This window comes from Schistocerca piceifrons, chromosome X (genome assembly GCF_021461385.2).
Source record: "Schistocerca piceifrons isolate TAMUIC-IGC-003096 chromosome X, iqSchPice1.1, whole genome shotgun sequence".
Lineage (NCBI taxonomy): Eukaryota > Metazoa > Arthropoda > Insecta > Orthoptera > Acrididae > Schistocerca > Schistocerca piceifrons.
Genome location: NC_060149.1, coordinates 369702580 through 369990937, shown reverse-complemented (window position 1 = coordinate 369990937; position 288358 = coordinate 369702580). Strand labels below are relative to the sequence as shown.

Below are 288358 nucleotides of genomic sequence, written 5' to 3'. Positions count from 1 at the left end.
TTATCCAATGTTTGATCAGCTAACAAGAAGCAGACATTTGAGTGTCACGAAGCTAGCAGCGAGCTAAGCAACTTGACCCTTGAACGGTACAGGCACCAGCGCCGACAAGTACATGACGGAAAAGTAAGGCATGATGGTCGCAATCGACACAGTCATCATGGGACACTCCAGAAGGGTGGTGCCGTGTGCAACTGCTCCTCATAAATAGGCCAACCACCGACAGGACGGGGAGAGCAGATCGGTGGTTGTCTGAGACACTACCTTTGTGTCGCTCGGGGTCAAGAGCTGGACTTGTATTATTTGGAGCAGGCAGTATTTAGAAAGATTCACTAGCCTCCGCCACACTAGGACTTAGACTTTGAAGACAAGTGCAGTACGATCTAATATGAGCGCTTCTGCATATTTGTAAATAGTAACTTGTACATAGGGAATGTGCCAGGGGTACTTCCAGAGAATGTATTCCTTTCTACTAATATATGATTTACATCCAGTTCCCGACCGAATTCCACCGAGTTCCGTACTCTAAACAACTCAATAATCTACTTTGAGCGAAGGTCGGCGCAACAGCAGGCGGCCCACGAGGAATTCCTCATTCAAGTCCTCGAACGAGCTAAGTTCCCCTGTAGCGCTTTGCGCATGTCTTTCTAACTCCATTTCAGGACACGACACTAGGCACATCTGCGTACGCATTATTACTACGTGACTCTGTATTCAGTTACTCGTCTTTGACTGGCATTGTACAGCGAGCTGGATAATGGTACATATGTGTCTCACATGAATGCCATTTCACGATGTCCGCCTGCTTAGCTGGGTGGTAACGTGCTTGCCTCCCGTGCAGCTGGCCCGGGTTCGATTCCCGGCCAGGTTGGACATGTTCTTTGCTCGTGGACTGGGTGTTGTGTTGTCCTCATCATCATTTCATCCTCATCACCGGCGCGCAAGTCACCCAATGTGACGCCGATTGAAATAAGACCTGCACTTGGGGCCGAACTTCCCCATCCGGGGCCTCCTTGCCAACGATGCCATATGATCATTTCATTTCACGATGAATCCCCAGTGCGCAAACATTATGGCTGATGTGCAAGGATTTCGAGATAACTGCAGCCGTTGTGTGCTTGAATATGCGGCTTTTGACGTGTTTACACACTCAGGATGTCTTTTAACAAGTTTCTGCCCAATAGTCGCTACTACTCAACCGTTCAGAACAGCAAAATATCCGAAGACTCGGAAGACTGCAGTGTGGTTGACTCGATCCCGTTACGGCAGAATCTGGGATCAAAAACGGATATGCTGCGAGGATATTCTGATATCACTCCGAAACTTTGATCACAGAGAAAGCAACATTGTTCGTCAAAGGGCGTCAGAAGGTGGTCTGGATGTGTGAAATTTTCAAGAATGCTACTATCCATCTGGAATGTGGAATCATTCAGCTGTCCATCAATTCGAAGTCCAAGAAAAAGGCAGTTTTATATGTCCTTCAGATAATATGCAAATACTGTTAAAATGATTGAACAATAAATAACACATTTTTTAAAAAGAACACTTGCATTTAGTTAGATACTCCTGACCTCATTTTTCCTACAGGATTGTTGTTCAGGTAAGTCTTTAACACACAATGTCTATGATCTTCTTCAAGAACGGGTGAAATAATTTTAGAAATTTCTGCAATATGTCGCTCAAACCGTTCGCAATCAGCTGCTACTTGCAGTCAATATATCCCATTTCGCGCATCTCTGTGTGCAGCATAACCCCAGTCGTTTAATATGTAAACTACTTTTTCTTCTTTTGAGAAATGAACCCGCTTCATCTCCATGGTTGGTAAGTAATGACAGCAGTAGTATCTAAGGCGACCAAAACGCTGCGACCTGTCGCATCACCTTACGGGTAAGCAATTTCACTTGTAGTACTGTGCACGAGAAGGAGAATCGAGCAGAGACTAGAATTCCTTATCGGTACCCGCCGAATGGAGCTGATAAATAGCTCTGCAGAGTGTGCCCTCGGCCTCATTCCGTATCTGATCATCGGCTGGTATTGAAATCAAAAATGAAAAGTTCAGGCAGTAATGATCATGACGGTAATGACCACCGCTACGGTCGCAGGTTCGAATCCTGCCTCGGGCATGGATGTGTATGATGTCCTTAGGTTAGTTAGGTTTAAGTAGTTCTAAGTTCTAGGGGACTGATGACCTCTGATGTTAAGTCCCATAGTGCTGAGAGCCATTTGAACCATTTGATAATGACCACACTAAGTGGCCACACACGTCGGCTGGCATTGATGGTAACACTACACTGTTGCCGGCCGGTGTGGCCGAGCGGTTCTAGGCGCTTAAGTCTGGAACCGCGCGACCACTACGGTCGCAGGTTCGAATCCTGCCTCCGGCATGGATGTGTGTGATGTCCTTAGGTTAGTTAGGTTTAAGTAGTCCTAAGTTCTAGGGGACTGATGACCTCAGATGTTAAGTCCCACAGTGCTCAGAGCCATTTGAACCATTTGAACTACACTGTTGTCATTATTTAGCGAAGATGGCAGGATGTCAAACACCTTGAACGACTTGGTAGAGAAGAGGATGAAAGTAATCAAACATATTTTATATAGTAAAAGACTTTTTATTTATTTATGTTGTTCTACTTCCTTTCTAGATGCGCTGTCGAATTTCAACCCAGCTCCTGCTGCTGATCCCTGGGAAATGCAGATGTGTGACTACTGGTAGTAGTAATTCATTCATTATTTTTGTTGTTGCTACTTTGAGATGTCGATTCAGACTCGGACTTATTCTATTGGATGCATTCCTCAGCCAGTACTGCACACCTCCTCTATCCCCACCTCCAAAATACGCCCATGCTGCTGGGTGTGTTTCAAGAAGCTGACATGCCCATTGATGATGGGCTCCTAGAAGCATATTTTAGCAATGAAGATAACAATCATTTAATGCGTAAGAAACTAGAAATTATTATTTTTATCAATGATCACATACTGTTTCTATTATTTCTGAATCATTAGTTACTTCTCAGTTTCGTTTCTTTCTTCTTCTGTGGAGATTTATTCGTAGGTGTTGGGCTCGCACTGCAGCCATCATCATCACAGCCACCGTCTGAGCCTTCCAACTGACAATCACCACCGGCAGCCTGAGCCATCTCCCTGGCAGGCACCTCCTCTACCCTCTCTGCAGACAGGCCCATCCCACTGGCAGCCACAGCGTGGCCTATCTCACAAGTGGCCACTCCACCAGCCTCTCACTGGTGATCACCCACATCGTCACAATCAGAACCGCCCAATTGGTTGGTTCAAATGGCTCTGAGCACTATGGGACTTAACTTCTGAAGTCATCAGTCCCCTAGAAATTAGAACTACTTAAACCTAATTAACCTAAGGACATCACACACATACATGCCCGAGGAGGGATTAGAACCAGCGACCGTAGCGGTCGCGCGGTTCCAGACTGTTGCACCTGGAACCGCTCGGCCACCCCGGCCGGCCCGTCCAATTGGCAAACACCCTGTGCTGCCACCATAGAACCACTCTCTCTGCGCACTGGTCCGTCTCACTGGCGACCATCGAGAAAAGTCTGGTGTGCGGTTCAGGGGCACCGACTTATAAAAAATTTTAGATGAAAAATAGTGAGTTTTAAAGTTTTTTAAGCATTTTAGAGTCATATGATCAACATTAGAACCCCGAAAACTGTCCTCTCTACAACTCGACACCCCGGCATACTCGACCAGCCTGACACATCTTTTGGCTTTGAAAACAGAAACAAAACATAAACACAAACGATATTTCCGTAAAAAGCTAATTTAATTTACAGTCATAATCATGCTTAAAGACTATTACAGAGCAGTGAATATATAGCTCTGAAAAGACTGAAATTATATTTAAATAAATCCTAAAATATCATTAAAAGAATAAAACATAAAATATTGGTGTCGCACAGTAGTAGCACTTTGATTAATAAGTGAAATAGCTAATTTAAGCTTACTTTGAATAAGGCTCAGGGTTCATTAAATAAAAACAGTATCTCTAAGTTAATGCTTTAATACAGTTAATAAAGTTAATACAGAATGCCTAATATTTACAATCAAAAAGAATGTAAATAGCGGTTTTTAATTGGGTCTTACACCCTAAAAATATTTAAGTTATTTGAAAATAGCTAATACAGTGCTATAGTAATATAGTCATACAGTACTAAACTAGTAGTAATATTTCGAAACTGAAAATTTAACATTATGTATGTATTAAATTCTCTATTTTATAAAGATTTTTAATATTGCTCTAAATGCCATTATTAGGGCCAGAGTGTCTTTAGAAAGGTACAAATATCGACCGTCTGACTGGATTACTGAACATGAAGTCGTTGATGACTGGTCGGATATCCAATTCATTCAAAACATCTGAATGGGCATGAAGAACAGCCAAGTAGTCACCTGACCAGAAGTCTTGTTCCTCCTGCCACCGAACTTCACTAATTCCCACTATATCTAACTTTAACCTATCCATTTCCCTTTTTAAATTTTCTAACCTACCTGCCCGATTAAGGGATCTGACATTCCACGCTCCGATCCGTAGAACGCCAGTTTTCTTTCTCCTGATAACGACATCCTCTTGAGTAGTCCCCGCCCGGAGATCCGAATGGGGGACTATTTAACCTCCGGAATATTTTACCCAAGAGGACGCCATCATCATGTAATCATACAGTAAAGCTGCATGCCCTCGGGAAAAATTACGGCTGTAGTTTCCCCTTGCTTTCAGCCGTTCGCAGTACCAGCACAGCAAGGCCGTTTTGGTTATTGTTACAAGGCCAGATCAGTCAATCATCCAGACTGTTGCCCTTGCAACTACTGAAAAGGCTGCTGCCCCTCTTCAGGAACCACACGTTTGTCTGGCTTCTCAACAGATACCCCTCCGTTGTGGTTGCACCTACGGTACGGCTATCTGTATCGCTGAGGCACGCAAGCCTCCCCACCAACGGCAAGGTCCATGGTTCATGGGGGGGGGGGGGGCAGTTTATCATACTCTGTCAAAATAGAGGATCTACCAAAATTTGAGAGGCAGAGTCTTAATTATTCTGGACAAATTTATGACCTCGATAAAGTCAATCCAGATAAAATGAGCATACCGTGCAAAAAAAGAGAATGATGATGTGCAGTATAAAATCCTTGAACCTCAATTTTTCAAAAGTAGCCTGTCAGGGTCCCAAACATGTTGTTGTTAATCACTACATCTGGATCAAAAGTATGTCCACCTCCTTTCCATCCAAATGCCCAAAAAAAGGTGCAAGGCATATTTTGGAGGCGTTTCAACTTAGCTACACATCTGACTGATTGTTCACCACATTGTGGTGTACACTAACTTCGAGTGTCTTCTTGCTCCTGTGGCGCTCTGTGAAGGTGAGCCTGCTGCCTCTAATACAACCTTCACAAATTGACACATACCATATGAAGCAGCGTTCCTAGTCACGTGCATGTACAATTCAAATATCACTCATTTCATGTCATATGTAAAGGATAATCCTGCAATGTAGCTGCTCACTGAGCTCTAAAAACTCGCATGCGAGGTTGGTCATGATTATAGCGACACCATTCCCATAGCCAACTCAAAGGAGAACGAGAAATTGTCCAGGAAAGTCACTGACTGTCATATCTGTGGACAGCCATTGGATAAAGATGGGGAAACTGCTCGTAGAGACCATTGTCATCTAATGGGGATGTTCTGCAGTGCAGCTCACAATGCATGCACCTTGAAGTACGAATTACCATGGTACGTACCCATTTTATTTCGTAATCTGAGCGAGTATGATGCTCACTTTCTTACTGGACACTTGGGTGATTTCGGCTTCAGAGATGACAAAGTAAGTGTGATACCCGACACTGCTGAACGGTAAATTTCATTCTCCAAGTAGATCACACCTAAAACTGCGCTCTACTACCTGGATTCTCTTCGTTTCAGGCCTGCATCCTTTCAGAAAGACGCTGGAACGATGTGTTAAGTGGATATGCATATCACCAGAGCCTCATATCCTGATGATGTTAAGTTTCAGCTCGTTACGAAGAAGCGGTCTTTCCTTATCAATACCTGGATTCGAAGGAGGGACTCAGCGCAACCACTTTGCCTGACATAACTGCATTCTCCAGTAGACTCGCAGGCCCAGCGATAATGGATGCAGAGTATGAGCACATGGTGAATGTTTGGCAGTAGTTCAACATCCCTAATTTAGGCGAGTATGCAAGATTGTATGTGAATAACAATGTAAGATTACTCATGTACATTCCTGAGAAGTTCTCGACTGTATCCTGGACACGTACTCTCTGAATCCTGCTTTTTATTACACCAAGCCTGGGCTTTTGTGGGATGCAGTGTTACCACAATGGCGTGTCAGCATTGAGCTTTTGACCGATGTTGATATGCTACTGTTTTTCAAATGCGGGATTCATCGGGCAGTTTGTCAGTGTGTGCACATGTACACTAAGGCAAATAACCCAGGAATCAGTCAGGAGGAATACAAAGCTTCTGATGATTGTTCAGGTTATATCCTTCAAAGTTGATCCACCTCTGGCTCTTATGCAAGCAGTTATTTGGCTTGGCATTGGTTGACAGAGTTGTTGGCCGTCCTCCTGAGGGATATCGTGTCAAATTCTGTCCAATTGGCACGTTAGATCGTGAAAATCCTGAGCTGGTTGGCGGGCCCTGCCAATAACGCTGCAAACGTTCTCAGCTGTGGACAGATCTGGCAACGTTGCTATCCAGGGTACAGTTTGGCAAGCATAAAGACAAGCAGCAGAAACTCTCGCCATATGTGGGTGAATATCTTGCTGAAATGTAAGCACATGATGGCTTACCGTGAAGTGCAACATAACAGGATGTACAATATCATCGACATAATGGTGTGCCGTAAGGGTGCTGTGGATGACAACCAAATTGATCCTGCTATGAAATTACATGGCACCCCAGATCATCACTCCTGGCTGTTGGGCTGTATGGTGGGAGGCTATCACACTGGTATCCCACCACTGTCTGGGGCGTATCCAGACATGTCTTTGGCCTGGAATCTGATTGACTGGAGTAGAATTGTCTTCAGTGATGAGTCCCGCTTCGAAATGAGACCCGATAACTAATGAAGATGTGTCTGGAGATGCCCCGGACAATGGTGGGATACCAACCTGCCTGTTATCTGCCATACAGCCAACAACCAGGAGTGATGGTGTTGGGTGCCATTACTTTTCAAAGCAGAGCCCTTTTGGTTGTCATCTATTGCACCCTTACAGAACAGCGGTATGTCGACAATACTGTATACCCCATTTTGTTGTCCTTCATGGCAAGCCATTCTGGGCTTATATTTAGGCAAGATAATGTCTGGCCGCACATGGCGAGAGTTTCTACTGCTTGTCTCCATGCTTGGCGAACTCTACCTTGACCAGCAAGGTCGCCGGATCTCTCCCTAGCTGAGAACGTTTGGAGCATTATGGGCAGTGCCCTCCAACAGCTCAGTATTTTGACAATCTAACGCCCCAATAGGGTATTTGACTATTTTCTGATTCTAGAATGAAATTTTCACTCTACAGCGGAGTGTGCGCTGATATGAAACTTCCTGGCAGATTAAAACTGTGTGCCGGACCGAGACTCGAACTCGGGACCTTTGCCTTTCGCGGGCAAGTGCTCTACCGACTGAGCTACCTAAGCACGACTCACGCCCCGTCCTCACAGCTTTAATTCCACCCAGGCTGTGGCTGAGCCATGTCTCCGCAATATCCTTTCTTCCAGGAGTGCTAGTTCTGCAAGGTTCGCAGGAGAGCTTCTGTAAAATTTGGAAGATAGGAGACGAGGTACTGGCGGAATTAAAGCTGTGAGGAGGGGGCGTGAATCGTGTTTGGGTAGCTCAGTCGGTAGAGCACTTGCCCACGAAAGGCAAAGGTCCCGAGTTCGAGTCTCGGTCCGGCACACTGTTTTAATCTACTAGGAAGTTTCATATTTTCTGATTATATCATTTTATGCTCCTAACACGCTTTTTTCCACTTTAATTTCAGTATTCTTCTATAAAAACGGAAATGAAATTCAAATAATTTGAAAGCCCGCTAAAATGCTCAATTCGAGTCAAGTGACGCCTGTGAAATCGCTGGTAGCTTGCTGCTTCTACTGTCATAATGTCAATTTACAGTGATGTCGGCCGGACGGAGAGGCCGAGCGGTTCTAGGCGCTTCAGTCTGGAACCGCGCGACCGCTACGGTCGCAGGTTTGAATCCTGCCTCGGGCATGGATGTGTGTGATGTCCTTAGGTTAGTTAGGTTTAAGTCGTTCTTAGTTCTAGGAGACTGATGACCTCAGATGTTAAGTCCCATAGTGCTCAGAGCCATCTGTAGAGTACAGCGAATGGTCATTTGTGTGAAACTAACGTAGCACATCCAGAGATTCCTGCACAAGTGACATCATTGCGCTGTTCATCAAGGCAGTCATAAAATGTTGAAAAATGCAGAGCAGTTCTTCCCACTTCTTTACAGAAACCATTGTAGCTACACGCACCACAATAAACTTCTTGTTGCACTTCGAAAGCCCTCGTTTCTTCAGACGCACATATATAATCTTCATGGAATGAGTACAACAAATATGCAGTGTAACGGAACACTGTTCCTGAAAAGAGGCAGTATCGAATACAATGTAGTATACAGGGTATCCTTGTATACCCCTAAGTTCACACAACATTTTTTTTCTAATATAGGTTGTATACTAACCCAGCTCCAGTCCACTAAGAGCCTAGATACGCCTGGCCGTTTGACGCCTGCTTTAACACAATATTGTTTAAAAAAATCCAAACAAAGATGCAACTGAATTTGAGTCATGCGTAGCACTTACCTTTCGAGCACAGGGAGAATTCTTCTGTAAATATTTATTACTCCAGCATTGTAATAAAGTCTGTTTTCCTTCTCTCTTGGCTGTGCATCCTGTTGCATCGAAATATAAAGTTGCATGCCTTATTATTTTTAACAATGTAACCTGTTCGGACCAAAACACGAAGACCTGAAGCGGCACCAATACACGCTGAATGTACCTGTCTTCCGCATTTTGATTGAGGTACCCTAGTCCATATCTAGATAATCGTTCTTATCAAAATCACAAAAAAATTCCAGTCTGGCTTTCTGCAAAACACATCGTACATCTTGCATATCACCACTCGAAGCAAGATTTGTGCCACAGAGTAATTTATTTTGAGATACAACTGCCTTGAGGCGACATCTGTTAGAAAACTTTTCATCCTTTCTTTCTCGGCATCTCTGAGAGTATAGAACTTTTTATCCTGGTTTGTGTGATTTCCGATTTCATCAGCTGTAGTCACAAAAATACCGAAAATTCTGCTGTTAAAAATACAGCCAAACTCGAAAGTCATACAGTTGCTGTATTTGCAATCGCCATAGCAAACAAAATTGAAAGGCGGTTTGTATTGTGCCTTCCATTTGTGTAGTTCTTTGAAACATATGACAAGGTAACTTCATCTCAGAAATCTTTAGTCTAAGGGCCATCGCGAACTTCTGTTTATCAATAGTGTGCATACTTTGAAGACCATAGGTGACAAATTCTAAATCAATTATGCATACTTAATAACTAAATGACGCTGACTGATTATTCCGATTAGCCACGTTCATTTAAAGAACTGCATTTACTTCTTGGTTCAAAGGGCTCTGAGCACTATTGGACTTAAGATCTGAGGTCATCAGTCCTCTAGAACTAAGAACTACTTAAAACCAACTAACCTAAGGACATCACACACATCCATGCCCGAGGCAGGATTCGAACATGTGACCGTAGCGGTCGTGCGGTTCCAGACTGAAGCGCCTAGAACCACTCGGCCACACCGGCCGGCTTACTTCTTATAGGTGGCCTTTCACCATTTGTTGTATTCCACTCACATCTTTCTGCTCTCATTTATGAAGTCGATGCACGTCGACGTCCTCATAACTCACACCTCGTCTTTTAACCACCTGCACGATGTAAAATGAAGCACAGGCAATGTCCGGAAATCCTTTGAAGGCCATTAGGTTGTAGTAGCACTGTTTAACATCACCAACCTACACTGGGAAAATGTTCAACCACAAAGCAAACAAAACAGCGCATACAGTAGAGGCACACAAGCCCTCAGTGGAAAGTGAGGCCTCCGTACGGTTCCAGATACAGCATGTTCCGCTCTGGGAAGTGACGCGATCCACCGAAAAGACACCCTCTACCTGATTGGGCTCACTGCCGAGGATGTAGTAGGGACAGCAGTCCTGGTCGAAACTCTAGATACTGCTGCAAAAAATCTGCAGAAATTAGTGACTTAAAAAGGTCCGTGTGTAGAGTACGAAAAGAAGACACGAGATTAAGGGAGAAAAATTGTCTGTTTACACTGTCAGACTAGAACATTTTCAAAGTCAAAATAGTCTGCCTCCGTTCGGCATACCAGAAAATGATATGGAACACACCGACATCCTACACATGCAGGTTGCACATAAAAAAGCCATACTGATAAAAGCCACCAGCTGTGACGAAGAGTATTAGGCGCCACAAAACGGCGGCCAGTAATTGTGAATTTTGTCTCATACCGAATAAAGGCGACGATCTTTAGTTAGAAGAAGAAATTAGCAAAAACTGATTGTATAGTAACAAGGGATCTAACGTGAGGATAGCCAAAGATTTTCAACAAGACCATATGCTATTTCAGTCTTTTGAATGAGCTGGCCAAGGATGGCAAAATAATTATCAAGACTGCAGCGGGAAAGAACTGAATAATATTAACTAAATCATAGCGAGCAAAACTGTAAACTTAACAGCGTTTGCCTCTGTTTTGCTACCAAACTAGTGTAACATCGTTTAATCCCTGGAATATTATTTTACATCTGTAATAATTCGGTAATCATTTTTGCGCTAGTGCTTTCTACTGTTATTACATTACCCTTATCTATTGTCATGTCTTAGTTTTAGTTACCTTATACACGTGTAACTATTTTTATTTTGCTTTATTACTATTTTTTTCTAAGTACATATGTTACTCAAACTTCTTCTCGGTTATCTCTGTACTTATTACAAATTGCAAAAATAGAAAGGGTGTGATTGTAGTAATTTCAAATTGAATTTTAGCTTTGTGTGGTAACATGGTAAACATTAAGTTCATTTTTCTCTGCTGGCAGTGGAGACACTGCAAATAATCCCTATCTCTGTTTACGCACTGAGCTGTACGATCTCCAGATAACATTGCGTCCTTTACATTCCGTTGCTATCGATGTTTCAGAAAGAAATTTATGTGATTCATGCACATTACTACCGTGGCCATAATTACATCGTAACGTCTAATACTCTTTCTACATTCCCGACCCTACGATGAATATGAATTGAATTATTGACCCCTGAACTTAGGAGCCCAGATCGATAAGCGCGTATTGGCTGCTGTATCAGCTGCCTATATCCCTTCATCGGACCATTAATCTGGCTTCGTGTTTCGGTATTGAACTAAAGAAGTTTTTCTGGATGTTGCAAGCGAGATGCTGCGACGGTGGATATTTATTGAGTTTTTGATCTTCGAAGGTAACAGCCGAGGGCGTAAGGCGCGTTCTTTCTGCCATATTCAGCGGCTTAAATCTGCTAATCGAACCGTCAATCTGGCTTCATGTTTCGTTATTGAACTAAAGAAGGAGTGTTCTCGGGATTCTTTAAGTGGCATATTGCGACGGCGAATATTTATTGAGTTATTGACCTCCGAATTTGGGGGCCTGGGGCGCCCAACGCGTAGTTGTGATCGAAAACAATCCGCCCGTTGGCTCAAAGTGAGCGCGTGCGTTGGTACCCCTGCAAAGGCACCGGAAACAAAACTGAAAACGAATCAAGCCTTTTAGTAAAACTGCTGTATCCATGTCTCCAAGCATAAATGGATAAGAGGCTGTTAATCGACGGAGGTTCAAACGTACTGCTAATAATGGTATCATTATTGAAATGGCAGCAATATATGGGAAGGATCACCTTACATACTCATTGCTCATGCCTGGAGGACTCATTCATCATGATGAAGAGGCTGTTAGGGCAGGTATTAAGGGAGTATTGTGCAATCAACTAAAACCTAGGGATTACAATTACAAACAGCTTCATTTGGAACATCATAAAGAAAATGTTGTGAGGATAGCGAACCAAATACTGCGTTTTATCGGCAGAACACTTAGAAGATGCAACAAATCCACTAGATAGACTTCCTGCACAATGCTTGTCTGTCCTCTGCTAGTGTACTGCTGTGCGGTATGGGTCCTTACCAGATAGAACTGACAGAGGATAAACGTCAAAGGAAGACAGATCGTTTTGTATTATAACTAAATAAGGGAGAGGTTGTCATGCATGTCATAAGCAAGCTGGGGTGACAGCCATTAAAAAAATGACGTTTCTATTGTGGCGAGATTTTTCATGGAATGGCAATCATCAACTTTCTCCTCCGAGTGCCAAAATATTTTTTTGACTCCTACTTACACAGAGAGAACTGACCATCGATATGAGAGAACTTGGATTTTGCACGGAAAGATATAGTTATTCATTTTTGCCATGTGCTATTTGAAACTTGAACCGTCGAGAAATTGTCTGAAAGTGCCAAACAGCTAAGTGCGAACTGCAGTAGATGTAGAATCAACTGCACTTTGCGGCACATGTTACAACAGATTATGCTACCGTTGGGTTCCAAGATAATACCTGAATCATTCTAACGACTGGCAGAGGACGTTGAGAACATCAACCTTCTTCAACGAATTTCGACAAAGCTCACATTCTGTAGCATTGTTCCCAGAACTTATTTTTGGCCCCATCGTTCTGAGTCGACTGAAAGGCTTGAAGCAGAGATTTCGAAGGTTCTGCAATGTCTTAGACGTGCACGATAGGGTTGATAAATGTACAGTCTTATTTTTATTTTTTTTAATTTAGACAATCATTCATCCGGACCAGATAACTATAGATGTAGGCGATCCGATGTTTAATGTAAAATACAAAGAAATGTTTCGCCCATAAGAGAATATTAAAACCCCAGAGATTAACTGCCTAAGTATTCAAAACAAAGTGTCAGAATTTGAAAAACTCCTAAAAACGAATAGAGTTCACATAATAAGAGGACAACATTACATATGAGGATTATTCCACAGCTCATATTCACATGTGTAATCTTCTGGCTGCTAATTTTTATTCCCTGGTCTAGTTTCAAGTCGACTTTTTGACATTGCGGCTTTTTCTCTGGCGTCACTGTATTCCAGTATAACTCTTTCTGTTCACCCAGGCTGCAAGTATTGCTTATATTTTTATTATAATGTTGAAACATATTTTTTCACAGTATTTTCGGTACTCATGACGTTTGTATTACAGGTGTTGGAAAATGGTCTTTGACTGAAACCAGTCGCATATTTCCGGATATTTTCAGAAGCAGCTTATCGTGTGGCATGATGTCTTTTATAAATATAGTTCATTCCCACTTTTATACACTTCTCCAAATCAGTTTCTTCGACCATCACTCCTTCCAGCTATCTTTCAGCTCCCTGAACTGTCATAAAACTGCCACCTGATAATTATAACAACATAGTCTAACCTAAATCATCGTACACTCGACTTAGAAAGTCACAGCTCTTTTTCAGCTATCACAAAGGAAAAGCTACTGCCGTGAAATCACTCGTGACTACACTAAAAGACAAAGTTCATTAATGAATTTCGGAATCTCACGATAACAATCCACATTCTGGTCCTGAGGTACTCTGCAGGGATCAGCGACTAACTCCCCGGTATCACAAGTCTGGAATTACTCTTCATATACGATACTGCAATGCCTGCGTTGTTCAGAAGTACGGAACAAGCAGTGTGGTGACCACACCGTTATGAAATATACAAAATGTATTCATAGTTGCGAATATGGACAACTATTGTCTGTATAATGGAATGACGACAATAAAAACCCTGCTCACGATAGGGGAAGAGGGATCCGGGTTCGATTCATTGTCCGGCACAGATTTTTCATTGTCGCCATTCCATTATACAACTAATGGTTGTCCATATTCGCAGCTGCGAATACATTTCGTATACTCTTCAAATACACTGACGGAAAACAACAGCAATACCAAAAAGGAGTTGTGCGACATGACGAAAGTTGGTAGGCATGTTCCTAAATCGGAAAGATTGTGTATTCAGATTTCGCACCAGTCGCATAACATTGGCGATAGTAGCACCTCAATGAGGAAGCAAATTAGGTTCGCTTTAAATATACGCTACAACTTACCTTTGAGATTAAACGTAGTGAGCCAATGTTTGTTAAGGAAACAAAGACGCCATTATCAACAACTCACTGAGTTTGAAAAAGGTCGTGTAGTAGGACTACAAGTAGCTGAATGTTCGTTCTGCAATATTGCAGAAAGACTTAGCAGCAATGTAGCCACCGTACATGACTGCTGGCAGCAGTGACTACGAGAATGTACGGTCGCAAGATGACGGCTCCGGAGGGTCACGTACGTTACCAGGAGGTAAGATCATTGTGTTCGGTGTTATGGCTCTGATGCATCGTGCTGCATCTGCAGCAGCAGTTTAAGCAACTACCTTGAGCAGTTAAACAGAGAACCGACTCGTGGCGATAACATATTAGACCTTCTGGTGACAAACAGACCCGAACTATTTGAAACAGTTAACGCAGAACAGGGAATCAGCGGTCATAAAGCGGTTACTGATCGATGATTTAAGCCGTAAATAAAAATATTAAAAAAGGTAGGAAGATTTTTCTGTTTAGCAAAAGTGACAAAAAGCAGATTTCAGAGTACCTGACGGCTCAACACAAAAGTTTTGTCTCAAGTACAGATAGTGTTGAGGATCAGTGGACAAAGTTCAAAACCATCGTACAATATGCATTAGATGAGTATGTGCCAAGCAAGATCGTAAGAGATGGAAAGAGCCACCGTGGTACAACAACCGAGTTAGAAAACTGCTGCGGAAGCAAAGGGAACTTCACAGTAAACATAAACGTAGCCAAAGCCGTGCAGACAAACAAAATTCACGCGAAGCGAAATGTAGTGTGAAGAGTGCTACGCGAGACACGTTAAATGAATTCGAAAGTGAAGTTCTATGTACTGACTTGGCAGAACATCCTAAGAAATTTTGGTCTTATGTCAAAGCGGTAGGTGGATCAAAACAAAATATCCAGACACTCTGTGACCAAAATGGTACTGAAACAGACGATGACAGACTAAAGGCCGAACTACTAAACGTATTTTCCCAAAGCTGTGTCACAGAGGAAGATTGCACTGTAGTTCCTTCTCTAGATTGTCGCACAGATGACAAAATGGTAGATATCGAAATAGATGACAGAGGGACAGAAAAACAATTAAAATCGCTTAAAAGAGGAAAGGCCGCTGGACCTGATGGGATACCAGTTCGATTTTACACAGAGTACGCGAAGGAACTTGCCCCCCTTCTTGCAGCGGTGTATCGTAGGTCTCTAGAAGAGCGTAGCGTTCCAAAGGATTGGATAAAGGCACAGGTCATCCCCGTTTTTCTGGAGACTAGAAATCTACTCTGTAGGAATCAGCATGGGTTTCGAAAAAGACGATCGTGTGAAACCCAGCTCGCGCTGTTCGTCCACGAGACTCAGAGGGCCATATACACGGGTTCCCAGGAAGATGCCGTGTTTCTTGACTTCCACAAGGCGTTCGATACAGTTCCCCACAGTTGTTTAATGAACAAGGTAAGAGCATATGGACTATCAGACAAATTGTGTGATTGGATTGAAGAGTTCCTAGATAACAGAACGCAGCATGTCATTCTCAATGGAGAGAAGTCTTCCGAAGTAAGAGTGATTTCAGGTGTGCCGCAGGGGAGTGTCGTAGGATCTTTGCTATTCACAATATACATAAATGACCTTGTGGATAACATCGGAAGTTCACTGAGGCTTTTTGCGGATGATGCTGTAGTATATCGAGAGGTTGTAACAACTGATAATTGTACTGCAATGCAGCAGGATCTGCAACGAATTGACTCATGGTGCAGGGAATGGCAATTGAATCACAATGTAGACAAGTGTAATGTGCTGCGAATACATAGAAAGAAAGATCCTTTATCATTTAGCTACAATATAGCATGTCAGCAACTGGAAGCATTTAGTTCCATAAATTATCTAGGGGTAGGCATTAGGAGCGTTTTAAAATGGAATGATCATATAAAGTTGATCGCCGGTAAAGCAGATGCCAGACTGAGATTCATTGGAAGAATCCTAAGGAAATGCAATCCGAAAACAAAGGAAGTAGGTTACAGTACACTTGTTCACCCACTGCTTGAATATTGCTCACCAGTGTGGGATCCGTACCAGATAGGATTGACAGAAGAGATAGAGAAGACCCAACGGAGAGCAGCGCGCTTCGTTACAGGATCATTTAGTAATCGCGTAAGCGTTACGGAGATGACAGATAAACTCCAGTGGAAGACTCTGCAGGAAAGACGCTCCGTAACTCGGTACGGGCTTTTGTTGAAGTTTCGAGAACATACCTTCACCGAGGAGTCAAGCTTTATATTGCTCCCACCTACGTATATCTCCCGAAGAGACCATGAGGATAAAATCAGAGAGATTAGAGCCCACACAGAGACATACCAACAGTCTTTCTTTCCAAGAAGAATACGAGACTGGAATAGAAGGGAGAACCGATAGAGGTCCTCAGGGTACCCTCCGCCACACACCATCAGCTGGCTTGCGGTATATGGATGGATATGTAGAGTTGGCACCACAGTGACAAATCGGTTACTTCAAGGACAGCTCCGAGCCAGACACTCTGTAGTGTACATTCCATTGAACTGACCCCAAACCCCTCCATTTGCAGCTTCAGTGGTGTCAAGCGAGAGCTCATGGAGGGGAGGGGAAGCAGGGTGGAGGTCTGTTGTGTTTTCTGATGAAAGCTGGTTTTGCCTCGGTGCAATTGACGGCCGTGTGTTGGTTAGGAGGATGCCAGTTGAGGGCCCACAACCAACCCGTCTGCGTGCTAAAAGCACTGGACCTACACCTGGAGTTACGGTCTAGAGTGCAATGCCGTATGACAGCAGGAGCACTCTCGTGGCTATCCCACGTACCCTTACTGCAAATCTGTACGTCAGTCTGGTTATTTAACCTGTTGTGCTGCCATTCATGAACAGCAATTCAAGGGGTGTTTTCCAGCAGGATAACGCTCACCCACATACCACTGCTGTAACTCAGCATGCTCTACAGATTGTCGACACGTTGACTTTGCCTGCTAGACCATCAGATCTGTCTCCAATCGAGCAGAAATGAGACATCATCAGACGACAACTCCAGCGTCACCGAAAATCAGCATTAATCGTCCCTGTATTGACCGACATAGTGCAACAGGCACGAAACTCCATCCCACAAACTGACACCCAGCACCTATACAACACAATGCATGCACGTTTGAATGCTTGCATTCAACATTCTGGTGGTTACACTGGTTATTAATGTATTAGCACTTCACATTTGCAATGGCTTATATTGTACATACATTAACCTGTGATCTTGCTATGTTAATGCCCGAAATTTCATATCTCTACATTTTTTGGTGTTGCAATTTTTCCGTCAGTGTATGTTAAAACTTGAGACCTTTTTGCAATCACCACTGTGGCTGCAGAATGACTGGTGTATTTCTCGAATTCATGCATTATCATTAGTTCAGTCGCCTACGTAGTTAATAAGCACTCTCATAAGTCAAGGAGGTGCTTCCACCTGGCCAAATCAATAGCAACCATACAGCGTACAAGTAATTAGGAGAAAAATTCCCATGAAGTCAGGAAAAGTTCTTTGAAAACTTTGAGCAGTGAGAGCTTTCCAAAGTGTCGCACTGCGTTTGAACATTTTTAAAATCTCTCCCCCCCCCCCCCCCCCATCCTGTCACATTCAAAAGGGGGACTGGCAAAGGGAATATCAGTTCCTGCAAAGTTTCTAGTGTCTTCCAAAAATTCGAGTGGATATTTGCCTTGTCTGAAAGAGTATAACAAGTATAATAAAAACTGTTTCATTGATGGGACACTGCTTTGGGAAGAAGAACTCCTAACAGCAATATCTAAAGACACAAGATGCCTGGGTAACAATGCTGGAGGAAATATACCTGAGCAAGAATAGCCAGAAAAACTGTTGACTTTTTACGAGACCCATCAGTGATTCAACAACTTCTATAGAACATCCAACTTTTACTGCCAATCAGTTACCCCTCACCTCATTATGAATGGCAAATGTGAAAACTGTATAAGAGTTTCATGCCGTAAAATAAATTGGACTAAAAACACGAAACTAACGAAGCTTTGAATATAGCTGAACTGAACAGTCATTGACAGTTCCAAGAATGGTAAAGAGGCAGATGTAGATGATGTAGTGCTGCTAGAAGGTGCAGTGGTTATTGCGTTAGCCGCCTGTAGCTGGTGAGCATGGCATGTCATTATATGAGCTAAGGCAGGGTAGGCTTGCACGGTGTAACTCACCAGCACAGAGGTAATGCATGGCACAGGCAATGCGATTTTCCCATATTCGGGGTTTCGTTGCGTTGCCGAGTACATGACCAGATACGGCACACTGACATGACAGTTGCGTTGCTATCTGGAATAAATAGCTGTTAATTTTGTAGCAGCCCAGAAGTCTACCAGGGTTACGTTGCTACGCCACATGAAGCGGTGACATAGCCCCAACAGCAGCCATGGTCTCGAGTCTTTGTCGCAGTACCAGCTTCCTGTACTCAGTCAGCGCTCCAAACTTGGTGCCATAGTGCGGCGGGCCTTCCCGGCTCATTCCAGCAGCAACTGGACTCCTTTCCAGGGGCAGCAGTTCGCACCCCGGGCACAGCAGCCACCTGGGCGCGCCTCCTCGCCGCACACCCTGGCCATTGCGTAGCAGTGCTGATGTATGAGTTGAGAGTAATTTACTGATGTTGAAAGCCGCTTTTCTCTGGGCCTTCATCGACGTGCACCCAGCCTAAACACTCAGCCGTTGAATATCCTAAAACCGTAGCCACCCCACCACCCCTGGGACCAGCTATAAATTGGCGTCATAAGTGGTGGTGTCGCCTTCAGTGGGCAGCAGAGGGTGTGTCGTCGATGCAGCGCGACATCTGGACCAAAAGCTGCAGTGTCAACACAGTGGAGCGAGTGGAAAAACTATTGGTTACTCTTGGTGTGTGTGTGTGTGTGTGTGTGTGTGTGTGTGTGTGTGTGTGTGTGTGTGTGTAACAGGCATGGGATATGAGAGGGGCTGCCTTCGTAACTTGAGAGTTACTTTGTTTATACCAGAAGGACTGATTGATGTGTCTCAGTTTCAGGGCAAGAGCAGGGAGCAGTATTTGGAGCTTGTTAGATGTTCGCAGAGTGACTGCTTGGGTATTCTGCATCATGTACTAGATCAGTATCCGTTAATTGTTTCACATGCCACCATTTTGGTGACGTTGAGAGGCAATGTAGGGAATCTAGACAGATGATGATCAGGTGCAGGGTATAATTGTTATTCGTTTTTCAGTTTGGCAATTGTTGAGCGTTTATATTTTGTGTGAATGAGAGGTAAAGGTGTTGCATTGGCAGAGTCAGAAACACAAGGTGTTACTGTCTGGGATGCAGTTCAAGAACGGTTAATGAAGTAGTGCAATGGAGAGCAGACAATATGGACTTCTGGAACAAGCTTGCAGCTAAGTATGAGGAAACTGCGTTGCTCCAGGCACTGAACCTTACAATACATCAATCTGCCGCTAGTCTAGTCAGTCGCTTTTCTGGATGGTCGTCCGAGGAGTGATGTTGTTCATGAAGGACCTGACTACGTCGGCGAGTGTTGATGGTTCGTCCGAAGGCCAGTTGTCGCACGTCGCAAAATTACGTCTGACAGGCGAGGCAAAAATTTCTGTAGAATGCTTCTGCAGAGATACAAGAAGCAGAATAGTCTCAAGTTGTTTTGGGAGCAGATCCGTGCTATTACAAAGAGGCAGAGGCTAGTGGAAGTTGTAGGGGATTTTGCCAATAGAATAAGAGAAGTGAATGTACGAACATATGAACAGGGTAAGATTGACTAAGCAAAGGAAGTTTTGGTGCAGGAGGCTGAGCAAAGGGTGCTCAATGTTTTCTTGAGAGGCTTCTCACTAGATATGTCAAGAAGGGTGCACACAGACACCTACCGATTTCTATTCGGCTGTTAGGTTGGCGATGGGATGTGAAGAGATTTATGTGTGCAATAGGCATCATGTATTCTCTGCGAATGTGATGTGTTATGGAACTGGCGTATAGGGCATGTGCAGAGGTAGTGCCGCCAGCCTTGGGGGAGTAAAAGGGATATTTACCAGTAACAGCGTTAGGGGTGGACAGGGAGGAAGGAAGCAGCCATTAAAAGTAAGAAGGAATCTAAAGTCCACCAAAAGGTGTTTCTACTAAAATTAAATGTAATAAGTATGTATGCAGAGGCGGAATGTGCAATAGTGGGTGTTGTAAGATGCGGGAAGTATAATTTAATGTAGGACACAGGGGCACAAGTGTGAGTAGCCAGTGGAAACTTATTGGGTGAGAGACAAAGGAGCACACCACGCTATAGGTTGCACGGGTGGGAGATAATGATATAAGGCCACTGAGGTCAGCAAAGATAGATTTCGAAGTGATGGAAGTTGGGTTTCAGCTGTGTGTGGAATTGGTGCCTCCTGTAAACATCGGGCACAGCATGATCCTAGGGGTTGAACTTTCTGCACAAACATCATGCCAAAACTGACCTTCATGGCGTAGTGTAACTTAGTGTGAAGACATTCCAGCTAGGAGAAACCGTCGCCAGTGTAGATCTGTTGCGAGGTGCATCAGTCATAGCGGACAACCTGATTAAACAATGTACATATAAGCTAAGGCTTTATTCAATAATTGTGTACCTGGTGGCACCGGGAATTTGATCTGGGTGAGTGTGGTGCCGAAGAAATAAAGTTGATGAAGGGGACGTTAACAGCGAGTTTGGGTGTTCCGGAAGAGGATTGGTGAAGAGAAGTAGTAAGCTATGGGCAGCCACAGCCCGCCGCCAATACTGCATTACATAGAAAGGTTAAGCATCTAAAGGGCGTAGACAGAATGTGAATGGAGGAGCAGTTGTTGGAATCTGAGGATTTGTTTTTTCCTGAGGATCCGCTGCCAGTGATGCCCGTTATGCAGCACAAAATCCTGACAGGAAATGAAGCACTCATGGACTGCAAACCGTATGGAATTCCTACATATTTACAGCCAGTTCTGGGAGAGTTTATCAACACTTGGTTTATGGGATAACAGAAAAGAGTAAATAGTCCATGGGGTGGGGAGGGGGGTGGGCGGAATTGTGATTGTGTCAAAGAAGTCAACGGACAGTTCTAAGTTCGGATTCTGCTGTGATTACCATCATCTTAATAGTAAGACCATAACAGATGCATATCTCATGCACATCATCACAGAGACAATCGACAACTTGGAGCACTGCCAGTATTTCTTTACCACGGATTTCAGAAGTGGATGCCATCTGATGAAGGTGGTTCACAGAAGCCCGATCAAAGACAGCTTTTTCGTTACCTCAGTATGTAGAGATAACTTTTAGGCCAAAATAACATGCAGTTACTGTTACACAAGCTATGGTCAGCAGCGGATACTTTAGTTAGGGGTAATGGAAATGATTATTATGGCTCAAGGGACAAATTTTATGTTAGACCTGCTGAATAAATTATATTGCTTGCTATGTGTGAATAAATTAGGAACTAGTCCGCTCCACCAACAATCGAATGGTAGGATGTTACAGATGCATTGGACAATTGGAAGGATGTCAAGTTACTATGTGACTCATCCCATAATGATTGGGATATATATCTTTCATTTGTCATGGCTGTGTACGATTCAAAGATCCACACCAGCACATGGGTGTCTCCCTAAGAGGTGGCGTACAGAAGAAAAATACTGTTGCCATTTAATATGATTAAGGTGTAAAGAGGCACCGGCCGGTGTGACCGAGCGCTTCTAGACGCTGCAGTCTGGAACCGCGCGACCGCTACGGTCGCAGGTTCGAATCCTGCTTCGGGTATGGATGTGTGTGATGTCCTTAGGTTAGTTAGGTTTAAGTAGTTCTAAGTTCTAGGGGACTGATGACCTCAGATGTTAAGTCCCATAGTGCTCAGAGCCATTTGAACCATTTGTAAAGAGGCAAAGACGGGAGTCGGCCTGTGAGTTCATGAGAACGGTGAGAGAGGTATGGAAACGGGTGCAGAAGGCAAACAGAAAGGCATTAGAGAAACAAGAGGAAGCTGTGAAATGCCTGGGGACCTTACTGCATTATGGAGTAGGGAAGTGGGTAATGTTACCCAGCTCTCACACGCAGAAGAGTAATTGTCACGAAGTTTCAAGGGCCTTGACGAGTTATAGAGACTTTGTCGCCAGTCAATGTTAGGCTACAGTTGCTGATAAGGTCGACAACCATTCAGAGGCACTCTGGAGGCAGTCCCAAGAGTAGTCAGAATAGAGCCAGAGTAAGAGGCAAAAAGGAAGAAGTGGAAGAGCACACATGAAAGAACAGGTGAACCTGTTCGAGAAGTACCATATGCATTAAGATCAAGGAAGTAACAGGGGTATTTTTGTATCGTGTTTGTTGGTGCTTATTTAGGTCATATGTGCGAGGTATCGAATTGTAATATGCTAAGGGTAAATGAATAAGTTTTGTGTTAGAATAAGGGTTGCTCTAGTTTTATTTTTATATGAACTGCTGACCAGTCGGGGGGGGGGGGGGGGGGGGGAGGATGAGGGCAGTCCCTGTCCTCAGGTTACTGTACACTCAAGGTGAGGATGGGAAGGGTGCTAGTTGTGTGTACCTCTTTGCCTGGGGCACAGTGGGAGTGCTGCTGAACCCCAACACCTGTACGACAACGAGTTCTGTTTGCCAGACAAGAAAATGTGGTGAGTGTTAGCCTTCAATAGACACTGAGTTTCGTTTTTAATGCATGGGAATTCTGGAATGGACTAAGGAGGCTGAAGGAGGTATTTTCTGGTTTTTGATGGGTAGCTAAGAACAGAGGAGTACCTGGGGAAGTTTGGAGGGTGTGATAAGTTACATGAGTTGTATGAGCAATTACGAGGATAGATGCAACGAGCAGTTGAGATTGTGCTGCATCCACTATGGCAACAAAAGAGACGTCAGATAGACGCTGGGGGAAGGATTCTGAAGACTGTATTTGGAACAGTGGATGTCAGTGATGTAAGAGAATTGAACGGAACAATGGAGGGAGTGAAGGAGTTTGCGGAGCATAAGAAGTCAGTGATGAAGCGGCATACCATTCAGATAGCGAACTTGGAAAGCGGGGTGTTAAACAACATGCATAAGCTCTGAAAGCTGACAAATGAAGGATGGAGTGCACAAAGGCATGAAAGGATACTGTGAACCAAGAGCTGGGGAGCATGCAAGCACGAGTATATGTGCTGGCTGCAGGTCTCAATGAAGAGACTGCTGCAATCACTAGCGGACAATGGTTCAAATGGTTCACCAGTCCCATAGAACTTAGAACTACTTAAACCTAACTAACCTCAGGACATCACACACATCCATGCCCGAGGCAGGATTCGAACCTGCGACCGTACTGTAGCGGACAGTGTCTGGCACATGAGGGTGGAAATGATGAGCATACAAGAGGTTATTCATCATGCACTGCATGGGCAGCTGAGTCTCATCTTGTTTTCACCAGAAAAGCATCTGTTGGGGTAGAGGAGAGTGCATGGGGAACTACCATCAGAGCTGAGATTGGTAGCAGAGCCCGGTAAGCAGAGTTTACCTTTTTGTTATCATATGGCATCAGCAGAGGTGACAACAGACTAGGCATGGTTGTACAAACTGATTAGGATCTCGGCAATGGGCAGGTATGCACAATTTAGGTGTTATACCATTCAGCTCTACCTGGGGAAATGAGGAACCACAGGGAGATTTGGGCAGCTGAGGACAGAAGATATGCTACTGATTTCTGAAGATAGGGACAGACATGTGATGATAACAGAGGAGGTGCTGCGACAATGTTGGAGAGACAGGATTACAGTGTGCCCAACTTGAGTGATTCCAACTGGTGAAAACGCATGCATGGTGCAGCTACTCATGGGTTGAAGAGGAGGGCAGGATTCTCTGATGAATATTGTGGAACATGGACCTTACTTACACTAAGAAGGTCTGCACTGGATTTATTCTGTGTACAACAGCATGGTAGTGGTAGCTAGATGCTTCGAGCAAGGACAGTTAACAGGAGCAAGACGATTAGAAGTAAGAGGTTGTGGGCTTTAGATTAATGGGACAGTATGTCATATAACAGGGCCAGCCTTTCATCTATCAACGATGGAGACAGGAGTAACTCAGTATTAAAAGAAATGTGACTGACGCCCGAACAACAGGGACTTTCATGCATCGAGAATGGAAAATAGTGCATCTGAATTTGCCTAATAAAATTTAAATTAGGACGACTGACAACACAAACTGGAGAGGAAGGAAAAACCACAAGAACGAAGGAAGGGCAACAAACACTTAAATGGACAAAGGGGGAGAAGAAAACCACAGAAACGCAAGAAACAGGCGGAGATTAAAACGACAGAACAGATTACCATGGCTGGCTGACAATGAGAATAAAAAGGAGAAGCCAGTCACTCTGCAACACATTAAAACCTCTACCCTAAAAGCACTAGGGTGGAGGACACAGGGGGACAACGAACATGTGGTAAAACTTAGATCAAATGATTAAACTCACCCTCACAAATAAAACGTAAAACTAAATCAGCCGATGAGACGTTTTCAGATAAAATTAGCGGCAACGACTCCAGTAACCAAAGATTTCCTCGCAGGGCAGTCAAAGTGGGGCAGTGCACCAGAATATGGGCCACTGTCAACCGGGTGCCGCATCGACACTAGGCGGGTCTTCACGGCGCAGGAGGTATCCGTGGGTCGCCCAAATTTGGCCAGTGTGGAGCCGGCAGAGAACCACAGAGTCCCTGCGAGAGGCCCGCATGGAGGACTGCTACACATTTGTGGTCTCCTTAATGGCACACAGTTTGTTGTGCGTACTGAGACTATGCCATTCCGTCTCTCAAAGCTGAAAAACCTGGGCACATAAAAACTAACGCAGGTCAGTTATTGGAATGATGATCGTCATAAGCGGTTTCTGGGTAGCCTGTTTGGCCAGCCTGTCAGCAAGTTCGTTGCCTGGGATTCCGAAGTGTCCTGGGGTCCACACAAAGACCACTGAACGACCAGACCGTTCCAGGGCATAGATGAACTCCTAGATGGTCGCTACCAAAGGATGACGAGGGTGGCACTGATCAATAGCTTGTAGGCTGCTCAAGGAGTCAGTACACAGAAGAAACGACTCCCCAGGGCATGAATGGATGTGCTCAAGAGCAAGAGATATAGCCACCAGTTCTGCAGTGAAAAGACTGCAGCCATTGGGCAAGGAATGCTGTTCAATATGTCCTCCATGGACATATGCAAAGCTGACATGACCATCAGCCATCGAGCCGTTGGTGTAAACCACTTCGTGGCCTTGGTAGATGTCAAGAATCGAGAGGAAGTGACAACAGAGAGGCACGGGGTGAACTGAGTCCTTTGGGTCATGTGAGAGGTCCAGACGAAGCTGCGGCCTAGGTGTACACCATGGAGGTGTACGCGAATGTACCTCAAGTATAGGTGGTAAAGGCAAGGACTCCAGTTCAGATAGAAGCATGGAGGTGTACGCGAATGTACCTCAAGTATAGGTGGTAAAGGCAAGGACGCCAGTTCAGATAGAAGAGATTGGACGCAAACTGCAATTGTAAGCCCTGACCTGGGCTGCCGACAGGGGAGATGAACCGCTGTGGGTGGGAAAAGGAGACGGTAATCCGGATATGCAGGAGAACTACGAACGTGTGAAATGTAATTGGTGAGCAGTTGTGCACGTCTGACCTGCAATGGTGGGATTCCAGACTTCGCTGGGACGCTGGTCACTGGGCTTGTCCTAAAAGCTTCCATCACTAGTCAAATGCCACAGTGGTGCACTGGATCGAGTAAACGCAAGTCTGAGGGCGCCACCGAACCGTAAACCAGACTTCCATAGTCAAGGCGGGATTGAACAGGGGCTCTGTAGAGCTGCAGCAGCGTAGAGCGATCTGCACCCCTGTTGGTGTTGCTCAGGCAAAAGAGCATTGAGGTGCTGCCAGCACTCCTGCCTAAGCTCACGAACGTGAGGTAGCCAAGTCAATTGGGCGTCGAAAACCAGTCCTAAAAATCGATATGTCTCTACAACAGTGAGGGGATCGTCAGTAAGGTAAAGTTCTGGTTCCAGATGAACGGTACGACGCTAGCAGAAGTGCGTAACACATGACTTTGAGGCCGAAAACTGGAAGCCGTGGGCTAGAGCCCATGACTGCGCCTTGTGGATGGCTCCCTTTAGGCGCCGCTCAGCAACACCAGTACTGGTGGAGCAGTAAGAAATGCAGAAGTCGTCTGCATACAGAGAGGGTGAGACGGATGGCCCTACCGCTGCTGCTAGACCGTTAATGGCCACCAAAAAATAGAGATACACTCAGTACAGAGCCCTGCGGGATGCCTTTCTCCTGGATATGGTGGGTGGGTGGGTGGGGGGGGGGGGGGGACTATGGGAGGCACCAACTTGGACACGGAAAGTATGAAGCGACAGGAAATTCTGGAAAAAATTGGGAGCAGGCCTCTGAGACCCCACTCATATAACATGGCAAGGATATGACGTCGGTAGGTGGTGTCATACACTTTTCGTAAATCAAAAAAGACGGTAACAAGGTGTTGGCGTCTGATAAAGGCTGTTTGCAAGGCAGACTAGAGGGACACAAGATTATACCTCTCCCAACACTCCTGTTTCCGTCGTTAGATAAGCTGGCGAAAGCAGGCACAGAGCTGTTTAAAAGCTATAAGGTGCTCTAGGGAAGGGTTCCGCTTATGCCGCAGTAGAGCTCGCCGACGCTCCTTAATTGCCTCACAGACTTCCGGCGACAACCAGGAGACTGTTTTTCGCCAGGGGTACCTTAAAGAACGAGAGATCGCATTTTCGGCCTTAGAAACGATCTTTGTATTTACCTGCTCAACCACCACATCGATGTTACCATGTGTGGGAGATTCAACGATGACAGCAGAGGTGAAGGCTTCCCAGTCTGACTTGTTTAAAGCCTGTCTGGGCAGGGATCCTTCGGCCTTACGCTGGGACAGTGACAGGAAGATGGGGAAGTAGTCACTACCACACAGGTCGACATGTGCTCTCCACTGGATAGATGGGAGAATGCCAGGACTGCAAACCGAGAGATCAGTGGCCGAATATGTGCCATGTGCCACACTAAAATGTGTGGGAGCACCTGCATTTAAGAGGCAGCAGTCGAGTTGTGACAGTAAATTTTCGACATCTCTGCCTCGGCCAGTAAGCACAGAGCCATTCCACAAGGGGTTATGAGCGTTAAAATCTTCCAAAAGTAGGAAAGGTTTAGGGAGTTGATCAATCAGTGCAGCCAATGCGTTCAGGGGTACTGCACCATCTAGAGGAAGATACACATTGCACACAGCTATTTCCTGCGTTGTCCTTATCCTGACAGCCACAGCTTCCAGAGAGATTTGAAGGGCCACAGGTTCACTGCATACTGAGTTCAGGACATAGACACAAACTCCACGTGACACCTGATTATAGTCGCTACGGTTCCTGTAATATCCCCTATAGCCATGGAGGGCAGGGGTCCGCATTTCTGAGAACCATGTTTCCTGAAGGGCAATGCAGAAAGCAGGTGCAAAACTTAAGAGTTGCCGTAGCTCAGCCAGATGATGGAAAAAAAAACCGCTGCAATTTCATAGGAAAATGGCGTTATCCTGAGATTGGGAAGGCATGAAGTGCGCAAATGAAATGACATGATCGTGTGGCATTTATTGGACGGGATATCCCCTTCGGGATTCGGCCACTGTATTGCAAGTCTTTTTAGTTGACGCCACTTCGGCAACTTGCATATCAATGATGATGTAAATGATGGAGGACACACAACACCAAGTCCCCTGCCGGGAATGAAGCACGCAAGGAGGCAGGCTATGCCTCAGGATCACCTGCTGCTACCGATTGAGTATTTGTAGCCATTTATATGATGAATGAGGCATCAGTGAGGTCCAGGTCAGAAAGGGACGCTGAGATCTCCACTGCATCCTCAGATGCAGAATTAATAGGGAGTGGTGGTGTTGGGGCCACCAGAGGGTCCTGTTTCTTAGCAGACTTCTTCTTAGTTTGCTTGCTCTCTCGCTTTTCTTTAGGGACTTGCTGGAAAGATTTCTCTGAAGCATCTTCAGGCATGGAGGAAGACTGTGAAGCTTTTCGTCCAGCAGCTTTTGGCTCCTTCAGGCACTGGCTTGTGTCTGCCATGGCATTAGTGGAGACTTTGGGAGAGAGAGTCCCAAGGCTGTTGCTTCTCCGGCAGGGGGGAGAGGACCGATGTCCCCAGCGTATGGGGAGGCCTTGCTCCCAAAGTAGGTGCTTTGGGAGCAACGGAGGAAGATTTGCCCCCTACCACCAAGGGGGCAGATGTATTCTGGTGGCCCAGAGGGTCCACTGTTCGTGGTACAGAGTGAGGAACCACTGGCACTTGGGACGGCAATGGTGATATAGATGCAGCATTCGTCGATGTCAACCAAATGGGATGCAATCTTTCGAATTTACGTTTAGCCTCTGTGTAAGTTAACCGGTCCAGGGTCTTGTACTCCATGATTTTCCGCTGCTTTTGGAGTACTGGGCAGTCTGGCGAGCAGGAGGAGTTGTGCTCTCCACAGTTGATGCAAGTGGGAGGTGGCGCAAATGGAGTATCTGGATGCAGTGGACGTGAGCAGTCTTGACATGTGGTGCTGGAAGTGCAGCGGGAAGACATATGCCTGAACTATGAGCACTTAAAGCACCGCATCAGGGGAAGGACATAGGGCTTAACGTCACAGCGGTAAAACATCACCTTGACCTTCTCAGGCGATGAATCACCCTCAAAGGCCAAGATGAAGGCACCGGTAGCAACCCTGTTGTCTCTGGGTTCCCTGTAAACGCGCCGGATGAAATGAACACCCCACCCTTCTTAATTGGCGTGGACCTCATCGTCAGACTGCAAAAGAAAATCACGATGGAAAATGATCCCCTGGACCATGTTGAGGATTTTATGGGAAGTGACGGAAACAGGAATATCACCCAGCTTGTCACAGGCGAGTAACGCTTGGGATTGGGCTGGCTGTCTGAATCAAGACTGCACCGTTTCGCATCTCGGACAGCGCTGTCACTTCTCCAAACTTATCCTCAAGGTGTTCAAAGAAAAATTGAGGCTTCGTAGGTAGAATGGAATTCCCATCAGTTCTGCTACAGATTAAAAACTGAGGCGAATATGGCTCTCACCGTTCTGTAGCCTTATGTTCCTCCCATGGTGTATCATGGGAGGGAAACGATTTAGGGCCGTACATGTCGGCATTGTATTCGATCTTGCCCTTCTTAGAGACTGCTGGTGCTGTATGGTCACCAGCAAAAGGTGACATAGTCCACGTCATTACGGGTCATCTACCCTGATGCCACCCACTCCAATTAGGGGCTCTCCTCACGGGTGCCACCCAGCCACAGCAAAGGCTGACTGGCACAATGGCCATTGCTGGGAGTACTGATGCCCCAGGAAGACAGGCATCTACTCCTTGGCATACATGGGGAGTTTAAAGCTCAGGCAACAGCAGTGCGATCCCTGTGTTGTCAGGGGGCTACCACCAAATGGGTACGTGATGGCCCCACCGCAACAGACTGGCTACCGTGCTGGATATTGGGTGCAGAGAAATCCAATACTGTCATGGGGGCGAAAGAGGACAGGAGACAACGGAAGAAGATGACATACCCCGGAAAGTGTCCTCGCCCAAATTGTTGAATCGCAGGTGGAGATGCAAAGTTATGACAAGACATTCAGGAGATCGAATATAAGGGCACTATGGATAACTCCTGCACCACATAAGGCGTCCTTCCACATATGGCCCACACTTCTGCAAAATTTTGAAATTGGCAGTTCAAACCATAGAATGGGACCTGAACTCATAGGGCCAAAAAGTGAAAGACTCCTTTTAGTCCAAAATTGACTTTTAGTCGCCTCTTAGAGCAGGCAGGAATACCTTGGACCTATTCTAACCCCCAGACCCACAGGGGGATTTCTTAGTGTTTAAGAGGGTATGTGGCCATGGAATAAGCTGTGAATATTTTCAAAGAGATCTGCCACGGGCACATGATAGGCAGAGCATGAGAAGTATAAAAGCACAAATAATTAATGTTTCAGGGGAACTAATGAACTGTTAATTGGGTAGTCATGAGCAACTAAGTACCACAGAAAATAAATTTAGCACATACTGTTCATAAGCTAAATATGGCTTTGAGCTCTATACAGTGAGCTGCCAGACATGTGTGTAATAGAAACTCATGTGTTCTTGTGATGTACTGTGTAGCCCAGCCTAAAGGGAGGCCTGAGGAGCTGGTTCTTTTCTGAGAATGGGTGTACTGTAGCGCTGCTACCACTTTAATTGCAAAATCTGTGACAAGTTGTGGTGGAATATGGCATTAGCTGCCGGTAGCTGATGAGCACAGTGTGTTTTATTTTGGGCTAAGGCAACAACAATGTTCATTTAGTGTAGCATGAGCTAGGCTTATGTGATGTAACTTGGCAGCACAGCAGTAATGGACAGCACAGGCAAAAGGATTTTTCCATCATTGGAGTTTTGGTGGTATTGCCGAGTACAACAAGATGCGGTGCACTGGTATATAACAGAAGCACTCCCATCTGGAATAAAAAGTTGTCAATTTTGTAGCAGAATCATTAGGAGCTCAGTGGTCTACCAGGACTAAGTGGCTATGCCACATGAGGAGATGAGATAGAGCCACCAGCAACAGCCATGGTTCCAGTCTCTGCCACAGTACCAGCTTCCTACATTAAGTCTGCCCTCCCGACTTGGTACCAGTGTGTGGTGGGCCTTACCAGCTCACTCCAGCAGCAGCCAGACTCCTGCCCAGGGGCAGCAGGTCATATCCCAGGCACAGCAGCCAGCTTCCGACAACATGGTGGGCACACCACCTTGCTCCACACCTTGGCCAGCTGCGTGTGGTCATTCATTGCGGAGCTGGTTACCTCTGCAAGATTAGTGTATGTCTCCATGTGCTACTGATGCCAGTGCTGTGGCTCACGCAACAGGGGTGTACACTGGGTACTGAGTGCATGTGCCAACAAACCAGGGCACGAGCACATCTCGTAGCCCCCAGGCCACCTACCAGCCCTTTTTCTGTGAGGTATGGGTGTGGTCACTTCCCAATTCTGATGCAGTGCTGATATACAAGTAGAACATAAATGATTGACTTTTGACAGTCACTTCTCTCTGAGCCTTCAGTGGCTTGCCAGTCAGCCTGAACCCTCGGCCGTTCACCATCCTGACAATGTAGCCACACTGCCACCTAAGCGGTCGGCAGTAATAACATCAGAGTTAAGCAGATAAAACATTTCATGAAGAAAGTGAGAGAATGGATCCTAGATATCTATCATAACTGCCTCAAAACACATATCACAAAAATCTGAAGGAAATCACATGTAATATTGAATCTGAAGTCAAGCAAACCACCAACACACACTAAAAGTGATACACCAACATCACTATTATGTCACTCACACAAAATCTTTGCAAGACTATTGCTAAATCACTTAAAACACATTTCAGAGCATGGGAGAATCGTACATCTCAGATTATTAAATTTAACAGAGGATGAATTTGAAACATATGATATTACAGATGTTGCTTTCATCGACCTGACAGCTGGTTGCAGTACTGTCAACCATCGTATACTGATTTAAAAAAATCAATGGGCTTACAACAAACTACAGTTTCACTAACACTTGTTGAAAAATTACACAGAAACAGAAGATTCAATATGGAGTTTCAGGTACAATGCAGTCAATGGCGATGTCTGAAAAATGAATTGCTACAAGAAAGCATATTGGTCATTGTTCTATTTAACATCTGTGCTAGTGACTAACCACTTCTAAAGCACACCAGGAGATTTTTCTACACATATTATCTAGCTTTGGCAACTAAAGGCAAGGTATTTTGCAGAATTGAAAGTACACCTGACAAATACTTTGAAGAAGTGCAGTATTTATCATAACAACATCAACTTCATTTAAGTACTCAGCTATGTGGTTTAAATAGAACGGTATATCATAAAATCAGGGTTTCACATCAAGGAATGCAATCTGAGGCTACATCATATCCAAAATATTTAGGTGTCCAACTCGATCATACCTTGACACCATTGCCTTAACACAAGGCTGAAAGTGAAATTCAGAAAACTCATCTTAAAGAAGATTATTTGAAGTATATGGAGCTCTTAGTGTAGCTGCAACTGGAGAGCAGAGCAGACACACCAGGAGCAGCAACAGTTTCTGTTTATATACAGAATTTAGTTTAGTTTTTGTTCTCACCTGGTTCTACGAGGAAGTGAATTGTGTGTGAGTATTTTACTGTGCTGTCTAGTGTATACTAACTTAGTGTAAGTTTTTGCATAAATGTTTGTGTATTTGGATTGTGTGAAGCATCGTTTGAGTCTAGTAAAAGCTACAAGTAATGTAGCAGCAGTACTTAGATTGCATCCAGTGACTGCTTGGATTACTGTTATGTTCTGTGTGATGCAGACAAACATTGATTAAAGGCGGATAGAGACTGTGCCTGATGTGTTTGGACGCAGGGGGAATTGTCCACTGTTTGTAAATTGCTTGAAGCTGTGTTTGCCATAGGTGACAGGCTTCAGACTGCTGCCTTGGGCTGCACTGACATTGGTGCATCGAGATGAATACTTTTACTTCTCTAGTGCCTATAGCATTGCCTGGGATCCCTGATGTCGCAGGGTCTTCTGATTCACTAGTCCTGACTAGTTGATACTTACATGATGGTGAATCCCAATCAGTAGCAAGATTGCAAATCTCTGGGAGACAGAAAAAAGTCTGTACTGGCCATACAGCTATACTTGTACACCTTAAAAACAGGTTAGAGGTATTGTCCACTGCTGCAAGTACATCTGAGCCTCATCTGTTCGGACTGGAGCTGACCTTCCTGAAAGGTCTGGACAAATGCAGAGGGTGGGATTGTTTGTACTGGAAGCTCCAACATTAGTGGGCGATAGAGTCCCTTAAGAAAATAGTGGGCAGTTTGGAAAGGAGGCAAATGTCCACTCTGTTTACTTTCCGGGGGATCACATCCAAGATGCAGAGGCAGCTCTGACCGTAGTGATTGGGAGCTCTGGATGCAGCCAGCTGTAAATCTTGGCTTATGTCAGCACGAATGATGCCCCCGCCATCTGGTAGTCCAGTCAATAATGGAAAATTAGGGGAAAAGATTCATGTAGTCACAAATTTTTGTGCAGTGGTAGAAGGATATACCATGAACAACATACTAAAAGTCCTGACTGATTGTCTGTTAGTGCAAGGGCATTTGTAAAGGTTACTTTTTCATGTTGTCTTTTTAATAACTCAAAAACCGCAGCCTCTAGCGAAAAATGTTTCCCAGTACAAAATAAAACTACACTAAATTTTCTACAATAATGTTCCTATTTATTTTTTCTCTAGGGCTAATAGTTTCTGCATTGCAGGAGATGGAAAAAAGGAAGCTTATTAAAAATATTGTTTCAACTGTATGAAATTGATGTTTATCTTTAAATGAAGTCAGTTAAACACACATATTAAATGTGTATACAATGTCTAAGTGCAGTAGTGCCTTACTGAGGGATAAACTGTATTATGGGGGTGTAACAGGGTGCAGGGGGTGAGGATGTGTGTGGAAGAAGCATGAGGTCTCCTTCATAGGTCTGCAAACCGAAAAGTGAGCAGGTTATTCCCCACTCTAACTACCCCACTATGTCACAAGAAGCAACTACAGGGTGTTTCACAAAGTTACACGGACCTAAATAGTGCACTTTATGAATCACTGATAACACAGTGTATAGATGTGCCCCTGCAGTGTTTATTTTCCACAAAGTACATAAACACTAGATGGAATGCAGATATGAGTTACTAATAATACTAATGAAAATAACACATACGGACAAAATCTATGCAAATCTCTGCAGACTGTTCTACACTGTTAGAGGGGAAACAGATTCTTAATCGGTTCTGTAAGGCAGCTGTAGTATTCTTCTGGGAAAGGTGACTTCCTCCAGCATGAGTGCTGTTCGACTTCCAGTTTACAGACAGACAGTATTTTCCCAGCATTTCCAGTCCAGTTCTCTTATGTCAGCAAACAAAATAACTTCACTGATCTCACATTTATACAGTGAAATAATTTTCAATTTATTAAATGAGTGTTTTGCAAAAACAGACATAATGTCTGATGGGATAGCAGCAATCAGTGATTGTATAATGTTACTTATAATCCGTCACCTGGTGACGCAGCATGTGAAAGTTGCTGGATTTGGACGGGTTACTCCTGTAACTGAAATATCAGATCTGAAGATTATTCTGAATGAACCGAAACCGGTCATATGAATAAAAAATTTTGCAATCAAGATGGATTATAAGTAACATTATTAAACGAGTACTTATTTGCAACTGTTAAGTGGGCTTTTACATAAAACATGTTCATAAAAAATGGCATAGAAGCATATAATTTGTAAAGTGTGATGTTATCAGTGATCTTTGTAGTGTTTGTGGAAAATGGATTGGTAAATATGGCACCTTGCTACTGTCTACTGTTGACAACATGCTGTAAACCTGTGTAATTATTGAATGACCACAAAGTTATTACCATTCTCTCACCATTAATTCCATTACTGGTAGACTGCACAGACCTCTTCCATTCAGGAATTGATGGTATTTGTAGAATGAGCTGCACTGAGTGGAATCACTTACCCCACATCCACAATATATCTTCCAAAGTGAGTGTCAATGTGTCTGATGGAATAGGACAGATCACATGTAAGTCTAGAAGAGTTATCTGCTGTAACGCCCTGTAGCATTGTTAATCAATGTGCAGAGATTTATGCACATTCTCTTTGTATATGTTTCTTGTATTAGTACTATTAGAAATGCATATTTGCATTTCCTGTATTGTTAACACACTTTGTCAAAAATAAACACCCTGCTTCACTAGTGGTTCACAGGATAAGCTGCAGAAGGATGAGTATAACTTTGTGAAACACCCTGTACTTGCTTTTTGTAACAAAGGGCAGTAGACAGAATGGTGAATTGCCTGCTCACTCTTCATTTTGCAAACTAGTGAAGGAGGGACGTGCATGACCACAATCCGGTGACCTACCATCTGTCACGCTTCTGAACTCCACTCCCACCTTTCAACCCCACACACCCTCAGAACACAACATATCCCGCATTGTGGTTCCACTGCACTTAGATGTGGTGCAGATATTTAATATTTGCTCTCAATCATGTCGTTTAACAATATACATTAAAGAAATACCATTAAAAACTAATTTTACGAATCTATGACTTCTCCATCATTCTGCAACACGCAAACTATTAGTCCTGGAGAAAAAACAAATAGGAGCTTTTTGTAGGAAATTTAATAATGTAGTTTAATGTTGTACTGAAAACATTTTTGCTAGAAGCCACGGTTTTTGAGACAGCCAACAAAAATTAATAATTGACTATTACACACCGACCCATCTCCACCCCCACAACCGGTCAAGATTTTTAGTATGTTATTAATTACACTCCAACCCCACACCCCAACCACTGTCCAAAAATATGTGACTACACAAAATATGTCCTCTAATTTTCCTTCATTGACTTGACCAATACACACCATACCAGGCCTGATAACAATGTTAAACATGAATGACACTAATGCACTCTAGTGGCCCTGTCACAGAGAATGCAACTCTAATCATTTACATACACTACTGGCCATTAAAATTGATACACCAAGAAAAAATGCAGATGATAAACGGGTATTCATTGGACAAATATATTATACTAGGACTGACAAGTGATTACATTTGCATGCAATTTGGGTGCATAGATCCTGAGAAATCAGTACCCAGAACAACCATCTCTGGCCGTAATAACGGCCTTGATACGCCTGGGCATTGAGTCAAACAGAGCTTGGATGGTGTGTACAGGTACAGCTGCCCATGCAGCTTCAACACAATACCACAGTTCATCAAGAGTAGTGACTGGCATATTGTGACGAGCCAATTGCTCGGCCACCATTGACCAGACATTTTCAGTTGGTGAGAGATCTGGAGAATGTGCTGATCAGGGCAGCAGTCGAACATTTTCTGTATCCAGAAAGGCCCGGACAGGACCTGCAACATGCGGTCGTGCATTATCCTGCTGAAATGTAGGGTTTTGAAGGGATCAAATGGAGGGTAGAGCCACGGGTCGTAACACATCTAGACTGTAACGTCCACTGTTCAAAGTGCCGTCAATGCGAACAAGAGGTGACCGAGACGTGTAACCAATGGCATCCCATACCATTACACCGGGTGATACGCCAGTGTGGCGATGATGAATACACGTTTCCAATGTGCGTTCACCGCGATGTCGCCAAACATGGATGAGACCATCACGATGCTGTAAACAGAACCTGGATTCATCCGAAAAAATGACGTTTTGCCATTCGTGCACCCAGGTTCGTCGTTGAGTACACCATTGCAGGCGCTCCTGTCTGTGATGCAGCATCAAGGGTAACCGCAACCATGGTCTCCGAGCTGATAGTCTATGCTGCAGCAAATGTCATCGAACTGCTCGTGCAGATGGTTGTCGTCTTGCAAATGTCCCCATCCGTTGACTCAGGGATCGAGAGGTGGCTGCACGATCCATTACAGCCATGTGGATAAGATGCCTGTCATCTTGACTGCTAGTGATACGAGGCCATTGGGATCCAGCACAGCGTTCCGTATTACCATCCTGAACCCACCTATTCCATATTCTGCTAACAGTCATTGGGCGGTGGGAACATTCAGCCGTTCAAGTCACCTGGCCCAGATGGAATTTTCCCAGCTCTCCTGCGACAGGCAGGAGGAAAGCTTATAAGAATCCTATGCAGGCTATTTAGGGTTAGCTTAGCAGTAGGAATCATTCCCAATGTTTGGAGGGCAGTGAAGGCTGTCTTCATTCCAAAGCCAGGCAGAATTGATCATACCAAGGCCAAGGATATGAGACCAATCAGTCTGTCTTCCTTCATTCTCAAAACATTGGAAAAACTGGTTAATGTATATGTTGGGGAGAGGGGGCTATGTAGGGTCCCTCTACACCTGAACCAACACGCATACCAACCAGGTAAATCATGTGAGACAGCTCTCCACCAACTCGTCGGGAAGGTGGAAAAAGCACTTCACTTCCAAAAAATAGCCCTCTGCATCTTGCTGGATATCAAGGGGCCGTTAGTAACAAGACCTTCGATTCCATGGTAAGGGCAGCAGAGGTGCATGACCTGGGGACCACTATATGTAGGTGGACCAGAGCCATGGTTAGTGGAAGGAAGGTAGAGGCCACCATGATGAATGAAAAGATGGTAATTAAGACCACTAGAGGCTGCCCACAAGGAGGAGTTTTGTCTCCTCTATTGTGGAATCTAGTGGTGAACGAACTCATTGAGGAACTAAATTCCAGACATTGCTTCTGCCAAGGATACACAGATGACCTTATCATAGTAATACTTGGCAAATTCACTGACACAGTCAGGAATATGGCACAAGGAGGGTTGGACATTATGCAAAAATGGTGCATTAAACAGGATCTGAGAGTTAATCCTAAGAAGACTGTTGTGGTGCCATTTACGAAGAGACATATTCAGCATGCAAGTTGGAATCTAAAGCTCTTCGATGAAACTCTACCTGTGAAGGGGACAGTGAAATATCTAGAGGTAACCTTGGATGAGAAACTAACTTGAATCCCTCATATTAAGAGTATCTGCTCCAAGACAAAAAGCACTTTAGTGAATACTAGGAGGGCTTGTGGCAAAAACTGGGGCCTACGCCCCAGGGGTATGCACTGGATATACACCACAGTGGTTAGACCTAGGAATTCCTATGGGGCCGTAGTGTGGTGGAAGAAGGTAGAACAGCAGAGATTGGCCTGCTTAGCCATAATGGGTGGAATTAGCAGCACACCAACCGCTGGAATGGAAGCCATGCTGGATATGCCTCCACTTCACCTTTGGGTTAAGATGGAGGCAGCAACTGGGGCATACAGACTTAAAACTGGCCAAAACTGGGTCTCATTCGGATATCCAGAATCTCACACTAACATAGAGAGTGAGGTAAATAGAGGTATGGCTGGGGAAATGCCCGCTGACTATATAATAGCTCCGAACTGCTTCGACAAGCCTTACAACATAATAATTGGAAGTAGGGAGCAGAGGGAGAAAACAGTTCGACACCGTACGGGGGACATCGTTTGGTTCACCGATGGGTCGAAAACAGATCAAGGCGTTGGGGCAGGGTTGTACGGGTTTCAACCAAGACTGGAGAGCAGCATCTCTCTAGGGAAACTGGCCTCTGTATTCCAAGCCGAAATTACTGCAATCAGGGCATGTGTGGAAGAGAATATGAGTAGGTGCTACAATGACATCTATTCAGACAGCCAGGCAGCCCTGAAATCATTGGCAACTCCTGCAACAAGATCTAAGATTGTTGCAGATTGCCACAGGGCTCTGGTGGAGCTAGGAAGCAATAGGGTGTGCCCGGTGTGGGTCCCTGGCCACTCAGGGATCTGTGGCAATGAACAAGCCGATAGATTGGCTAGGATGGGGGCAACAACTCCATTTATTGGACCGGAACTTGTCTTGACAATCACCAAGGCTATGATCAAATTAGAACTATGGAACTGGCTTAGGAAACAGCATGTAGGATATTGGACCAAGGTCCATAAACACAAACATGGTAAGGTAATGATGCCCAAGCAATGTTTTAAAAGAAGCTCTGTAATACTGGGATTGAACAGGAAATAGATCAAACTCATGACTGGCCATGGGAACTTCAAAAAACACCTACACACAATGGGTATAATGGAAGAGGACCCTAAATGTAGGATCTGTGATGAGGGTGAAGAAACTGAATCACACCTAATCTTTGAATGCATGGCATTGGAGAGTAAAAGATACAGAATCTTCGGGACAACTAGACCTGAAGAAATTGTGTCTAACAAAAAACTGGTAGGGGACTCCTTGCACTATTTAAGGGCACTGGTTGGCTTTACTAGATACACAGGGAGTGATACCGCACAATAAACATAGTTTCGGTGCGGGCAGTAACGGGTTAGACCTAAGCTGTTTTAGCTCTCCTGTTAACATCAATCAATCAATCAACCAACGCGAGCAGCAATGTCGCAATATGATAAACTGCAATCGTGATAGTCTACAATCCGACCTTTATCAAAGTCGGAAACGTGATGGTACGCATTTCTCCTCCTTACACGAGGCATCACAATGTTTCACAAGGCAACACTGGTCAACTGCTGTTTGTGTATGAGAAATCGGTTGGAAACATTCCTCATGTCAGCACGTTGTAGGTGTCGCCACCGGCGCCAACCTTGTGTGAATGCTCTGAAAAGCTAATCATTTACATATCACAGCATCTTCTTCCTGTCGGTTAAATTTCGCGTCTGTAGCACGTCATCTTCGTGGTGTAGCAATTTTAATGGCCAGCCAATGGTGTGTTCTTGTACACTGTTACACTGACATCTGACCATGTCTACTGGCTGCTTCACTCTTTTGTTGGGCAATGTAGCCCTGTACAGTCCCATACCACAAATTAATTTAGTAAATCAATCTTATGGCCATTCTCCGGGAAAACCACATAGTATATAAGAGACACACCCTTGTTAAATTATTCTGCATTTGAGTTCTCATTTAAAATGTGATAATGTACTTTTTTCAAACATTTCCAGAATTATGTGCAGAATCTACCCCACAACAAGGGCCACTAAGATGTGCTTTACGTAGATCGCAAATGGTATCATTCTTTGCCGGAAATTTATGAAAAGTGATTCTGTGACAGAGCAAGTAACTGTATGGATAATTTGGGAACAGAAAACAACCTATCCCGTTGATGCATCACAAGCAGTTGTTATCAGATTTCAGGCAATGCATCACCCACTCTCCTCAACAGACTTGCTATAAAGCTAGTCCTGAAAGCACCTTAGGCTAGGCTAACACCTCATCGTCGGCTTAATCAATAGTTTGCACAGAAATGTAGGTCTTGTTGAACATTGTACATTTATAATATAGCCAGGATCAGTCAAAAACTATGCAGAACTGGAGATATGCATTGTAACAGTCACATAAACATGTTTTGTGTCTTCAGATCCTAAAGTATGGTGACTGGGACAGCTTAGAACGAAATATGTGGTCCAAAAATATTACTCATTAATTATATATTCTGAAAATATTTGTAGCTTCACGTAATATAAGTCATATGATAAACACTTCTCATGCAAAAAATACGTGCATGATATGCTTATTTCCTCGGTAAGTGTATTGTAATGTCCTCAGGTTGTCAAAGACAGATCAACACCCACTGAACCCACACTGAGAGTGTTTCCAATGGTTAGACTTCAGTAACTACTGGGATATGTTAAGTTCTTTCCTGATATGAAGAGAGGAACCAAAATTCTCTCTTACCATAAACTGGTAAACTGTCCTACCTGTAATATTATATGAAAACATTTTAAGAGTGTGTGTCTGCTGTAGCAAGCAGCACAGGATTCAGCTATGAATGAGCACAATATCACAAGGCTTAGACAGTGTTGAATCCAGCTGCCATGTAGAGAAAGGGTGATGTACAGCTCATTACTATTGGAACTGTAAGCTATTTCACACATCTTCACAACTGCATGGATACAGTGGAATGTTGGATTCCTAGATGGCAGTGGTGGTAGTCTTGCCAATGTGGTTCGTCATTGCTTGGGAGATATCTCGAGGCAATGTTTGCAGATGCACATGATCCAAAAATCATTCACTGGCCATAGCCCTCACAGAATGAAAGGCTGTGAGGTTCTCTGTACCCGGATGGTTTCTTAAGTGATGCCACAAATGTGACTTGGATTCCAGCTATACACAAATTCTCGACAGAGGCTGCCTCCTAAGATGAAAGACAGATGAGGCAGTGTTTTGATAATAATAATAATAGCACTCCGACTTCAGGCCACGAGGGGCCTACCGGGACCATCCGACCGCCACGTCATCTTCGGTGGAGGATGCAGATAGGAGGGGCGTGGGGTCAGCACACCGCTCTCCCGGTCGTAAGATGGTATTCTTGACCGAAGCCGCTACTATTCGGTCGAGTAGCTCCTCAATTGGCATCATGAGGCTGAGTGCACCCCGAAAAATGGCAACAGTGCAAGGCGGCCTGGATGGTCACCCATCCAAGTGCCGACCACACCCGACAGCACTTAACTTCTGTGATCTCACGGGAACCGGTGTATCCACTGCGGCAAGGCCGCTGCCTAGTGTTTTGATAAACAACATTATTAATATGATGCACCCAGTCCTGGGCACTACTAAGAAGTTGAGGAAAAATCATTTGCCTGTGCTCTGCCCAGGCTACTTTGCTAATCACCTATCTTGCCAGCTTCGTGTCAGAAACTGTTATCTGGTAGAAGAATCTAGGGTGTAGGGATGTAGTCTGTGGAATAGAGAGTCGCAGCATCTTTCAACTGAGTGGAGCCTGTGAGAGCTAGATAACAGATCTATAGGTCTACGGCAGAGGAGGATCCTGAATTAGTAATAAGCTGGGTGTTCTGAAGTTACACAAATCCTAAGACCTCAAAAGGTTGAATTAAAAAGAGCAAGTACATTATTAGTCCCATAGCATGCTGTGCACATTTAAGTCTCTTAAGAGGAAAAATGAGAGGGGGACTTGTGTTATGAGAACTATGATTACCAGAGAGATGACAGGCGAGTAGCACTTTTCACTTACAAACACAGATGACCTACATTTGGCCCAGTACTTAGCATCACCCACTGGTTATGTGTAATGCTACAACATTCAGTCCCGTTCTTTTGTTTGTTTGTGTGTGTGTGTGTGTGTGTGTGTGTGTGTGTGTGTGTGTGTGTGTGTGTGTAGTTTTCCAAAGACCAGTTTATATCAAATAACTCACATCTTTAAACTTCTGTATGCTGTCAGATTCTTTGGAAAATGAAATGAAGTAAACACATTTCAGTTATTAAAACAGTGACAAAAATTTAATTTTGGGATGATTTGTTATCAGTGGTGAGACATGGGTTTACTAGTACCAGAGTTCAAAGTAATTTCACAATGAGGAACACTGTGGTTAACTACCTTTATTTTTGGAATGAGTACCGTATTTACTCGAATCTAAGCCGCACTTTTTTTCCGGTTTTTGTAATCCAAAAAACCACCTGCGGCTTAGAATCGAGTGCAAAGCAAGCGGAAGTTCTGAAAAATGTTGGTAGGTGCCGCCACAACTAACTTCTGCCGTCGAATGTATGTAGCGCTACACAGGCATGCTGTGTAGGCAACGAGATAAATACTGGTGCCAAAACCTCTGCGTCAGTAAATAAATAAAAAAAAAAAAGGTGGAAGACGAGCTTTTTTTTCTCCACCCCGAGTTTCGACCACCGCATTTTCATACATTATCCAACGAAGTAAATACAAATTACGTATTGTTCATCTTCGAAAGTAGCAGAATTTCAATGTACTACGAAAATCCGACTGGCAAGACTGTTGCTAATAGGAACCTGATGAAATGTGAATCACATGCAGTATTCTCTTCACCATAAGAATAATACGAAAATAAACATTTTGCCATGTATTCTTTCCTGTTGTTGCTATCTCATTTAAATCCTGTCTGCCTAATAAACTACGAAACTAGAGTGAGACAACAGCAAACGCGGAAGAAAATACGTATCGTGTCCCGTTTATATTCGTATTATTTTTATGCCTAATAGTGATACAGTCAGAAATGAAGCACGGCAACCTACTAGATTTTTAAATCTAAAATGACTAATTTCTGTGCAGAATTTGATTTACTAAAGAAGCGGCCGCAAAGATTTTCAAACGGAGAAAAATTTTCACCTAACTCTCGTTCAGAACATGTTCTATAATACGCAGTCTATTATTTGGTTCTTGTTGATCATTATCAAAGAAAGCAGCAGTGTAAGTAACAACAAGTAGCAGTCACTTGCCACTGTTTCGTTAATGAGACAATTCCTCTCTTTTTTTAATCGTAAGCGGCGGTAGCGTGCACAAAAGCAAGCCATGCCGCGGGCGGCGACAGGCCGCAAACACGCACTATCAGAATGCGACAAACAATGCATGACGCAGTACAGTAATGCATTTTCAGCTTAGAGTGACGTAAACACCTATAACAAAGAAAACGGCACTTACCAGATCAAAGCAAAATAAGCAATCGATTCAAATCAGACGAAGCACATGAAAAAGGAAGGGTACCCGTATAAATACGGACTGAGCGCCTGACGCATAGCAATGGCTACCTGGTAAAGCTTAACTGCTAAGCTTACGACTCGAACCAAACTATTGTAGCTGTATCGTCTTTCATTCGATCTAAATTGTGTCTCATATTACAATGGACCAACTTTGTTTCGATTTGAAGGTGCGGCCTAAAACTTTTCTCTCCCCTTGAATTTCGAGTCTCAAATTTCAGGTGTGGCTTAGATTCGGGATTTTTTTTTTTTTTTTTCCTTGATTTCGAGTCTCATTTTTCAGGTGCGGCTTAGATTTGAGTGCAGCTTAGATTCGAGTAAATACGGTATACAGACATAATTTGGATTTGTTACACCCTCTGTTATGATAAAAAACAAAAGGGCCAACAATCAGGAACTGGTGTAACCACTCTAATAGTTGGAATTACTACAACTTGATCAAGAACTTTAGTGAAAAAGAATGACACATATTCATTTGGTTTATGTGCTGTTTTTAACAAGTGGAAGAATAAAATCTTATGTTTCACAAATAATCCTCATTAAAATAAAAATAAAACAGGCTAGAAGTTGTTTTTGACAGGAGAATCAAATTTAGCACACTCCAATCCATGGGATATCATACACAAACATAGGTAATAGATAAAATGATACCAATGGCTATGCCTTAAAGGCTGTCACATTACTATGTCACTTGGAACATGGATCACATGACTACCAAATAAATTAAACAGATCAGAGATAAATCATAAAAAGGGCAAACAAATTATATGCCCCAAATATGTCTTCTTTTATGGATGACTCTTCTAGCAAGCAATGATTGGTAATATCATTAGTATAATCAATTACTCCTTCTGTCTGCATGTATTCTGCCTGTCACAATCCTGTAAATTCCTAATTTTTTTACACAAAATACTAATGATATATGAAACACACAAATCGAAAAGGAGGAAATCAATAAAAGCAGGTCCTTTATATCAATAGTATAAAAGCATATATTTACTTGTCATACACAATTTCTTTTTATAAATTTCTATGACAATAAAAAATACACTTGAATCAGTTCTGGAAAAGCTTATCACTAAACATGTGTCAATGCACATAAACTTTAGAAAAATGAGCTCCTTAAAGGGCTTTTCACTCATATTTCACATTTTCGAGTGTTTATCAACACACACAACAGATATTTCACATTAGTCCATTCTCTTGTTCTTACAAAATATTTCAAAAAGTCAACTGTTCTAATCAACACTTTCTTATGCAAGTATGTATGACAAAATACACTTACTTTCATGTGACAGGAATGAAGTAGTGTCTGATGTACATATAAATTGCACAAAACTTAGAAACACACTGATTTGTAACTCAAACACATTCTTAAATCATGTAAACTGATAAAGAGCAATAATCATAAAAATTAACCACATAAATGTGTAGCTAGATTTATTAACACAGAAAATACACACTGCAGTGTATTCTGAATTCTTCATCTTTTGGAAATATTACTGTAACTGAGTATTTTGTATTGGATAACTCTCTCTTCACAATACACCACCTTCCATTACAGTATTCATTAGAATAACTTATTATTATGAAAATGTCATAATTACAGTTATGTACATTCAATATAATCTTATGTGTTGTGAAATGTGTGAGCATATGACTTTTTAATTGTTGTACTAATAACTGACAATTTGGATTTGTAACACCTGCACTGTCCTATCAAATATAGTCACTACGAAATCATTACGAATAATAGATGCAATAAAGAAAAGAAAGTTATACTGCAGTATTTCTTAAAGTAATACTACTATTATTTATAAATGATTGGAGGGGGGGGGGGAGAGAGGAGAAGGGAGGGGGAGGCGGGAGGGGGGAGAGGGAGAGGGAGGGAGAGAGGGAGAGAGAGAGAGAGAGAGAGAGAGAGAGAGAGAGAGGGGGGGGGGCGGGGGTGGGGAGGTGGGGGAGTGGACTATAAGAAACCAGTAAAAACATTAACAAGAATGCCACTAGGCACTGTGCAGAGAGGTATTCCAGTTAAACCACACATGAACATTTGTTTGTCCATATCTGAAAGCAGAAGCAATTATGAAGGAATGTAAAGAGCAAGTGTGCAGCATATTTTCCCTATATACTGATTCATAACAACATCGTATTCAAGTTGAGAAACGTATATGAAAGGCACGAAGATCAAAACCCATGTGTGTGAAGTGCAAAAACAATTTTAAGGAAACAAATAATCCTGCAGAGTGGAGTATTTCTATGCGTAACAATCTCTACAAGTGTACAAAAAGGCATTACAGAAGAAGCCAGATTGGCTGAACTTTTCTTGTATTTACACCAAGTCTGGACTAGAACACATAGGATATGACAAAACACTTCTAAGGGCATGCTGTACAAAATTAGAATATGAGTGGTGATGTAATTGCAGAACAGTTGACACAGAACAATAGGAATGCTTTCTGAACTGAGTAACTACAACATTAGTGCATTTACGTAATATTGGAAAAGGAATTTAGTTTCCATAAATAAAAAAAGAACACTTTTGTTTAAAAAGACATAATACTTATGATACCAGTTTCATTCAAAATGATACTCCAAATGCAGAAGAAAAACAAAAGATACTATCACACAGACGGCAGTCTGCAGGAATTGACAAAAAGTATTGAATTACTTACACAACAGAACACTAGTAATTGTCCTTTTTAATGAACTGCAGTGAACTAATCGAAAACAGTTGCACTGTTATTTATGATTCCTACATGACTGTACATATGTCATCAAATCATTCCAGCTAATATACAGTTTCTTCCACAGGGACATTGACGGTGCAGCTGACAAAGCACATTTTCATTATACCTAATCATACAACTACCCATCACAATGTGTTCGATACTATTCATGTTATTTCTCATCCAGTTATCCTTTCTCTATTTATTTGTCCCATGCTTGTTAAATATGTATTCACCTAACATCTCTTATATATCAATGTTTTAAATACAACAACTAAATTTTACATAACTTTCTCATCCAGTTATCCTTTCTCTATTTATTTGTCCCATGCTTGTTAAATATGTATTCACCTAACATCTCTTATACATCAATCCTTTAAATACAACAACTAAATTTTACATAACTTCAATCTCTTTCAATTACCAAATACAGTAACACACAATGACATTAACTGCCATCACAAAAAAGAATGTTTCTTGCTACTGTTCGACTAGACCAGTATTTCATCGTTACACTATCATAAGCTGCTCCCAGGATGAACTAAGAATTAGGACAACTGGCCACAGTAGACTTCATCTTACAATTTAGGGGCAGAAATTCACATGGCGACAGTAGTGGTAGATCTAAAAGTTATGGGTAGAAATTCATCTGGCAATCTTAGTGGTAGAATACAGTGCACAGCAGCTATAGACGCAGTTTCATTTTCAACCTAGCGTATGGTATCATGAAATAATTAGATCAGAGAAACAGCCTCTAATTATCTACTTTCATCAGTGCAGTAATTTTGAATTGAAAGTCAGAATAAAGTACAGCACTCACTATTGCTCACTCGACTCCGATTAGGTCACAATTCATAAGAATGTGTATCATTTATTAAATATACTAAAAACCTACAAGAATTTTTTGTGTGACAACTACTAGGTAAGGGGCATAAGATGAGGACAGGTAGAACAGGAAACACTGGAACTAAAGATTACATCACATACCAGAAACACAGCATACCCTGTGCAGAAGAGCAGCAAAATTTCACTGCCGTAACCACTGTATCGTGAGTGAAATACAGATGACTCAAAAGAACCTATTCAGTAAAGCCAACTATACTTCATGGTGAAACTTATCTACATTGGAGACAAAAGAATGGCAACCCTCAACTGTTGCTTCAACCAAACACAAATGACACAGAATAGTATGACTCTTCCGGATGCACACATGTTATCTACAGAGAGCTGCTACTTCCTCCAGCCCATACTTAAGTAAAATAAAAATAAAAAAAAAACACCATATGCTCAACAAAATGTAAATGAAAACATATTTTTATCAGTTACTATCATCATGCATGGACATAAATAATAAATTCATGAAATTCATGCGTCTAATACTATGCTACAGATATTTAAATGATATGTCACTTTCATGGCTTGTGTATCAGACATCTTTACTATATTTGTTTCCATATATGTGAGTGATGAGTGCATGTAGAAGGTTTGTGGTGGTTTTTTTGTTGTTGAAAGTAATAATGATATGCTGCTGAGGAGAGTGAAAGAAGTGTGAGGTCCCGGTTATGAGACAATCCATCAGGCAGCACCAATGAAGTCACCATGTCCACATTCACCAATGGATGACAGTCAATGGTGTCACAGTCTGCTGATCAAGAATTGTACATCTCTCCTTGTGTAACAAATACAGACAATGAAAATTTCCTCCACCGCCAGGGTTCATACTGCCTACCTCGGGGTTCCATGCCACTACACTACTATGGATTATGCAAATGTGTTACAGAGGTGGGTTTACATATGGGAGACAAAACCTCTCTGCACAGATATGTTAACTTAATGATTTATGAGACAACACTGACAGAAAGTAACCTACTAGCCCTTAAAATTAGTGAAAAGCTGTCAACATAAGAGATTCATATACCACGAAGATGTTCACTTAGCTGCCAATGTTAACAAAGTAATTTGTGTGTCAAGACAACGACACAGAGCTGCCTTCAGGCCTTCACCTTAAACTAATGGGAAAAAGTCTGTTAATGTAGAGATTCCTATTCCATCCACTTGAACAGCAGGTCATTATGGACCTTAAATGTGAATAGATCTATTACACTAACAATCCATATGGAAAGAGAGACATACTGACAAAGCTATTCATTGGCCCCAGAACTATGCTATACATTAAATGCTCACACATTATGTTAATACTCACATATTATGTTACATATGGATTCATATTTGGAGCTAAATTTAAGATTTAAAAGAAATCCAAAAGTATGAGCAGTAATGCTGCAAAACTGAACTAAAAGATTTTCAGGAACTGAAATAGAATTAGCTGCAGGAGTAGTGGAATATGAAACTTCATAATTTTTATGGCAAAAGAAGTTACAGGAGCAGTGACATGTGGAAAAGTTATCGGTAAATAAAGTCCTTTTGAAGGAATTTGTGCATAGTTATGTAGGCTGACTTATTCCAGGATGAACTGCTAAGAGGGTTTAGTTCTACATTAAATACATAAATAATGTGAGCAGATATTTGGCCTTAACTATCTTTCACTAAATTAGTCAACCATTATGAATTTGTCACTGTTCAATAATTATTACTTCTATTCAATGTTCTGCACAGAAAACAAGAGAATTCATAAAGAGTTGAAAAACTACACATTACAATGATGTATCCAGCAAAGTAAAAGAAAATAAGATGAAGTATAAAGTTAGTACAAAAATATACCACACAATGATCTTACTAGGCTTTATACACTATGTTTATGTTGTATCAAAAAATACAAAGCAAAACACTGATTTCAACATATTCAAAGCACAGTCTACAATGATACCATTTCACTTTATAACATAATACTGAAAAAAAGGCAGTTACAATTATTACAAATAGCAAGAAATAATGGAAAGAAACATGGAATGGCACAAACTGAAGTTAGCTTATTAATGAAAATACCAGTCAAATGAAAATACCAGTCACTGATGTATATACTGCACATATCAGTTAATCACAAAAAAGCATTCAACTAATACTGAGGTTGTAGGACTCTAAATGCAGAGGCATTAAATAAAAGTACATTTTTTAAAATTGTAAAACCACAATAAAAATGTATATAAACTACACAAACAGGGAGAAATCTGCTTTGAAAAGGCAAATTAGGACTTATCATCTTATTCATGACTCTCAATAATCAGTCAATCTATTGATGATTATCACAAGTACCATAAAATACACACAGCCTGTACCAAGACTGCTAAATAATTTACATGAAAAATATTCATCTGTACCCCTCTTGGACTAATTTGAAGTTGTTAAGTGAAATCAATGAAAGATCTTATTGTCTGTAATCACTGTAATTATGAAGATTTAAAACTAGCAAGTGAAATTCATATGGCATTGCTGATATGGATATACCACAGAGCAGATTCACTCATCTCTGTATAGATAAATATGGCACACAGAATTAGGGTCATTGGTCCTTGTGAACCAATCCAACTGGGCTAACAAGGATGTTATAACAGGTTATTACTTCAGAGTAAATCTGAAATCATATTCAATATTTTACTAAGGCTGGATAAAGAATAACAAACTGAGTAACATTTGCTGCACAAAGAAGGGGAGACAGTTTAAGTAAAAGGAAACTGTTAGGCCAAAACTGGCTTTCAAGCTGCACAATACTACTGCACTCTCTGTAACCAGTCAGTCAACCAATAGTTCACAGTGATAGCCTATAAAACAAATAATGAACTATTTACAGCACTAAAATGTTTGGAATGGCAATCCCACTGCTATGAATTTTGAGGAGATATGAGACTTGAAGATCAAAACATATGCTGCCAAGCAAAGTGGTAACTAAAAAAAAAAAAAACATAAATGCATAAAAGTTCTGATTAAAACCATTAACGGGAATTGCAAGATGAGTGTGAGTGACTCTAAAGCAGCTTCTGCAATTAATTCAAGTCATTTCACAAAAGGGAAAAGAAAAGGAAAAAAGAAAAGAAAGACATATACAAAAGCAAAAAGGAAAAGAAAGACATATACAAAAGCAAAAAGGAAAAGAAAGACATATAGGACTTTTCTTCAAACATATACGGAAGCAATGCAAATGTCAATGCAGTTAAGCAGGCTGTTTTTCTAGTATCTTAATATCACTGTCCCAGAAATATTTAACTACAAAATAAAACAATACTTTTAATAAGCCTTCCCACGGATCACGACTGTCTCACAAAGATAATGAATGAAGCAATGTTTTCAGAAATGTAAGTGAAGTATGCACATATTTTACAAAGGCACTACTTTATACTTTCTGGAAATAACACAATACGAAATATCAGAAGCACAAATATAATTTCTATTTTTTCCCCTTATTTATTTGTAATAAATTTACAAGAATAAAAGAGGCTCAATGTCTGCAGATCCAAACAATATTCTCTAAAAAAAAAAGGGGGGGGGGGTGGCGGGGATCAGATACCATTACAAGTCAGGACTGTACATCAAATTATTTAATGTCAGTATATGTATAGCTGCAACTGTGAATTGTCTAGTGTCAATCTGAAAATGCACACAAGCTTCAAAATTTGAGATCATTAATATATTTTTCAAAGCTCATGAAGCCATGATTGTACTTATTAATGTGGTTTAATATTACATCTTGGCAAGATTTACTCTCAGTGGAAGACTGAACTGAAGCACCTATGAAAACAGCAAAAGAACTCATTCAAATATATCCCATCCTTTTCACATTTTCTCACAAATACAACAGAAGCGGACTAGTTACTGCTTCGTTGTAAATTGCATAATACATAAAAAACCAATTTCTCAGTGTTTAGGCCACATTCATCTATGACAACTTTCAACTGAATAACACTTCACAAACATATCTCATTCAATATACACCAGACTGACCAACACTCACTGAAAATATGTGGAAACATCTTTTCCGTTTATAACAAAAACAGCAGGGTACTAGAAGTCAATCGTACATAATATTAGAGATGATTACTGAAACTGCACGCCACAAGAGTTCATTCTTGAGACAATACTGGAGCTGCCATTATTGACTAATCTCATTAAAAGATAAACACAGAATGCTTTTTTGCAGTACTTAAGCAGCAACTGTATTTTGTGTACATCTTGCACCTCAGCAGAAGCATTCCCTGAATGATGTGGCAGATCCATTCTCAGCATTCAAATTCTGAGGCAGTGATAGCATTCAAATCCTTCATTAGACCTTCCAGATTAGCCATCTCTTGGTTGAGCTCTTCTGTACTGTAGGAAGGCTAGGGATAACACCACATCATTAGTAACAGTCTTAAGGAATTTCAACCTACAGTACTAACACTGATTAAAAATTCCTTATGTTTCTATGCAGCAAAAGTCAGTAAGTTATGCAAGCAAATTTTCAATATAATTAACTTTACACTGTTACCTAGTATACCAAAGAAATGGGCAAAAAGCATACTATGGATGCAACAAGAACACATGTCATGATCAGACACCGATCAGTTCACAAATGAACAGTGTTGTTGAACACAAAATGTCACAAACAGTATCTTACATATTCTAATGTGTTATCCCAATTAGCCCATTCTTAACTAAATATACTGCATTTGAGTAAGAGATTTGGTTAGCTTCACAAAAATACCATTGTAGGTAACTCAAGTACACAATTCTATGAATTCTGTATCTGATACAGTAATAATTTGAGAACATAGAAGTGAAACCTGTTTGAGTTACACTTTAGTATTATGGAAATTCCATTCTGTCACATTCAAGCTTCTGTAACAGTGTGAATGACAACTCCATAGTGTGGAGAGATCTAAACCAAACATCATATGTTTCAAATACAAACACATTTAAACAAATCTGAACTGATGACAGAGAGACCAAATCGTTATCTACACTGCCTAAGGGGCGGGGGGGTTAAGCACTCATTGCACGACACCCCCCCCCCCCCCCCCCCCCCCCCCTCTGGCCTGGATGTACGCATGGATTCAGTTTTGAGATGGGTGTCATAAAACCATTGTATTCTCTTCTGAGGCAAGCTGGTTCAGAAATGATCTAAGTGATCCTTGATATACTGGAGGCGGAACAGAGTTGATGTCTGAGCTGGTCCCATACTTGTTCTACCAGGGACAGATCTGAAAATCTTGCTGGCACAAGAGTATCTCAAAATCACATACACAGCACACAGACATATAGCCCATGTGTGGACAAACATAGTCCAGTTGAAAAATGGCACCATGACACTGTTGCATGAGGGTGCAGGTTGACATACTGTTATGCAATCAGAGTTTTGGTGCAGGTTGGCATCCTGTTTGCCATCAGAGTTTCCTCAATCACTACCAGCTGTGACATGAAGTTATATCCAGGGGCTCCCCACACCATGATTCAAGAAATAACATTGTTGTAGGTTTCCAAAACAGTGGAAGAATGGGACCTCTCACCAGGCTGCCACCATACTCACTGACAATAGTCATTTGGAGTAGTGCACAACTGCAATTCATTGCTAACACAATGTGACATCATTTGTCAGTAGTCCATGTTTACTGGTCAGGGTACCACTCCAAATGAAGCCATTTGCATTGTGGAATTAATGGCAGCATACATGTGGGACAACTGCTGCTCATTTCTCACCAATGGTGCCAGATTACACATAATGTTGCAGAGAGTCCAGTAGTCATTCTTGGATGGCTAATATAGATGCTAAGGAGTTACGATGTGCTCAGTGCACAATAAACAGCGATCCTCCCTTGTGGTAGTCAGATGTGATGGACTGGAACATTGACAACACATATGCTTGCCTCACGTTCCACTGCAGTCCAACATTGGGCCACTGTCCCATCCAAATGTTCCACAAATCTGGATACTGCACGATTCGACACACTGGCCAAATGGAGACGCACAATGATGCCCCTTTCAAACTCTGGCAGGTGCTGAAAACACTGTCTCACACAAGTATACGTCCTCTCTGCCTCTTTCACAGTGATCACTCAACACAAACACTGTTCTCACCTCTTATATAGCTTACCAGGCCTGGTAACAACACTAAACACAAACAAAACTAATGCTCTCTGGTGAGTGTTCTCTTTGTTACAGAGGATTGCAACTCTAAACATTTATATACCCACCAATGGTGTGTACGTGTACAAAGTTATACGGACATCCAATGATGTCTTCTGGGTGTTTCACTTTTTTGTGAGGTAGTGTAAACATATCACTAGTTTGCAACATACATTACACTAAAACGGTTCTGTCATGCTATGGTGGAGTGTAGGCCGCTATGAAATTTCCTGATAGTTTACATTTTGACAACACTCAATAAATACAGCTCACTATTTCACAAACAGAAACTATGACTGTACTCTATTCAAACAACTGCATACAGGAAATGGATACCATGCAGTTTTTGGGATTAAAATTAGATCACAGCTGATTTGGAAAACCCACATTGTAGATTTAGTATGCAGTATCCATCACTACAGCTTCACTAGCTGTTCTGTAATTTCAGAAGTAACAGGTTTTGATATGAAATACTTTGAAGCATTCTGATATATAGAGATGCATACTACTGTCAGGACACCAACAGCTTGTTTTCTTGCTACTAGTTTTGCAAGTAGTTTATTTCAAATTTCCCAAACAAATTTTACTAAGTTTAATTGGAAATTTTTCTGGGACATGTCTTCCTAGAAATTTACTGTTGTCTGTTGGCATTGGGGACACTTTCTTGAGAGAGTGTTGTGCAATTCTGAATAAGTGTGTCACCAAGTTAGATGCAAAATTTATTGCAAAAGAAACATATGGAACAACAGTTTCTTCCATGACCTCATCTGTTTCCTCTGTAGCAAATGTAACATATTTGTGAAATGAATTATAAGAAACAGTCAAAAATACCATGTAGAAACACAAACCTAATGGTCCTATCAGCACACAAAGGATATACTACAACCATTCTGGGTTTACAACTGCCTCTTTCAAAGTCATTACAGCAACTGCAAACAGATGGAAGTATCTCATAACACATAACAACTGGAAATTTGTATATTGCTCTCATATGAAAGCTGCCTTGTTCTGTCTTATAACTAGATCCTATGTTGCGTAACACAGTGATCCGAGTAATTTCTGGGAGTTTCATTTGAAAGCTTTGTTGTAGCCCGAGCTGTGTTCTGGCTGGGTTTCCAAAGTGTTGTTATAATAGAAAGGAGTCCGATATGTGTGTAAATATGCAGAGCATATTAAATTTCTTGTGGGTATTATAATGGTGATTACATGTGAATTCAGGAAATTTCTGTTGCCCAACCTGATCTAGTTCATAGGAGATTAACTACTGAAGGATTTTTAAAACAAATCTATTTGGTTATGTTATAATTCATATTAGCACCATACCAGAGACTTGATCGGTAGGGTACTGCTCGTGAAAAGTAAGATCTGGGTTACAGTCTCGCACAGTTTTAAGCTATTAGGAAATTTAACATATAACACTTCCTGGTGATATGTTTGATAATGAACACATGCAATGGACACACACTTGTCATGGAAACCATAGGAGAACAACATTATCTAATTTACCTGGATAGTGTTAGGATCTTCTACAGATGCCGTTCTCACTTTTGGCACTGAACCAACAGATGAAGCAGGGGTATTGGTTAAAATGCCTGCTTTTTTGTATGGACTTGATGACCCCTGTGGTCGCACTGCAGAAGAACAAGACACTAATATATAACATTATGCTGACTCTTAGTCATAGCAGTTAATGATTTGCACATTTTGCTGATTCATCTAATACTCGTGAACTGAAGAAACCTTGACACTAAAAAAGAAACTTACATCTACGTGAATACATTGATAGAAATAACAAATGAAATTATAGAAGCAAACCTAATAAATTACATGACACAATGAGATTTTAAAGGCACAGCAATTTTCAAAGAAACTAATGGATCAGACGTATTATATAACTTATTGCTGATAAGAATTCATGCAGACAGACATGGCAGTGAAAGCATCAAATCACCATGATCATAACTGATGCTGAGTAGCCTGACGACGTGCTCTGTGGTTACCCTTTCTGAAAATTATTTTATATCCCACTTTTGGGATAGACTTCTTTCTCAATCTTTTACATGATTAGTGTTATTTAGAGCTATTCTTTCTCATTCCATATCCATTTCTCTCTTTCTCCTGTTTAGTTTACTACAGCCTTACCTCTGTTTCTTAAACCTAACTCCCCTATTCACAAACACTGACAACTATTTGAGTCACACAGGCCTAGGTGAGTAGCATATCTTCAGTCTTCAGATGCCTCCATTACTTTACTCACAAAGCTAGGTGATACATGCTAAGGGCAAAAATCATTAAATTGATACATAAATCTTGGCATAGTTCTTGCATGATTCATTATTGATAGCTGCTTTCAACTAATATTTCAGAAACAAAACTACAATTTTCTTTCTGGTCCAGATACCTACTAAGAATTCATCTAATGACACCACACATTCAACAAACAACTTGCACGAAATTGTCCTTGGTGTACCTGAATTGAGTATTACAAAGAAGGTACATGAATTAGTCCTTTGTGTAAGCCTCTTGCTCTGTACTTAGTCCCTAGTACACTGCAATAAGCACCAGAGGGTGACACCATCCAGGGACTCCAGTCATGGCGTCACACCGAGTTCCACTCCATTTCCACCCAGGTGGCACTCACAATATGAGATGATTTCTGCTTCCACTACAAGGCTGTCAAAGCATTAGATTCATCTTCTGCTACTGAAATCAGCTGCCACAGTAGGCTTTGATATCTGGAACCAATTTCCTCGATGCAGATGCAGGATTATACTGCTGATCGCAGGATTGGTCATCCCGATCACATATAAGTTTACAGCAGTTCAGTTCCACTTCACATGCTGCACTAACTACACTGTAGGTCACTGTCTATTGAGGGTGCTGTTCATAATTTTTATTTAAACGGTTTCTTTAATTTTATTGCTTGACACTGTCAGAAAGAAGAGAAGCAATATCAAATACATTTTTTATATAGAAGGTGTCCCACGAAGAATAGTCAGTATTCAGGTATATGACAGGAATAAGCACTTAAAGCAAAAAACTTAATATGGACATACACCCTATTCTAAATGGTTTCTGAGCTAGAACACATTTAATGTACATTGTTATTTATTTTTTGGATTATTCAGTACACTGTCAGGTTTACGCATTTACAACAGTTAGTACACATTACACCATGTGTTATACAAAGTATCAAATAAAAAATACACATTTTTGACACATTCATCTCTAAGTTTTATCATTCGTGTCACATTACATCTATTGTACGGTTCACAAGAAATGTTCAAATTTCGCACCATCACCTTCAATGCATTCGTGCACTCTTGGAAGAATGTGTTGCTTCTCTGAATGCCTCTACATGTTTTCTAATGAGGCCAGCAGCAGCCATGATGAGAGCAAGCAGTTCATCTCATGTATTCACCCTTTATTTGTACCCTTCAGACTTCATCCAATCCCATAAACAAAAATCTAATAGCATAGGGTCTGGTGACATTGGTGGCCAGTTAACTGTAATACCATACCCAATCCAGTGATTAGAGTAAGTGCGGTTGAGATGTTCCCTTACATGTCTGGTAAAACGTTGAGGGACTCTGTCATTCTGGAAGTACATTGCAGTCCATGTGGTCGAAGGAACATCCTCAAAATGCTTAACAAACAAATTTTACAAACAGTACAAGTAATTCCTTCCAGTCATTCATGGTTCTAAAATGACTGGATCTATCAATGTGTTACCAATCATGCCACATCAAACATTGTTTGAAAAATGAACTTGGAAATTGGTTTACACAGTAGCATGTGAATTATCCTGCTACCATAATTGATTATTGTGTATCCACTGTTGATTCCATTCAACGTAAACATGGATTCATCAGTGAATAGTATTAATGAAAGCAAATGATGATTGTCATTTAACCAGTGACAAAACTCAATTCACGAGGCATTGTTGCAAATTGTGGACAAGCTGTATGTGAAATGTGTACAAGTTTTCCACATGTAATGTTTGTGATACACGTGCTCGTAGGACATTGATACCTGCAGAAAATCACTGAGTGCTGGCAGTAGGACTGTGCTGCACCATTCAATGTGTAGCTGTTCCTGCATAGGTTGTTAACTACACATTAAGAAGAAAAATGGAAACTTCTATGCATACCTATTACACACACAACGTGCTGAAGACTCTGGTAAACACTCTATGATCAGAAATTAGACATGGTGGAAAGTACCGATATTAGTCTTTGACTGTAGTAAGAGCACTGCTGCTGAAGGCACCACGAGCACATGCCATATCTGCATACTCTTCATTAGTGCAAATGTACAGCATTTTAGCTAGAGCAATGCTTCTCTCTGATACACTCTCAATCCCTTGCACTGCTGCACTCAAAACACACCATAGAGAATGGTACATTCAATGGGCTAGTTTAATGGCAGGAAGATATTCTGAGGAGGTAGGCAGGACTAGAATAAAATGTCAGAGATGTTGTGGGGTAGGACAAATACAGGCATGCCACTAGTCCAAAAACAAATGAGTGTTACTGTTGTATCCCTGAATACTGACCATTCCTCCTGGAGCACCCTATACAAATATAGTAGGAAAGTTCTGGTAGAATGTAAATTACAAATATAGTAGGCTGGTAGAATGCAAATTGCAAATATAGTAGGAAAGTTCTGGTAGAATGTAAATGTGTGTCTTGCTGGCACTTTGTAGGGGCACAGGTGTGTGTGTGTGTGTGTGTGTGTGTGTGTGTGTGTGTCCTCCAGCTCTAAAAAGGATTGATTCTGAAAGCCAGCCAGTTTTCTCTTTCTGTTTTATGTGTACCTGCCACTCAATGCTATTTGATGAGGTCTCTTTTCTATATACAAAAAATGTTTACAAACTTATTTTAAAAATTTTAGCTGTCTAGATCACAATCAGATAACAATAATTACAGTGTATTTAAAATTAGTTGTGACTTTTGATGTCTGCCTCAGTGAAGGGGGTGTGACACCATTGCCCAGGTAACACCAATGGTGAGCTGGCTTTCACTACCACGCAGTCAGTAGTTTGGCTGCAAAAGTGTCCCTGTTGTCATGTTTTTGCATTGGAGTTGCATTAATAACAATAGTGCAGCATGTCTGAACATGAGATGCACAATAAATGAGGTTGTCCAAGGATGCATTCACTGGCTCCAATGACACTGAGCACAGGAAAGGGAATTCTGATCTGTGGACAAGGTCTCAAATTTATGCTCTCGGTGCTCATTTATTCTGAACTCAAGTGCAATAATGGCGGTCCAATTTTAGGTGTTACAACAGTGGTGGACAGAACAGCTGTAGCACTTAACATTCATGGTCTACAGTGCTGACAATTAGGAAGGAAATGGAAAGAAAGGAAAACGTGACTGACGAAGCACCACCAGGTCACGCTTTACAAGAAACTCCAGGCAAGAAAAGAAGTTATGAGAGACAGGTAACCAAGATGAACATGTTCCAGCAGGATGCAATGCAAAGATACGTATGGTTATCATCAACATGATGAATACCCTACTTCAAATAAACTTCTTTTCAGTCTTAAAGAAGCAGATATGTTCACTGGAAGTAGGTTGTCATTTCAAAATTGTCTTCACAAGCTCGGTTTCCAGCACAAAAAGTTTTTGTCTCAGACATTTATCATCCAGAGAGGTGACATAGTGGACTGGAGAGGCCAATATCTGAATACACTGAGAAATGTTTTATTCAAAGACATTTTGTTGCTGCATGAGACGTGGGTTAATGCTTGTCACAAGTTTACAAAGGGGTGGATGGATCACAGAGCACAAGGAATGACAAAAGCACCAACATGCAAGGGTGGCATGATAATCATCTTCCATGCTGGCTCTGCTTGCTGCATCATTCCAAACTGTTTATTGTTACTCCATACCAGGAAGAAAAGTGACTATCATGAGGAAATGAATGCCAAGGTTTTCATGGAGTAGTTTTTCTACTGTTCTGCTGTAAAATATTCCTCCAAATTGGACAATGGTAATGGACAATGTGCCATACAACTTGCTGTAATAGATAAAGCTTTGACAATGCAGTGGAGAAAAGAAGATATTTTGCTCTAGGGCAAAGAAATGTTCCATCAGAGAAAGTTGAACCTGGCATGAATAAGATGAAGTTAATGGAACTTGTAAGTGCTTTACAAGCCAAAACTCCATGCTAGCAGGTCAACAAACTGGCTAACAATAAAGGGCATAATGTAACCAGGGTTCCAACATACCACAGTCATTTAAATCGACTGAGAATACATGGGCCCAGGTGAAAGGTAATGTGGCATAAAACAAAATAAGTTTACGACAAAAGAAGCCATTGCAAATGTTACTCCACAGGATTGGTCATGTGTTGTCACCAAGAAGGTAGTTGAGAAGACCTGTACTTTTGAAGGACTGCTGGACAAACAGACTGAAGAGATGGTAATTTCAGTCAGTGCCAGTACCAGTTCCAGATCCAAGGAAGAGAACAGAGATGGTTCTTCCCTTGGGGTCACTCCACTTATGGCGTAACTGTGAGTATGAATAAAAGATTCATTTATTTAACTACTCTGTTCAGTACTGTCATTTCTTGACTGTCAAAAAATATATAAAAATATATAAAATTAACATTTGTGTACCACAGTGGAATCTAATGAATGAGATATGTTGATTAAAAATATATTATATCAACAGAAGAGCAACAAAGTGCTTCTAAACCTATAAAAGTAAGGAAATAAGAATGGCATGACTAAGAAACAAACAGAAATATAATATAAATATAAAAATTAACTACACAGTTCGAAAAGATGTTAGAGGGAGATATGACACACGTATAATCAAAACTGATCTGGTAACTGTGCTCCAGAAAGCTTGTGGCATTTTAACCACTTGACATGGCTGGAAGCTCAAGAAAATGTTATTGAATGTTACTGCCATGAGACTCTGCATGCTTACATTAGAGGGAGTTTTCAGTTAACTGTTTTCATAAAAAGATAATTAAACAACATTAATAACCTTATTATCTAAAATATATTAACAGGAAATAGTGTATATGTAATTACTACAGTTTGGAAAATTTGTCTTTGAAACCTTGAGCTTTAGGATATGTATAGATTTCACAAAGGAAGATGTCATATTGTAATAGTGGGTGGAAAGGCAATAGCACAGAGAGAGCACCATCAAAGGACACCTAGTAAAGATACCATCAGTATCAAGGAATACCTGCCCAACAAATATTTATTGCATTCAGTAACATTGTAATTCAATTTAATTCCTACAATAAACTCTAGAAATGTTATTGTTTGTATTGACATCTTCAGTTCAAAGATTAGTTTGATGCAGATTTCCACACTAATGAATCCTGCGCAGGTTTCTTCATCTCTGAAAACTACTGCAACCTACACTGACTTAAATGTGCTTACTGCAGTCAAAGTCTACAATTTTAGGCAACTATTACCACCATACCAAATTAACTACTCCTTCATGCCCCTGGAAATATCCTATCAACTTGTTCCATTTTACAGTCACATCTAAATTAGTTATCCGACCTATACCTATAATTCTCTTGTATGTACAGTTTACCATCCACGTTTCACTTTAATACTGTGTTACACACCACACAAATGTTTGCAAAAAACGACATCTAAACACAATTCCTTCAGCATCACCTGATTTAACTAAACTACATTTTCTTACTCTTGTTTGACTTTAGATTTGTTCATTTTATAACCTCATTTTAAGACACTATCCATTCCGTACAAATGAACTTCCATCCTTTGCTATCTCTGACAGAATTACTATGTCATCAGTAAATGTTAACTATTTTATTTCTTTTTCCTGACATTTCCTTTTCCAAATTTCTCCTTGGTTGCCTTTATTGTTCACTAGTTAACTTTTTGCCCCCTGTATTTTATACCTAATAACTCTGAAATACCAAAGAGTGTGTATCAGCCAACGCTGTTAAAAGCTTTTTCTAAATTTACAAATTCCCTAAACATACCTTGGTGCAAAAGGGGGTCCAATATTCAGGAACACACATTTTCAATAAATTGCTAGCAACCATTAAAAACTTGGTTTTGAATAAAGCACGGTTTAAACAGAGTTTGAAAGACTTTTTGATAGGCAACTCCTCCTACTCTACAGATGAATATCTTAACAGAGACCGTTAAGCCAGCTTAAGTAAAAATGTCTGTTAGATTTTGGTTTGACAGCACTTGGTCACAACAGTCAAGATTAGGTATTTTGTGTATAATAAATTTATTCATAGTGCATAACAATGTTTTATTCTGACAGCACGTTAATTCTGTAAATATTAGCTGTTCCAATTTATCACACTGTAATCACTTATTTCAACAATCTCCTCACATATGGTCAGGGTAGTAAGTATTATATTCAAATGTTTTATGTTTTTATGTTATACTTTCTGATATGTTCCACACCCACGAGAATTATCTCATTTTTTGGGTCTATGGAATGAAAACTGAATCTAATCTAATCTAATCTAATCAAATGAGGTTTGTCTTACTTCAATCTATCTTCTACAGTAGGCTGTGGGGTCAGTGCTGCTTCACCTGTTTCTATATTTCTCCTGGAATCAAATTCATCTTCCTCCAGGTCACCTTCTACAAACTGTTTCATTCTTCTACTTATTGAACTGACAATTGGTCATACACAAACTGTTCTGATACTGACTTCTTTGGTACTACATTCTTCTTGAAGTCTATGGGTATTTATTCCACATACCACTACAACAGTTTTGTCAAAGCTGGTTCTCCCAAGGGTTTTAGTAATACTGACGTAATAATGTCTTATCCAGGCACGTTAGGTCTTTCAGTGCTTTATCAAATTATTCTGGCAGTATCACTTCCTACAGGTTGTCTTTATCTACTTCTCTTCCTTTTCCATAACATTATTTTGAATTTTTTCCTTTATATAGCCCCTCTATACATTCCTTCCTCACTTCAGCTTTCCTTTCTTTGCTTACTACTAGCTAGTCAGCTGAGTTATAGATTTCATACAGCTCCTTATCTTTTCTCCAAATGTTTCTTTAACTTTCCTATACACACCATCTATGTTTCTCATGGTCATGTATTCTTCTACAGCTTTTATTTCTACTCTGGCCATTCAAGTTTAGCCATTTTGTACTTCTTGCCAATCTCATTTTTTAGATGTTTGTATCCTCTTTTGCCTGCTTCCTTTGTTGTATTTTTATATTTTATAATTTTATGAATTAAATTTAATATTGTGTGTTATCCAAGGATTTCTGCTGAGTCTTGTTCTTTTGGCTATTTAATCCTCCACTGCCATCTCCGTTTCATCTCTCCAAGTTACCCATTAATCTTCGATTGTATTTCTTTTGACCATTTTAATTATACTTGAGTAAATTTTTCACAGAGTTCTTACCACATCAGATGTGTCAGTATCGAGGTTTCAACAACTTCCTCCATTGTCACCGTCAGGAGACTTGATTTCAATTGGTTGTTAGTTATTTTAATTGGCCAAATTATGTCACAGAGGTGTCACAAAAACATGGAACTTCCATATGCTAACATTATGTGTTGATGTCTATGACTAAAGAACATTGGTAGTTAAATGATCCGTTATAGGGCCAATGATTCAACAGATTTCTCTGTTGCCTTTCAGCTTCGTGCACATGTTTCCATGCACCACTAGCTGCTGTCTCAGTTGAAGTTGTTGCTACACATCCTGGACTCAACAGCTTCATCCTAGTAGGCAGATGCAGCAGGAGACAACATTTCCATTTCATCGACCTTAATTTTATGTTTGTTCACATGCTGTTCAGCAACAACAGATTTGTCAAAATCATGATATTTAATGTGGCATCTCTGTGCAGAGTTTTGAAATTGTTCATATCAATTGGCCAATGCAAATGCTACCACATTCACAAAGTATTTTATACATACCAAGAAACACTGAGACCAAGGCAGTCTTTTACTGGGGACAGCATCTTACTTTCTTGTGTGTTCAGAAAATGGAATGAATACTGTGTCTGCCCAGGTCTCTGCCTGTTTTATTTGTTGCAGTTCCGAAGACAGGAAGAGGAATGCTATGGGCTGATCATCATCTGATTATTGAGTATCTCTGTGTTTTTGTTTCTTATAGATGGTTAACTTATTATCTTGAGTGCTTTAGCTGGTCTTACGGTATTTCTTTCTTAGATTCCTGACCTCAGAGAAACAAAAACAAAGAGATACTAAAGTTTGCAGCTCGTGGTCTAGTGGCTAGTGTTGCTGCCTCTGGATCATGGGATCTCAGGTTCGATTCCCAGCCAGGTTGGACATCTTCTCTGCCCGGGGATTGGGTGTTTGTGTTATCCTCATCATTTCATCACTGTTCGTGACAGTGGCTCAATTGGACTGTGTAAAACAACTGGACTGTGTAAAAATTGGGACTTTGTATGTGCGCTGATGGCTGCGCAGTTGAGCTCCCCACAAACCAAACATCAAAGAGAGATACTAAATCACCAGAAGATGATCAGTCCATAGTATTCCTTCCTTCCTTTCCACAGATACTCCTATTATGTGCTACTATGTGGTTGCACCTATTGAGCAGTTACTTGTATCGCTGAGGAACGCAAGGCATCTCACCACATCAATATCTATAGTTTGTTGGGGTACTATAAATATAATATCTAAATACTCTACAACAATAACTGACAACATTTTTATGGAGCTGTTTAACGACCACAGTCATATGACCTATAATCAATTACCTTTTATGACCTAGTGTTAATAGTAAACAAAACAGAAAATCTATCAAATCTGAGTACAAGGAATAATCTAAAAGCTGAGTGTTTTAGGAGATTGCTCAAAGAAATAAGCTAGAGAGTGTTTACCATACTCGTGTATGAATGAAAAGTACAGCACATTCACTTACAAAGATATCTTAATATCAAATCTCTTAAGAATTCTTCCTATTTTTCAAGATATGCTTCTGGGGGAAAGGTAGGAACGCCACCAATCTGCTTGTATCATGAAGGTCAAATCTGTAGAGCACAATGGATCCAATTGAACACTGCTTTTAGATGATCCAGTTCTTGTGTCAAATTATCTGCATCTGAGATGGAATAAGCTCTTTTTACCAATGTACGTAGGACCCTTTGTGTTGGTGCAATGGATGAGAACTTGATCCATGAAGATATCGGTCTAAGTGCATGGGCTTATGAGAAACACTGTGTCCTAATGTCCCATCATCTTTCCTGTAAACCAAGACATCTAAAAATGGAAGTTTTCCATCCTTTTCAATTTCCATCGTTAACTTAATATTGGGTTACAGACAGTTAAAATGATCTAGGAAATGATCCTAGCATCCCTTCCATATAACCATACTATAAAGGAATAGTTGACGTATCTCCAAAAACAAGTTGGTTTTAAGAATGCCGTCTTCAGTGCTGTGTTCTCAGAATCTTCCACAAACCAACTGGAGAATGTAAGGGATAATGGACTCCCCATAGCCATTCTGTCAATTTGTTCAAAGTATTTGTCATTAAATAAAAAATATGTTGACGCCAACACATGGTGACAAAGCTTAGTCGTTTCTTCATCCAATTTTTCACTTATTACGTGCAAAGGATCTTCAAGAGGAACTCTGGTAAAATGTGACAACATCAAAATTAATGAGCAAATCCATAAGACTGAGGCACAAAGACTTCAAATGCTGAATCAAAACCAGAGAATTGGAAATATGATGTCCACATTTTCTGACACAGAGGCTGAGAATGGATGCTAAATTTTTGGTTGGCCAAGTCATAAGTAGGAGGACCCAAATTGCTAACAATAGGCCAAAGAGGAACCACTGCTTGTGTACCTTATGCAAATCATGTAATCTTGGCAGGACTGCAGTACCAGGTCGAAGTTTTTTTAAGATCATCGCCAGATAATGAACTTTTCTTGAAAAATGAAAGTGTCTTGCAATCTCTATGTTCAGTTGACTCATTCTGTAACCTTTGGTATGCAAAGTCTGCAAGTAAAAGATCCATTTTACCAAATAATACTCCCACAAAAGAAGAACCATTGCACTGTCCTTGTCCGCTGGTAGAATTACTAAATCCTGGTCTTCTCTGATGGACCAGGCAGCGGTTCTTTCAAGCGAGGAGGTGTTACTTCGTGGGGTGGCACCTGACACAACGTATGTGAGACATCTTGCCCAACATCAACTAGATCCTTTGGAAAGCTGGACACTGCTTGTTTAACCGCGGAGATGAATTCAGTAATGGTAACATCCAGCATAGTAGCATTGTCCAGTTGTTGGGTTGTGAGATTAATCACATGTCGACAGGTGTCATCATCTGTTATTGTAGACTGAGAAGAAAGCCGATGAAACTTGGAAGACTGTCTACTTGATGGCATTTGCATGGACCCAGTCTGATGTTGCCCCGACAAACTGTCAACCCATTCCCAGGATGCAGCAGACAGTAGTGCTGGTACCTCCAAATGCAAATAAAATAAATCCTTGCATATGAAATCCAGTGGTCTGCGTGTAAAATGAATGCACTCCCTGACTAAGACAAAACCAGCATGTTTCTTAATGTTGTTGGCCATTTTTGTCCCAATGTAATGAACAATTCTGACAAATTTAGGTATTACAACTTCATTCCAGCAACTCAGCAGAAAAGCGAGGGTGCTCAGCAACTTCCTCTTCTTTTTACAAAGTTTATCAAACTTCCTTACAAGTTGAAACATCTCCTCCCCATAGAGGCTCTTGATGTAGCTCTGTAAACTTTACCAGCGTAAAAATTGATGATATTCATATCGGGTCTCCATGCAAACACCATCAGCAGGCAATCTTTGAAGTTTCAATGGCTTTCTTCTCAGTCCCCAATAACAGACAATGACATCTGTCGACATGCTGCGATTAATCTCACAACCAAACAACTAGACGATGCTATGCAGGCAGTATTGGAAAGGGAGTTAAATTTTGTCCCTGCGCCCAGGAATGTTCCCATTACTGAATTTATCTCCGCAGCTGAGCAAGCGGTGGCATTGTTTCCCGAGGATATAAGTGACAAAGGTGGGCAAGAGGTATTGCATATGCTGTGTTGGGTGCCACCCTCATGAAGTAACATCTCCTTGCTTGAAAGAGTAGCGATATGGTCCATCAGAGAAGATCAAAATTTAATAACTCCACCAACGGACAAGGGCAATGCAAAAGTTCTTCTTTTGTGGGATGATTATTTGGGTAAAATGGATCTCTCACTAGCAGACTCAGTGTACTGAAAACCACAGAATGATCCAACTGAACATATAAAATGCACGGTGCTTTCATTTTTGAAGAAGAGTTCATTATCTGAAAATGTTCTTAACACACTCTGGCCTGGTGCTGCAGTCCCATTGAGATTATATGGTTTGCCTAAGGTACACAAGCAAGGGGTTCCCCTACAGTCTATTGTTAGTAATGTGGATGCCACTACTTACAACTTGGCTGAATATTTAGCATCCATTCTGTCCTCACATTCCAAAATGTGAACATCATATTTCCAGTTCTCTGGTTTTATTCAGCATTTGAAGTCTTTGTGTCTCAGTCTCATGGATTTGCTCTTTAGTTGTGATGTTGTATCACCTTTTACCAGAGTTTCTCTTGAAGATTCTTTGCACGTAATTGGTGAAAAATTGCATGAAGAAACGACTAAGCTTTGCCGCCAGGTATTGACGCTGATGTATTTTTTATTTACTGACAAATACTTTGAACAAACTGACAGAGTGGCAATGGGGAGTCCATTATCCCTTATATTCTCCAATTTGTTTATGGAAGATTTTGAGAACACAGCACTGAAGATGGCATTCTTAAAACCAACTTGCTTTTGGAGATACGTCAACTATACTTTTATAATATGGCTATATGGGAGGGATGCTTGGATCATTTCCTAGATCATTTTAACTGTCTGCATCCCAATATTAAGATAATGATGGGAACTGAAAAGGATGGAAAACTTCCATTTTTAGATGTCTTGGTCTACAGGAGAGATGAAGGGACATTAGGACACAGTGTTTATCGTAAGCTCATGCACATGAGCGATATCTTCATGCATCAAGTTGTCATACATTGTACGAACACAAAGGTGTTATACATACATTGGTAAAAAGAATTTATGCCATCTCAGATGCAGATAGTTTGTCACAAGAACTGGATCATCTAAAAGCAGTGTTCAAGCAGAATTGTTATATCGACAATCACATCCATCTTGCTTTACAGATTGGACTTTCGCAGGAACTAACAGAAGATACAAGGAAGTCAGTGGTGTTCCTACCTTTTCTGGGAACCACATCTTGAAAATTGGAAGAATTCTAAGGAGATTTGATATTAAAAGCATATTCCATATGCTAGCAAAGACCAGAGTGCTGCTTGGCTCAGTGAAGTATGATTTGGGTTTGAGAAAGCCCAGTGTCTACAAAACTCTGCCATTCCAGAAAAAGCCTATATTGGACAGAGGATTTGTATTGTCCAGGATTGATGCATGGAGCACCAGTGCCACATGCGTTTATTGCATCCAGAAAAATTTGTGGTTGCAGAAGACTGTCTTACTGAAGGATATAAAATGTTATATGATGAGACACAAGTGGTTGCCCCTGCATCACTTTATTGGGACTGTGTAGTGAAAGAAGCTATTGAAATCCGGCTATCTGACAATATTATAAACAGAGGTAAGGGGGTATCCCTTAAGTAAGAGTTGGTATCCTGTTTTGTTTGAAATTAAAAAACAATGGAAATTGTTTTGGTCATCAAAAGGTGTCAGTCAATAGTATTTGGTACTGATTTATCATTTCCACAAGTTTTCACCACCAGTGCGCTGTTGTGCTTTGCACTAGAGAGCAATTACAGTCGTGCATACATGGTGGGCCTGCAAATAATGTATAAAGGAGCCGCCATTGTGGTTTGATTTCAGTTCCAGTGAGTTAGTGTGACACCTTACTCACCCAAAGATGGCGGCCCTGTGGACCACCGAAATACTGTGTCAAGATGAAGTTATGTTCCGGCTGGAGATCCAATACAAATATCATCAATTACTTGGCCATGAAAGTTTATGGATCCATCTCCCAGGTGGCATAAATATGACACAGTTAAGCCTCTGAACAAGAATGCAATTAAAATTCCGCCCAGTTCTACTTTTGCCAGCATTCTTCGACATTTAGAAAACATTATGAATAAGATACATTAACTGTATTCACAGTTACTATGGACAACCATCAGCTGTATAATGGAATGACAACAATGCAAATTTCTGCTGGATTAGAAGTCAAACCCAGATTTCCCACTTATCTCAAGCGGTTGCCTTACCATTTGGCTATCTGAGCATGATTCATGGCCAGACCCAAACCTCCATATGTCGTCAACCATGTGTCTACATGGCTGCACGTCCAAAGGAACTTTGCATCGTATTTCTGAATAACACAGGCACTGCAATATCGTATTATGAATAAGAGGTTTTTTAATCATCAGATTTCAAATAACATACTGTCAGAGAAATTTGGATTTATAAAAGGTTCCAATATTGAGGTGGCTACAAATATACAGTGAGAATGTACTTAATTTATGAGATAGGCTATGAGTATTTTACATTATCTGTCAAATTACAACAGCTTTTTAACTGAAATGGTATATTATGGTGTCACAGGAATCTCCAAGAAATGGTCATATCTACCTAACAGGAACAAAGGGTGTCATCAAATAGAAAAGCTTAACTTTTCTAGGAACAGCTTTATAAGAGCATGCTGAAAAGTAATTCCTCTGAATTTTTTATGTGAAAAATCTTGAAGCTTTTAAAATAAAAGTGATGTTATTAATATTCTACCTCTTTATTCTTCATGTCCAAATATTTGCAGCCCTCTGCCACAAGAAGGCTCTGAATTGCAGTGTACCATGGTGATGTGTAACGTTAATTTTGCAGAGTGCATGAGAAAGAGCATGCCGTAATCGAGTTTCAAATTCAAAGAATTTGTCCATACATGGAGCACCTAGTCCTTCAGCACGACAATGTCAGACCACACTTGAGCACTGTGATATCTGCAACAACCCACCACTGTCATTGATCATCCTCCATACAATTCCAACTTGACCCCATCCGATTTTCATCTGTTTCCAAAAGTTAAAGAACACCTTCAAGGACTTCACTTTGATAGAGATGAAGTGGTGCAAGCAGGGCTGAGGTCGTGGTTCCATTAATAAAGTCAAACATTCTATAGTGATGGTATCAACAAAATGGTCTCTCGTTGGGAGAAATGTGTTTGTCACCAAGGTGACTTCGTTGAGAAATACATATGTAAGCATGAAGCATAAAGATATAGAATGTTAATAATTTTCGTTTTATTTAAAAAGCTCTAAGAGCTAATTCAGTGGCATTACTTTTCAGCATGATCTCATATATATACTGTCACGTTGAAACCACAATCAAGACCAAATCTGAAGGCAAAATGAAGTATAAAACTTAGCACTGAAAGCAAGTTTACTCCTGACACCAACGTATAACCAGAACAAAACTGGCAAGCAATGAGTATTCCAGGATGCTGGGATTTATACAAACATTGAATATACAAAGATTAAAAATGTAAGATATTTCAAAAACCTTCCAGAAATGATAAACACCAAATAAAAAATGATTGCTAGTGGTCGGGTTTGAGCTGTTGACCTGTGGCACACCAGCCAGTGACACTATTCACTATGCCACACTGCGTGCACCACAGATTGTGGAATTGCTCCAAATCCTGGAGAAATGTTGACCCGACCCACTGCTGAAAAGTTCTCATTGGATCCTACTACGGCACCCAGGATCTAGATCTTGCCAATGGTCCTCTGCATGACAGCATTGGTGGACCCTTAAATTCTGCTCATCTTGTCACATTGGCTTCACTACAACAGATATTGAAGGTAGCCACTCTGGTTGAAGTTTCACTATTATCGAGTGGGTCTTAAGCTTCCTTGAACCTCTCATCATTGATCTGCACTTCAGGACTGCATTAGAGCTTCATATGCAGGATAGGAAGAACCTCTCTGTATTTTTGACTTCTTCATGAAAGGTCATAATTCTTGACTTCATACACAATGTCTGACGGAGTGACGAAGAACATGGTACAGTCCAAAATAGCGCTTTAGTAACTTTTCCAATAGTCCTAGTTTCTATAAAGACATAAAAATCAATATCAGGACTTCCAGACCGTATCTCACTGGCCTGGCCTGAGCTTGGCATTATTGTGTTCTCATCTTTCTCCTGGATGTTCAAGGTCTGTATGCAAGTCAGCTGCTTTGCTTCTTCAATCCTGAGTATCACCTGGTTGAAAAAGAAACAGTGTACCTATTGTCATTTTGGCCTCATAACCATAAAGCAGAAAGAACAGTGTGAAGCCTGTAGTGTCTTGTTTCACTGTGTGGTATGCAAATGTCACAACAGTCAGTATTGTATCCCAGTCTCACTGATAGACATTAACTTACGACCAGTCTACAGGTACCAAGATTGCAGTCAATAACTGGACTTCCCTTGTAGCAACACTGGCAGATGCACTGAAAGAAATCAATTTCCATGTGACTTAGGTCATGTGATCCGGCATCACAGTCACTCAGTCTACGAAGTGCAAAAAGTGTAGGTGTGTGGTTATTGAAGTGTCGAAGTTAGCAATTTAACTTTTGTGGAGTTATGGCATGCAAATGTAGAAAGCTTACAATTTAGCAAGAGCTGATGATCATCCACAATGTCAAGTATAACCTTAACATAAATCTTTGAACACGGCAAAGAAATACAATTTAGCACTGTTTACAAGTGCAGTATATTCAAAAATAAGGAACCATTCTTGAATGCTGAAGCTAACAATTTCTGTGGATTCAAAAAGGAATGACATTCATGTGTCTACATTCAGTGATGTGGAAAAAATTCTTCTAAAATAATTTCAAGGACTGAGAATTGGAAGCAATCCTATATGTGGAGACGTAATGCAAGAGAAGGCTCGTGAATCTGCCCAGAAGATCGGCACTGAAAATTTCAGTGCATTGAACAGCTGGTTGAATCATTTTAAAAAAAAACATCATAATCTGTCATTTCAAAGTGTAAGTGGAGATGATGAGGCTCTGGTTGCAGTATGTGTGACCTACTGGAAGAACATAGCATTCCCACAATTGATAAAGAGTTAGGTGGTGATGAAACTGGTGTCTTTTATAATTTACTTCCCACAAAATCACATTCAGCTATGGGAGAAAAATGTCATGGGGTAAAAAAGGTATAGAAAGAATTATGATGCTATCGTACATAAACGGTGATGGAAATGAAAGTTTGTCTCCACTATTATGAGGGGGGACAAAAAATTTCGTCATAACCTCTTTGTTTCTCAATATTTTTATACCAAATTTTGATCGCCCGCAAAGTATTCTCCATTAACCGCAACACACTTCTTCAAACGATCCTTCCATTGTTCAAAACAATTTTTAAATTCACTTACCGGGATGTTCTTTATGCCTTCCAGCTATTTTTGTTTTACCTCCTCCACAGCGGCAAAACGGTTTCCTTTCATATCCCTTTGGAGTCTGGGGAACCCAAAAAAAAAAAAAAAAAAAAAAATATATCACAGGGGCTAGATCCGGTGAGTAGGAGGGGGGGGGGGGGGGGGGGGATGACGATGACGACAATCAGTGTCATGCTGTTTTGGGCCAAAAATTGCTTTACGGAGAGAGCAGTGTGGGCCAGCGCATTGTCTAATGGAAGAACCAGTCACCTGTGTGCCAACGATCTGCCCTTTACTTAGTTACTCTCCCTCAGGCTTTTCAAAACCTCCAAGTAGAATTCCTGGTTGTCGGTTTGGCCCAGGTGAATGAACTCCGCATGTACAACACCTCTGCAATTGAAGAAACAAATGAGCATTGTCTTGATGTTTGACTTCACTTGGCGAGATTTTTTGGGACGAGGAGAGCCACTTATCTTCCACTGGCTTCATTGCTGCTTTGTTTCAGGGTCGTATCCATAGCACCACAATTCATCACCAGTAATCACTTTAGAAAAAAATTCAGAGTTCTCTTTGAGCTGATTTTGAAGCTCAAAACATGCTCATCTGCGAGAAGGTGAGGGGCAAATTTGGCTGCAACCCTTCTCATGTGCAAATCTTTGGATAAAATCCTCTGAATTGAACTCCACGACATTCCAGACATCTCACAGAGTTGATCAATGATCTGGCGATGGTCTTCACAAATGAGGGCATTGCTTTTGTTAACGTTTTCATAACTTCTTGACGTTGAGGGGCATCCTGAATGGGGTTGGTCATCAATTGACATTTCTCCATTTTTTAAATGTGAAAACCACTCAAAGACTCTGGTTTTACTTAGGGCAGCATCCCCATAAACAGTCTTAAGCATTACAATAGTTTTCACGGCCTATTTCCCCAACAGGAAACAAAATTTCACAGCCATGCGTTGCTCACGACAATCTGGCATCACGTTTTCACCGTAATGGAAAAAGTTGTTTTACTAAAAAAAAAACTCTCACGGGCAAACCGATGCACTCACAGTGACACAACTTCACACACTGACTCAGGTGGCATGACCGTGATGGACACCAGGCTGAACAATTGGTTCCCCCATTCTTCCTCCCCACCACACCCCAATATTCCCATTACTTTTGGGTACCTCCTTGTAATTCCTACATGCTTCCAAACATTAAAAAGTTACTTTGTACTTATGAGTACATCAGCAGTCCTTCATGATGTCAGAAATATTTATGACTTTTTGAGGCATTTAGACGCCAAGATGGGTACAGCAGGAAGGGAATTTGTACTTATTATTGACCTATGCCCTGTACATCCCAAGAAACACAATTTATGAAGAAGATAAATGTTGTGTTCCTTCCCCTGAACAGCACAAGTCATCTGCAGCCTCTGGACCTGGGCATAATACACTCTGTTAACGCCAAATACAGAGTAGAAATTGTGTAGAAAACAATTTCATTCTTTGAGACGAAGAAACCAATGAGACTCAGCAGTGGTCAGGCTATGAATGTTTGCTGCTGCTTGGAATTCTGTAATACAACAGACCATGTTGAATTGTTTCACAAAGGCTGGCTGTGGTAAATCAGTTACTGTTGAAGAAGACATTGTTCTGAAAGAAGAATGCAGTAGAAAACTGATGTTTCAGAAAATGCAACATTCCAGGACACTGTTTGTTGTGAGGTTGGCATCATAATTTATATACCTGAGAGTGATGCAAGTGAAATACTTATGAAGGAATACAGGCAGAAGCTGGTAGTGCCATTGACAAAGAAAAAGAAGAAAATGAGTGTGCTGCATCAAGTTTTGCTACTGATGTGCAAGGAATTGATACTGTTAGGAATTTCTTTTCCTCTTTTAATGAAGAGTAATCCATTCTAACTTGAATCTATCAACTGGAGTGACAAATTATTTCACTAGAATACACTAGAAGGACGAAACAAGACTTCTTGATATAAAAAAAAGAAATAATGTGTTCTGTAAAAAATTTAATAATTATATATTCACTTTGTTTAAATTTGTAGCACAGGATATCAGTAATTTTGTAACTAAATATCACTTATATCACCTAAATATGCTTAAATTATGATTCTGGGTCACTACTTCCATGTACTCTGGCAAAACACCCATTTAAGGAAAACCCCTACTTCAGGAAATGATATTTGAGTCTCCGGAGATTTGTTAAAAAGGGATGTCTTATTACAGTATTCTGTGAGGCCATTTGTCTGTGGCTGATAGGCAGCAGTCATTCTATGAGTAATGTCACAACATGAAATTATCTCTGAAACTAGTCTCGACGGGATAACTTTTTCACGACCAGAAATTATCAGACAGGGTGCTCTGTGCTTCAAAATGATGTCTTCTACACGGAAATTTTGTAATCTCTGAAGCTTCAACAGTCAGAACAACTCTGGTGACAGCATTTTGGGTGAGATAGAGTAGAAATCCATTGATTCTCATTTGTCGACTTCGCAAACCTCCACATGAGATCAATTCCAATTTGGAGAAATGGTGCTGCTGTAGGTAGGATTGGTACTAGATGCCCCAGAGGTAGTTCTGGCACATGCTTCCACTGTTGGCATTCCTTATGGTGGGTCACACAGTGCGTAATTGATAGGTAGAGATATGTCAGTGATACCTGCACCTGATTCTGCTTAGAGCATCGTGGAAATACTTTAGGATAGCTGACTGTAGATAACGTGGGATGATGAGCTATCATTTCCACTCTATTGGATCACAGTTCTTATTACATAAAGTTCCACTGATTAATTGGGAGACTCCTTTGGTCTGTTCCTCCTACTTTAAGATGTCTATGTTGTTCAGCAGTGTCGAATCTTCCCTCTGTTTAGCAGCAATATCATTTAATGAAGTGATGATTGATATTTCATCCATGTTGCTGTGTTGCATCAGAGGATTCCTTGAAAGGCAGTGGTATGTTTGTTTTTGTGTTCACTTTTGTATACCACTGTGACAGCGTATTCTTGAAGCCCCAGTGCCCATCTTGCCAGTCGACCCATCAGATCCTTCAGGTCAGTCGCCCAGCATACAGAAAGGTGGTCCAGCACAACAGTGAATGATCTGTCAAATAAATTTTATTATTATCTTTCCAGGACCTTCCTAAATTTGTAATAGAAATGCCCCTAACCTATAATGGCTAGCATTCATGTGAAGTGCTGCTCGGTATTCTCTTCACACATGCTAGGACTGGAGAAGATGATATCACCTCCTTAATGACAGGGAAAGAGCTTTCTTGTGCCTTGCTCCAGAAAAAAAAATTTGGTGTCTCCCTGCGGTGTTTCTTACAAGGGGTCTGCTTTGGTGCAGAAGTCCTTTATGAATCACTAGTTGTACGAGTACATTCCAAGAAAAACTTCTCACATCATGAATGTGTTGAGGCACTTGAAAATCTGTAGCTGCTCTTATTTTCTCTGGACAAGGATGGACTCCATCACTATTAACTAGGTGCCACAAGATTTTCATTTCTTGGGCAATGAAAAGGCACTTTTTTGGACTCAGGTGGGTCCCGCAATCTGAAAAAAGTTCAATATGGTCATCAGGCAGCTTAGATGTTCTCCAAATGCCATAAAAATGATTTTCATCTATGCAGCAAAGACTCATCATCCATTTAAGGTGTCAAAGCAGATTGTCCATCATACATCTGAAAGTGGATGGTGTATTACACAGGCCAAACAGCACAGATTTCAGCTCATAGAGGCCGTCACAAGGTATGAAGGTAGTCTTTTCCCCATCAGCCTTGTCAACCTCAATTTGCCAGTTCACAAATACTTTGCTCCTTTCAAACATTCTAGGGTATCATCAATACATGGCAATGGGTATTTATCTTTTTAAGTGATTCTGTTCAGTTGACATTAGCTGATGCAAAAAGTTGCATACCATCCTTCTTCATAACAAAAACCACAAGGCAGTACCGAGGACACACTGAAGGTTCAATGTCATCATACTGCAGCATTTCCTCCACTTCTTTCCAAATTCTATGTTGTTCTGCTGATTATACCGTATATACCCGCTGAATAATTGGCGGATGATCCCCAGTGTTGATATGGTGTTTTACTTATGGCTGCTTGGTTTGTCTTTTCCCTAGTGTGGATTTAAAAGCACCTGATAACTGTTGTAGAACAGCTTACACTCCCCAACATTGTTCCTTAGTCATGCCACATCTTGCTTGTAATTCAATAGTAACTTCCTCCACTGCATTGCCTGCAGTGGTAGCATAGCACAATTCTTCGTCAATGGAAGTGAGCTGTACATCCTGGATTGGTTCAGTTGTTCCTATGAACATATCTTCAGGGATGATTTGCAGCTTCTTGTGACAATTATTGATCAAAAGTTCCATGTTACCACCTGTAACATTTATGATCATAACTGGTATGTAGATATTCCTTGAAAGCCTGAGTAAGTCTTTGCAGTCGACAAAACATTCACAGTTCAGCTGAGCATCTTGACTGACAATTGGAACTCATCTCACTGACGACAGTGGGATAACAACATCTTCAATGGCAAACAACCACTCAGAGAAAACTTTCTTGTGTGTGCTTGTTGGTACAGTTTTGTCAATCTGGAGCTCTGATCTTCCAGTCTTCAACTGCTTTTAATGCCTGCAAGAATTCCTACCTGAGAATAAACAAACATCTTTGTTGGTGCTTCACATTTGATGTTTGTTCTGTGCGCCGGTGAAGTTCGAACCATTCTGGCAGATGGCAGAGCCATAGTACAGCGTCAAAATGGTGTCTAAATATGGCTCATGTCACAAGCCGTGTGCTGTTATTGAATTCTTGTGTGCATAATAGGAAACCGCGATGAACATCCATAAACGTTTGTGTGCAGTGCATGGCGACGTTGCTGTTGATGGGAGTACAGTTGGGAGATGGGTAAAGAAAGTTACAGCCTCAGGAAATGCAGAAACAGAGCTCCACGACCAGCCACGCTCAGGACGTGCTGCCACAGCCACTGCTCCAGACATGCTGAATCATGCGGATGCCATTATTCATGCTGACCGGTGCATCACAACTTGGCAATTGGCTCCACAGTTGTCAGTCAGCATTGGAAGTGCGACTGCAGTGATCAAGACTCTCAGATATTCAAAGAGTTGCTCATGATGGGTTCAGTGGACCACAAGATTCAAAGAAAGACCATTTCATCTGAACTGCTGGAGCAATGGAGAGGCTTTTCTGTCATGGATCAATATGGGAGGCGAAAGCTGGGTGCATCACTTTGTGCCGGTAACAAAAGCAGTCCATGGAGTGGCATCATCCTCATACACCACAAAACAATAAATTCAAGGTAACGTCCTCTGCCGGAAAAGCCATGGTGACAGTATTCTGGGATTGTGATGGTGTCATTCTCATGGATGTGATGTCAAGAGGGTAAACCATCAATTCGGAGGTATATGTGAAACTATGAATAAACTCAAGAACCATTTCCAACGTGTTTGGTCAGACAAGAACCCAGCGGAAATCTTGCTCCAACGTGATAACGCATGCCCATACACAACTCTGAGAACCCGGGAACACATCACCTGATTGTGTCGGGCATCACTGCCTCATCCACTCTACAGTCCGGACCTGGCACCCTCGGACTTTCTTCACTTTGGGTGCTTAAGGATTCTCTATGTGGAACACATTTTGAAGATGACGAGAGTGTCGGTCATGCAGTGAAAACATGGCTACACCTACAGGACATGAGCTTTTACCAGCAAGGGATGCTTCATCCCACAGGTCAACTACAACCATCCACAGGTGAAGCGCACATGAGAATGTTGTGAAGGTTGACACCTATTAGTGTAGTAGTCAAAAACTCATCTGCCTTCTCTACAGTAGCCTACAACATATCCAGGGTGTTTATAGTGAAACATACCAGCATGTTGCCCTGTCCTCCAAATGTTTGTTCTTCTACATGGCGTAGGAGTTGGTTGTATTTGTGTTGGTTAAGTGCTGGGTTGTTGTTTGATGGCTGTAGCGTATGCCTGAGTTGGCGAAGTCTATTCTTCCTGGCATGTTCAACTGGTGGCAGAGAGAGGTTCCAATACATCTCTTTGAGATTTTATATTACCTCCTGATGCATGGGGTTGACATTCTTGTGTACTCAACTCGACATTTCTGCCTGCCATACACTGCTCTACCTCCTCTTTTACTATCTGGTATATGTGAGAGGCAAGCTCATTGTGGCCTTCCGCAACAGCCATAGGCACCACATTCAGCACCTGGACGTACGTTTTTCATCTGATTCTTTTCCTGTTGCATTTCCTCAATTTTGCTGACACCAATTGATCAATTCATCTGTCATTGTGACATCCTCCAGCGTGACGACTTGGAACATTTCTTCTGTGACTCCTTCCATCATATGTGATGTTTTGTCAGCTACTGTCATATTCAGATTCACGATGACAATATGGTCAAAACATTCCGTACGTGTGACTGTGTCATTTCTCCATGATGTTGGGCCATGTTCTTCAATAGTTGTTCTGCTAAGTGGACTTGCCACTGGGTCTTACCAAACATTTTCTGCAGTTAGGCCTGGAATTTGCCTGGGCTACTGAGCTTCTCTTCAATATTGCCAATGAGTGCTGGGCTCGGGTACTGACTAATATCTCCGGAAAACACAGATGGATGCCTGATTTGTAGCTCACTTTTTGCTGCTTTGGAATTCATCCATCCTCTCAATACACGGATCTTAGGAATGATGTACTGTTTGAATTCTGGTTCCCGTCCATGTAGACAATGGCTTTTATTTTGCCTAACAGGAGCCATGGTGATAGAGGTGTTTTGAAGAACCTGACATCTCCACCAAACAATGTCACATCAGAACCAGACTCAAGTCCAAAGACAGGGTCATCAATGATGTACAACACTTGGCATTGAAAGCACATTAGCACTGAAACCCATGTAAAACCAGAACAGAACTGACATCTTGAATGGATAATGCAACTATTTATACAAACATCAAATATTCCAGAATACACAAACATAAGTATATACTCGATGCACCACAAAGGAGTTATGCAAAGTCGTCACAAACTGATATTCAATGGAAAACGCAAAATTGTAATCATTTAGTGGCCGATGGATGAATGTGTAATGTTGCAGCACAATTTCATTGTACTGGTGGCAAAAATAGTAAACAGGTGACATGTCGATACCACGATGTAAAGTCTTTGCAAATTTCATTCTGTGCACTCAAATGGACGGTAGCTATGCCTCACAGACAGGCACATGAACAATATACACAGATGTCAGTATTTGAGACAGGAAGTGTATTTGGGCTCAAAGAAATTGGTTGGAGTAATTGGCAAATCACTCAACATTTGAATATGAGCAATGCCATTATTCGACAACGTTGGCAGGAATGGGTGAATTATGGTCAAACACAGCATCGATAAGAAAGTGGTCGACCTAGAGAGACGACAGAACGTGAGGTTCAAGCAATCACCGGAGAGGCACTCAGAGCCCAGGGTTCATCATTATCAGCAACTTGATGTGCAACTGGTGGTTCAGTGACCACAAGGACTACTCATAGGTGACTCACAGAAAGGTGGCTGAGCCCACGGCACTCTTTGTGCTGACTACCATTGATCTCTGTACACCAACAAGCCCGTATGCAGTGGTGTTGGTGATATTCAGCCAGGAAGCTCATTGACTGGACAGGGTGTATATGTGGACAAGAAAAAAAAAAAAAAAATTCCCGGATTTTTCCTGGATTTCCCGGTTGAAATGACACTTTCTCCTGGGTGAAAATACACTTTTTCCGTGTTAAGTGACAGTATACTTTTCCTCGGAACTGTAAAACTTATCCATCCTTTGAAAGGTTATGGTTTTATACACCAGCGTAGAACTTCCTGGACCTTTAGAAAACCAAACTCAGTAAAAGAAAAACATGTTTTGGAAAGATCTTTGATGTGCAGCATCATGTACGCTGCATATTTTCATATTAAGAAAGTGTAAATTTAAATTCCACCAAATACCGCATGTTACTTTCCGAAGCATTGAAATCAAGATTACAATGCGCTTTTGTAGCCAGTCATAACTCATCACGTGATCTCGCCAGCCGATGACAACAGATCATCTAGCGCAGGATACATGATGATTTCAGCCAATAGCAATATCACTGTTAAGTAGTGCGTACACACAAATAGGAAAAGTTAATGGTTTAAATTAACATACACAGCGTTACTACAAGAAAAGAAAAGCTTTCACATACAATATTGGTCCCGAAGTTTAATAAGCTGCAAGAGAAGTTACGCTTTCACATATAATGTTGATTTTTTTTGCGCGTGTTACACTTTAAGGTACATCACACAAATGTGTCAGTAAAATTTTTTAATAAAGACATAAATGTCTGATTTTCTGAGCTCACAATTTTCTTAAATGTACATCCTCAAAGACTTGATTTTTAAATGAGAGTAAAACGCTCCATGATTTAAGAAATTCATCATATATTCTCGCACATAATTCATCTTGCATAAAAGGAAATTTACTTTGAAAGTAATGTTTTTCAAACAACCATTCACAATATTTTCCCGTGACCTGTTAGAAACAGGTTTGTTTCAGTAGTTGCCAGAGAGCGCCAGAAACACGCGTCACCGCTTGCGCAGCTTTAATGCAGGAAGCCCGTATGTTCGTAGGTGTAAAACATTAAAAGATCTTACACTATGTCTTAAAAGAAACAAGACATCAGAGGATACTCCAAGAACACTGGAATTTCGTGAACCATACTACAATGTGTAATACGGCTTAAAGTGCACATCGTATGTCCAGATTCGGATGTAAATTTTCTTGAGTATCAGTACTGTATTATCTCATGTTCAGTTCTTTATTAGAGCATAATGCCATACGTGCTAGAAGATGAAAACATGCACTTTTGAAATGCAGCGAACAGTTGAAACTAGCCCACAGTAGGGAATTAAACACTTCGTTTCAAATAAATTGGCTACCCCAGCAGAAAAGATTAATAAAAGCCAAATTTCTTTAGCAAACAGAAAAAAGTAACTTCATTGTTCTGCAAGGCAATTAATGCTTGACTGTCAGAAAGGTGGAGATAAAACCTGAAACTAATAACATATTTTAGTCTTTCGTAATTATGCCAACGTACTTTAATTCATTTGATAGCTCACGGCCATAGATATCCATTTTGTTTTCATTTAATGTAAGGGCAATAAATGAAGAGGAAACAGCAAAATCACTAAACGTAAACACAGGTCACGTGGAGACTCCCCACTACAACTCAAGACTTCTCTGTGGATCAGCCCCGGATCTACGATATTTCCGAACTGGGGCAATATTAGATAGTGGAGCCCAGCCACACGTCTGTAGCCAGAAGCGGGAGAAGGTACTTCTCATACGCGACTCAACTGCACATGCACAAGAGACCGCCTGCAACTGCTCAAATGAATCTAAAGTAAACAGTTATGACGTCAAGCTCATCGGAGACAATTTGTTGTTAGGAAGCATTGCATAGTCTTCCCAAAGCCTTCGACACACTTTGCTCTTGGCAAACGCTTGTATGAGCACTGTGTTTTATTGTTGTATATGGCGTATTCCTTTTGCGACTTAAGTTTTATTTTCGTTTTTTTTTCTCTCGTTCATGTTTTGTTGCTGCATTATTATTCTGCAGAAGCGGGATACAGTAATATCCTTTGTTAGAGTATTGGTTCTTACCCGTTAAAATCACAAAAATTTAACTGAAAGCTAAAACAATGAAAAATTCCCGGAATTCCGAAACATTCCCAGGTTTATCCCGGTTTTCTCCCGGATGAAAAAATTCCCGGGTTTTTCTCGGATCTCCTGGTTGTCCTGGGTCGTATACACCCTGCTGGAGTACAATTGTCTGCAGTAAAAATCTCCCATTGAATTGAACCCTGATGACCAACAAAGGTGCGTCTGAAGATTCCTCAGATTGCAGCGGGATACGAATCTGGTAGTCACCCACCCATGGCATGACAACCAACGATGATGATTTGGTGTGCCATTTTATTTTATAGAAGGCCCCTTTGGTTGTCGTCCATGGCACCCTTGCAGCACAGCAGTACATTGACAATATTCCATGCTCTGTTTTGATGCCCTTCATGACAAGCCAACCTGGGCATACATTTCATCAGGATAATGCACACTGGCACACGCCAGGAGTTTCTACAGTTTGTCTTCATGCTTGCCAAACTCTGCCTTGACCAGCAAGGTCTTCACATCTCTTCCGATTGGGAACGTTTGGAGCATTATGTGCAGGGCCCTTCCAACCAAATTCCATCCAATTGGCATGATATCCCTTAGAGGTGGACCAATGCGTTATTGACTTGCTCAATTTGTGAAGTTCTTTCTCTTGAATACATCATCTAATTTTTCTGAAACTGTGATCATTTGTTTGTCTGTACATATACCTCACATATACTGATTCTTTCGTAGTGCGTCGTGTAAATCCCCCCCCCCCCCCCCCCAAAAGAGTGTTCTTTACTGTACAATATTCTTCTTACTGGTCAGGAGGCTCCCATTTGTTACTACAGCACTAATAATGCACCTGTTATCTCTCCTTGAGAACCATCCCGATGGTTTCTCACACATCAGTTGATTTAATGGAATGGGTAGTGGAATGCACAAATGGTTTCCACAATCTCTTGCTGCTTTCCTCAATCATACAACAGTTACACACCAGAAATGCTGATCAGATGGCCTGCCTTGCAACTTCCACAGGGCTACTAACCTGTTACTAAACACAGAATGATACTTGACATTCCACTAAGGCAAAGGTAGTCTCTGCAATTATTCAGAATACTTTGGCATTTAATACAATATTCTCAGTGAGAAAACACTGTCTTCCACTGTATTACAGGGACTTTTTTTCAGCCTACAGCATAGAAAGCTAAAGATGTCTTTCAGCGTTACAGCTTTTAGTTGCACTTGTCTTTATTTCCCCACTCCCTATCTTTATCTTAAGATTGACAAACAAACATAATGATGAGACTATTATTATAAGGACATACTATATAAAAAAAGCAATCAAACATACCATTATGAGTAATTTATGTATTTCTTCCTCTAAAATGCTTTGTTAAGACAGACTGATTTCTTTTGTCTGGCACAGGATTCAAAAATATTTTTCAGGTCTTTACAGAATTAGTTTCATAGATGAAATATGACTATTTTAAAACACAGCGTTATAAGACATGAATAAAAGAAGACACATATACTATGTTGACTTAACTGTGTCAAATCATGGACTATTTTTCCTTACACAAATGTTTCTGAATCTAGTCAGTAGCATATAATGCAATTTCAGACTGCATCACCAAACATGAGCTTCACCAAAAGATACTAACGAACGCAAAAAAGTGCATGAGTGCATGTCCCCCCCCCCTCCCCCCTTCACACACACACACACACACACACACACACACACACACACACATCAGTATATGTGCAGACTCTTCCATCAGTAATCTGTTAAATAAGAGTAACTTAACTATTCAATAAACAATATAATTTACAGTAATCAAACAAATCTTACTAATATGTTTCTGTTGAGGTGTTGATGGTGCAGATTGTGGAGGGGGAGCAGGAACACTAAAGCTTTTCAGTGGATGACCCTGAAGCCTTTTCCCCATTGTACCTGAGCCACCAGGCTCCTGGGTGCTGGCTGCTGATTGCTGCAATCCCGCACTGTAATATCATACAACAGCTCTTTATTAATGTGTACTGTACTGACAGGGAAACACTGGATTCAAAAGATGACAGTAATGTAACCAACCTGTATGGACCCTGCTGGTGTGAAGTTGATGGTTCATAGTTGCTCTGCAAAGAATACGGATTTTCCGGAGACTGTGTTGCTGCAAAACCAGGTACATAAAACAATCATTAATTTTTCAAAAATACATTATGAACAGCAGTTTATACTAACAAATATTGAGAAAACTTAACAAAAAAAAGCTATCCAAGAAAATTTACATGAGCAAAGGAATTAATTGCAACAAAGAAATAAGACAGGATTTGCTTCTTAAAGATAGAAAAGAAACTGAATCCTTAAACTAACAACCCTCAGAAATGTCCCTGCACAAAATCAGAAACCCAATACTTTTGCCACTTTTCAAAGTATATTACGACCTATACCTGAAGCACTTATATAACTTATATGCTATTTATAGAGATGGCTTTCTTTACACAGAAAAAAGAAATGGTTTCAGTAGTGAGTGATAGTGGTTGTCAGGCCTGCAGAAATTACTACATACCTTTGGAACCAGAGGACTTGGTCCCACTGTCTGTTCTGTTATTTTACAGAATATACATGTCTGCTTCAGTTAGTATGAGAAATGTCTAGCATTCAAAGTTGATGACTTTAATATACACTGGTTTCCTTCAATTCAGACGCAATGACAAAACACCAATAACTTAGAAAAACAAAGTAACTCAAAGGTTGAGTATTTTGTTATTATGTTAGTGCTGCACAAAACCACATCAAACAACATTTTGAGTTAATATTATTTTGCGGTGTTTTAAGGAATCTTGAGTGTGACAAAATTTCAGCTTATTTCTGTGTCCATTTATTAAAAATTCCAGTATTTGTATGGTATTTGATGCTATTTAAATGAAAGGCTACATACATGCTATTTCAGTTCAATGACATGCAACAATGTGGGTTTTCTTTAGTTCTGGCAATTACATCACTATAGTATTGCTACTGCTCTCTTCAAGAATGCCATGACCAGAAAGACAGCACATATATGTGCAGTGTCTTCTGATGAGAAGGGTAAGGAATCACACAAAAATGGTGAGTGGTTTTAATGTTTACAAAGCACAGCGATTGGAAGCTTGCATTGATGTTATGCCCCTTATAAAATTTATGCCTGCTGCATATCAGATGTTCAATAGAAATCTTGAAACAGTAACTGAAAACACACTTAAATGTATTATAAAGGCTATCCATTCCATCACACACAACTAAAAATTAATGTCTAAAAGACATATGAGTCTTCCTATTTTGGCTATTTATACTCGGAATGTGCCTTGTCCTACTGAGGAACTCGATCATTATTTTTGAATAGGCTGATGATGGCCGTGTGTGTGTGTGTGTGTGTGTGTGTGTATGAGAGAGAGAGAGAGAGAGAGAGAGAGAGAGAGAGAGATATTTAGAAGTTAACTTACCTCTAATTTCTGTTCATGAATTTCTCTCTGTCATAGAATGAGCTGTCAAAGATAAACAACTTTAAACTGCATTTGAAAACATTACTACTGCCTGTCATCACACATTTCTGTTTCTATGAGTAGACTGTCAAAGAGGTTTTATGACTGTGCAGGAGGAGGAGGAGATTAGTATTACACGTCCCGTCGACAACGAGGTCATTAGAGACGGAGCGCAAGCTCGGGTGAGGGAAGGATGGGGAAGGAAATCGGCCGTGCCCTTTCAAAGGAACCATCCCAGCATTTGCCTGAAGCGATTTAGGGAAATCACGGAAAACCTAAATCAGGATGGCCGGAGACGGGATTGAACCGTCGTCCTCCCGAATGCGAGTCCAGTGTGCTAACCACTGCGCCACCTCGCTCAGTATATGACTGTGCATCCCAGTCATAAATCTCTTAGACAGTCCACTCATATAAATAAAAATGTGTGACATGCAGTAGTAATGTTCTTCACTTCTTCCTGTATCCAAATAAATTGTACAGTGAAGGTAATTTTTCAAATGCTGTCTGTCTGTAATCATGTTCTCAATTGCTTACGCGGATGCTACAAAATGTACATATGTGAGCCCAAGCACAATTCTAAGATTTTTCTTTTTTGTGATGATTACTTCTTGCCAAATACAGAGTTACATCAAAATATTATTTTGTAGGACATCAATGAATGAAAATATGAAAATCTGTTGAGTTACTGGTTTCAATAACACCAAGGTTGGCAATTATGCTACAGCAAATATAGTGTATTACATGGTTTTCCCAGTTTACGTTTTCATCAATATGGATGTTCATGAGCTCTGAACTGTCTACGCAGTTCTTTCTTTCTTACTGGTATAATACACTCAGGAATAGCTGAATGAGAGATAAACATTGTGAGAGAGAATGAATCTCAAAGCTGAATGGAATGGTTCAGCACATGACATGAATGCAATGTTGCCTAATATTATTCTAGCCACTGTAGCAGCCGTGTAGTTCCGGACTGAAGCACCTAGAACCGTTTGGCCACTGCGGCCAGCGGCTACTGCTCAACACATGTACCTCTCTCACCGCATGCCACAGAGAACAGCACCTGGCATGGGCCACTGGATACTCGATACTTGGAAAAAGATTGCCTAGACTGATGATGAGTGATACATGTTGCCACGTGCTAGGGGATGGGTATTACAAAAACCATATTTTACAGATTTTGTCTGAATTTAACCACTTTGGCAATATGCACTATTTTTAAAGAGGATAAATAACAGAAGATGCCACTATTTCTGTCAAAAAGAAAAAGAGCTTTATAAAAGACAATTCATGTGTAGCAGATATTTTTAATATTTTCTTTAAGAGATGAGAAAATCTGTGCAATTGCAGTAGCAAGATCAAAGCAGTAACATGGGTGGAGAGAACATTTAGTGGAAGTAACATCCCTCTCACCTAGGGCTGTCAGATGTCCTGGTTTTCTGGGATAGTACCAGTTTCACATTAAAGAAATTGATGTCCAAAAAATTCTTTGGGATGGCAATTTGCCCTGGATTTTGGAATTCAGAGAAATATTCTCATACTGTCTATTTTTCCTCCACATTCTTGCCTGGATCTATATTTCAACTCTGGCTGTTGAGAAAAATAACAAAAGGTTTAATAATCACAGGTGACAGAGTCCCTTAAGAATTACTGCATGGTAATGCTGCATAGTTTCCATTATTGTCGCTTAGCTCTGTTCAGTTTAAGCTTTGCAGCAACATGGGTCTCTGTTTCTCTGTCTGAGTCATATCATGGTTAATTTGTTGTTAAAAGTGTTTGATTATCTCAAGTGAATTCAAGATGCCAGAGAGAAAGTGTTCATTCCAAGAAAAATATCTAGAAGAATGGTTCTTCAGAAAAGAAGAAGTCACTATGAAGTAGAATGTGTAATTTGTGTTGTTTTTTCACAACACGTGGGAGAAAGATCAGATATTGAGGATCCTTTAGCTGGTGTAAAGCATAAATCAAATATGTACTCTGCATGCACTTTAAAAGTGGACAGCTAAACAGGACAAGTTAGTAACAGCAATGGAATTACTGATGTGCTACCATACCTTTAAACATCATATGTCTTTGAAATGAATGGACTGTACTTCTATGCCAAGTTCCAAACTTTTAAATGATTTTGAAGCAGCAAAAGATGTGATGTTGGGCAGAATAAAATCAACAGCAATTTTGAAAACAGTGTTAGCATGTGACACTGTCAGACAAATATGAGATGATCTTTCCAAGGACTGTTATTTTGGTATAGTTAAAGACGGTAGTAATCACAAGAGGAAATATTTCCATTAATTATTTCAATTCTTAAGTTTACATGAAGTGTCCTGGTTTGTCCCAGTTCCTGCTTCCCAAATTATGTCAATTTTTAGTCAGTTTAAGAGAAATGTTCCAGTTTGTCAGACAGAAATTATGGCAACCCTATTCTCACATCCCCTAACAAAATGAAAATAGTCCCTCAAATGAAAAAGTTCATATTGGGTTGTTAACTTCTCCTACAGGGAACCCAAAAGGTATTGCTGTACAATATGTAATGTTCTTCATCAAATCTGTAGACATAAGTTAGTCACGATAATATCCCAGACAGATTAAAATATGCCATTGTTAAGCCTCTATAAGAATGGTTCCACATGGGTCAGTAATTATGGGTCAGTCTCTCTCCAAACATTGTTGTAGAAACTTTCTGAGAAGGTAATGTACTGAAGGCAGCTTGCATGAGTAATAAAAGGACACTTAGTCACAATTTTGATATCAAAAGAGCTGATTTGCTGATACAGCTATATAAGCATTTTACTAAACACATTTTTTTTAATGACAATATGTCACCAAAATGAATATTTGTGACTTATCCAAAGCTTTATATTACATCAGTCTTAAATATTCGATTAGATAAGTTAATATTTGTATGAAGATAGAATGCTGCTCACCATGTTAGAGTTATTCAGGAACATAATGGCATATAGAAAGACAGAAAAACACTTTAGGTTTCATATAAAGCCCTTCATCAGAGCTCACACACACACACACACACACACACACACACACACACACACACTCTGTGAGTCAGACTGCCAACAACTTGACTGCACTATTTCTAGCAAGATTCACGATTCAATATAAATTTAGATGATCTGCACATGGAAAAAGCAATGTCCTTTACATCCACACGAGGCGCAACCCAAAATATCTGAGAAGTCCACTGTAAAAATGAGAAAACTACACCTATGTCCTAATTTTCTCCATCACATTCAAAGTAATCACCTCAGGCATGTAGGCAATGATCCCAGCATTGTTCCCATTTTTGGAAGTGCTTCTGAAAGTCTGCAGGGTGAAGGATATTCAGGAGTCGTTATAATTCCCTTTGGATGTCTTCAATCGAAGTAAAATGTCACCCTTTCAACATGGTTTTCATCTTCGGGAATAGGAAGAAGTCACACAGGACTAGGTTGGGTGAGTAGGGAGAGTAGGGTACCATTGCCATATTGTTTTTGTCCAGGAATTTCTTCACAATGTGTGGGGTGTGAATGGGTACAATGTCATGGGGCACCAACCAGTCCTCCTTTTTCCACAACTCTGGCCGTTTCCGCTAAATATTTTCTTTTAGTCACTTAAAAACTTTGCAGTACAACTGCCCATTGACTATCTGACCAGATGGAACAAAACTCTTTATGCACTATTCCCCAAATTAAAAAAAATATATATACAATAAGCATTGACTTCATGTTACAACAAACTTGTCGAGCTTTTTTCAGCCTTGGAAAAGATGGTGTTTTACAATGTGATGATTGCTGCTTCATTTCAAGGTCATAAACATAGACCCATGACTCATCACCTGTTATGACTCTGGATGAAAATTTTGGACATACTCAAACTCTCTGTTGCAGCTCAGTGTACATCTGAAGCCTGAGGTTTTGTTGGTTGATGCTGAGAATGTGAGGAACAAACTCTGCTGCAATTTGTCTCATGTTTAGTTCGTCGGCTAGACTTCAATGACATGTACCATACAACAGCCCAAGACTGTTACAAACATTGTGAATTGTCTGTCCTCGGTCTTCGCGGATCATATCATGCACTTTCATGATCATTTCTGGTGTTGTGCTTGTTGACAGTTGACCCAGAATGTTTGTTATATCTTCCACAGATTCTCAGCCTGCGTTGAAGTGCTTGAACCACTCAAATGTTCTTGACTGACTCACTGCACTCTCACCAAATGCCTCTGTCAGCATGCAGTGGCTTTCAGCTGCAGTTTTCTTCAACTTGAAACAGAATTTGATGCGCATGTTATCCATTTCACAACTCACAGAAGTGCTGAAACGCATTCTGGCATACACTGCTACAATCCCCAACGGCATGCACCAAAGTTGACGCAATTTTGTACCATTGTAGCTAAGACACATACCTCGAGACATCTAGATGTCATACTGATACTGGTTTAAAGAGTACAATGAATTTCCTGGATATTTTGGGTAGTACCTCGTATATTATGAATTATATGTTGATGCCATAGATCAGGCTGCTCCAGCTAAAGTGCCCACCTGCAAGCAGCCAAGTGCCAGCAGGCAGCAGTAGGCAACGTGAGCAGTCAGGCAGCTGGGCCACAGTCTGTGCAATCGTACTGTCCTGGCTGAGCTCCCACAGACAGAGGTGGCCAAGTAAGTCACGCGTGCACAGAAAGTGTACAATCGGCTCCCAAGAGTAATTACAAGTAAAGTTTAAACAGATAGTAAATAGTAGTCCAGGGAATTATGTGCCTAGTAAGTGGATTAAGGACAGAAAAGAATGACCATGCTTTAACAACAAAATTTGGAAAATGCTGACGAAGCAACAGAAAGGCTATTGCGCTCTTCAGTTCAAAAGAGAACGCACAAAACTATGACAGGCAAAGGTTAGTACACATTCGTACATCTGTGAAAGATGTATGCGTGAAGCATCCAACAACTACAACTGTCACACTTTAGCAAAAGATGTTGCTGAGTACCTGAGAAAATTCTGGTCCTATGTAAAATCGCTAAGCAGGTCTAAGGCTGCAATCCAGTCACTTGTTGACCAGTCTGACATGGAAGTTGAAGGTAGCAAAACAAAAGCCAATGTTTTACATTTCACATTTAAGAAATCATTCATGCAGAAGAATCACACATACATACCGTCATTTGATCATTGAACAAACTCCTGTATGGACGACACAGTATCCCTGGTGTAGAGAAACAACTGAAAGAGTTGAAAATAAATGGCACCAGGTCTAGATGGAATTTCAATTTAGTTTCACAAGGAGTACCCTAACAGCATTGGCTCCTTACTTAGCTTGCATTTATCGCAAATCTCTCACCCAGCGCAAAGTCCTAAAGGACTGCAAGAAAATTAAGGTGACTCTTGTATATAAGAAGGGTAAAGGAACAGACCCACAGAATTATAGACCAATATCCCTATGTCACTTCGGTGCAGAATCCTTGAACATATTCTCAGTTCGAATACAATAAACTTTTTTGAGAAGCTTCTGTCCATGAATCAGCATGGTTTTAGAAAGCACTGCTTGTGTGAAGCTCAGCTTGCTCTTTTCTCACGATATATGGTGAACTATGGATGAAGGGTAACAGGCAGATTTCATATTTATAGAGTTCCGGAAAACATTTGACAGAGTGCCCCACTGTAGGCAGTTAATGAAGATACAAACATGATGAATAGGTTCCCAGATATGAGAGTGGCTCAAAGACTTCTTAAGTAATAGAGCCCGGTATGTTGTCCAGAATGGTGAGTAATCATCAGAGACAAGCGTATGGTCAAATGTGCCCGTGGAAGTGTGATAGGATCATCATTATTTTCTACATACATAAATGATCTGGTGGACATGGTGGGCAGCTCTTTGCAAGTTGAGTAAAAATAAATGTCATGTGGCTAGGGCCTCTTGTCAGGTAGACGGTTCGCCAGGTGCAAGTCTTTCAATTTGATCCCACTTCCGTGTTGATGGGGATGAAATGATGATGATCAGGACAACACAACACCCAGTCCCTGAGCGGAGAAAATCTCCGACCCAGCTGGGAATCGAATCCGGGCCCTTAGGATTGACATTCTGTTGCACTGACCACTCAGCTACCGGTGGCGAACTGCAAGTTGAGTGACTGCAAAAGGATACAAGATGACTTAGACAAAATTTATTGTTGGTGTGATGAAAGGCAGCTAGCTCTAAACATAGAAAAATGTAAGTTAATGGGGATTAGCAGGAAAAACAAACAAATTTGTAATATTCAGATACAGCATTAGTAATGTCTTGCTTGACACAGTCACGTCATTTAAATATCTAAGTGTAACGTTGCAAAGCATGATGAAATGGAACCAGCATTTGAGGATTACAGTAGGAAAGGTGAATGGTCAACTTCAGTTTATTGGGAGAATTTTGGAAAAGCATGGTTCATCTTAAAGGAGACAGCATATAGGAAACTAGTGTGACCTCTTCTTGAGTACTGCTCTAGTATTTGGGATCCGTACCAGGTCAGATAAGGGAAGACATTGAAGCAACTCAAGAGGCACGCTGTTAGAATTGTTACCAATAGGTGAACAATATGCAAATGTTAGAGATGCTTCAGGAACTCAAATGGGAATCCCTGGACAGAAGGCGATGTTCATATTGAGAAGCACTATTGAAAAAAATTTAGTATGTGAAGCTGACTGCAGAATGATTCTACTGCCACCAACATACATTTTGCATAACGATCACAAAGATAAGGTACGACAAATTAGGGCTCATACAAAGGCATATAACCAGCTGATTTTCCATTACTCTATTTGTGAGTGGAACATGAAAGGAAAGGACTAGTACTGGTACAGGGTACCCTCCGCCACACACTGTACAGTGGCTTGTGGAGTACGTATGTAGATGAAGATGGAAGGTAGCCTACACAACCTGTGTGGGCAAGCTGACGAGTGCTTGCGGGTGCCTGTGCCCATAAGGCAGCACTGGAATAGCCTGTCACAGATTATGTAACTTTGTTTCTAATTTGTTTTATTTGTGTCATTAGAGTATGTAAAACAATGGATTGTAGACACTGACTAAAGCTTTACAAGACAACTGAAACAAATTTTGATGTACTGGCTGTAACATGTGGAGTGCCACAAGTACAAAACACATTTTACAGTACTTTCTGCACTCAGTTTATCTCTAGTGTCACGAGATATACCCATGTTTCAATATCATTATTAAATGATGTGACAGAAGAACAAATTTTACTCATGATATCAGATGAAGTAAATACGTCAATCTCAAGTGCCTTTGTTGGCATGGCACATAGTATAAACTTGTTCTCCAGAAGAGGAACTGATAATGAATTATAGTGAGAACACATGACACTCAGTAATGATAAGTTTGTAATGTAACAACACTACACCCAAACATATACAGATCACATTGTCTTTTCCTGTTAATGATATTTTATGTAAACATTTTTATTAGGTTGTGTACAGCACATTAGGAGTGCTATTTTTTGCATTAATTATTTCTGAATGCATTGTTTCTCAACTGTAAAAGAAATATTGTTAAAGTTGCATGATGAAACTTAACTGGTTATGAAATTGTATCTTAACTTGTATTGTACCTTACTGTAACCTCTGTACAAGCTGATTTTTCTGAGGGAAAAATACCATTACTTTTGAATGTGGAAAGTACTAATGCATCACATCTTGAAGCAAGCAGGCAAAGTATAACTATTACGTAATTACAAGTACTAAGTTGCCTTACATGGAAGAATATTGAGACAGGCAAGTCATTCTGAAGTTTGCTCCATGATAGTGATGATGAAAAGCCAGATCTAATATAGTGGAACAACTACACCCTGGAGACCACCAAATAGTTGTGTTGAGTTTGTGTATGGTTTGCTTTAGATGATTCCAAGACCCTACATTTGCTGACTGAATGTTCTATATAATATTTCAATTGTAATCAGATAAGATCATTTATCACTGGATCATGCTTTTAGTTTATTTCCCATTTGTAAAAAGGACAAGCAGTTACTATTGCGAAAGTGTATCTGTAATTACAGCAGTATAGATTTTCTACATAATCCTCTCTTTTTCATGTTTAATGATTTTGAGTGTTCTGTTTAAGAAGTAACTTCATTTTTGTCGTGGTCTTTTCTTCTTCTTCTGCAGTTCAAGTATTTATCTTTTGCCTGTTATGGCACTTGTCTTTTCCTTTGCCTTCTTAGGCTTCTTTGGTTAGCCATATTGTAAGTTCTGATTCTGTAAGATAATCTGCCGCAGTTCATTCTGTCAAGATGTTCACTCCATTTTCTTCTGGCATCTTCAGTTTTGTTTCTTACATTAAATATGTTTAATTCCTTCCTAATGTCATTACTACTTCATTTGTCTCCTATGGTGCAGCAACTCACAGCCCTAAGAAATCTCATTTCAGCTGCCTGGAGCTTACTTTCTCATCATTTGGAAATAATCCACAAATCAGTTCCCTGGAGTAGTGTGGGGACAGCCATTACTTTATAAAACTTCATCTGTGTGTGTGTGTGTGTGTGTGTGTGTGTGTGTGTGTGTGTTTCCTGTCTCGTTTCTGAAGTACATGTTTACTCCAAATTTTGCTACTTTCTCATCTGTATCTTTGTCATATTTGTATGTGATACCACATCACAGATTATTAAAATGACTGGCCTGTGATATTACTATACTGATCACTGCTATTTTTCTTTTTATGAGGTCCCTTCCTATAAAAACCATTATTTTAATTTTCTTTGTCGTTACAGTTATATTATAGTCTTTGTTTGTTTTGCTAAGATATAAATTCCTTTCTGCAGGTCATTCTCTTTCTCTCTTAAAATTTTAAATTGTAAAATTGCCCAGGTGCACAGTTCAATTTCAACAATGTTAGCTATTTCTCAACATTACTGACACTAACATCCACATCACTCATCTCTGCAGTGGTGCAGAGAATTGGATCGCAACAGTAATTCTGGAGCCTCCTTTGTAAAGGAACATTCAAAAATGGAGTGAGAGATTACGTGTGTCTTTATATAGTTGCTGTCCAATGATACTACACAAAAACTTGCAGTACTAATGTTTGTTTTATTGAATGATATGTTAATCTGACCTATGTAAATAACTTTGTGAAGTAAAAGCCTTTGTAACTATTTTCATTTCATTAGCTGAGGTAAGAAATTCTGATTTGAGCATAACAGCATTAGGCATTTGTACAGGTTAGTTAATACACTCTTTGCGTGTTTCCCTTGCATTATCTAAGCACTGACTCGTGTTTCAGTAACTGTTGTTCAACATCGATTAGAATGGACAGGGACTGTGGTTGCTGTGTTCGGATGAGGGCTGAGTCGGCATCCCTTCGCTCACAGCTGCAAGCGGCGCTGACTTCGGTCGCGCAGCTTGAGGCTGTTGCCAATGGGCACCACTGTGGGGGGCCGGACTTGGGTATCACGGGGATGTCAACCTCGTCCCGTCTGTCCCCAGATCGGTCTGCTGCTGTGGTTGCCCCGGTTGCTGCCCGCAGTGGGGCTGAGCCCTCGCCTGTGGTTGATTGGGAGGTCATTCCAAGGCGTGGCAGGCAGCGAAAGACGTCCTCGGAGGCTGATCAGAAAGCCTCCCCGGTGCGTCTGACAAACAGGTTTCAGGCACTGTCTCTGGCTGAGCCAGATGCAGCTGCCTGCCCTGTTTCAGAGGATGATTCTCAGTCTTCAAGGTCCGGGCAATCACAGAGGGTGGGCTTATTGGTAGTTGGGAGCTCCAATGTTAGGTGCGTAATGGGGCCCCTTAGGGATATGGCGGCTAAGGGGGGGAAGAAATCCAGTGTGCACTCAGTGTGCATTCCGGGTGGAGTCATTCCTAATGTGGAAAGGGTCCTTCCGGATGCCATGAAGAGCACAGGGTGCAGCCAGCTGCAGGTGGTGGCACATGTCGGCACTAACGACGTGTGTCGCTTTTGATCTGAGGAAATTCTCTCTGGATTCCAGCGGCTATCTGATTTGGTGAAGGCTGCTGGTCTTGCTTACGAGATGAAGGCAGAGCTCACCATCTGCAGCATCGTTGACAGAACCGACTGTGGACCTTTGGTGCAGAGCCGGGTGGAGGGTCTGAATCAGAGACTCAGACGGTTTTGCGGCCGTGTTGGCTGCAGATTCCTTGACTTGCGCCATAGGGTGGTGGGGTTTCGGGTTCCGCTGAATAGGTCAGGAGTTCACTACACTCAGCTGGCGGCTACACGGGTAGCGGAGGCTGTGTGGCGTGGACTGGGTGGTTTTTTTAGGTTAGAAGGCCTCGGGAAAGTACAGGGTGGGCTGCAATTTCAAAGTGTGCATGGCAAATACAGGACGTGCTTGGATCAAGGAACAGTCGGAATTGTAGTTGTAAATTGTTGTAGTTGTGCTGGGAAAGTCCCTGAGCTTCAAGCGCTAATAGAAAGCACAGAAGCTGAAATCGTTATAGGTACAGAAAGCTGGCTAATGCCTGAAATAAGTTCTGCAGAAATTTTTACGAAGTCTCAGACGGTGTTCAGGAAAGATAGATTAGGTAGAATTGGTGGTGGCGTGTTTGTGCCTGTCAGTAGTGGTTTATCTTGTAGTGAAGTCGAAGTAGATACTCCGTGCGAATTGGTATGGGTGGAGGTTATACTTAACAGCCGAACTAAGTTAATAATTGGCTCCTTCTACCGACCCCCAGACTCCGATGATATAGTTGTGGAACAGTTCATAGAAAATTTGAATCTCGTAACAAATAAATACCCCACTCATACGGTTATAGTTGGTGGGGACTTCAACCTTCCCTCGATATGTTGGCAAAAATACTTGTTCAAAACCGGTGGTAGGCAGAAAACATCTTCCGAGATTGTCCTAAATGCTTTCTCCGAAAATTATTTCGAGCAGTTAGTCCACGAACCCACGCGAATTGTAAATGGTTGCGAAAACACACTTGACCTCTTAGCCACAAACAATCCAGAGTTGATAGAGAGCATCATAACTGATACAGGGATTAGTGATCACAAGGTCGTTGTAGCTAGGCTCCATACAGTTTCTTCCAAATCCGCCAGAAACAAGCGCAAAATGATTTTATTTAAAAAAGCGGATAAAGTGTCACTAGAAGCCTTCCTAAGAGACAATCTCCATTCCTTCCGAACTGACTTTGCAAATGTAGACGAGATGTGGCTCAAATTCAAAGATATAGTAGCAACAGCAATTGAGAGATTTATAGTTCATAAATTGGTAAGAGATGGAACTGATCCCCCGTGGTACACAAAACAGGTCAGAACTCTGTTGCAGCGAAGTTCAGAAGAATGCGAAATCCCGAACATTGGCTAAAATTTACAGACGCGCGAAATTTGGCACGGACTTCAATGCGAGATGCCTTTAATAGGTTCCACAATGAAACGTTGTCTCGAAATTTGGTAGAAAATCCGAAGAAATTCTGGTCGTATGTATAGTACACAAGCGGCAAGACGCAGTCAATACCTTCGCTGCGCAGTGCCGATGGTACTGTTACCGACGACTGTGCCGCTAAAGTGGAGTTATTGAACGCAATTTCCGAAATTCCTTCACCAGGGAAGATGAATGGAATATTCCAGAATTTGAAACACGAATAGCTGCTAGCATGAGTTTCTTAGAAGTAGATACCTTAGGGGTTGCAAAGCAACTCAAATCGCTTGATACGGGCAAGTCTTCAGGTCCAGATTGTATACCGATTAGGTTTCTTTCAGATTACGCTGATACAATAGCTCCCTACTTAGCACTCATATACAACTGCTCACTCACCGATAGATCTGTACCTACAGATTGGAAAATTGCGCAGGTCACACCAGTGTTTAAGAAGGGTAGTAGGAGTAATCCATCTAACTACAGACCTATATCATTGACGTCGGTTTGCAGTAGGGTTTTGGAGCATATACTGTATTCAAACATTATGAATCACCTCGAAGGGAACGATCTATTGATATGTAATCAGCATGGTTTCAGAAAACATTGTTCTTGTGCAACGCAGTTAACTCTTTATTCGCACGAAGTAATGGCCGCTATCGACAGGGGATCTCAAGTTGATTCCGTATTTCTAGATTTTCGGAAAGCTTTTGACACCTTTCCTCACAAGCGACTTCCAATCAAGCTGCGGGCCTATGGGGTATCGTCTCAGTTGTGCGACTGGATTCATGATTTCCCGTCAGGAAGGTCGCAGTTCGTAGTAATAGACGGCAAATCATCGAGTCAAACTGAAGTGATATCAGGTGTTCCCCAGGGAAGCGTCCTGGGACCTCTGCTGTTCCTGATCTATATAAATGACCTGGGTGACAATCTGAGCAGTTCTTTTAGGCTGTTCGCAGATGATGCTGTAATTTACCGTCTAGTAAGGTCATCCGAAGACCAGTATCAGTTGCAAAGCGATTTAGAAAAGATTGCTGTATGGTGTGGCAGGTGGCAGTTGATGCTAAATAACGAAAAGTGTGAGGTGATCCACATGAGTTCCAGAAGAAATCCGTTGGAATTCGATTACTTGATAAATAATACAATTCTCAAGGCTGTCAATTCAACTAAGTACCTGGGTGTTAAAATTACGAACAACTTCAGCTGGAAAGACCACATAGATAATATTGTGGGGAAGGCGAGCCAAAGGTTGTGTTTCATGGGCAGGACACTTAGGAGATGCAACAAGTCCACTAAAGAGACAGCTTACACTACACTCGTTCGTCCTCTGTTAGAATATTGCTGCGCGGCGTGGGATCCTTACCAGGTGGGATTGACGGAGGACATCGAAAGGGTGCAAAAAGGGCAGCTCGTTTTGTATTATCACGTAGTAGGGGAGAGAGTGTGGCAGATATGATACGCGAATTGGGATGGAAGTCATTACAGCAAAGACGTTTTCGTCGCGGCGAGATCTATTTACGAAATTTCAGTCACCAACTTTCTCTTCCGAATGCGAAAATATTTTGTTGAGCCCAACCTACATAGGTAGGAATGATCATCAAAATAAAATAAGAGAAATCAGAGCTCGAACAGAAAGGTTTAGGTGTTCGTTTTTCCTGCGTGCTGTTCGGGAGTGGAATGGTAGAGAGAGAGTATGATTGTGGTTCAACGAACCCTCTGCCAAGCACTTAAATGTGAATTGCAGAGTAGTCATGTAGATGTAGATGTAGATAACACAACATAAGAAATGGACTAAAAATAACAAAGGCTCCGTGTCACAAGTTTATTGTTAATATCACTAATTCAAATGTGGTAATTACAATAAATCTGATCTTTATAGAACATTGTGACCTTCAGCACAGATGACTACCTGACTGTAATTCTGCTCATTGTGCACATCTATTTTGCTGTTAATGAACTCTGCACATCAAACCCACTCCTGTTTCCATGACATGACACTCACATAGTATATTTAAAAAAGTGATGTGCATCAGTTAAGTTTGTGGATCATATAAATTCAGAATGAAAGTAAAATGTATGAGATGAAGAAAAAGGAAAACATATATACCTGATTGGTCAAGTGTAACATGAGCTCGAGAAATACTGTATTGAGTACGAGGATACTGTGGTCGGCTCACATCTGTAGCAACTGCTGGCTGCCCTGCAGCAGCACCCCCACTGGCCACTGCAAAAATCACAGGTGAACTATTTAAACAGAGAAATTACTGAATTGTTACTTACAGATACTTCCAAATATTACTTGTACTGAAGGATGAGTTACAGTAAACAAGAATTGGTTTTGTCAATGGAACATGGCAGCAAACAGAAACAACATCTTCATTCAGCATAACAGATCTGAGAGGAAAAAACTAACTGTAAACACCTCTCCATAGATTCTAATGTTGGTTTCATATTATCAAAGGACTACGGTTTGAAGCCCACATGAAACTGTAGGCTCTGCTACAACTATCTAGGAAAATCGATTCAAAGGTCAGAGGAAGGCAAGGATATACATTCTGTAATACCACAATTACTAGTAAAGCACTGTTGTGTCCAAACAAAACTTCAGGTTGAGGTCACCTTAACCTCATTACGAAAGCAACATACAAAGACCATCAATGCATCGGATATTATGAGAGCATATACTCACTAGTATTTTAAACTGCATAGTTGATATGGGTATTAAAAGTAAAGACAATAAATTTCCAGCTTGTGAGTATGTTTTTAGGAAGCTCAACAGCGAGATTATTAATGATCTTGCTAAACTGCATGAGACATATGTGATTAAAAATCTGGGTAGTGTACCAATCGGAAATCTAAAATAACAACACAGGAAAGTTTTACTGGTCTATCACTCACGTTTCAGCATTTCGCAGAGGGTTCATACAACTGCTTTAAAACTATTTTTTGACTGCTCCATTCTTGAAGAGCATGTGCAAAAAATTAACTTAATCTTTCTGTGTGAGCTCTAATTTCTATTATTTTATTATGATAGTCATTTCTCCTCATGCAGGTGGGACTCAAAAGGTTTGGCTCTCAGAGGAGAAAGCTGATGAATGAAATTTCATGATAAGATGTCGTTGCAGTGAAAAAGCTTCCGTTTGCATGAATGTCAGCCCATTACACTTATCATATCCAGAATACTCTTCTCTATTTCAAAGTAATATGAAATGAGCTGTACTTCATTGAAATTTTTTGATCTCCTCTACCAATCTATTTTGTACGGATCTCATATCACAAGGCAAAATCCCAGAAGAGGTCAGACAAGTGTAGTATTTGTAGGCAGTATCTTTAGTAGATTTGCTGCACCTTGTAAGTGTTCTGCCAATAAAACACAATCTTTGATTCACTTTCCTCACAAAATTTTCTGTGTGATGGTAGCAATTTACATTGTTTGTAATTGTAACCTGCAGGTATTCAGCTGTATCGACAACCTTTAAATTTGTATGATTTATCATGTGATCAATAATTAATAGAATTTTTTGACTATTCATGTGATTGACTATACATTTTCTATTGATTAAAGTCAACTGCCACTTTTTGCACAATACAGATACCTTGTCTAAATACTTTTGCAATTCATTTTGGTCTTATGATGACTTTACTAGGGAGTAAAGGACTAGGGACTGCGACCTTTCTGTTAGGAAATCACACATCCAGTTGCACAAGTGATCTGATAATCCACTTGCATGTAATTTAATTCAAAGCTGTGTATGACGAATTATGTCTAAAGCCTTCTGGAAATCTAAACATATCGAATCAACCTGAGACCCCTGTTAACAGCACTCTACTACTTCAGGGAATAAACAGCCAGTAGTGTTTCACAAGAATGATATTTTCTGAATCCATGCTGGTTGTGCGTCAATACATCATGTTCTTCAAGGTATTTCATAATGCTGGAACACAGAGTACGTTACAAAATACTCCTACAAAACAATTTTAATGATATGAATCTACAACTCAGTAGATTACTTCTCTTCCCTTTCGTATGTATTGATGCGACTGGTGGAACTTTCCAGTCTTTAGGTACAGATCTTCCATCAGTCAAACAGTTGCATATGTTTGTTCAAAATGGAGTTATTTCATCAGTAACTCCAAAAGGAAGCAATTAGTATACAATCTGGACTGGAAGACTTATCTTTATTAAGTGACAAATTGCTATGATAGACTGAGAGTATCTACTTCCAAATTACTCATGATGGAAGCTGCTCGATTTGAATTCTGGAATATTGGTGAAAAATTTCGAAAAACTCTGCTTTAATGCCACTGTTGTCAGTAACATTACCATTACTACTGCACAATGAAGGCAGTGGTTGTATCTTGTTCCTGGTATACTTTACATACTAGTAGAATATCTTGGAATTATTTATCACATTTCAAGACAGTTTCCAAAAATACTATAAATACTCCATACCTCCAGATCTTGACCCCCCCCCCCCCCCCCCCTACAAACTGTCATATGGACACTCCTGACAGCAACTGTCTACTTCAATTTCACTACAAGATAAAATACTACTAATAGCAATAATTAGACCACCACCAACCAGTTTTAATCTGTTCTTTCTGAATGCTGTTAGGTTGTTGGTAAAAACTTTGGTTGGACTTTTCTCCGGCTGTAACCAGCATTCTCTACCTAATAAAATTTCTGCTTTAGTGTTTCCTATGAGTGCTTGAGCTTTGATTCTTTCCCAACATAGCTACAACAATTTACAACCATAATATCTGTGTTTCCTAGGTCTGTCCCCTTCGAGTCCGCATCCCTGTTTATACTTTTCCCAGAGCCTCTAACCTAAAAAATTGCCCAATCCACTCCAAACAGCTCCCGTTACCCATGCAGCCACATGCAGTGTGTAAAGGTCCTTTGATATAGAAAGTGGATCCCAATAGCTCTCGTCCTCTGAAGCATGTCAAGGAATCTGCAGTCAACATGGTCACAGAACTGCCCGAGCCTCTGATTCAGACCCTACACTAGGTTTTGTACCAGCAGATCTGTCAAAGGTGCTGCAGATGTTAAGCTTCATTTTCATCTTGCACACATGACTGACTGTCGTTACTTCAGACCGCCACCAAAAAACCAGAGTGAATCTCTTCTGATCTGAAGCAACATACATCACTGAGTACTGACATGAGCCACCACTTTCAGTTGGTTACATCTTTTGCTTATCATGGCATCAGAAAACATCCACTCCAAACCTGGGATGACTCCACCTGGTATCCACAATGAGTGCCGATGGATTTCTTTCTCTACTTGGCATCCGTGTCTCTAAGGGGGCTTAGTCACATGGCCAACTCCAGAGTTCCCAACCATCAATAATCCCTACCCTCTGTGAATGCCTGGACCTCACACACTGAGTGGATTTCTCTGAATCAGGACAAACAAATGCAGCTGACACATGATCTCTATCAGCCACAAGCAGCAGGCCTTTTGATTGGTCTCCTGGAATGTCTTTTGCTGCCTGCCAAACCTTAAAACAACTTCCCACATGACCATGTGTGAGGTGTAATCTCAATATGGGCAGTAACCAGTCTGACCACAGCAGTAGAACTATCAGTGGATACACGGAATATGTTGGATGTCTCTTGGATCCCCACATCTGGCCATTCACAACAAAGGAATGTATGGAGGATAAGGAAACAGGAGGACAACTGGAGTACGCAGCTGGAATGTGCTAAACAAGCATAGTGGTAAGTTAATAAATCTTCTTTTGTAATTTATTGCAAACCTGAATTTTCATCATTCAGGTACACTTTTCTTCTACATGACTGAAGTTAAACTCACAAAAATTGGTACAGATATTTAGAATGACCTCCTCTACCTCCCTTGCCCAGTACTTCCTGAAACATTTATAAGATGATGATGATGTCCGTGATATTTGAGCTACATTTTAAAATATTTTTGTTGTAGTAAAATAAATTACTTGTCTTTTTTACAGATCAGCATCAGGGAAGGAAATTGGAGGCATAAAATACTTATGTGAATGTTGCCTTTACTCTGACTCTTTTTTCCAAGCTGTGAGCCTACAATACGTTTGCTCGCAACCCTAGTCAAAAAACGAGAGCCCCAAGGTGCCTGCGTGACCTCTATTTATACTTTTGTTAACAATTACCTACAATGAAAATTACAATTTTATGTAAAATCACAATTAAAAGTTAAACCAAATATGAGATACACATTAGTAAAAATTTACAATCACAGTGCTGAACAAGGTGAACCTATTTTCAACTTAGTTATGAGTTAATATAACATTTTCTGACTAATTATGTTACAGGTAACAATTACATTTCTAAATTTGTTTATAACAAATCAACTAGTGCCTGAATTTTAGTGCTAACACATATCGGAGATTCAATTAACGTGCTTTATTTATATGTTCTATTTAATTTGCTGTAGTAATTTTTTAATGATAAGTTTACTGGTACATCCTGACCATATGCTACATTTTTTTTGATTAGTTACAGTATTAATTTCACATTTATATTGTGTTTATCACATAAGAACAATGTTAATCAGCAAAGCATCGTTTTCGAATTATATGTATACTAAAATAGTGGTTATTTTTGTATGTAATTTGGAAACAGGTCACTTTACAATCAGGCAATTAGAACTGGTGTTTATCTTTAATGCTCTCCGAGGGGTTCTCATAGGTAGCAATGAGATACAGCAATATTTCAGTACCCCCCGAAGAGTTTTGCCTAGCCTGATAGACGAAACTCTTCTCACAGAAATATTAGTGTGCTTGATGTGATACAGTACTAGTTGGACAAAATAACACAAACTGCATATATTTTAAAAGGTACAAAATTGAATCATGAAACTTTACATACAGATAAATTTTCCAAATAGCTACAAACATATACATCAAGAAAACAAGAATTGGAAATATGAGATTACAAATAAATTCCCAAACTTTTACAAAATCAATATTTACATCAAATTTTCTGAATCAATGTTTTTCCGAAACTATCACTTCTAGAGCGTCCTTGTTTTTGTCCCTCCTTCAAACACTCAAACACAACTAAGCTAACAAATTACAAATTTGATTGAAGTGATTACGTTGCACTTTCAAAGTGTCCATATGACATGTTCTAGAATAATAGTATCATAGAAGAGACAGAAGAATAAAATTTATCCTAACAGTTTGCAATACCATAAAATATTTTACAAATCTTATCAAACATGAATATTCAAAATTATATTTGTATATTTATATTGTGACAGTATAGAAACTGTTCATTTATATCCAATCTGGGTTGCTGTCACAAATATCTGAATATACTATGTATAGACAATATTTCTTGGCTTTGTACATCAAATGCAATAATGTTTCAAAATTTTTACCAGACATCCAGAAAGTCAGATCAAATTAACACTGAGAAACAGCTTTAAGATTTTATAAATTGTGACAAAATAAGTATTACGTCAATAAAATTCCTGAAAGTGGCAAGATACACTTAAGCAAGTGAAAATGTAATTGTGTTATAGTTAGCAACCTTGCAGTAAGGAGATTCTGTAAAAAAAATCCAGAACCTCGTCACATGGCATCTTATATTTAATTTTGTCAAAGTCCTCAGTCTGTCTATTAAAGTTGTCATTTCCTACCCCTCAATACCAAACTAGTCTCCAGATTGTGTCTTGCGAGATGTGAGTAGTGTAAAATAATAGTTTCTCAATGTGATTTGTGCGCTATGCATTGTCATAGTTGTTCAAAATAACTCTCAAGTTTAATTTCACATCAGCATTTCCTTCAATAAAAATGTATAAGAGTTCTACTTCATGCGATTCAAATGATTCATTAGTTCCCTTATGTGTGACTGCACAGTACCATCATCATCACAATCCTCTCAATTAAATGAATCATCAAAACCATTAATAAATGAGGATTGAATACCACCAACCACCTCAGCAGTATTGCATATCATATAACCTAAACTTATAATCATCATAATCTATGGGTGATGCCTCTGCATGCACATCTGCCTTAACTACTAAGTGTTCAACATCTGAAGTTACACTACTGAAATCGCTACCTGTTTCATTATCTAACTCAGGTGTTATTTCCTCATTTTGGCTACCAATTTCTACTAATATAGATACTTCATTATCCTTACCTTCATCAGAAAACAAGCTAATGATACCATACATATCATAAGTTCTGTCTACATCAGGTGTTAATGTGTCATCAATTAATGCTAAGTCATGTTCATTAAGTTCAAACTGTGGTCCTGCTTGAGTATGTGCATTATTCAGTTCACTCAATATGTGATACCAAAAGTTTTGCTTATAACTAGTATCACCTAAGTAGTAGTCCCTATTTACATTACATTTACGATTGCTTTTACGTTTCCGTCTCTTTAACCTCCTATTTGCCCTGGTTTGTGCCATAACTATTCACCTCAAATTGACAGGCTCCCAACGGGGTGGTTACCTGTTTCCCTGGTTGGAATTTCTGTTGTGAAGCTGGTTACTGTTTCTCTGTTCTTGATGGTTTTCATGTCTGTTGTAACTACTGTTTTGGTTACCACACCAGTTATTATTTCTGTGTCCATTATATTGTTGTGACCCCCATTCCTATTGTGAGTGTTTATGAGGTTTTGATTGTACTGTCTGTCATCATTCTTCTATGCACGGTCAATTTTGTCTGCATAATGTAAAAATTCGTCAACACTTGTCATCTGGTCCATATACAAGTCCCCACTGAAAATGGTGTGGTAGGCGCCGTTTCAGTGCGTCAATCTGTATCAGTTCGTCCACAGGTTTGCTCAAATGTGACAATGTCCCTAATTGTTTTTCACAAAATTCTCGCATGCTAATTGCAAGACCTGTGTGATATTTGCTACCGTTAAGAAATTCGGATTTTATTCTTGCCTGTTTGTTTTCCGACCAAAACTTTGCCAAGAATTGGCGTTCAAAATTGGCAAAAGACGTAGTATTTGTATCAATGTTTTGGTTCGCCCATGTAAGGGCTTCACTATTGAAAAAACGTTTCGCAAATTTAACTTTAGGAGACTCTGGAATGTTAGGTTGGAAACTGTCTTTGCACTGATGTGCAAAGTCAACTGGATGCAATTTCGCATCACCTGGGTAACATTTTAAACTAACAATGTTACAACTATGCACAAACATTTGGTTTGAATCAAAATTGGACATTATATTATTTTGCAATTTTGAAACTTTAGAGCTGACTGTTTGCAGTTCTATTGTTACACTTTCTACTTTCTCGTCAATACGAGATATCTTATCAGAAACTACTTCAGAATTTAATTTCAATCTTTCCCCTACCAATTCTTTTTCTGAAACAATGAGTTCCTGCAACATTTTTAATTCGTCTTTTCGGTTCACTAATTCATTTAAAACGGCTACTTCCGTGTTTTTGACACGTTTGTTAACTAATTCAATGCTTTTGTTTGTTTCTTTAAATTCGGAGATTGTGAAAGCCTCCAAACAGTCAACTTTGGTTTCTACCCTTTCTATGTCACATGCAACAATTTGTACTTTGTTATTTGTTGCATTGATTTCTTCTCTCAATGATTTTAAATTTTGGTCCAGCTTTTCTGTGACCTCTTTAATGTTGCTACCTAATTGGTTATTTTGAGTTTATTATTCAACAACTGAGATATCTGATCAATTAAATTCGGTTGCTGATTTGCTCCCAAAAAACTACGAAAGGGCGAACAACTACTGCTCGCGGAGCAGATAACTGATCACAGAACAGAAAAGAAATTACAATCACTTAGTAATGGAAAGGTATTAGGAACCGATAAAATACCTCTAAGATTCTACAAAGAGTATGCAAAAGAACTCACTTCACTTCTAGCAGCAGTTTATCGCAGATCGCTGGATGAATAAAGGGTACCTAGCGACTGAAAAAAAGTGCAGGTAATTTTCACATTCAGCGTGAGCCAATCCTCACCAGCTACAACAATTGTGCATCACATGCCTAGCCTGTAAATCTGCCAGCCCTCCCTCCTGCATTTCTACCCAGCAGACCAGCTGCCTCCCACCAAGCCACTAGTGACCCACCCCAACCCCTCTCCCTGCCTCCTGACTATCTCTCTTCCAGTCCATCCCACCCAACAGGACCCGCACCACAAGCTAGCCTATCTGCCGAAATGCAGCATTGTGTGTGCAGATGTTTGTGTTTACTCTAGCTTGAAAAAGGATTGCTTCAAAAGCTGGCAAGTTTTCTTTGTTTTTGTGTGTGCCTGCCGTTGACTCAACGCCTGCTTTTCGGTGAGTGGTCCCCTTTAATCCGAAAGTATTTACATTCTACCAGAACTTTCCAACAAAATTACTGTAATATTTATTATACTCACATTCCCTGGAAGGCTGGCTGCTTGCTGTTATATTTATAGGTTTGGGTTTGATCACCCTCCTAGCTGTCGAAGTTTTTTCATCACTGTTTGGTCCAACTGGTGGTCATGAAACAAGCAGAAAGCAGTGATAGAGGCAAAAATACAGCTACATAATGTTCAAATAACATAACATATTTCTGTAATACCATGAAGCCTGTAGTATGAGATATTCTGGTTGTCATCTTGTTCAACTTATATTACTTACTAATAAAATGCAGGCAATAACAAATGCAGAAACTTCATATTTTCCATTAGGAGAAATAATTTTAATTATTGTACTGTAATTTCCTGTTTTAGCTGTGATTACACACACACACACACACACACACACACACACACACACACACACACACACACACACACACACACACCCACCCTGACACGTACCACATCATTACGAAGTGTCGTATTCATGATCTATGGAACAAGTACTAATCTAATCTAATCACACACACAATTTTTCTCAACAATATAGCCTAAATGGGCCCCAGATGGGCCTAGAACTGAAAGAATTACTCAATGTGTCTTGAAAAAGAATAGAAGATCAAAAGCCGAGTTACAAAGTATGACTACATGATTATGTAACTGTCTACAGGTCAATGCTTTCTGTATATGCTGAGTGATTGTTTTTACTAGTATGACATGTCTATGTTCTATGTCTACATTTGTATAAATAACTCAACAACACTCTGTCATAATCAGTTCGGTAGTTGTACATCAAGGGTCATGCATCTTTCTGTTAGTGGGCAGTTAGATGCTGCAAAATTTCTTGGCACCTATTTGGGAAAAAATTACACATGGCTTTGCCACACATTTACACACTTATTCACAGAAAAGTTGGTTTGTCTCAGTTCTTCATACACAACATAGCTGATATTTCTTCTGGGAGAGCTTGGATACATTGTTGGAAATCTCCTACTATAGTGAAATGATGCTGTCTTTCACTTTTCCAGTATGAGCCCTACAGATTTTATATTTACAAGTCAGTAAGAAAAATCTTTATACCCACAGGCCACAATCAATAATATAAGTGTATATACTGCTGAAAAGTGAAAGTTTCATCCTGAAACAAAATCTTCAGCTACGGTCATATCATTCTCTGCAAGCCTCTTTCACAGAGTTAAATATGACCAAGATATGTAAGAGTGTCACTGCAGAGTTTGCTTATATAAGGGAGATGTACCGACATCTAAATTTTAAAGCTGGGTTACATATGATGCTTGAATAACTCAGATGATACAGAGTAGCACAAAGAGGCCTTGGTATGTATTCAGGTCCTGATGTGGTAAGACAGTTTTAATCCATTGGTACCATTCATTTCAAGGCATGCTCTACTCAAACTGATTAGTTGAGCCACACGTTTCTGACACAATTTTTCGACAATTGCAACAGTCACCTTTGTTTGCCACAATGAGCTGTGTGTTCAGCATCTGGGCTCCAACTAGTCTGTAAGATGTCCTTTGACACACACTGATTTGAACTAGTAATTGACTGATTTTCAGTGTGGTCCCTTGTGACTTCTACTCCCATAGATATGGTTAATTCAGCTGGATCTAACTTCTAGTGAGATTCTGTCTCTAATGACCTTGATGTCAACAAGGTGTTAAATGCTCATCTCCCTTCTTTCCTTCTAGTGAGATTACCACATTTACCCAAGAATAAGATGATGCCAAATATAACATGATGCCAAGAATATGATGATGCCAAATATAAGACATCATCTTTTATTGAGTCTCCTTGTGAAAATTTTATTTTTAACAACTTCTGACTAATCCAAATCATGAACTGTTTTATTAATATAAAGTACCTGCCTAAAAAACTTAAACAGTATACCTATTCTAAACTTATGCCATTTATTGATTGTCTGCATTATGATAATGCAATGAGAAACAAAATCAACATAAAGAAATGGTTTAAATCAATTTTCACCTTCACTTCCTTTTTTGTTTACCAACTAAGTTAGTCATCTGTGGTATTGCTATTTTTTATCATATCATCATCATCATCACCACTGGTATACTCATCCGGGATGTTAGTTCCATCTAACCAATAAGAGGTGAGAAAAGAAGCAATATATTTCTACATATGAGCAGTGATGATACATATAATCTTGATTGTCACACATATTTGGCTGTTTCTTGCTAGTACATTATGATTTCCAAAGTGGAGTCCCTACTAGCATAGCTTAAATTGCTGCGAGTGAAATGAGCATCAATAAAATTTATAATCTTTGTTGTCATAAATATTTGTCTGTTTCTCCAAATATATTGCAGTTACTGAGGTTGTGGTTACAGTGGAACCTGAGAACATAGCTGTCTTTTTCCAAATACATAGTGGATTTTATATCTACTCTGACATGAAAATGTGACAGTATTTCTTCTTGCTTCCGAACGTGTCGTCTCTCCTGTGCTCTCTCACTGACAATGTAGAAGCAGTATCTGACACACCCCTTTTCATTCTCATCATACATCACAGTGAGCATTGACAACACTGCTGCATGAAATATGTCAGTACCCCAGTGGCCCCTATCTAAACTTTTAGTGTCTCCAACAGAAATGTATACTATTGTAGAGTATTTGTGAAATTTTAAAGCAAATTCAATTCCCACTACAAGTGGATAAAGGCAAACTGCAGTTTAAATGTGGAAGATGTTCATAAAAACCAAAGTACACAGCACATATTTACATGATTGGCAGTACAACGGAATTTGTTGCCCACTCACCACTCCCTTCACCACATTTAAACTAGTTGTCAGCCAAGCTGGTGTCACTGTTCCCTCTTCAACTCTTCCGAATCCTTCAAAACAAATCTTCACATGAAGCCAATTACCAAAGCTTCATCTGTAACTCTAAGACAACCCCTACAATAATCTATTACATGAACTAAAGATGTTGATTTCAGTAGTAGTAGTTTAATCTGCTAATGTAAAATGGCCCAGTATTTTTCTAATGACAAATTTGTGAAAAAACCTCATTTTATAATCAGGTAAATACAGTATATTATATTTAATGTCATATCTTTATGCTTTAGTTGAAGCCATCCCACCTCCTTTTGTTTGGTTTCCTGATGTTCTGAACTTCACAAACTCCTTATTTAAAGTCCCCATAAAACTGTGTCCATCAGTTTTTACTTTATTTCTTTCTCAAAAATGTTTTGATCTTCAGCACTACCTTTAATGGTCTAAAGCAGCACAAAACTGCATAAATAGCCACTATATAAACACAATTTAATGTAAATGTTCCTGGTAATGAAGATGTCCCCTCAAAATATTTAATGCTGATGAAATAAAATTAAATATAAAAATAGCCACTGATTTAGCAAAAATTTTCATTCACCCATTAAAATACTGTTCTCCAAATGAAATCTCAAACTTCGACGTAGGCCTGAAAATTAATCTAATATGATTCACACTGGAAAACCCTGAAAGATTTCACATTTATACATGCATGAAGACAATGTTGTTGTTGTTGTGGTCTTCAGTCCTGAGACTGGTTTGATGCAGCTCTCCATGCTACTCTATCCTGTGCAAGCTTTTTCATCTCCCAGTACCTACTGCAACCTACATCCTTCTGAATCTGCTTAGTGTATTCATCTCTTGGTCTCCCTCTACGATTTTTACCCTCCACGCTGCCCTCCAATACTAAATTGGTGATCCCTTGATGCCTCAGAACATGTCCTACCAACCGATCCCTTCTTCTGGTCAAGTTGTGCCACAAACTTCTCTTCTCCCCAATCCTATTCAATACTTCCTCATTAGTTATGTGATCTACCCATCTAATCTTCAGCATTCTTCTGTAGCACCACATTTCGAAAGCTTCTATTATCTTCTTGTCCAAACTATTTATCGTCCATGTTTCACTTCCATGAAGACAATGTACGGCATGAACTTTGTGATGGTCTGATAACTGCATGTTCTTGTTGATCACAGCTTGGCATTGCACTTGAGATCCATATAGATGGGAACCAATACCCTTTTAAACTTTTTTTAAAATTCTTTCACACAGTTCAGATTATTTAAATTTATGCTGGGAATTTACCTTTTCTGTTTCACTCCTTGTAATGTTACACTTCAGTATACATTGTATATTATCTTTTCTACTTATCTTTCATGCAGAATGCAATGTGTTCTATATAACTGCTGAAATCATGCTCCCAGTAGCTACTGCACAACTTTCTAGGATCAAAGATGAAATTACTACTAAACTGAAAATAAAAATAAATTTAACTCACAACTTTATTTACCTTAAAAATTATCATTATCTAGACAAGGTCCTAAAATTATATTGATATATAAAACATCCATTTGTAAAAATATCTGTCAAGAAACGTTAGTAACGCTTGTCTTAATAAGTTTTTGATCTCTGTATAAAAGACGCTACTTTACAAGATCTAAAGTTATGAGCTCTAATGCGACAATGTCTAAATTGTTCTCTGTAGGCCATTCCAATATTGAACATTATCCTTAATTTCATTCCTTTATGGCATATGCGTTTCTCGGAATAATGTGTGCAATGTTTTTGACATTCCATACTCTCATGCTCCTACAGTACAGAGTGCAGAATCTTACAGTAAACTAATCTTTGCTCATTGTGAATCTGTATTACACTAATTTAAAGTAAAACATTTCCTATACATATGTCGTCGAATTAAATTAAATTAAATTCTGTTTATTCTTATGTCTGTGCTGTTGTTGTTGGGTCATTCCATGTCAAATTATGCAGGTGATGTCACCAATCATGTCAGTTTCATGAAACTTCGCACATTTGCTTAGACTTATAACATAAGAACGTGTGCAAAATCTTTTTCCTATCACAGTAAAACTTTTTTTATATTCAATTTTAAATGTAGTGATATTCTCATAACTGGACTCTGCAAGAATGTCAATGCAAAATGGCACTTATGTACATAAATGCCCATAACCCATGTGTTTATGAAGCTTTTGATTTGGAATTTTTTGCATAAGTTAAGAGAAGCACATACTTAACAGACATGTAATTATTTAAGCATTAAAGTTGCAAAGAACACTACAAAAAATTTAATATGTGCCTGCAGTAGCCACCAGAAAGATCGCGGGAGGCGCACATCGGCACAGTGCGTCACGGACGGTAGTTGCCGCAAGTAGAGTCCCATTCACCAGAGAGCACGCGAGAATTTGGCCGCAACCTCTGCCGGCGGAACAACTACAACAACTCAATCAGCACGGGCCGTGCCGACAGTTCACATCGGGCATGCCTAGGAGACAGGACCCAGTCTACACTATGTGAAGTGCGACGGAAAACTTGAACCATGTTACTACACAATTGGCGACGATTTAGTGCGGGTTTTCGTTGAGCAGCAGATGAAGCTCATGGCAACCATGAAACAAGTGCTTCCGGCGTTGCTCTCCACGCAGTCTGCTCCAGCGCCGTTCCCTCCTCCCTTTCCCCCATATGACGAGACAGCGGAGGATTGGGACGCATATGAACATCGCCTTTGGCAGCATTTCCAGGCGTATCATGTTGCCGATGTGGAGGTATGTCGTGCTCTTTTCTTGTCTTGGATATCTCCCTCGCTGTATCAAGTTTTGCGGCAGCTACCGCCGCTGCAGGAACCCTCGTCCTTGTCGTTTGACGCATTGTGTTCATTGCTGTCTTCATATTATCACCGCCGCACGCATGTTGGGGCGGCTAGGGTCGAGTTCTATCAATGCAAGAAGCAGCCCCATCAGTCTTACCAGGTGTGGGCCGCTACCCTGCACGATCTTAGTCGCAAGTGTCATTTTGTCACAGAGCAGTCGCGAAAGTAGTATTCCCATGTTATGGTGTGCGACGTCATTGTTCGTTCGGCCCCTGATAGAGAGGTCCGGCAACGGGCCCTGCAATTAGAAGACCTTTCCCTTGAGGAAGTCCTGTCCATTGCTCAGTCGTATGAAGTCTCTCACACCGCAGGTCAACAGTTGGAAGTGTGGTGCAAACTCGCGGCAGTTCAGGGCGGCGCGGCCGTGTCCACTGCGTACGGGGTGGACAGCGTGCGAGTGGTACAATCTGGCCGTTACGGCCACACCCACACGGCGTGTAAACAGAGTTCCGGCCGCCAGCCCCTGTTACCGTCCTGTGCGTCGTGCTATATACATTATGATCGGTCAGAGTGCCCCCAGCCTTGGGCCGTTTATCGCAAATGTAGTAAAAAAGGACACAATGCTAAAGTTTGCAGCTTAGCCTCAAAAGAATCAAAGAAAGCAGGTACAGAGGACATAGACGTTGACATTCAGGAAGTTTCATTGGGCCAGGCTCCCGATGCATCGGCACACAAACTCTTTATCGAGGTGTCGGTTCGTTCGCGCCGATTACAACTGCAAGTAGATATGGGCGCGGCAGTTTCTTTGTTGAATGCACAAACTTACTCCGACCTTGGGTCGCCCCCGTTGGCGCCAGTTTACCAGCGTTTCCGCGGTTATGGTAAACAGTTCATTCCCCTACTGGTCAATTCACTACCGACGTTACTTACAAATCAGTCACTCGGCCTCTTACTTTTATTGTTGTCAGTGATGCTAGCTCCGCTAACCTTTTTGGCTTGGATGCCTTTCAAGCTTTCGGTTTTTCTATCGCAGACACCATACAGTTGGTCTACGAAGACGTTCCCTATCAATCATTGGAACCTTTGATCTCGGACTTTCCGGATATCTTTGAAGAGGGCCTGGGGCATGTTTCAGACTTTGAAGCTCACTTAATATTGAAGGCATCGGCTCGCCCGCATTTTCTATGCGTGAGGCAGATCCCCTTGGCTCTCCGCATTCATGTAAAAGAAGAGCTAGACCGGCTGACAGCCCTCACGGTCGTTCTTCCAATTTCTTCTAGTGAGTGGGCTTCGCCCCTCATTATTGTCAGGAAACCCTCGGGAAAATTACGACTTTGTGGCGATTTCAAGGCCACCATTAATTCCCAATTGGTGGTGGACACCTATCCTTTGCCTCATGCTGACAAATTGTTCTCCGCCATGGCGGGAGGCCAATATTTTTCGAAAATTGATCTTTCGAAGGCTTATCATCAGATACCACTTGATGAGGACTCCAAATGGCTGGCGGTCATCAACACCCTGTTTGGCCTTTACCAATACCAGCAGCTGGCCTTCGGAATATCCAGTGCCCCGGCGATATTCCAGCATTATCTTGAGCACGTCACGTCGACAATCCCCCATTACATTAATTAGCTGGACGACATAATTGCCACAGGCCGCAGCACGGAGGAACACTTGCACAACCTTCGCACCCTCTTTCTCAAATTCAGGTCCGTGGGCTTGCGTTGCAACCTGTGTAAGTCAAACTTCTTCCAACGGTCCATTGAGTATGTGGACTACACCATCTCTCGGCACGGCGTCCAGCCGCTAGGAAGTTTGGTCCAAGGTATCGTCGACCTTCCGCGGCCCGCTTCGCTGAAGGAGTTACAAGCTTTTTTAGGCAAGATTGCCTATTACCACCGGTTCATTCCCAGGGCTTCTACCATAGCCCGCCCCCCTGTACTGCCTTCCGCGCAAGGGTGTTCATTTGATTGGTCACCTGCATGCGAGCGAGCGTTCACCTCGTTGAAGGGCCTCCTCACGTCAGCCCCGTGTTTGGCTACTTTTGACCCCCATATGCCATTGGTCCTGGCTACCGATGCTTCGCAGTATGGGGTGGGGGCGGTCCTGGCCCATTGCAACGCGGATGGTTCCGAGCAGCCACTGGCGTTTGCGTCTAAAACTCTTAGTCCCGCGCAGGCCCATTACTCCCAGGTGGAAAAAGAGGCTTTGGCCATTGTCTACGCTGTTACCATGTTTCACCCTTTCTTGTACGGCACGAAGTTTCAGTTAATCACTGACCATAAGCCGTTAATATCGTTATTTGGCCCCGCCTCTCAGATTCCGGATAGGGCGGCCCACAGACTACAGCGCTGGGCCTTGTTCCTCGCTAAGTACCATTATGACATTTTCACCCTACCGGACAGCATGCCAACACAGACGCTCTTTCCCGTCTTCTGGTGGGCCCGGATCCTAAGTTCGATCGAGAGGAGATTATGTGTTTTCATTTGGATGTGGCGTCCCGCCAAGCGGTTGATGGCTTCCCGATCACTAGTTCTAGAGTCACCAGGGAAACGGCAGCTGACCCGGTTCTCCAGCAAGTAGTTCGCCTCATTCAGCAGGGGTGGTCATCCCAACCTCCAGGCCGGGCCTCGGACCCTCTTTGTAATTATTTTGTTCTACGAGACCGCCTCTCTGTCTTGGAAGGAGTTCTCCTTCTGGCTACCGATGATACAGCTCCTTGCGTGGTTGTTCCTGCAAGTTTGTGAAGGGAAGTCCTCAAGTTATTACATGAGGGGCACTGGGGTGTTTCCCGTACTAAGACCTTGGCTTGCAGACACGTGTACTGGCCTGGTATTGACAGAGATATTGAGCACTTGGTGGCCGCCTGTTCCCAGTGTACGAGCCAACAGGCATCTCCCAGGTCAGCATTCTCTTCATGGCCACCTGCAACCCAGGCATGGGAACGTGTTCACATCGATTTGGTGGACCTGTTTCTCAATGGCTTTTGGCTCATTGTCATTGATGCTTATTACCAATTCCCATATGTGGTTCGCTGCTCCTCAACCAATTCAGAAGTTGCAATCCAGGCACTCACAAAAATCTTTTCTGTGGAAGGTCTGCCAGTCACCCTGGTCTCGGACAATGGACCTCAGTTTATTTCGCAGACCTTCAAGGATTTTTGTAGGCGCTTCGGTATTCGGCACGTTTGCTCTCCCCCCTTTCATCCACAATCGAATGGGGAAGCTGAGCGCATGGTGCACACATTTAAGATGCAGATGAAAAAGTATGTGCATGAATTTCCTGCAGAGGAGGCGTTGACGTTTTTCCTGACGGCATACCGGACCACACCAATGGGAGAATGCAGCCCTGCAAAGCTCCTCCACAAGCGCCAACCTAGGACTCTACTGCGCCTCCTCCGGTCTGGTCCTCGCCAGTCTTCGCAAAACGGAATACCCGGCTTTCCACCAGGTATGTCGGTCTGGGCACGTGGGTTTGGTCGCAATCGACGTTAGATAGCGGTAGTGATCCTGCGCCGAAATGGCCGCCAGCTCTATACCTTCCAGGCGGGGGACCGGGAGGTACGTCGTCACCAAAATCAGCTACGTCCACGTTTGGGCACCCACCCTCCGACCCCTAGGGCACTGGCTTCCCCATTGCCGGCACCCGTGTTGGTTTCTTAGGAGAAGCTACCGCCTCTCCCCCCCTGTGATTCCGCCGCACTGCGATGGTTCTCAGCCTTGGCAGCCTCCAGTAGCTCTAGCATCGGCATCACCATCGTTCGAGATGCCCCAGTGAGAGCCGGCCCCCCTGGCAGGCCCAGTTTCTCAGGAGGCGGTTCATCTGTGGTCGTCCCTTCCCCATCGTCCCTGCCACTGGGTCTTGCCCCTACCGAGGTGGACCAGGATCCGGTGTTCAACGGCTTGTCTCCCGTTTTGTGCCGGGCTCCGGTGGTGGTACGACGGGAACTCTGCATGTGGGTCACTTCCAGCTGTATTTGAAGGTTCCTGCTTGAGGGTTGGCAGATCCCCTCGACTCCAGCCTTTCGAGGGATGTGGAGGTCATCGCTCCTGCACAACGCAGGAGAAGGAGAAGGAGAAGGAGTGCAGTAGCCACCAGAAAGATTGCGGGAGGCGCACATCGGAACAGCGCGTCACGGACGGTAGTTGCCGCAAGTAGAGTCCCGTCCACCAGAGGGCACGCGAGAATTCGGTCACGACCTCTGCTGGCGGAACAACAACAACAAAGGAACAACAACAAAAACTCAGGCAGCACGGGCCATGCCGACAGTTCACATCAGGCATGCCTAGGAGAAATTTCCCAGTCTACGCTATGTGAAGTGGAAAAATGTGAACCATGTTACTATAGTGCCACTTTACAATTTCCAGAAAAAGTATACACACATCGAAAAATGCTTATACCACATTTCTCCAACCTGGTGGGAACTTATAATTGGGCTTAAATAATTCCCAAGACAGTACATATTATTAACAGGTTTTCTACGAATGGACACACAAATAATTCTGAAATCACAATACTTTGTGCTGTGATGGAAAAATAATTCTAATTAGGATCATCCATACCTGACACTCACTGCTCCAGAATTTCATGAAACTACTTCTAGTTGTTAGTTTCTGCATGGCAATAGTGAATGCAGAATTTTTCCACATACTTCATGTAGTTTGAGGTGGAAAAATGGAAATGTTTTACAAATGTAAATGCTGCAACTGAAGTTTGTCATTTGGATTGCATTACTTCAGGCAATAACAATAATAATAATAATATGAAGTATCTTATTTTCAACACATCACTGTCATATTTTCCCATATGTCACAGGCGGGATGTATCTTTATTGAGAAAAAATTAATAACTCTTCTTGACTTATGGGAATGTAGAAAATCAACTTAAGCTGTTGTGGTCCAGACAATGATATTTAAACATCCAAAACACTCTCCGACAGCTGATACAAGATTTATTTTTATCGAAACTCTGACACTTTTAAAAAAGAAAAAGAAGAAGAAGAAGAAGAAGAAGAAGAAGAAGAAGAAGCACCCTGAGTTTTACTAGATATTGGATGTTCATTTAACATATATCACATCATTGTTCAAAAAATCATTCAAATCACACCCTATAGTAAGGCAGCCTCATGGTACAGAGCCAAGAGGTATAAACTTAACTGAAACATTTTCATTACACAGGTTAACTTTATTTATGGTGTCAAATTAGTACCTTTAAATGACAATTATTCTAGTCACACTAATGTTAATTTAAAATGTACATGTTCAGCAGTGAAGATCACTGAAACTATCAAATAAACTTCTTAAGAGCATCTCTGTATTTAATCCACTGTGACAAATTACATTCTGTTAACTTCGTATCTTTTTCATTAAAGTAATACATTCTTCCTAATTATGTTGATTTAGGTACACCACCAGCACATAAAATCTTTTCCAAAGGCACAAGACAAGAGTCTTCCTTCTCAGGCCAAAAGAATGACACTGCTGGTCCAGGCGGGTGGAGAAAAAGTAGTTCAATGTCTCCTTCTTCACCACAGACATTTATGATGAAGGTAAAGTACCACCTGTCATCATACACAGCTGCTACAACAGCATTTTGTTGAAGACAAATATGTGTACATTGTGGGGCACTTTCACTGAATGAAAAAATCAAAGAAGGCTTTTCAGAAGAAGATACTCTTCTAATCTCTAAAGAATCACCAGATAGTGGTTTTTAATGGTGAAAATTCTTGGTACCAGGTATTGCGCAGCTTGTCAAAAATCTATTCTTGAGGTTCTTGTGTAGGAAATCTACATTGACTTTCTCTTGGAAGTGTAAAAAACATCTGTCAGTATTAGCTTTACAGAAATCGTAAACACCAGATAGTGTTCTTATTTGTGCATCATCTGCTAGTTGAGGACTAGCTTTTCTCAATGTATGTTTTATAGTTCCTCCCAAACCATTGCACACAGATTTATCATGGCTAGTACCGAAAAAGGAATGCCCAGCTTAAAGAGAAAAATCGGTTTTGTGCTCACACAAATTTTTAAAGCTTTTTCTATTCTTATATTGAGCAGCACAAACATCAGTGAAATAATGCACTTTCTTCAGGCTCTGCCAACCACTTAACCATTTCTTTCTGGACAGCATATACAAATCCTACATCATGTTCCATATCATCACTTATAAAGCAGTGGTTCATTATTACCAATTTACTTTTTTCATTTACCACATAATCACACACAGGACGGATTGTACAGCTGCTTCTTGTCCAGTGGTTACTCTGAATTTCATTCTGAATTACAAAACTGTAGTTTTTAGCAAAGTCCACTAACAGAATTGCTTTTTCCGTGGTTAGATTTTCTTTCAATTTTTTCAATAGTTTTGACTGATACTTAAATATAATTTAGTCGGGTTTAATTGCCAGTAATTTTGTAATCATAAGTCTATGTATTCAACAACAGTTGCAGACTGCTTTACCAATTCTGTCCGATGATCTGTGTTTATCCACTGGCTGAACTCAATTTCATCATCATCTTTGTAAGCTAATTCAGGGTGTATAGGCGGACCGGATTTCCCAGTTAAAAATACACTCTCTTCCGGGTGAAAACACACGCCTTCCGTGTTAAGTAACAGTATATTTTCCCTTGAAACTGCAAAACTTATCAATCCTTTAAATGGCTATGGTTTTATACATGGGTGTAGAATTTCCCATCACTTTAGAAAATGAAACTCAAGGAAAATCTTTGATGTGCAGCAACATGTACGCTGTGTATTTTTGTATTACGAAAGTATGCATTGGAATTCCACCAAACACCACATGTTACTTTCCAAATCAATGAAATCGAGATTGAAATGGGCTTTTGTAAGCCAGTCATGTCACGTGATCTCGCCAGCCAATGACAGCGAATATTCAGAGCATAGGACACGTGATGTAGTCAGCCAACAGCAACATCACTGTTAAGTAGCACGAACACACAAACAGGGAAAGTTAATACCTTAAAATAATATACATAGTGTTGCTACAAGAAAAGCAAAGCTTTCACATATAATATCGGTCTCTAAGTTTAATAAGCTGCAAGAGAAGCTAAGCTTTCACATATTGTTGGGGATATGTGAACGAACATTTTCCAGCATGCATAGTGGCGCACAAGATATGATGTGCAGAGTGCATTAGACTCTGTGGAACATACATGTTCCGTGTTCACTGATGGGCAATGTAATATATTTGCATAGCCAAATGTATTAATATGTATTGTGCGAATAAAGCAAAAGTTTATTTTGTCCCTTAAATAGTTGTTACTTGTCATTTAGATGTGTTAATCTACATAAACTACAACACATATAATGTTGATCTTTTTTTGGGCATGTTACACTTTAAGATATACCACACAAATGTGCCAGTAAAATTTTTAATAATGACATTGTCTGATCTTCAGGATTAGAAATTCTACTAAATGGCTCATCATCAAAGAGTTGATTTTTAAAATGAGTCAAATGCTCTGTGATTTAAGAAACTCATGGTACATTCTCGCACATAGTTCAACTTACGTAAAAGGATATTTACTTTGAAAGTATTGCTTTTCAAACCACCATTCGCAATATTTTCCCACAACCTGTTAGAAATAGGTTCATTTCAGCAGTTGCTAGAGAGTGCAGATAACAGGCTACACCGCACTTGCGTAGCTATCATGACGTAGGAAGCCCATATGTACATACATGTAAAACATCGAATTTGAACCATACTAAAATGTGCACATTTAAAGTGCACATTTGTATGTCCAGATTCCCACTGAAGTTGACCTCGGCCTCCTGTTAAGATTTTCAATTTTTTTTTTTTTTTTATGTAAATTTTCTTGGAGCACCAGTACCGTATTATATCATGTTTGGTTCTTTAATACGGCATAATGCCTTACGTGCTAGAAGATGAAAACGTGCACTTGAAATGCAGCGAACAGTTGAAACTAGCCATTACCGCGGAATTTAACATTTCATTTCAAATACATTGATTGCCTCTGCAAAAAAGGTTAATAAAAGTCAAATTTCTTTAGATAACAGATAAAAATAACTTCATTGTTCTGCAAGGTGATTAATGCTTGCCTGTCAGAAAGGTGGAAATAAAATAAAATCTGAAACTAATAACATATTTTAGCCTTCCGTAATTGTGAGACTGTGTCTTAATTCCCTCGGTAGCTCCCGGCCACAGATACCTGTTTTGATTTCATTTGACGTGAGAGTAAACGAAGGGGAAACAGAAAAATCACTAAATGTAAACACGGGTCACGTGGAGACTATAGCTCAGACTGCTCTGCGCATCATCCCCGGATCTACGATATTTGCTAACTGGGTCAATACTAAAAAAAATTGAATTTCCAAAAATATGTTCATCTTGTATTGCACATCTTTCTGAAAAGTCTGAAACATGAAACGTGTTCGAGGAAATGTAAGACATATTATTTGGTCGTAAGTGTGCCAAAGTGCAGTGCCACGCCTCTTCATACAGCATTCTTCTATCGCACGCCACTGTATTTCGCTCTGTGGAATTGAAACATGTATATTTTGTAATGGATGCCATCAAACTATATTCAGAACAGTGGAAATTGAAAAGTCCTGTGGTGCCTCTCCTGCTCCCACTCGCCCGGTTTGACAACCTGTCCCTCTCTTTTTTTAAAAAAAACTCAATATTAATAGCGGATGGGATTATTTGTAATTGGGAGAACAAGAACTCTTAAGAAAATTTGTACTCTTTTTTGCCTACTAGCTAATAACTTGCTGTTGTGTGTGACATAAAATTAAATATAGGATACATAAAACCAATAAAGACAAGAGACAAGCAAGAAAGTACACAATTCTTCAGTCCTTAGCTCCTGGCATTTTTTTCTCTCTAATCTTGCTACAGTTTTACATGGTGTGCTTTCCTTTCTGCAAAAGAATCTACACTCCTGGAAATGGAAAAAAGAACACATTGACACCGGTGTGTCAGACCCACCATACTTGCTCCGGACTCTGCGAGAGGGCTGTAAAAGCAATGATCACATGCACGGCACAGCGGACACACCAGGAACCGCGGTGTTGGCCGTCGAATGGCGCTAGCTGCGCAGCATTTGTGCACCGCCGCCGTCAGTGTCAGCCAGTTTGCCGTGGCATACGCAGCTCCATCGCAGTCTTTAACACTGGTAGCATGCCGCGACAGCGTGGACGTGAACCGTATGTGCAGTTGACGGACTTTGAGCGAGGGCGTATAGTGGGCATGCGGGAGGCCGGGTGGACGTACCGCCAAATTGCTCAACACGTGGGGCGTGAGGTCTCCACAGTACATCGATGTTGTCGCCAGTGGTCGGCGGAAGGTGCACGTGCCCGTCGACCTGGGACCGGACTGCAGCGACGCACGGATGCACGCCAAGACCGTAGGATCCTACGCAGTGCCGTAGGGGACCGCACCGCCACTTCCCAGCAAATTAGGGACACTGTTGCTCCTGGGGTATCGGCGAGGACCATTCGCAACCGTCTCCATGAAGCTGGGCTACGGTCCCGCACACCGTTAGGCCGTCTTCCGCTCACGCCCCAACATCGTGCAGCCCGCCTGCAGTGGTGTCGCGACAGGCGTGAATGGAGGGACGAATGGAGACGTGTCGTCTTCAGCGATGAGAGTCGCTTCTGCCTTGGTGCCAATGATGGTCGTATGCGTGTTTGGCGCCGTGCAGGTGAGCGCCACAATCAGGACTGCATACGACCGAGGCACACAGGGCCAACACCCGGCATCATGGTGTGGGGAGCGATCTCCTACACTGGCCGTACACCACTGGTGATCGTCGAGGGGACACTGAATAGTGCACGGTACATCCAAACCGTCATCGAACCCATCGTTCTACCATTCCTAGACCGGCAAGGGAACTTGCTGTTCCAACAGGACAATGCACGTCCGCATGTATCCCGTGCCACCCAACGTGCTCTAGAAGGTGTAAGTCAACTACCCTGGCCAGCAAGATCTCCGGATCTGTCCCCCATTGAGCATGTTTGGGACTGGATGAAGCGTCGTCTCACGCGGTCTGCACGTCCAGCACAAACGCTGGTCCAACTGAGGCGCCAGGTGGAAATGGCATGGCAAGCCGTTCCACAGGACTACATCCAGCATCTGTACGATTGTCTCCATGGGAGAATAGCAGCCTGCATTGCTGCGAAAGGTGGATATACACTGTACTAGTGCCGACATTGTGCATGCTCTGTTGCCTGTGTCTATGTGCCTGTGGTTCTGTCAGTGTGATCATGTGATGTATCTGACCCCAGGAATGTGTCAATAAAGTTTCCCCTTCCTGGGACAATGAATTCACGGTGTTCTTATTTCAATTTCCAGGAGTGTATTACCTCATCAAAGTTCGTCAAATGTTTTGCTACATGAAAAATCAAAATGTCGTTATCTAATACAGAAAAAGCTGTTAATACAAATCTGATTATGCATATTTTGTCACTGTCTGCTAGATAAAACAAAATAGGCCTTTCTAATATTGCAGCAGTTTTCTAACACACATCAAATAAATGAGACTGTTTTGGCACAAATGGTCATTTTTATAACACGACAGAATATAATTCATGAAGCACCAGTATGAAATGCCTATTAGGCCTTCTACAAGCAAAAAGCTTTATGTTAAGAAATAGTTTCACATTTCATTCCTAAACACCATTTTCTCAAGTATGAGATAGAAAAGTATTATTACGAAATTTTTATATACATTTGGAACCGTCTTATTCTTCCATAATTTACATGATGTCCCCATGTCTTCTCCTTCCTCGTTCTAACAAACAATCCTGTCATCACCAATTCTGTAGCTATTCCTGCCATTGTCAAAATTTGCTTTAACTTCACTAACCCTGCCATAATCACAGGTTTAGTTATCCCATGATTATTCTCCAGTTAGGCGTTGTTAAATGTTCGTACAACACTTCCAGAATAGAGCTGAAGTGACTGCTAGCTGGGGCTGTACAACTGGTCCTTACTAGTGTAGCGACCTGGCCAAAAATTATCTGCCAAAATTTCATTTTCTTGGATACACTGAGAAGATAATATGTAATCTTGCTCACCTGTTATTTCTGTTAGTCGTTTATTTCCATTCTGGTAGTCTGAATCTATGGATTTCGCTAGTAATTATAACAACGCTGATCATTCACAAACCCAATCAACCACATAATCAGACAAAGATTGGCATTCATCCGTTCGGCTTTACTCTGCTCAGCTCGTATAGGCCCGTCCCCTTTTGTCTGCAGAAAGTTTATTTCTAGATGCGACAAGGATTCTCCTGACAGAAATATCACACACATTATTTACACATTCAAAAATCAACTTATGATTCATTCAGAAATCAGATTAAACTGTGTTCAAAACCGTTCAAAAAACAACAGGGATGCATTTCAAAATCATAAGAATAATCGATAGACCAACGTGCACTGGATGCTAGGCACTTTGTGAAACAAGTTTTTCTTCCTCAAGAATATGAATTTGGCACCCCCTTTTCCCGGTAGCATCTAGGTACTTGCTGTGTCTGCTTATACAGCCAACAGCCACATTCCTGTAGCCAGAAGTGGGAGAATCTACAACTCAAACGCGACTCACCTGTCCATGCGCATGAGCCCACTCGTAACTGCTAAAACGAATCTAATGTAAACAGTTGTGACTTCACACTCAATGGAGGCAATTTGTTGTTATGAAGCATTGCATAGTCTTCCTAAACCCTTTGATACATTTTCCTATTGGTAGACGCTTGCATGAGCACTGCGTGTCATCGACATATATGGCGCATTTCCTTTGCAGTTTATTTTCATTTTTTTCTCTCGTTTATGTTTTATTGTTGGAGTATTATTCTGCAGTAGTGGGATACAGTAATATCCTTTGTTGGAGTTCGGTTCTTACCAGTCAATTTACAAAAATTTGACAGAAAACAAAAACAATGAAAAATTCCTGGAATTCTAAAAAATTCCTGGAATTCTAAAAAATTCCTGGGTTTTTCCCGGTTTTCTCCCAGATGAAAAAATTCCCAGGTTTTTCCCTGTTTTCTCCTGGATGAAAAAATTCCCGGGTTCTTCTCGGATCTCCCGGTTGTCCCAGGTCGTATACACCCTGTAATATCTGTTTTAATGATTCTGACAGTTTGTAACTTTCCTCTTTTTTGGTTTAGGAATTGATAAAATACCCATTTTTGTTTTCAGTTTCCTTGCTTGTCGAACCACGTACTCACTAACATTGAATTCTGACATTACGTTTTCTTTCAACCTAGAGGGTGGAGCTAAAGTTAAAATTTGAATTTTTTCAGGTACTCTTACACTAGACACTTTTTCTTTCATTAACAATATCGTGGCATCAAAATATTTGACTTTCTTAACAATTTCGTTATCAAATTTTTCTTCTATATGGTCAGAATCTTCAATATTGTAATCTAACATCTGGCACACTTTCTTTCCAAAACATGCTTCACTATTTCTAGCTTATTTTTGCCATATGAAGCCTTGGTGTGATTTGGAATGGAGTGAAGTTTTAATGGAGAGTACCCCAAATCATGTAAAGTTTTCTTTGCGTCCACAGTACTTTGACTTTTTAGTACTGATTTGTGAAATGTCACCTCCAGGTCGACTGCATCACTTTCATTTCTATCACTGATGTCAGTTTTCTGTTCACAAATCTTACATGTTGGGCATAGGTTTTGGCCTGGTTTTACATAGACTCTTTTAGCACTTAATGTTTTGGAGAAAGACAAGCAAACTGACTTCAAAGATTTCTTAACTATTTGCCTGTGTTTTTTGAAAGGATCACAACAAATTCTTTGATGACTTTCAAAAACTTTTAAGTAATAGTATCTGTGATGTCCACATATAGTAGCACTTTCTTAATATTGTGGAACTCTTATATTGGATTACAGCAATATCAAATTTGATTGGTCTTCACTCAGCTCTTCTATTTTTTGTACAGTTATTACTAAGGTATAGGTTGTCAAATGACATGGTAATTTAGTAATTTTGCAACAGTGCATGAATTCACATTTTCCATTGCAATTAACTGAGCACTAATTCACTTAAAGCATATTTTATACAAGTGGAATGATAGGGCCACACCACAAACAGATATGACCTGTCTCACAGAGAGACAAACTGCAACTGAGGCCAAATAGACTAATTGTTGCATGCCAGTTATTCTCAACATTGAACTTCAGCAATTTTTGCATTGTTTTCATACATATAAAGGTTTCAAACAAGCTACTGCTGTCTAAGAACACTTTTTTATCACTACGAGCAGTGATTGGCTGAACATATAAATCATATATATTACAGTCTTTCAAAAATTAATTACTTAATTAGTAAAATCAAAGGAAATAAATTTTCACACTTAAAGTTAGCTTGCCTGCCTACAATGAGTTATACTCAAATATGTTAATCTGATACCCTTGCATCTGAGGCAGTGAGACAGTGACTGGATGAACTTACTTGAAATTACCCTTTTCCATCACAGCAATTTTGATTTCAATGTGTGTGTCAATTAGCAGAAGACCCATTAAAATTTTTTATTTTATTGGAAAGCTTAGAACTTAGGGGATTATTTAAGACCAAAATCAGATTACCATCAGGTTGGAGAAATGTGATATACGCATTTTTCCACACCATCACAATTTTTTTAAATCGAAAATTGAAATACATTGATATATTTTTTAAAATTTTCTTTGTAACTTTACTGCTTCAGTAACTGGACATCTGTTAACTATATGCCTTACTTAATTTCTGAAAAAATTCCAAATCAAAAGCTTCATAAACACCTGAGTTATGGGTGTGTATGTGGATGAGTACCATTTTGCATTGACATTCTTGCAGAGCCCAGTTATCAGAATATCACCACATTTAAAATTCAATAAAAAATAAAGTTGCAGTGTGAGGAAAAAAAAAAAAAAAAAAAAAAAATTTTGCAGAAGTTCCTACGTTACAAGTATAAGGAAATGTGCAAAGTTTTGTGAAAATCTGAGATAGAGGGTTACAAATCCTCGAATTATTGTGTGTTGGAATGACCCTGCATCTAAATACAGCATGCATTTATAAGGAATCACTTAGTTATTTCATCCATTGAGTTGTGTTTAGTAACCCACCACGATCATTTTTCTTATTTTAAGTAGCAAGCCTTATAATTCAACTCGATATAACTGAATCACTATATGCCATTAAACTAACAGGATTTTGCAATATGGGCACACTAGACAAAATATAATGTAATACCACTTCTAACCTTGATAACGGCCTAAATTTGGCAAGAAAGAGTGTCCACAAGTTCTCTCAGCTATGCCATGTCCAGATGAAGCCACTCATTGATGGTTAGATCCCATAGAGCTACCAAATTATGGTAATGCTGATTGCTATGTTTCACCCACTGTTCCAAGTAGTACCAGACAGTTTCATTGGGATTAAGACTGGGTGATATAGCAGGCCAGTCGAGGTGTGATAGGGTGCATGAGTGTTCATCAAACCGGGAATGTGTGCAGGTAAGTCCTGTGAATGGGGCTGTTATCATGGAAGATGGGTGTTTCCACAGCATACTCTCCATGGAGATACAGAAGAAGGGCAACACTTACATCACTGGGAATGTTGAAAGAAATCCAGGTTCATGTGCATGGTAATCTGGATGGCTGGACCGAAATCATGCTATGAGAAACATCGCCAAAACCTCACAAAAATCACTTCCAACTACAATTATACCCAAACTTTGAGTTAACACCTCATTAGACTGTCAGTCCATTCAATACCTTGCATCATCTGAATAATGGCCAAATCGTGACTTGTCAAACCACATTACACAACTCCAGTCAACTATTATAGAGCTCGTGTTGTTTGGTCCACTGAAGACCTGTTGCTTTATGTGCCGCTGTGAGAAATGGCCTTCACAAGGTACTCAATTGCACTCCACTGCTCACAGTTCCCTCCACAATGTTCACTCGGAAACTGGTTGAGATGTACCTGCATTCACAGACAGCAGCAATTCCTGTTGAGTTTGAAATCGATTATCAGTGACAAGGTGTGACACACATCTACAGTCCTAGTTGGTTAGAATCTTTTTGCTGTCACTATTCTTACAGCATGTGACTCAGCTGCAAGTGGTACGTCAGTCCCTGTAGACACACTGGACAGTCTGCACTGATATGTCAACAAATTGGGCAACTTCATTTATGGTGTAATCATGTGCATGTCTGAACATGATAGGTCCTTAATACAACCACCAATGTTAACCTACCTTACTGTGCTGATTCCATACTACTGACATGCACATACACATCAGTTCACAGCTGTGGATTATGTCAGTGGTGGAGGGTGTGTTTTGTTACACTAAACCTTCGCTAAAATGTTAACTGTATTTGAGTAAAGTTGGTTCAATGGCGCCAACCATTCTTTTGGATTGATTTCATTGCAAGTAACCTCATCAGACTGCATCAGTAACCACAAAGACTATTTCCTGTATGACACTAACCGTCCACTGGTCCTGTCATCTGATCTTAATGAACTCACAGTCTCGTATCACCCACATTTCTCATCTCATACATACTGCAATTGTGAGTAAAAAAGAAACACAAGACAGTACTGTACTTCAATAGGAGATTAATACCTATATATGGAGCAACATATGCTCTCTTATCAAGAGAGTTTGTAGCAGTACTTGGCTGATGGAACTTTGATTCCTGCTCTGGCTCATACTCCCGTGAACTTTGGGGCAAAGTTGCTACAGCAGCAGTCATCTCATTTGTTGCTGGTGATGCCTGTGTTTTCTCCAGGGCTTTGAGTTCCATCTGATCATGGTGGATCCATAGGTCAGGGGGCTTTATATTTGTTTTTCCTGCTTTACTCTTGGTATTTCCTTTTATGTACCTAAAAGGAAAATGTTACAATGAATTATTTTTTCAATTATAAATGGAAAAGATTAAATGAGAGATACAAAAGAAACACCAACATATTTCATATTATGAACGTCATTCTTACCCTTTCTTGCTCCGCTCAGTATTCCTGCGTTTGCAACAGATAACAGCTAGTGCTGTAGTTACTGCCAGTCCTAAAAGAAGACTGCAGCCCACAATAATGTACATCATTGTGTTGGTGATTCCTGGGTTATCTACAACAACAGACCTTTTGTTTTACTGTTAAACAATTCCAAGCTTTTAAGTAACGTTCTGATATCTCCTACCTGATAAATGCACACACACACACGGGGGTGAACAAAAATATGGAAACACCATAAACACAACACCTTACCATGCCTAATACAGTGCAGGAAAATTGTTGACATTCAAAAGAGCTTCCAATTGTCTCAGAATGGATAAATGCATGCCCTTTATGGATTTCAAGAGAATCTGATACCATTCTTCTTATATACGTGGCACTTGTTCAAAAGAACAAAAACCATTTTGATCCTGCAGCTACTATGAGTTAACACACAAAGGAATCAAGGACATTAGCTGCCAGTGGGCATTGATTTATATCAATGGGGTAAGTAGAAAATCTGTGCAAGACTGGGATTCAAACTTCGGCCTCTTGGTTACAAGGCAGATGGGCTCACCACTATGCCATCTGGACACTGTGGCCACCGAAACTGCACAGACAACCTTAGCACACCTCCCAACAGACCCAAATTCTCAACTTATACCACACACTGCTAATGAAGTGCTCATGCTCATTAACCTCATTACCAACGACATCTCGCCGATTCCTGTAAGAGTTCGAGCTTGGTGTGCATCTGCACTGAAGGGATCACTGGTCATCATTGCCTTCATTATATATTTTGTGTCTGTTCTTTCAGACATATCTCAAAGAACAGACACCATTTTGATCCTGCAGCCATTATGAATCACGACACATGATGATGGAGGTGAATACGATCTCTCACACTTCTCTCCAAAGTAGACCACAAAGGCTAATATTGAGATCTGGTGACTATGGTGGCCAGGGCAGATGCAATAATTCATCCTCATGCTCACAAAACCAATCCTGGATGATGTGAGCTGTGCGAAAGGCGGTCCTGTCACCTTGGAACACAACATAACCATTGTACCCTGGGAGGGAAATAATCAGCCAAAATGGTCACATAATTCTTGGTAGTATGCAAGCTTGCCGAGAACGCATGAGGATCATGGAATACCACCATATGGCTGCCCAACTTATCACCAAACCCCCACCATGTTTCATTCTTGGGACATAAACTCGGCCAGAAGTTGGAAACAATGTGAAACAAGACTCATTCGATCAAATGACTTTTTTCCATTGCTCTATAGTCCAGGTTTTACAGCTTGGGCACCACATTTTCTTGTTACAGGTGTTTATATCATTGATGAGTGTTATCAGAACTCCAGTTCACCCTGCAAGTCCTTGCTTATGGAGCTCTCCTTGTTTTGTTTTGGTGCTAACAGGGTCCATGATTGCAACAGTTAGTTCTGCAGTGACTTTTCTAGCTGCCATCCTATTATTTTTCATCACAATCCTCTTCTGTCATGATTGCTGAACACTCACTTTCGTCTGCATCATGATTTATCTACATTACATGGAATGGGACCGGGGCTGGTTGAAGACTTGAAGAAAACCTATACCAACAGCCGCAATTTTATTTAATAATTTTATTTAGTTACCAGCCTCATTGGCACCATCTTTAGCCCCCTATATGCATAGTTAAACAGATCATCTAATCATTTGTGCTATTATAGGGACCACTATTTCCAGCTGGTTTCCACAGACTACTTCTTAGTAGGCATAGACCTTTCACACATTTAATGACAACTCATTTGTCTTTAGAGGTGTGAAGAGTCCATGTCCACTGAGAAAACGTCCACAATAACCAGTTGGATATCGTGGTCCCTACAATAACACAAACGATTAAACGATTAGATGACCTACCTAGCCACATCTGTAGGAACCTGAAGATTGTGCCAATACAGCACCAAAACTGATAGCTAAATGGCTCTGAGCACTATGGGACTCAACTTCTGAGGTCATCAGTCCCCTAGAACTTAGAACTACTTAAATCTAACTAACCTAAGAACATCACACACATCCATGCCCGAGGCAGGATTCGAACCTGTGACCGTAGCGGTCTCGCAGTTCCAGACTGTAGCGCCTACAACCGCACGGCCACTCCGGTCGGCAAGGTAGCTAAATAAAATTACAGCTCTTGGTGTCTATCATCTTCAACACCCAGAACACTGTTCTGACCATGATTGACACTTCAACGTACTGGGGACATTGCACAGGTGCAGTTTGTCATCAAATACAACAGTGAAACCTGTAGGCTTGGCTAGCATCTGCATGTATGTTCAAGCATGCAATTCTCACAGTGTTTCCGTATTTTTGTCCAATCCCTGCATTTACAAAGTAAAACAGAGAAGAAAATTTCTTTTGAGCTAAATCGACAATAATACTAGTCAAATTTAATACAACAATAATAAACACTGACACCTCTTGCATCAAGGTACATTAGGTCTTTTGTACATCCTGGTTCCCATAAATGGGGGGAAAAAAACAAAAGAGGAATTGGCCAGCAAGGAAATGAGAGGTTGTGGTATACATTTACTGACAGACACTGCAATTGTATATTAACTAATAATGACAGTCTTTCACAACTGAGCAGAGGCACTATAAGACATAAATGGGGGCAGGGGTGATGGATGGGGGTTGGAGCAGGGGTGAGAAAAAAGGGGGAGAGGGGGGTGAGACTCCTACCACACTATGGCAGAAGTAAAAATTTTAGGGATGGTGTCATTTTTCGGAAGCCTCTGCTGGGCCAGCAAGTGGTTCACAGATAACGAAGAGAGTAGCAGCATTGTTATCTGACTTCCCAAAGTATTGGTTTCCTGTCAACAATGGTAATATTATACTTGGCCTATTTGGTAAACTTAAAAGGAATAAGCTATGTGCTGATGCCCTCTCTTCACCATAACCAACACTACCACAGCATTTATTGCAGTCCACTACACTCAGATTTCTGAGGATGAGATTCAAATCACCATCTGTCATGCATATTTATGTATTAGATGTTTTCCCTGAATATTTGATTTTATCCATGATTAGATGTGAGGCCATGGCTATATTCACCTTCAAAACTAAAATGAAGACTTTCAAATTTTGCCTTGTGGGCAGTTCAGCCTACATTTTGGTTTTCAAATTCACTAAATATTCCTTATGGAATATGAGATCTCTTTGAAACACACTATGTCTGACTACAAGCCTAGAAGTGCTTAAAAATGACTCTACGAACACAATCAAGACTACCCCAAAATTCCTCAGATTTTAACAAACAAGAAATGTGAGATCACTGTGACCATATTGTTTTCTGTGTAACCCCTTTGTCACACACAATTCACTCGTGTTTGGGAATCACTGCAGACAGCACTGCCCAGATACCTAATGAGATCTATCAGCATATGACTGATTCACTCAAAGCTAATTTAACTGTTGTATGTGCTGCAAACTGCAGGAACTCTTCAAGTTAATTAACTGATCGTAATAATGAGACTTGACAGTGTAGAAGGTATACAGCCCTGATTATGCTTCCCAGAAACAGATATAAAGAGGATCTCTTCTTTGTGTGAACATAAAATAAATAGCAGAAGCAAATCATTTAGGAAATAAAAACAGTTTCCCTCCTGTATTTCCATTTTAATAATTTTTATACCAAAGATACAAACAGAGTACTTTCTACAAGATATTGTTACCAAACACATCAACACGACTGGAGACTAATTTTTATCACATTTACGTGATAATAAGTCCATGAGATGAAAATTGTTCAAATATTTCTGTAATATAAAATTACTTGTAATGTGTAATAAAGAAACATACCTTCTTTCATAGCAAAATAATTAAATACTTTTATGTTCCCCATTGTGTACAGATTTATATGTTTGTGACAAGTGTGGTATTACCTCTTAAATGAAAATATGTTACAGATTTTTGACTTGTTTTTTGTTTAAGATTTGTGGTAAAATCATTAAAACATCTGTTTTTTAGTGAATAGGTATTATGTATTCTTGTTTTATGACATATTCCATATCCTTGAGCTTTTCCTCACAACAGGTCTAATCTAATCTACTTAAAATGAATTAACTGCAACTAAGATTTTTGTTTAAATGATTAACATAAACATAGTGTCTTAAATAAATAGATAAATGTGTAAATATGAAGTCAGTATCTAGACAAAGCAGTCAAGGAGCATGCACCCATTGCCTGTTCTAGAAGGATAATATGAATAATTCACATGCTAACACCCGGAAAAACTGATGGAAAAATGCAGTACACTGTTGTGCAGAATCTACAGCTGAGCATATCACAGTAGCAAAACATACATTTTTCTTTTTCATATTTATTTAGCATTCTATTGGAGGACGGAGGGGGGAGAGGGTGGGAGGAGGAGGAGGGAGGGAGCACAGAACAATTAAATACGGAACTGCAAAATTATTGAGAGAAAATTCTGAAAAAAATAATCATATGAACATACAATGTAATGATTTACTTGAATTTACATGTATTGATAATGGGCATTGAAATGGGAAATGTTCACTGTAGCCTCTTAGTAGAATCCATTCCTCAAGGGTCGGAAATGAATTAGGAAAACACTGAAAAACCCTAATCACATAGGCTGAATCGAGTTACCAAGCTCGTGTTCTCTTTACATGAATAAATGTCTTACTTCGAAATACACTTTTTATGACTCACAATGGAGGGGGTCAGAAGCAAAAGGGTACAAGTGGCATTTCCCAGAAAACTGAGACAAAAGCATTTAGAACATGGTAAGGCATATAAAATTATTGTGGCAAAGGGATACAAGTGAAACCCCACTCTGTGCTGCTACATGGCAAACAAAAAGAAAACTAGTTACAAGATGTCACAAAACAGTTACGTACTTGTAGGGTTATACTGATTTTTTTGTGATACACGGAGAAGAGGAAAGTGGCCCAGGTGGCATGAACTATTTTCAATAATGGGATAATGCATTAAACAGTATTCTTTTTTATTTTGTTTCACTATTGTAAGTCACAAAAGATATGGTGCCCATGTAGCATTATATAATTGCTTTGTTTTGGCTCTAAATAGCAATTTCATGATAAATGAATTTATAATAACCAATAATAAAGCATTACAGAGAAAACATAAATCACATTCTATTGAGTTCACAATATTCAGGACGCAAAGGGCTACAAGTGCATACAGAATTTTACAAATTCCAACATGTGAACAGAAAATGCTACAAAGTATTTTTATGTCTAATATACGAAAAATAAAAATTCCATTTTTTGTCTCAACATAATTCTGAAACCTTGTGAACTGTAACTTCAGTTTTCTCAAAACTACAAGAAGTGTATTTATACCCTTTTGCTTCTGACGACATCAATTATAAAAACACAATCTAGCATGCCAAAATTACTAGTACTCACACATTACCAATATTTTCCTAGTGTAGTATACAGCTCATTTAAACAAACTACATTGCTGTAAAAAAGATCAGTGGTCACAAAGCATTTCTGAAGGGAACAGGAGGAGATTTCTTAACATAAGACCTTTCCAGAAAAAAAGATTTGAATGGGGATTTAAGAACCCAAAATCTGTGACTAACAGACTTCCGCTCTTCTGTATGCACACTGAAAATGTATTTTGTAGAGTGCAGGAAACTTGTCTGGACAATAGTCAAGGACATGTGTCAACTTAAAGATTAAATTGTACAAGAAGACTGCAGCCCACCATAAAGTACATAATTTTGTTGGTGATTCCTTGGTTACCTACAACAAATGACCTTTCGCTTCACTGTCAAGTATTTCAACTTTTTAGGCAACATTCTCATATCTCCTGCCTGATACATGCACACTCATACATACAAACAAAAAAAGAGAAGAAAATTTCATTTGAGTTAAATCAACATTTAAAATGACACTATGTAAATTCAACAGAACAATAATACACACTATCCTGGTTTCCATAAACAAGAGGAAAAAATGACAAAACCAACACAAGAAGAATTGGCCAGAAAGGAAATGAGAAGTGGTAGCACACATTTCCTATAACTACATAGATTTTACTTACTTGTTCTGTATTAAATCTCAAATATGCCTATAGCGCCTCAGACTGAGGACGTGTGACATGGTTGAAAAAAGTTGCTGACCAACCAACTGACTGACACTGACACTAATATGACAGTCTTTCACAACAGAGCAGAGGCACCATATGACAGAAACAGGGGGACAAGTGTAGAGAGGGGTGAGAGAGGAAAAAGCTCATGTTGTCAACCTGCACCTAAAGACCTCATTACTGATGGCATGTCAAACTCTACTCTTCAATATTTCCTTCACGTTGTTTACAAAATATCTCATTATGAGTAGATGTACTGTGATGTTACTGTAAGAATTCCCAGTTTGTTAAATAGAGGTTTACACAAGCCTCATGAATTACACAGTATTTGGTGTAGGCAGCTTTAATACATTACTACTAGAATTTGGCAACTTGGAACTAATAATAACAAAGTGCTTAGGCCTAACTCAGAAAGTCATGATAGCAGCTGGATGATAAAAATGCTGTTATTCACTTGGACACTTATGCAATGGTAAGGCTTTCAAAGTATTAAAGTATAACAAAAATGTATCATTTGCCATGAACATACATGATAGTAGAGATTTATCAACATTAAGAACCATTCGGTAACAGTTACAAGAGCCATTATGTGATGTATTGGCATGGGTTGGAAAGTAAATTACGATGCAGGAAGAAAACACACAGTAGGGTAATGTGGTAGCTCGATGGAAGAGAGGTTAGAGTTTAACAATTTGATATGAAACACTAGATTCACTGGACAAGAATGGGATAAGAAATTATGGATGTCTTTATCGAAGGAATCAGCCTAACGTTTCCCTGATGCACTTTAAAGGGAACCACAAAAACCTAAATGAGAAACACTGGTCAGAGATTTGATCTTCACGTCTACATTTATATCTAAATCTACATAGTACTCTACAGAGTACCATACAGTGCATGGCGGAAGGTACCTAGTACCACTGCTAGTCATCCCCTTTCCTGTTACAGTATGAACTATTTTAATGAATGAAACTCCAGAGTTTTAACCAATATGGCTGTCTAAAATATGCCGAACTTAAGGCTCTTTACAAGAAGGGGGATAAAGAGATACCATCAAACTATAAACCAATTTCACTTTTGCCGGCTTTCTCAAAAAATATTTGAAAAAGTTGTGTTCAAGCATCTCCTTACGCATCTGACTGCAAATAATATATTGTCCAAGTCACAGTTTGGATTTCTTAAGGGTTCTGATTAGAGAAAGCTATTTACACTTACAGTGAAAATGTACTCAATTCATTATCTAATAAATTAGAGGCTACTGGCATTTTCTGTGACTTGTCAAAAGCCTTTGACTGTGTGAACCACACCATTCTCTTAAGTCAATAAGAGTATTATGATGTCACCGGGAATGCTGCAAAATGGTTTGAGTCTTGTCTAACTAACAGGAAACAAAGGATGTCGTAGTGAAATACCTGTGCAGTAAGCAGTCAGTCTTCATCTGATTGGGAATTAATTAAATGTGGTGTTCCTCAAGGTACCATCTTGGGTCCACTGCTTTTTCTTGTGTACATTAATGACCTCTCATCTGTTACATTGCCAGACGCTAAGTTTGTTTTGTTTGCAGATGATACAAACATTGCATTAAGTAGCAAGTCAAGTACAGATTTAGAAATAGGTGCTAATCAAATTTTCACTATCATTAATAAATGGTTTAAAGCTAATTCACTGTCCTCAAACCTTGAGAAGATCCACTATATGAAGTTCAGAACTTCTAAGAGATTTCCTTCCAGCAGGTGTATAACATATGAAGACATGCAGATCAAAGACAGTGTTAAATTTCTGGGATTACAACTTGATAATAAATTCAGTTGGGAAGGGCATACCACAGAATTGCTTAAGCACCTAAACAAGTTTGTATTTGCAGTGAGAATGATGTCAGATGTAGGAGATATGCATATAAAAAACTTGCACACTTTGCTTACTTTCATTCTACACTCCTGGAAATTGAAATAAGAACACCGTGTATTCATTGTCCCAGGAAGGGGAAACTTTATTGACACATTCCTGGGGTCAGATACATCACATGATCACACTGACAGAACCACAGGCACATAGACACAGGCAACAGAGCATGCACAATGTCGGCACTAGACAGGCAGGAGTACTTGACAATAGATTAATATGGCCATACATGCCATCACAAAGGTTAACTGGGGTGCATTATCTGGACTTTCTCATTGATGTATAGGGCGCACAGTGAATAAAAATAGAATGAATTAATCAATAAATTAATTAAAAATGAGATTAATGTGTGAATGGATCTTCTGAATATATCTGTGTGCAACAGCAGCTGTGGTGAACAACTTATGAGGAAACGGACAGTTATATGTGTTGTTAACCTGTAACATTTAAGCAACCAGAGGTGGTAACCACATAAGATACACTGAGACAAATATTGTTTGAATCATGAGAAATAATACAGCACGCAGATCAGTGAGCTCTGACAATATACATTACTGACTTACCTATTCCAGTGGTAAATGTTACAACTGCAGAAAAAGGCCCATATCCTTTATTATTACGCGCCTGTATCTTAAAATAATACGTTGTTTGTGGACTAAGATTCTTCACTGACGTCGTCATTTTATCACCAACAATTCCTTCTGCCACCCAATCACGATCATTCAATGTGTTATCAGAGGTATATAGAATAACATAGCCTAAAATAGAACAAAACATTAAATAAAAAATTTAGAAAATGAAAGAGAACACAATTAATTATAATTATTTTTGGTGATAGCTCTTAAGAGCCCAAGGGAATAAAACAGGCTTCAGTATCTCTGAGAACACTATAAAATAAGTGCTCTTGCAATTGTCAGGATACTGAGAGGTTTCAACTTGACTGTCACTCTAAAATTTGTAAAATCCTTACTGTAACATGTTGTTCTCCCACAAGCTTGCAAGGCACATTCAAAACAGTCCAGCATAACAGAGTTCGAATTACAGTTCAATTCTGATCCCATTTCTTACTAGAGGATACATCACATTAATGTATATAGCACATCTTGAACCATTTATGATTATTATTAGAAAAGAAACACATATTATAATTACAGTATTTTAAATTTACAACATTTTTCCTTCTGGCATTTGGTACTCACATCTTAACCAGACAGAGCAATGCATAAACAACAAGAATGTAAGCCAGACTGATATCCTAATAGCAGCTAGGCGAGATTTAACAGAGCAAATTACTAAATAAAACTGGCTAACATTTGCTCACTTAACTCTGTGCTGCTATCAGTTTGCACCCGTGACCATGTGATCGCACCTCTGGTGGCACTGAACAAATACTAAGTGTAGTACTTCAGATCCGCTATAGATATCCTTCACCAGCAGTGTCAGTTTTGGCGAATTGGGGCGTGTGGAGCGGCAGCAGCAAGTGGAGCGGCAGAACTCTCTGCTAATGGAGTGAGGACCATCCGCTCAGAGTTGACCTGTCAGGAAAATCAACCCACGTGGGGGAGGCGGCAGTGTGCCCAAGGAAAGGGGTTGCTCAGGGGCCATTGAGGTAAGGGATGGAGAATTTGGTTCTGCCTCCATGCATTCCCAAACTGTGATCCTCTTACTTGGTCGTGTGTGAGTGTGGGTGGAGGTTGTACCTCAAGCACAGGAGGTGGCAAGACAGAGCAAAAGAACCGGCTGGAGGCAACCCTCTTGTCCAGTATGTGGGTCACAGGTGGGGTAGATAAGAACAGGGTGCCGATTGCAACTATGCTCATGACAGGAGTTGGTTGCAGTAGTGGGTCAGGTGAAAATAACCCATCACAATGTCAAACAGCTGACGACCCCTGTGGCCCAGAATGAGGCCTTCAGTCCACCCCAGACACTGTCCAAATGTGTGTGTCCAGATACAAGAGCACCGAGTGTAAGTGGGCCTGTATGCAGGATAAGAATGCTGCATTGGATACAGGAGGTCTAAAATGGCGAGTCCAGACTGACCCCACTAATTGAGGTGGACCAATACGCTATCAGAGAGCTGTGTAATGCATTCTCGGTCAATGATGTCTGCAAGGCATTCTGCATTTGAGTCTCCAAGGTGTGGATCATCCACTCAGCTTCTATGTTGGAGGCATGGTAAGAAGGGGCAGTGGTCGGGTGGTCGATACCATTGTTGCGGCAGAAAGCCTTTTGCTGAGCAGACGTAAATTGGAAGATTTAAGATGCCCCTCAATGGAAAAAATACTCTCAAGGGCACTGATGGTAACAGAGGTGATGGTTGACAGCGACAAATGGAAGGTTCAAGAGGGCGTCCACTACCAGCAACAACATAGTGTCCTGAAATAGCCCTACAAAATAGATGTGGACCATCTCCTAAGGGTGTTCAAGATGGTGCCACAGCCAAAACTGTTGAGCAGAGGGTGCCTGGTTGAGAGAGTCATGGCATGGCACGGCACGGCACGGCACGCCACGGCACGAGTTGCACATGCACTCAATATCAGCATCGATGGTGGACTAGTAAATGTCCTGTCTGGCCTTCACGCACATTTACATCTACATCTTCGTTGGTACTCCGCAATCTGCCTTACATCACTTGGCGGAGGGTATCCCATATCACTACTAGTCATTTCCATTCCTGTTCCACTCACACATAGAATGAGGAAAAAAAGACTATCTATATGCCTCTGTAAGAGCCCTAATTTCTTATATCTCATCTTCATGGTCCTTATGTGTTAGAGGCAACAGAATCGCTCTGAAGTCAACTCAAAATGCCTGTTTTCTAAATTTTCTTAAAAGTGATCCTCAAAAAGAATGTCGCCTTCCCTCCAGGGATTCCAATTTAAGTTCCCAAAGCATCTCCGTAACACTTGTAACATTTGTTACCTACCAGTAACAAATGTAATGTCCCGCCTCTGGATTACTTTGATGTCGTCCTTTAATCTAACCTGGTACACACGAGCAGTACTCAAGAATGAGTCACACTAGCTTCCTTTATGCTATCTCCTATGCAAATGAACCACACTTTTCTAGAATTCTCCCAATAAACCGAAGCTACCATTCGCCCTTCTTACCACACTCCTCACATGCTCGTTCCTTTTCATATCACTTTACAACATTACGCCCAGATATTTAAGAACATGACTGTGTCAAGCAGAGCACTACTAATGCACTACGCAAATATAATGGCTTTGTTTGTCCTACTCATCTGCATTAACTTACATTTTTCTACATATAGTGCTAGCTGCTATTCATCGCACCAACTAGAAACTTTGTCTAAGTCATCTTGTATCCTGCTCAGCAAACAGCTCCACATTGCTGCCCACCCTGCCAGCCAAATTATTTATGTATATAGAGAACAATAGTGGTCCTATCACACTTCCCTGGGGCACTTCTGATGATACCCTTGTCCCTGACAAGCACTTGCTGTCGAGACCAACATATTGGGTTCTATAACTTAAGAAGTCTTTGAGCCACTCGCATATCTATGAACCTATTCCATATACTCATACCTTCTTTAACAGCTTGCAATGGGGAACAATGTCAAATGCTTTCTGCAAATCTAGAAATGTGGAATCTGCCTACTGCCCTTCATCCGTAGTTCCCAATATACATCTACATCTACATTGATACTCCGCAAGCCACCCAACGGTGTGTGGCGGAGGGCACTTTACGTGCCACTGTCATTACCTCCCTTTCCTGTTCCAGTCGCGTATGGTTCGCGGGAAGAACGACTGTCTGAAAGCCTCCGTGCGCGCTCTAATCTCTCTAATTTTACATTCGTGATCTCCTCGGGAGGTATAAGTAGGGGGAAGCAATATATTCGATACCTCATCCAGAAACGCACCCTCTCGAAACCTGGCGAGCAAGCTACACCGCGATGCAGAGCGCCTCTCTTGCAGAGTCTGCCACTTGAGTTTATTAAACATCTCCGTAACGCTATCACGGTTACCAAATAACCCTGTGACGAAACGCGCCGCTCTTCTTTGGATCTTCTCTATCTCCTCCGTCAGACCGATCTGGTACGGATCCCACACTGATGAGCAATACTCAAGTATAGGTCGAACGAGTGTTTTGTAAGCCACCTCCTTTGTTGATGGACTACATTTTCTAAGCACTCTCCCAATGTATCTCAACCTGGTACCCACCTTACCAACAATTAATTTTATATGATCATTCCACTTCAAATCGTTCCGCACGCATACTCCCAGATATTTTACAGAAGTAACTGCTACCAGTGTTTGTTCCGCTATCATATAATCATACAATAAAGGATCCTTCTTTCTATGTATTCGCAATACATTACATTTGTCTATGTTAAGGGTCAGTTGCCACGCACTGCACCAAGTGCCTATCCACTGCAGATCTTCCTGCATTTCGCTACAATTTTCTAATGCTGCAACTTCTCTGTATACTACAGCATCATCTGCGAAAAGCCGCATGGAACTTCCGACACTATCTACTAAGTCATTTATATATATTGTGAAAAGCAATGGTCCCATAACACTCCCCTGTGGCACGCCAGAGGTTACTTTAACGTCTGTAGACGTCTCTCCATTGATAACAACATGCTGTGTTCTGTTTGCTAAAAACTCTTCAATCCAGCCACACAGCTGGTCTGATATTCCGTAGGCTCTTACTTTGTTTATCAGGCGACAGTGCGGAACTGTATCGAACGCTTTCCGGAAGTCAAGAAAAATAGCATCTACCTGGGAGCCTGTATCTAATATTTTCTGGGTCTCATGAACAAATAAGGCGAGTTGGGTCTCACACGATCGCTGTTTCCGGAATCCATGTTGATTCCTACATAGTAGATTCTGGGTTTCCAGAAATGACATGATACGCGACCAAAAAACATGTTCTAAAATTCTACAAGAGATCGACGTCAGAGATATAGGTCTATAGTTTTGCGCATCTGCTCGATGACCCTTCTTGAAGACTGGGACTACCTGTGCTCTTTTCCAATCATTTGGAACCCTCCGTTCCTCTAGAGACTTGCGGTACACGGCTGTTAGAAGGGGGGCAAGTTCTTTCGCGTACTCTGTGTAGAATCGAATTGGTATCCCATCAGGTCCAGTGGACTTTCCTCTATTGAGTGATTCCAGTTGCTTTTCTATTCCTTGGACACTTATTTCGATGTCAGCCATTTTTTCGTTTGTGCGAGGATTTAGAGAAGGAACTGCAGTGCGGTCTTCCTCTGTGAAACAGCTTTGGAAAAAGGTGTTTAGTATTTCAGCTTTACGCGTGTCATCCTCTGTTTCAATGCCATCATCATCCCGTAGTGTCTGGATATGCTGTTTCGAGCCACTTACTGATTTAACGTAAGACCAGAACTTCCTAGGATTTTCTGTCAAGTCGGTACATAGAATTTTACTTTCGAATTCAATGAACGCTTCACGCATAGCCCTCCTTACGCTAACTTTGACATCGTTTAGCTTCTGTTTGTCTGAGAGGTTTTGGCTGCGCTTAAACTTGGAGTGGAGCTCTCTTTGCTTTTGCAGTAGTTTCCTAACTTTGTTGTTGTACCATGGTGGGTTTTTCCCGTCCCTCACAGTTTTACTTGGCACGTACCTGTCTAAAACGCATTTTACGATTGCCTTGAACATTTTCCATAAACACTCAACATTGTCAGTGTCGGAACAGAAATTTTCGTTTTGATCTGTTAGGTAGTCTGAAATCTGCCTTCTATTACTCTTGCTAAACAGATAAACCTTCCTTCCTTTTTTTATATTCCTATTAACTTCCATATTCAGGGATGCTGCAACGGCCTTATGATCACTGATTCCCTGTTCTGTACATACAGAGTCAAAAAGTTCGGGTCTGTTTGTTATCAGTAGGTCCAAGATGTTATCTCCACGAGTCGGTTCTCTGTTTAATTGCTCGAGGTAAATTTCGGATAGTGCACTCAGTATAATGTCACTCGATGCTCTGTCCCTACCACCCGTCCTAAACATCTGAGTGTCCCAGTCTATATCTGGTAAATTGAAATCTCCACCTAAGACTATAACATGCTGAGAAAATGTATGTGAAATGTATTCCAAATTTTCTCTCAGTTGTTCTGCCACTAATGCTGCTGAGTCGGGAGGTCGGTAAAAGGAGCCAATTATTAACCTAGTTCGGTTGTTTAGTGTAACCTCCACCCATAATAATTCACAGGAACTATCAACTTCTACTTCACTACAGGATAAACTACTACTAACAGCGACGAACACTCCACCACCGGTTGCATGCACTCTATCCTTTCTAAACACCGTCTGCACCTTTGTAAAAATTTCGGCAGAATTTATCTCTGGCTTCAACCAGCTTTCTGTACCTATAACGATTTCAGCTTCGGTGCTTTCTATCAGCGCTTGAAGTTCCGGTACTTTACCAACGCAGCTTCGACAGTTGACAATTACAATACCGATTGCTGCTTGGTCCTCGCATGTCCTGACTTTGCCCCGCACCCGTTGAGGCTGTTGCCCTTTCTGTACTTGGCCAAGGCCATCTAACCTAAAAAACCGCCCAGCCCACGCCACACAACCCCTGCTACCCGTGTAGCCGCTTGTTGCGTGTAGTGGACTCCTGACCTATCCAGCGGAACCCGAAACCCCACCACCCTATGGCGCAAGTCGAGGAATCTGCAGCCCACACGGTCGCAGAACCGTCTCAGCCTCTGATTCAGACCCTCCACTCGGCTCTGTACCAAAGGTCCGCAGTCAGTCCTGTCGACGATGCTGCAGATGGTGAGCTCTGCTTTCATCCCGCTAGCGAGACTGGCAGTCTTCACCAAATCAGATAGCCGCCGGAAGCCAGAGAGGATTTCCTCCGATCCATAGCGACATACATCATTGGTGCCGACATGAGCGACCACCTGCAGATGGGTGCACCCTGTACCCTTCATGGCATCCGGAAGGACCCTTTCCACATCTGGAATGACTCCCCCCGGTATGCACACGGAGTGCACATTGGTTTTCTTCCCCTCTCTTGCTGCCATTTCCCTAAGGAGCCCCATTACGCGCCTGACGTTGGAGCTCCCAACTACCAGTAAGCCCACCCTCTGCAACTGCCCGGATATTGTGTGGGAAAAGGGCAAGCTGAGTTTCACACGAGCGATGCTTTCTAAAACCATGCTGATTCATGAACATGAGCTTCTTGGTCTCCAGAAAATTTATTATAATTGAACGGAAAATATGTTTAAGGATTCTGCAGTAAACCAATGTTAGGGATATTGGTCTGTAATTTTGCGGGTCCGTTCTTTTGCCTTTCTAACATATGAGTCATGTGCACTATACAAATAACAGTACTGTAAAATGGTGCCTGTCTCTTTGCATAGGCTACCCTCCAAAACAAGAAGATGAATTTTCATGGGGTTTTCACAGGTAATGTAAGCATAGCTTGTGGTGTTTACATTTGCAATGGTATATGTCAATGAACCCATAGAGGTCACTGTTAGATTTTTTTTACCTCAGTGACAGAATCAAGTAACGCAATCTTATCTTTATGAATACCAATTAATATTGAATTTAGTTTCCTATGATACATCGATTTACTGATTTTGCTTCGTGCTTAACAAAACTGCTTTGCTTCTTTCATGAGGTTAATTTATATTGGAATTTATTGACACAGCGATCCTGTAAGGGTTCCATTTTTACTGACTGAGGTACAGAGCCATAAATAGCAATGGTATGCAAAGACTCTTCTCTAACTTCCATTGCGAAGCACAGGCATATAGCTAGTCTCCCAACATGATGGATGGAGGAGATGGAGGATGTGCGACCCAAAGGGAGGGCAGAATGGCAACCTGGCAGTCAGAGTCCTTCGTGTCCAATTTCAAGACACCCTGTGTGGTGCTGAGTTGGTAGTGCAGTGCAAAATAATTGCAAAAAACTGGGTTGGTCTGGTGAAATGCTCTGTCCACCTCTTTTGGACTGCCAACAAAATCTTGTGCAGGACTGGGTTGTGGCAGGATGCCAAGGTGGCCTTGCAAGTTGTGAGTGGGAATTCATCCAAGGCTGTTTGGAGCTGTTGATCCGGGTTGGGGGTGGCGAGACGCCAGTTTTCTGATGGTTAAATTCCACATTGGTCCCAAGAGGAAGGCAGGACACTGGCGTATTGGGCGGTGGGGTGAAAATGGATTTCATAATGGTATTCGCTTGAAAACAGTATCCAGCACTGCAGTTGCTACACATTCATATTCAGACTTAGACTGATGCCCAGACAATGGTTTGTGGTCAGTCAACAGGTGAAATTGCTGGCATACACACATACATGCTACTTCTTGACTCCATAAATGATCGCTAAATCTCCTTCTCAATACGGGAATAGCTGAGCTGCTCAGCACTGAAAGTTTTGTAGGCAAAGCACTTAAGGTGCTCCAAACCACCTGACAAAACCGCCACAATCAGTAAACTGGGACATGCCTGTCGCCAGAGTCAACAGCAGACCAAGCATATAAGGCATCAGTCATGGAGCTACCTTGAGATTGTCCATAAGGTGCCGAAAAGCCTGTTGAAAGGCAGCCCATCATAATAATTTGATTACCTTCTTTCGCAGCTGATTGAGAGGGTGTGTGATCTGCGATACTTAGAGAATAAATTTGGCGTAATATGTTATTTTCGCTAGAAATGACTGCATCTGTTAAAGGTTAGTTGGTGTTGCCATCTTTATCATCATGTCAACATGGTCACATGTGGGCATAATATTTTCATAACTAAGAATGTGCCCCAGCTAGCTGATGACGAGGGCAAGGAAACTGTACTTTTCCAACTGGCAATGTCAACAATTTTTCTGGAGCAGCTTAATAAGGGATTCAAGATTCTTGCAGTGTTTTGCATGCAACCCCCGCCCCCTGTTATGATAATATCGTCCAAATAGTTGACATAGTGCGGAATATCTTGAATCAACTGTTCCAAATACTTTTCGGAAATGGTGAATGCACTTGCAACCACAAACAGCAATCAATTATACCTGTACAAGCCAAACAGCATATTTAAAACTAGGAACTGCGAAGACAACTCATCCAGCTGCAGTTGGAAGTATACATACTTTAAATCAATTTTCAAAAAATCGTGTCCTCCAGCTAATTTAGACAACTCCTCTGGTCAATAGAGTGGGTACAGATCAATGTTAGTCTGTGAATTAACCATAGACTTCAAGTTTACCACAAACACGTAACGACATGCTCGTAATATTAGGTTGTCTTCAATGATGGAAAGAATGCCATGTCCATTATATTACAGGCTTCCATGCCCATAATATTACAGTCAGGATTCCTCATTCAACTGTTAGCTCTCATGAGTAATATTAGTTGTCTTACAAATACACGAAGGCACATAAATACTCCTACTATACATTTCTGCCACTGTGGTTCATGACAATGCAGTCTGGCAATCGAAACAATCAAACTAGTCAGATGAATGGTAGATGTCACTATTAGCACATTGTGCACTCAAGGCAACAGTCCACTCAGTGATGCAAATATTCTTTGCATTCTTGAAGAATCAGAAAGGTTGTAGCAATTGTTTTGATGCTGATGACATGGATGAAGAGGCTACTTATTATTAATCTAATTCAGGAATCGAAACAGTCAGCCTGGATGACATTTGAAAATTTATTGCAGGCATTTTGCATATAAGCATTAGTGAGTGACCATCTATTGCAGATCACTGGAGCACAAATGAAATATGTCATTTCAGTGTGGTATGTATGCAAAGTGAGGTTTTGTGTTTCTGGCTCTATCACACAAAAAAGAACTATCTGAAATATTCAGTCACTCTTATTTCAAAGTAAGAAAAATAGTTTCATGTTGTTTCTTGAGTCTGTACCAAGGAGTCAAATTATAATCCAAATTCCAGCACTGGATGAAGGAGATGGCGATAAAAAGCTAGATTTACAAAATTGACTGGCACTTGGGTTGGGGTTGGGTTGTTTGGGGAAGGAGACCAGACAGCGAGGTCATCGGTCTCATCGGATTAGGGAAGGATGGGGAAGGAAGTCGGCTGTGCCCTTTCAAAGGAACCATCCCGGCATTTGCCTGGAGCGATTTAGGGAAATCACGGAAAACCTAAATCAGGATGGCCGGATGCGGGATTGAACTGTCGTCCTCCCAAATGCGATTCCAGTGTCTAACCAGACTGGCACTCAAAGTGTTAATGACCACCACAGGTGTTTTCCACCGACTGGTGGAAGCTGGGAGAAAATGGTTTGGTTCTGAAGCTTTGCGAGTTTTGCCTGAACAGCCTCTTCGGTACTGCAGAAGGCTTCAAAGAAATGTGAGCCATAAAGCTATCTGCCCATCACATCCTTGGTTTGAAAGTCTCATAATACAATGTGCACAGGGCATCAAGATTACAGAAAGGCACTGTGGCTGAAATTAAATTAACTTGGTCCTATACTGTAAATACAAAACAGGTATAGGTGTCTATGCCAAAAAAATTTGTAGCAGTATGGGAGTAAGTCAGCACGCATTCAATGTTTTTGTACTTAGCTGCCAGCAACAGCTCTTCGAGGAAAGGAATGGACCCTTGGTTGTAAGATAGGACACCATTCTGGGCCTGTCACAAAGGAGGCAAACTGAGACAGCAATGTGTGTCCACATTGATTAAACTAAACGGCTGTGCCTGTGTCTAGTTGGAACTCCACAGACTGACCAAGCAGTGTAAAAGCCAAAGTGAGCTTGCATGGCAGCAAGGAGATCACCAGTTCTGCAGCCGTGACTGTATGTACCACAGCTTTGTCTTCATATTGCCACTGAGTACATGGCTGGTTGGCAATCTGTTGACAGATGATGGCCACGTGACTGTGATTACCAACAGTTTGCTGCATGATGCGGGCATCAGCTTCTGTTATGCTCACTGCTGCATTCTGGACAGCACTGAAGGTTCTTTGACATGCATGATACAAATTGCAACACCAAGGAGGGACGGTGTTACTGAGCCACAAACATTACAAAAACAGGTCATTCGATGCTGAGCAAGGAACAGAATCATTGCCATATTTAAGTCTCTCATGAAATGTCGGTGATCTCGACTCCCCAGTGCTTGCGACAGTTACTAACAACTTGGGAAACCTGAGTGTAGGTTGTAAAAACCTGCTAGCTTTCGAGGCAGCTCCAAAAACTTTGCAATTTGAAGTACTTCACCAAGACTACGATCAGGTTTAGCTAAAGCCTTTGTGGTGATCTCCCTGTGAGGGGTAAAGCACACAATCACATTTCAAATAAATGATTCTGCATAGGAGACTTTACCGTTGACATGTGAAATTGCACGTGTGTGAGACCCTGTAAGTCAACAGCACATGCTGCGTATGACTGTCCACATTGTTTCTAAAGGTACCTTCACACTGAAAACCAACTCAGTTGACAACTGTTTTCAACTGGAAGTTTGACTTAGTTTTCACCTGTTGTCAACAGTTGTTTAAAGTCACGAGTCTGGACAACTAGTTGAAGGAACTTTTGTCTGAGTTTGCAGTTTATGCTCAGTGAGCAAACACGTGGCAGGGTTGTGTGACTTGTGCATGCACATTTGTCATATCGTCTGCTGTGTTTCTTTGTTTGTCTGTCTGATGTGTTTCTTTCGACAATGGCAACTCACGAGCTGTCAACAGATCTAACAATTCAGTTTTATTAGAAATTGAAATGAGAAAACCTCTACAGGATCCTTCGGATTCTGCATATAAAGACAGATATAAAAGGAAAGATTTGTTGAAAGGAGTTTCGGATAAAATTGGTGTACCACTTGTGGAGTGTGAAAGGAAATGGACAAATATGAAAACACAGTACAATTGTGCCCATTGTAAAATGGTCAAAACTAAAAGTAGGTCTGAAACAACTGAGATCTATGTTCCGAAATCGATATTTTACAAGCATATGAAGTTTTTGGAAGGCGTGAACAAGCCAGGAAGACAAATATTTACAATCGTAAGAAAAATGTCATTCATAGCGTAACAGAAGCTGTAAGACTTTTGGTTGGAAATTTTGTAATTACATCTGTATTTTTGGTGGAAATTAATTTATTTCTCTTGTCATATCATTTTGTCAACATCTGATACAAAGTAGTTTGCAAATTAATAGCTTATATTGTTAATAACTAAAGCTATACAGGTTTTGTTCAGAAATTTTTAATTACATTTGCCTTTTCACTCGATATTTATGTATGCGTATTTCTCTTGCCATTTCACTTTACCAACATCCAGCACAAAGTAGATAACAAATTCGTTCTTTACATTCTTTGTGGTTCTTCCTGTGTTGCCTCCCTTTCTCTGAAGAAATTTATTTTGCGGAGACATCCTTCAACTGATATCTGAAACCCTGACTGTTTCTGGACCTTCCACATCAAAACTGCAAAGTGGTGAGTAAACTGTGGCACTTCCTTTATTTCTTCTAAGAAAACTGTGCAAAGACACAGTTGCAGAAGTTACTAATGTTGCTTTTTCAGGACTTAAGTGCGTAATTGTTCTAAGACACTGAAAAACTGCTTACAATGTTCCAAAAAATATTCTCCACAATTCTTCTAGCGCGAGATATTTGGTAATTAAACATTCTTTATGGCTGCCTCTCTCTTGCCACCCTGCGTATGGTTTCATCATGTACTCTGAAAGAGCAAAAGCATCATCTCCCGCTATAACAAATGGCAGATCTTCACAGTCAGAATCCATTTCCATTGCTTTTTTGTAGCAAAAAATAAAAATGCCGAACATTTGTTTACAAGAGCTTGAAACTGTTGTCAACATTTTTCAACAGTTGTATGTCTGCCAAACTCACAGCAGTTGCAGTTTTGCCAAACTTACAACAGTTGCATGTTTTTGTTTGTTGGAGTTGGTTTTCAGTGTGAAGGTACCTTAATACTGAGTAATCTGCAAGCTAAACACAAAAAGATGTGTCTGCTGACTGTGGTATTCAGTTAACAGAAAACACAGATGGCTGAAAGACAATTCACTACTATCTGAGAGTGGTTTCAATTTTTGCACCATTTCGTATAAATAACTACTCGAAGACAAAAACAAAGCACTTTGCTGCCTACCATAAATGTTGTAAGCAAAACGGTAGAGTTCAAAACAATGGAGGTAGGCTTCCCAGTTTTTCAACGACTCGTCAAATGCAGCATATAGTGGTGGGGTGTAACTACAGCCATCGACTGATGTGGTCACTGCTACCGAGACACAGGCTGGAGAAGAGTGGCCTGCTGTACTTTGTGTCATTGCTTATAAGCCTCAAAATACTGGTGTTGTAGCTGCTGCTGCAGTGACAGCTGTTGCTGCTACATAATGTTGGTGTCTCTAACACAGGAACCACAGGCAAACATGTCAGCATAAACACAATATGGTTAAAACTCATCACCACTAAAGTAACCGCCCTCGGCACGAATGCGTAATGTGGGAACAAAGCCAAAATTGTCCTGAGCAGAGCATTGTATAGACACCAGAACATAAGCCAGAAAGTCTACGTCCAAAGCAGGGTAGATATCGAAATAGCAGCTAGGCGAGACTTAACAGAGGTCATGTGGCGTACTAAAGGGGACTGGCCCACAGGTGCATGCTTAGATCTGTGCTGCTATTGGGTCCTCTCAAGTGACCCTGTGATTGCACCTCGGGTAGCAACTGACAGGTGCTAACTGTAGTGCCTCAGATCGACTATCAGTATCCTCTGTTAGTGAGTATATTAACCCTCTCCCCAAGTATAATGGAAAACCTAGCCTGAAGCAACAATTGTAAAATGCAACAGGGGCTACGTCTCACCCAAAACAAATTATGACACAGTGTCTTTAGATTTATATGCACAATCAAGGAGAGAGCGAGGTGAAAAAGCTTGCCGTATCTTGTGTGTTCAGAATTCCAGTTTAGTTATTCAGTTTTTCTATTAAAAGAATGCTCTTTCACCTGACTTGTTCATGAACACATAACATTTCTAATATATGCATGTCTTCTACAATGATACCTTTTTTCCCAGCTTTATAAGTTTTCTAACACATCATCAATGATATACTGACAATAAACAATATTCTAATTAATGCCTTCCTACAGTTTCCATCGTTAGTTTACGATCATTTCTGTTTTCAATTTTTATTCTCTTCCAAGCAAATGAGATGGTTCTTAACAGTCTATCATCAGTGTGGTCTACTTTGACAGACATGACATCATGTCAATACATAATTCATAGGTCGGCACCAGGCATTACACCACCAAAGGCAGCCATATAGCAATCATGTTCTTCAACGATGACTGTCCTACAGACACACTCCTCTCAACCAGTGCACACATCACTACTATCAAAGTGCATAAGAGGCCACCACAGCCTATCATCGGCCCCTTCTGTATCATGAACAATGCTTGCGAGTACTCAACCTCTCCCCATCACTGACTACAGTATAAAGGACTCAGCTATGAACATTGGCACTCTCTAGAATACACTGTTTCAATCTCACTGCATTTGTGTTCAATTCACTGAGTTAAATAAACATTTTTTACATAATTGTTGTTGTGTTGTTCACTGTCCGTTTTAGAACCCACACATTGCAACATAATATAGCAATCAGTATTTGGAATTTGGTCCACTGAATGTAAGTATTGGGCAGCCAAAATATGTTCTTGAGTTAATTCTGCAAGACACTAAAAGAGGAGAGTAAAATAATAGTTTCCTTGTGAAAACATGTCCTGAAACAGTAGAACAAGCAATTTAATCATGACAAGTTATAGCTATACATTGGTCATCTTCAGAATCTATAACAGAAACAGGAAGAATATCTTAAATTAAAATCTTAGAATTTTTCAAATATTGTCATTTATATTTATGAGTGACAAAAAGTGAAATTAAAAATACCCAAAAATCATAGGTAGCACAAGGTGACCGCAGTGATCATGATGTGTCATGGTGCTGCAAATCTGGCAGACTACAATAATGAGCAGCATAGGGGGTAAATGTCAAATATGATGCTTCTGTGTGTCACTGGATACAACTAATGATCTTTAATCCTTTATAGTGAGAGCAATTCAAACAGCAACTTGTTTTTCATGCTTCTTGAACAACCACCATTGATGTTTTGTTGACATGTAAACAAATTTTATGGTGGATATCTCTCAGGATATTTCCACACTTTGTTTGATTGCATGGTCAAAGTTTACAGGTCCCAGTTAAAGCATGCAGAAGGGCTTCATGTCCCACTGAATTCCCAAAGTTAGATATCAGGTACAATTCTATATTCCTTATCACTGGTGTATTGTCACATCTCTAATTTGCAGTATCAAGTTCATTTCAGACACAAATATGCTTCTTGGTTTCCAAATTTTCACAAACATGACTGTAAAGTAAATCTACTCACCAAGTGGTGGTGTGAGAACACACACACACACACACACACACACACACACACACACACACACACACACACACACACAAAGGTTTATTTTTTACAAGCTGTCGAAGCCAATGGCTCCTTCTTCTGGCAGAAGACCTGAAGGGGAAGGAAGAGGGGTGAAGAAAAAGGACCAGAGAGGTTTAGGGAAAGGTGGAAAGGTCTACAGTTCAGAAAAGTCCCCCAAAACTCTGGGTCACGGGAGGATTACCAGACGGGTTATTGTTGGGGGACTTCACTAGATGAGATTTGAAAACCTGAGAGCTTAAAAGTGGAAGACAGGGTAATATGCAACACAGAGATTACTACTAAAGCATTGTGCACAAGTCTATAAGAGTGAAAAGCTAAGTGCACTGTATGTAGTAGAGGTGGGAGAGGGACGGTGAAAAATAGTCAGAAAATGAAAGATGTGGAAAACTAAAATGGAGGGATGAAAGGGATAGTTACTGTGAAGAAATTTTGAGATGGAAAGAATTAACATAAATTAAGGCCGGGTGGATGGCGAGAATCAAGGATATGTTGTAGCAGTAGTTCGCACCTGCGGAGTTCTGAGAAACTGGTGTCTGGGGGAAGAATCCAGAAGGCACGTGTGGTGAAACAGACACCGAGGTTGTGACTGTCATGTTGTAAATCTTGTTCGTCATGTTGTAGAAAATGTTCTGCAACAGGATATTGTGTGTTGCTGGTGTACATCCTCTGCATATGCCCATTCATCCTGATTGATTGCTGGGTGGTGGTCATGGCGATGTAAAAGGCTGAACAGTGTTTTCATAACAGCTGGTATATGGCATGTCGTTTCACAGATGGCTCTCCCTTTGATACTATATGTTTTGCCAGTTACAGGGCTGGAATGGGTGGTGGTAGGAGGTGCATAGGGCAAGTCTTGCAGCAGGGACAGTCACAGAGGTGGGAGTTATAGGGAGGGGAGATGGGTAGAAAAGGAAGCACAGGGTCTGATAAGGATATTGCAGAGATTGGAAGGGCAACAAAAAGGTTTTCTGTGTGTGGTGCACAAAATCTCAGACAGAATGGATCTCATATTAGGGCATGATTTTAAGAAGTTATGGTCTTGTCAAAGTAGCTGATTAATACATTCAAGACCACGATAATACTGGGTGACAAGTGGTGTGGTCCAAAGTGGTTTTTCGGAGGGATCAGCAATACGAGGATTGGTTGTGGTGGCCCGGGAAATCTGCTTTTCAACTAGGCTGTTGGGATAATTACATCCTGTGAAGGCTGAGGTGAGAGTGGTGGAGCACACATTTTTCCTACATGCCTTTGTAAATGAAATTGGAAGGCTCCCTACAATGTATTTCTCAGTACTTGCAAAGGAGGGTTTTGACTTAAGAGGGTGAATGGACATACAATATCACGTACCTGTTATTGGGCCATTTGACTGCTTTGGTGGCTGCCAGTTCAAATTCACAATTGTTGGATTGTCTTCAACAGGAACAACAGTTAGATCTCGAGGCTGAGAAGATGGTCTTTCTTCTTGCGTCATATTCATAACAACCATGCTCCATGGACTAGATCGTCGCCCCTATCAGGAAAGATTTATAAAGACTTTAAATATTTTATAAATGGAATCTACATTGCTGGCCCCAACATTACAACACCAGAACTGTCACCTCTGGTAAAAACAGGCATCAAGTCATACCAAGCTCATATTAAGGATACAGATAAGTCATTCCACACTATTTCAGCTCTATGTTACGGTTCATCAATCTTACTGGTTGGCAAGTGTGTGTAAGTCTCCAGTAACAAACAACTAGATGTTTCCAAAGAGAGAGGTCTGAGAAACATGCTGGCCACAGCAACAGTCGAAATCCCTCTGTACGTATGTCAGTCAGGACAGCATGAGAAACATGCTGTTTTGTATTATCTTGTTAAAAGATAAAGTGACAGAGACCTCAAAGATAGGGCACAGCCATCAGCCTTAACACATTAGAAGTGTAACGACTGCTATCCAAATTCCAAGCTGTGTGAAACAGAGGTGATCGTGTCGTGTACCCATAGGCAATCCATATCATTACAACAGAAGCTGGGCCTGTATACTGACAATGAACACAGTCTGGCAACATTCATTCTGATCAGAGCCTCCACATATGGATATGTCCATTGTGAAGCTCCACATAGAACGAGGATAAATCTAAAAAGATTAAATGGTGCCACTTCTACTTCCAAAGTTGTCATTGGATCTGGCATTGTCAGTGCCTTTCTCTAACATCACTTCAAGTAAGGCGCAACAATGATTGCTGTGCTGACAGTCCGTGGCACTCGACGTCATCATGGATACCTGTATCCCTGCAAAATAGGCCATTTTATGAATCTTGGTATGTGACCATCTGTACAACAATCCTGCACAGATGAGTGAATAATATCTCTCTCTTCTCAGGTGCTAGTCATTGGGCTGTTGACATCTTGCATTATGTTGAGTGTGCTCCCCCACCTCTCTAAATCCATCAATTATATATTCTCATGACAGTCTTGACATCCTTACAAACGTTAGTATAAATATCATGAATGATAAACCACAGTCTCAATAGGCCATGACCCTGCTGCTGTTAATTCTGACACATAGGGGTAAACAAGGCATAAACTGATTTTCTCGAAACAATTTTCTCAATGAGAAACCTAATGCATAATCTTTCCTTGTATGAAGAATGTAGATGGCATTACACTTATCTACCTTGTGAAGCAGCTCTGAAATGTTAGTCATTTGCATATCATATCACGTAGCACACTTTACATCAATTTGATGTCCGTTTCATGCCTCATGGTGTTACAATGTCAGCAATGCCAGCAATGTATGAGTGATACCACAGCACTGTATGAGTGATACCAAATAACAAAGTACGGCAGTGACTACAAATAGAGAGGAATAATAAAAGGGAAACAGGTAGATAACAATTCTATCTCAGGTGTGGAGGTTGGAGAGGGGAAGGGGAGTAAAAGAAGACAGAGGGGAAAGAAGTTGCACCACACTACTAAACTGAAGTTCAAAACAGGTAGTTCAGTTGCCCTAATTAAAAATGATTTTCTGCGTTTTTCACTGATGAATGAGTTTTTGTAAACATGTACCGCAAATTCTCTGTCTTTGGAAATAGCTGGCTTAGACACAAAAATTATTTTGTTAATATTGTATCCACAGAGAAAAGAGTAAGAGTGAAGTAAATTCAGTTTTCCAGAATTAATTTTCACTCTGCAGCAGACTGTGCACTGAATACAGTTTTGTTTATTAATTTGTGTTTGTATTCAAACAGACTAAAAATGTGAAGGATGATTTCAATCATTCCCTAATTTAAAATGTGTGATCTAATGACGTTAAACGAGCGAATGGCCAAAAATCTGGAAAAATACTTCTACTGCTAAATTACAAAATCCATGCCACATACTGCATTTTAGCACATTTAAAGAGGTCATAAAAATATTAGGTAGATAAGCCATGACTTTTGGCATTTCGTGGTCTATGCAAGGGATATCTGCACTGCTATCACTTCCTATGTACTGCAGTGTGAGTTTCTTCCACCCCTCACAGATGAAATAGGTTCACGGTATTGGGCATGTTATGCACAAAAAGCTCACTGGAAGATGAAACAGGAAGCAGAAAAAACAATGAAGGGCCATCATAATGCTCAAACAAGGTCATTTATGACATTTATAGATCAGATTTTAAAGTATGATGAACATTATTTCAGTACTTCACTTAAGAAAATCAGAATTCTGGTGAATTTTCAGTTAACAAATACCACGACAGGACAAAAATTGACGACTAGATTTGATGTGGCGGTTAGAATTAATCAAGTCTATATGTGAGAAGAATGTCTTTAAAAAGGATGTATAAGATGTCGATATTTTTGTACATTTGCCACTGTATGTAAATGAGCTGACAACAAAAATTATTTATCTGGTGCAAATTTTCTAGGCTTTAGTAGGAGGAATGGATACTCCTTGCCATAATCCAAGCACTGGTGTTTTCTGGGTAATCTGATACTTGCAGTCCACCATACTGTCCGCATCACATCCCTGCACACTATTGCACCCCTACACTACTATCCCATACCCTCCCTACTCCACGCCTGTTCTCAAGCTCCACGCATACCTCAGCTGAGATCACTGCTCACCACAGTTGGACCTGCCTTAACTCCTGGAGACCATCAACAGTGCCGCTTGTGTGTGTATGTGTGGGAGGGAAGGGGGGACGCAAATGTATGTTTTCTATATCTGAAGATTTGAAGGAGGACTTTGTCTGATAGCTTAGTCTACTTTTAAATGTACTTTAAATGTGGCTGTCTACCACTCAAAAGTGCATCTCATATAGTCCAGAGCAATAAAAAATGCAAATAACAATTTTCATATTGCTATGGGAGTCTACTAATGAAATACAACCAAGATGAAGAGACTACATACGAGGTGTGGCTAGAAAAAAACCGGACTAGTACTGGTGAAACAATAAAACGAATGCAATAAGGCTGAAAGTCGCGTGGCCTGTCACGTGACTCTTGCTCCGCCTACTGCTCGAGTTTCATCTGCCTCCTGCACTCAGTCTGCCCGTGGCGTCTGTTTTAAGTAGTTGACGTTTTGTCTGTGCGTCGGAAAATGTTGAGTGTACAGAAAGAACAGCGTGTTAACATCAAATTTTGTTTCAAACTAGGAAAATCTGCAAGTGAAACGTTTGTAATGTTACAACAAGTGTACGGCGATGATTGTTTATCGCGAACACAAGTGTTTGAGTGGTTTAAACGATTCAAAGATGGCTGCGAAGACACCAGTGATGACACTCACACTGGCAGACCATTGTCAGCAAAAACTGATGCAAACATTGAAAAAATCGGTAAACTTGTTCGACAAGATCGCCGTTTAACAATCAGAGCAGTGTCTGAGTTAACAGAAGTTGACAAGGAAAGTGTTAGGCAGATTCTTCATGAAAGTTTCAACATGAACAAAGTGTGTTCAAAAATGGTTCCAAAGTGTCTCACAATTGAACAGAAGGAACGCCGAAGAATGATTTGTTCTGACATCCTGGAAAACATTGAAAGTGATCCCACCTTCTTACAAAATGTTATTACTTGCGATGAATCGTGGTTTTTTTACTTACGATCCCGAAACTAAACGCCAATCGATGCATTGGAAAACTCCTGGTTCTCCACGACAAAAAAAAGCACGAATGTCAAAATCGAAATTCAAGGCAATGATGATTGTTTTTTTTGACATCAAAGGAATTGTGCACATTGATTGGGTACCAGAGGGACAAACAGTGAATCAGCATTACTACATTAGCGTCCTGGCTACCCTACGTGAGCGAGTATGGAGAAAACGGAACGATTTGTGGAGAAAAAAGTCATGGATCCTTCACCAAGACAATGCCCCAGCTCACAGTGCGCTGTCAGGGAAGACGTTTTTGGCAAAACACAACATTACCATCTTAGATCATCCACCCTACTCACCTGATTTGGCCCCCTGTGACTTTTTTCTTTTCCCTAAAGTCAAGTCAGCTTTGAAAGGAACTAGATTTGAGACTGTTGAAGCAGTAAAAGAAAAAGCGACGGAAGTAATGTATGGACTTACCGAAAATGATCTGCAGCATTGCTATGAACAGTGGAAAATTCGTATGGAGCGGTGTAGAGACCGAGGAGGAGAGTACACTGAAGGAGATAACATGAAATTGTAAATAATTGTAAATAAATGTTTTTTCCAGCATCAGTCCGGTTTTTTTCTAGCCGCACCGTAAATGTAACTTTACAATGTTTATCACTACAAGTTAGAGAAATCTCTACTTCTTCTTGAACTGGCTACTCTCACTTTTGAAGCAAAATAAAATGTATAATCACAAAATATGGCATAACTTAAAAGTCACAACATTAAATTATCACTACTGAACTACAGTGATACTGTAGTTAAGGGGATTCACACAAATGTAGTCCACAGGGGTATCCCAGGGGTACTTCCCATATTTACTGTAATTACCCATATCATGTAAGATAAGCTTTTGAAGTTAAATGTTAATGACAATCTATGGCTCAATGATAAACTACTGTGCTTACAATTTTGTGTCCACAGCTACTTACCTTGACCACCTTCACTGTGAATTCGTACTGCGTATTTGGTTTCAAATCATCTATCATTAGATTCAGGTCTGAAGAATTCAAGTACTTGTAACGAGGGTTAGGTGAATGATGTGAAGATGTGTATCTTACTACATAATACCTATTGTCAGTCACAAACTGTAAATGAAAAGTGCAACATTAACACAGCATTAAAAATTAAAGGGTTAAACATGTTTGTAAGTCACAAATTCAAATCTATATAAAATGTTTTAAGTTTAACATGCTTATAATTGAAGTGACTCAATAATATTTAATTGATACAAATAAAATTGATGAGTTTTGTAGGTTTCTTGATTAAACAAAGAAATAATGAGGCAATGAGAAGTTTTGTGCTAATTAATCCCATGTAACTTTTTTGTAATCAATTTGGCATTGGTCAATACACATCATAAGTCATGCACAATGTTCATCTGGTACCTCACTTTTGTATTTATTGCTACAATATCCAATGCTTCACCAAAATACTGTCTATTCCACTTTAACAAAATCTATTTCCAGTGCAATCTAGTCTTGGAGTCCATGAAAATGTTGATTTTCTAAACCAGGAAAAAAGCTGCTAATAAAAATTATTAATGATGACAGGTGCTGACTACCACAAGATGATACACACCAAAAGAAATAAACAGAAAAGTGTAAAAATTGCCTGGTGTTCGTTTCATAAACTGAATACAGTTTTCAAAAACAAGCATAAATTTTGTCAAATTGAAATTTACAATCAGAGTGTATTAATAGTTTTGAATCAGAGCAGTGATACATGGCCTTCTAACACAAAAAGGATTTAAAAAAAAAGAGGGGTTGCTAAGTGTTCAATAGAGACACACGTTGGAAATTACAAGGGGAGAGAGGAAAACAGGCATCAAGGACCAGGCTAGAAAAGAAGATGTAATTACAACCATTATGACATATAATTGCAGGTGGACAGGATTTGTAAACAGGCCAATGGATGATGGACAGACCAAAAAGTTCTTTGCCAGATTCTAGAAGACAAAGGAAGAGCAGGACTATGAACAAACAGGTGAGTAGATGACATTAAAAAAACACACTATCAATGTTACTGGGTATAACTGAAAACTGTAAAAAATGGAAAAGTTTAGAGAAGGCTTTTATCAAGCAGTGGTTACCAAATGATTGATGATGATTATGGTGACACTGATGATCCAATATACACTCCTGGAAATTGAAATAAGAACACCATGAATTCATTGTCCCAGGAAGGGGAAACTTTATTGACACATTCCTGGGGTCAGATACATCACATGATCACACTGACAGAACCACAGGCACATAGACACAGGCAACAGAGCATGCACAATGTCGGCACTAGTACAGTGTATATCCACCTTTCGCAGCAATGCAGGCTGCTATTCTCCCATGGAGACGATCGTAGAGATGCTGGATTTAGTCCTGTGGAACGGCTTGCCATGCCATTTCCACCTGGCGCCTCAGTTGGACCAGCGTTCGTGCTGGACGTGCAGACCGCGTGAGACGACGCTTCATCCAGTCCCAAACATGCTCAATGGGGGACAGATCCGGAGATCTTGCTGGCCAGGGTAGACGACTTACACCTTCTAGAGCACGTTGGGTGGCACGGGATACATGCGGACGTGCATTGTCCTGTTGGAACAGCAAGTTCCCTTGGCGGTCTAGGAATGGTAGAACGATGGGTTCGATGACGGTTTGGATGTACCGTGCACTATTCAGTGTCCCCTCGACGATCACCAGTGGTGTACGGCCAGTGTAGGAGATCGCTCCCCACACCATGATGCCGGGTGTTGGCCCTGTGTGCCTCGGTCGTATGCAGTCCTGATTGTGGCGCTCACCCGCACGGCGCCAAACACGCATACGACCATCATTGGCACCAAGGCAGAAGCGACTCTCATCGCTGAAGACGACACGTCTCCATTCGTCCATCCATTCACGCCTGTCGCGACACCACTGGAGGCGGGCTGCACGATGTCGGGGCGTGAGCGGATGACGGCCTAACGGTGTGCGGGACCGTAGCCCAGCTTCATGGAGACGGTTGCGAATGGTCCTCGCCGATACCCCAGGAGCAACAGTGTCCCTAATTTGCTGGGAAGTGGCGGTGCGGTCCCCTACGGCACTGCGTAGGATCCTACGGTCTTGGCGTGCATCCGTGCGTCGCTGCGGTCCGGTCCCAGGTCGACGGGCACGTGCACCTTCCGCCGACCACTGGCGACAACATCGATGTACTGTGGAGACCTCACGCCCCACGTGTTGAGCAATTCGGCGGTACGTCCACCCGGCCTCCCGCATGCCCACTATACGCCCTCGCTCAAAGTCCGTCAACTGCACATACGGTTCACGTCCACGCTGTCGCGGCATGCTACCAGTGTTAAAGACTGCGATGGAGCTTCGTATGCCACGGCAAACTGGCTGACACTGACGGCGGCGGTGCACAAATGCTGCGCAGCTAGCGCCATTCGACGGCCAACACCGCGGTTCCTGGTGTGTCCGCTGTGGTGTGCGTGTGATCATTGCTTGTACAGCCCTCTCGCAGTGTCCGGAGCAAGTATGGTGGGTCTGACACACCGGTGTCAATGTGTTCTTTTTTCCATTTCCAGGAGTGTATATTATGGCCTAATGAAATAGTAATACCAGAGATTATTTTTTAAATAATTTAGTCATGGTTAAACCATAATCAAACCATTTTTGTTTTCAGCCCTCAGAAAACTCCATTTTATCCCCAAGGGGGTCATTACCTTCAGGTTGGGAACCACTGGTCTTCATGAAGCTACGCTTCATGAAGCCACATTTCATGAACCATCACATGTAACCTAATTTATGTGTGAAAGACAGGCTGTCACATTACATTCACACTTATGGACCCCGAGAAGGTTATGTACAACTGTTACAATGGAAATTTTGAATTGTGAAACTTGAGGTGGACAAGACAGAACATACTTCAGCGCACTTAAAACTATTAATTATTGGTACTATAAAAATAGTTTAAGTCACTCTTAACTATTTTGCTAGAGCCACTGACCAGTTACAATCCGAAGAGTGCTCAGTTGATGGAAGAAAAGCTGTGAGTAATGTTACAATATTTTTTTTTTTAATGGACTGACAAGTTCACATCATTGCCACAATGATACTCTGATCAAACGCCGATGCCTGAAGAAGGAGAGGTGGGGAGGGGGATGGAGGCTGGGTGGTTTGGAGAGGAGCTTATATAACAGCTGAAAATAGTGACTACTGTAAGCAGCCCATATTCAACAATTCTGTGTATTGATCTATCCTTTCAGACAGAAGAGGTCTTCATCGGTCCACAAAATCTTCCATGGCCAATCACTGTCCACTTCTATGCGAGCAAGAAATTCTAAAGTAAAGGCCTCTCTTGCAGGCAGGTCAACAGGAAGCAATTCGTGCACATCGGTAATTTTGAATGGATACCAAATAAGGATGTTTCGTAGGATTTTAAGCCCCATGCTTACGGGTATGTCCAACGTTTGGGCAATTTTCCATGCACTACACGTTTGCACACCACCACTCATTTCCTCCTGCATTTCTGTGGCCACTGCTTCCACTGACTTTGAATCAATTCTTTTATTCTCTCTACCAGGTTGCACACCAAAAGACATCGTCTTTTCAAATTTCCGAATCATTTTCTCCAGACCCATTGGACCAACGGCTTTTTTGAGGCCCTTCAGTGTCCGGAACTTCTGCAGAGCGACGTGTACACAGTCACCATTCTTGCAATACAGCTTTACAAGCAGAACATGATCCTGCATTGAGAAAGTCATGGTGAACATCGCAGATGTGAAAGGAGGAAAAGCTGTGTACCCGGCGTGTTAATACCAACTTCAATGGGTCGTGCGCATGACAGGTGTTTTCGTTTACGTCTTCTGACACATACAGCACCAGCTATTGATCAATTTTCACACTATTTTTTTTTCTTCTGCCATATGTTTTTCCCCTTCTCCGACAATATTTTGTTGCAATTTGATGACATTTTGACCACTGGTGTTATTTATACAGTGTTTTCAAAGTTTAATTTTATTAATCACCCTGTACGTAGAGAGGGATATGTAGAAAAATGTCTGCTTCAAGTTACCCATTTTTAAAAGCATCCATGTGAGATCAAGAATCAACAGAACATTCTTCCACTGCTTCACATAATTCTACTGACAGCAGCAGCAGCAGCAGACATAAAATGTTTTGAACATACCCCTTGTAGCCTTATGCATAGCTCATGTGACTGACTTGTTTCCAAGTGCTTAAAGTAGCTATTTTATATGAATGAAGAGCCCCTGCAGATATGCAGCAAAAGTTATCCTCTTCTACAAGAAGAACCTTCAGGTTGATTCTATGAACATTGCCGACTAGAGATCAAATTTTGATCTTAGTCCTCCTTTTCCAAAGAAAGAAGACAGTATCTGACAGGCGTGAATACTATGGAATCTCCAGTTTAAAAATTCATGGATGCAAAACATAGACACAAATTATTTACATTAAATGGAAAAAAACTGGGAGGCTGACTTTGGGGTAGATCAGTTGGGTTCCAGAGAAGTATAGGAAGACATGAGGCAATGCTGAATCTATGACTTATCTTACAATATAGGCTGAAGGAAGGCAAACCTATATTTATAGCATTTGTTGATTTAGAGAAAGATGTTGACAATGTGAACTGGCCAACACGCTTTGAATGTTTCAGTTAGAAGATATAAAATTCACGGAACTAGGGGTTGTTTACAATTTGTAGAGAAACCAGACTGCAAGTGCAAGAGTCGAAGAACACGAAAGGAAGCTACAGTTGAGGTTGTAGCCTATCCCCAAAATTATTCAGTCTGTGTGCTAAGAAAGCTGTAAAGCAATCCAAGGAGAAATTTCGAAAGAGAATTACAGTTCACGGACAATAAATAAAAACTATGTGGTTTGCTGATAACATTGTAATTCTTTCAGGGATGGCCAAGGACTTGGATGAGCAGCTGAGTGGGATGCATAGTTTCTTGGGAAGATGAGTGTCAAGAAAACAAGGGTATTGGAAAGTATTTGAATAAAATCAGATGATTTGAACAGTTCTCGGGTATCCAATCGGGTAGCATCGTAATTTCTCCACAATATTTTGGCAGACGTACATGCTGCCATCTTCAGGTGGTTCCTGATGAATGCTGTGCTGTTCCTCTCGGCGCCCTATATATACTAGCCGTAACCCCCTCCACCGTTCCTCTCCTCGTGTCTTTGGTGCGGCCGGCGCAGCGGCTACTGGAGGTGGTGGGGGAAGTGGCACCTGGGTCTGAACTGGGGTCTGCAGTCTCCCTGCTGCCGCCATCGGGGGCGGTCCTCGATCTCTGGGAGCACATCTTTCTCTCCAGGCTGAGTGCAGGGTTCCAAGCCTGACTAAGTTGAAGGCCGCTGTCTTTATTAATTAGATCATCCTGTAGTCGGATTTCGATGGCCTCTTTAGTAACGCAGTCCCAGAAATAGGAAGATTGACAGAGTATTTTTGTTTTTTCATAGTCCATAGTATGGTCAGTCTTTATACAATGGTCAGCCACGGCTGATTTAGTGGCCTGGCATAATTCAGTATGGCACTTGTGTTTGCGGCACCATTCTTCTACAGTGCAGACTGTCTCCCCAATGTATGATTTTCCGCACTGACAGGAAATTTGATAAACGCCTGGTTTTCGAAGGCCTAGGTGATCTTTCGCTGAACCCAGTGGAGTCAAGGTTTTTGCAGGGGGTCGAAATACACATTTCACATTGTGTTTCCCCAGGATTCTGTCGATTTTTCTTGAGGTGTTTCTGACAAACGGAATGCACGCCAATGACACAAGAGTGCGGAAAATCATACATTGAGGAGACAGTCCGCACTGTAGAAGAGCGGTGCCACGAACACAAGCACCAAAACGCCATACTGAATTACGCCAGGCCACTAAATCAGCTGTGGCTGACCACTGTATAAAGACTGGCCATACTATGGACTATGAAAAAACAAAAACACTCTGTCAATCCTCCTACTTCTGGGACTGCGTTACTATGGGACTGCATTACTAAGGAGGCCATCGAAATCTGACTACAGGACGACCTAATTAATAAAGACAGCAGCCTTCAACTTAGTCAGGCTTGGAACTCTGCACTCAGCCTAGAGAGAAAGATGCAGTCCCAGAGATCGAGGACTGCCCCGGCCGGCAGCAGCAGGGAGACTGCAGACCCCAGTTCAGACCCAGGCGCCGCTTCCCCCACCACCTCCAGTAGCTGCTGCGCCAGCCGCACCAAAGACACCAGGAGAGGAACGGTGGATGGGGATAACGGCTAGTATATATAGGGCGCTGAGAGGAACAGCACAGCATTCGTCAGGAACCACCTGATGATGGCAGCGTGTACGTCTGCTGAAATATTGTGGAGAAATTACAACGCTACCTGGTCAGATACCTGAGAACTGTTCAAATTGGAAATACGTCGGGAAAACTTCAGATCGCAAAATCAGATGATGCTGGGGGAAGTAGGAAACGAGATGCTAAAAGCAGTAGATGTATTTTGTATCTAGGTGGCAAAATAATTGATTATAGTTGAAGTAGGGGCAATATAAAACAGTATACTGGTAACACCGAGAAAATCATTTCTGAAAAAGAGGAATTTGCTAACATCCAATTTAATGTAAGTGCTAGGAATTCCTTTCTGAAGTTATTTGTCTGGAGAGTAGCCTCGTATGGAAGTGAAACTTGGATGATAGGCAATTCAGACAAGAAGAAAATAGATTTGTTTTAAAATGTGGTGCTACAGAAGAATGCTCAAGATTAGATGAGCAGATCAAATAACAAATGAACTGGCGAGAAAAGAAGTACAGGACACATCCTTAGGCATCAAGGAATTGTTGATTTGGTAATGGAAGAAAGAGTGTGGGATAAAAATTGTAAACAGAGACCAAAGCTTAAATTTAGTATTCTGGTGCAAGTGGATGTAGCTATGCAGAGATGAAATGGTTTTTGCAGGATAGGCTAGCATGGAGAGCTGCATCAAACCAGTCTTCAAACTGAAGACCACAACAACAATGGTTCAGAAGATGAAGCCAGTTTATGAACACGTTATGTTGTATAACACTTCATTTGGATTATATTAGCAAGGTTCAGTGTTGATATGAATTAGCATGGTACACACTTGAGAACATTGCTAAGTCAGCCATCAACTAAATTATCATGCTTCTGCCGCAGATATTAATCATACATTGCAGATATACAGTATTAATTCTTAAATGTTTTGCGTTGTAAAGGTGGACCAAAATAAGTGAAAGAAACTTCTCAGGCCTCAAGAAACTTCTCCCAAAGCCAAAAAACACTGAAACATTTAGATGTCTGTAAAATCAACACAAAGAAACAATATAATTCTCAGCACTTCACAATCTTGAACGCAGAATGCTGCTCACCACAGTGGTCTACAACAGAATGAGAACAGCATGTGGGATATTCAGGAGGTGGGGAAAAAAAGGGTGTTGTCACAATTATGTTTATAGAGAATAAATGGGTGGACAACTGATAAACGACGGCTGCCTAGGTGGCAAAGCCAATTTGACAATGAACACAACCCAAAGAAGGCAGTGGCATTACATCTGTGTTTCAGAAATTTGCTAAGCATGATGAATACATACATATTACAGATCACTGGCGAAGGATATTGGAAGCTTTTTGTGCATACAAAAGTTTCAATAGTTCCCAGGTTTTCGAGACATTGTTCTTCAACACTAACGAAATTATCGACACAGAGAGTGGAGGAGATATACCATTCACATTGTCTGCTCAGCCCCGAACCCGTTGGCTGTACCACTATAGTCATTTACTAGGCATAATCATTTTGGAGGTGTATTCTTGCCATCCTCAAATTTCTGAGCCATGATGCAACTTGCCATTTTGTTCTTTAACAAACATGGCCAAACATGAACGAAATGATAAAGGAGTAGGAGTAGGAGTAGGAGTAGGGGTGGGGGTGGGGGTGGGGGGAGGTTTGGGAAGAATAAGACTAAGAAGAAAGGGTTGACCTGGAACTGAACTCCAGCCTTTTGCAACCACAGCCCTGTATGTGGATGCTGAGTTAGTGAGAAACAGTTCAGTCATAAATTACCCAATAAACAAGACACTGTTCATTGAGTTTTATGTACTTATTATTTATGTTTATCAATGCACGTGACCTTCTCATAGCAATTTAAGAACATTTGATAGTTAAAAATTTAAGATGAATTGGGTAGCTACTGCTATTCAAGCCTAGAGAGCATTTCTGTAATAGGTTCAATCATTACTAGCTGCCTCTGAATACTGTATAGTTAATGGTTTACAATAATTAGTTCAAATTTCTCTTTCTCAGCCTGCCACTAAATGTCTATGAAATGCCTTTAAGATTTTTCACATTAACGATGAGTTATCTACAAGAGCTTCTATGGGAGCAATTATTATTTGCAATCATTAATTACACTGCCAACATTCTCCTTAACCTTACCTTACAAATCGCTAGAAACATTTCGAACTTCAGCAGTCTGAGAATGTCAACAACAACTTCCTTATTATTTACTGCTTTCCATATTACATTCGTGCAAAACGAAATTTTTCTTTTCAGTGTCACTATGATTAAAGACTACAACTGAACATGGTCTGTGAAATGTTTTAGTCAAAGGTGATCCTAGTTTACAATGAAATAATCTTAGATTAACATTTGTACAACACATATTTACAAGTTAAGGTTGATCCAGGTTCCTTTTCTGTGCTATTGCTTTATACAATATGACCCTAGAAGGATTTCTAATGTGGTGGTTTCAAAGAGTAAAGAAATGAAATAAATGTAGATGAAATCATTTTTAAGACATACAATAATACAGGGGTGTTGCAGAACTTTGCTATAATACCTTGTATTGTATGCTGTAAAATGCAGGGTGAAAGCCATATCCCGACCATTCTATGGTTTCCTAAATCATTTTGGTGTTTGCCAGAGTAGTGCAGGCTGTGAATAATTTGTTGTATTCTTCAGTTTTACTAGCTATGTAGAAGTTACCTATGCTACTGACCATTCTCTAAGGTCAATGTCAGTAAAATTGAGCAGCAGCACTCAGGTAAACCTGTTATATATTTACTGCACATCTAAAGAAAATGTGACATACATTCCTTTTCAAGAGAAACTCTTTTAAAAATAGATTTATAGTTGATGTACAGGTGTTTCATTCAGTTACTAATGAGTTATATTTTCTGTACACTGAACACACCTATTTAATTTCAAAGCCTCCTTTTTGTATCTCTATACTGAATTCACCTGAAGTGGTAATGTTACAGTTATCAAGCTTCTGACGCTGTTGTTCTGAGAAAAACACAGTACTAAACGACTTGTGCTGGCTACAGACTAAATGTATCTAGATGGTACAATGTTTAACTTTCTATGCAGGTTGACATTTTTAATCCTAGGTCATAATTTTCCTGTTTCAGCATCCCAAAAATTCAGAAGATAAAATACTATTGGATGTTTGGTTCATTTCATATAATGAACACAGGTACAGAAGAGTGGTGGCTTATTTCCAGTCCAAAAAATTTCTGATCATATCACTGTTCTTGCATCAACTATGTTTCTGTATTTAGGTCATGATAGATTGTACATCCAAATGCTAATAGAAGCAACATATTATTTCTTCCAACATACTTCTTTTGAAACAACCACAATGCGAAAATAAGATAAAATTGTGCTCGTACAGTGGCTCACCAGCAGGCATTCTCCCCACACCATGTGTGAATGGAACAGGAAAGGGCGGAAAAGACTGTGGTATCAGGAGTATCGTAAGGCAGTTTGTCAAGTATAGATGTAGATGTACAGTAATTTTTGTCAGTTTATATTTCTTTCCTGTGAATGGCGTTAGCTCAACAAAATGCTTTGTGTTTAGCCATTCAGACATGGTTGTTCGTCTGCACCAAAGTAAAGCAACATTTTTCCACTTCATTTTCAGCATTTCTGTTAACAGAAGCTACCTAATATTCCCATAAGCCTCTGTCTACATTTACATCTGCATTTATACTCCACAAGCGACCCAACGGTGTGCGGCGGAGGGCACTTTACGTGCCACTCTCATTACCTCCCTTTCCTATTCCAGTCGCGTATGGTTCGTGGGATGAACGACTGCCGGAAAGCCTCCATGCGCACTCGAATCTCTCTAATTTTACATTCGTGATCTCCTCGAGAGGTATAAGTAAGGGGAAGCAATATATTCGATACACACCCTCTCAAAACCTGGACAGCAAGCTACACTGTGATGCAGAGCGCCTCTCTTGCAGAATCTGCCACTTGAGTTTGCTAAACATCTCTGTAACACTGTCACGATTATCAAATAATCCTGTGACAAAACGCGCTGCTCTTCTTTGGATCTTCTCTATCTCCTCTGTCAACCTGACCTGGTACGCATCCCACACTGATGAGTAATACTCAAGTATAAGTCGAACGAGTGTCTTGTAAGCCACCTCCTTTGTTGATGGACTAAATTTTCTAAGGACTCTCCCAATGAAACTCAACCTGGCACTCGCCTTACCAACAATTAATTTTATATGATCATTCCACTCCAGATCGTTCTGTATGCATACTCCCAGATATTTTACATAAGTAACTGTTACCAGTGCTTGTTCCGCTATCATATAATCATACAATAAAGGATCCTTCTTTCTATGTGCTCGCAATACACTACTTTTGTCTATGTTAAGGGTCAGTTGCCACGCACTGCACCAAGTGCCTATCCACTGCAGATCTTCCTGCATTTCGCTGCAATTTTCTAATGCTGCAACTTCTCTGTATACTACAATATCATCTGCGAAAAGCCGCATGGAACTCCCCACACTATCTATTAAGTCATTCATATATATTGTGAAAAGCAATGGTCCCATAACACTTCCCTGTGGCACGCCAGAGGTTGCTTTAACATCTGTAGACGTCTCTCCATTGAGAACAAAATGCTGTGTTCCGTTTGCTAAAAACTCTTCACTCCAGCCACACAGCTGGTCTGATATTCTGTAGGCTCTTACTCTGTTTATCAGGCGACAGTGCGGAACCGTATTGAACGCCTTCCAGAAGTCAAGGAAAACGGCATCTACCTGGGAGCCTGTATCTAATACTTCCTGGGTCTCATAAACAAATAAAGTGAGTTGGGTGTCACACAATCACTGTTTCCGGAATCCATGTTGATTCCTACAGAGTAGATCCTGGGTTTCCAGAAATGACATGATATACGAGCAAAAAACATGTTCTAAATTTCTACACCAGATCGACGTCAGAGATACAGGCCTATAGTTTTGCTCATCTGCTCAACAACCCTTCTTGAAAACTGGCACTACCTGTGCTCTTTTCCAATCATTTGGAACCTTCCATTCCTCTAGAGACTTGCGGTACATGGTTGTTAGAAGGGGGGCAGGTTCTTTCGTGTACTCTGTGTAGAATCGAATTGGTATCCTGTCAGGTCCAGTGGACGATCCTCTGTTGAGTGATTTCAGTTGCTTTTCTATTCCTTGGACACTTATTTCGATGTCAGCCATTTTTTCGTTTGTGCGAGGATTTAGAGAAGGAACTGCAGTGCGGTCTTCCTCTGTGAAACAGCTTTGGAAAAAGGTGTTTAGTATTTCAGCTTTACGCATGTCATCCTCTGTTTCAATGCCATTATCATCCCAGAGTGTCTGGATATGCTGTTTCGATCCACTTACTGATTTAACGTAAGACCAGAACTTCCTAGGATTTTCTGTCAAGTCGGTACATAGGATTTTACTTTTGAATTCACTCCTCACGCTAACTTTGACATTGTTTAGCTTCTGTTTGTCTGAGAGGTTTTGGCTGCGTTTAAATTTGCAGTGAAGCTATCTTTACTTTCGCAGTAGTTTCCCAACTTTGTTGTTGAACCACAGTGGGTTTTTCTCGTCCCTCACAGTTTTACTCGACACGTACCTGTCTAAAACACATTTTACGATTGCCTTGAACGTTTTTCATAAACACTCAACAGTGTCAGTGTCGGAACAGAAATTTTCGTTTTGATCTGTTAGGTAGTCTGAAATCTGCCTCCTATTACTCTTCCTAAACAGATAAACCTTCCACCCTTTTTTTATATTCCTATTTACTTCCATATTCAGGGATGCTGCAACAGCATTATGATCACTGATTCCCTGTTCTGCACTTACAGAGTCGAAAAGTTCGAGTCTGTTTGTTATCAGTAGGTCCAAGATGTTATCTCCACGAGTTGGTTCTCTGTTTAATTGCTTGAGGTAATTTTCGGATGGTGCACTCAGTATAATGTCACTCGATGCTCTGTCCCTACCACCCGTCCTAAACATCTGAGTGTCCCAGTCTATATCTGGTAAATTGAAATCTCCACCTAAGACTATAACATGCAGAGGAAATTTATGTGAAATGTATTCCATATTTTCTCTCAGTTGTTCTGCCACTTATGCTGCTGAGTTGGGAGGTTGGTAAAAGAAGCCAATTATTAACCTAGCTCGGTCCACCCATAATAATTCACAGGAACTATCCACTTATATTTAACTACAGGACAAACTACTACTAACAGCGACAAACACGCCACCACCGGTTGCATGCAATCTACCCTTTCTAAACACTGTCTGTCATTGTCTTTAGAACTGGAAAACAATAAAAACGTTGACCACTTCACGGATGATCTCCATGAGCATTTTCCACACAGAAAAGGTGTAGTAATATTCATTTTCATAAACATCCACTAGTATAATTTTATACAATATAGTCAATATATAGTTTTATATAACTCAGCATTACTATCTACATCACATATACTGATATTTCATCCTTGACAGCATCCTTCAAACTGCTAGACATAATAATTCTTTTCTTGAGACTTCACACCTTTCTGACAAAGACGTTCATGAAGTTTGAACATGGATCCCTCCTGCAAACTGATGAAGAAATGTAACCAACTGCTAACAGATAATGCAACAACACACTTATTGGATGTATCATATTTGGGGAACAGCAGGTGTGTAGCTCGCCACATTGATACTCATGGTTTGCGCATGTGACAGCAACATTAATGTTCTCCAAATAATTAGACATTAAATCAGATAGAGTCAGTAGAATTTAAAGATTGTTTGTTGATGACAGTTGGCTTTATGAAAATAATGTTATGGCTGATTGTAAAAAACTACAGACAGTATTTTTATTGGATTACTGAACAGTGAGAAACAAAAACAAAAGAATGGACCTGATAGTCTCAGATTAAAACATTTGTGGGGAAATTCTGCAGATTGACACACTGTGTACCAAGGGGTAAAGCTACAACACAATATGAAATGGAATGAACAAAAGAAATTAGTAGTACCAAAGGCACATAAAAAGTTTACAACTGCCGAGAGAATTCCGGAAAAAGTACAGTGCATGTGTTAAGCAACCCACATACAAGATGAGTGCAACCTTATAGATTTGGGAATTTTATCAAGTTACCCAAACAGAAGCAACAAAATTAAAAGATTCTTTGCCAGGATTGGAAGAAATTATTATTGTTCATACAACTGGGTAAGAGAAATGCCCTTGGGTACTGCCTGCATCACATATCTCTTGTACAGATCATGAGAATAAGTTAACAGACACTGTAGTACAGAGGCTGACAGTCAGCCATCTTCCTCTGATTCACTATAGAAACAGCCTAGGACAGGAAGTAACTAATAATAACATGAAATGAACTGTGCTACATACGGTAAGTTGTAGAGTATGTGGACAAATATTAAAATGTTGTCTCAAATAAATTTACAAAAGTTATCTTATTAAATAAAAGTTGTAAGAAAGTTCTTGGAGAATGTAAATATCTTTGGATTAAGGGAGACCACTCACCGAAAAGCAGAACCATTAAGTTGTTGATAGGCACACACAAGAGAAGGAAAATTTGCTAGCTTTCAGAGTTATCCTTTGATGAGCTAAAGTAAAACACACACACAGTGCCAATGTTTCATTTCTTGGCAGGTGGAATGGTTGTAGGGGGGGGGTGGTGAGGGTGGGGGGGGTGGGGGAGTAGTGTTGGGTGAGGTAGGGTGGGTAGAGGGAGAGGAAGAGGGAGATGGAAGGCAAGGAGAGGGACTAGGGGGTGGGTGGCTAGTGGCTCAGAGGAAGGCACTCAGTTTACTGGCCAGGAACGCAGGTGGGAGGGATGGCACGTATATGAAACAAGCATGTAATGCACAATTGTTAGGACTGGTGGGGAGTGGCACACAATGAAGGTGATGTGGGAACGTGAACTGGGAGGAGGTGACAGGATGGAGGAAGGGGAAACTGTTGAGAGGAGGGCGTAGGGAAGGTGGGTTACCTGAGATTGAAGCCAGGTAGGAGCAGAGGGTGTATTGTAAGGATACCTCTCATCTGTGTAGTTCAGAGAAGCTGGTGGTGAAGGAGCCACATGGCCTGGTTTGTGAAGCAGCATTTGAAATTAAGCATGATAGGCTCAGCTGTGTGTTGTGCCACTAGGTGGTCAGCTTTGTTGTTGACAACAATTTGGCAATGGCCATTTATTCTGGTGGTTAGCTAGTTTGTATAGCTACCAGTCTCTACAATCTTGCATTACATGCCTAGTCCATATACTTGCCATCCCTCCTGCACTCCTAGCTGGCAAATCGACTGCCTCCTGAAAAGCCACTAGTCACTCACACCCAGTCCCTCTCCTTGCTTCCCAGCTCCCTCTCCGCCTGCCCACTCCACCTGACACTACCCCCACCAACCAGTCCAACTGTAGACAAATAAAACAATGGCACCATTAGTCCAGGTAGCACCAAGTATGGGGCAGAGAGAGAGAGAGAGAGAGAGAGAGAGAGAGAGAGAGAGAGAGAGAGAGAGAGAGAGAGAGAGAGGGAGAGGGAGAGGGAGAGGGAGAGGGAGAGGGAGAGGGGGGGGGAGGGGGGGGAGGGAGGGAGGGAGGGAGGGAGGGAGGGAGGGAGGGAGGGAGGGGGAGATTGTTAGTCAAACTATACCTCCAAAAGCTAGCAAGGTTTTTTTTTCTGTTGTTGGTGCCTATCGGAAACTCAATGTGCTGGATTTTCAGTGATTGGTCTCCTTTAGTCCAAAAGGATTTATCTTAACAGAAAGATAAAAAACTATCTACTACATGCTAAAATTGAGGTTGTGTGATGATTCCATCATAACATAATAATGAAACAGACCTGGTTTTTGGATAGTGTTGTATCTGTCCAGTAAACAACAACTGATCTAGAAGATAGAACAATAGCCATAAGCCCAACAGGAGGAACAAGTGGAGTGAGTGGTTCTGGCGCCATCTCTTCTCTTGTTCGCACAGATGTGTAAACAGGTCGACCATCTCCCATTTCATTGTAGGCTCTTAGGCTAATTACATACTCTGAGTTTGGGGCTGAAAAAAGAAACTACAATACAGGCAATAATCTACAACAGAAATGGTATATGACAGTACTGAACAAAATACAATAAACCTACCTAGTTGTTCTATAACATAGTATCGTTGTTTGCCATCTAGAAGCTGTGTATATGCATCTGGGATTCCTTTTCCCCAGCCAATGGTATAACCACGTACCATAATATTCTGGTTACGTGGAGGGTTCCATGAGACAGTAATGCTATCTGTCATTGGTCTTGCTGTTGAAACAAAGAAATAATAGATAAAAGCTTTTTCCACTCGTTTAGAATAACATGATTTGTAATAACAGACACCATTTAAATTGTAAGGAATGTTTTATATAATACTTAATGGCTATTTCACAGAATTGTCCTGAAATTCAAAGAGCAGCCACTGTGTACCCAATCACAGCACTGATACATGAGCTAAAACCTCCACATTAAATATAGAAACAAAATTTTGGACACTGTTTGGGTGTATTTCTTCCTTACACAAACAAACATCTTCAACATGTGTGCACTCTATTTAATTTACTTCAGTTTTACTACTACAATTGTTTAACAAAGAGTCCATGGAATTGCAGGATATTATAAATTATAATCTAGGGTAACAATATTAATTGTACAAAAATTACACACTGGACAAAGAAATGAAAATATATGGAAGTAATTCCTGTATGGTAAACATAATATATGAAAACCAAAGGTCATTATCTTAATAAACACTGTGACGACCACTAACGGCTCCAACCCTGCAGCGATTTACAAGAGGCCTAGCTGCTCATATGCAGTAATAACAAATAAAAATTAAATAAAAAGTAGCATTCAGCATAAGGACCTACTTTAACAATATCTTTGACATCAGAGTAAAAAAGTAGACACTAAAATAATAAAGAGCACTAAACATTCACTACAATAAAAACTTAAGAAAAACAATTTGTACACAATTTATCACCAATACTTTCAATAGCTAAAATACATTTAATACCAGTAGCCATTTATTTGATGTAATGACTTCTATGAAAGTAATTAAGGAAAAGATATATTACATTCAGTCACAGCAGACACTTTTTACACAACTATTAAATACTTTTCCTTGAAGCATACACAGACCCAAAGATTTGGATGCGTTAGATACAGGGTGCATCCGGAAAGTAATATGTTGCATTTTTTGGGTGATGTGACTATACAACACAGAGTGGTTGGAATTGTTGGGGAAGGGACCCCCAGCAGTAGGTTACTTAGGTTACTTAACTGCCTCCATGCTCTTGGAAGGTTAGGATGGCTTCTTATGTGAACCTCTACATAGTGGCCGCATCAAACGTATGATGGGAGAAAACTTTAGAGCAACGCTATGCAATTAAGTTTTGTGTGAAGCTCAAGAAGATGGTGCAGGTAGCTTTTCGAATGTTTAAGGAAGCCTTCGGGGATGACTGCCTTTCCAGACTGCAGTCGAACAAGTGGCACAAAATGTTTAGAGGAGGTCAGGAGCAGGTCACTGACAAGGCCAGCACAGGACACTCGTGAACATCGTGAACAGATGACCATGTGACTCGTGTGCACCAGTTACTGAATTCACACTGTGAAATGAGTGTTCACCTGATGTCAGAATTAATGGACTTGACAAAAACAATTCTTCATGAGATTGTATCAGATGACTGGGCGATGCAGAAGATTTGTGCATTGTGAAAACTGCACAACGACAACATGCTGGCTCATACCACATTTGTTGTCATGGCCTACCTGATCCATATCGGTGTGAATACAGTGCCACAGCTGCCCTATAGTCTGAACATGGCTCTAATGGAATTTTCTTTTTTGTTTACTCATTTCAATGAATTTTAAGTTATTAAACCTATCTCAGCAATACTTGCTGTTACTTTCCAGACAAACCTTGTATAAGAGGTAGATGCATAGCTAACAAATTTTCAGCATGCATCATGACTAATAAGAGACATATGCGCCACACAGTGTGTACTTTGAATAAAAATGATTAAAGGCTATAAGGCTATGCCAACCAAGTGAGAGGGGGGAGATAGGAGAAAGAAAGAGGAAAAGGAAGGAAGGAAGAGAATCTTCATAATAATATAATCTATGAGTGGCATCAAGAACAAAATAAGATTATTAAAACAAAACCATGTTTTCATTTCTGAGAACATTAACATTGGCAGAGAGAATAACAGTGAATAGAGAAAGAAAAATAAGGAAGAAAAGGCTAATAGTGTGGTGTCACCGCCAGACACCACACTTGCTAGGTGGTAGCCTTTAAATCGGCCGCAGTCCATTAGTATACGTTGGACCCGCATGTCGCCACTGTCAGTGATAGCAGACCGAGCGCCACCACACGGCAGGTCTAGAGAGACGTACTAGCACTTGCCCCAGTTGTACAGCCGACTTTGCTAGCGACGCCACACTGACAAATACGCTCTCATTTGCCGAGACGATAGTTAGCATAGCCTTCAGCTAAGTCAATTGCTACGACCTAGCAAGGCGCCGTATTCAGTTGATATTTATTATATGAAGCATGTATCATCAAGAGTGATGTTCTACAATTATGGATTAAAGTTAAGTATTCCAGAAGCTACATACTTTTCTTTATAGCATTCATTACGTATCCTGTTTCAGACCTCACGCCAGCCTGCGTGAGTTTAAGCGCGTGCTTTTCGGCTTCCTCTCATTGTGTCTAGGCTGTCTTGTCTAGACACAACAAATAGTAGTAATGCATACAAGATACTGAGAAAGTAGAATAAGCGAAGAATGTCATTCTGAACTTAAAAAGTTATCACTGAGCATGAAATCAAATAGGTTTCCAGAGAAAGTTCCATATCCACAGTTGTTTACAATATAGATTACCACGAGTGTTTGTAGATGGTGCTTTTATCTACAGATGGTGGAATCCTAAGAAAATTCTTGTGAAATTCATGACGATTCGAAATCAATAGTTTGTGCAATGACTAAGAGGTGTCACTTACTATTAATGAATACAAAAATAAAGTGGTTTTTGTTTTCACTATTGTTATGTTAAAAACACTTTCTGACATACAAATACAAATAACTCTTGGTTTAAACAATTTTTGGTTCCATTCACACTTTTGTGTTTTCCTTTCCTCACATATGTGCCATGAAGGAGCTGTGCATAGTTGTTCTATAAAGTTCATACACAGTATTCTATGTAAATGCAAGCACATGCATTCAGTATTTTCAAAAATGTGGATATACTCTGTGCATTTGCTATCTGTAGCATTGCAAACTGCTGCAGTGCACTCTTCCGTCATCTTAAGTTGAAAAGTGTCTAGCAATCATACAAACAGTGCTTTATTTAGTTGCAACAATGGCCCTTATACAACGTGGAGATACTAATAAGCATTCTGGAATTAATAAATAGCAGCAGATACAAAAAATGATGTAATATACAGCTAGTTTGCACTCACTGAGAACTATAAGATGAGAGGTCTTCGAATCTATTTTTAGTGGTGATACGAACCTTTGAGTCCCACAGGTGTGTCCGGTACTTGTGATTCATCCAGATCATTCTCAAATGTCTCAGTAGTGTGCCACTCAGTTGGTGGACTTGAACCATTTACGTTAAGAGCCCAAAGTCGCACCTGATATACAGACCGCCTGTCAAGATTTATTAGTGCATAGAGTCGCCTGTCACCAGGTGTTGTGACAGTGTCACCACGTTTGCGGTCTTTTTTACGATATCTCAACTTGTAACCTGTGATTATTCCATTCTGACTCTCTCTGGGAGGTGGTTCCCATCGTACAATAACACTCTGCAAAACAGAGAAAGGTCATAACATTGATTAGCAAATGTGGCAGGAAGCCCATCAGCTTGTATCTATATGATTTTTCTAAGAAGAAGAAGAAGAAGAAGAAGAAGAAGAAGAAGAAGAAGAAAACAACTACTTTCTAATACTATAAATCAGCAGATTTAGGAAAAGAAAAGAAAGAGAAATCCTTTTGGAACACGCCCCCACCCCTCAATGCAGACACAAACTATTTAGCAATGATTATTGCTACACAAGGTAATTAGTTTACAACCTAACTAATGTCAGCATCTTAACTGCTGCAATAGGTTGCTGTATTTCACAAGGGATAACTTAATAGCTTATCAAACTATGTTTCTGATTTGACTTAGCACCTTACAAAGACACTGAAAGAGTCATACAGCACTTTAAAGGCATTTATACCTACACCCTTATATAAAGTGTTAAAGCTCAGTTTAATGCAAAGATATTTCATCTTCCAGAAAGTTTCTTATTTTCTCCTGCCAACTTTGCTAACACAGAACACTCAGTTTTGTTTCATTTCTTCCTTTACTAAGATACATGCAAAAGCAACACTGTTGTATTAACCCAGCTTCACAACTTTATTACACAATGCTACCTATATTTGATGCGTTACCTACTGCAGCACACAGTACAAAAGAATGCTGACCAGTTACTTGTTTATGGATCCAAACATCAGATGGCACAAAATACAACAACATAGAAGCAAGAGCCGGAGGTGATACCGAGTCAGCAGTAACGTCCTGGGCCAGAGTAGTGTTGCAGATCCGTAGTGTAACTAACAGCAAAGTCCAAACAGCGAAGTGTATCTAAATTTTGCGTGCGACATGATATGATGGCACTGAATGTCGAGACAAATAATACTGACTGCAGGAGCCTAACACGGCATCTGAGTGGCAGTAGAGTTGGCCATGATGGAGCCAATTACAACCAGCAGCAGAACTTGCATCAAGGGTGCTTGGGAGTCCTGAAAGGAGAGAGGCAATGTCTCAAAAGAGCAAGTGGATGCCAAAGCAAGAGATAACAGGGGCAGCGTAACGAGCAGTGAGCCGATCCCACAAGTGGAATGTAACAGAGGGAAGAAAGGTTGACTCCACAACTAAGGGAGAGAAGAAAGTGATAAAAGCAGCGGACTAGGAGAGGACAAGACCTTATTGGCAACAGTCCTCGTTGATGGCAAAGGCTACAAAAGATTATTCGAGCCAATCAACGAAGGCAGATCACAGCTCTAAAGTGTAACTGAAAATGCAAAGTGTCTGAAGTCGTCGTGTCCATGTTTGGTAAAGGGCCACAGCCAGGTGGGCGAGCTGCTGAAGCAGAAGTGCAGCAGTGGGCCGTGGTGAAGGTCTGTCTGCCTGTTTCTGAATCAGTACCTCAGTCAGGAGCTCGTCAGTAAGTTTATGTCTTTCCATCTGCTGACCCATCAGCTGCGTCAGAACAGCTGCCAGGTGGTATGTAAATGGTGACTGGAAAGGAGGGGAAACAAAAATGTACTGATTGCCATACAAAACATAGAAGACCAAGTTCCACTTTTCATAGAAACTTTCAAAGTCCAGGTGCCACTGCACTAAGGAATTCAAGGTCCTAGCACACAATCAATGTTCACAGTTCTAAAAAGTGCACAAAAAATTGTCACAGGTTGGATGATAGAACACATGCAAAGTTCAAAGTGTCTGAAGCTGAGTCCGCACTCAGCAACTGTGAGGACCGTAGTCTGAAACACACAAAAGAGATGAAATCCCGAGAAGCATGAAGTCGGTACTGTGAAAAACATCGTAAAACCAATAATCCTCATCGTCAACTGCATCACACAATACAAAAGAATGCAGAACAGTTTCCTTTTTATGGAGCCAAATGCCAGACAGCACAGAATACAACAACAACAGGGAAGCAATAACTCAAGGCGATCCTTAACCAGTAACAACATTCTAGACCAGCATAGCATTGCAGATCTGTAGCGTAACCAAGAATAAAGTTCAAACAGTTAGTGTATCTGAACCTCACGCGCAATCCAGTACGATGGCAGTAATGTCAAGATGAAGAGTGACGACTCCAAAGATAGTCTTACAATGTATATTTATTGTAGCATCACCACTAAAGACAGTAATAACACAAATAATAGTCCCTGATCAGAGGTATATATATCTCAAAGTCTAAAATCAAACAATGGAAAATCCTGGATGGAATGTAACAATATCACGAGAAGGAAAGTTTCTACTCACCATATAGCAGAGATGCTGTGTCGCAGATAGGCACAACAAAAAGAGTTTCACACTTAAAGGTTTCGGCCAATGGCCTTTGTCAACAATAGACACTGTGTGTGTGTGTGTGTGAATTGTTGACAAAGGCCATTGACCAAAACCTGTAAGTGTGAAACTCTTTTTGTTGTGCCTATCTGCGACTCAGCATCTATGCTATATGGTGAGTAGCAACTTTCCTTCTCATAATATTGTTATAATACATGCAAATTATTTCGTGACTCAGCTGAGAAACTTGGATCTATGAGTTCGCAGTTGCCAACTGGTTCACAAAAGACAATACAATGCTAATTTTAAGTTGGTGGTGATCCACTTAAGAAGAAACCCCAAACAACAGTGCAGCAAGAAGAAAATTTGGTGTCACAAAAGTGAATGTGCACAGGTGGCACCAGATAAAGAATAAATTAAAGAAAACTGGTACAACAAGCCAAACTTTAAGGGGACTAAAGCACAGGAGGTTTCAAAGGTTTCGTGACTTGGAGGAAACATATGGTTCAATGCATGAAAGAGAAACACCATTAGGGCTTCTTAATTACTCAAGAAATTATCCAAATGAAGGCATTGGAGATAAAGAAGAATTTTCCAACTGGCATGTGTCTCAGAATTCAAAGCAAGTATTTGCTGGTGTGTGTGATGATGATTAAGAGAGCATGGCTTACATTACGACACAGAACTATGTTAGCTCGGTGACTTCCCATGGTGTATGACAAAAAACTCGTTACATATTAGTATCACATAATCGATTTTATGAAACAGCATGATTATTTGCTAGGTCATATGGGCAATGCCAATCGACACCTTCTTATTTTCATATGCTGTAAAATGTTACTGTTGATGTAAAGGGTATTAAAAGTGTTCTTATAAGGACTTATGGCAATGAAAAGGCCAGAATGAGAGTAATGCTGGGTGCATTAGTAGACTGAAGCCCCCCCCCCCCCCCCCCCCCCCCCCCCCCCCCCCCCAATATGCGATTCTTTGCAGAAAACCAATACCAGAAGAAAAACTGTCTTGACTTTAGATGTCAACAACAGAGATGGATGACAAATGACTTGATACTAGCCTAGTTGAGGTTCTTCCGAGCAAGGATACCACGCATTTTGTTGAACAGAAGAAAAATGTTGGTGCTAGATTTTGTCAAGGGACACCTCACCCAGGAAGTTAAGGATATGATAGCAAAGAACAACAAATGCCTGGTAATAATCACTGGTGCATGACCTCACAACTTCAAGTAATGGATGATGCTGTGAATAGACCTTACCTTTTCAGATTCAGCCACAACAGTGTTACAGTGAGTGGCTCCTACAAGGAGATTATGCCCTCCCTCCAGGGGGAAGTTACAGAAACCATGAATATCCATGCTGGGCCTATGGAACCTTACCACTGGGGGTAGGACCTCAAGTGAATCTATTATGAAAGGATTCAAAAAGTGCTGCATGTCCAATGCTAAGGATCACTCAGAAGATGACTTACTATCAGGGTTGCCACAAGTTTCTCCAAGTGAAATTCCCTGATTTCCAGATAAGTTTTAGCATTTTTTCCTGAAAAATTTTGAGATTCAAGGGTAAGTAAAGACATAAGTTCACAAAAAAATGTAAGGACTTTTGTATTTCTAAACGTATGAGCAAAAATCGTAAGTACTACCACCAACATCTTTTGTAATGAAGTGTTTTTACATGGAGAAAGCAAACCAAATGGTATATATGTTTCATTACAACCACTGATATTATTTTATTTCAATAGGGAAAACACATTTGGTAACAAAAATACACATTTTGTTGGAGCCGCAAGACAGATTTAAAATACATTCACAGCGTTCAGAAAAAAAACCTCAGAAAAAAGTAGGCCTCTTGAAAGCAACGTATAAGGTGGGGAAGAGTTTTGTAAATCAACACTATAGGTGACCGCCAATAAAATGTTGGTTCTACTATGTTCGTTATTGTCGGTTATTACCCACTGTGTTATGTGTATTATTCTATCAGTATTGTGTGATTTTTCTTTCAATGAATACATGGCACACAAACTACCAACGACAGCCACAATTTTCTTCTTCTTACCATCCATACTTTCTAATATAGCAACTCCTTTCAAAGTGCCAAAATGTACTAGAACAAATAAAATGTTTATAAAACACCACACTGTACAATGTACTTGTGCTGAGACAGTTGTAATTTCTGAAATCCATCGCCCGTGGTCTCTGGCCTGCTGAGGAGCACCACAGTCCTGGGTCCATGGATAAACCATGAAAATACACCGCATTATGCCACACACAGACAGACAAAGCCTGCGGGCAGATCGGTGAGACTAAATCCGACAGGCAGCGCTCTCACATTAGTGGGAAACTATGGGCTTAAGATTGGCAGGCCCAATCCGTTACAGATATCCACAGAAATGGCCTGTGGTTTTCGTCCATCATGGAGGTCCACTAGTGTAGCCAGCTATTCACATGTCACAGGCACCATGTTCATGAAATGAGACCACAATGATCACCCACTCAACAGGTAACTTGTGCAAATACTCTGAGAATCAATACTAATGAGGATAGGTTTGCTGAGCCACAGACAGGCACATAAAAAAGACAATCACATTATCACAACTAAATTTTTGGCCATAGCCTTTGTCAGAACACTAGAGCGCATACACATTCATGCAATCACTCAGACTCATGCACACATGACTGTTGTCTCCAGCCGCTGTGTCAACAATCTCTGAGAATCAGAACCAAACAAACCACTCCTCATGCCTCCCTGCCCCTCATCGGCAGTTGCTAGGCTAGCAGCAAGTAATGGTGGCAGCACTGACTGCAAGGTGAGGGGAGGGATGGGAAGGAGAGAAGCAGTAAGAATGAGGGAGTAGGTAAGCAGCACACATACTCAGCTGCACCCAGCCAACGGTGAGGCATAACATCTCAGCAAACAAACAATTTCCTGATTTTCAGAACTTGTGGTAACCCTGACTATGGGAGGAGTGTTAGGCAGGAAGAAATGTCAGTAGGTTTTCAAATGAAGATAGTGAGTGATACCAGTGATGAAGACGATGATTAAAACTACCAATAACACAGAGCTAGTGAGCAACACAGGGAGTGAAAATAAAAATTGAGGTAAACCTTCTTTTTCTTTATGTCTCCTTTATTATCAAAATCTAAACAATCAATAAATGGCAGAAGTTTAGACTAAGTATAATGCCAACTTTTCAGTGACATACTTTAGATCCATAAAACAGTTACTAATTTTGATTAGTAGGACTATGTTAAAAATAAAAATTTTCTCAAGAGGCCTCTTACAAAAAGGGCGTCATGTTATGTTTAGGGTAGTCTTATACTTAGGCAAATATGGTCTATGAATGATAAAAATATAGGTAAAAACATCTGAACTTGTTTTGTAGACTTTAAAAGTGAACCATATGAACACACACAGTGGATCATAGAGAATCAAGCTTCAGGTGTTTCTTCAATCCAAAATGTTCACCTTCAACGATAAAAACACCATTAAGGGGGTAGGACGTCAAATGGACCGACTTGGAGCAGTAAAGGCACCACAGGACATTTTAATTTCCACTCTCTATACTTTTACAAAAAAATTCATAAAACTTTGTCAGCATGACCAGGAAGGATTCAGAATTCACACTCATAGCAGTGGATGTTCGAAAACATAATGAAATAATTTTTTTTACATGTGAAATTTCATCATTTTTTTCCCTTACTAATGGCAGTATTTGTTGCTATAGGTACACTTTTCTTCATAAGTAAGAGAGATTCTTTGATGAATTGTGTACAGCATACAAAACATACTTAAAGGTGTATGAAACTCTAGAATTTTCAAAATCTATTAAAAACTGTGGTAAAAATTGAGGTAATTAACTATAAAATTTGTGTTTTTCCTAAACATGAAGTTTAAAATATAACAGTACATACGTTTGTTCATAAATTAAATAAATTATAGAGTTTCATACACCTGTGAGTATGGTATGTATGATGTGCTAAATTCATCGAAGAATCTGTCTAACTTATGAAGAAAGTGTACATATAGCAACAAATGCAGCCATTAGTAAGTTAAAAAATGATGAAATTACACACGTAAAAATTTTTTATTTTGTTATGTTTTCGAACTTCCACTGCAATGAGTGTGAATCCGGAACCCTTCCTGGTGATGCTGACAAAGTTTAATGAATTTATTTGTAAAAGTATAGACACTGGAAATTAAAATGTCCTGTGATGCCTCTCCTGCTCCAAGTCGGCTCGTTTGATGTCCTACCCCCCTTAACGCACTAATACATCACTGGACGATATGCCCCAGCATTAACAGGCATATATATTCTGGTTCACAGAAGAATTTTCGTGTTGAGGTCCTGTTTTCTATAGTTTTATTATCCAATCTCTCATTTCATACGTGTTAACCCGACACTACCCATGAAATATCATGACAATCTCAATGAGAAAGCAGAGGGGGAGCAGAGAGCGAGGGGGAGGGAAGATGGAGGAGGGTGGGAGGGGCGTGCTAGGGTGGGTGAGGTGGAATTGGGGCAGGAGAGGGAGTAGGGAGAGTGCATTGGAGAGGGGGGTAGGGAGAGTGCATTGGAGTGGGGGAGTGGAGAGGATAGGGGTAGGGAGGGTGACATGGAGTGCAGGATGGGAAGAGTGAGGAGGATAATGGGAGGGAGGGGAGAGAAGGTAGGGAGGGGAGGGTGAGGGGAGGGAAGCATAACCCACCTATGCCTATAGATATTGGCACTGTTAGCTGAGAAAAATCTTATCATCTTAGTGTAATCAAAACCGTCATAGTACAACAAACATATCATACAATATTATGAAAAGGAAAGTTGCTACTCACCATATAGCAGAAGACAGGCACAAGAAGAAGACTGTCACAAATAAAGCTTTCGGCCAGTAAGGCTTTCATCAAAAATAGACCCCACACACACACACACACACACACACACACACACACACACACACACAAAACTGCAGTCTCAGGCAACTGAGGCCACACAGCAAGCAACAGCACCAGTGCATGATGGGAGTGACGACTGGGTGAGGACAATGAGGAGGTTGGGGCAGGGAGGGGGAGGGACAGAATGGTGGGAGTGGCAGACAGTGAAGTGCTGCAGGTTACACAGAGAGCTGGCAAGAGGTAGAGGGGGGTGGGGGTGGGGAGGGGGGTAGCAGAAACGGAGAGAACTAAAACGACTCGGTGGGATGGTGGAATGAGGGCTGTGTAGTGCTGGAATGGAAATAGGGAAGGGGCTGGATGGGTGAGGACAATGACTAAAAGTTGTGGCCAGGAGGATTATGGGAACATAGAATATATTGCAGGGAAAGTTCGCACCTGTGCAGTTCAGAAAAGCTGATGGTGGTGGGAAGGATCCATATGGCACAGGCTGTGAAGCAGTCATTGAAATGTAGGATGTCATGTTTGGCAGCATGCTCGGCAACAGGGTGGTCCACTTATTACTTGGCCACAGTTTGTCTGTGGCCATTCATGTGGACAGACAGCCTGTTGGTTGTCATGCCCACATAGACTGCAGCTTAGCTTGTATATCACATGACTGGTTTCACAGGTAGCCCTGCCTTTGATGAGATAGGTGGTATTAGTGACCGGACTGGAGTAGGTGGTGACAGGAGGATGTATGGGACAGGTCTTGCATCTAGGCGTATGAGCCATGATGTAAGGGATTGGGAGCAGGGGTTATGTAAGGATGGACGAGTATATTGTATAGGTTCGGTGGAGGGCGGAAAAGCACTGTAGGAGGGGTGGGAAGGATAGTGGGCAGGACATTTCTGATTTCAGGGCAGGACTAGAGGTAGTCGAAGCCCAGGCGGAGGATGTAATTCAGTTGCTCCTGTTCTGGGTGGTACTGAGTTACGAGGAGAATACTCCTCTGTGGCTGGACAGCGGCACTTTGGGAGGTGGTTGGAGACTGGAAAGATAAGGCATGGGAGATTTGCTTTATGGGAGATTTGCTTTGTACAAGGTTTGGAGAATAATTAGTCTGTGAATGCTTTAATGAGACCCTCGGTATATTTCAAGAGGGACTGCTTGTCACTGCAGATGCGATGATCATGGGTGGCTAAGCTGCATGAAAGGGATTTCTTGGCAGGTGGCAGCAGTCATCTGTTTTTGATGAAGGCCTCATTGGCCAAAAGCTTTATTTGTGACAGTCGTTTTCTTGTGCCTATCTGTTACTCAGCATCTCTGCTATATGGTGAGTAGCAACTTTCCTTTTCATAATAATGTTATGTTCCATCCTGGTTTTTCCATTGTTTGAAATACATCATACAATGTCATGAAGTACATTTTGAGAAAGAGCACAGACTGTGTTTGGACACCAGATTTCATTTTCATAAAATACCACAAGAATTTTACAACTTTACAGTGGAAAACCGTCACTAACTACAATTTTGGACAAAATCAATCCATATCATTCATGAGTAGACCAATGAGAGTCCGTACAAACAGCCATACACTGTGGTGGTGGCAGTGACAGCATTATTATTATTATTATTATTATTTTATTATTATTATTGTTGTTGTTGTTGTTGTTGTTGTTAGTAGTAGTAGTAGTAGTAGTAGTAGTAGTTGTTGTTGTTGTTGTACCAGTTGTACTGCATTGGTTAGTAACACTGAGCAGAAAACACAAGACAAAGCTACCACAAGTAGTGAAGCTATAACATTTTTACAGTTCACTAGCAAATGCACACAACATAGCTGCTCTTCACAGAAATAACAATTAAATTTGAAATCAAAAAGTGGGTGAGAGAGAGAGAGAGAGAGAGAGAGAGAGAGAGAGAGAGAGAGAGAGAGAGAGAGAGAGAGAGAGAGAGAGAGAGACATACGGTAGAACTGCTTGCTTCCAGTGTGACGTTTTGGGGTGGCTCTGTTGGCACATCAGACAATGTCCTTGCTGTTTTCTCTTCTGTACTTGACCCTGGGCCATTCTGATTAACGGCAACAACCCAAACACTGTACTCGGTAAACTTATTGAGATCTGTCAGCTCATACTGCAAGTCTGGTGTAACAATGTGGTGCTCTTCTACCGAACCTTCCTGAAAGCATAACTGATTATGTCACAATAAATTTCATACATCATCTTATAAACATATTCATACATTATCCTATAGTAAAAGTGAGATATTTTTTTAGCTCTTGTGGTCTAAATCTACAGATACACTCTGCAAATCACTGGAGAGTCCTTGGTGGACTTTACAAATGCACTGCCCATACCCAGAACTCTTCTAACAAATTTAGGTCTTCCATTTGCTTTACATACTACTTATTTCATGTGTTCACCAATTTTGTATCTCTTCTTAGTATTAACCCTAAAATATTTAAATGATGTTATGTACTCTACGAGTTTTCCACTAATTCTGCAATTTGATACTCTTTCTTTGTCATGGGCATTACCTTGCACTTACCATGTGCAGGAGGGATAGTCTGACTTAACTATCACCACAAAAAATAAAGTAAGTTAGTTAGTTAGTTAGTTTGTTTGTTTGAAATCCTAGTAAATACTGAAATCTCTATGCTGAAGTGCTGCAGCACGTTGGGGGATGATGGTGGTGGTGGTGGTGGTGGTGGAGGGGGGGGGGGGGGGGGGATCGCCCACTGATACACTGGAGTACCATGCAGTAATTGGTTTCCAGCAGCAACAAAAATATAGCTGTATTAGACCATTTCAGATGAATTATTTAGTGTCAGTGGGTGAGAGATCTGGAGAGTGTGCTGGCCAGGGCAACAGTCATACTCTCTCTGTATCAATTTATGTCAGCACAACTTGCGCAACACACACCCTTACATTGTCTTGCTGAAAGATACTGTCATGGATATCTCAAAGATAAGGCACAACCTCCAGCCTAAACACGCCAGAAATGCAGCAGCTGTTGTACAAACAATCAGCCATGTGAACAACAGAGCTACGTGACTGTGTAATGCACCCAACACCAATGCATACCATCACACCAGGTGTTGAACCTGCATGATAATAACAAATGCAATATGGCATCATTTGTTCTCCTTAAGAGCCTCCAAACAAAGATATATCGACCGTGATGCTGTACATAACACTGGATCTAATGTGAAAACATGAAGAAGTGCCACTCCTGCTCATTGTTAGAGCATCTCTCTTGGCTGTTGTGTCAAGGGAAATCACAAAAATGGCCACTGTGTCGACTATCCATGACTCACTGTCACACTGTCCGTGTGTATATATTTCCTAATACAAACAAGCCCACTTCCTGACGCATAATCTCAGAAACAAACAATGTTCATCTATGATTTCTGAATGAGAAAACAACTGCACAATCTCTCCTTACATACAGAATGTAGATGGCATTACTCCCCGTCTAGTTTCTGGGGTTATGCTAAAACGCGTGTCAGTTGCATATTGAAGCACACATCATATTTCATGCCACTTTGATGGCTGTTATATGGCTCCTTCATGGTGTTGCGATTTTAATGGCCAGCAGGATTTTTTTTTAATAACAATTATTATCTTGACCAGTGTCACATACCTGAAAGTTCTTCTTGATGGGCTCTAAGGAACATGATTAAGGAAATCAAAAAATGACTTCTGAATAATGCTCATGACATATAATATTGACTCATGGCAATGACAGGAATTTAGACCACCAGGAAAGAAAAAATATCCTGTAGCAGAAATGGAGAGCTTGATCATATAAGGCCAAGCAGATGGCACACATAATGAGAAATCTATTTCCTTTGAAATGTTCACAATAGTAAGGAACTAGTTGCAGTGTCATAGTATTGCAGAAATGTTTATTGATCTTTAACTATGTACTTATGTTGCAACAAGTTTATTGAAAATCACACAACTCATTGGAAATGCTTGAGTAATTTAAAGTAGTCCACCATCAGGTAAAACACAACAACGAAAGAGGTATTGTGCAGTAGAAGAAGAAATTCAGATCAGTGTTGACTTAAATCCATCCTACTTTGAAGGCAAACACCCCTACCAAACATATCTGATAAGCAGTGGCAAACTAGGGGGAGGGGTGTACAGGGTGGAGTAGGGTGGAGTGAGGAGGAGTTGGGCAGGGGGAGGGGGAGGGGGAGGCAGGGCAGAGGTGGCAGCCCACTGAAGGCCTCTAGTCCTGTGGGGCCTCCAAATTTCGAGGGTCTTGATATCAGAAGCCCCCTCCAGGACCAGAACATATTTCATCAAATCCCAAACAAGGCCAAAACATGCAAATACACTTCTCGGGTTTGCTGATTGTATTGTATAATTCGTGCAATATTTTATCACTGCAATTGCTCAACATCATCAGGTGGTGGTAGCTGATGCTGTCACTGCCGCAAAGTGCAGCTGACAATAATCGCGAGTCCAAATCTATCATTCCAGGAGCAGGCAATAAGCATGCGCAGGAAGATGCTCGTAGTTGGGAGGAAAGCAGTGCTCCTAGTGCCCCCTGCTGGGAGCTGCAGGAAGGCCATCCGAGTGCATGTGCTATGGGCAATGACTGTGCTGTCAGACGCTTCTGTGGTTAAAGGCTGAATTAAATCTCAGTAGTTCATTGCGTTGCATGATGAATCGGAAGTTCTCATTTTCCCTGCTTTCCTTTAATGGCAGCCAATGCTGGATTCCAGGCAGTGCTTAGTTGAAAACCTGATTCCCTGTTGATAAGATTGTCCTCCGTACAGATATGTATGGCCTCCTTAACGACACAGTCCAGAAAGATGACGCTGAGTATAAAATTTCAGTCTTTTCGTAAAACATACAGTTTTTTGTGCCTGGACAATGCTCTGCTACTGCAGATTTATCAGGTTGCCCCAGGCATGTATGACGATGGTGTTCGATGCAATGCTTTTGCACGGTTTGGCATGTCTGCCCAATATAATATTTTCCACATTGGCATTTTCCTAAGGCCAAGGTCATCTTTGACTGAGCACAATAAATTCCTCAATCATGCTGGTGGCCGAAAAACACACTTAATGCCGTGCCTTTTGAGAATTCTTTTTTATTCTTCAAGACATGCCGCCAAAATAGGGCAGGAAATCTGTTGCAGTGGGTACCTCCGCATCTCCATTTACATCCCTGCTTCGAATTTGCTTAATACGGAATGCATCGCGTATCTGCCTATCGGAATAGCCATTCTGTTGGAATATCATTCTTGGGTGTTGTAGCTTACCAGGTAGACTCTCGGTATCTGAGACTGCATGTGCTCTATACACCAAAGAGCGTAATACGCTACACCGTTACGCACGGTGATGACAACTTGCAGCCTGCAAATATAGCTCCGTATGAGTTGTTTGCGATAGATGCTACGTCCCAGTGTACCGTCAGCTTTTCTTCTGACTACGATGTCCAGGAATGGTAAAACGCCATCCTTTTCCACTTCCATTGTGAATTGTATATTGGGATGGAGCGAGTTCAGATGCTGGAGAAACACACGTAATGTCTCTATCCCATGGGGCCACACCGCAAAAGTATCGTCTACATACCACCAGAAGCAGGAAGGTTTGAGACTTGCCGATTGCAGTGCTTTTTCCTCAAAGTCTTCCTCAAAAAAGGTGGCCACCATGGGAGATGGAGGACTTCCCATGGCAACACCATCCACTTGTTCAAAATAAGTTGAGGTAAGCACATGTTTATATAATGCCACAATGTCTTTCTCAAACTGGCTGCTGATAAGCTCAAACAAGTCCTCCAGAGGTAGTTTTTTGTGGAGTGGCCCCACAGAAGTTTGTTTATAAACAATTATGAAGCAAATAATGACAACACTAACAAATAATCAAAGGTAAATAATGAAGCATGTAATTTTAGGAACATGGTTGGCAAGAACAGTTCACTATATATATGTAGCATGTCACAGTCACATAATAAAAGTGCAGAAATACTGTGCATGGAATGGTTTCTGTGTTTCTCTGGCAACTGAACTCACTCCATGCCAATATACAATTCACAATGGAAGTGGAAAAGGATGGAATTTTACCATTCCTGGATGTCATAGTCAGAAGAAAATCAGATGGTACAGTGGGACCTAACATTTATCACAAATCAACTCATACAGAGCTATATTTGCAGGCCAGAAGTTGTCATCACCTTGTGCAACATGGTAGTGTCTTACGCTCTCTGCTGCATAGAGCACATGTGATCTCAGATGCTGAGAGTCTACCTGGTGAACTACAACACCTAAGAACGGTATACGAGGCTGAGTCAAATGAAAACCTTAAATATTTTTTAAAATATTATGTATTGTGCAGAAGTGGTACACAGCTGTATCACTTTTCAACACAATCTCCCCCACACTCAATGCAAGTCCTCCAGTGCTTACAAAGTGCATACATTCCTTTAGAAAAAAATTCTTTTGGTAGTCCGCACAACCACTCATGCACCGCATGGCGTACCTCTTCATCAGAACGGAACTTCTTTCCTCCCATTGCGTCTTTGAGTGGTACAAACATATGGAAATCACTTGGGGCAAGGTCTGTTGAGTGTGGTGGATGAGGAAGACACTCAAAATGCAGGTCTGTGATTGTTGCAACTGTTGTACAGGCAGTGTGGGGCCTTGCATTGTCATGTTGCAAAAGGACACCTGCTGACAGCAATCCATGTCACTTTGATTTGATTGCAGGCCACCACAGATGATTTTTTAGATCTGTGTATGATGCACTGGTGACAGTGGTCCCTCTAGGCATGTAATGCTCCAAAATGATGCCTTTTTCGTCCCAAAAGAGAGTCAGCATAACCTTCTCTGCTGATGGTTCTGTTCGAAACTTCTTTGGGTTTGGTGATGAGGAATGACGCCATTCCTTGCTCGCTCTCTTCGTTTCCAGTTGGTGGAAGTGAACCCAGGTTCTGCCCTCAGTAATGATTCTTGCAAGGAAGCCATCATCTTCTCGTTCAAAGTGCCGAAGAAGTTCTTCACAAGCATCAACACGTCGTTCTCTCATTTCAGGAGTAAGCTGCTGGCTCCCATCTTGCAGACATTTTGTGAAACTGGAGCACATCATGCACAATGTGGTGTGCTTACCCATTACTGATCTGTAAACATGCTGCAATGTCATTCAGTTTCACTTGGCAGTTTTCCTTCACTATGGCTTCAACTGCTGCAATGGACGAGAAGCACCTTCCACTGAAGTCACACCATCTGCGAACTTCCTACTACATTGGTGGACTTGCTGCTGTGACAAACATACATCACTGTAATGAGCCTTCATTCGTTGATGTGATGAATTTCAATAGGTTTCACACCTTCATTACGCAAAAACCGAATAACAGAACGCTGTTCTTCCCTGGTGCAAGTCGCAAGTGGGGTGGCCATCTTTATACTGATACTGTGACAGTACGTGTGCATCTGCACTATGCTGTCACCTACAGGCCATTCTGCACACTGTTTATAGCACGCTTACCAGCTTACAGGATAACAGCGCAAATTTCGATTTGTTATTACAAATTTAAGGTTTTCATTTGACTCACCCTCGTGCCAACAGAATGGCTATTCTGATAGGCAAATATGCCATGCATTCCGTTCTAAGCAAATTCGAAGCAGAGATGTAAATGGAGATGCGGAGGCACCCACTGCAAAAGTGTTCTTGCCCGATTTTGGCAACATGTCTTCAAGAACAGAAAGAATCCTCCAAAGGCATGACATTATGTGGGTTTTTCGGACACCAGCAAAGTTGAGAAATTTATTGTGCTCAGTCAAAGACAAACTTGACCTTAGGAAATGATGCGTGTATGAAATCCCGTGCCAATGTGGAAAATCTTATATTGGGCAGACATGCCAAACCATGCAAGAATGTTGTGTTGAATATCATTATCATATATGCCTGGGGCAACCTGATATATTTGCAGTAACAGAGGATTGTCTGGACATGGGACACTGTATGTTTTACGAAAAGACTGAAATTTTACCCCTGGCGACATCTGTCTGGGACTGTGTTGTTAAGGAGGCCATACATATCCATTCGACAGACAATATTATCAACAGGGATGCAGGTTTTCAACTGCCGTTAAATGAAAACACGGAAAACAAGAACTTCTGATTCATCATGCGACACAACACACTACTGAGATTTAATTCAGCCTTTAACCTTAGAAGCGTCTGGCAACGCAGTCATTGCCCACAGCACACATGCTCGGATGGCCTTTCTGTTCCTCCCAGCAGGCAGCACTTGGAGTGCCCCATTCCTCCAACTATGAGCGTCTTACCGCGCATGCGTGTTGCGTGTTCCCAGCACGATAAATTTCGACGACGATGTGTGATTATCATCAGTTGCACCTTGCAGCAGTGACAGCAGCAGCTACCACCACTTGATGATATTGGGCAGTTGCATCGTTGAAATATTATGCGAGTTACACAATACGACACAGTGGCAAATCTGAGAAGTGTATTTGCAACAAGCAAGGCATTAAAAGTCACAACAAGGCCAAAATATGTTCAATAAATACGAGGCAGTTAGGTGTAGGAGGCCCCATATATATGCAAAATATAAACTTAGGTACCTATCTACCCATTATAAGGCCAGAGCATTTGTCAATGTCAGTGTTCAGAATTGTTAGAGCTTTTGTAAAACATTCCATGGAACTTAAAAACTGTAGAATGATAATCAGTTGTTTGCTAAACAAAATTATTCTACATGAAACACACTAGTTGTAGCACTGGAGAATCTGGTGGAAATTTATGATGAGTTTGAGAAGGAGCAGGTGCTGCAAGAAATAAAAAGGCATCGTAGGTATCTACATGCAATGAATATGAGTGTAGATGCTGCTGCTAGGTGGACAGCCCAGGATATCCTTTAGTTTATAATTAAATGGGACTTCAGTGAATCATTACTCTGTACACCACTTACAAATCCAAAATTCTTGAAAATTTGTGTCTCAGTCACATTTTGCAAAAGTTTCTCTTAACTGAAACTAATAAAAAATTATCTTTGCTCTACAATGAATCTGGAACGACTACGCAATCTGTCCATTTTATCAACTGAAAAAAAAGTTTCAAATTAAATAAATTTCAGGCATTATTGTGAATTTCAGTAAAAATAAAGGCACCAAAACATCTACTATAATAATATCAATAATAATTACTATCTTGTGCCAAGATCAGGAAAGTAACTCATATTATAATTGTACAAGCCTTGCTTCCAGACAAATAAGATGAAAGGTACTTTGCTTATTCTATTCTTTATTATTTCTTTGCTTTCTACCTGATGGTGGTTATGCTAAATGCTGATTTGTATTCTAAGTTTCTCAACAATAACTTTAAATATGTATATTACAATTACTAGAATGTAGAGTACAAAGATAATAAATAGTTTATTTTTTCCTCAACCATTACATCTATATAATCATTTTTTACAAAATTTACACTACAGACAGATCAAGTTCTAAGCAGATCAAGGGTCTCATTTAGTTTTGTTGCCCTGGACCTCCGACAGGTTTAGTCTGCCTCTGATGGTAAATACATAGATTTGCAGCATTGGTCTTGTGTATTTTGTCAGACATCTTACATGACACTTCTGGCAGAACATAACATATTTCTAGTAAACTGCTTACCCACTGTCACTGAGTTGATCAACTTTCATGAAACCTGTCACAGTATCAGGGCACAGCTCAGGGTCATAAAACAGTTGCATTCTTAATTGCATACTTATATACCACAACAAATAATTCTTTAGTAAAACACTTATTTGGTGCTGAGGTAGTATCAGCTTTGCATTTTAACCATTATTTTTGTAGTGGGGATTGCATCTCTCTCAGATATGAATACGGGCATGAAGTTTGTTTATAAACAATTATGAAGCAAATAATGACAACACTGACAAATAATCAAAGGTAAATAATGAAGCATGTAATTTTAGGAACACGGTTGGCAAGAACAGTTCACTATATATATGTAGCATGTCACAGTCACATAATAAAAGTGCAGAAATACTACGCATGGAATGGTAGCATCTGTCCAAATGAACAAACTTATTTCTTTTGAACAACTAGTATGTACAGGATATAAAGTTGAAATGAATATCAATCAATACTGCTTATTTCAGAATTCCATATTACTGCACCTGCATGTAAAACATCTTGTAGTGCTGTACAAGCCCATTTGTCAGATCTGGTGGTTGCCATTGAACAAGAAGACTTGTAGGACTCGTTGCAATCACTGTTAGGCCCCTGGGAGGTCCTGGTACATGCACTTCAGCTTGAGTTTTCACTCTTAAAATATCTGAACTTGCACCAGGTCCATGCTCATTATATGCCACAACACGGAAATGGTATAATTTATCTGGCATCAGTCCAGGTATGTTGACTTCCTCAAGTCGTGATCGTGTTGTATTCATTATGCGTTCCCTGAAATTAAACTGTTTGTTGTATAACAATGTGACAGATAATTATTAATATGTTCACTGAAGAAATCTAAAACTTCTAACTGTACTTATGTTCACAATTTGAAATATGAATAATGGTAAAAGGCTCTCTAATAATGGTGCTGTGTCACAAATCCGGCTGAACATATAAAAATGATTTTTTCCTTGTTATGTGCTGCAACGTTGCATTTAAACAGGAATGCTCAACAGCCTAAGATAATGAGAAATACTAATTCAAAAACACAGTATCATAAAATGGAATTTTCTTACAACATGTGTTTAATCTGTCATAATACCTCAAATCTTGTTTTGCTCCAATGGTCAATTTTATCTTAATACTAGCTGAGTATGCAGGATTGCCCAGGTATGTATTTATTCTATTTCTATTAGCCCATCTTGCTATTCTATGAAGCCTTGAATATGAAACATTAACAGTAGAGTAACTGATTTTGTCCATTCGATGTTTTCAATTCAGATTGTTCCCTAGACTGTTTGTGCAGGCTTACTATGATTTTGTAGCACTCTGGACTTTTTGGCTAGCCATTCAGTTTGCAAACTCCGCCAATGGTTGACCTGTTTGTTGCATCAGTCTCTGCGCTGCCGCCATTGTAACTGATCATATATTGTGTTCTATCTATGCAGAGTATGATAGAAAACAAAAATAGGCACAATAAATTCAGCAACTGAGCTTTTTTAGTACTAATAGTGTAATGTTCAATCAATGTCGATATAATTGCAAGCAAAACAATATTGATAGCAAGAGATACTATCGCCATTGATGATAAATAGTCATTTACTCTATATGAAAGAATCACAAGTCCTCACATCAATCTTAATATAAGGCAGATTAGCCAAATAAAACTCTGGGATAACAAGTTATTTTAACAACAGCTGCATCTAGCTCAGCATAGGAGCATTCTGTCATGCAAGATCAATGACATTTTGCATCAGACACACTAATGATAATGCAACAAAATTATTTGTGGAATCAAAAGTAAGAAATAGAAACATTTATGCAAAAAAACCTGTAAATGGTGTTAGATCAGGAGCCATTAATAGCTTTGTTCGGCCACAAAATCCAGTTACCAGAAAAGAAGATTCACTTCAAGTGGCTCATTTTCTTAGTAGATACCATTAACAAATGCTTCATAAGCCAATCTGCTAATAAAGATGCCTTTATGTGGCTTTCTTTAGGTTCAGACACTGGTTTCAACAGGCACGAAGTGGCTTGTTTCCAGATAGATAAGGAATTTTTATAATCAGTTAGTAATTTCCGTTAACTGCATCCCTTATTGGCAAAGTTTCGGACTGTATACTCCAGCATGTGGCATGTTATATTCCACATTGATATGCCGTATCTCTTTATGATGATGCCTTTATGTGGCTTTCTTTAGGTTCAGACACTGGTTTCAACAGGCACGAAGTGGCTTGTTTCCAGATAGATAAGGAATTTTTATAATCAGTTAGTAATTTCTGTTAACTGCATCCCTTATTGGCAAAGTTTCGGACTGTATACTCCAGCATGTGGCATGTTATATTCCACATTGATATGCCGTATCTCTTTATGATGACAATGGTCAGTTCGAATAGAACCCTGACAACATCTAAATTTCAATTTTGTCAGCATTTACTGGGACTCATTGTGATCGATGCATCAAATTAATTTCTTTATGTGGAGACCTTGTTGTCCACTACGGCTGAGACCACAACAACTGTCACAATGGAGATTTTTGTGATAAAGACTTACACCTCACTACTGTTTTTGTTAATGACCATCAGTTTACAGCCCAATATCTCGAAGATTTTTGTGGACAAAATGGCATGATCTATTAATGTCTCCTAACAAAGATGCCTTTCTGTGGCTTTCTTAAGGTTCAGACACTGGTTTCAACATGCACGAAGTAGCTTGTTTCCAGATAGATAAGGAATTTTTGTAATCAATCAGTAATTTCCATTAACTACATCCCTTATTGCCACAGTTTGGACTGCATTCTCCAGCATGTGGCATGTTACATTCCACATTGACATGCATGTTTGACTACTAGCTAAGATTTTGTATGGTACCTTGGTTCCGGATAAGCCGCTTTCTTTGTCAACGTCACTTTGTATTAACATACCGCTGCAATGCGTGTTTGACATTATCATTGTCGGTGTTGGTGTTGCAGTGTTCCTCTGTATAAGTCTTTGAAGGCAGTAAACATTGACCTTAGTGGGCAGTTCAATAAGCAGCAGTTTATTGAAGGTCCATGTGTCTTCCGTCGACTGCTAATGCAATTTACCTGTGATGTCTCAGCTGTGTTTGGAGGTAGTACTTGGTTGACCTTGGCTGTTGTATGGGGCAGTTATGCGGATTGTGGTAGCCTTGAAGCTTTTCCTGATGCAAACATTCTGGCTTGGAAGACTTGGAGTATAACCGAGAGTACAGAACTAGTAGCTAAGATTCTGTATGGTACCTTGGTCCCAGATAATAACCCTAAATTTAGTGATAAGACAATGAATCATGTACTCCTCTACAGGGCAGACAAAAAAGGGTACCGGTAGTGAAAGACAGCCACAAAGTAATGCTGACTTTGTTTCTAAATTATGAAGATCCACAACAGTTGGTGAAAAAAAGTGTGATATAGATCCTATATGGACAATAGCACCATCCACTACAGCATTCCTGTGGCACTATCCAGTGCCAGTCACACAGATATGGCTTGGCCACTTATCTTTGAGCATATACACATAATCATTAACTTGGATGAACCCAAGCTACAGTAGCCTACAACTATGCCACTATTATTTAATGGCCATCAGTTTTGTTTAACCCAAGCTACAGTATCCTACAACTATGCCACTATTATTTAATGGCCATCAGTTTCGTTTAACCCAAGCTACAGTATCCTACAACTGTGGCATTATTATTTAATGGCCATACAGGGTAGTTGCTTGCATATGCGGCTTCCTATTTGCAGCCAATAGCTGCTGCTGCTGCAAGCACCCTGTAAGTTCTGGTCATTTCCAGCACTCACTAGTATGGCTTCAGGCTGATGTGCACAGTAGCACTCCACTGTCACCCTTCCTATGGGCCAATGGAAGTTGACTACATGCCACCACCAGCACCATGCTGCTGACTACTGAGAATACCAAAATGGAGCCTGCACTGAATTGTCATAAATTCCTCCCCTCCTCAACAAATCAGGGAATGACTGAGGGAGGTAGTGTTTCCAAAACTACTGATAACATGTCAGTTGTTATAGCCATGATCTACTCAACAGGAATGTAATTTCTGTGGCAGCATGCCTCCAGAGTGCCCAATGACACAAATCCACACAGTTATCCTGAGTCACCACGAGGACTCGTTATTATGTGACCAATGAAGCTCAAGAGACAGTTCAGTATATTACTCAGTTATTCTGCTACTGCCAAAATTATCTGTAATTTTGCACACCGACTTAGGCTGCACTGTAGATTGTGATATCATCAACACTATTACGATTATAGATTTGCAAGCCTTCTTCTATAAAGCGTAACTAGTGCTACGACAGCCTAGCATTGATGCAAGAAACCCAACCCAGCTCTTATGCAAGAAACCCATGACTACAGATTTGGCTCTCTTCCTCTCAGCAACTGTGCCCACTGGTGTGATAGCTACAGCCTTTGCTACATATCCATAACTTTCATTTGTACTACAACAGCTCCTATCCAATTGCATCGATCCTCTTCTGCAACACACCTAGAACATTCAATGCACAACAGCAAGTATGCAGTGCAAAGTCACAGAGTCAGTCTTCTGAGTATTCTCATATTGTACTACAAATTAATTGCTGAACAATCATGTGAACTCAGTACTATGACAGCCAATCTGGGAACACAATTAAATGAAGATTCGATTTTCCACCTGCTGATCATTGCAAGTATTTGAAAAGGACACTCACCTCTGATCTCAATGCAATCCTATTCATAAAACTTATGACAAGGGTTTATTGTTTACCAATTTTGACACAAATCTTAGTGCTCTTAACTCCTGTGACTCTGAAATAATAGCTTACAGTCTATACATTTCACAAGAAATTAGATGTTTGGGATATCCAGTATTACTTTCACTAAAGAACAGTCACATTACTCTGTGCATTTTGCTGGGATGTTACAATGTACACTGTCCACATCACAATGCATTTCTATCTTTTGCTTTTAAATATCTATTGTAGTATGTCCACTGGTTGGGGATTAGAACACATTGCACTACTTCAGGAGTTGCCAAATCTTACAAAGCAATTAGAAAAAGCATCTCCCACATCAAAATGGACACAATTAACCTTCTAAGATAACAACAGAAACATTCTTGAACAATATAGGACAAAACCGAATGATTTTGCAATAGGAGATTCCTTCATCTGACAAGAGAGATTGAAGTATTGGGGAAAGTAAGGCTAGTCAGGAATTAAATTAGACAAGGAAGTCCAAAATCACCACAGGGGAATGATGGCACACAGTCCTGAGTGCTTCCACCTGCTTGATCAAGAAAAAACCTGTGCAGGAATACATCATCACTTTATAAACAGGTGTTCTGCCTGCACGTGGTCCTTAATACATCTCAGTCTAGTTATTAATTAGGAGCAGTAAGTGGCATAACTCATACACTCAAGACACATTTCCCACAGATTCTGAGGCCACGACTGTGCTTAACGGGGAGTAGCATCTCCTTTATCTTTTTAGGAGATCGGAAAATAGGTCTTACACCTTCTCTTCCCAGGACTCAGCCAATTTTGCTCGATGTAGTGCTGCAAAAAGGAAGGAATACAACTGGTGGCTCATCACATGAATGTTCAACATTTTCACATTTCTTTTTCTTGGAGAACACTTAATTTACATCATATGAACCATAGCCATTCTTTCAGAACATGTACTTCAGATGATTAATTTCAGAATCCAAATAGTCCTCATCAGAGACAGTTTTTGCTAAGTGTACCAATATATTTAAAACTGCTCTCTTCTGGACCAAATGATGAAAACTCTGGGCATTAAGATATAAATCAGTGTACATCAGCTTGTGGTGCACTGAGTGGCTGAGATTTCCATTCGACTTTCATTGTACCAAAATATCTAAAATGGGCAGCCTTCCTTCTTTCTCTATCTCAACAGTGAACTTGAGTGCTCACAGTTCATGTGCTTAAGAAGCGCTCAAGAGCTTCTATACTGTGTGGCCAAGCCACAAATGTGTCATTCAACAATAAAACAAAGATGGACAAAGAGGAGCTAAATTTTGCCCATGTTCCTCAAAATGTTCCATAAAATAGTTGACTAGTGCTGGATACGATGGACAACCCATGGCCTTTCCATCTGTCATTTCATAAAATTTGCTGGCTCACAACAAGTAGGTGGTCATCATAACATGTCAGAAAAACTTTATCATTTTAGGAGGAAAATGCTCTGCCAACAGTTTCAACGCATCCTCCACAGCAACTTTTGCAAACAGTGAGACCACATGCACGCTGACTGAAATATCATTTGTACCAACGCTTATCTATTTAATTTTGTCAATGGGAGCTTTCGATGTGATGTTCGCAGTGGTCAACCACCAGAGTCATTAACTTAGTTATATATTTGCTAGCCTATAGGTTGGAGAATCAATAGCACTAACAACTGGTCTCAATAGAATACCTTCTTCATGGACTTTAGGTAATCTGTACAAAAGAAGATGCCTCAGAATCCCTGGGATTTATAACATCCCTTGTGAGTGTGGAAGCAATTACATCAGTCAGCCCATCTGTACTGTTTTGACTGCTGTGCAGAATATCAATAGCATATTAAAAATCAGGAAGTGGATAAATCTGCAGTTGCTGAGCAGAGTCTCATAAACAAACACAAAATACTGTTTGTTGAAACAAAAGTTTTGTCCCAGGCTCCTATATATAGGGATTCTGTAATTAAAGAGGCTCTAGAAACAAGAATGTGTGAGAGGAACTTTGACAGTGGCAGTGGATATAATCTTAGCAGTGCATGGAAGCAAGCTCTCAATGCAAAGAAGAGACAGAGATATTCATCACAATGTTTTTGCTACTACGGGAGTGGTGGCACCCCCAGTACAGACACTGACATCATTTGCAACAGCATTGCGTAGTTACTGACCAATCAGAAACCATCTAAGGGCTATATAATGCCACCATAGCAGCAGTTTAGACAACCAGTGGCGCCTGACGAAGTCAATGGGGGTAATCATCAAAAGCTTGGGGTTTTACGCTGAACTAACATGGAAAGAAGTCCAAGAATGTGTTATATTTGGCACCACACAAGACTTTGTTCTCATAAAATTGAAAATACTCACTAATTCTCAGTAATTAGCAAACAGATTCTAATAATTTAAAGGATCATGTCACTCCACTGTCAGTTTTTTTTTAAGTATTTATACATTCATATATGCTTTACTTCATCAGTTCCAATAATCTTTTCTTATTCCTGGTCTTATTCTGTCTTTTGATGGTATTGGCATATTGTTCTGAATTTGACTTTATTAGTTGTAGAGGGTGGTCAGATGCCCTTCCTGTCAAAACTCCTTCATCCCCTCCTGGGGATGAGATTTGTGTACCCCATTTATCAGTATCTAGTGTTGACCCATGTGAAATTCTGAGAATATTTTCAAATTGTGTAGATGAGGCAGCACATGGGTACCAGCTTGGTATTCACCTAGTCAGATGTAGGAAATCCCCTAAAAACACATCCACGCTGGACAGCACACCAACCCTTGCCATTAATTTGCCAGGTAGATTCGATCCAGGACTGACACTCCTCCCTGAATCCCTTAAGGGGCATGCTAATGTGCAGTTATCTGGGCAGATTCATCAGTTCAAACAAACACTTTTTTCATGATATAATAATTCTTATTGTCAGACACAATCATATTTTTACCAATTTCAACTATTACACGCACATTAACTGAAGTGTTCAATGCTGCTCTGCCAGCTGACAACCAAACTGTCACCTTTTAACCTAACCTAGACTTGTGCTATGCAACACATCAGTTTGTCATCAAATATATGATTTTGTATTCTCAAACGCTGACTTTGCCAAATCACTACCAAACTTTCATCTTTGAGCCTAACCTAAACTTTGTGCTGTGCTAAAGATCAGTACATCATCACAACCTACATTTCAAAAATTAGTATGGCTGCAGAAGAAATAGTGTCAGTGTTCTGTTTTCTTTCCATTTGCACATGTATGCATCACATGCCACATCATCATTATGTTATAGGACAAAACCAACAACCTGTTTTGGTAGGTTCTGCTGCTCCTCACAAGCAGTCAGATCTATGTGCTGCACAGAAGAACCATGTATTGTCACTATTATAATGCAAATTATCACCTATTCAAATTGACCAAGTATATGCATGTTTTGAAGTTTTAAGACAATTACATAAATCATGTTCTTCTATTTCATTTTATTTTTCTAATTAAATAGATAATTAATTATTACACATGTAACAACATAGCTACATTTCAGACTACCGTTAGAAAAGTATTAAACATGAAGTCTTTTGCAAATCTGTACATCAAAAATTTAGTTAATTACTCACCTTTGCGATCCCTCACGCCGATAATAAACTGAGTATGCAAGAATTTCACCCCGAGCATTTGCAGGAGGTTTCCAGCTCAATGTAACAAATCGCGTGGAAACAATGACTGCTTCAAGGAATTGTGGAGCTGATGGAACATCTTGCACTGGTGCCCTTTCTTCATCTATGGGAGGGGCTGCTGAATGTGGGGATTGGGTGAAATTTGTTAGTACAACGTCAGAATGAGACAGAGAGTTGTCATGGAAATCCACTGTTAACATGCAAAACAATTGCAATAAACAGGAAAAAGGGTTGGATATGATGGTTACAAGTTTAACAGATAATTGATGGAAGAATTTGAGTTAATCGAAAAAAAGTTATTTTAAAGTTAGTAAGGAAAATGAAATTGATACAAAACAATTAAAAGTATGAAGTTTTTGTACAGGAAAGGAGAGTTAGTGAGGAAAATGCCCATGAAGATGGAAAGCAAAGAATGCAGGAAGGAGGGGAAACAAAAAGAAAAAAAATTAATCATTTGTTTATAGCTTCACGTAAAAATAAGTGTTTAAAATAAATCAGCTATATAGTTTTTTAATATTATTTACATTTATATAATTTGTTATATAAGGAAAATATACAATACAATACAAATGAATAATGGTTTGGAAAGTAGGAAATAAATCATACCTGACTGTGATACAGTTAACTGAGCAGCTGCTTGAATGTTTCCTGCAGGGTTTGATCCCATGCACTGGAAAATTCCTGCATCCATTGTCATCAGGCCAAGAATTTTGAGGTTGTAGCCATTAACCATATGAATGTATTCATTAGGCCATATCACATCACCATTCTTTTCCCAATGTACCTTAGGCTCTGGCTTGCCATACATTTTACACTCAAGTTCCAAATCTTGTTTCTCAGAAGCATGAGTATCAGCAGGCCGCTTCAGAAAATGTGGTGGAACTGACATAAAGGAGGTAATTCATTATACAAAACAACCTGGTATTTTACTGCTTTCCATTTATATTCAGTGTTAAATTCTCCATTTTCTGTGTACATCCTATGTAAGACTGAAAAATCTATAAAAATGTATCATTACCTTGGACCTCAAGGGTGGCTGCAGCATCTACAGAATCTGCTCCATTTTCAGCTCGGCACTGGTATGTTCCTTCATCTGCCTCCTGAACATTAGATATCTGAAGACTGCCCTGACCAATTTTTTGGAATCGGCTATCCAAATTCCTTCAACAACGGAAAAAAATATTAATACATGAGAAAAGTAATTTACAGAGCAAATGAAGGCTTAGGGAGAAAGAGAGTGGGGTGGGGTAAGACAAAAGTTTGCCATAACCATGAGAGAACTTAACTGCTAAAGTGTCTGTTAACAATTTGCTACCACACTTCAAAAACAGCATGATACTTCTTGCACATGCACGTGCACACATGAGCGCGCGCGCCCACCCACACACACACACACACACACACACACACACACACACACACAGGTCTATTCTAATGATGATGAAAAGCACAAATTAATACTGTCTAGATGTGACTAGAGAAATATTGAGCCAAATGAGGATAACAAGTATGAACGATTTGCAGGCGAACATGACCACAGAAAAGAGTCAGTAAGGTAATAACTTTCAATGCTTAAAAGATAGGAAAGGTAGTTAGTAAATAACACAAAATTATATAAAAGACTATGTATACTAGCCATGTAAATTGTGAACTATCATCCAGTGTTTTGATGGTCACTGTTATACTCTGCATCTGGAATGAAAGTCACTATTGCTGCTGCTGTGCATGCCTTGTTAAAATTACTGCTTTAAGTGGCAAAAGACACCATGAAGTCATCGTGGAAGAATGAAAGAGTGGGAGCCACCGCCCATGCCATTCTTTCCTCCAAATGCAGAGTTATAAAAATGACTTGATTGATCAAAATTTTGTCTCAGACCTGGACCTAAATTCAGATCCCTCACTTTTGTCAGAAATACCTAGTCCAACAAGATTTGCAGGTAAGCTTCCAAAAAGTTGGAAAGTAGGAAAAATATGTTAGTAGAATTTAACCTATGGTGAGTCATGACTGAACAGGTCATCTGGTCAGAGTACTACCAGAAAAGAAATGGGTATGTGTATCAGCCCCATATGTCAGCACACATTTGACTGCAGAGTGAAAGATTTATTCTGTAATGTCAGTATTGTCTATGCTTGTTGAAAATGACTTCAACTTTAAATGTCCAGGGGCAATCTATTTATGACCGTGTGAATTGTTTACATCTCTTCGACTGATCACTTCAAATGCTGTTGAAAACACATGATTATGTCAATAGATCAACATCTAAAATTGCTCCATACAATTATTCAGTTTAGGAAAGGGGTACAAAAAGATTGTAAATTACAATTTCTGGCAATGTTAGTGCAAAGGTAAGTTGAAAAAAATGCTGGAATACGGCAACTATCACAAATCTACTAACACTGATCTGTATTAGCATGCACTCAGCTGTCAATATTCTGCACAATGTGGATGTGCATTGCACATTATGGTCCAGAAAGTATGTGTTGTTTCCCGGTGAGTTTCAATACTAGGATGGTTTTGCAGCAAAACTTATATTCACAACAACAAATTAATCACACATTCCAACTGAAGCAAGTCTAGGCCATGGGAACACTGTAAAAGAACTGAGACTTCCACCATGTACCTTTCTGTTGCACTTTGAGGGTAACACACGTGTCCTTTGTGCCAAAATAGTACACAAGAAACTGGTGGACCCTATCGAAGACAACAACATTCTCTGAAAAGAAGTTGTATATGTGATTTGAATCCAATGTAGAATGTCAATACTGTCCAAACATTTAGAAAGTGCAGGAATAATGCTACAGACACTTACTCATAAAGCAGGGGGAGTAATAAAGAACATTACTTTACAAATGTGCATCATAAGATCTATACGAAGACAAAGATTGTACCGTTACAGGGAGTATGGATTCATACACAGCTGTCCCTTTGTCACAGCAGATTTCAATGAGTAAGGCAAGACTTTCCAATAGACACCCAGTCACAAAATAGTGGACAACCCATAAATTTTGAATCATGACCTGGGCAAAGTGATGCATAGTAGGTAGCAGCGGTGGTGGACAGTTAAGTGAGAGTCCCAGTTAATTGTTTCAATAAAATAGTGTGAAACTCTCACCATGCGATCTGGTGGCAGATCTGAGAGCAATATCCTTTAATATACGTAATCAGGAGCACACTACCATATGCAAGTCCACTTACATACAAGACTTTGACATTTTTTTTTTACAAGAATAAGCTGTCGCTTCTTTCTCATCCTAGAACTGTAACACTTCAGACTCTTTTAGTAGCACTACCAAATTTATAGTACTTAGGACTGCTGCTGGGTCAAATTGCGTAGCTCAAAATATTTCAATGAGAAAAATGCCTCACACCTTCGAGGGATTGCTGCTGGTGACTGATGGAAAGCAGCAACTGCGTGTCAACACTGTGGTAGTATTCTTAAGGAGGCCATGACACACAGAGAGCAGGACAACTCAGATCCTATCAGACTGGCGACAGAGAAGTATGTCAAGAGCCCTCTACAGACAACAGAGGTGAGCCCTTCCACCCACCAGCAGCATTACCAGTGCTGCTATCAGGCATTCTCTTGGGTAGGAGCTAAAACAACATAGACTGCTATGTAAGTCCTACACTATGATGTGACAGAAATTCTTGTCAAGTTTGCCGTGATTTGATGGTAGAAAATGCAGGGTTGTAGGCTGTGCTTTATTGGAATTTAGAATGCTCACTTATGAAGTTCACATTAATATAAATATGTGTCATCTCCTTTACAATTCAGTCCTAGAATGTTGAAATGGCACAGGGATGGTATCACCTTTGACATAACTCAGCAAATTCCTCAGCTCTACAGGTGTATGAAACACACTTTTAATGTTGTGTCTATTAAATATTTTTCTAGATCCTGAAGATTTACTCAATTACATTAAGAACGTCAAGATGATGGGTGCTCCCATTTCTTCAAAATTTTCTGTGTACTGGACTAGCTTCAGTTGGAATGTGTAGTGAATTTGTTTTTCTGAATAGTATTTTTGTACAAAAATCATAATTGCATATGTAAGCTGAACCATAAGAGATTTTGAACCAGAAAAATATATCTTCTCTGGACTAGAAGTACACAGTACAACACCAAAGTGTGGAGGGTGGTGACAACTCATAGTCTGCATGTGTAGATTGGTGTAAATGCATTATCTGTGAATGCTAATATCAAGTATTATGCTGTGTTTCCTTCATACAAAAACGTCCAAAAACAATGATGTGCAATCTTCTATTACCATCATTTTAACCTGAATAATAAAATTAAATTCAGATGCTGAAGAAACATGGTTAATATGTCTGCTTCATGAGGGCAGACCCCAAATGCCATCACATAGCACAGACATAAAAGCAAGAGGGTTTTTAGGCTGCCAAGTATAGTGCTTTCTTTCCACTTGTTGAGCACCAATGGAGACAAAACACTTCCCATTCTAACCAAATGTACATGCTGAAAGTAATGGTTATTGAATAAAAAGTACATCAAAGTTAGTAGATGTTCAAAGAGTGCCACAATGTTCTCACAGACCTGTTACCAGTAAGTTATACAGAGTCATATAAAGTAACTCTTGTAAACAGAGACCAGGGTGTATGCACAGACAAGAGAGGAAAAAATAATCCCAGATTTTCTGGTTAAAAAAACACTTTTTCATGGGTCAAAATACATTTTTTGTAGTGTGAAAATACACTTTTTCTGTGTTAAGTAACAGTATACTTTCCCCTCAGAGCTGTAAAACTTTTTAATCCTTTGAATGCTAAAGGTTTTATAAACCAGCGTAGAACTTCCCAGCACTTTGAGAGACTAAACATAGCAAAAAACAATATGTTTTGGAAAGATCTTTCATGTGTAGTGACATGTGCACTGCATACTTTCTTATTACAAAAGTATAAATAGAAATTTCAACAATTACAGTACACTGGTTTCCGAAGCACTGAAATCAAGATTGAGATGTGCTTCTGTCAGCCAATCACAGCTAGTATCACGTGATCTCACCAGCCAATAACAGGTAATCAGAGCATAGGACACACGAGGTAGTCAGCCAATAGCAACATTACAGTAAGTAGCACAAACACACAAAGAGGAAAAAATAATGGTTTAAATATACATATATTATAGCTACAAGCAAAGCTAAGCTTTCACATATAATATTGGTCCTTTTTTGCTTATGTTACCCTTAAAGATATATCAAACACAAACGTGCCAACAAAATTTTTAAAAAAATGACATAAATGGTTGGTCTTCTGGGCCTGAAATTTTTCTACGTGGCTGGTCCTCAAAGTTTTAAGTTTTGAATGACAGTCAAACACACTGTGATTTAAGAAATTCATTGCACATTCTCACACACAACATAATTCATCTTGTGTAAAAGGAAATTTATTTTGAAAGTAATGCTTCTCAAACACCATTTGCAATATTTTCCTGCAGCCCATTAGAAATAAATTCATATGAACAGTTACCAGAGAGAACCAGAAAACAGGTGTTACTGCGCGTGCGCATCCACAATGACTTAGGAAGCCCATGCTTGTCGTTTGCTCTACTCATACACCTTTTGTCGCATTTCTGTTTGGAATTTCGTGCATAGTGGGGCAGCATGTGACCACTGCACCATGTTCGGAGAGGACATATGTAGTTACTGTACTTAGAGCAATTGTTTTATCACATCACATCCAGATAAGAAATGCAAAATAAGAAAGCAGTCCTTGGCATAATATTCATTTCAAAAGTGGACTCTACAACTCAAAGTACCCTAATGTTTTGCTATGTGGTGACATAAACATAGTTTTTTTTTTAATTCATACTTTGCAACATTGTTATCTAGCATCCAATCAGGTTTAGATCCACACAGCATGGCAAAAAGCCAGGAAGAAGAAATAAAAGTTTCTTGCAAAAATAAAACAAAATAAAAAACAGTTGTTTGTATATGCTAAAACTAAGGACAGTAAGTTTTTCATTACTTTTACTAATGGAGTAAAAAATTAACAAGGTTATCTCTGAAGCCAAAAAACATGTATAGCTGGCAGTTGATATTCTACTCCAGGTGTAAGAATAAAGCCTTGTGCGGAATTACAATGATAAAACATAGTGTGCTGCCAGTCTATAATTTACTGAAGAATGGTGTTCTGTAAATTTAAGATGTAAGCACAAATTAAGAAATAATGTCAAGCCTAGAGGAGGGACCAGGCAAGTGTTGAAACACATCTTGTGATCGAGAAACATAGTGTTTCATGGAAGGCAGATCTGCAATATATTTGAAACAAAACATTTTATTCAGTACTACTGACTAAATTCGATTACATGGTCACCTTCAAGGGAACATTTACATATGTTCACATGTATATACCATTAACAGATCTTAAATTACAGCATAAAAGAAACAGGACATAAGAATACTCCAAAAGCATCGTAATTTCATAAACAATACTAAAATGCATAATTCGGCTAAAAGTGCACATTCATATGATGAGATTCACACTGAAGTAGACCTCTGCCTGATACTAAGCTTTACAGTGTGGTTTACAGGATGCCACTTTTCATGGAGTATCAGTAATGTATTATCTCATGTTTGATTCACTATTATGGAATTATGCCATATGTACCAGAAGATGAAAATGCGCATTTGAAATTCAGTGAACAATTGAAATTAGCGAATAACGTGGACTGAAACACCGTTTCAAACAAATTTGCTGCCTCTGCAGAACAGATTAATAAAAGCCAAATTTCTTTAGCAAACCAACAAAAATAACTTCATTGTGCAGCAAGACGATTAATGATTGCCAATAACGTGAAAATAAAATAAAATCAGAAAATTTAAATTAATTCTGTAATTATGTGACTTTATATTAACACACTTGATAGATCCCAGCCACAGAAATTCATTTTGTTTTCACTGGACGTGAGAGCTGCAAACAGAGACAATACTGCAAAATCACAAAATGCGAACACAGGTCACTTGGAGGCTACCCCCACTACAACTCAGATTGCTCTGTGCATGTGCAGTTCTGACAGCTTGGACGTGCAAGAAAAAAATTTTTGGACTAGCATCCAACTGCTTGCTGCTACTGCTTATACAGCTAACACACACACTTCAAGTAGCCAGAAGCAGGAGAAGGCACTGCTCATATGCGACTTCAGCTCTGCGCGTGCACATGACCCTGCTGGCAACCGATCAAACAAAAGTAATGTAAACAGTTGTGGCGTCAACTTCATCAAAAGCAGATTGTTGTTATGAAGTATTACATAGCTTTCATCCTAAAGCCTTTGACTCATTTTGCTGTCAGCAGATGCTTGTGTGTGCACTGCATTTTGCTATAAGTCTCATTTTTGTGTTTTTTCTATCTTTTATGTTTTATTGCTTCAGTGTTATTCTGCAGTAATGGGCTAAAGTAAAATTCTTTGCTAGAAAATTAGTTCTCATAAGTCAAAATTACAAAAAGGTAACTGAAAACCAAACAAACGAAAAATTTCCAGAATTCTAAAAAATCTGAGCTTTTCCTAGATTTTCCAATTGTCCGAAGAGGTAGACACTCTGAGAGACGCTACTTTGATGTAAGAAAACAATGTGCTGCCTTAGCGAAATGTACTAGCTCATTATTTGGAACGAATACTCTCATATCTGTATCCAGAAAAGGGATTTGTAAAATAAAGCAACACACAAAATGGTAGCATCATACATACGACATATCAATAGCAATTCCATCCTTCAGCCAGACGATGGATGGATTAGGATTCCCAACTGCAGCACAGTCAAGAGTCACAGTGCTACCTGCGATAACAACAGATGGCCGGGGCAGTGCTACAAAAACAGGTGGTGTAACACCATGAATACCTGAAAAATAAAAAGACACAGTCTGTAAGAAATGATAGGCATAATATAAAACAAAACAAAAAATGTAGTGGTTTGAAACTATAAACTTTTCAACACACATTTTTTCAAGGGTTTTCATTTTGTTATTCTCTTCTAAAGTACCATATTTAGCTTAGTATAAAACAACCCTGAATATAAGACAACCCTGAATATAAGACAACCCTCGACTTTTTTTAAGAGACTTGTTGAGAAAATTTTATTTTTAACATAGTCTGACCAATGAATATTACAAACTGTTTTATTGGTGTACAGTATCAGCCTAAAAAAAGTTAATATTATACTTACGCCATTTACTGGTTGTCTACATTTTGATAATACAAGCATAAATATAACAAACAAAAAATGGTTTACATTAATTTTTATCTTCACTTCCTTTTTTGATTAATATCTAAACCAGCCATCTGTGGTATCACTATTTTCAATCGCCACCGCCACCACCACCACTAGTATTGTTATATGGGATGGTAATTTCACCTAACCAATGGGAGGTGAGAAAAGAGGCAACATATTTCTGTACACAAGCAGGAATTAAATTTATAATCTTGCTTTTGTTACCAGTTTTTGGCCGTTTCTTCCAAATATTTTGTAATTTCTGAGGTTGTGCTTATGGTGGAATCTAGTAATATAACTGTCTTTTTCCAAATACATGGTGGATTTTGCGTCTATATTCACATGAAAATGTGACAATATTCCTTAATGTCGTCTGCCTACTACTCTCTCATTGACTGCATAGAACCACGAGCTGACACCCATCATATCCCACTGCTGCACAAAACACTTAAGTACCGCACTGGTCCCTATCTAGACTTTTACCGTCTCCTATAGAAATCACTCCTAGTTCTCAGCCAAGCTGGTGTCACTGTTCCCCCTCCAATCGCATTCATCCTAGTTCTCAGACAAACAAGTGTCACTGTTCCCAGTCCAACCCCTCTGAATTCTTCAAAATAAATCTTCATGTGATCTCAATTGTCAAAGCTTCATCTGTAAATGTATGACAATCCATATATTAATGTATTACACAATGTAAAAATTGTGACCTGAACAGCAATTGTTTAATCTGTGAATGTGAGAACAATTCTGCATTTTTTGAATGACAAATTTGAGGAAAAACCTCATCTTATAATTGGGTAAATATGGTAATTGCAGACGAGATTTCTTCAAATTTATTTTTTCAAGAATTTAAATTCGAATTTGGATACTTGCTGCAAATTTACTCCAAAGAACTATCATTAAAATGTTTATTTGGGAGACAATTAGTTTCAAGTGTTCCATTCTCATTGTCAAATGTCATCAAGAACAGTCATAGATCCACTATCAAAAAACATAACACAACATTTTAACATTGACATACAGAAACATCTGGAGCAGCATATGAAGTACACATGATTATTTAAGTTGACAGGACAGTGTGCGCAGCAACTGCACACTATTTAACCTGTGGCTCCATACCCATTAGTCACAGTGTACAACTGTGGTATCACGAGAAGACCTGCAGAGCCGCCAGCATCAACCATAGTGGTAAATGCTATAGCATTTCTTTAAATTTCTTTTAACGCCACATATAGTAGCAGTGTTTGTAACTCTGCTGTTCCTACCCTTACAGGACCTAAAAAATATGAGGAAGGCTTTAACGTAAGCCAAAACCGGTAATAATAAACAATTATTGTGATTTTGGCTATTGTTTTAATCTTAATAACTACAGAGGAATAGTCAAAATGCAGTTCAGATGCCATGCAGTCAAGCACACTGGTTCTGTACACCAATTGTCTGTAATGGATAGTTTGGTCCACTCAAAAGTCCATATTTATGATGAGTAACATTTTATAATTTCATTTCAGCTCATCTAAACAAAAGGGGCTTAGGAATGTGTCCATGCCTTTGCTGAAGTAACCATTCTAGCATTTGTATGAGACACAAAAAATTAGCTTGCCTGCTTTTAAGGTGGTCATGGTGACCTACAGTGTTTACGCAAATCAACTTCTGTTGTCTGCCTATTGGTGCAATATGTTGGAGATGGAAGTTTTCATCATTCAGTGCATTAGCTGCCTGTTTGTGGATGAGCCACCTTATCACCTCAGTCTGCTACATCCACTGGTGCCACATTTCTGTTCTAAATGTTCAACACCAAGTTTGGAATTTCCAAAATAACCATTCATTTGCCCTATTCCAAGAATGCCTACAACTACTCTGTGAATTTTCACTGTAAACCATGAAATACAACAAAATCTACAAGATCACATGTAACCATAAAATAATTTTACAGCAATTTCTGTTCCAACGAGCCCAACTTACTCAAAAAAATTGACCTGAAGGAAGATGACAATTTTTGTTAACCAAGTTTTCATTTATTTTGCACAGAAGACTCAAGTATAGTATTCATCAGTTATCATTATTCTTGTCTGCGAAGTAATCAGTAGGAAGAATCTCCATGCCACTCCCAGAAACATGTCCAAACAGATGAAATTGACCCTTCTGATATCACTCATAACAAGTCACAATACAAAAGCTGTTAGGTTCTTTCTTTGTGGAGAAATTAGTTTCTGGATTTTCGTTTGGTTGGCAGTCAACAAATGAGGCACCCATCTTCCACCACACATGTAAAATACATCATACCATTTCCACTGACACGCCTACGGCATGAGTTATTTCATACACATTTAATAACCAATTGACCAATATCAAATTGTGCACTTTGTCAACATTTTCATTTGTGACTGCACTGCTTGGATGTTCTTCATGTGAATATCACCAGAAGAATTACAAATACATTTGAATACTGCCACCTACTTCTTAACCATTGAAAATGAACAGCGAACGTACAGTGTGGCTGTAACTGATGTAGTGAAATATAAACTCTGTTAAAAATTCACTACACTCTGGAGTGGTTAGTCTTTTGTTTCTGTATATCATGTCTACTGCAATGTGACTGTAAGAATATACATGCATTCATTGTAGTTTTGTTTCATGTTGCTAAATAAATAGTTATTTTAACTGGAATCACAACTGGTGACCCCATGTCATGATCATTAGTACTCAAAAAGCACTGACATTATTGCGTTTCTCCCGGCATCAATTTAAATACACGATTCCATGACAAACAAAACCCAGGTGAAAATATCACGTATGGCCATGAAAATGCCAACTTTCTGGTGGAAAAATGAGGGAATATTGTTTTTGAAAGGGGCATCTCAATTTGTTACTACAAATATAAGCAATGAAGTGACAAACTATCATTAAATTTTACGATCACTAGATAGCGAAGTTGCCTAGCTAATTTCAGATTTTATGCCCAAACTGTTACCCCATATACAGGCTTAAAAACATGCCTTACTTTGCTCAGAGAGATGCTTCCTTGAACACAATTAACAGGACTTTTTTAAAAACTATATTTCTTCAGCAACTACCAATGATGCGCATATTCTACCTGAGAAGCAAGTCAAGATGTAAGTCTCAATGTAATGGCTTCCATGGTTGGTAAAATCTTAGAGGTCATGGCATCCAGTTAGTTCATATATAGTGCTGGAACAGTTTCACCATAAGCTCAAGATGAAACACTTTCCCATCTGGAAAATCCATTTTCAGAACTAAACAGCCAGATTCAGAAGCTGCGGACTTGGACACAATCAAGAAACAGATCAAAATCACCGTGGCATACATAGAAACATACCGTGTTAGTATCATCATAAATTCAGGCAGAACATGTAGAAATGTGCACCACCGTGTTCATTTGTTTCTCAACAGTCCACTAATGCTCAGACAGTAAACTAGTATGTCTCCCTCTAGGTACAGAACAATCTGCAAAGGCTAAATCAGCTCGCCATCTGTTCATAACTCATTGCAACACAACTCTTCAATTTTTGATAGATTCCGGAGTGAATCTTTCCATACTGCCAGCAACAGTATTAGACAGCAAAAACATTCAAAAATAGCAAGTCTATACTGCAAATGGTTCTGTAACACACAAATATGGTGAACGTCTACTGAACTTCGAAACAGAAGATTTCCATGGCTATTTCTTCTTGTAGATCATCACCAACCAATTACTGGTGCTGAATTTTTGAGCTATTACAATCTGTTGCAAAAAATTGTGCCACTAACAAGTTTTAATTGCTAGGACAGGCTCTTCGTTCATACATGCTGCCAGTTTAGTGTTTATGATGGACTCACAGCACAAATATTGAGACTTTTTAAAGAGATATCCTAAAAATATTCAGAAACTTTCCTCCACTTATAACATTAGTAGTACTATTCTGTTTTTTTAGGGCTGGTGAATTTTTACAGACCATTGATACCATATACTGAAGAAATCCAACAAACTTTCTTTAACTAATGCAAGAATACCAAGAGGAAGGATAGTCAGTCTATCACATGAACTGACACAGCAGAGAAATCATTCAAGAAACTAAACTTGCTCATCTCTCAACAGATTTTCCCTTAATTTTGGTGGCTGATGCATCGGACTATACTATAAGTATTTCTTTATACCAAGTGCAAGAAGGAACACCTGAAACACTTCTTTTTTCTCCAGGTGTCTCACTGACACACAATGTAACTACAGTACTTACAATCACAAATGGTTGGAAGCATATTCAACAGTCAAACACCAGCCAACAGTACCACCTGGAATTTTTGTCAGTTCACCACAGATATTTTATACCTTTCCAGAGAAGGGAATGTTGCTGCTGATGCATGTTCCAGAGTTGCAGACACCATGTTAACATCCAGAATTTCATATGATATTGTTACATGACAGTTCAGAGTTACTTTGTTGATATTCATACAGTTAAACTCAGGTCATATGTTCCTCCATCCTATCAACAACAAGTCTTCCATGATGCAATACATGGCTTGAACTCATTCTAGCATCAAAGACACAGCAAACTGGATTTGACAGCATTTCATTTGGCCTCACTTGAAATGAGATGTACAGCTATGGCCAAAAACATGTATTTACTGCCAAATGTGTTGAAATCCATGTGCTGATATTTTATTGTCCTTAAAGCACGCCTGTGTCCAAGAAATAAACGTGACTCTAAAATGATGTACACAAAGCTACTTACAGTAGATCATGTTCTGCAGGTAATAACAAGAACTTCATAATATCAAGAAACAACATACAAAATCACCACATATCAATTTGTAGATTTCACAGCAGAAATTAGCCTTCAAAAAGTCATTCTCATTATTGTCTGGAAAGGGAGAAAAGGATTCTAACATTTCTATAGCATCTACAGGTTGCGGACTAATATTGTACTGTCATCGACCTCTCACTGCCTAACTAAAACTGTCGTATCCAACTGTAGCCCCAAACTCAACACGTTTATGATGCTCTTATCAGACTATTAAAGCATGTATGTGCACACACCCATGCACGTGTGCCCCCCCCCCCCCCCTCTCTCTCTCTCTCTCTCTCTCTCTCTCTCTCTCTCTCTCTCTCTCTCTCTCTCTCCCCCCCCCCCCCCCTCCTGTCCCCTCAGACTGGTCAAACCACAAATTAACGAACCCACTTTTAAGGAAATCCTGCTTTTATAAATATTTCCATCAGTCCCAATGAAACTCCGCCCAGTTTTTACACAATTCCTAACATGTCCAAGTGAGTTTCTGATTCATTTCTGTCTCGCACAGTTATACTTTGTGTCATGTGGTGACAGTATCATGATAATTGAGTCTTTCAATTGGTACGTGTGTAAATCAAATTTGATTGTAGTAATATTGAAAAATGCTTTGAACAAATTGGAAAGCAATTTCCATCCTGCCTACCATGTGACTCTGGCCACATGATCTGATATAGCAGTCACTGGAGTTACAAAGAATGACCCATGAAGTGCTGTCTTTGTTACAGTTGAATTTAACAATTTTATACTTTTGTGGAGTTATGGCCCGCAAATGTAGGAAGCTTATGACTGAGCAAAAGCTGATGACCATCCACAATGTCGATGACAATCACATCATAAAACTTTCAGACATGCTGAAGAAGTACGATTTGGCTCATCATTGTTGTGGGGCATTCTCAAAAACAAGAGTGTTGTTAAATGTTGAAGATAATGGTTCCTCTGGCTGCAAACAGATGACCATTTACCTGTCAACATTCAAAATGATATGGAAAATATTATTTTAAAATGGTTTCAAAGGCAGCATTCCTATTAGTAGAAGCATTCAACAAGAGAAAGCTCAGGAAACTGCCCTGAAGATCACTGTTGAAAATTTCAGCGCATCGAATGGCTAGTTAGAGCATTTTAAGGAATGTCATAATCTCTCATTTCCGAGTGTAAGTGGAGAGAGTGAGGCTGTGGGTACAGAAACTGTAAACCATTGACAGAACTTTACACAGGGTGTGCAAGCAGACAAGAAAAACAAATTCCTGAGTTTCCAGATAAAAATATACTTTTTCCTGGGTGAAAATACTGTATATGCTGGGTGAAAGTATATTTTTTCCCATGGTAAGTGAGAATATACTTTCCTTTGGAGCTGTAAAACTTATCAATCCTTGAGTGTCAAAGGTTTTAGACATTGGCATAGGACTTTTCAGCACTTTAGGAAATGAAAATATGCAAAAAAACAATGCACTTTGGAAAGACCTTTAATGCATGGCAACATGTACACTGCATATTTTGATATTACAAAAGTATAAATAGAAATTTCACCAAATACAGCACGATAGCTTCCGAAGCACTTAAATCAAGGTTGCAATGTGCTTTTGTCAGCCAATCATAGCTAATATCACATGATCTCACCAGTAATGTCCAAATATTCAGAGCATAGGACAGATGACGTAGTCAGATAATAGGAACATCACTGTTAAGTAGCATGAACACACAAATACGAAAAGTTAATTATTTAAATTAATATGCATACAACATAGCTACAAGAAAAGCTAAGCTTTCACATGTAATACTGGTTGTTGATTCCCCCCACTCCCCCCTTAAGGATGAAGTTTGACAATATCCTAAGAGCACAGATTAAATTTGAAGCAGCTGAAATTTATGACAAGAACAGTTATAAATTTCACTTCTATACACTGAACATTTCATGGATTACCTAAATGAATACGTGTTCCATCTAGCACTTAAGACTTTTCCATAGAAAAGCCAACTGCAAGTGAAGCTGTTCAAGAACTCACCTCACACCTCCTTTTTTGAAGGATAATAATATGTTTTGCCACTGTTATTGCACAATTTGTAATCCATGAAAGAACTAAAATAAATATGAAAAATTAACCTGAAGCTTGGTCTTTTTTAGCATGTATTATGGTTTAAGATATATCAAACACAAATGTGCCAGTAAAATTTTAAAAAATGGCACAAATGGCTGGTCTTCCGTGCTCAAAATTTTTCCCTATGGCTGGTCTTCAAAGCATTAAGTTTTAAAGAGTGTGAAACCCTCCACGATTTCAGAAATTCCTTGCAGATCCTCTCGCATAACATAAGTCATCTTGTGTAAAAGGAATTTACTTTGAAAATAATGCTTCTCAAACCACCATTTGCAATATTTTCTGCGACCTGTTAGAAAGTTAAACATGTGTGACATCACACTCATCAAAAATGGTTGGTTGTTAAAAACTGTGCGCAGACTGTGTTTTGTTATTGTAAATGGTGTATTTTCTTTGCAACTTAAGTTTTATTTTGGTGTTACTGTGTTGCTTATGTTTTTGATGCCGTATTAGTTTGCAGTAGCAGACTAAAATAAAGCTCTTTGTCAGAGTATCAGTTCTTACGAGCAAAAATTACAAAAATTTAACTGAAAAGTAAAACAATGAAAAATTCCCATAGTTTTCCCAGATTTCCTAGTTGTCCCAGGTTTTATACAGCCCGTTACCTTGCCAGGATTAATTCACGGTTATGAGCCCAAAGACATTTTTAATGTAGCTGAAACTGGTGTTTTTTTACAATTTACTTCCTTTGAAAGCTTATTTCATTAAGGGAGAAAAATGGCATGGAGGTAGAAAAAGTAATGAAAGAATAAGTTCACTATTGTGTGTAAATAAAGATGGAATGAGAAGTTGCCTCCATTGTTAACAGCGAAATTTTAAATCCTCAAGTGTATTAAAAACCTAAAGACACTACCTTGTACTTACAAGTACAACAGCAATGGCATTGGAAATCGTCACAAGATTTCTCAGCCCTTTAGATGCCAAAATGAGTTCAGCAGTAGGAAATTAGTACTTATGATTGACTGTCACCCTGTATACCCCAAGGAAACATTTATGAGAAATATTAATGTTGTGTTTCTTGCACCAAACTGCACAAGTCATCTACAGACTTTGGACCTGGGCACAATACACTGTGTTAAAACCAAATACATGGTAGCAGTTGTCCAGATATCAATTACAATCCTTGAGAGGAAGGAAATGATTAGGCTTAACATTTTACAGGCCATATACATGTTTGCTGCTGCCTAGAACTGTGTGACACAACAGACTGTGTTAAATTGTTTTGCGAAGGCTGGTTGTGATACATCAGCTGCTGATGAAAAAGACTTTGCTCCATGAGAAGAATGGAGTAGATTCACATATGTTCATGAGAATGTGACATTCTAGGACTTTGTTTCTTGTGATGAAGATGATTTGACCTCCGCACCCAAGATGAATATGAGTGATACGTGAGAAATTCTAGTGAAGAAACACTGTTAGATAGGTGGTGGTGGTGGTGGTGGTGGTGGTGGTGGTGGTGATGATGATGATGATGAATAAGAAGAAGAGGTGAAGGAAGACACTGCACCAAGTTTTGCAGCTGCTGAGCAAAGACCCGACACTGTCAGGAACTATCTTTCCTCTTCTAATGTAGACGAGTCAGTTATAACAAACATCAACGAACTGGAGCAACTTCTGTCATTACAGTATGCTGGCAGAGGAAAACAAACAACTCTTCTTGATTAAAGAAAATAAAGACCATGTTATGCAAAACGTGTGATATGTATGTATGATGTATTTAAAATTGTAGCATATTACTGGTAAGTTGGTTATTAAACAGCTCTTATTCACCTAAACATGCTTGACTTATGATTTTTGGTCACTTCTTCCATGAACCTATACAAAACCATCATTTAAGGAAAACCCCTATTTAAGGAAAAATAATTAGGTCCCCTGAGATTCATTAAAAGGTGTTTTACTGTAGCTACAAATGGAATTCACAAAAAATCAGTTACTTACAACTTTTGGCCCACTTACATGGTACTCACCTGCATTTTTATCAACTTTAAGAACTGCTTTTTCACTAATCTGATTTTGTCCTAACATTGTTACATTACACTGATAATTTCCCTCATCCAACAGTTGCACTTCATCTATTTCCAAAGCACCTGAAACAGAAAATGTGATCAACCTTATTAACAGCTCACTATGAAAAGAAATTGTGATGTTCCCACTTTATTCTCATGACTAGCACTCCCAACACAAAACCAGAACATTATTATTATTTCTTTCTTTTCTCAGATGTTATGTCTGGTCAAAAATGGAAAGTGATGCGGACCTTGATCAAGTGTGACTTCCTTTTAACTGTACGGTATATGTTATACTGCATTTAGGAACTTTCGGGTAATTGAACATGTATCAATAATTACGGATTTCTGTAGTTGTCTATATAAGTTTGGATGTAGCTGTATTGCTTTGATGTGCTGGTGGATATTGTGTGGTATGACTCCTGTAGTTGATAGTATAATTGGTATAATGTCAACTTTATCCTGATGCCACATGTCCTTGACTTCCTCAGCCAGTTGGATGTATATTTCAATTTTTCCTCCTGTTTTCTTTTGTATATTTGTTGTATTGGGTATGGATATTTGGATTAGTTGTGTTAATTTCTTCTTTTTATTGGTGAGTATGATGTCAGGTTTGTTATGTGGTGTTGTTTTATCTGTTATAATGGTTCTGTTCCAGTATAATTTGTATTCATCATTCTCCAGTACATTTTGTGGTGCATACTTGTATGTGGGAACGTGTTGTTTTATTAGTTTATATTGTATGGCAAGTTGTTGGTGAATTATTTTTGCTACATTGTCATGTCTTCTGGGGTATTCTGTATTTGCTAATATTGTACATCCGCTTGTAATGTGATCTACAGTTTCTATTTGTTGTTTGCAAAGTCTGCATTTATCTGTTGTGGTATTGGGATCTTTAATAATATGCTTGCTGTAATATCTGGTGTTTATTGTTTGATCCTGTATTGCAATCATGAATCCTTCCATCTCACTGTATATATTGCCTTTTCTTAGCCATGTGTTGGATGCATCTTGATCGATGTGTGGCTGTGTTAGATGATACGGGTGCTTGCCACGTAGTGTTTTCTTTTTCCAATTTACTTTCTTCGTATCTGTTGATGTTGTGTGATCTAAAGGGTTGTAGAAGTGGTTATGAAGCTGCAGTGGTGTAGCCGATGTATTTATATGAGTGATTGCTTTGTGTATTTTGCTAGTTTCTGCTCGTTCTAGAAAGAATTTTCTTAAATTGTCTACCTGTCCATAATGTGGGTTTTTTATGTCGATGAATCCCCTTCCTCCTTCCTTTCTGCTTAATGTGAATCTTTCTGTTGCTGAATGTATGTGATGTATTCTATATTTGTGGCATTGTGATCTTGTTAGTGTATTGAGTGCTTCTAGGTCTGTGTTACTCCATTTCACTACTCCAAATGAGTAGGTCAATATTGGTATACCATAATTATTTATAGCTTTTGTCTTGTTTCTTGCTGTCAATTGTGTTTTCAGTATTTTTGTTAGTCTTTGTCTATATTTTTCTTTTAGTTCTTCTTTAATATTTGTATTATATATTCCTATTTTTTGTCTGTATCCTAGATATTTATAGGCATCTGTTTTTTCCATCGCTTCTATGCAGTCGCTGTGGTTATCCAATATGTAATCTTCTTGTTTAGTGTGTTTTCCCTTGACTATGCTATTTTTCTTACATTTGTCTGTTCCAAAAGCCATATTTATATCATTGCTGAATATTTCTGTTATCTTTAGTAATTGGTTGAGTTGTTGATTTGTTGCTGCCAGTAGTTTTAGATCATCCATGTATAGCAAATGTGTGATTTTGTGTGGGTATGTTCCAGTTATATTGTATCCATAATTTGTATTATTTAGCATTTTGGATAGTGGGTTCAGTGCAAGACAGAACCAGAAAGGACTTAATGAGTCTCCTTGGTATATTCCACGCTTAATCTGTATTGGCTGTGATGTGATATTATTTGAATTTGTTTGGATATTAAGTGCGGTTTTCCAATTTTTCATTACTATGTTTAGGAACTGTATCAATTTAGGATCTACTTTGTATATTTCCAATATTTGTAGTAACCATGAGTGGGGTACACTATCAAAAGCTTTATGGTAATCAATGTATGCGTAGTGTAGCGACCTTTGTTTAGTTTTAGCTTGATATGTCACCTCTGCATCTATTATCAGTTGCTCTTTACATCCTCGTGCTCCTTTGCAACAGCCCTTTTGTTCTTCATTTATAATTTTGTTCTGTGTTGTATGCGTCATTAATTTCTGTGTAATAATAATAATAATAATAATTATTATTATTATTATTATTATTATTTCTTTACTTTCTCAGATGTTAAGTCTGGTTAAAAATGGAAAGTGACGCGGACCTTGATCAAGCATCACTTCCTTTTAACTGTATGGTATGTGTTATATTGCATTTAGGAACTTTCGGGTAATTTAACACGTATCAATAATTACAGATTTCTGTAGTTGTACATATAAGTTTGGATGTAGCTGTATTGCATTGAGGTACTGGTGGATATTGTGTGGTATGACTCCTGTAGTTGATAGTATAATTGGTATAATGTCAACTTTATCCTGATGCCACATGTCCTTGACTTCCTCAGCCAGTTGGATGTATATTTCAATTTTTCCTCCTGTTTTCTTTTGTATATTTGTTGTATTGGGTATGGATATTTCAATTAGTTGTGTTAATTATTATTATTATTATTATTATTATTATTATTATTATTATTATTACTATTATTATATCAATGGTAATATTACTGTTGTTTATTATATTTAATATTAAAGGTCTCTACGAGAAATAAAAATCATATCATGGAAAGTTGTCACAAAAACCAGCTATAATTTAATCATACATTTCTTAATTTAAAGACTGAAAAATTATCATTAGTAGGTATATAGAATGTGTTTCTTGGAGTTTTCCAGGTGGATAGAATATTCAATCATCTTTCGTGCATGGACAGCAATATTTCTTCTTCCAATATTTTTGTTGATAACTGCACAGTGATCTTCAAGCTGAGTCAGTGACTGACTTATAACCACATGACACAATGACATACTGTAGAGTAAATACATGCATATCAGAAGTATGACAAATTTCTGTTGATGTGATTAAAATACACTGTGTTACGATATGAATTACTGATAATATAAAAGTGATTAAGTTTGCAAATCAGAGATTTTTTGTGTGAACAGAAAGCCATGCATCACATGCCTATGATCACTTCAGAGATGTCAAAATAGTACACACAGTACAGAGTCGCTTCATGAGTCAATTAAATGTGCTTCATGTGAAAACAAAGTCTCAACGCAGAAACAAATAGTGCAATGGATGAAATCTGAACAGCTCATAAGTCAGTTTTGTGCACCAAACAGAAGGACAGAGCATGATCTATCAACAAAGTTGGTATCAATTTTGAGTGTAAAACATGAATGTGCAAATGTGGAAAAACTGTTTCATGGGATGATCTACAATTTTGTAAATTATGTGTTGCACAGGATAGAGTAGCATGGACAGCTGCATCAAACCAGTCTCAAGACTGAAGACCACAACAACAATGTGTAAATGGCTTAAAACTGAACACACACACAGAGGCACTGCAACGACTTCCTTCCAACAAAAACGAAGACATCCCACCACCAGATAATAAATTGTGTTAGGTGTCCAGGTGGATCACTAATATTGACTAGGGGAACAAAAACAAAGCATGTTTGAAAGAAAATAGCTATTCAGACAGGTTTCAAACGCTACAATTAACAGGGATTGACATATCTTCTGAAGAATGAACAGCTATATGCATAAACAAGAATAAGGATTATGCAAGAGACTGGAGTGGTAGGATATCAAGATGATGTACTGCCATTCTTCATGACAGCTGAACTTACTTTCTCAACGGTGTACATGGCTTTGTGAAAAACCACTTTATGAAATACATCACATGCAACATAGAACGTCTTGTGCAGGGAATGACTGGAGATTTGTTCATCAATGGTGGGCCTGAAAGTTTTTGGATGAAAATTGCTTTCACTTTCTGGATTACTCACATTATGCACAAAAACAAATTTATGTAAGTAAAATGCCTACAGATTTTTCAGATGTTAGCTTTGCCTTCTGAACCATCAAAATTTCAATAAATTAATTTCAGTTCAATCATGACAAGTTTTACAACTTCTGTAATTCCACTGGGCTATAATTCACTATATAGTCAAGCAAAATCATGTTACCTATATGAAAATGTGTCTGATTCTTAATGTTCACTTCTCCTTTTTTCTACTAGGGTTGCTGATCCATCATAAAACAAAATTACTGTCAAACTTACCAGAAGGCAAAACGAGCATTCTTGTCTCATCCAAGAGGAGAGGCCGATTGTCTTTCAACCACATGACACTGACTTCCAAAGACACATCAACAAAACAGTTAAAAAAAGCTGTTTGCCCTGGAAACACAATTATGTCTTTTGGAGGTGTTGATATCTGCAGTTGTGCTAAAAGGAAGAGAAAAGAAAATGGTATATATCAAATGAAAATATAAGTACACATGATTACGAACTGTGATACAAGCACAAAATTTTATTCTACTGAATGTCTCCAGGTGAGGCTATATAATTACCATATCCTCTTATGTTTTATGCAAGATATCTTAGAATATACACAGCAACACACAACAACAATTTATACAATCACTTATACATTAGCAAACATGACTCTACTACTGTATCCTGTAACAGTAACAACAGTGACTAGCAACCTGGCCCAGCTTTGCACAGGTAACTACAGCCAGGCAACTTGTCAGTCATAGTGGTAATAAACTGCGTACACAAACCTTCCTCATGAATCAGCCTGCCTGTTAGTGAAAGCCATATCAAAACTCCTACAGTAGTTTCCGGAATTAGCTTTCACATACAGACAGAAAAACATGGTGAGGGACTTAAAATTGTAATATGTATAGATACGACAAAAGGTACAGCTCTTGATTTCTTGGCTCCAAGTAAGTGATAAGTTAAATGTTAATCATAATTTCGGAAATTGTACTGTTTTAATGGAATGATTGTCTAGTAACTGCAAGTATGTCTGTCCACTAAAGTAACTGTAAGTAGTAGAGGCCGTATGGCGAAACAGCATGAGCAGCACTTGGTACCCATCACTCACTATGGAAGCACACACAAATGTATGCAGACAGCAGTCAGGAGTGTCTCATGCCAGTAAAATGCCTGGCTGCACTCACATTCTGGACCGGAAATTATCATCATGTGACTTTACCCACCTGACTTCAGAGAACTGGTTGTATGTGTTCTACCATCCTGAAAGTAGCTTCAAAGAAGCTAGGTTTGTCTACTCCCACTATGCTGGCTTATTCTCATCTTGTTTCCTTTTTTACTTATGTTTTATGTGCTAAACTACTACTGCTACTACTACTACTACTACTACTACTACTACTACTACTACTAAGCTGTTGCTAAATTACCCTAGAATAAGGCCCATATTAAAGGTGGGGAAAGAAAGAAGGCATAATAGGTACTCTTAAATGTCGTCCCCCCCCCCCCCCCCCCCCACACACACACACACACACACACACACACGACATCCATATTTTAAGTAGCATCGAAGCTGATGCTATTTAAATTTTCCACCATAAACTAAGTGACGGAATTAATAAGCATGCTCAGACAGATGGCTAGTCATACACTTACATCTCAAACTAACATGGTTGGCACACACTCGGCAGATATAAAGGAAGCTATTAAAAGTGGTTTCATCCTTCACAAATTAGGAACCAGTGAAAGTGAAAAACAGTTATGTAAGTGAAAAACAGTTGTTTACATGCTACACTTTCTTCTCTTAAACTTTTCTTCTTTGTATTAGTCTTTGTGGAAACCATCCTGTACATTAACAGTATTCCAGTGGCAAAAGATAACAGCCCAAGCTATCAAAGAAATATTGAATATGTTATTGAATCATATACGGTAGGCCATGCTTCTCAATGATTTATGATATTAATTGTATTACCACAGAATGCTTAAAAAAAAAAAAAAAAACACTTATTCCAAAAGCAATAAAAGTTCGGTGAGTCATTATCATAAAGACGTGATGAACACATTTGATGATAATCTAGATTTCGGTTTTAGTTTGAATAAATCTTCATAGTTTTAACTTTGCTGGGATGAAGATATCAATGAACTACCTGTACCAGTGATGTAGATGCCTAGAGAAATGAGAGAGTCTTGTGTCACACACCAAGTGATAACAGAGAAGTGTTTATGAAATATGCAGGTTGTTCACTAGGTTTAGACAAACAATTATACAGCATTAAAATACTTTACAGGCACAGAGTAATAATTACATTTAAAATATCTGTATAAATGAATTTAAGGCAATCCCCAATTTGCTGGTAGCATATGGTATGGTCTTGTTGTATTAATGTTACGAGAAAAGCTTAAATGTTGTACCGCAAAGCAGGGTTACTTTGCTCCACTTTTAGGCAGTTTTTGAAACAAAATCATGTAATACATAGTACTTTTGTAAAATGACTTTTGAAAATGAGGTAAGTCTATTTTTAAAAAAAGTAAAAACCATCTAATAACATACAAAGACATCAGAGATTTATTTTTTAAATTTTATAATGTTTTAAAAATTGGAGCAAAATAGCCCCTGGAGTGAGTTACTTTGCTCCACTTAATATAAGCGTTGCTTTATGACAGGACAACAGCTCGTGGCAATGTTAACCTCTTTAAAATTTATTATGTTATCTTATAGGACCAACATTTATGTATTTTTTGGTATTAAAGGAACAAAAATAATGAACATTCAGGATAGTGCAACTTTTTTTTTTTATTTAAGATGTAAAAAAGTAACAAACATGAGCAAAATTTAGTGTTGTTTTGTTATCAAAGAAAAGGTCAGTATTTCATTAGGTATGTTGGTGTGTCAAAATGTCAGTGACTACACTAAGAAAATATTTTGCACGAATTCATCACTATCGACCAACTTTAGAATTCAGAAAATGCCTGTTTCACTTATCCATTTTGAGGTGTTTATACCTTCAACTATTAACCATTCTGAGGGGTTTATACCTTCAACTATATCATCTCATTTCTGAAAAACACATCTTTATTTACAGACCATTGCCAGTTATCAAGAGATGGCATCCTAGGTTTCATGGTTGCACTATGTTCATTAAAACTTTCAATAATACCATGCTAATGTTTATTTTCTCACTGTGTAAGACAAACACACCGATCTCCTTTCTGATTGGCTTCAGTTTTTCCTATGGTTTTGATAGGCTCTCTTCATTCTCTGTAGATGCTGCTAACACTTCCATTTGATTTCTTCTATACAGTACCCAATCTTTGTCTAAATTTACCCATGAATTTGTTGTTCTAATAAGTCTTCATCACTAGATAATCATGCACTGGCTATATTTTTCCTTGTCTTAAGTCATTTACTAGTATCTGGCACTGGTTTAGAAATCTTGTGACATTCCAAAGCAAGTGTTCCATTTCTTACGGATTCCAGGTCCTAGCTCCCATTTACATTTGCATCATACTATAACAACATCAATCTCTTAGTAGTAAGCATTTTCAATGTAATAAGATTCATCCCAAGTTGAATCAGATATAAAACAAAGTACTGAAAATACTGTTGCGGTTTTCTAGTAGAAAATACCACTTTTCATTGACAACAATTATCTCAAAAATACAGCAGTACACATTTTGTTAGCAGAAAATATCCAAGATAGTGAGTCGCAGAATAACTCAAACATATAAGCTAGTAGAAACTGTCAACTATTGAACAGAATCAAAACCATTCAGAAATCTTTACTAGAATATGTACTAGGCAGGGCTGAATCTTCTGTCAGAGTTCAGAGTTGGAAAAATGTTAACCTCCTATGGGCAAAGTACCCCCACTTTATGGTAATACATTTCTCAATATTTAACGGACAATGACAATGAACTTGACCACATACGTTACAAAAAATGTTGACTACTGGCTAATTTTGTGTCTATTTCTACAATGGGGACATGTGTGTTACAAAAATAGCAATCACGCGCTTTCTGTATTTCAGACAAAAGTTCTTAAGCACAACTGTAATTAGCATAGTACTTTTCCCCTTTCATAGCAGTCAGCGATATCTCTCTCTCTCTCTCTCTCTCTCTCTCTCTCTCTCTCTCTCTCTCTCTACCCTCACACACACACACACACACACACACACACACACACACAGATATTTATTGGCCAACTGACCGACCAATTTCATCCCAACTGACTGCACTCAGTGATTCAGCACATTCATGTTGTTGTGATTTGTTTATCTTAAGTTCAATGCGTTTATGTTCTACGAGATCCTGCTTGGTTTTACACAGAAACAAAAATGGGGTTTGCCCTGGTTGTTTCAAAGGTAACAAGGCCAAAAATGGCCGAGAGAAGGAAGTGGGCAAAGAAGTGGCAAATGCAAGGAAAGAAATTCACCCACATTCTGTTACTTAAGCAGTTGGGATCTCACGATTTTCATAATTATCTAAGAAGGGATGAACCATGCATTTTGGAGCTGCTGGATATCATCAAACCATTCTTAATGAACAAAAATACAGTCATGAGAGAGGCTGTAAGCTGCAAGGAGAGGCTGTTAACTATGTTATGATTTCTAGCAAGTGGCAGAAGTTAAGAGGACTTCAAATTCAGTGCTGTTGTATCCCTACAATTTTTAACTAAAATGATTTCTGAAACCTGTAACTTGATTTATAATTGACTGAGGAAATACTCCTTGCTAGAACAAAATAAATAAAACAAAAGATGTTCACATAAATGTTATTAATTTATTTATGTATGTAGTATAAAAGATGAAATACAAGTTTAACAAAAATTCATTTCAAATTTGAACATAGAAGACTACACATGGTAGCACACACTATCTAATAAATACAACAGACACATAAGAAAAGACGCACTTAGTAACTGTTTGACCTGTAAAAAATAAAAAATAAAAATAAATAAAAACCACATATTTTCTCTTCATTGCAGAGAGACTGGATATAGACTGGACTCTTCTTCCTAACACTTATAGCAATGAAGCAAATGTGTGTATTGAATTAACGGTCATTAAATGTCGGATGTTTCAGTTTTTAGAGTTCATTTCCGGCAAGTATCGGAAATAAAACTGAAAAACAGAAATACAGAAGGTCGACAGACTTTTATTTTCTCTATATGCCACACGAAGACGTTATGGATCCACTAAAAAAAATGAAAAAAGTGCTTCATTATAGGGTTGAGAACTGTAGAATCCCGCCCAAATAGGTCAGGTGTGCACTACACATCAGAGGCTGCCACTCAGGTAGCTGACTGTGTGTAGGGTGCACGCAAGGATTTTTTAGATAGGCGACTCTCCATCCAATTCAGATACCAATAGCTGTAGAAAACGCAAAAGTATCAGCATAAGAGTGAAATAAATGCATCCCACAGGGGAGAGTATTAAATGCCTCGTGGTAAACTGTCGAAACATTCGCAACAAAAGCACTTATGAAAAGCAGGGGATCTCACATAATACTATGTACAGAAGGCTGGTTGAAACATGAAATTGATAGAAGTGAGACTTTTGGGGAAAATTTAAGTGTATATGGAAAAGATAGGAAAATGGGAAATGGAAGTGTATTTGTCACAGTAGACAAGAAGCTCAAATCCACCGAGATAGAAACTGAAGCTGCATGTGGGACTGATTGGGCAAGACTCAGTATCACAGGTAGTTATAACACAATAATTGCATCTTTCTATCGCCCACCATACTCACCTCCTGATGTAACTAAAAACTTTACAGAAAACCTTTAGTTCACTTGTACGTAAGATCCCCAATCATACTGTAATCTTTGGTAAAGACTTTAATCGTCCAAAAATTAATTCGAAAAATTATAGTTTTGTTAGTGGTGGGCACGATAATACATCCTGTGGAACTTTACTAGATGTCTTCTCTGAAAACTACTTAGAACAGACAGTTAGGAACTCCACTCATGATGGAAATATATTGGATTTAATGACAACAAATATACATGACATCTTTGAGGATTTCCACATCAAAACTGGTATCAGTGACCATGGCACAGTTGTGACAACAATGAAAAACAAGCAGAAAGATATATATTTTTTGTAAACTAGATAAAAGAATCAGTAATGTCATATCTCACTGAAGAACTTGAAACTTTCAGCACAGATCAGGAGCACAAAGAGAAATGCTGGCTCAAGTTTAAAAAAATAGTTGACCAAGCACTGGAAAGATATGTACCCAGTAGGGCAGTTCACAATGGAAGAGAGCCTCCATGGAATACAGTCAGTGTAAAGACACTTCTAAAGAAACAGAGATTACTGCATAATATATGTAAAACAAAGTGTAGGACCATAAATAGAGATATTCTGAATGAAACCTGTTTGACTGTGAAGAGAACAATGTGTGATGCCTTCAATGAATACTGCAGCAGAATACTGTCAAATGACACTTCCCAAAATCCAAACAAATTCTGGTCATATGTAAATGCTGTTAGTGGCACCAAAGTTAGTGTCCAGTCCCTAGTGAATGAGACAGGAACTGAACTTGAGGGTAGCAAAGCAAAAACTGAAATGCTTAACTCTCTTTTCAAATGCTCCTTTACAAAGTAAAACGCAGGAGAATTGCTCCCATTTTAACCTGATATCACTGAAAAGGTGAATGAAATAAGTATTAGTGTTGAGCAACAGCTGAAATCATTAAAATTGGACAAAGCTCCAGGCGTCGATGGAATCCTTGACACTCTGTATTGAATTTGTGGCTGAGTTATCGCCTCTTCTGACTATAATCTATCATAGATCCCTTGAACAAAAAACCATGCCCAGTTCTTGGAAAAAGGCACAGGTTACACAAATCTACAAGGGGGGTAGTAGAAGTGATCCACAAAACTACCGCCCAATATCCTTGACACTGATTTGCTGTAGACTCTTAGAACATATTATGAGCTCAAAGAGAATGTACCTTTAACAGAATGACCTCCTCAATGCCAACTAGCATGGATTTTGAAAACATCAATCATGTGAAACCCAACTCGCACTTTTCTCACATGACATACTGAAAGCTTTGGATCACGGCAACCAGGTAGATGCAGTGTTTTTTGATTCCCGAAAAGCAATTAGCTCAGTACTGCACCTATGCTTAATGTCAAAAGTACGATCATAGTGGGGTATTAAGTGAAACTGGTGACTAGACTGAGAACTTTTTGGTAGGGAGGACAGAGCAGGTTATCTTGCATGTAGAAATTCGGATGTGCCCCAGGGAAGTGTGTTGGGACCCTTGCTGTTCATGTTGTATATTAATGACCTTGCAGACACTATTAATAGTAAAATCAGGCTTTTTGCAAATGATGCGGTTATCCATAATGAAATACTATCTGAGAGAAGTTGCATAAATATTCAGTCAGATCTTGATAAGGTTTCAACAATGGGGGGCAGAGATATTGAACATAAACAGAGAAGTGCAGCATGAATGGTCACAGGTTTGTTTTATCTGTGGAAGTGTGTCACAGAGATACTGAAGGAACAGAACTGGCAGACCCCTGAAGACAGACGTTAACTATCCCGATTACACTACAACCTCCTACGTATCACTCACCTAGGGTTAATGAGGATAAGCTTAGAATAATTACTGCATGCACAGAGGCATTCAAACAATCATTCTTCCTGCACTGCATATGTGAAATGGAACAGGAAGAAACCCTAATAACTGGTCCAATGAGACCTACCCTCTGCCATGTACCTCACAGTGGTTTGAGGAGTACACAGGTTGATGAAGATTAATGACATGTCAAATAACGTCAAAAATGAAATTTTGGAAAGAAATCGTGACAGTCCTTCTTCTGCGATTCAACTTGACGGATCGTCTGATGTTGCCAACTTAGCCATTTTGTCACTTTTCAACCATTATACACTGAAGCGCCAAAGAAACTGGTATAGGCACGTGTATTCAAATAAAGAGATATGTAAACAAGCAGAACATGGCGCTGTGGTCGGCAACACATATATATAACAACAAGTGTCTGGCGCATTCGTTAGATCGGTTACTGCTGCTTCAATGGCAGGTCATCAAGATTTGAGTGAGTTTGAACATGGTGTTATAGTTGGTGCACGAGCAATGGGACACAGCATCTCTGAGGTAGCAATAAAGTGGCGATTTTCCCATACGACCATTTCACGAGTGTACCGTGAATATCAAGAATCCAGTAAAACATCAAATCTCTGACACTGCCTGGCCAAAAAAGATCCTGCAAGAACAGGACCAACGATGTCTGAAAAGAATACTTCAACGTGACGGAAGTGCAACCTCTCCACAAATTGCTGCAGATTTCAATGCTGGGCCACCAACAAGTGTTAGTGTGCGAACCACTCACTGAAACATCATCAATATGGTCTTTCAGAGCCGAAGGCCCACTCGTGTACCCTTGATGACTGCACGACACAAAGCTTTATGCCTTGTCTGGGCCTGTCAACACTGACATTAGACTGGCGATGACTGGAAACGTGTTGCCTGGTCAGACGAGTCTCATTTCAAATTGTAAGGAGCAGATGGATGTGTCCAGGTATGGAGACAACCTTATGAATCCATGGACCCTGCATGTCAGCAAGGGACTGTTCAAGCTGGTCGAGGCACTGTAATGGTGTGAGGCGTGTGTAGTTGGAGTGATATGGGACCCCTGATACGTATAGATAAGACTCGCGACACGTATGTAAGCATCCTATCTAATCACCTGAATCCATTCATGTCCAGCAAGACAATGCAACACCCCACATGCCCAGAACTGCTGCAGAGTGGTTCCAGGAACACTCTTCTAAGTTTAAATACTTCCACTGGCCATCAAACTCCCCAAACATGAATATTATTGAGCATACCTGGGATGCCTTGCAATGTGCTGTTCAGAAGAGATCTCCACCCCCTCATACCCATACAAATTTGTGGACAGCCCTGCAGGATTCATGGTCTCAATTCCCTCCAGCATTACTTCAGACATTAGTCAAGTCCATGCCACATCATTGTTGTGGCACTTATGTGCACCTGCGGGGGGCCTAAACAATATTAGGTAGGTGCACCAGTACCAGTTTCTTTGGCTCTTCAGAGTGTTAATGGGGGGCCTGTGGAAGAGGAGCAACTATTCTGCAGACCCTTAAAAGAGAGAACTATGGGAGAAGATACAGTTCAGTTAAGCAACAAATACTTTCACGAAAATTCAACAGACTGGACTCATTGCTTAAGCATTTGTTCAGATGGTGCAAAATCTATGACAGGCTGTTATGCTAGGTTTGTTGCCTAAAGTGAAATTGGTACCACTGAACATATCTTGGAGACACTGTTGCATTCACAGATAGGCTCTTATTTCTAAAAGCATGCCTGATGGATTGAAATCTGTGCTGGATAATGCAGTGAAAATAATTAATTTTATTATTGCTCGCCCTAAAAATTCCTGCATCTTTGCAGTGCTTTGAGAGGAAATAGGAATCATTATCTCACGCTGAAGTTAGGTGGCTATCTCCAGGTAGAACTACTTCCAGGCTGTATGAGCATAAAGACGAAGTTTAGGAAAAACCTTGAGAGAATATTTCCCTGCTACGTCCAATAACAACAACTGCATTTGCAATCCCTTCAAAGAGTATCAAAAATAAGTGTGTATGTACGCTAACTAAGCTAAACTGGAGGGGACTACATTGGCTGCTCTTTACATACAATCATGTCTTCATGATCTACATAATCACCAAATGAATGTACTACTGAGGTACGTACAGTATGGAAGGACTGTAGCAAATGAGACAGCCTGGAAGTAGTTCTACCTGGAGATAGCCACCTAACTTCAGTGTGAGATAATGATTCCTATTTCCTCTCAAAGCACTGCAAAGATGAAGGAATTTTTAGGGTGAGCATTAATAAAACTAATTATTTTCACTGCATTATCCAGCACAGATTTCAATCCATCAGGCATGCTTTTAGAAACAAGAGCCCATCTGTGAATGCAACATTAATAAATGCAACATAAATAAATGCAACAAAATTTTAGAATCCACATTAAGCGTAAATGAAAAAGAGTACCTTCTTGAAATTTCCATTGATTTTCACTTACAGAAAAGTTATAAATCTTTGTCATTAATCGGGTTTTGGTTAAGTTTAATGGAGTTTCCAGCATTATCGAATAAATCCATAACATCTTTATTACTCATTTCCTCCACATATTTGTGCAAAACGTCAATTTCTTCATGTGACTATTTAAGAAATAAATACAGAAAAAGACTTTGTGCTGAAAGCAGTTTGGGACTTTGTTTAACTTCTGTGGTTCCTGACTTCAAAGCTCTGTGCTATGCAAAGCAGACACAACCTTCTCACTGAATTCCAAGCGACAGATTATTGCAACTAGGCCTATAGATCATGTAACTTTCAAGCTGTAACTAGAATAACTTCTGATTTTAACCATTAAGGGTTAAGTTAAAGTTATTAAACTTTTTGCTTGGAATTAAATTTTATGCATGTGTGCTGTATGTATGTTTAAAAGTCAGTGGTTCATCCAACTCAGGTCATCATAGAAGCAGTTCATGAGTCGAAAAAGGTTGGGAACTGCTGCTCTAAATGAACAGACTCAGGAGACAAATTTTGTACCTCAATTGTGTCTCATTTGCTACAGTCCTTCCATACTGTACGTACCTCAGTAGTAAATTCATTTGGTGATTATGTAGATCATGAAGACATGATTGTATGTAAAGAGCAGCCAATGTAGTCCCCTCCAGTTTAGCTTAGTTAGCGTACATACACACATATTTTTGATACTCACATAACATTTTGTAGAATATTGTTGTGATAATATAATTTGGAGTGCTCTGCCTCTTGTATTAGAGTAGCTATATTCACAAACATGGCTGAAAGCAAGTACAGTACAAACCCGGTTAACCAAACTAAAGGGAGGTAAGCAGTTGCGGATAGAAATTATTTTTCTGTTAAGCCGTGAACATCTAATACTTGTACAATATTTTGTTTTGTTAATACTATACAGATTTTTGAAAGGTTTTGAAGTGCTGAAAAACTACAATTTCTTGGTTTGTCATTTCTTGCAAATTGTCCGCGACAATCCATTCATTCGTCTTGCACATATCCATGTCTTTGCATCTGGAAATTCCTTTTAGCATTTCAGTCAAGTTTTCAAAATTTTCCAAGTCTTCTCTGTAAAGAGCATCATACAGTTTTCTCCAGAAATTTTGAAGAGTTTCTGCTTTCACATTATTCCACACTTGGGCAAAACAGTAAATTATTTGTTTCTTATTTACTGCCTTCACAGATTGATTCATGTTTTTGTTTTGCATGTCACTATCTTGCAGGATGGTTCTCAAATATTGCACATGGCTGTGCTTTTTAAATGTCATTATTATGCCTTATCCAGTGACTGAATTGCACTGGTAACACAACACAAATCAACATGTTTTAACTCCTAATGATACATATGTGCATTTCCAATAAGTTCACTTTTTTAAGGAATTTTTTTTAGTTAATATCTTTACAACTTTCAGTACTACTGATCACTAAAACATTTGGCAAAGCATTCAAGAGACATCCAAGAAGTTTTTGGTCTCTATAAAAACCTGGTAATGTATTTCAGGAACACTCTTATCCTAGAGGCTTTTCACCTTTCTGATAAGTATTGAGGGTAGTCTATGTGCCAGAAGTGATTGATGCCAAAAGAATCATTTTCTGTTCTTTTTTCATTTTGTGTGCTGGGGCAGACAATTCTTTGAAGAAAGTTAAGGATCCCGTAGGCAACATCTTAAAATCATCTTCACATTAACATCTGTTTCATCAGCAATATAAATATGGTCCTTAGTGTAGCCCCAACTATAATCATCAAACTCGTTTTCCAAACATCAACTGCATCTGGATCTGCAGATAACTTGCTGCCACATATATTAAGTTACAGAATGCCACATCTATTTTTAAACCTGTCTAACCATCCAGAGCTGGAAAATTGAATTTTTTCATCGCTCACCAAACAACTAAGTTAACATTTTTGCTTTTTCTTCATTTATACGGCCACTGAAAGGCATACCTTTTTCTCATTGTCAGGTGAACCAAAGATATAAAGAGCTTCACCAACATTTTGAAAGTCGTTGAAAAGACATGGAATGATAGGAAAGAGATAGTATCGACAGCAATTGAGATATATATACTACATAAATTAATAAGTGATGGTACTGATCCCCCCCATGGCACACAAAATGGGTCAGATTGCTGTTGGAGAGGCAATGAAAAAAGCATGCCAAATTTAAAAGAACGTAAAATCCCCAAGATTGGCAAAGTTTTGCAGAAGTTCGAAATATAGCATGTGCTTCAAATGCGAGATGCTTTTAATAATTTCCACAATGAAACTCTGTCTCGGAATCTGGCAGAAAATCCGAAGAGATTCTGTCATACATAAAGCACACCAGTGGCAAGACGCAATCAATACTTTCACTCCGCAATAACAATGGTGAAGTCACTGATGCCAGTGCCACTAAAGCAGAGTTATTAAACACGGTTTTCCGAAACTCCTTCATCAAAGAAGACAAAGTAAATATTCTTGAATTCCAATCAAGAACTGCCAAGGTGAAAGACATATGAGGGGTGACTGAAAAGTAATGCCTCCACCTTCATAACTCTTCAACAGTTGGCAGCATTGGTATGCGGCAGGTACTGTCTTCTTCCTTAGCCTCTTCTCTACAACTCCAGTTGGCGGGAAGCCTTAGCACTGAATGGTTGTGTTGTTACAGTGTGAAGTATGGAACCCTGCACAGACTGTCAGTCAATGTGATTTAAGCAACATGCAGTCACTGAATTCTTGACAGCAGAAGGTGTCACCCAAAGGAGATTCACCAGAGAATGAAAGCAGTTTATGGTGATTGTGTTGATGTGAGTACTATGCATTGTTGGGCAAGTAAGTTTAAAGATGTTGAGGCGGGAACATCTGATCTGCGTGGCAAACAAAGAGTTGGAAGTCCTGTGACAGCAACCACAGAGTTTCACAAGCGAAATGTTGACAGATTGATTCAGGATGATCGTCGTATCACTAAGCGAGAAATTGCAAGCACAATCGGCATTTCACAAGAATGTGTGGGTCACATTATTGCTTTGTTTGGCTATTGGAAGATCTGTGCGTGATGAGTACCCCGGATGCTTCACGCGCCACCACAGCAGAACTTCAGAGACTGAATCTCACCACCGTACAGCATCCTCCACACAGTTCAGATTTAGCACCATCTGATTCTGATTTCCATCTGTTTCTGATAATGAAAGACAATCTGCGGGGACATCATTACGCTTCTGATGAAGACATTGAGAGAACTGTGAGACTGTGGTTGCGGAAACAGTGTGTCAACTTCTTGTGTGACGGCTTCAGAAAACTTGTTCAACGTTGGCAGAAATGTATCCAATTGGCTGGTGATTATGTGGACAAGTAAATATTGGTAATTAAAGATGACATTCTAAGGATTATTTCTGCATTTGATTTATTAAAATATACCCAGCCAAACCCAGTTAACGAAGGTGGAGGCATTACTTTTCATTCAACCCTCTTAGAAGTAGACATCCTCGGTGTAGCAAAGCAGCTTAAATCACTTAATAAAGGCAAGGCCTCCAGACCAGATTGTACACTAGTCAGGTTCCTCTCAGAGTATGCTGATACAATAGCTCCATATTTAGCAATTATATACAACTGCTCGCTCACGGAAAGATCCGTACCTAAAGAATGGAAAATTGCTCAAGTCACACCAATACACAAAAAGGGAAGTAGGAGTAATGTGCTGAATTACAGGCCAATATCACTAATGTCGATTTGCAGTAGGGTTTTGGAACATATACTGTATTTGAACATTACGAAGTACCTCAAAGAAAACGATTTATCGACACACAGTCAGCACAGATTCAGAAAATATTGTTCTTGCAAAACACAACTAGCTCCTTATACTCATGACGTAATGAGTGCTATCGACAGGGGATGTCATATTGATTCCATATTTTTAGATTTCCAGAAGGCTTTCGACACCATTCCTCACAAGTGTCTTTTAACCAAACTGCATGCCTATGGAATATCACCTCAGTTGTGCGACTGGATTTGTGATTTCCTGTCAGAAAGGTCACAGTTCGTAGTAACAGGTAACAGATGGAAAGTCATTGAGTAAAACAGAAGTAATATCCGGCGATCCCGAAGGAAGTGTTGTAGGCCCTCTATTGTCCCTGATCTATATTAACGACATAGGAGACAATCTGAGTAGCCTTCTTAGATTATTTGCAGATGATGCTGTCATTTACCATCTTGTAAAGTCATTGGATGACCAAAACAAATTGCAAAATGATTTAGATAAGATATCTGTATGGTGCAAAAAGTGGCAATTGACCCTGAATAAAGAAAAGTGTGAAGTTATTCACATGAGTACTAAAAGAAATCCACTGAATTTCCATTGCACAATAAATAACATAAATCTGAAGGCTGTAAATTAAACTGAATACTTAGGGATTACTATTACAAATAACATAAACTGAAACGATCACATAGATAACATTGTGGGTAGTGCAAACCAAAGACTGCGATTCATTGGCAGAACACTTACAAGGTGCAACAGATTTACTAAAGAGACTGCTTACACTACACTTGTCCGTCCATTCTTGAGTACTGCTGTGCAGTTTGGGATTCGCATCAAGTAGGACTGATAGGTAACATTGAAAAAGTTCAAAGAAGGGCGGCTCGTTTTGTATTGTCGCGAAATCGGAGAGATTGTGCCACAGACATGATATGTGAATTGGAGTAGGAATCATGAAAACAAAAACTTTACTGTATGTACATGGTATGTTGTATGTATGTATATATGTAACACGAGTTGGGTAATATTTACTGTCTGTCAATGCGAGGGGATCTTCTCATGAAATTTCAATCACTAGGTTTCTCCTCCAATTGCGAAAACATTCTGCTGGCACCCACCTACATAGGAAGAAAAGATCATCACAATAAAATAAGAGAAATCAGGGCTCGTACACAAAAATTTAAGTGCTCGTTTTTCTCGTGCGTTGTTCTAGAGTGGAACGGTAGAGAGACAGCTTCAAGGTGGTTCACTGAACCCTCTGCCAGGCACTTAATTGTGAATTGCAGAGTAATCATGTAGATGTAGATGAGATGTTTTCCAGGTTGTTCTGTGAAGATTTTTTACAGCTTGCTCTAGAAAGTTAGACTTCACCCACTCAGAAACAACAGAAACACCAACTCCATAATTAGCAACAGCAGTTTTCAATAAACTTCCTTTTTCAGTTTCTTTGACAGCAACTAATTTATCAGGAAAAGTAGTCACAACATAATCCCGCTTAGGTGGCATAGCACAAAAAAACACACGTATAACAGAAGTAAACAACCACCTGAATGATCTACTGTAGAAAGTGTAGCTATATTTAGACTGGTGAATCGGTGGCTGGAGAAACAACTCAAGGTTGGGCACCATTCTCTTCCCACTAGCTATAGAACACTCTCACTTTCTAATTATTTCTGTGCAGCACAGTATTAATTTGTTGTTTTGCGATGTTTCGAGGTGTTCTGGATAAGCCAAGTTTTGGATGACCTGAGCTCAGTTAACCGGGCCTTTACTGTATGTATGTTGGGTAATATTTACTGTCTGTCAAATGTTTAAGTATTCGCTACTTGGGCATCAGTCATCATCAACATTACTGGTTGTGAATAATCCATATTTCTAAAAAAGTAATAGTTTTTGTGAGTGATACTGTTCAGTATAGAGCATCATGCAAGAAATGTGAGAATGTTAATTCAGAAAAGCTGACATAATGTCTGATAACTGTCCTCTTTAGTAAGGTAATTTCTCAAATCCTTCATACATCCATCCCTTAAATTCTATTGCCTTTTTCTACTCCCAATCGCCTGGTTTCAGTCAATACTTTGTTCTTGCCTTTTTACTTTATGATTTATTGGGACAGGGCAAAAACACAATTTTCACCGGCATTATGGGGATGAAATGGGTCATCTGGCCAGTTAATCATTTGACATATGATCATTTTAGCATTTTAATTAGAGTTATTTCTCAGGAACCCAGAGGTTATCATAATAATTATTACTATGTGGGGGAAGGATTTGCAGATATAACTAGTACAGGCAACAGATGCCACTGAAATGTTAAAATACTGTACTTACGTGCCAAAGTGAGTGATGCCTTTCGGCTAACAATTGATCCAACATGTGGGAGTGAAGCAATACACTGGTAGTTTCCCTGTAATTCATCATAGGCAGCTGATCCAATGTGCACTGACAATGACCCATTATCAAGCCGTGACCTTTAAACACAAAAGAATATCACAAGATCAGGAATATTAAGGACAAGAATTGATCTTGAGGTTAAAACACTAAATAGTCAGTTTTGCACCTCTGTTTATGAAGCTGTCTACATGCAGAAAAAGAGGGTAAAGGAAAGTGTATAGCTCTCCGAAGTAAAGAATGAAGAACGCAACAAGTCCTGGCAGGAATGTAACTATACATGACCACAATCACATGAAAATTAAAACACTATATATAAAGTCTAAAATACATTTTACATTATTCTAATGAAATGGTTAATTTTACGATATCTACCTTTCTCATGTAAAGAAATGATAAGTTATAAAAATGAAGAAAGTTTAAAATGATATTACAACAAGTGACCAGTTAATAACAGATAAATATCAGTAATAAGAGTGAGGAATGGTGTGTAAATACAATTAGTTCACATGCAAGAACTATTTGATGTTGGTGAACTCCTGAGCTCATGAACTGGGTTTCAACATGAAGAAGAGTCTGAAAGCCTCGCAGATGTAGTGTCATTCAAAGCACACTAAAGATTATTCAATACTTAAGTAAAGCAGTCATCAATCCGAAGATTGTATCAAACACCACAGTGCTTTACTTGGCATGGGCATGTAGAGGTGGTATGTTATTGTCTGCCTCTGACCTCTGAACTGATTTATCAAGCCAGTTATGGGGGACCCACAGTTTAATGTGGAGTTTGAACCATGGTGCAACTCACCATTTTTCATGTCAACAATCACTGTCGAGGTGAAAGAAGCAATAAGTCACAGATAAAAACCCTAGGACTGATCGGGGATCAAACCAGAGATTTTTGGTTTAGTAGTCTGGTACTTACACACTAAGCAACACACTACTCAACACTAAGGACTAAAAGGAAATGCGACAAAACAGTCCCATACTCCAGACTCAAGAATTGTATCTCATCAGAGAAATAATTTTAAAAATCTGAAGCCCTTGGGTGGTGGAAGATTCATTATGATATGTGTAGGATTAACAATGTAGGTAGAGCAAAAGTTCAACTGACTGTCATTATATTTTAAATAAAACAAGATTAAAACATTGTGGATGGCACCTAAGTAGGATTTGGGTGATAGCACTTAGTCAGGCACGAGTCTGGCATGTGTTGTGCACAAAAATTTAACTGTCACTGTGGTTCATGTCCTTAGTTGAAAATTTTCTAGGTTGCAGAAGGTTGTGCTATTGCTTAGTTACCAGATTCTAAAGTACCTGCACTTCACAGCATTAATTTGTGTGTTGCTTCCCTTTATTGTGTTTCATGTTACTTTTGGCAGTTACTTGTGTTTTTGCTAATCCGCTGTTGAAACAACTATAGCTTTGAAATAACTAAATTAGATGCCACATTTTCACTGCCCTAGAAGTTGTACTCGATGATTCTGATCCAAAAGGAGAAGTGGATTTTTCTGATACTAATCTAGATTTCTATGCAGCTGAGTGCTCAGGAAAGAAACAAAGAGAACAAAGAGGAATAATGTATTCTCTAAATGAACATTTGCAAAATTATTTTGTTAGTAAACTACGTTATATTGGACTATGGGTAGGAAAATGACAATGTAGAGTATTTTGAGCTGCCACCATAACTGCCTAAGAGACTGTAGTCAGCAGATGAGATACTTGGATGGTGTGCAGCTGATGGCCCTCTTCTTATGGACCCTTTTCAGAAAATTGCCAGTGCAAAGGCATCGCTTGACTTGAATTGACTTGTGCACAGATGAATTATTTCTCACATATATACCAATGAAAAAAGAAAAAAAAAAACATTAAAAATCAGTAGGCTGAATCAATAACAGTCCAGCAAAGAAGATAAAATAAGTCAAACTCCAACCGTGTTTGGGGAAAGAGCAGATGGCAAAATTTTACGATAATTACTTGTTTCTCATGGAAATATTTCGAAAGTGCCTTGTGAAGAAGGTAAAAATCAGTGACTATTGGTCAAAAGCATCAGTACTTCATAATCCCTTTCCTGCAAGTAATGCAAATTGAGAAAGATTCAAAGAAATTTTATCAAAGTTGCACCACAATAAAAATGAGATGTCAGGGTTGCCACAAGTATCCCCAAGTGAAATTTCCTGATATTTCCCTGGTTTCCAGACAAGTTTTTGGATTTTTCCCTGACAAAGGTAAGTTAAGACGTAAGTTAACTATCTGTCTTTGCTGATATGGTACAAGAAACAATAGTGCAAATGAGAAAATACCTCAAAAAAACTTGCAAGCAGGTGGCCTTTCCTGAGGTGAGCAAAAATCTTAAGTACTTTTTTTTTTTAAGATGGAGAAAGCAAGCCAAATGGTTATGTTTCATTAAGACCACTGATGATACTTTATCTCAATAAAAGAAAACACATTTGGCGACAAACACACGGATTTCCTTGGAGTCGCAAGACAGATTTAAAATACCTTCACTGATTTCAGAAATAACCTTAAAAAAAGTAGACCTCTTGAAAGAAGTGTATAAGGCTGGGAAGAAATGTGTAAACCAAGACTGTAAGTGACTGCCAATAAAATGTCGATTCTACTATGTTCTTTATTGTCGGTTATTACCCACTGTGTTATATCTATTACTTTTGCAGTAGCCACCTGAAAGGTCGCGGGAGGCGCACATCAGCACGGCGCGTCACGGACAATAGTTGCTGCAAGTAAAGTCCGGTCCACCGGAGGGCACGCGAGAATTCGGCCACGCCCTCTGCCGGCGGAACAACAACTCAGGCAGCACGGGCCATGCCCAGTAAGTCTGACATCGGGCATGCCTAGCAGACAGTTCCCGGTCTACACTATGTGAAGTGTGACGGAAGACGTGAATCGTGTTAATACACAATTGGCGATGAGTAGGGTCGTTCTTTCACGTATTGCATCATTGTTCCAGTTTCGCAGCTTATCCACGGCATGGAGGATTTAGTGCGGGTTTTGGCCAAGCAGCAGAATGAGCTCATGGCAGCCATGACACAGGCGCTTCCGATGTTGCCCTCCACACAGTCTACTCCAGCGCCGTTCCCTCCTCCCTTTCCCCAGTACGAAGAGAGGCGGAGGATTGGGACGCATATGAACATTGCCTTCGGTGGCATTTCCAGGCATATCATGTTGCCGATGCAGAGGTATGTTGTGCTCTTTTCTTGTCTTGGATATCTCCCTCACTGTATCAATTTTTGCGGCAGCTAGCGCCATTGCAGGAATCCTCGTCCTTGTCTTCTGACGCATTGTGTTCATTGCTGTCTTCATATTATCACCGCCGCACTCATGTTGTGGCGGCTAGGGTTTAGTTCTACCAATGCAAGAAACAGCCCCATCAGTCTTACCGGGCGTGGGCGTTGGAAGCGTGGTGCAACGTCGCGGCGGTTCAGGGCGACATGGCCGCGTCCGCGTCCAGGGTGGACAACGTGAGAGCGGTACAATCCAGCTGTTACAACCGCTCCCGCACGGTGTGTAAACAGAGTTCCAGCCGCCGGCCCGTTACCGTCCTGTGCGTCGTGCTATATACATCATGATCGGTCAGAGTGCCCGCAGCATTTGGCCGTTTGTCGCAAATGTAATAAAAAAGGACATATTGCTAAAGTTTGCTGCTCAGTCTCAAAAGAATCAAAAGAAGCAGGTACAGAGGACACGGACGTTGACATCCAGGAAGTTTCATCGGGCCAGGCTCCCGACGCATCGGCACACAAGCTCTTTATCGAGGTGTCGGTTCGGTCGTGCCGACTACAACTGCAAGTAGATACGGGCGTGGCAGTTTCCTTGTTGAATGCACAAACTTACTCCGACCTTGGGTCGCCCCCGTTGGCGCCAGTTTACCGGCGTCTCCACAGTTATGGTAAACAGGTCATTCCCCTATTGGGTCAATTCACTACCGACATTACTTACAAATCAGTCACTCGGCCTCTTACTTTTATTGTTGTCAGTGATGCGACTTCTGCTAACCTTTTTGGATTGGATGCCTTTCAAGCTTTCGGTTTTTCTATCGCAGACACCATACAGATGGTCTCCGAAGACGTTCCCTATCAATCATTGGAATCTTTCATCTCTGACTTCAAGGATATCTTTGAGGAGGGTCTGGGGCGGGTTTCAGACTTTGAAGCTCACTTAACGTTGAAGGCATTGGCTCGCCCGCGTTTTCTACGCGCGAGGCAGATCCGCTTGGCTCTTCGCCCTCATGTAAAAGCAGAGCTGGACCGGCTGACAGCCCTCGGGGTCATTCTTCCCATTTCTTCTAGTCAGAGGGCTTCGCCCCTCGTTATTGTCAGGAAACCCTCAGGAAAATTACGTCTTTGTGGCAATTTCAAGGCCACCATTAATTCCAAATTGGTGGTGGACACCTATTCCTTGCCTCGTTCTGATGAATTGTTCTCCGACGTGGCGGGAGGCCAATATTTTTCGAAAATTGATCTTTCGGAGGCTTATCCTCAGATACCACTTGATGAGGACTCCAAAAGGCTGGCGGTCATCAACACCCCGTTTGGCCTTTACCAATAACGGCAGTTGGCCTTCGGAATATCCAGTGCCCCAACGATATTTCAGCGTTATCTTGAGCACGTCATGTAGACAATCCCTCATTGGATTAATTACCTGGACGACATAATTGTCACAGGCCGCAACATGAAGGAACACTTGCACAACCTTCGAACCCTCTTTCTCAAATTCAGGTCTGTGGGCCTGCGTTGCAACCTGCATAAGTCAAACTTCTTCCAACAGTCCATTGAGTATGTGGACTACACCATCTCTCGGCATGGCGTCCAGCTGCTAGGAAGTTTGGTCCAAGGTATCATCGACCTTCCGCGGCCCGCTTCGCTGAAGGAGTTACAAGCTTTTTTTGGCAAGATTGCCTATTACCACCGGTTCATTCCCAGACCTTCCGCGGCCCGCTTCGCTGAAGGAGTTACAAGCTTTTTTTGGCAAGATTGCCTATTACCACCAGTTCATTCCCAGGGCTTCCACCATACCCCCCCCCCCCCCCCCTGTACTGCCTTCTGCGCAAGGGTGTTCCTTTTGATTGGCCGCCTGCATGTGAGCAAGCGTTCACCTTGTTGAAGGGCCTCCTCACGTCAGCGCCTTGTTTGGCTACTTTTGACCCCCAATAAGCCGTTGGTCCTGGCTACAGATGCTTCGCAGTATGGGGTGGGGGCGGTCCTGGCCCATCGCAACGCGGATGGCTCCAAGCAGCTACTGGCGTTTGCATCTAAAACTCTTAGTTCCGCACAGGCCCATTACTCCCAGGTGGAAAAAGAGGCTTTGGCTATTATCTACGATGTTACCCGGTTTCACCCTTTCTTGTATGGCACGAAATTTCAGTTAATCACTGACCATAAGCCATTAATATCGTTATTTGGCTCCACCTCTCAGATTCCGGATAGGGCGGCCCACAGACTGCAGCGCTGGGCCTTGTTCCACTCTAAGTACCATTATGACATTCATTTTTGCCCTACCGGACAGCATGCCAATGCCGATGCTCTTTCCCGTCTTCCGGTGGGCCTGGATCCTAAGTTCGATCGGGAGGAGATTACGTGTATTCCTTTGGATGTGGCGTCCCGCCAAGCGATTCATGGCTTCCCGATCACTAGTTCTAGAGTCGCCAGGGAAACGGCAGTTGACCTGGTTCTCCGGCAAGTAGTTCACCTCGTTCAGCAGGGGTGGTCGTCCCGACCTCCAGGCCGGGCCTCGGACCCTCTTTGTAATTATTTTGTTCTACGAGACCGCCTCTCAGTCTTGGAAGGAGTTCTCCTTCTGGTTACCGATGATACAGCTCCTCGCGTGGTTGTTCCTGCAGGTTTGCGAAGGGAGGTCCTCACATTATTACATGGGGGGCACTGGGGTGTTTCCTGTACTAAAACCTTGGCTCGCAGACACGTGTACTGGCCCAGTATTGACAGAGAAATTGAGCACTTGGTGGCCGCCTGTTCCCAGTGTACGAGCCAACAGGCGTCACCCAGGTCAGCGTTCTCTTCATGGCCACCTGCAACCCAGGCGTGGGAACGTGTCCACATAGATTTTGCAGGCCCGTTTCTCAATGGCTTTTGGCTCATTGTCATTGATGCTTATTCCCGATTCCCATATGTGGTTCGCTGCTCCTCAACCAATTCAGAAGTTGCAATCCAGGCACTCGCAAAAATCTTTTCTGTGGGAGGTCTGCCAGTCACCCTGGTATCGAACAATGGACCTCAGTTTATTTCGCAGACCTTCCAGGAATTTTGTAGGCGCTTCGGTATTCAGCACGTTTATTCTCCCATCTTTCATCCACAATCGAATGGGGAAGCCAAGCGCATGGTGCGCACATTTAAGACGCAGATGAAAAAGTATGTGTACGAATTTCCTGCGGAGGAGGCGTTGACGTTTTTCCTGACAGCATACCGGACCACATCGATGGGAGAACGCAGCCCCGCAGAGCTCCTCCATGGGCACCAACCTAGAACTCTGCTGCACCTCCTCCGGCCTGGTCCTTGCCAGTCTTCGAAAAACAGGGTACCTGGCTTTCCACCGGGTATGTCGGTCTGGACACGTGCACACATGACCACTGTCTAAGGCCGCTGCATTTACAGTCACTGAGAACCAGATCCAAACAAATCACTCCTCATGCCTTTCATCGGTAGCTGCTAGGCTAGCAACAAGAAGTGGTGGCAGCACTGACTGCAAGCTGAGGGGTTCAACAGAAAGGGGAGAAGCAGCAAGAATGAGTGAGTAGGGAAGCGGCACACATACACAGCTGCACCCAGCCAGCGACGATGCACAATACCTCAATAAACAAACCATTTCATCTACTGAGACAAAAACAAGATTTTTCCAGTGTTTTTCTTTTCTTTCTTTTTTTCCAAATTTCACTGACATTTCCCTGATGTGTTTGAAATTCCCTGGAGGAATTAGTAAGAAATAACTCCCTCATTCTACATTCTACATTGATACTCCGCAAGCCACCCAACGGTGTGTGGCGGAGGGCACTTTACGTGCCACTGTCATTACCTCCCTTTCCTGTTCCAGTCGCGTATGGTTCGCGGGAAGAACGACTGTCTGAAAGCCTCCGTGCGCGCTCTAATCTCTCTAATTTTACATTCGTGATCTCCTCGGGAGGTATAAGTAGGGGGAAGCAATATATTCGATACCTCATCCAGAAACGCACCCTCTCGAAACCTGGCGAGCAAGCTACACCGCGATGCAGAGCGCCTCTCTTGCAGAGTCTGCCACTTGAGTTTATTAAACATCTCCGTAACGCTATCACGGTTACCAAATAACCCTGTGACGAAACGCGCCGCTCTTCTTTGGATCTTCTCTATCTCCTCCGTCAGACCGATCTGGTACGGATCCCACACTGATGAGCAATACTCAAGTATAGGTCGAACGAGTGTTTTGTAAGCCGCCTCCTTTGTTGATGGACTACATTTTCTAAGCACTCTCCCAATGAATCTCAACCTGGTACCCGCCTTACCAACAATTAATTTTATATGATCATTCCACTTCAAATCGTTCCGCACGCATACTCCCAGATATTTTACAGAAGTAACTGCTACCAGTGTTTTTTCCGCTATCATATAATAATACAATAAAGGATCCTTCTTTCTATGTATTCGCAATACATTACATTTGTCTATGTTAAGGGTCAGTTGCCACTCCCTGCACCAAGTGCCTATCCGCTGCAGATCTTCCTGCATTTCGCTACAATTTTCTAATGCTGCAACTTCTCTGTATACTACAGCATCATCTGCGAAAAGCCGCATGGAACTTCCGACACTATCTACTAAGTCATTTATATATATTGTGAAAAGCAATGGTCCCATAACACTCCCCTGTGGCACGCCAGAGGTTACTTTAACGTCTGTAGACGTCTCTCCATTGATAACAACATGCTGTGTTCTGTTTGCTAAAAACTCCTCAATCCAGCCACACAGCTGGTCTGATATTCCGTAGGCTCTTACTTTGTTTATCAGGCGACAGTGCGGAACTGTATCGAACGCCTTCCGGAAGTCAAGAAAAATAGCATCTACCTGGGAGCCTGTATCTAATATTTTCTGGGTCTCATGAACAAATAAGGCGAGTTGGGTCTCACACGATCGCTGTTTCCGGAATCCATGTTGATTCCTACATAGTAGATTCTGGGTTTCCAGAAATGACATGATACGCGAGCAAAAAACACGTTCTAAAATTCTACAACAGATCGATGTCAGAGATATAGGTCTATAGTTTTGCGCATCTGCTCGACGACCCTTCTTGAAGACTGGGACTATCTGTGCTCTTTTCCAATCATTTGGAACCCTCCGTTCCTCTAGAGACTTGCGGTACATGGCTGTTAGAAGGGGGGCAAGTTCTTTCGCGTACTCTGTGTAGAATCGAATTGGTATCCCGTCAGGTCCAGTGGACTTTCCCCTATTGAGTGAATCCAGTTGCTTTTCTATTCCTTAGACACTTATTTCGATGTCAGCCATTTTTTCGTTCCTACGAGGATTTAGAGAAGGAACTGCAATGCGGTCTTCCTCTGTGAAACAGCTTTGGAAAAAGGTGTTTAGTATTTCAGCTTTACGCGTGTCATCCTCTGTTTCAATGCCATCATCATCCCGTAGTGTCTGGATATGCTGTTTCGAGCCACTTACTGATTTAACGTAAGACCAGAACTTCCTAGGATTTTCTGTCAAGTCGGTACATAGAATTTTACTTTCGAATTCAATGAACGCTTCACGCATAGCCCTCCTTACGCTAACTTTGACATCGTTTAGCTTCTGTTTGTCAGAGGTTTTGGCTGCGTTTAAACTTGGAATGGAGCTCTCTTTGCTTTCGCGGTAGTTTCCTAACTTTGTTGTTGTACCACAGTGGGTTTTTCCCGTCCCTCACAGTTTTACTCGGCACGTACCTGTCTAAAACGCATTTTACGATTGCCTTGAACTTTTTCCATAAACACTCAACATTGTCAGTGTCGGAACAGAAATTTTCGTTTTGATCTGTTAGGTAGTCTGAAATCTGCCTTCTATTACTCTTGTTAAACAGATAAACCTTCCTCCCTTTTTTTATATTCCTATTAACTTCCATATTCAGGGATGCTGCAACGGCCTTATGATCACTGATTCCCTGTTCTGTACATACAGAGTCGAAAAGTTCGGGTCTGTTTGTTATCAGTAGGTCCAAGATGTTATCTCCACGAGTCGGTTCTCTGTTTAATTCCTCGAGGTAATTTTCGGATAGTGCACTCAGTATAATGTCACTCGATGCTCTGTCCCTACCACCCGTCCTAAACATCTGAGTGTCCCAGTCTATATCTGGTAAATTGAAATCTCCACCTAAGACTATAACATGCTGAGAAAATTTATGTGAAATGTATTCCAAATTTTCTCTCAGTTGTTCTGCCACTAATGCTGCTGAGTCGGGAGGTCGGTAAAAGGAGCCAATTATTAACCTAGTTCGGTTGTTTAGTGTAACCTCCACCCATAATAATTCACAGGAACTATCCACTTCTACTTCACTACAGGATAAACTACTACTAACAGCGACGAACACTCCACCACCGGTTGCATGCAATCTATCCTTTCTAAACACCGTCTGCACCTTTGTAAAAATTTCGGCAGAATTTATCTCTGGCTTAAGCCAGCTTTCTGTACCTATAACGATTTCAGCTTCGGTGCTTTCTATCAGCGCTTGAAATTCCGGTACTTTACCAATGCAGCTTCGACAGTTGACAATTACAATACCGATTGCTGCTTGGTCCCCGCATGTCCTGACTTTGCCCCGCACCCGTTGAGGCTGTTGCCCTTTCTGTACTTGCCCAAGGCCATCTAACCTAAAAAACCGCCCAGCCCACGCCACACAACCCCTGCTACCCGTGTAGCCGCATGTTGCGTGTATTGGACTCCTGACCTATCCATACATAACTGACAACTTTCTCAGAGAATGTTCTTTTGCTCTGAGAACCTTCTCAGGAGAATGTTCTCATTTTTATTCATACACTCCTATATCAAGAGGAATTGCATAATGGCAAGTAGATCTGCAAACTTGAAAAGAGCATCTACGGGTTGCATCAGCCCGGCAGCAGAAGGTGGAATGAAACACTCCACAAGTTCCTGCACAAACAAGGAATGCTGCGATCAGTAGCTGACACATGCATTTACTATAACCTACACCATGAACTCATAGCAACTGTATATGCAGATGACATAATGTTGTATGGTGAGAAAAGCGAAGTAGAGAAAATGAAATATCCTAGGCACTGGATTTGATGTAAGAGACCTTGGAGTAGCGCAACATGTACAGTCAATTCAAGTTATGACACTAGATGGAACAGAGATTTTAGACCAAACAACATGTGCAAAAGGAATTCCAAATGGAAAACTGCAACTCTGTGGGAACTCCTCTTGTCATGAACGTAAAGATATAAAATGTGTCTGATGAAGGCAAGCTCACGGAACAGGCTGCATCAGAATACAGAAATACAATTGGAAGTCTTCAATACTTGGCAACAGGTACAAGGCCAGATTTAGCATATCGAGTGATTTATTTACACCAGTTCAGCAGCAATCTGAGGAGCCCAGACCTGCTGCCACAAGATTATTTTCACAGAACATTACATGATGCACTCACTTTCCACAAGACCAGTATGAAAATCGAACACGAGAGTCTTGACTCATGTGACCACATAGTGAGATTCGATAATAAAAGAGGAAGCTGAGATTAGAATGAATAGCAACAGTTTTAATAGAGACCACGGGTACACGCTAAGTAGAGGGTGGGAGCGGGCTTTGGATGCTAAAATGAAGCAATAATGGATGCTTAACACTTGTGGGGAGGCAGGAGCAGCAGTCTCAAATGTGTCACCCGCTCCTCGCGCCACCTGACGTCACTTGGTCCTGCGGCTGGCCGCAGCTGCTATGATCTGTCCAACTCACCTTCCACACCCACATCATTTTGGCCATCTCTGGTGCTAGTGACCGTAATCATGACTATATAAGCAGAAAATCATGCCAGCCCCACCAGTCAGTAGTTTCACTTCTGACAAAAGTGGCAGAGAGAGCCATCAAAAGCTCAAAAATTTTATTCGAATTGACTCGGCTTGAAATACCAACAAGATTTTATTCAGACATGCTGCCACAAAAGACTCCTAGGCATACTTTTAACTACTAAAAAATGGTGTCCACTGCAAATTCAGGTGAGACATAAATTCTGAGTGTCAAATGTGTGATGAAATATCAGTTCCAAATAATCTGTATAGAATTATAATATGACAGTAATAACTTACTGTTTTTGTGACAACCATAAATATTTATTTAGGGTAATCTACATAGAGTCAGCCACACTCACCAGCCAAAAAATGATTTCTGTTTTCCAAATGGCTACACTGTGGACCAATTGATACCCAATCAATTGCTTCAACACAAACGGATAGTGATGACAGTGATGATCTGCTAGAATGATAGATATGGAACTGTAGACTATTTCAAAACCTATCTATTTCAATGAGAAAATTGTTTTGTGTTTCACTTTCTAATATGGCTAGTGAAACAAATTTCTGTGCAGCAGAGAACCTCTTCTTGGACAAATGAAGCATACTAGATTCGAACCTAGTCTATGATATCAGGACAATTCTTTAGAATCACTATGCTAACTGCTAACTGAGAATAATTTGGAGACTGTTTTGTTTTTGTCAAATTTTCAATTTTTTAGCTGGCAATATTCATGGCAGTGTTGACAAATTTTTGTATGTCAATTTTAATTATGAAGTATATGATGTTATAAAAATAAACAGCTCTGTGATATTTCACTCAGAGACTGATAGTCATTACAAAGGCTGGTAGTTACTTTGTTCTTCCGTGAAACTTTTAACCATCTGCAAAATATTACTGTTTCTTATTCTTTTCATGGCTAAATTAATTAAACTTTCACATATTACCGTAAAAATTGGAGTCCTGCTTTTGGAAGGGATACTGAGTCAGGCCTGGTTTCTAAATTTTGACCGTTGTTAATAGTTTCATAATTACTGTTAAGCGAGACATACATACCCCACTGGACTCAAGGAAGGATAAATGTTTCCCTAAACTCATCCCTCCACGAGTCTAGTGAGACGTATATGTCCCACTTAATTAACTTTTTTACTAGGAATTAGGATCTGCAATAAGAAGAAAGTAAGTGCTGTGTCATGCAAACAAGACACAGCCAGGAAAAAAGCGCCACAGGCGCAAAGATGCAAGCTGGTGTCAGTGCCATAGAGACTCGCCACTTCTGTGAGTTCCACCAGTGTTACGGGCAGCACTGAAGCTGAAGATACCACCTTCGCCTCGGCCAACTGCCGACCAAGTACAATATGCCAATGACTGGACAACAATGCACAAAAGCCTACTCAAAAGACAGAACAGCAGCTCTCGCTCACTTGGTTATAGATCATCATCCAGGGCTGACTTAGACAGGGAACATCATTTAGCGAACTCTTAGACGTGAACAGACAGTTGTTGTAAATTACATTTGCTATGTACTTTGAAGTTTAGCTACGATTATTAGCACTTAGCCATTGTAGACCCTTTTTGTGTTGTATTACAAGCAGTGTTGCAGACTTTATTATTCAATGAGTCACAAGGACAAGTAAAACTTTTAACTCATTTGTGTGACTTTGTTACTAATTTGTTGGAGTGTTGTAGAACCTGTGTTGTCCTATCCTGATACCTCACCCTGGGGCATATCAATGTAATAGTGGCAGGGAGAAATTGTCTTGGTGGTGTACTGCACCAGAAGCTGTTTCACGTACTCACAAACTCGGCCTACAGTAACAACAGTGGCAACTCAGCTCTCACAGCAGTAGCGACGAGGCCTTTACAAATCTGGCGATAAGGGTTTACAAAAGTAAGTATACTTATTATATTAAGCAAATTAATTTATTTACAGCTTAACATTTTTATGAAATTTTTAAAAACATGATTGACAACATAGTAGTACTCTGCAGTGGCTACATATGAAATTAGTCCTTATCTCTTGCTTCCGAGTTCTGCTTCACCCCTTTGTGCTCTTTGCTGGAAAATGTTTTCCAACTGCATATAAGTGCAGATCATCACCCATACAAAAGTGTGTGTATCTGCAATAAAATGGCAAGATGAGCCAGTTACAGTTTGTCAACTGCCCACCACCCAAAAGATATAAGATTCATCACAAGAATTATTGAGATGGGGCAACTTCAGCTATATACTGCTCGGTATCCGTAACAGACTACACATCTATCACAGGATCTGTAGACCACGTCCGACCAGCAGAGAGAAAGATAATTATGCTATTGGTTGTTGGTCACTCAACTGGTCACATCATTTTCCTTATGCTGCAACAGTAAACAGTTTCATAAGGTGGAACTGTAATAATGGGGGGAAATGTGACCAACTTTCTTTTCACCTTGCTCTTGTACGGCAGTTTTGGGAGAAATGTAAAGAGAAGGGGAAGGCAAACATTCATCACAAAAAAGAAACCAAGAATTTGTGGAGTTTTCCATTTCATATCAAGTCAAGGGAAATAAAATAAGATTATAGCACCAAATAAAATATAAATGTAAAAGTTTAGACACAAATATGAACAAAAGGTACAAATAGAAATTCTCTACACACACTGGTCATAAGGCAAAATTACTGAACAAATTTACACGTGTTTATTAATACATATGTGCACACCTCTCTATATTTCTAATAGACAATATAAAAAAAGACAATAAATACCTTTGCTGAGTTATCTATTGCAAACAGGAAAAAAATTACATTAAACCGATAAAACACAATGCAAACAATGAAGAACTGAAACAATCAATTGATATCTTGTGCATTAGGTAGCAAACAGTTGATACATTCAATGCTAGATCACAGCACCACACAGATGTGGGACTCTCATATTCCTGCGAGCTCTGGGAAATAAATTTGCAGGTGGGACACATATGTCCTGCTGGTCATGAAAGGGTTACGACAAGCTTCTTTTCTCTTATGGAGCATAATAATTGTTTTATCCCTGATCTGTTTGTATGTCCAATGCATGTTTGTAACAGATCATCACTTGCGCTTGCATAATCAATACATATTATAAAAGTGTATGCCTGTTTGTATGTTGCACATCTGTTCCTAAACCACTAGTTCCATTTCAGCCAAACTTGGGAGGGAGGGAGGGAGGGAGGGACTAATAGAACTGGAATAAATACACATTCATGCAACACCAGGTACTCAGCTAATCTCAAATCGATTTATGCTTTCTTACTTTGGTGAGCAGTTGTAACATTGCAAGTTGGGGTGATGCTCCGTAGGACGAGACAGCATATCACATCATGTGCGTTTTCTCATGTAACTATAGATTCAGGATGGCTGTTTTGCCATTGTAGTGTTCATTGTGTGTGAATTGAAGGAGAAGAAACAATTACTACTTGATGAAAGTATACTACGAATGCTGAAAACGTGTTGTCCCCATCTCAAGGAGGATAAAGTTGAAAACTAGACATTGCACAGAATAACAACATTTGTATGGCAACAGTTCCACCTACTAGAAATGGTGTTCATTGCAAATACAGGTGAGACAAAAATTTAGTGCATCATATTTGTGATGAAATATCAGTTCCAGATAAGCTAGATAGAATTACAATTTAACAGTAATAGTGATATGTTGTGCATACAGGACTTTTTGAGAGAGAATTAATAGAAGAAACAGTACATCCATACAAAGCATGTCTCAGCACTGCCAGTTAGTTGGAGAAAAATGAGCTAGGGCACACCATGCTGGACTAAGATAGGCAGCAAACTGTCATCACTGTAAAGCAGTCTCCGTCTATTTTGACACAGAAGACATCACACACTAGCCCTGCTTCACACACACCAACACCAATCTAACTACATATTTTCTCACTGCACTAAGAGTAAAATGAAGACTTAACTGCTTTGTAAAAGAAGAAAAAAACATAAAAATTAAAAATTTACCTGTGTGTGTCTCCAATAAATGTCAAAGGCTGGTCACCGTTTGCTCTCCACTTGATTTCTGGCACCGCAGTCACATCTGAACTCTCAGCAGCACAATCAAGAATAGCTGTACCGTTCAAAACGACAACTGTGTCCTTTGGCTCTATTGTTAAACGAAGATCCGCTGCAAAAAAGAAAAACAATCTGGACACATTTTCATGTTGATGCACACTTTATTTCCTGCAGTTCCTTTATTAAAGAACCCAAATCAGGTAAGTTTATTGCTCTCACTACTCATATCTAATACTAGATTGTCTTATTAAACTGCTTAATATTTTACCAATCAAGGTTTTAACTTATCAGTTACTTCTTGGTTCTGAACTTTCTCTCCCTCAAATCACAGTAATATAGTTCATTTCTGTGCATGACGATAGTGCCAAGACATAAGCTCACTGTTGTTCCAGTGAATGAAGGAAAGGACATCATATTACTCTAACACTGTATGTTTTGTCTTATGAGTCTGCAAAACTATAGTATCAGCATCACTGAATTTTTAAATCTCACCTATGATAACAATGGTGCTATATATACTTATTTTAAATGCCTACACTGATGAGACAAGACAATATGACCAATGTTCACTGCAAGATCGAATGCCACTTGGTGGCACTGTGGGTACATAATGTGATAAATAAAGTATATAAGCAGAGCAGAGACAAATGAGGAATCATTCTAGCAATGGTACCAGCTGAAAATGGGGAAGTTCACAGACACAAGCAATTTTGGCTGTTATGGTTTGTCATTTAAGAAGGAGCATTTCTTAAACAGTGAATCATTGGCAGTTCACATGCTACTGTTGTGGGTATATATGAAGTGTGGTTGAAGGAAGGTGAAATCTCAAGTAGACGACATGGTTCTGCTTGCCCTATGCCCCCCCCCCCCCCCCTTGTAAAACAGAATAGGCAAGTGCCCAAAAATGGTGAAATAGTGAAGTTTCACTATAAACACAAAAGTCAGTTATATATATTCTGACACAAGTGCCAGAACAGCCAGAAAAAGTGTTTACATCTGTTTCAAGATGGCACTTGGGTCTAACACCAACACTGATGTCTAAATAATGATTCATGTGCCAACACTCTGTTCTCTATTAGTGTCTTGGAGCCAAGCTGTACGAATTACTGACAACTGAAGCAGCTCTGTGGTTTGTTCTCAACAATAGCACATTGCTGAAGTAATTACTGCAGAGACATAATACACAATATAGCAAAATGGAAGGGAAAACTGCATGAAAATGGTAGAAGACAGGTGAAGGCAGTGCTCAAAGTGAAAGGAAGAAATTACACATCGAAGGAAAGGAATATACTCGAAAAGGCAATATTGTGATTCCAGCCAAAGAGGCTCCCAAGCACTAGGTAGGCCTTCACTGTCATTTTAACATTTATTATAAGGTGTGGAATGAACATAAGTAATGTTCAAGAATTTCAATGCATTTAATTTATAATTGAAATGAACTTCTTATTGACAAAAATTATCATTCTTATTATGAGGTTACAGTTAACTGCTTGCATGGAATCATTTACTTACTTGCAAATACCTAGATATCCTGATTTAAAAATGTTATACTTAAGTGAAGACCTAACTGTTTTCAGTTTATTCAAGGAATTTATAAAACAACATGTAGACACCAAAATCACATACCACTTCTATGCTAAAGTCTTTGAAGACAAATTCCCCACACTAAAATTTCAGCATTTGTCAAGCAACCCATTTTCTACATGCCATGATCTTAAAGACGAATTGAGGTGTGGCACCAATAATAAAGACAATAAACTGAAGTTAGAACTCAATTACTGATAATCAAAGAAAGCTATGGATTCCATGAAAGCTGACACAACCAAGAGCCGAGGGCCTAACTCTGAAGCATGTACAGCTGCAATGGATTTACAAGAAATCATTCATTAAGGCACAGTGAAATGTACTATTTACGGCCTCTATCAAATTACAACTTTTTATTTCACGTTGTGGTAATCAAACCAGTCACATGTTTCTCTGACACGAGGCATATGTGGCAGGTGTGGGAATGAAATTGTTTCCAGTGTGTGCAAATCCTTTACACTGAAACTTATGTGTAAAAAACTGATAATATGGAGTGACAACTGCTGTGGGCAGAACAAAATAAAATGTTTCTTTGGGTTTACCTAACAGTAAAGAGTTACTTAAAGGAAATAGAACACAAGTTTCTGTGAAAGGACATCCTTTTACTTCTTGTGATTGTGACTTTGTTCACACTGAGAAAAGAAAGAGGCTAACTGCATGCGAAGTTCCAAAAGGTTTAGTTCACCTCATCACTGAAGCTAAGCATACAACACCAATCACAGTGCAGATTTTTACGACTTTAAGTCAGCTACTGAAAAATATATGAATTTCACCAACGTGACACATTTCAAAAGGACAGTGGATCAGACTGACTGTTGAAGGCTAGGAGTACTGCAAGTTTGGTCGAATTTCAAAGCAACTGAAAAGCTCAAGGAATATTGCATCTTGATGAGCAATGTGCAGCCTTCTGATTTTCAACAGGTGCAGCTTGGAACACTACTCAGTGAACCTTGGTTGTCTGAAGAAAAGAGAAGTGATTTAGCTAAAGTGATCCCATTTGTAAAAGAGGAAAATAAGTGGTTTTTTTGACAACCTTGTGAAATGAGTGAAAAATGGGCATGATGAATTTTGCATCATTATGTTAAAGCCACTGCACACAGAACATTTCATTTTCTTCAAATTTTGTATCTTTTGTCTTAAACCTACTAACATAGAATAAAAACACATATATGACAAGAAACTTATCTAGTTTTTGTGTTTGTGTGGAGAGCCCCAAATTTTATACTGCTATTGTATAAGTGCTATACACATTTTGTTGATTATCTCTAAATCAGATTTTTTGTGCTTTACTCATTATTTCCTTACAAGCCACATTTGACAATACAGTCCCAGAAAGGCGGTTACAGGAGAGAGGATCTTCACATAATCACATATTCTACACAAGTGTTGTAATGAAAACACCAACCAAATGATCCATGTGACAAGCACAGTTAATATGAAAAAAAAACCTTTACAACAATTACAGCTGAATAGCATTACACTTGGGCAAAATCTCCATTTGATGAACTCCCATGCCCTAAGTTTAGCTCAGTTCACGTTTTTGCATGTTCCGTGGATCATATTCACAATAACTTGATTTGATGTGGAATGGTCAGTAAGGTTTATACATAAAATAAATTTTCTAGGCAAGTGGTCAAATATCTTTATGGCTGTGTAGATTCGCTCCGTTTGGGGACTGGGTTTTGTGTAGTCCTAACATTTGGATCATCATTACTGACAAGAAAATTGTCTCAAACACACTGTCACATCGTCTTCCCACTGCTGAGGTGGCTGCATGGGCATGAACTGAAAGCCAATAAATTTAAGTACAATATCTACTTCGCTCCTTTCTGTGCAAGAGAAAGGTTAAATTGTGGATCTTGGAGGCTATTTTTGCTCATAGTGATATATTTATGAATGCTACAATTATTTTAAAAACTGTTCTTGAGTCTTCATCAGCCGTATTGTGAGGCTGCTGTTAGTACACCAAATTTTTTGAACAGTTGACTTCATGAAATTCTGGGATGGACACCGGGTATTATTCTTATAGCATGTTTTTATGCAACAAATAATGTGTGTCCAGGTGTGGATATGTACCAATTGTTTCATATGAAATCAAAGAATAGAAGTGCACGAAGTAAGCTAATATTCTAATGCTTTCACCATCAAAATCACCTACAGATGGAGCAAATATAATGGAATCTACTAACGTTTGAGGAGATCTGTATATGAGATTCTAATTCAAGTTCTGGTCAATAAGCACACACACAAATTTGGAAAAATCACCACAAATTTGGAAAAATCAGTTTCACACATATCTGCTCCCTCATGCTGTATTGTTTTTGGCAAGTACCATCATCAATCTTGTCTTTTGCAGAACTGAGTAATTTGTGTTTTTTTGTAAGTTACAGTCATTTACTGCTGCGTCAGGTGTTGTGGCACTGTTGGGCTTGATTACAATGATTCCATCTACTTTACTAATGAAGACAGTCATTTATACAAGGTATCTGACTATTCAGTCAGGTAGGCCAGATAGGAAATGTGACCCTATCAACTGATCACCTACAGGATCTGCCCAAACATTATGGAAAATCTCCACTTATGTGGCTTTTCAGTGGTAGTGTGTGGCTTCTCTTAAGCCTAAATGTGTATGTAGTAGATGTTCATAATACTGCCTCAGGTAAAGCATGAGTTGTCTGCAAATAACAAAGGCATGAGGAAATGTGGATCATTCTCACATTGTGTAAGGATCCACTGGCAGATGATAACATGAGGTGGAAAGTCAATTGAAGCCAAGGATGATACATTTCGCATATGATATGGGTACAACTGTCCCTCATGTAATATCTGCCATATGGTGGAGGGTGAAATACATATTGCTGCAGCAGTCCTTCTGGTACTTGTGCCCAGGATATCCATTTGCAATTTTCATTCCTCCATTCATAGCCCACCTGCATGTTGGGTTTATTTATAAACAAGTCTCTCATAGGAACTGATGGGCACTAACACATACTCTGCTGCTTGGCCGTCATCTCTGTTGACACACTTCGTGATACAACTGTGCTGCCTCCCACACACACACATTAAAATGACCATGTATGACATGGATGTCAGCCATTTCTTCATTTGAAAACGTGTGTGGAGCCATGGCAACCATTTCAAATGGTGCATGTGTGCACTGTACTTGCTGTTCACAGTAGAAAATTGTACACGGAACACAAGGCCACGTTTATGCTGCAGCCTTGCTGCTCATGTATTGCCAGCACAGCCCAAAGCTTCAGCTGTGATTAGTCGCTTCAGCTTTCCTCTTCACTTCACATCAATGAAAGTAATGTACTCAACTAACAGAGAGTGATGAGTCAGCAGTGAAGCTGCAGCATAAACAGACCCTTTGACTTTAACAGTGTTGTAACATGACTGCACTTATGCATATGTTGTATTGGGAAAACCATTGGTTTCTGGACCTATGTTTATTGGGTTATTTGCTTGTTTCATTGTCCTCTGCTTGTTACTTTTGTCTGTAACTATAACAGTCAAACACTCTGCGTATAGCAAGAATAGCAGCAGTCCTGGAGTTGAACTACAGGGTACACCAGTAGTAGTTTGTCTCCACTCATCAAGAGGGCTACATGAGCTAATTAACTAGCATGACACTTTACTTCCTATCAGTTAATACAAATTGAATCACTTATTTAGAATACCTCAGAAGATATAAATTTTAAGTTTCTTTGAAAGAATGTTGTGATTTGCATAGTCCAATGCCTATGATAGACCAAAAAAACTTACAGCAGATGAATACAGGGTGTACATAAAGTTCAGGAACACTTACAATTATTTATTGCACAGAAACCAAACATTCTACAGATATCATGCATACGTCATTTTGAAGAGAAACCCTGAAAGTTATTTTTCCACGTATAGTGCCATAGCGTAGTTTGGTAATTTGCTGACAGTCAGCACTAGTAGCAAACATGGCGAGTTCAAGTGCAGAGCGAGCTTTCTGTGTGTTAGAGTTCAACAAAAATAAGTGTGCTACAGCTGTTCAATGGGTGTTTAGAACCAAGTATGGTAAGAAGCCATCAACGAGAAAGGTCATTTACCACTGTCACAAAAAATTCATTATGATGGGTTGCTTGTGCCCGGCAAAGACAAGCACGCATCCCAGTGTGAGTGACGTGAATGTGGAGCGCATACGAGAGACATTCATAAGGAGCTCAAAGAAACTGGTGCGTCGTGCATCCCATGAACCCAAAATGGCTCCAATGACAGTGTGGAAAGTCCTGCGACAGAAGCTGTCTATGAAACCATTCAAATTGGAGCTAGTGCAGAAGCTCAATGACGACGACAAAGACAAGCGCGTGTTTTTTTTTTTTTTTTTTTTTTTTTTTTTTAACAACTGATGAGGATGGGGATGGCATTGTTGATTGATTAATTTTTAGCGACGAAGCCACTTTCCACACTAATGGGAAAGTGAACAGGCATTATTGTCGAATCTGGAGTACAAAGCATCAACATGAATGCATTGAATTTAAGCGTGACTCCCCAAACGTAAATGTTTTTTGTGCCTTGTCACATTGAAAACTGTGCAGGCCATTCTTCTTTGCCGAGAGCACTGACACTGGATATTCCTACTTGCACATGTTGCAGCATTGGCTGATGCCTCAAATGCAATCGGACTCTCCATTCATCTTTCAGCAGGATGGGGCTCCACCCCATTTTCATCGTAAAGTTCGTGGGTACCTGAACACGGAGCTGCTGCATCGATGGATTGGCTGTTCTACAGAAGGGGATAGCTGTTTCATGAAATGGCCTCCTCGATCACCATATCTCACTCCGTGTCACTTTTTTCTGTGGGGTAGCTCTGGTATATGTACCGCCTCTACCACATGATGTAGCAGAGCTCCGGGAGAGAATACAGGAAGCGACTGCCACAGTCGACGATGCCACGCTGCGATGGGTATGGCAAGAATTCAATTCCCATATTGATGTCTGCTGGGTCACTGGTGGTTCATATATCAAATGTTTGTAAAGGAAAACATTCTGAGTTTCTCTTCAAAATGCAATGCATATGACACCTGTACAACGTTTAGTTCTTGTGCAATAAATAATTGAATGTGTTCCTGGACTTTATGTACACCCCTTATTTTACTACACAGTCTGTGAAATGGTAGATAGCATATTCAGTAGAGAGACTCTTTGGGTAGCCAACTTGTCATTGACTTAGAATATTATATTTATCAAATGTGCTCAATCATTCTCAAATATATTATCTTTCCGGAAGCTTTTTGAGACAGAAGTTATGAAACAAGTCGAGTTACTAATATCTGTCGTAACATCTTTATCAAACAGGGTCTAACAGTGGCATACATTAGCAAATCTGGAAAGGTATCTAAATGCATTAAATATATGGCTCAGTACAGTAGACAGAACAGAAAAAAACATGCTTTTAATGTTTTACTTCAAATATTACCAAATGGTTAAGAATTTTTGCTTTTAAGAGGATTATTTATTTTGCTGATTTCAATGGAAGAAGTTGAATCTATAGGATTAATAAACACGAAAGATAACGGGCAACAGTAGTGCGAACAACACAGATGTCACAGCTACGGCACTGTGTCGTCTACTGAACGTGTGTAGTGTGGGGAAGTTTGCCAAGAACTTTCCAACAAGAGGAAGAGAAACTGATTTGGAAATATAATAAGTGCCAACACAATATGTTGCCAATGCTCTTAAAATCAAAACTGTCACTGCATAAGACTCAGAAACTAAGTATATCAATAACAGAATAAAATAAGTTAGTTTGTTATAAACAAAAAACATAAATACTAATCTTGTCTGGCAAGGCAAATCATCCACAAAGAAACAGTTAAGGTTCTGCAATTATCGGTACAAGAATAAAATTTGAGTGTATGTTTACTGTATGAAAAGTTGGAAATTAGTGTTATAAAATATGACACTTGAATAATGCAGTGTGGATATTGTAGCAGTAAATAAAGTAAGTGTCTTGACTAGCGTGCATCGATTCCAGTGACATGATAATCTAATAAATAGTAAGAAAGTGAATTTTATAAAAATTATGAATGAAATGAAAGAACATTTAATATTTGTGCTAATTGATTTTCAACAGATATATTTCAAATGTTAAGAATAAATGAGTGCGATAAAATGTGGTTGACTGTAGATGTACTTTTGACTAGAGTAGTTGGTGACCAAGATGAGAGCATGGAGGGGTTTTCAGGGTCTTTGTCAGTGGATGCCTATCTGGAAAGATCATTTAGGTGGCAAAATGCTGGGTAAGGTATTTTCGGGAGTTAATGTTTTAACATTTAAACCGAGAGTTAGAGATTTGAATGCTTTAATTTACTGGTTGAGATATAAGTAGTTGGTTTTCTTTTTTGTGCACAATATAATGTTTTTATATTAGTGTACATAATTTGCTTGCAAACTGCTCTACATGCACTGCTAGACATATGACCAACTTAATTTGTTCTTGGTAAGATAATGTGGACCCGATTGCAGTAGTTTTTTGATATCATCAGATCTCACCTATTTCATTTTTCATGTTGGAAACTCAAGGTTGGAATATCAATAACATTAGCAAAGGGGTAGATTGCTACTCACCACAGGGATGGCCCATCATCTTTACAGTGAGTAACAGTCTATTCTTTTCCTAATATTATTCATTTTATACCTTCGTATCAATGTATCCTGTGCTGAACCAGTGCTCAAAGTAATCTGATCTGGTGTGAATAAATCAAGTGTATTTCAAAAGTGTGATTGCACATTTGTCAGAATCAGGCAAGAGAGTGATTTGTTTGAAAGTGTATGCCACTCGCCTGGTGTGTTGCAACTACTGCCATTTACTCCACAGCTGGGTGACTACTTAGAAATAATGGGTGACCATGTCACTCTATGATACATTAAAATCTCACACCCGATATTTTGGGAAGAATTCTGGACATCACAAAGAATGTTTAAATACAAACCACACTCGCCTCATTATTAGTTAAGATAGAAAGCAGCAGGTCCTGTGGCAGACTCAAATCAGGTCTCCCTGCCCTCTCAATTTATAGCTCTTTAAAAGACTAGTAATTTATCAAAATATTAAAATTACCATTTCCTTCAAAATCCCATGATCTCAATCTATCTATAATGCATTTCCTACGAATGTCCCACATTAATTCTTTTTTGTGGGTGGGGGCACTAAACAGCGAGGTGATCAGCACCCTTAAATGAATTACATAAAGACAAATGTTGTGAAAATCTATTAAAAAAATAATAACAAATTGGAAAACCAAGTTGCATTCACACACAAGAATTGAAAAGACAATCACAATAAGGCGAGCATCAGCAAAGCCCTCAATAAAAGTCTGACGAAACTAGTTAAAATCAAGGATAAAACATCAGTCCAGACACAGTTAAAAAAGGGACAGGTGACTGTGGCTGAATGACTACTTAGAAATAATCAGTGCCCAAGTCACTCTATGTCACATTAAAATCTCACATCCAATATTTTGGGAAGAATCCCAGACATTACACAGGATGTTAAAACACGAACCACACTTGCCTCATAGTCAGTTAAGGTAGAAGGCAGGTCCTTTGGGAGACCTAGATTAGCCCTCACATCATCATATAAAACACACTCAATTAAAACAAATCTTACTGACAACTGTGTCGGTAACACACTGGTTACCGATGATTTAGGGAAATCACGGAACACCTAAATCACAATGGCCAGACATGGGCTTGAACTGTCGCCCTCCCAAATGCAAGTCCAGTGTGTTAAGCACAGCACCACCTTGCTCGGTAACAGCAAAACATTATGCGTACTAAATGAAAACTGCTCTAAGAGCCCTATCCTGAGGACAATGCAGGTGTAACATGAGAGAGTAGCCAATAAAATCCGCCGGCTTAGACCTATCCACTAAACAGTAATAAAATCTGAGTGGCGATGTAAAATCTCCTTAAACTGAATTTTAAAAACACAGCCTGGTGTCCAATTCTTCCTGTAAGCAGCCAGTCCAAAAATTAACCTACACCTGTGCAGTAGCCAGAGGGATACCATATTCCACCACTAATTTTGGACCTAAACGACCCCTTAATGACCCCCCCCCCCAACTTGCAGTCAATCAAGGCTCTCCCTTGCACAGATACCAAATGGCCTCAATGCCTGTGGGCAGTGAGGGAATGGTTGTGGTGGCTGTGCAACAAAGATGAATGTTAATGATTTTGGAAAGAACGAAGCCCTTTATGCTTGGCTTACATACAATAGACAGTGGAGGCTCACCAGCCTCTGCACACAAGCTAGCAACTTGACTCGTGCAATAAGCCCTGCTGACAACCTAGTACCACCATGATGAATCACATCAGGAATTTTTAAGGTAGGAAAGACTTGCTGATCCATAAACCTGGAATCAATATTCAAGCTAGGGTCACACAAAGGCCTTATAAAGTTGAAGAAGATGTGCCCTGTCAGCTCCCCAAAACCTACGACTGATGCATCCAAACTTGAGACATCTAAGTTTTAGTTCCTTAAGATGTGGCGCCCACGTTAGCTTCTCATCAAAAGTGCAGCCAGTCTTTTCCTTAAAACTGAGGACAGAATCCCTCGTTTTAAAATGTGTAAATTAAAAAGAGAGCAGGGGCGATTCAAATCAACACAAACAGTTCTCCAAAGAGAATTTAAAACCTGTGGTGTTAGAGCATTCCTCCTACTGCTTGATCATCAAATGCAATTGCTAAATAGTCACTGCAAGGTTGAAGGACACACAGAAGATGGAGAAGTCGTCCACAAACAGGGAACACAGTACAGGACACCGTACTGCAGACACAATACTGCTGATCGCAATGGTGAATGCCGTGACACTTGTAATGACCCCTCGTGGAACACCATTCTCCTGCTTAAAATCGTCATACAAGACATTTCAAATCTTGTATCAAAAATACCTGTCGGGGAGGAAGGACCATGTGAAAGCGAGTACGTGTTGACAGAACGCCTACTGATAGAACTGCAGCAAATTATTATGCCTTCAGGTAGTATTGTACACGTGTTTCTTATGGACAAAAGCTTTTCGAATTACTACTTTGGAGAAGGGTAAGGTTATAAAATGTGGAGTGATACCTCCTGAACCTGCACTAGGAGTGACTTAGTAGGGACCTGGTTATAAGAACCCACACTAGGCACTGGTTGACCTTACTCTCCAAGTGTCTTTCCTACACAGCTTGACCAATTAATGCTACGATAACTACCTGGGTTAGTCCTATCCTCCTCTGGTTTTAAAACTGGGATTAAAATATGTTTTTCCCACAATTTCGGAAAGTCTCCTGTCACGGAAATTTCATTAAAACACAGAAGGAAGACCTTCCTTTGACCGTGGGTCCAACATACAATGATGTGACAAGAGTCATAGGACACCTCGTGATATCTTGTCGGACCTCCTCTTTCCTGGTGTAGTGCAGCAACAAGTTGTTGGGAGGCCCTGCAAAATTAATGAGCCATTCTGGTTCTATAGCCATCCATAAATGCAAAAGCGTTGCTCATGCAGGATTTTGCACACAAACTCACCTCTCAATTACGTCCCATAAATGTTCGATGGGATTCACGTCGGGCGATCTGGGTGGCCAAATCATTCACTCAAACTATCAAGAATGTTCTTCAAACTAATCAAAACTATTGTGGCCTGGTGAGGTGGTGAGCTGTTATCCACAAAAAATCCATCGTTGCTTGGGAACATGAAGTTCATGAATGGTTGCCAATGGTCTCCAAGTAACCCAACGTAACATTTCCAGTCAATGATCAGCTGAGTTGGATCAGAGGACCCAGTCCATTCCATGTAAACACAGCCTACACCATTGCGGAGCCACCACTTCCTTGTTGACAACTTGGGTCCACGACTTCGTCAAGTCTGGGCCACAACTGAAACCAGGACTCATCTGATCACGCCACAGCTTTCCAGGCATCTAAGGTCCAACCGATATGGTCACAAGCCCAGGAGACATGCTCCAGGTGCTGTTATCAAAGGCATTCGTGTCAGTCACCTGCTGTCATAGCCCATTAATGCCCAATTTCACTGCACTGTCTTAATGGATACATTCATTGTATGTCCCACACTGATTTCTACAATTATTTCACACAACGTTGCTTGTCTGTTAGTACTGACAACTATGCAAACACCACTGCTCTCGGTCGTATTGTCCGTGGTGAGAGGTAATGCTTGAAATTTGGTATTCTCAGCACACTCTTGACTGTGGATTTCAGAATATTGAATTCCCTGAAGATTTCTGAAATGGAATGTCTTAAGCGTCTAGCTCCAACTACCATTCGGCATTCAAAGTTTGTTAATCCCCACTGTGTGGCCATAATCACATCAAAAACCTTGTCATGTGAATCACCTGAGTATAAATGACAGCTCTGCCAATGCACTGCCCTTCTATATCTTGTGTAGATGATACTACCACCATCCATGTATGTACATATTACTGTCCCATGACTTTTAACACCTCAGCACAGTATCACGAGCTACGGACAATGCAGAATCCAACTCCCACAGAGAGGAAGGCTGGTTGTATTCCTCAAGGTTGGTGGAATGGAAATCAAAACCAACCCTCTCCTGTGACTTCAGATATTGATGGAAAGCTGGATCCTGGCTAGAATGGGTCATAACAGCCCTATATGATTGAGTCATTGTCTAAACAATGTCTCTTGGTGATGTTAAGAGACACTCTTGCCCCCATAAAGCTGCAATTGACAGTTGTGCAATCCGCCTTGAGATCCTCCAGATGACTTTCCATAGTTTACTTGTGTATGTAGACCTATTCTACTGATGGAGTTCAGAAACTCTTGCCAAGTCCTATGCTTATTCTCCTCACTTTTGCCCGCACCATTTGAAAGGTTGCAAGATTTGCATCTATAGGTCACCAATTGATTCTTCCCAAAGCAGACCTCCTGTCCCTGACTGCAGAATGACATACATCATTCTACCAAGGGATAGGCTGCCTCCTACGTGCTCCTGCTGACCTCAGGATGGATGCACCAGTGGTATGGTGGGTCATGGCTCTAATGTAATCCATCCAGTCCTGGACGTCGTCACACTGCTTGAAAACAACTAACCGCCTGTAAAGCATCCAGTTAGCCTTTCTGTAAAACCATCTCGGCCGCTTCCTTTCAGGATCTTCTCCATCGGACAGATGGATCCAAATATGGTAGTGGTCACTACTATGATGATCGTGTTTGCAAGGGTAGGGAAAGGGGGAGAGGGCAGAAAGAGTCATCTATGACCGTAGACAAGCCAGTAGCGGTATTAAAATTCGTAGCTTGAGCCATGTTCATTAACAAGATGTCTGTAATTCATGTCAGATCCTCAAGGATCCAACCCCTGCAGTTAAGTGGTGTTAGAATGCCATAGTGCACTATGTGCATTTTAAAGTCTCCAAAGCAGAAAGTGACAGGGTAGTTCATCAAGAAGTCGTGTGAGGACCTCACGGTCAACAGGCTCCTGGGGTAGTAGGTAAGCAGGGCACACCATGACAGCAATATGGTCCACCATTCATATAGCAACCACTTGTAGTACTGTGGTTATGGGCACAGGTGAGGAGTGGAATGTGTCCTTGGATAACACTGCTACCCCACCTTTCTCCCTGTCACAAGTAAAGGTCATCTTTTCTGTAGAGGTGATAACCTCCAAGTAAAGGTAAGTAAGTGTGTTTAAAATGAGTCTCAGAGATTGAGGTAAAAAGGTCTGTCCTGTACACAAAGTCTCAATTCCTCCAGAAGAGTCATGTACCAATTAATATTCCATTGGAGCATGGGAGCCATTTCAGTGGAGTGGTTTTGATTTACTCCCATATGTGCACTGTGATTTTGAGGCATTTGTAGAACAAGAGGGAGTGGAGGGGCTGCCTTGGTCCAGTGATATGGCATCAAAATCCATTATGTTCTCCTCATCAGTCAGCTGTGCCAGAATGACGTATGATGGCACCCAGCACAGCTTTTGATCTGAATGCCATGACCCTTTCCTGCTCCCTTTCTGAGGACGATAAGGAACTGAGACACTGACTGGCACTCTGCTTTTGGAGTGCCTTCTCAATGTTCACTGCAAAATGTTCTTGGTCTCTTCTGTCATAGCTGCCTGGATTGCTGCACCTTTATTCTCTTTGTTTTGGTATGTACAAGTACAGGCACTGGTGGTGGTGGTGGTGGTGGTTGTGGTGGTGTGCTGTACGTCATCTGGGTCGAAGTGTCCACGTTGGGAACAGGTTTCTGCACCATGGAATCATACGAAGTGGCAAACACAGGGTTTATTTTTGCCTTATATTCTTTTCTGGCTTCTGTGTAGGGGATCTGCTCGGTCACCTTTATTTGTTGAATTTTGCGTTACTCAGCAAAAACAGGGCAGTCTTGGCTCCAGACTGGGTGGCTCCCAGAGCAGTTAATGCATATCGCTGGAGATGGGCAGTCAGTCCCAGATTCATGGGCTGCCTCGTCACACTTCCCACAGGTCACTTCACCTCCACAACATGGAATGCCAAATCAGTGGCATTTGTAGCACCATGTAGGGTTAGGTAAATAAGGCCTGAGTCAAAGTCAGAGGAACCCTGTCATAATAGGTTCAGGCAGCATTGGAGAACTGAAGGTCACAATGAAGGTGAGACTCTTCACAATTTCTCTGTTATACCTTTGTGTCCTTTGTTCCACATCCACTATACCCTGTGATGCCTGTCCTTTTTTAAGTTCTGAGAAGTCTATGTCCACAATATCACAACATGTAACCACACGTTGCTTGATTTGGGCGAGTTATACAACTCAACAATTATGTAATAGTCATCCAGTTTTTTTGGAATCACATCATAACCACTTAATAGACTCTATAAGGTACCAGCAAACCCTTCTAAGCCTTTATGAATAAAGAAGAGGGGACACTTTTTCAAATGTTCCCTTCTTCTGCTTTATCACTACAAAGACATTCTGATTTATGATTCCTTGAGCCCCATTACTAAATACAAATTGATTATCAGCACTAGCTTCCGCATTTGTTTAGATGAGTGGGCATGCGTACTCCAAACGGTACACCTATCATGCTGGAAGTTGATAAGTTTAAGTTCGAGGGTTCCATCTTGGTCCCACAAGCAGGTAGGTAAGTAGGGTCCACTCACACAAGGGCCTGAGTCAGCCTTACACAACTGAGGTGCAGCAAGTCCCTAGAGGTCGAGCGCTAATGACTGTACCATCTAAATAGCCATGCTTCTCATTGACATGCAGCATACCTTAAGATTGAGGGTTTGTTTTAGAGAGGTTTTTGCTGTCATCAGAACCCTGATGGTTAAGCTGAGATATCCAGGTCCCTTTGACATACAGTATTCAACCACCACACCACGTGGTGGTCACTGGAGCATGCCCAGAGGTTACGGTGCCAAAGAGGGTTGGCGGCACTCACCAGTCCACATCGCAGGAACCCTGGGGTCATCAAGCCTGTACCCAGAAAATGAATGCTGAGCCCCGGAAGGCTTTACAGCAACAGCTAAATACCAGCTCTGATAGTCTGATAAGACTTGCTCCACATACCCTAGCTACAGACTAAAGCAGTAATTATTTTAACTAGAATCTCAGAGTTCTGTAAGATGTTTTGGTGACTTATGCCTAATAACCTTGAAAGATTTTCCCATGGATTCCCAAAGTAGTTATCTGTGTACAGGAGTGAAATAACTTTTTTTGAATTAATTTTTACCGAAAGAATCAGACAACCTAAAACTCTCAGCTAAATAAGCTGTCCAGCGAAGTTCTATATTACACAGAGCAGTTAACATTGCTACAACCGTGACGTCATAGACGACTTTTTATGGTCATTCAAAATCAAAGCTGCTGTCACGAAACAGTCTCATTTAATATGGGATACTCTTGCTTTATTCTTCTCTCTCTTTGTCAACAATTCACACACACACACACACACACACACACACACACATACACACAGTCACTTAAGTAATTTATTCCATTTGCAGAACTCTTACTTTCCTTCACTGAACAACAAAATCAGTAAGAGTTTATATAGCAATTATAATACTGAACATCAGTTTTTGAAATGACTAAAATTAAATGCTTCAACACACTAACAGATCCTCCAGCAGTAATTCAAGGATGTATCAGGTTATATGTAAAAATGACAGCTTTGGTTTACAAGAGAGGAGGAACTTTAACTAAGGCCCATTCCCTTGCTGTCATCGTTCTCAAAAATAATAGAATCAATTATGAATCACATATTAATGAATTGCTTGAATAAATACAACCTTCTAAGTGACTATGCTTGGGTTCTGAAGTAGCAGAAGTACAGAATCAGCGCCAACAGAATTCACAAAAGTGGTACCTGATGCTCTTGACAAGGATGAGTGTGTCACTGGCATATTCTTAGACTTTTCAATGGCTTTTGACACTGTTAACCATAAGATTCTCTTATATATGATAAAATCATTAGGAATAGGAGGTGTAACTGATGACTGGTTCTGATCATGTGTAGCAGATTGGGTAAAAATGGGAGTGAGAACAAAAACATTATGTAAAACTACACTTTTAGTGCAAAATCAGAACAAAAATACAGGGACTTATCTCTGGCACACTTCCCGTGAGACCCACATTTCCAACTTATTGTCCACACACTATATTTCTAGCGCCCCTGCTCACTACCCTCTGTGTCCTCGATGGCTCAGTCGAACAGAGCATCTGCCATGTAAGCAAGAGATCCTGAGTTCGAGTTCTGGTCAAGGCACACATTTTCAACTATCACTGTTGATATTTATCAACATCTGTAAGCAACTACAAAGGTCTAGATTTCACTATAATTTCATTCTTTGAGAGCTGCAAGATCACTAATGGTGTCTGTTCTTTCGGACACCACATTCATATAGATGGGGCTTACCGGTCAATGATCATCTGTAGTGCTGATGCACTCACATTGCTCAAACTTTTACGGGATTTGGTAGATTGACTGCCATGAGTAATGAGTACAGTGAACAGGGGCACTAAAAATGTAGTGTGTTGACAATAAGTTGGGAATGTGGGTCTAATAAGAAATGTGCCAGAGATAAGTCCCTGCAGTCACACTATCCCCTGTGTCCTTGATGGCTCAGTCGGATAGAGTGTCTGCCATGTAAGCAGGAAAACCCGGGTTCGGGTCCCGGTCAGGGGGGACATTTGCAACTGTCCCCACTGATATTTATCAACGACTGTAAGCAGCTACAAAGGTCTGGATTTCACTCTCTGAGAAAAGTTGCATGGAAACAAGAGACTTTGAGGTCCCCCATATAAAAAATTGATGAATATCTCCTACACAAAGGAATCCACCATGTTCAAGTCCACAGAGGGCAAACATCAACCCAGACCACTATTTAACAAGAACTGAAGTGATGTTTACCCCGTAGAAACTACATCAGAAAAAAGAATACCTACAAAAATTCAACACACGCAAAATCAGAGATCTCAACCTCAAAGAAGAATGGGAAAAACCTCATACAAAATGCCAAACATTTAATGTCACTGAAAAAGAACTCCATACATCCCTTGTGGGATTCCAAATGTGAAAAACTGCTGGAAGAATTCAAAGAAGCTTTTCTTAAGTGTAACAGTAAAAAATAATCAACACTTTTATGAAAGCAGGTACAAACGACAAAACTAATCAGACAAACCAAGAGGAAATACATGATGGAACAACTGGACTTCACTAAACAAAATTCTTCTTTCCTGAACTCAACTGATCCAAAGCCCCCCCCCCCTCCCCTCCTTTACAAGACTCCACAGGGAAAGCTATACTTAAACATACACTGAACCCCACCACCCTCACAAGATATCCTCAAACTCAAAAATAACAGAGCTCAGAGAGATGATGATACCACTGCAGAACTGCTTAAAAATCTTGAACTAAATTTCCTCAGAGAACTCTCACAAATCAATGACAAAGATTTGGCAGACAGAAAAACTCCCAAAAGACTGGAAATGTACACCCCCCCCCCCCCCCAAATTCAGCAACTGCACAAAAATGGTGCCAAAATAAGTTACATACAAAATTCTGTCAGCCTGCCTGCTCCAGCAAGTTCAGGAGCAACTCGATCACAAAATTGGTGAATACCAAGCTGGTTTTGGCACTGGTTGAAATTGTATAGAATAAATATTCCATGTAAAAGTGACAGTAAAATACAAAGCACTCAGGAACAACCCAATCATATGCTCCTTTCTGTACTTCAAGAAGGCATATGATTCAATCGCTCATCAACCCCTCTTTATAATTCCCAAAGAACAAGGACTTGATCTGAAAACCCTAATTCTCATGAAACACTCACCAAACAAAACTTCCAAAGTGAAATCTCTGGGTGAGGTATCAGGACCGTTTTTGACACTGGTGTTCAGTGGAAAGACAGTCTGACTTTTGTCATCTGTAATCTGGTTTTGGACAAAGTCATCTGAGAGTGGGAAAAATAATTTAAAAATCAAAACTGTCGGTAAACCAAACTACTTGGAAGACCTAAAACTAACATCCAACTTTCTTGCCAAGATTTCACAGACAGCGAGACAACAGCTATCAAACAGACAGAAACTTTCCCGGAATCCAATGGGAGAGTTGGACTCCAAATATCCTTCCAAAAAAACAAAATACATTTACTCAAAACATCCTACTCAAAAACTAATTACAAAATATGGACAAATCAAGTGTATTTCAGCAAAATCCTTGAACCTACAGGGAGAGAAAATGGCACAAAAATTTGCATGCAAGAACTTAGGGGAGCTTATGGTAAAACCTACATCTTCTGCAACAAAAACTGTGTGCCCATTCACAAGAACATCAAACTGCAAAACACAGTCAAGCTTTTACAGTAGTGAAACGGTTATACTCCAGAGAAAAGATGATATGGAAGATTTCTTCAAAGAAGAAAGCAAAATTCTGAGAAAGATCTTGACCTCAAACAAACAGAATATATATATAAGAGTAGAATTGTGGTGTAGTGGTTATGATACTAAACTATTGCACGGAGGGTCGTGAGTTCAAAACTCACCTGGACTGTAGAATTTTAATTTCTATATTCGGTTCGAGTACATTCTAGAAGTATCCACAAATGTCAAGAATCATTGTACCGGAATGTTCTGTAGCTGTACATATACTGCGTGTGTTCTGGTCAGAGGCAGTTCGCTCCGCACTCTTGTATGTGCAAGTGCTGAATAAACCTTCGTTAAGTGAAGTAACTGTTCGTCATTCAGCTACTTACACCTTCTTCTACGTGACAATATATTCAATCTCACAGCAGACATCAGCAATAAAAACTGAAATTTTATAGACATACTCACAGATTCCCAACAAGATTTGCAAAACTGTGACGTACATAAAAAACTCAAAGCCGTATCCAGGATCCAGAGTGTCAAACAGGATTTTGAAAAGGGAGATATAAATCCATCAATCATTTTCCACAGAAACTCATACACATACTAAAATTAACAAATGGGAAGTACTGCCTGTGAATGAGGTCACCAAAAGACCAGTGACAAACTGGATTGAAGAATAAATAAGAATCTGTTGTTTCCTAACATTCTTAGGGTGGAGACAAGCAATCTATGAAAATGTTAAACATTAAAGATTTTTTATATAAACTCCTTTAATGGTCCAGATTACAATTTTTAACGATCACTAATTACTAGTTTTGGCTGAGCAAGCAATAAAATGAGTGCAGTGTCTAGCCACAAGAGCAATGCGCAGATTTCTTCTTCTTCTTCTTCTTCTTCTTCTTCTAGTAGTAGTGTTTGTGGGGAAAGCAGAAGTTGAGAAAAAGAAGAAATCTGCTCATTGCTCCAAATTGGGTGCACATCACTGTTGTTGACTGACACTCTGTTACAGCTATAAGTTTCTTCACTGTCCTGTATTGTGTACATTACCACATGTTGCTACTAGTAGTATAATGTTACCATACAATGCGTATGACATTCTTATGTGTTTGAATATGGAAGGTTTGTCTCCATGAATTTACAGTGGCGTAATGGTGCACTGTGTCACAGTTGCTATTACTGAGTTGTGTCGTCCCCCTCACCCCCCCCCCCCCCCCCCCCCCTCCGCTCGGTCTATAAAATGCAAAAATTTTTCTGTGGTCACTTTCGTCCATAAGCATAAGTTATATTGATGACAACGTGGGGGCATCCAATCTTGTGATTTATTGATCTGAAGACAGCTGATTCTCAGCTGATAATGGTAACCATTGATCATTAAAATATTGCAAACTGGACTATTAAAGCACTTTATATGAAACACTTTAACATTTAACATTTTCATAGATTGCTTGTCTCTATCCTGACCAAGCCAGGAAACAACTCAAACACAACCTGTCAGGCGAATGGAGATTCCAAACAACTCTTGAAGTTTAGACAGAAAATTGCCAAAGAACAGATTAAATCAGTTTTCATAAAAAATGTTTGGATCTGCATATCATACCAAACTACACAAGGGTTAAGATAGGCAACAGATCTAAGATGGATCAAATAATGAAAGCAAAAAAATGAGGGTTGAAATTATAAATGTGCAACTTCTATAAAAGTACAGATGTATTGTGTAAAGAAGCTGTACAAGTAGAATCCCAACTGAAAAATGTATTACCCCAGGACCAATTAGGACAACTGACACAGAAAATTTGAGAACCATGTTCTTAAGATGTTGCACATAAAGCTTGGGGATGAAAAAAGCAACTGTCGCCAAAGTGGATAATGGCAATACAGCTATGGTTATCTATGATGTAGATTATAAAAAGAAAACTGAAATTTTCTTCTCGCCCAATGGTATCAGTGAAGTTCAGAAAGATCCAATGAAAAGTATTCACAGCAATCTAAAATGAAAGATAGATAATACTCTATTCCTTCTCACAGAGAGGGGAGAAGGGGGAGGATCAGCTAAAATGATGAATCCACATATCCCATGCCAAAGACCACTGGTAAAAATACACAAACAAGAAAAAAATGACATATCCTATAATTAACAATATCTCTTCACTTAACTGTAATCTTAACAAATACTAGGCCCACACAAAGAACTTCGTGGTGCATATGTTTTCAGAAATTCCGCTACTGTTAAAAAAGTTATGAGCTTGCTAGTGTATAACATCACAATACCAAATGATGCTGATGAAAGCAGATCACTCACTTGGTGTCGTCTGTTAGCGCCAGATGAAGTGTGTCAGAAAGTCTAAGGTTTCACCATAAGGTGGCCTAGTCCAGTAGGATGTGGACCACCGTCAGATGGGCACCACATTGGCAGTGAGGAGGTTTTTCACAACGTAGGATGTGGCCATTGATCAGCCAAGTGTGGCCAATACAAAGTTGACACAGAACAGAAGATTCCCTGCACGAAACATGAAGGGAAGACTGCCACATTGTCCTCATCCCCTTCATTGCTCATAGATTGTTCGAGGAAACCAGCAAACATCAATCAGTGTTCCAAGTCTCCAACAGTTGACGACATATAGTCGACCGAAGGTCTGGTTCTGGTACCCATATCTCCAAAATCTGCATCCTGGTGGCCACCTGGGTCAACATGTTCAAGTCCAGGGAACCCAACATGACGTGGAGTTCAGACAAAGATAACCAACTGCCCAGCTTCATGGAGGCCAAGGAGGAGATTTTGGATAGTTATGATAACTGGATGTCAAAGATAGCATTGGTCAATAGTGTGAAGACTACTCAGGGAGTGATTGTCGAGAAAGAAAATTTTGCCAGTGCAAGAACAAATGTGACTGGTCTCGAGCAACTGCCACCAATTCTGCGGTGATACACTACATCCATTAGGCAGGGAGCTTTGTTCATTGCATCTTGCATGTGTGTAGGCAAAACTGGTTCATCGACTAACCACAGAGCAGTCAGTGTATACCACTTCCGAACCCAGAAATGCATCACGGACTGCTAGGAACAGGCAGCAAAAAAGCATGACATCAACAGTCTTTTGGTCCACAGGACAAGCCGAGACAAATCTGAGGATGGGGTACACACTGTGTGGGTATAGGCGATTGCTCCCTCACAATAAGTGGACACGGGGCAAGTTGGAGTTTAGGGCGATCATGACTCCAGTCATGGGTCTCTGTTGTCAGAGGTGGATCTCCCTATCAGGAAAAAGGACACAGTAGTTTGGATGCTCAGGGGAGCAGCAAATGTGTATTGCACAGTTCAGCAGCAGCAGTTGGCACCTGATCTTTAGTGGGGGGACCACAACTTCCACAAGTAGTCTGTTCACAGGGCTGGTCCAAAAAGCACCTGTCGCAAGTCTCATCCAACAATGTAATATCGGATCCACAATGCTGAAGGTGATACTGAGCCATATATCTGACTCCTACAATCACGATGGTACAGGATCAGAGCTCTGTGAAGTGCAAAAGTGTACAGTGGTCTGCACCCCACTTGGTGTTACAGAGGCAGCAAAGAGTATTAAGGTGTGACTAGCAGGTTCACTTTGAAGACCAGTCTCGAAATGTGATAAGACTCCACCACACTGAGCAATTGGACACTGAGGTAGAGTTCTCATTGTTGATGGACAGTACAATGGCAACAAAAGTTAACAACACACATCTTGGTTGCTGAAAACTGGAAGCCATGGGTGATAGCCCATGACTGCGCCTTTCATACGACACCCTGCAGTTGACATACAGCAACATCCACAGTGGAGGAGCAACAATAAATGCAGAAATCTTCACCAGACAGGGAGGGTGACACTGTATACCCCACAGCTACAGCTAGACCACTGATAGCCACTAGACATATGGGGACACTCAATACAGAGCATGCAGGATCTATTGTCCTGTGTATTGAGAGTGCTGTGGAAAGTACCAACTTGAACCTGGAAAGTAAGGCATGACAAGAAGTTCCAGACAAAAATCAAGAGCACAACCCGAGGCCCCATTCATGTAGGGTAACGAGGATGTGATGATACCATGTGGTGTCATGAGTTTTTTGCAAGTCAAAGAAGAAAGCAATAAGGAGTCAATGCCAGACAAAAGTGGACAGGATAGCATACTCCAGCCAGAGCAAATTGTCAGCAGTAGAATGACTTTGGCAAAAACTGCCCTGACACAGGGTCAAAAGACACCGAGACTCAAGGTACCAATGCAGCCATTGGCTCAACATAAGTCCGAGAAACTTGCAGAGAATATTAGTGAGACTAATTGGGCAATAGCTGTCTATCTGAAGAGGATGTTTCGCCAATTTCAGTGGTGGTGGTCACAGATTCTCACAACTTAGATCGGAACTCACACTAGCTTTGAAACGGTTGAAAATGGTGATGACATAATGTTAGCAATCTACCAATAGGTGTCCAAACATTTGACTGTGGGTGCTGTTTGGTTCTGAAATTGTGCCAGGGCAAAGGACTAAATCCCCACTCTCGAAATGGAGCATTATATGGCTCAGGGTGATGCGTAGTAAAAGATAAGTGAATCAATTTCACCCACTGTTTGAGGACACAAAATGCAGGCCGATAATTCTCAGACAAAGAGGCTCAAGCATAATGCAGAGCAAAATGTTCAGCGGCAGGATCTGGGTCAGTGTAGACAACACCATCCACAGTAACACCGAATACACCTGTGGAGGACTGGTGTCCATAGAGGTGTCGAACCTTTGTCCAAACCTGCGAAGCAGGGGTACACTATCCAACGATAGTAACATACCATTCCCAGCATTTTTGTTCCTGTCCTTTATTAAGTAGCGCACACTGGCACAGAGCCGTTCAAAGGCAATGAGCTTCTCTACTGATGGATGTCGCTTATGGCATTGGAGAGTCAATCTGTAATCTCTAATGGCCACATTTATTTCCAAAGTCCACCAAGGCACTATCTTCTGAGAAGGGGGGGGGGGGGGGGGGGGGGGGGGAGATCCCAAGGAAGAGGGGATCGGAAGAGGAGGTCATTAAGTCTGCTTCCAACAGAATCAAACAGCAAAGGCAACCCAGTCAGCATTGTTGAAAGCCCATATGGGTGGATGCCCAGGCTAGTGATGCTGGGGGAGGGACAGGAAAACTGGAAAATGATGACTGTCACACAGGTCATTATGGACTCTCCAATGGATGGAAGGAAGAAGACCAAGACTGAAAATGGAAAGAGCAATTGCCAAATAAGATCCATATGCAACACCAAAGTGTGTGGAGGGCACCAGTATTCAAGAGACAAAGATCGAGCTCTGCATGCAAAGTTCCAATAGCTTTACTGCAGCCAGTGGCCGCCGTTCCACCCAACAAAGCGCTGAGGGCACTGAAGTCACCTAAAATGAAGAAGTGTGGGGGGAGCTGAGAAATCAGTGCAAACAATGCGATCTGAGACACTTCACATTATAGATGGTAAAGTTTAGAGACATCAAAATGGTTCAAATGGATCTGAGCACTATGGGACTTAACTGCTGAGGTCCTCAGTCCCCTAGAACTTAGAACTACTTAAACCTAACTAATCTAAGGACATCACACACATCCCATGCCCGAGGCAGGATTCGAACCTGCAACCGTAGCGGTTGTGCGGTTCCAGACTGTAGCGCCTAGAACCGCTCGGCCACTCTGGCCGGCCCTGAGACATCCTCACAAGAACAGCCACAGCCTTTGAGTTTGTATCGAGCGGCATGTGATCACTGTAGACACAAGTCCAAAACCTATGTGCAAACTCCGCCAACACTGTCACAGTCACCTCGATTCTTCAAATAGCACAGATAGCCAAGCAGGGTAGAGGTTCAGAGTGCCAGGAACCAGGTACAGTGGCAGCTTGTGAGTATACATGCTGGGTGCTCACAAACTTTTAGATAAATTTGAGAGTGTGACTGTATAACAGTTTTGCTTATCAACAAGTTTATACAACTACAGCCACTGCCAGTAATAATAATAATAATAATAATAATAATAATAATAATAATAATAAGTTGCACCTGACAGAAGAAAGAACTGTTTTTGCGGAATTTTGTTGTTTTGTACATAATTAAGTACAGTTTAGGGCAATAACAAAATAATAGGGCTATAACAAAATAATGTGTAAGCTTTCGCAACTCTCCATTTTGCATTTTTGTGTAAGTGGGAGTTTTCGTGCTTTCCCATTTTTTTGAACAAATGTATAAATTCCCTAACACACGTATTAGTTCATGAAATTACTTCTGGGGTGGAAATCAGATACTCTTACGCTGCATCCACACAACAACTTGTGCTAACTGTACACTTCCTTGTTAAATGTTTCCTTACAGTCACAATTATTTGATTTAGTCACTCTCTCAATTAAAACATCTATTCTCGGAGGTCCTGGTTCATTTGCGGCTAAATTTTCCTGGTAATTTACTTTTCTGTTCCCAGAGTGAGATTTTCATTCAGCAGAGGAGTGTGCGCTGATATGAAACTTCCTAGCAGATTAAAGCTCTGTGCCCAACTGAGGCTCAATCTTGGGACCTTTGCCTTTCATGGGCAAGTGTTGTACCAAGAAAGTTACCCCAGCACGACTCGCGACCTCTCCTCACAGCTTTACTTTTCTGTTAGCATTTAAAACAGATTCAACGTAATTCATGTTCACACTGAATACGAAAGCCAATTCTCGCACAGTAAACAACCAACTCAAAACACAAAGAGCCGTTTGTGGAAATGATTAAACTCAAGTAGTCACTTGAATAGAATACAAATGAGGCACTTAGATCTATAAGGGCCTAAAGCACATCGCCATCGACCCCACATTTACATGAATACCAGAGAAATCAGTGATACAGCTTTTCGTGAAATTTCATATATGAAATGTGAGCCTACAGCACAGATAAACCTGACTCACCATAAGTTCAACAGATTTCAGAAACATGAATAGATGCTACAATCTCACTATCTACAGTCATGTGCTTTAGGCCCTTATGGTTCTCAATGCCTCAAATGCATTATTGTATGATAAAATTCATAACTTAGTATACTATAACTCATTCAGAAACCCATAAAATAAGTTTACTGTCAGTACAGCTTTAACATATACTGACATTCAATTTAATTTTACTACAATATATAGTGAGCAAATTAGCATATCTGAGGAGTGTGCTATGATGTACCAGCGTTTACACTGAGCGAGTGGGGATAAATGTCCACAGCAGTGTGCTACAACTTGGTGGCACTGACATATTTTTAGTTGAGTGGCAAAGGCTAGCTGTGTACATCCTGAACTGTGCACATAGTTTATCAAATCCGTATGTATTTGCCTTATAAGTAATTACGCCAAGCGAGTTGTGCAAGTGCAAAAGTTCCTGAAACGTGCACAACTGAAGGTGTGCTCATGGCCCTGATACCAAGTTTCACACAGTGTAGAAGAGCAGCAGCGTGGTAGATTGAAATGCCATATCTTTCAGATTGCAGCATCTATGTTGCGTTTAACAGCATTCAAAGAAAAATAACCAATAATTCCACAAAGTGTCGAAAGTTAGGGTGTTTACGTGCTCTTACACAGCAGCCACCACTGATTGTATCCTGTGGGGGATGCACAAGAGCCAAGGAGGCAGGTCGTGCCCCAGAGTCACCTAGTGCAAATATATGACATCCATACACATTAGTTCTGAATCTGGTCATGTGGGGGGATCTAGTGCCAAAGGTGCCACCAGGAACTCTGCCAGGGGTACTGAGGTGGAACACACAGAGTCCAGTCCTTCTTTTCCTCAGATGATTTTGATATCCACAAGAGCTTGTCTGCCCAAGTTTCAGGAACAGAGGAGGAATGCAAAGCTCTACAACCAGCAATCTGCTCCTCTTTTAGTTGCTGGCTGGTATCCAGTTACTGATCAGCAGAATCCTGGGAGGGGAGCACGCCAAGGGACCCCTTCCTCATGTGACATGCCAGAGGAGAGTGTTGGGTTTCCAGCTGGGTGTTGGGGATCGACATCTTCTGTGGGTCAGCACTCCCAAAGTGGGTATGGGGGAAACAGTAGGAGGGCCCTAACCACCACAATAAGGGGTGTAGTTGAGCAGTTCCAAGGGTGATGTAGAAGCCACAAAGGGTAAGCGTACCATTGCTTCAAAAGATGACATCCTTGAAGTTGTAGCAAACATCACTGTCATATGTACGGGATACAAATGATCATATTTCTTCCTGGCCTCCTGATATATGAGTCAGTGAAGAAGAGTCTTGTACTCTTTGATTTTGTTTTCTCTTTGGAAGACAGTGCAGTCTGGTGACCAGGGGCCTGGTGATCTCCGCAGCTGATGCAGAGGGGGACACACAAAGAGCGAATGTGTGCAACTGACAGTCACAATTCCTAATCCTACAGACGGAGCTGGTGTTACAATACAAAGACATGTGTCTGAATCTCAGACATTTTCTGAAGCACCGTGTGGAAGGGAGAACATAGAGTTTTACATTGCAAAGATACACCATCACCTTGACTTTTTCAGGCAATGAGTCACCTTCAAAGGCCAAGATGAAGGCTCCAGTATAAAGTTTTCGTGTCCTTTGGTCCCCACTGGACACAACGGATGAAATGCACACCCCATTGCTCTAAACTGGCATGTAACTCATCATCAGTCTGTAAAAGGAAGTCACGGTGGAAGATAATACCTTGTACCATAATGAGGCTGATATCAGGAGGACGGAGGGTGATGGTTACAGGAAGGTCACCCACCTTGTTACGGGTAAGAAGTACCCACGACTGAAAGGTGTATGCCGTTTCAATCAGAAGAGAACCATTTTTTATTTCTAAAATCACTGTACTTCCCCAAACCCATCCTCAAGGTGTTCAACAAAGAATAACAGCTTTGTGATGAAAAAGGAATCTTCATCAATTCTAGAGCAAACTAAGTATTTTGGGGAGTATTTCTCCCTTTTTCTCTTAGCTCTATATTTCTCCCACAATGTAGCCAGGCAATGAAACATTGTGGGGTCATATGTCTCCACATTGTAGTAGTCCTTTCCTTCAGAAGAGACTCTTCGGGCCGTGAGGCCAAAAGTGGAAGAAAGTTTGATCCACTGCATTTGCAAAATTTGCAAATCATCCATCTTACTGCCACTCACTCCACTCAGGGGCTCTCCCCATGGGCACCACCCAGCCACAGCAATGACAATCTGGCTGGTTAATCGCTATCTGGAGACCACGTTCTTCAGCCATGAAGAGCACATGCTCCTTGGTAAACGCAGAAAGTTTCCAGCTTAGTTGCCAATAGCGCGATTCTTGCGTGCTCAGGGGTCTACCACCATGCAGGTACATCCTTCTTCAGTCAGAGATTACAAAACAATCCTATGAAGACTTCAATTTAAAAAATTCCAGATAAGTCACCATGTCATTATTACCAACATGCCATGTACCAAGAAAATCTTCATTGAAACTGAATATACTCAACTCATACTGTAAGAAGTCATCACTCGGTAATTAAGTTTAAATGTCATATTCAATCAGTATAGGCTACTCGAATCAAGATGATGCAGAGGATCGAGCATTAGAGTGTGAAAAATAGCAAAACTGGTTTGCGATGTTAACTGGGGACAGTAAGATTCTATCAGTGTGAAAAAGATGTTACTAATTTGTTGAGTGATCTTTTCTCTATGCTAGTTGCACCTTAAGCTCTTTGTTTTGAACTTATTATGCTGGAAATAACGTATTAAATTACATAGCTACCATTACATTTGAAGTATGAAAAATGACTGGGCACAGGAAAATCAGCTTTTAATAAATAGTAAAAAATACCACTGCACTTAGATTTTACAACGGTCTGAACTAGGACATTCACAACCAATTTTTCTCTATCAATGATGAACCAGTTTGTAACAGCACAGAAATGAAATTCTTAGGATTATGGCTGCAAAGCAGTGTAAAACGCAATAAGCATATAGAATATTTTAATGGATAATTGAACATGAGCTGCTACCTTCTTTGCAGATTAAAACCTTACTGTACTGAGAAAGTGGTAAAGAGTGCATATCCTGCATATCACCTTAATCATGGGATCACATTTTTGAAAACTCTAAAGCAACTATCAGTACATTCGAATTGCACATAATGGCCATTAGAACTGTGTTTTGATGCAAACTACTAAGAGACTTATGCAAAGCACTATTTAAGATCTCTGGTATTCCTCCTTTGACATGTATCTACATTATAGGAACTGTTAAATTCTTTAAAATATATGGAACAGACAAGAACAATAAGTGCAAAACAACTGTGATATTCACAATAACTTTACCAGACAAAACAAAAACTTATATATGACCAAAAAAAGAACATCACTGGGCCAAAAGGTACTTTTCACATGGGAGTTAAACTTTACTACAATCTTACCGAAAACATAAAAGCAGATAATCAGCTCAAAATGTTTGGATAATCTTTGATAAAATTATATTTAGAGCACCACTGCTTTTACTCCACTGAAGAATATTTAAATGTAATGAGTGTATTATATAAATATTTAAATGTGCGAAGTGTATTATTTGTAATTTTAAATATGTATAGATACACATAAATGACTAGTACAAGTAACAATTAAAAGTACAAAAAACCATACATATAACAATAGTGACAATATAGCCTTACCCTGCTTAAAGGTAATGACTACAGCTCTTTTGTATAAAAACTTACACAATATGGATGTGATTAAAAAAAAATACAATTATGCATCAAACCACACTGCCAACAGACCTCAAGAAATTAAATTGTTGAATGAAAGAATTTAAAGTTACTTAGTTTCCACTATTCTCTTTGAAGAGGGCAACCTCTCCTTCCCCTCCTCCCAGAAAGTTACTTGAGCATCACCTACATATAAATTCTTCATGACACTGTACAGTGTACTACACGGCAAGGATGCTTAGCATTACTATCCTGGTTTCCTGTGCCATTCACAGATTTTAGGTAAAAAAGTGTATGTGTGTGTGTGTGTGTGTGTGTGTGTGTGTGTGGAAAAGAGGTAATATGTTCTAACTTGTGAAGGCAGATATTCTGAATTAAAAGTGGCCAATAAAATGATCTATTTCACTTTCCCGTTAGCATTTTTCCAGGAGTTTGCTGAACATCTCCATAATTCCCATGACTACCAAATAAATCCAGCACTAATAAAACAACTTTGTATGAACTTTTTCAATTTCTTCAATCATTTGATCATCATAAGAAAGGCTGACAGACAAGTAATATTCATACTAGGTGTAAATGTGCATCATATAATACTATCTACTCAAACAGGGTGCAGGTGGCCAACATCTTCCCACAGTTTCACTGTGATTTCCCTTCCATACAAAAATGTTCATTCCACTTGATATAGTTGTGAACATTCACACCCATTTATTTGACTCATGTCACTGGCCAAAGTGATTTATCAGTGAGGCTGTAGCCAAATAATGTTGGTGTGGTTTCCCTATTTACAATAACTATGTCAAATTTACATTATGTTGTGAATTCCATAACGGTTCTTTTAAGAGATTGTTCCTCTGTCCAACATATTATCAATGACACACAATCTTGAAGACCCAGATAAACATGATGTTCGAGATCATTTATACATCCAACAAATACCAACATTCTGCTAGAGTGTGATTGAACCCCTCTGAAATCTTGATTGTAATGACACACTGGCCTACTGCGTAGCCAGAGGTCTAGGTTAGCTTGAAAGGTTGATTGTGAGTTGGCAAAGCCAAGAAATCTGAATGCCAAATAAAGATTGTGGTAACAGCACTACACAAATTCAGAAAATGTATATTAAATAATGGGCAAGTCTCTGACAAGTATTTTCTGGAACATTATAGACAAACATAATAGATAAACTGCAAAAACTGTGAGTCACAGTCTACTACATAGCTTTTACCCCAATGCCCATAGTTAAATTTCTTTCTGATGCTGACACTCCATCAGAAAGTGATAATGAGCTCTACTTGCAATTAAATACTGACCTAACCACATGTTTGACTGTAATTCAACAAACACTCATCACATTTATTAAACAGTTTGGTATAACTCTACACAAAGCCTTCGCCAGGTTAATAAAGATGACTTTTCACTTCCTGAAGATTTATGCGACTGAATATTCCATCTGGGTACAATTACAGTAGAATTGTTGCATTTTGTACAATTACTTTATATTTCCCAGTTTTCCAAAGAAATCTTATTGTTAGTTTGAAAACACCATCAGAATCAAATAGGCACAAGGTTCGAACATCATGAAAATATTAACGTGATGCTTTGGAAACTCAAATGGGAATCACTGGATGGAAGGTGACATTCTTTTCAAGAAACAAATATCGGGCAAATTTAGAGAACTATGGAGGCATATACACAGTCATTTCTCTCTGGCTCTATTTGCGAGTGGAACAGGAAAGGAAATCACAGAAGTGATACAGGCCTACTTCAAATAAAAAGAATGGCAAACTGCCTGGTACAGTGTTTGACTTTTCAGTACCATATATTTGGCAAGAATGAAACCTTACTACATTTGATTGTTTGCACATAATTGCAGGCCTAGTACTTATGTCTCGAGCATCTCAGATTAATTTTTCAACTGAATGTGAAAAGCACACTTTGCTTTAGTATAGGTGCCATACTACAAAACTGTACGAGAATGTTGTATCACCTCCATAAACACTGTGACAATAGTCCACTGCAATTACCATATATAGGTCTGCTTTATGCAATCGTATCTGCGTGAACAAATCTGATCACTGCATAAGGGTACATGGTAAAGCTGTTGTCAAACTGAAGTTGTCTGAATACCACAATGCCTCACAAAGTAAAGTCTTATTGCAGTGGCAGGTCAAGGACTTCCTCCACCATTTGAAATGACCGGCGCAGCCAGTTATAGGGATGTCTACAAATTTGACGCAGGGTCCTAACCACGATGCTACATGGGTTTCCATGTAAACAAACACTGGTAGCGGTGACAGATGCGGTTACTTAAGCACAATTTAATTTTAACTGAATCTGTTCTTACGCTCATCTGGGAAGAAAAGGAAGAACAGGAAGAACATGGATTCCATTCCTACTCCAAGGCACGCGACATATTTTTTGTAGAGCACTTGTATGCTATTAAGGAATACAAGAAGAGCAGGAACAACCTAGTGAACTGCCAGGTGAAAAACAGCGGACTATAATCGTCAACATAGTATGCACCGGTTTCTAATTGACATGGCCAAGAATTTACTTAGCGAACTGTACATCTACCTTCGAGTTTACGTATTGTTTAAATGCAGCACTGTTAGTGTCACTTATACGGGTCTTAATCACAAGACAAAAATACTGGGCACTTTTAGGAGCTTGGAACGCCATAATATACAAGTTTTTATTTTTAGACAGTGTATTAACAATTCAACTTCACAAACGTCAAATGTTAAACGAAGTACATAACATATAGATTAATATTTCAATAACGGAATACATTGCTATTATGTTTGGACCTTTCCTGGTAGGCCAAATCAGACTTGGCACTGGGAAGTAAATTTGCCTGAAATCAAACGGCAAACGTACAAAGATTAATCATTCTTTATCGCTTACCTGCATAGGTTAGCGACGAAGGACCGAACTCTACCATGCCTGTCCATATTTTCATGACTATTATTATCTTCACTAGCCACCTCATTGTGGTTAAAGACGTTCACGGCAGTAAGGTGGCATTTAGATAATATTGCATACAACGCGACAGCTCTCATTTGTAAACAATTTCAAAATTCCACAATTTGAATAGGGGTAAACAGCGTCCATTGCACTCGACTACTATTTCACACTTCAGTTTCCACACTCTGACTTCGTACATTGTATTCATATGCTTTCAGCTTTGTTCACGAGCACATTTTAAAAAAACTAAAATGAACACACATATTTTCTTTTCTCCTGCCACAAACAATAACTAAATAATACAAACGTCAACATTACAGAACCCGCACAACACACTCTTTGATTACTGCAACAACCGAAGCAAGCGCAATCTATGGTCACAGAGATAAACTAGATACTCTCACACCTAAACATCTCTGGTATTCGTAGAGCTTATTTTAAATAACGCCCGGTCCACACTCAACAATTTGTCTGCGCAGACATCGGCGCAGATGTCTGTACATGCAAAAGATCGCTGCAAATGTGGTGTGTTCACACGACACAAACCCCAATCTACTACTCGCCCACCATCTGTCGGTGTAGAAAAGACTACGCTCACCGTAAACGTCAAAAATTTAATTCAGTTATTTAGAAATATAGAAATGGAGGAAGTTCTGTTGTGGTCTGTGTTCGCAGCTTGTGTTGCAAAAAACATTCAGACCAACCGCAGGAAACAGAGAAGGCAGTCAAAATGTTGTAGACAGTGGCTGCTAAAGCGAAAGCAGTTTTCTCACGTACATTTAGTGCGAGAGTTGCAGGGCGAACCTGTTTTGTTTTACATTACTTCGTGTTCCATTTCCTGGCACATTGACACTCCAACTTCATCTCCTGCTTGGTCTTGGCGTTTCTTGATCACTAAGAAAGCCAAGCAGATCAAAATACCATAACATTGGCTGGTGTACTTGATCTACTCTTACACCAGACCTTAAGATTTCTGAACTTTGGATAACTCTTTTCGGTAAACAGTTCGCTGACAGACTTAATTTACTTGACTTGCCTTCATGGATCATCCTTCAGGAGAGCGTAAATAGCTTCAAATCTGTTGGGTATTATTTTACTCGATGCTTGTTTCGATATTGCAGTTGAAAATTCCAAATCCTTGTAGCTCCTTCCTGTTGCTAGGAATCTTAATGTTACCGCCAGCCGTTCATGAGGAGAAATTGCCCTTCTCATACAAGTATTTTTTCTCATAATATGAGGGGTTACAAGCTTTAAGAGATAATTATAAGTTTCGAGATCCATCCGCAAATAATTTCGCCAGTTCGCAACGAATTTTTTTTTTTATTACCGTTTCTCTGTTTGGCGAGGCATCAACTGCCCACAATATTTCAATTAGAGCATTGTATGCTGCTGTCTTTTTGTCTCGGTCACTATATTCTTTACTTTTAATCTTCCACAAACATGGGTGGTTTCTATATATTTCAATGAATTCATTTACAAACTCTCGAGAACACTGACGAGTATCAGCCATTTTAATGCCCTGTGCGCACAAATACAAACACTAGACTGAGTAAACAACTGTTTCGCGCCAGATCTGCGGCGATCTCCTGTACACACGCTCCAACATGTCTGTGCAGATGTGGTTTGAACCCACAGATTTGAGAGGTTTCGCTCAAACCTCCAACTTCCAGGTTTGCACACACCTCAGGTTGGTGCAAATCTTCTGTCCACACGCAACGAACTGTCTGCGCAGATGTGATGTGCGCAGACATTTGCGCAAACAGATCGTTGCGTGTGGACGGGCCTTAACGGGAGGATACACCATACTCTATGCGGTACACCACAGAGTATAAATATCTATGGAGTGAGCATTCGGATGCAAACAACGAGAATTATGTCTGCAACATCTTCTGCAGCTCAAGTCGTGTGATTTTGGGACGGGGCTTTGTAGCCCGTATAGAGCTTAGCTTATTTTGAGAGTTACTATTTCGCTGCTACAGACAG

The 288358-nt window shown here is 40.3% G+C and overlaps 1 protein-coding gene across 1 annotated transcript; it reads right to left on the bottom strand.

The window, feature by feature from the left end:
* Positions 1–50199: 50199 nt before the first annotated feature.
* Positions 50200–286703, bottom strand: LOC124721776 (neogenin). The gene is made up of 25 exons (XM_047246889.1): positions 286316–286703; positions 254254–254416; positions 239216–239355; positions 223337–223501; positions 218973–219092; positions 209606–209756; positions 202921–203063; positions 202509–202784; positions 201843–202092; positions 193987–194269; positions 185799–186008; positions 176405–176696; positions 173002–173160; positions 172713–172918; positions 157543–157698; positions 152852–153014; positions 136673–136867; positions 128085–128214; positions 127714–127973; positions 106518–106613; positions 98272–98388; positions 83393–83471; positions 83153–83304; positions 54688–54812; positions 50200–51398 (listed from the first exon to the last, which is right to left on the bottom strand). Exons 1-25 carry the CDS (start codon positions 286398–286400, stop codon positions 51300–51302), a joined length of 4215 nt encoding a protein of 1404 aa, XP_047102845.1. The 5' UTR covers positions 286401–286703; the 3' UTR covers positions 50200–51299.
* Positions 286704–288358: the final 1655 nt, after the last annotated feature.

Bases quoted from the DNA above. Each gene is read 5' to 3' on its own strand.
- LOC124721776 (XM_047246889.1), bottom strand. From the start codon at position 286,400: ATGAGGTGGCTAGTGAAGATAATAATAGTCATGAAAATATGGACAGGC. The intron at 186,009-193,986 runs GTGCAGTAATAT...TTATGCTTTCAG, and splicing joins ACAAGATGTTTTACATGCAG to GAAGGTTCGGTAGAAGAGCA. The intron at 83,472-98,271 runs GTATATATGTTT...CTGGTTTTGCAG, and splicing joins TGTTACACTTGACCAATCAG to CAACACAGTCTCCGGAAAAT.